This window comes from Sminthopsis crassicaudata, chromosome 1 (genome assembly GCF_048593235.1).
Source record: "Sminthopsis crassicaudata isolate SCR6 chromosome 1, ASM4859323v1, whole genome shotgun sequence".
Lineage (NCBI taxonomy): Eukaryota > Metazoa > Chordata > Mammalia > Dasyuromorphia > Dasyuridae > Sminthopsis > Sminthopsis crassicaudata.
In genome coordinates this window covers 373854427-374142784 of record NC_133617.1, presented here as the reverse complement: position 1 = coordinate 374142784, position 288358 = coordinate 373854427, and the positions used below count along the sequence as shown (strand labels likewise).

Here is a 288358-nt window from a genome sequence, read left to right as displayed (position 1 = left end):
AATTAATATACTGGTGTGGGTGGAACAGTGTTCCTTAATCAGTGAAAAAATTCAGGCCTACTGATACACACTCCTGAAATGCAATTTGGTGAAATTTATCCAGATTTTGACTCCCAACAACAGAAACCAGGATCAAGATGCTCCTCCAAAAATAAAAAAGAGGGGGAGGCACAGGTAACCCTAGAGAACTTCTAAATTTAACTTTATGTATGAAAATTTTTTTTATTTTTGGTGGAGATGCACTAGCTCTGGCAGACAGATTTTATAACCCACTAGAAAGTCAGTGTTCAGTGTGGGCAGCTCCACTCTCTTTAGATAATTTCCAGTGATGTGGAGAGATCTAGAAAGTGGTGAATGGAAGGGACCAAATAGGTTAATTGTTTGGGGGAGAAGGTTTGCTTGTATCTCTACAGAAGGAGAAGGAATCAGATGAGTGCCAACATTGCCATATCAGAGACAAAGTGGGGGAAAAACCCTTGAGGTGAAGGGGAAGAACCAGGAGATATTGGGTGATTCCATTACTGACTGTGCCCACTACTAAAGGAGCCTGGCAGTTAACCCTTTCTGTACTCAATCAGACTTCTGCAGGAATCATTGGATTCCCCGACACCTGAAGTGATGGACAATAGATTGGCTTTGGACTATCTCTTGGCTGTTGAAGGAGGTGTAGGTGTGAATTGTTATTTTTTACAACTTCCTTCTGGGACTCATGGAAATCTTTATAGCATTTTGTTTATTCATATTGTTTGTTATGTTACTACTTGCTTGTATGATATTACAACTTGCCTGTGTGATTCCTCCCATGGTGATGGATTTAGCCACTGGTATATACCTGCTTCAATTAAAACAAAAGAAAGGGTGAGATATAGAGGGTCACAGTCAGGGGGGAAACTTTGGCTAAGGTATAAAATCCTTCAGCCCAGAGGGAACCTGCTAACAATTTCTGGTTTGGCTCTCCATCTCCCGTAAGGGTTCTCAGCCTTCCTGAGAAGTCAGGGGGCAGAGACAGCTGTGTTGAGATTGAAATAGAGTGATTACTGATGGAAGAGTGATACCAGGTGGCAAACTATGTACAAAAGTAAGTTGTTTATGTGATCCCACATGCACAATGTTGTTTTTGTTACATTATATAAAGGGGAAAGCTCTTGAAATAAATGGATTCCATTTTTCCATCTCCAGGAGTTCCACCTCATCACTTCTCCACTAGGAAAGTATGTTTTAATCACCCCAACTTGGGGGGCTCTAGAAAGCAGGACACAACACTCATGTGCTATATATACTTTTAAGAGTGTTTCTTAGTCAAATCAACAAACATTAAAATATTACTATGTACCAGGCACTGTGCTATGACCTGGGAATACAAATATCATTAAAAGAAAACGATAGTACCTGCCCTCATGGAGTTTATATTCTAATGGAACAAGGCAAACATAAAAAAAGAAAAGGAAAATCAGGCAGTAATAGTGGAAGGGAATGATTTGAATTCCAACTGAATCTATTCTTTTCCCATTGACAACCCTATCTCACACAGAAAAGGTGGTCAAATTCTTGGGAAAGTTTTTCTTTTGCAGCATGATTAAGGCTTGCTCAGCTCAAAGGATCTTGCAGATAAGGGAGCCTTCTTCCTCTGAATAGCACTGGACACATTCTGGTCCAACAAACAATCTTTGTGACCAAAGTATCGTTATTATACTGTATTTGCATATCCCACTTCCTGGTCTCCCATCCATAGTTGCTGACATAGGTATAATGTGCATGCCAATTTATTCTTTACTGGGATCCTCCTTAACTCCTCCCTATTTCTCTAGATCCCTCCCTTAGTTTTCATCTCAGATTTTTAAATGGCTCCCTTTACCCACAACCCTTAGCTTAACCATTTTAATTAGCCCATGTGCCTTTTTACAATAATAAAGAGTTCCTCGTGGCTATGAGTTTTGCACATTCCAAACAGCTCTCCCAGAACTTTGTCTGTGGAGGTGTTCAGAATGTTGGGAGTTGACTCAGGAGAGGAGTGAAATGAGCTTAGCTGCCTTGGGCACTCCTTTGTAATGGAGGCTCCAGGAATAATTCAGCAATTGGAGAAGAAGGCCACAAGGTCAGTTTATCTTCCAAGTTGTCAATACTTCAGGAGTAGAGGCATATTTCAGGATATTAAGGATTTGAGGGGATGATGATGAAAATTGTCTCCTTATATATAACCAGGAAGTATGAAAATACACTCCAAGCAGGAATCAGACACCATCCAATGGGACAATACTGCTACATATCTCATGAAATTCTTTTAAACAGTGGCACAGAGCAGGCAGGATGGTACATGAAGTTATTTTTCCAAGTATAATTAAAAAACAACAACAACAACAACAATCTAAATCTTGATGCTATTCTTAAGTGTAAGGAAACTGAATGTTTAGTATGTTTTTTGGAAAATCTGCAATTACCACAATGTTCTACCCTTAACGAAAGTAGAATTTATATCAGCTGGCAGATCTTGGCCATTAAAGTGTCCGTTTTAAATGTCTTGAATTTTGAGGATTTGGCGTATCAGAGTTTGGATCTGGTAGACTCTTGGGAACCAGGGATGTTTCTTAGCAGTATCTATTTTCTTCTGCTATTTTTGCACTTTAGGATAATAGTAAATTTCAGTTCTAACACTTCCTGCCCAAGTTGCTTGGATACAAGATTGTGATGGACTAGGATGGTAAATATTCTTTGTTTCAAGCAGGTCTTGGCATTATCTCCAAAACAGATTGTGAACATCCCCACCTTTGTTCATACTCAATTCAATCCAATTCAAAAAACATTTATTAAGCATCTACTACATGCAAAGTACTATACTAAGTGCTGGGAATAAAATTAATAAAAAGAAAGACAGTCCTTTCTCTCAAAGAGTTTACAATTAAATAGACCATAAAGGAGGCAGGAAAGTTGTGGAGGGAATAGCTGAAAAATATCCAATGTCATGTTCTTAGGAGCTGTAACCCCTCCCCTCCTGATATTACTTATCTTCAATTTCTCAACTATAAAATGGGAATTATACTAGCCTCCCACCCAGGGATATTGTGATCTTAAACCATGATATCTGTAAATGTAAAAGTATATGTAAAGTACTTTGTAAATATTTTTGTTGTTGTTCAGTCCTCTCTAAGTCCTCATGACCCCAGTTGGGATTTTCTTCCCAATACTGGAGTGGTTTGAATTTTCTTCTCCAGTTCACTTTTTAGATGAATAGCTGAGGCAAACAGGATTAGGTGATTCAGCTAGAGATTTGCAGGCAGGAAAATGAACCTTTCTGACTCCAGGCTTGGAGTTCTATCCACTGCAATACCTAGTTGCCCTTGTAAATATTAAAGGCACATACAAAAGCTAGTTGTTATTATTATAACAATTATCTAAACTTCTAATCTAATCTTATTTTCAATGTCCAATGAGTCCCACCTCTTCCCAAAAGCTGTCCCTTACTACTCCAGACCACAGAGATTTATCATTTATCAATTAATCTTTATCTTCCTACCTATTTGTCTATTTCACAGACCTCAGGTTAAGAACTCCTGACTAATCATCTCATTTCACTTTTTTTCACCTTAAGTTTTATTGATGTGTTTTATTTTATTATTTTTTTAATGTTTTAAAATTTATTTTAAATTTAAATGCAAAATAAAGAAAAAATTGTCAAATACACAGCAGAACATGAAAGGATTCAATCTATAAAGCAATAAATTTCCATTTTAAGAAAATCTACATGATAAAGATTACACATTGTTTTCAAAGCTGTCCATTTTTTTTTTTTTGCTTCCTTGTAGGTTTTCTTTTGTTCTTTGCTGTGAACTTTTACTTTATTTTCTCCCCTCCCTCCTCCATCCAAAAGAATGCTACAATTAGATACATACATACATACCTACATACACACATGTATATATATATATATATATATTCAGTGATATAATATTATATATATGCATATATGCACAAGTACAGGTATGTATAAAACTATATTATGCTAATTTCCACTTGTCATCTAATTTTCTGGAGGTAGAGTTCAAGTCTTTCTGTTTTTCTAAATCAATGAGCTCATCATTTTCTACATTACAGCAGTATTCCAACCCAATCATATTCTATCTGAAAGATTGTTTATGAAAGCTTTCCCCCATTTTTCTGCATTTCTTCTATTTTGGGCAACATAGACTTAATTAAGAAGAAAAATTTTATTTAAAATAATAAAATTATTCATTTTAAATTTCAACAATGTTTTCATCTTATGTTTCATTTTTATAATACAAACATTTATGGATCACTTATACATCATGAGTTCTGCTAGTCTCAGCAGATGCAAAGGGAGGGATGAGGAAAAGATACTACCTCACTTAAACAGACCAACCCAATAATTTAAAGCCCAACTCACATTTCAAATCTTTCATAAACCCTTTCTTTGACCTGTAGCATCTAATGTATTAATATAGTACCCAGCACATAATTGGTATAGTTCATTTGAACAAAAACAATTAAATATATATAATTAAATATTAATGAAATTATACCTAAAATGATTCAAAATATATATGCAAAACATTTTGATAGTATGAGAATATACAAAAAATAAAATGAAATAAATCTACCCTCAAGTAATTTATATTGTACTATGTCATAAAACTTCACAAATAAGCATACTAGAGGATAGAAAATGATAACAAAAGATGAGACAAAGTACTTTAGGAAAATTTGAGGAAGGAGAGAGGATGGATACCATCATTCCTCCTTCACCCCCCCCACTCTCTTTTATTTTTGGATTCTATCCTTTTCAAGTTATCTCAAAACTGATCACCAAATGCCTATAAACTGTGCTGCCTCCAAAAGCAAATTCTCATGTCTAGCTGAATTTTCTTGAGGATTATTTCCTCTTCATAGTACAGAAGGTGTTGGAAGTTCAAATGCATTGGCGACCCTGGTTTCAGTCACGAAAATAGATTGCTATAGAAACCCTGGCAAATCTGTCCCTTTTTTCATCTATTTGTTGTTCTCCTTCCAGTTTTATCTATAAATTCTCTTGGGTTGATCTGACTTACTTGAGTCTCATGCCAACCTTCCTTCAGATTCATTTTTTCCTTCATTACTTTTTATTGTTTTGTGAAATGATATTGCTAGCAATCTGTCATCATTTTCTGTAATGTTTTGCAAATAACTTGTCTTTCTAATTCTTTCTTTTTTTGCTTTTGGCTGCCATGTCTTTCTACTTGGCAAAAAGATCAAAAAAATTTTTTTTGGCTGAGATACTTTCTGGGCTCTTTTGGCTTTCTCCTTGTGGCAATTATTTTTAGAATATTTGAATTTCTCTAAAAAACAGTAATAATCAGAATAGTTGTCTTTACTTTTATCCATTTCACATTTTTTATACTTTTGTTTAAAAAGGTTGAATTGGAACTATGGATTTTGCATTCAATGTATCCATATCTTTGGCCCCCTTTAAAAAAATTTGGCATTCATTTTAATGGTAACAATAATCTGAGTGCAAACATAGTGTAATGATTGCCACATCATCAACCATTTCATAGGACCATAGTTTCAGAGTCAGAAGGGATTTTAATGGTCATAGAATTGAATCCTCTTAATTTAGAGATGTGGAAACTGAGGCTCAGAGAAGTTATATGATCTTCCTAAGGTCACACAGCTAATAAATGATGGAATCTGGAATTAAATTCAGATTGCAGGACTCTTAAATTCAGATTTCCAGTTAAGTATTCTTTCTACTTTTCCCACTGTTTCACAATCCTATCTCTTATTTCTTAAAATATAGTCAATTTTGCTTTTTAAAATATTATTTGGTATATCCAACTGAACATCCAATATCTATTCTTTAAAAAATGATAAGTTGCTGTGAAGCTTTTGTAAGAACTTTGACCTCTTTTTCTTTATCTGCCACCACATTTTGAAATATAGTTTCATTGGCCCTTCTTTGCACTGAACTTACCCCAAGATGAAGTGTCTATTGACTTGATTTGGCAAGTCTTGTCAAGTTCCCCAGAGAATTTCTTTACTTCTTTATCCCCTGAGATAGATGCTAGTGCATAAATTACAATCATCTTCAAGTAATTATAGTCATATGAACAGATATAGAAATGTAAGGGGCATTTTCTGCTTATGTTCATCATCATTAAGGTGAAATGACCTTGGAATAACAGTTTTTGTTGCCTTTGGGGGCATGAAGGAAAACACTCTGCTAATTCTTTCATTTATCTTTCTGTAAAGAATCAGTGAGTCATTCTTCCAATGTCATTCCATTTCATTCTTTTATTTAGTATTACTATTGAATTTCTTCTAGTTTTATTTTTAGTGAAAATATTAGTAGAGATGTGATTTAATTCCTTCAGAAGCATATCAGTCGGATATGGATAGTCAATGGATAAAAATTTTTTAATTTATTGTAATTAAATTAATGTTTGTAGACATTGCAATGCATTGTAATACCTGTTGCTAGGATTCTTATGATTAGGATTAACGGATGAGTTTAAAATATATGATAGTTTCCACATAATTATAAAACTAATGTTTTATAATTATGCACTACAATATCCTTCTCCTTCTTCATAGTGACTATATCAGAAGCAGCTCCTCTCCCTTTTGAAGATCCAACCAAGCTCCTTTGGGTAATTTACTTGGGACTCAGGAGAACCTGAGCTCAAATTTGGCCTCAGATATTTGCCACTTATTAGCTGGGTGATCTCAGGCAGGTCACTTAACCCCAGTTGCCTTACAAAACAAGAGCTACTTTTCTAGATCTTTGACATTTTTTCCGTGGGGGAATGGCTCTTGGTTTTATAGATTTGTGTTAATTCTTTATCTTGGCTATTAGGTCCTTTTAAGAGGCCTTCACCTCACTCCCATTGACTTCTCTTTTTATCCTTGTCTTTATTTTGTTCACACAAATATTTTTCAATTCATGCAATCAAAATTATCTCTGTTGTATTTTGTGATCACCATAGTTTCTTATTTGGTTAAGAATTCTACTCCCACCCTCCACCCCTTACTTCCCTTAGCTTGGAAACATCCCTAACCTAGTTCTCAACTCCATTCCTTGTAGCAGAAGGTTTTCAAAAAGACCAAAGTACCTTAGCTTTGAGGTTGGCTAAAATCATGGTAGGTGAAGCAGACACCAGAGTGGTTGTTCCATATAAGCCAATTAGAGGAGGGATCCTCTGAAAAAATAATGAGCATCATTTGTGGAGAGCATAAAATGTTCAGATGTCAGCAAAGGATCTCATTTATAGGTGGGAAAGCTGTAGAGTATTGCAGTGCTTGGAGCTGAGTTCTAAGAGGTAGATCTACAAAGACTGCCAGGGCTGAGCTGTTTAAACTAGAGATGTGGAGGACAACAGGTGGGTCATATAAAAACAACTACCACTTACTGGGAACCTAGGGGAGCTATAGGAGATAGTGAGCAACACAAAACATTAAATCTTAACCCTTCTTATGGAATATTATTGTTCTGAAAGAAATGACCAGCAGGACGAATACAGAGAAGTTTGGAGAGACTTATATCAACTGATGCTGAGTGAAATGAACAGAACCAGAAGATCGCTGTACACTTCAACAACAATACTGTATGAGGATGTATTCTGATGGAAGTGGAAATCTTCAACATAAAGAAGATCCAACTCACTTCCAGTTGATCAATGATGGACAGAAATAACTATACCCAGAGAAGGAACACTGGGAACAACGTGCAACAAGAAAATTGGATTTACACACATATATTGTATCTAGGTTATATTGTAACACATGTAAAATGTATGGGATTGCCTGTCATCTAGGAGAAGGAGTAGAGGGAGGGAGGGGAATATTTGGAAAAATGAATACAAGGGATAATGGTATTAAAAAAATTACTCATGCATATATACTGTCAAAAAATTTATAATTATAAAATTAAAAAAATAATAATAAATTAAAAAAAAAATCTTAACCCTTCTCCTTGCTGAACCCTCATCCAGGATTATAATATATATATGTATTATATATATATATATATATATATATATATATATATATATATATATATATACAGAGAGAGAGAGAGAGAGAGAGAGAGAGAGAGACAGTGCCAGTTTGGGGAAGGAAATTACTCATGAGGCAATGATGTCTTTGAATCCCTGGAAGCTCAGTCCCTTGTTATCTACGAATTTATGTCAACCAATCAACAAACATTTATTAAATGTCTATTATTTATCAGGTACTGTGTAAATAAATTGTTTTTATGTTATGTTTACCCTCTGGGAAAGCCAAATGCTTGTATGATAAGAGTCTACCTTGATATGAAAAGTCCCAAAGCATTCTCAGACCCTGAGGATATATGTAATTTTGTCTATTTCTTGGGCCATATTATTTTTGTTATTCCAAAATCTATTTCAAGAAGTCAAAAAGAACATGATCACAGTCAAGTAATATAATCTAAAATGTGAAGTGTTTAACCTCGGGATTACCGAAGAATCCAAGAGAAAAAACAGAAAATATGACTGTAAGTAGCTGTCCTGAAACATATAGGGAGATTACAGATCAGCTTGTAAAAATGCAAAGTGTATACTTTTTATAACATCCCCAACATGGAGTCATTTAGATTCTGCTCAAATCTCTCCATAAGAAAAATATGAGAAACTTGGAAATGTTTGCTGCAATTGAGATATGTTATATCCACAATATTCCTCTGATTGACCAATTTTGAAACGTTATTAAAAAAGGAAATGAGAGTAGTTTGTTATGTCTTGTTATTGCTGAGGCCATACTGACTCTTTCTTTTGTGATAAGTTACTTTTCTGATTGGCTACATGGCATATTGGATAAATTGCTCAGTCTGGAAGATCTGTATTAAAATCCTGCCTCTGACATTAGTCATGTGACCCTTGGCAAGTCAGACAATCTCTCTCAGGCTCAATTTCCCCTTCTGGAAAATAAGGATAACAATAGCATCCATTTCACAGGATTGTTATGAAGATCAAGTGACATAGGTCGTCATGAAGTATTTGCAAATTTTAAATAGCTATCTAAATGTTAAATTATTATTCTTTTAATAATACATTCTAGAATATGACTGGTAAATAACATAAAGCTTATTGGCCTTTAGTTTGTAGACTTCATACTTTTCTTATGTTTGAAGTCTAGATAATGTTTCCATGCCCAGTCTTGCAGTAATCTTTCAGATATAAAAAAGTGCCTCAGCGACAACATTTGTCAGCTGTTTCTGTACCTTGGGATGTAGTGCATCTGGTACTCTAGATTTGTTCAGGGAAGCTAAGGTGCCCTCTTCTTATCTTTTTTTCTCTGATAGCCATTTTTGTTCTGTCTATTCCAATCCAAATAGCATTGCCACTTTTTTTCTTTAAAATTTTTTTTCAATAGTATATTTATTTATAAATATATTTATTCATTTTCAATAGTATATTTATTTATATATAAAGATAGTTTTCAACATCTGTTTTTGTAAACCTTTGTTCTCTAAGTTTTTCTCCCTTCCTCCTTCACTTCTACCCTCCCCAAGACAGCAAGCAATATGATATAGGTTAAATATGTGCAATTCTTCTAATCATATTTCCATATTTGTCATGCTGTGAAAGAAAAATAAGAACCAAAGGGAGAAAACCATAAGAAAATCAAACAAGTAAACAAACAACAATGAAAAGATAAAAATACTCTGAATTTTTTTCTTTCTCATGGTTTTTTGCCTTTTGATTGCAACAATATACATATTGATTCTCCTTTAAATAACTTAACCACTTAGTTCCTTGATCTTTCTGTCCCAGGTACTATTATCTTATTTCTCTCCTCAAAAAGGTCACCTATAATAGGTGCCTCCACTTTCTTTTCTCTCAGGCTCTTCTTAAGTCTTTATGATCTGGTTTCCAACCTACTTCTACTGAAACTGTTCCTTTCAAAGTTACTAATGAGCTCTTAATTGCCAAATCCAGTGGCTTTTTCTCTATACCTAGTCTCCTTTTCTGTGACCTTTGACACTATTGATCACTCTCTCCTCGACATTCTCTCTTCCAACTTCCAACTCCAACTCTTTGGCTTCCTTTAAGTCTCAGGTCAACTTCTACCTTCTATAGAAAGTCTTCTCCAATCCCTCTTAATTTCAGTGTCTTCCCTCTGATAATCATTTCCTATTTATCCTGTATATAGCTTACTTTGTACATATTTATTCCAGTGTCTTCCTTCTGTTAATCATTGCCTATTTGTCCTCCATATAACTACATATTTATTTGTACAGCGTCTCCCTCATTAAATTGTATGATCCTTGAAGGCAGGAACTGTCTTGTCTTTATATTCCTAGTGCTTAACACAGTGCCTGGGACATAGTAGGCATTCAATGCATATTTATTAATTGATTAATTGTTAAGGCAATATGATACTAGCTTAGAAAGGACATTCCGATTGGACATTTTAAAATTATTTAGTCATTTTTAGTGTCTCTGACTCTTCATGACTCCACTTGGGATTTTGTTGGTAAAGTTTCTCCAGTTCATTTTATAAATAAGGAAACTGAAGCAAATAGAGTTAAGTGATTTATTCAGGGTCACACAGCTAATTTGTGTCTGAGGCCAGGTTTCAACTCAAACTTCAAGACTTTAACTAGCCATATATTAAGAGCTTAGCCTTGCTATAGTGGATTTCCTTGGAATCAGTAGATCCTGGCATGGATGTCAAGTTTCTCTCCCCCCCAAAAATAAAGGACTGTTGCTTATAACCATTGTTAGTTCACTATAGTCATTTATTTTTAGAGTTTGATAATGCTAGTTTTCATATTATTGCCATATCTACTATTTCTATCTCTACATAAGTTCTGTTCCCATGAATCAGTGTGATTTTGAGGTAACACCAGGAGTGCGCAATTGCCTGGGAGCACAAACCAAGACAGTAAGGCTTATGTCTCCAGTGTTATGACAGCAGACTGTAATGTTGGCTGTCTCAAAGTCAGCCTGGTGGAGAGCAGAGGGGTTAGTCACCGCAAGACCAGCCATCAGGCGGTCCATAAAACCAATTACTAACATATACTAAGATATTACTAAGATACTAAGAAGGATGAAGTCTTTGACGATTGAGCTTACATTGATGAAATCAAATTTAAGGAAGCAAAGTAATAATTGACTTTACAGTCGGGTCTCCCTACTCCCATCCCATCAACTCTTCAACTAAGCCCATCTACCCAACGCTTGCTTTTCTGGGTTCCTTCACACTGAGCAGCATTGTTGGAGCACTGTGGTAAAAGCTTACCCAGCATGCTCAGCCACTTATGGTGGGGGCACCAAGAAGTCTGGGGGAGCAGATGAGGTTATACTCAGCCTCCTCAGGTGGTTTGTGAGAATTTAGGCAAGAGAGGCAAAAAATCTAAAGACTCTAGCATTATTTATGTATTTTCTAAATGGCAATCTGATCCCTTCTTCTACTTTCAGCATCTTCATTACAGAAAAACAATCTGAAAATTCCTACATGCTGAAAATGGAGTTGACCTCAGGAAAGGCTGGTATTTGCCTCTGACACCTCCAGCCTCCCCATTCTTTGCTCTTCTTGTCTCCCTTTCTCATGCTACATGTGGAGAACTGAGATCAAAAGAGTTTAAATGACTTGATTAGAATCACACAGCTGGCAATCAACTGGGAGAGGATTAGGAATAAGGTCTTGCTTATTCTAGGTCCAGTATTCTGCCCTTTACCTCATTCCACCTCAAATCATTTTTTATTGTGGTTACGTGCTTCTAAGGATTAGCTCCTATCCTAGCTCCCAGTTAATGAGAATATTGTACTAGGCTGTACAATAACTCATAATCTTTTTTTTTTTAATTCTCAAATCTTGAAACATATCAGAAGGTGTGTTAAAAGACTTAAGTAGAGGTAGGTTAAAGATTTATGTCCCATTCTGCCCCTTACCTCTTCTATGTGTTCTTTGGGAGTACTCTGAGAAACAGCAGAAAAAGCTGGAGAGACCACTAATCTGATCTAGTATAAAATTTCTTATGTTTTTATGTTTTTATATGAACTGACCCCTTTGGGTCCTCAAAAGGTTAAGAACATCAGCAAAGTTACTCAGCAAATCAAGTTGTTGAGTCAGACCTAGAGCTCATAGTCCCTTTAATACCCACTGGATAAATCGAACTCTTTCTCTCAAATTTATCCTATTAACTTGGGCTGCCTGGTGTGAAATGAGTTTAATAACTTTACCAAAGTATTTATTGCCTTTCTATATTTTCTTACTGCCTCCTTTGTCTGACAGAGTTAGTGTGATTTTTAACAAAGTACTCAGATCACATATCCTTTTTAAAAAAATAAAAATAATTTACTTTTTAAATTCTAAAACACCAAAAAAAAATCCAAATAAGATCCAAAAAAGAATTCTATAGCATAATCAGATCACATTTTCTATTCTTGTATGTTATTTTATTTTTTGTCAGTATATATCAGCTCCAGTTGAAGCCTCTAAGGTAAATGGATTCCCAAATTACTTTGGTGACTGAGTTTTACTCTAGTTCCCTGAATCTTTTTCTGTCTATTCTCTTTCAGAACAAAATTCTATTGTGCTTTTTTCTCCCTATCCCTTCTATTTTTTTTTTGTTTGTTCTTTAGTCACATAATACAAAGCTTTCTAGATACTGCCAGTATGCATATCTTCCCTGAGGTGTTATGCATATGAGACTGTTGGAATCAGCATCTCTTCTTTGCTTAGCCAAAACTTGTGATAACATCTTTGAAAAAAGAATAAGAGCAACAAGATTATTGTGCTTTTTATTTCCTTACTTCACTCCTGATTAAAATAGCATAAATAGGAAAAGGGAAGGTTACTGAAGACTGGGTTTCTGAATGATTCATGGAAGAAATGTAGCAGCTGATGACAAGGCCCTTACTTACTAATAATGAGTGAAAAGTCAGGCAAATAGCCCTGGTGATTGATCATTCTCCTTTCAGTAACGAATCTCTTTTATCCTTAAAGTCTGGCTGTATTCCTCTTTTTCCTATCCCCTTTCCTTTTTGCATATGGTAGGTATTTATTTATTGGTAAATGTTTATTTACAACATATTGAATTTAATTGATCAACACTGAATTGAATGAATTATGATCTGTTTCTGTGAAGGGATATCTAAATATAACTTCAAATATTTAATTCTTAAATAAAGTAAAACATCCTTGAAGTATTGAAAAAGATGTATTTATTTGATATACCTATGATACTATCCATTGGGTATGCCTTTTACTACTGTAAATAGCAAGCCTTTCATGGTCTTTCTTCATACTACATGGTTCTTGTCCATATCTCACCACAAATTTTCTATAGAGGATTTCCTGAAGGTTCTTTCTCTAGTACTTTTAATATTCCACCTTATCTATGTCTACATTCTATTAAGATATGAATGACTTATCTACTTTTTAATGCTTTTAAAGGTGTATTTTGCACCATTAGATCAATATACCACAATAAAACCCCAATGTACCACAAATATATTTTGTATCATTTCACAAAAGTAAGTCACTTCTGCCAATATGCTGTAGGTGATTGACACCCACCTTATGTCTTTCCATAGCTCTTTGGATTATAGGCAATTCCAATTCCTATTAAATCATGATCATTTGTGATTTGTAACCATATGATATAATTGAGAGAATGTTGTTAAAAAGATGGGCTATTGCCGCACTGAACAGCTTGGTTTCATCAAAATCTCTGCATTATGTTTTATATGTGAGTCAACTTCACTTCCTTGAATTCTGAGCCAAATTCCTAGTTAGTGGGTGAAAATGAAATGATAGGGAGTTCTCACAGTAATAACATGAATATTAGATTTGGTTCTAGAAAAGATCTTGAAGTTTTAGTGGATGGACTATCCTAAAAATCAAAACATTGACATAGCAGCCAAAAAAGCTAATACGTCCTGAAGCTGAATTAAGAAAGGTATGGTGTTCAGAACACAGAAGGTGATAGTTTCTCTGTTTTCTTGATTTTAATGTTTTAAATTATATGGTGAGATCACATCTTGAATATTGCTCTCAGTTCTGGGTGTCATCTTTTAGGAAAAGCAATAATGACAAGATGGAGAGGATCTAGAGATTTGGGGATGATTTAGATTAAAGGAAAATTAGAGTACTCAAATGTGGAATGAACTTGTTGATTCTATTTCTTTCTTTCTTTCTTTCTTCTTTTTTTTTCCCCTCCTGAGGCTGGGGTTAAGTGACTTGCCCAGGGTCACACAGCTAGGAAGTGTTAAGTGTCTGAGACCAGATTTGAATTCAGGGTCTCCTAACTTCAGAGCCAGTGCTCTATCCACTGCACCACCTAGCTGCCCCCTGATTCTATTTCTACAATATTTTTCACATTTATCTCCTTTCACTTACAGCGTCACCACCATAGTACATTCCCTTATCATCTTTTTCCTTGACTGCTATCTTAGCTTCCTGTCTGATCAACTTGCATGCAGTCTCTTTCCTCTCCAATCCATTCTCCCCATGGATGATAAATTAATATTCCTAAAACACAAAATCACATATTGATCATGTCCCTTCCCTACTCAAGAAGTTCCAGTGGCTCACTGTTTTTTAATGTTCTTTACTATCTGATTCCAGTTTGCGCTTCTTGGTTTCTTTTCTTGCTTATACTCTATGTTGCAGTCAAATTGGACTATTATGACTCACTGTACACAGTATTGTTATTAAAAATTATCTCTTCTTTGAGTTCATGTAATAAATTATTGCTGTTGAAGTAAATCTACCATAATGTAGAAATTACAGAAGTAAAAAGCTAGGTTTTATTATACTTAAAAATAAGTCCAAAAGGTAGAAAAATAACCCTGAACAAAGATTAGGATTCTAAAGAGGCTTTTATAGACATAATTATGTTAGAGTAGGGAAGAAATAAATTCTTCAATCTCATACATTCTTTTAGATCATAAAAAAAAGACATACCTAATTCTATGCTTCTTTTTTTTAATTAAAGCTTTTTATTTTCAAAATATATGGATAGATAATTTTAAACATTCACCCTTGCAAAACCTGTGTTCCAAATTTTTTTCTCTCACTTCCCCCCCATTGCCTCCACTAAATGGTAAGTAATCCAATATATGTTAAACATGTGCAATTTTTCTATACATATTTCCACAATTATCATCCTGTATAAGATGTAAGAATCAGCACCACTGCTGGAGGCTTTTGGACTTCTCAGCCAGGAACACTAAGGAAAACTTGGAAGGTCAGCTGAGAAAGATTGTGGCAATTGGGTAGAAGTCTGGTATGTAGTCACATTGCAGGCTGAAGCAGTCAAACCCCCAGCCCCAGCTCCAATCCCAGCTGGTGTTGCTTTAGCACATTAGCTCTTACAAATACAGTGGGGCAGGGATACTTCTAACAGCCCAGGGCAGAAAAGAATGCTTATGGTCAGGTCCCTAGCAGGATCTCAGAAAACTGCTACACAGAATCCCTGAAACTTTGGACAGTGCACCCTCCACCCTGGAAACAGAGCCCTACTTTACAAAGAGTTAAAAAATGAGTAACAATCTAGGAAAATGAACAGACAGCAAAAAAGTTTCTGACCATTGAAAGTTATTATGGTGACAAGGAGAATCAAAACTCAGAAGGTGATAACAAAGTCAAAGCTCTCTCTCTTTAACTTAATTTTTCTTGAGGGTTTTTATTTTCATTAGGTAAGATTTCGACATTTTTTTTCACAACTTGACTTTTATGGAAATGTTTTGCATAACTTCACATGTGGTTTCTTAATTGTGGGTGAGGATAAGAGAGAAAACCTAGAACTGAAAAATCTTAAAAACAAATGTAAAAAAAATTATTTTGAATGTAACTGAGGAAAATATTAAATAAATACAATTTTTTTTAAAAGAAGAGGGAACAGATGACATAGAAGACTTTCGACTGAGAAAACTTGACTCTTTAGCTACTTTAACCGCTGATTGACTAAGAAGTGTCACTTAGCTGATTGGCTGGAGAAAGGCTGGCTATATCTGAGAGAGATCTTCAGCTGATGGACTGAATGGAGAATTGAATCCTGTGCTACATATAGAACTGATTGGGTTTGTTAGAAAGCCAACCTGAGGAACTTTGCATTTCTCTGGCTTAAGAAAGCTTTTTGTCTAAATGCAATGTTAATATCTATCTATCTTGAGGGTAAAATATTTTTTCTACCACCTTGTTAAGAATGACTCTTAGATTAAAAAAAGTTGTTGCTGCTTCATTGGCTTGAGAGCATTTGAGTAGAAAATTTAAAAATCAAAGAAAAGAAAACAAAACAACAACAAGATATGGAAAGAAATAAGAAGCTAACAAAAAGAGAAGAATTAGGAGATAAGGCTGTGTTCAGAAAGAATCCCAAAAGGCAGGGACCAGGGAAGCACAGCCAAGATGGTGGAATAAAGGCAGGAACTTGCCCAACCTCTCCCTCAAACCACTTTTTGACCATTTATAAATTGGAGAATGGCTGTTATTTTTACAAATTTGACTCAGTTCTCTATATGTTTGAGAAATGAGGCCTTTATCAAAGAAACTTGCTTTAATTTTTTTTCACAATTACTCTTGTTAAGGGTATTTTCATCTTGTTATTCTATTTTTTTCTATCCTTTCACTTTGTCCCTCCTCAAAAGTGTTTTGCTTCTGACTATCCCCTTCCCCAATCTTCCCTTCTTTTTATAACCCCTCTTCCTTTATCCTTTTCTCCTACTATTGTAGGGTAAAATAGATTTCGTTACTCAATTGAGTATGTGTGTTATTCCATCTTTGAGTCAATTCTGATGAGAATAAAATTCACTTACTGCTCTTATCTCCACTGTAAAAGCTCTTTCTTGTCTATTTTATGTGACATAATTTACTCTAAGCTCTCTTTTTCCGTTTCTCCTAGTACATTCTTCTTTCACCCATTAATTTTATTTTTTTAAAGATATCATCCTTTCACATTCAACTCACACTTGTGATCTCTGTCTACATATATTCTTTCTAACTGCTCTAATCATGAGAAAGTTCTTATGAATTATATGTATCATATTCTCATTTAGAAATGTAAACAGTTTAACCTTAAGTCCCTTCTGATTTTCCTTTCTTGTTCACCTTTTTATGTGTCTTTAGAGTCTTTTCTTTGGAAGTCAAATTTTCTATTCATCTCTGTTTTTTTTCATTAAGAGTGCTTGAAAGTGCTTTATTTAATTGACTATCCACCTTTCCCCCTGAAGGACTATACTCAGTTTTGCTGGGTAAGTGATTCTTGGTTGTAATCCTAATTCTTTTGTTTTCCAGAATACCATATTCCAAGCCCTCCATTCCTTAATGTAGAAGCTGTTCAATCTTCTGTTATCTTGAGTATGATTCCAAAATACTTGAATTGTTTCTTTCTTGCTGCTTGCAATATTTTCTCCTTGACCTAGGAGCTCTGGAATTTGGCTATAACATTTCTGGGAAACATAATATTTCCTGTTGGGATCTCTTTCAGAAGATGATCAGTGTTTTCTTTCAATTTTTATCCTACCCACTGATTCTGGAATATCACGGCAATTTTCCTTGACAATTTTTTGAAAAATGATGCCTAGGCTCTTTTTTTGATGATGGCTTTCTAATAGTTCAATAATTTTGAAATTCTCTCCTCTGGATCTACTTTTCAGGTCAGTTGTCTTTCCAATGAGATACTTTTCTATTTTTCCCCATCCTTTTGATTTTATTCTTCTCCTCATTGACTTTATGTATTTCCTTTACCATTTGTCCTAGTCAGTTTTTTAAAGTCATATTTTCTTCAGTATTTGTGTGTGTATGTATGTGTGTTCTTTACCAAATTGTTGACTTCTTTTTCATGATTTTCTTGCATCACTCTTACTTCTCTTCCCATTTTTTCCTCTACCTCTCTTACATGAATTTTAAAATCCATTTTGAGCTTTTCCATGACTAATTCATATTTTTCTTGGTAGCTTTGGATGTTGGAACTTTGAGTTTGTTATCTTCTGAGTATGTGTTTTGATTTTCCTTGTCACCATAGTAACTTTAGATGGTCAGAATACTTTTGTGTTATTTGTTCATTTTTCCTTGACTGTAACTCTTTGTTAAAGTAGGGCTTCTGCTTGTGGGGTTGAGGGGGTGAGGAAACTTGTCCCTAGTTTCAGGGGTTTTGTAAAGCTATTTTCAGAGGTGATTCTGGGCACCTGTGAGTTTTTAGGTTTTCCAAGGTGGTATGATCTAAGAAGAGGTGTGTTTACCACTCTCCTGGCCTGTGCTCTGGTCTGTGAGTGACCACAAATACTTTCTTCTGCCCTGAAACTGTGAGGAGAATCTTCCTCTCCACTGTGGCAGTAAGTTCTCCTCCTTGCCCTGGGACTGCCACCCAGGACTGTGACATACACATACACACACACACACACATAAACTATATCACTTCTAGCAAAGAGACTTCTGTAATCTTCTTCTATTTGTTCAATATTCTTACTGTCTGTGGGGGTGAGAGTTGCCACTGCTACTGCTGTCTTAATGACTCCCAAAGCCTGCTCCTTGCTTGCTGGGGTTGCAACAGACCTTTCTGTTGACCTTCCAACTTATTTTGGGCTGGAAAATTTTTTCACTCCATCTTTTTTTGTGAGTTCTGCTGCTCTACCGTTATTAAAGGTATTTGGAGGGGTTTGGAGAAAAGCTCTGAGGAGTCCCTCCTTTTACTCTGTCATCTTGCTCTTCCTGTTAATAAATTATTTTAAAACACATTAATGATCAGCCTTAGAAATTAAATTGCTTTGCCTCTCTGGAAATCTTTAGGGGAAGACTTTAGGAATGTTATGGAGTTTATTTATGTTTAGATAGGGGTTGAACCATTATAATATCCTAATTTTGATATTTTGTAACTCCATCCCCCAAGGATCCTAATAAGTAAATGGCACCTCTGGTGGACTTCAGGAAAAAGGATATAGAAATGGGAGATGGAAAAGGAGAGAAACAAGGAAGGGACACAAATGGGGGGGTATAGGAGTGTCATTCTATTTTGAGTATTGATATTGTTACTTTCTCCTTTCTTCTGTTTGACCTGTGTTGATTTGAGTAAATTATTTCTAATATCCCTTTCCCCTCTGACATTGCATGATTCTGGGGTGAAAAACAAGAAACACTAACCCAAGATATCTCTATTCTTTTGTGATAAAGTAACTCTGAAGCCACTTCTATATCTATAAATGTGAAAAGATTTTTGTCTTCTCTCCCTCACACCAATCCAAATCTGAATTTTAAAAAAAGGCAACAACCATATATTAGTAACTTAATATTTTTGAAGCACTGTTTGAGTCACCTGGGATGTTCACTGCCAAACTACTACTATTCTCAGTCTTCATTCCTTCATTTTCCCCTCAATTCTTAACTCTTTTCAATCCTACTTCTAAACCAATTGAAACCACTCTTTCAGAGGTGAACTTTTGGTTTATTGCCTTTGATCAGTTCTCATCTAAAACTTGACTTTTCTAAAGCTCTCAATACTTGTGATGATAGTAGCTTTCTTTCCTTCCTAATCTTATAAGGTACAACTCTCTTTGGTCTCTCCTATCTGTCTGCCTGTTTCTTCTCTATTTTGCTAAATTAACATTTGTTTCCCACTTTTAAGCACGCTTCTCTCTAAGTCATCCTTAGAAAATAGACATAGTTTTGTGTGAGTAGTTTTCCCCCCTCTTTTAACTATGTTATGGAAATGCTTGTTTTATTTCTTCAGTTCAGAATAAAATAAATAACATTTTAAAAAGAAAAGAACATAAATGAAATATTTAAAAATAGATAAAAGAAAGCAAAAAGAAATTCAGGAGACACAAAGAAGATGAACAGAGTTGCTAATACCATATTAAATTAGATTTAATTTTTTAAAAGCCGTACATTAACCTTTTGCAATCCTGTTACTAAGCCATCATTCAAGTATAACTGTTCTTCTAAAGCTTACCAATGATTTGACTGCTAAATCATATGTCCCTACTATCAGTCTGTACTTAAATACTCTGTAGTTCTTTAGATAAGGGAAGATGAATAAAGATGAGAGGAGAAAAGATAATGAAGACTAGGTGTAATAGTACAATTGAATTATATTCAATTATCTTTTGCTGTCCTTATATAAAGAAATGTTCATGTTGATGACTGCAAAATTATAAATATAATGCATTTTCTCTTCTCGAGTTTGTTGCTGAATTAAGATTACTTAAGAATTCTGAGAAAAATAATTACTAAAATGGTTACTATTTAACTCAGAGTTATGTGACAAGCAGTTGCTCAGTTTTACATATGACAAGCTGTTACATGCTGGAGAGATATTGGACACTAGACTTGTATGATTTGGAGACAAATGAAGTTTATTAGATTACAGACAGAAGATGAGAATTAGACTACTAATGATGAACTAATGATCACTGTGAAAGTATCCAGATATTGATCCAGAAATAAGAAAGAGAAGGGAATGGACAAATTTTAGGACTGACTTATTTAAGTTTGAAGCTGAAAATGATGGATACTATAGTTGTTATTGAGAGGTAAGTCTAGCTGAGTAGAGGAACAGATTGAAAACAAGTGATCATAGAAGTCACTTAATGAATCAATAATTTTGGTAAGACATTTTGTGCATAGTGAAGTGTTAACTACTCAAGCATGGATGAATTCATTTAGCAGTGGAAACATTTATTTACTAAAGAAGTTATGTTCACCAAAAAAACTTTTTAGAGCCAGCTCCTGAGACAGAAAGAGAACACTAAAGTTTGTAATTCTAGAGTTAGGAGTAACTCTGAGGACAAGGATTTTCCTTACTCATGTGCTTCATTGGCAGGTTTCTATATGGGTATTTCCACTATTCTCCAAAAATATTGAGTGTGTTGGTGGGAAAGTGTGACTCTAATTTATGTATGAAATGTAGTGAATTTACTGGTAATAGGTACTATTTAATAGCAACAAACATTTGTGTAGTACCTACTATATGGCAGACACTGTGCTAAGTGCTTTGCAAGTATTATCACATTTGATCTTTACAACAACCCTGGGTGACAGGTATTATTGTTAGTCTCATTTTACAAATGAAGAAACTGAATCTGAGGTGGTCTCTTGCCTAGGGTCACATAGTGAATGTCTGAGGCTATATTTGAATTCAGGTCTTCTTGACTGTAGGGATGGCTATCTACTGAGCCACCTAATCTTATTAATACTGTATTTGCTTTGATATATTACTCTCTGTGACACTAATACCATTTTCTACCTTATTGTTAAATAAATAATTAAATGGCAAATTTCTCATAGCATCACTTATGAACCTTCATCCAGTGCATTTCCTTATAATCATTACCAGTTAATATTTCACCAATATTACTTAATTTCCTTTAAAAATATAACAAAAATAAAAATACTGCAACTTTTCAAATTGGGAATTGTCTTCTATCACCTTAGATCCTGTAGAGAGTGGGCTCAAACTTTAAAATTTACAAACATTTTTCCAGCTAAGTTCATTTCTGGGTGTAGCACATGGGTAAATCACTCTTTGCTTGTAGGCATAGTATTTCTGCTGCTGGGTGCATTCACTGGTGGACTGGTTAAGTAAGTCACTTCTTGGGAATGGCTCCTCACTAGACTCCAATGCTGTGGCTTTTATCAGACTGTTATCAATTCCAGTTGCTGGACAACTAATGGCTCTTCTGAACTTTTAACATTTATAAGGTAGTCACATAGTCTGTTCAGTCTCCATTGCTCATTTACCCCAAAATAGGAAAGAATAAATGAAACAGTGGAGGGGCAGGAATTCCCAGCTACAGCTGTCAGGTGGGCAGAAAAAAGCTGCTGATAATAGAAAGCTAACTGCTATTGCTTTGATCACTCCTAACTTTACCCTATCTGAAGGCTTACCTCAATTCTTAAATCACTTGCCACTAGGAAAGAGAACAATTTCATTTGTTCAAGCTTTTTGAATGTGCACAGTTCTATCATAATTACCAATTAAAACGCTCTTCATTTTCATGGAGGAAGTTGACTGAAAATGATCAGAAAATCCCTTTACTGATGTCATGAGAAAAAGTCATTACATCACACGATTCCAAAAGGAAGTTCATCAAGTCTCCATGTGGTTGTTAGGAAGAACATACCACACATGCTCTTGATTCAGATTTTAATTGACCATTTCCCATATTACATAAAAAGACACAGTCTATGCTGAGAATAATGATTAGAATTTTTCCAGGATAGCAGATCCTGTTGGAGCTTATGTTCTGCTGACAAAAGTTTTTAGCATCCAGGCTGATTGATGTCTATGTCGTAATGAGGCTATGGAGTCATTGAACATAGCAGATGCTTAAATATTGGGATTTCTGAATTTCCAGTTGTCTTAGTGCACTTATTCTTTCAGCTCTTATTAATCTTTGTAGGCTCCTCTGTTGATGACTATCTATTTGAAACTACTGTCTTATAAGCTTACTGTTTTAAAAAGCTCCACTTGAGTTCAGTTTCTGCTTCCTATGAAGTTTAATCTGTTTCTGCCTTATTTAATTTCTGATCAGAATCTAATGGACTTTCTGCTTCATTTGCCATATCCAGGCATCAGTGGTTTTTCTTTTTCTTTTTTTTTTAATCAGTAGCTCCCCGCATTTTTGCACTTACAGAAAATAACATGAGGCAGAAAGGAAGAGAGAGAATGGAGAGGAGTGGGGAAGAGAAGGAAAGAAGATGAAAGAAGAAAAAATATTTTAGGAGGAAAAGGAAAAAAGGATAAGAGAGAAAATGAAAGGGACAAAGTGAAGGGGATGGGAAAGAAGAATAGAAAGAGGCAGAAAGATAGAAACAGAGATGGAGAGACAGAACTGATATTAATCAAGTTTTTCCTTGCCCAGCTCTGTGAGTTCACACTAATTGTAATATCGCTCAATTTAGTCTGCCTAACACTGTGCAGAAGAAAAAAAATTTAGAGAAATGTTAAGAAAGGGTCTCTCAGACTGAGAAACATGGTATGGAGATATGCTCTCCCTTCATAACCCAATTCTTAGGCAAATTCAAGGCTTGTTATATCATTTTCTGGTTTTCTAATATTGAACAAATCTAGTGAATTCTCTTTCCCTCCCCACCTTCCATTCCCCAAGGTGCTCTATGTCTGGGGCAATATTGGGAAAATCTGTACAGTCCATGGATAAAGGGAGAAGAATTGTAAATTTATTTTTTAGGAATGCTCAGTAATTGAATACAGACAATACAGTTATTACAATGTAAACACATAGGACTAGGCAAGGAAAGGCTCAAGTAATATCGACTCTATCTCTATTTCTACCTCTCTCTGTTTTTAATATCTATCCCTCTTTTTTGTTCCCTTCACTTTGTCCTTTTTATTTTGTTTCTTAATCTTTCTACCTTTTCCATCTGAAAATACTTTCTCCTTCCATCGTCATTCCTTACCCCCATCTCACCCTAATCTTTGTCTTCCTTTCTGTCTCACTCTCTTTCTTTTTTCCATCTTACTTGCTCTTCCCCTCAGGGCCATTATCAGATCTGGAAGTTAGACAAAATTGTTAAGGGCAGCTAGATTATCCATCTTTGCCCCCAGCCTCCCACTTGTCTACCTCTGTCTCTTTTCCATATTCATCCAGGTTCTCCATGTCTTTCAGGCATCCCATTAAAATAAGAACTCAAGAAACTGCTAAAATCAGTCTTACTGCTAATAACATATAGCTAATTCTATGTATTTGCTTCTATGTGTCTTATATTTTTACATTAATATAAGAATTTTTCAGTCAAAAGTAGAATCTCTAACTATAGAATTTTAGGCATAGAGTTTCTTGAGGCAATTTTAGAATCCATTAAATCAATTAATCATAAGGCATTAATTTGGTGCCTATTATGTGCCAGGCATGTATATGAATGCATATGAGTGTATATGCAGCTACCTACTTAACTTATTTATAAAACATGTATTTTTCATTACTCATATAATTAGCATCATTTTAAATGTGTAGGAATGCTTGTAGTGTGCTTTCTAGAACCCCCAAATTGGGGTGCCAAAATATACTATTCTTTCTACAGTCCCCACACTGGGATGCAAAAATATACCATCCAGACTAACTCTCTAGAGAACCTTGGGACCAGCCTGAGTGCTTGGTCTTAGTGGAGAAGTGATGAAGGCAGGAGACCCATGAGGATGGTAAAAGATGGAGTCTGTTTATTTCCAGTCCTCTCAGCCCCTAAATATCTCATTATGATTACATCACTATAGCACACTGAGCATGTGCCAATTAAAGAGCCATTACATCACCACATCACACTGCTAACTATAAGCACTCTGCTATTGAAATGTAAATGCCTCTTTACTGTAAGTATCCCTTGCTTCAAGTAGAACACAAGTGTCATACCCTCCTTGACTTCTCAGAAAGGGTAAGAGCCCTTAGGGGAGAGGGGAAGCCAAACCAGACATTGTCAGCAGGTTCCATTTGGGTTGAAGGGTCTTATACCTTACCCAGAGTTCTCCCACTATCTGCGGCCCTCTACAAATGCCAGGACATAAAAATGGTCACTCTCCCTTAAAAAAATATAGGCTGACAATGATCAAAAAGAAGTCTAGCCCTGATATTGATTTGAACAAATATAACAACTTGGACATTTATGTGCTAGAGCAATGTCATTGATCACAAGTGCTCCCTTTACACTAATAACCTTATTTTTTAATTAAAAATTTTTTTTTTCCTGAGGCTGGGGTTAAATGACTTGCCCAGGGTCACACAGCTAGGAAGTGTTAAGTGTCTGAGACCAGATTTGAACTTGGGTCCTCCTTAATTCAGGGCTGGTGCTCTATCCACTGCTCCACCTAGCTGCCCCCAATAACCTTATTTTTTTTAAATTATTTTAATATTATTTTATTTTTCCAAATACATGTAAAGATAGTTTTCAATATTCACCTTTGCAAAACCTTGTGCTCCAAATTTTTCTCTCTCTCCTCCCTACTTCCCTCTCCCTAAGACAACAAGCAATCTGATATAGGTTAAATAAGTGCAATATGTCTAAATATCTCCCTCCATATTCATGGACCCACACTTAACACCATATACCAAGATAAGATCAAAATGAGCCCATGATTTAGGCGTAAAGAATGAGATCATAAATAGATTAGAGGAACATAGGATAGTTTACCTCTCAGACTTATAGAGGAGGAAGGAATTTATGACCTAAAGAGAACTAGAGATTATTATTAATCACAAAATAGAAGGTTTTGATTACATCAAATTAAAAAGCTTTTGTAAAAACAAAACTAATGCAAACAAGATTAGAAGGGAAGTAACAAATTGGGAAAATATTTTTACAGTTAAAGGATCTGATAAAGGCCTCATTTCCAAAATATATAGAGAACTGACCCTAATTTATAAGAAATCAAACCATTCTCCAATTGATAAATGGTCAAAGAATATGAACAGACAATTTTCAGATGATGAAATTGAAACTATTTCCACTCATATGAAAGAGTGTTCCAAATCACTGCTGATTAGAGAAATACAAATTAAGATAACTCTGAGATATCATTACACACCTGTCAGATTGGCTAAGATGACAGGAACAAACAATGATGAATGTTGGAGGGGATGTGGGAAAACTGGGACACTGATGCATTGTTGGTGGAGTTGTGAAAGAATCCGGCCATTCTGGAGAGCATTTGGAACTATGCCCAAAAAGTTATCAAAATGTGCATACCCTTTGATCCAGCATTGCTGTTATTGGGATTATATCCCAAAGAAATACTAAAGAGGGGAAAGGGACCTGTGTGTGCCAAAATGTTTGTGGCAGCTCTTTTCATAGTGGCTAGAAACTGGAAGATGAATGGATGTCCATCAATTGGAGAATGGTTGGATAAATTATGGTTTATGAATGTTATGGAATATTATTGTTCTGTTAAGAAATGACCAGCAGGATGAATACAGAGAGACTTATATCAACTGTTGCTGAGTGAAATGAGCAGAACCAGGAGATCAATATACACTTCAACAATGATACTGTATGAAGATGTATTCCAATTGAAATGGATATATTCAACATAGAGAAGATCTAATTCAATTCCAGTTGATCAATAATGGACAGAAACAACTACACCCAGAGAAGGAACACTGGGAACTGAGTGTAAACTGTTTGCACTATTGTCTTTCTACTCAGGTTACTTATACCTTCCGAATCCAATTCTTAGCATGCAACAAGAAGTTTGGTTTTACACACATATATTCTATCTAGGATATACTGTTACACATGTAACATGTATGGGATTGCCTGTCATCTAGGGGAGGGAGCAGAGAGAAGGAGGGGAAAATTTGAAAAAGAAGTGAATACAAGGGATAATGTTGTAAAAAAAATTACCCATATATATGTACTGTCAAAATAATTATAATTATAAAATTAATAAAAAATTTCCATATTCATCATGTTGAGCAAAAAAAAAATCAAATTAAAAGGAAAAAAACACAATAAACAAACAACAACTGTAATGTCTGGGCTAACTTTCTGGAGGTCCTCTGGGAAGGCCTTGGTCTCAGCAGGAAAGACATCATGAGAATGATTAAGAATAGAATCCAGGGGCAGCTAGGTGGCGCAGTGGATAGAGCACCAGCCTTGAATTCAGGAGGACCCAAGTTCAAATCTGGTCTCAGACACTTAACACTTCCTAGCTGTGTGACCCTGGGCAAGTCACTTAACCCCAGGCTCAGGAAAAAAAAAGAGAGAGAGAGAGAGAGAAATATAAAAAATAAATTAAAAAAAAAAAAAGAATAGAGTCCAAAGTCTTTATTGTCTCTTACACAGTCTGTGTCAGTCATAGTCTGGCCCAGTCTCCTCCAGAGTCTGCCAGTCTGACTTCTCTCAGACTGCCTGATCCCAGTTCTTATATACCCTATTACAATTGCATCATTACAGCATACTGAATATGTGTGAACTAGAAAACTATATCACCATGTAAACTATATGTATATGTAAACTAGATAATCATTGTCTCATCAATCCTCTGTGTTAACACCTTGTTTCAAGTATACTTCTTTCAAGTATACTTCTCCAGAGTTCTGGCTCTCTACAAACAACAAAAAGTTATGCCCTTATTTTTAAAGAATTCATTTCTATAGCACTAAAAAGGAGGGATTTTCCTGGCTTGATTACTTAAGGAGCAGGTGGAGAGGAATGGGGCCCATAACACTGTGCTCCAGTTCTATCCAGACAGCTCTTAGCTCTGCAAAGGCAGATCTAATTCTCCCGCTTCTCCAGCAGGCACTCTTTAGATGCTGGCTGCTTATTCATCAACTTCCTCTCCCCCACTGTAGTCCATGTACTTCCTTGGTAATTCTATTATCTGACATTTTATCCAATTTTGGGTTCATGTCTTCCTGGGGATACCAGATGGAAAGCATGAAAGTCCCCAAGGGAAGACATGGTTAAGTCTTTATCATCCGCTTCAGCCTGAGAATTTGTGAACAACAAATCTCTCTCCCTGTTGCAGAGCAATTGCCCCACTGACCACTCACAGACTCTATCCAGCTGAAGGTGACTTTGAGCATTAAGTGCTCAAGAGAAGGCCCTGTTTTGGGAGGATATGCTTGCCTTTCTTGAAGTTAATCTTAAATTTTGTGTCTTAACCTGTCATTCATATATCTTTCCCAGTCTTGTGGTTCTATCTCCTGGGAATAAGCTGAATTCTGCAACTTTAATATCCCCTTTGGAAGATAACTATTAGAGCAAAGGATCATAGATTATGGGATCACAGCATTTGATTTGACCTTGATATCTGTCCTATGCTTGCCTTATTTAAGTTTCAAAAGGTGTCCAGGAGTTTGGCCTTAGAGGTTTGGGAATGAAGTAATTCCCCAACCCTCTACCCATCCCCATACACTCTGATCTTGATTTTCAGATTTTGATCATGATCTTTCTCAGCTTTTATTTTTGTAGACTAAATATTCCTAGGGTGTTCTTATACAGCAAATTCCCCATTCCTTTTTTTATTTTTTCAGTGGAGTCAAATTCAAAGAGAAACTGGGACCACTAATTGGAATATAAAGATCCGTGAAGGCCACAGATTGACTCAGTTTAAAAACAATGTAATGTTGTCTATGTTTTATTGCATTTTTTTTTTGTTAAGCATTTTCCTAATTGTATCTTAATCTGGTCCTTGGGCAGCATGTTTGGCTTCTTCATTCTCTCTTCCCTGTGCTCTTTATCATTAGAATTTTTCAAAATCCCTCTTGGAATAAGGACTGGATTTGAAGAGAGAGAGTCTATGTTAAAATTCTAGCTCATTTATTTATGATTTGTGTGATCCTATAAAAGTCAGTTTGCCTCTGCAGACCTCAATTTCTTGATTTATAAAATTTGCAGTAGAGGTGGAAGTAATGTTGAACTACAAGAGTGCTTTAAAAACATTTCTATATTTCTCATGTTATGTAAGAAAAGTCAGACAAAAAGGAAAAAAAAACAAACATGAGAAAAAAGCAAATAACCAAATAAAAAGGTGAAAATACTATGTTTCAACACACACATTCAGTCTCCATAGTTCTTTCTATGGATGCGGTTGACATTTTCCATCCCAAGTCTATCAGAATTGTCTTGGATTACTGCATTACTGAGAAGAGCCACGTTCATCATAATTGATCATCACGATCTTGCTGTTACTGTGCACAATGTTCTCCTGTTACTGCTCATTTCATTCAGCATTGAACTACAAGATTCCTAAGGTCCTTCTTGTTTAAAATGATATGATCCTATGATCATAATGGCAGAAATTCCTGCAATGTCTATTCAATGTGTTACTTGGTTTCAACACTGCTATTCATATGAGTAATACTAATTCCTTGCATATTCTTGGTAATTTTATTTCACCCTGTTTGGGCTTCATGTCTTCCAAGGGATCCCACATATAAATCATGACAGACTCCAGGTAAGAGATATATTATTGAAAACTTATTGAAACTTTGAGATTAGCTGTCAGAATGGCTGATGTTGAAAAGATTTTTTTTTCTTTAACTGATGAAGAAGGGTTCAGGCAACTTCTAATTTGGGAATGACCTTGTGGTCATCTAGTCTACCTTTTTCCTTTTACAGATTAGGAAACTGGAGACTAGAGAGGTTAACCAACTTTCTTAGGTCCCATAGATGATGAATTGTAGATTTGGGATGCTAACTCATTATTTCATTCCCAGTTCACTATTTCTTTTACTTGGTTGTAAATTCTATTGAGTTATTCTATCAAATACATTCAGGTACTGCAGAAAATAATGAGTGAGGCCCAGAAATTAATAGGAGAAAGAGATTATATTGCATTTGAAAAAGCAAGAAAACGCTGTGTACAGTAATATCAATATTGTTTTAAAAACAACTTTGAGCAAATAAATTATTTTGTCTATTGTAAATATCCAAATTAACTATAAATGACCTATGAAGAATGATACTATCTACATCCAGAGAAAGAATTGATAAATAGAACTATGTACAGAATAATTTTACATATATGTCTGTGTGTATATATACATATACAAACACACACACACACACACACACACACATATATATATATATATATATATATATATATATATATATATATATATATATATATATATATATATATATGTCTATTTGTGTCTAATGGCAGCCATCTTCAGAGCAAGTAGGGGAAAGGAAGAAAAAAGAAATTTACATGATAATTTTGTTGTATATTTGAAAGGCAAAGTAAGTTGAACATAGTAGATTTGCTGTTTGTATTATGTTATGGAACAGCTGGCTTTATTCCATAAATGAAAAATGAAATTTTTAAAAAAGAGAGTAACAGTAACATGCTTTCATTTATGCTAAGCTTCTTGAGAACCAATCATGGAACATCTGGATGTCAGAAGGATCAAAGGATAATAAAGGCAGAACTTTAGAAGCCTTCTAGTCCAATTCCCCTTTTTTATATGTAACTATTGGCTCAAAGGGTCATTTGCATGGGATTCTCTTTATTGGTTGCATGAAGATTGATTACCTCATGCTCCACACTTGCATGAAGGGTAAGAGGAGAGATCCTTGATTTTCTGACTTCTATCTTGAGAAAAAAGACATGTGGCTCCAAACTCTTTTCAGATTTCTGATGGAGGAAAAAGACTCTGAGAAGAAGCTGATACTTAGAGGAGCCAGAATGTTTATTATGTCCCTATTCTAGTTTACTACACTAGAGACTTTAGGAAATTTCTTCTTGCTTGATATCTGATATCTCTCTCTTGGTTGAAATGTATTATTTTGTTTCCAATGAAAGACCTAATTTACTTTGTATATTATCTAGAACTGTATATGTTTTCCTATATAAGCTTTCTCTTATTTCTGTTTTACTATCAATTTGTATAAATGTGTTTATTTGTTATCCGTAATTTGTATTCATTTTGAAACTGGTATTTGATAGGAAGAGAGTCAAATCTTGTGTATACATACACACACACACACACACACACACACACACACGTAACTTGAAGTAAAAATTGAACCTAAAAGAAAAAAAAACCTTAAAAAAACTCCTTTAAGACTAACAATATTTAAGAGAATAAGTGGTTATACCTCTAGCTCACTACTCTTTCTTTCAAGGAGAGCAAAGTGGCCTTGGGTCTACCTTTGTGCTTCCCCTCCTGGAAGGAATTAAAATATCTCTTGGAAAAGGAAAGGAGTGAAGATTCTAGAGATATCTATTCTTTCCTCTCTATGAACCATATCCAGACAGACCCACATGGGGTAGCTGTAACAAAGGTAGTCAACAAAATACAGCCCACCCACCCCTTAATATACACAAGGAATTTGAGGCTTAGAAAACTTCAGTGACTTTTCCAAAATTATAAGATAGAGTCAGAGGTGGAAGGTGAACTCAGTCCTCTGACTCTGGGTGGTGCAGTGGACTTGGTGCTAGAAAGACTCATTATCATAATTCAAATCTCTCCTCAGACATTTGCTAGTTGTATGACCCTGGGCAAACCATTTAATCCTACCTCAGTTTCCTCAGCTATAAAATGAACTGCAGAAGGAAGTGGCAAATCACTTTGCCAAGAAAACCCAAATGAAGAGTTGGGCATGTTTGAAAAATGACTTAATAACAACAACCTCTGACTCCACTGCCACATTACTTTTAATGTATCATGGAGTCAATGGAAAAATACATGTTGGGCATACAGAGACTTCTGGATATTCCTAGTAAATTATATGTACATCAGAAAGCCACCGTCAAAGATCAGAAAAGGAAATGAGCTAGTCATGTTGAAGGATAACAGATGAACAAACTGAATATTGTGTTGATACCTATGAAAGATTAAAAGAACTAGAGAAAGTTCTTCAGTATGATAGGTAGATCTTCCACTAAGGATTTATGGAAAGAATTGTACGGGTTAGACAGCATGGATGGGTCAAAATTAGTATCAATGTAAGGAGTACCCACATTGATTAGATCACTCATCCAAGGATTAAAATTTATTATTCTTTATTTGTCATTTTTAAGGTAATATTAGTCTATTCCTTGATATAAAGCTTCAGAGAACAAAGATCATAGATCTCCGTGTTTCCTATGCCTCACACTGTATTGGTGATGCTGTCACCTATAGGAAGTATAATACTTCTTGTGTTTTTCTGCCTACCTGTCTTTGCTAAGTGGCTCTGTGACTGGAATGTTCTTTTTTTCTTTTACTTGTTGAAATTCTGCCCCTCCTTCAAGGTCTTCTTCAAATTTTACTTCCTCCATGGAGCCTTCCTGGATATCTGCTTCTATAGGTATATATATTATTTCCCCTTCTAGAATGCAAACATTCTGAAGATAGGGATTGTATCTTACTTATTTTCCTAAATCATAATCATGCCATTCATCTCAAAGATTCAGAAAAAAGTAGTTCTCTTTTGCTTCTAGGTTAAAGCAAATACCAATTTGGAATTTAAAAGCCTTTGCAATTTGGCTCCTTTATATCTTTCCAAACATTTCATATTAGTCTTTTTTATATACTTAACATTCCAGTCCAATTGGTACTTTGGTTCCCCTGGGCATTTTATTATATCATGTTTTATGCTTAGAATGCACTCTTTCTTCATCTCTATCTCCAAGAATCTTTAAAAGGATTTCCTTCAAAGCTTAGATCTATGTTCTAACTGAAATTTGTCCTGATCTTCCTGGTTATTAATATGCTTTCTCTTTCCTCCAACCATCTTGCAATCATCTCCAACAATTTATTTACATACTGTATGACACAGTAACTTAAACTCCTTGAGGGCAGAGCTGACTTTATATATATTTGTCTCCAACATGGAATAGAACACATACATTAGATGTTTAATAAATATTGGTTTAATTAATTGGAATATATCCTCCATAGTATCTAGCACATAAAAGGAGAATAAAATGTTTGTTGTTTTTGTTGAATTGAATTAAATGCTAACCAATCTATTGGCCTCCTTACCTGCAACAATAGTTCCACTTTTCCCTCCCATCATTGCAACAGCTGATTTCCTTTCTTTGGCTTCCCCAGCAGTAGTGGATTATATCCAGTGAATATCAAAACCTACTGGACTAGATGTATATAAAAGCAGTTGGCTGTGTGTCTTTATTTTTATTTCACCTTCATGAATATATTTAAAAATTCATATGTTTCACCCACTCAACATCTCTATTGCAATATGAATAACCTGGGTTTTAAGAGGTATGGAATTTTTGGTAACACAGGCCCATAGCACTTTTCTAATGGGATCAGATGGTACTTACTGGTTGGGTTGACACTTATTTGATAAAGGTAAAAAATAAGGGTCCCTCACAAGGAGCAGAGAAGCTCAGCATTCAGGTAAATAGAGAATAGAACCCACCTGAGGCTAGAAAGACTCCTTTGCACTAGTGGGCAACTAATCACACACCTTCCAGCATGACTAGTAAGTAACTACTTCATTTTTTTCTCCCTTAGAAAGAGGTAATCCGAGAGATCCTGGACTTCATGAATATTGATGATTAATTTGTCATTCTATTTGTTGAGTGAAATGTCAAGGCATGACCAGGCAGGAGCCCAGGAGGAAAGAAGTGATAGACGCTGGGATGATTTATTTTTGTGGATGTCCATAGAAGCAGGGAAGAGAAACAGGGGAAAAATCCAGAAAGCAACTTTGAGGTTTTCATGACAAGCAGCACAATATGTGTGAATGGAGATAATTCTTTCCTTGGAGTCACTGGAGCAATTCATGAATCCTCTTCTTGCTTTCTGAGAGCAGGGAGTAAGAGTAGTGGGGAGTGGGGTGTGGAGAGGTGAAAAATAGGACAACTGGTCTTATTATTGGGTAAATACCTTCATAAACTGAATATATATAAAAAATTAATAATATCTTCACAGAGCCCATTCTTTGACAGTTAAAAAAAATACCAAGTAACTTCATTCATAGAAAATCAAATGTAATCAAATCATTATTTGCTTTTCAAAGTTTCATTCTTGATGAAACAGTAAGACAGTATGAAAACATTATCCAATGAGGGATTTTTGTTAGGGGAAGGTTCTCATTAGAGTTAATTTGTTCTGAGTTATGTTCAGAAATCCAAACAAAGGTAGATTGAGACTGAAATATTGGGGGTGATGGCTGAGGAGGAGTCCAAATTATAGTTTGAAGGCTGAGAGAGGTCAGTCAGCTAATAAATATTTATTATTGTTGTACATTTGTTTCAGTCACATCCAACTTTTTGTCACATTTGTATTTTTCTTGGCAAAGATGCTGGAATGGTTTGCATTTTCTTCTCCAGTTCATTTTATAGATGAGGCAACTGAAGCAAATAGAGTCATATAACTAATAAATATCTGAGGCTAAATTTGAACTCAGGAAGAGAAATCCCTCTGACTTCAGACCTAGCACTCTATTTTCTATATCACCTAGCTGCTCACAGGCCAGGCACTCTACTAAGTGTGAAAAAGAGAGCTAGTTCATGATACCAATGAGCTTACTGTCTAATGGAAGAAGCTAGAAAAGAAGAGATAGGGGCAGAAGCCCAAAGCAGGCCAGTCAAGAAGGAAATGAAGCAGTCATGGACACAAGAGATCTGTATTGTTCACTTCTCGAGAATAGTCTCTTCTGGAGGGGGGGGGGTAGAGCCAAGATAGCTGAGAGACTTGTCTTCATCCAAGCTCTTCCTGATATCCCTCAGTTCAATACCAAATCAAGTCTTTGGTTTTAGAGTGACAGAACCCACAAATATTTGAAGTGTAACAAATTTCCAGCAGAAGAATTTCAGAAAAGGCCTCTTTCAATCGGTCACAGAGGAGGAGATGGCCAGGCACAGGTGCAGTGCAGAGACCCAGGGCAGTGTTGGGGTCGAATGCTGGAATCCACAGGAAGCAATCTACAGCACTATTGGCTACTCTGTCCTGGTGGCAAGCTGGTAGATCACTAGATTAGCTGTAAGACATCCAACACAAATACAAGAGGCAAATAATGAGCCTATGAATCCTAGAATAATAGGGGTCTTGGCCATGCCTATGCAGCACTGGAAGTCAGCAGTGCTGATCTAATGCTATACACACTGTCACCTGTATAGGAAGTATGGACAATTTCCCCTTGGCCTTAAAATCACCTCAAACTTTTTTAAAAATGAGCAAAAAAAGAGAATAATTTATTCTTCCTTCACCTATAAAAATCCTACCCATTTCTTTTTTCTTTTTTCAAATCTCTGGGCTTAGTATTGCTGATAGCTAGGAGAGTTCTTTTGAAACCCTATTCTTCTTAAGAGTTTTTATATTATGTCTCTGTTAAGGTGTTCTTAGAGCTCTACCCTTAATCATCTCCTTCTGAATGGGAATATCACCTTGTTCCCAAGTAATTTCCTTAAGACAGTGTCCATTGGTTTAGTAGAAGCTGTCTCCCATGGCACTTTCAACAGGGTACCATTCACTTTTAAGGAAGTAAACATCTAGATGTTGATTCAGAAGGATGTGGAGATCTGGAGACAAGTGGTCCTTTGCTGAGAAAGTTCATTGGTAGAAATTTTATGTTCCCTAGGATATTCTTTCCATGATGGTCTAGCCATCACAAAGAGATTTTCAGCCTCAGTTCCTTTGTTGGCTACTATAACTGTTATGGAAGAATGAAGAAACAGAATGGGCACATCCGGACAATGATTTATTAAGCAATTCAAGTAGCTACAGCAACAAACTGGGACTAAGGTTCCTGGTAGCTAAGGAACCCTATTCACTTTTGAAAGACTACTTCAAAGTCTATCTCTTCTATGAACTCTTTCCTGAGTACCTCGGTCCTCAGTGATTAAGATTTCCCTTTCTGGGACTTAATGGGGACTTTGCAAAAGAACTAATAATTGTAAAGAACTGAGATAATAATTTAGCACATTTTAACCCATGAGGGAAGCTTCTGTGGCTTATTTAGAGAAACAGAAAGGCATGAGAAAAGGGGTTCATGGCAAGAGACACAAATAAATCCAGAGGGGACAGGCAGCTAGGATATAAATCACAGGAATCAGAGTAACACATTTATGGACATACCCAATGTGAAATTTGCTTTGCTTGAGTATAAATATTTGTTATAAGGGTTTGTTTTTCAGTAAAGGAAGGAGATGTAAGAAGGAGAAAAAAGAAATGATTATTAATAGAAAAAAAAGATTTAAAAAAGACTAAAATATAACTAGAATTCAGGAGCAGGAAAGACAAGCAAAGTCTTGGAGATTGGTACAAAGATCTTTTTGTGGGGGCATGGAAGAAGGAAATTCAACAATTGTCCCATAGAGAGGCTATTCCTTGGTGCTTGTGCTCCCAAGATGTGATTTTAGGATCATTTCTCCTTATCAGTATGAGAACTATCATTTCCATGAAAACATACAACCTATGCTTGGACCACGAGGTGACCTTCTATACAACATTCTATTCCACATACTAGGACATTCTATGGTAGCCAACTTCCTGAAAAAAGTGTGAACCTCTTGAGTGTCAGGAATTTTTTAGAAAATGAATCTGTGGTCTTCCTGAAGTTGTCTGATTGACTTTTCACTTCATAGTCACAGGCAGGCAAATACCAATTACTTAAAGCAAGGTTTCAGTGGACAATGGACGTTTCTGCCTTAGTAGATTTCAGACATAATGAGATTATAGAAAAAAGTAAAGGACTACCAGACAGAAAGGAGGCAGAGCAGAAGCAACTTGTTGTAAGAAAGAATCTGGTTTTGTTTTGTTCTGTTTTTATTTGTTTTTACTACTGGATCCAGGTGATTTATATAGAGCTAGGAAATTATGGAGTCAAATCACAGAATTTTAGATTTGGAATTGGGGATGTGCTGGTTAATATTTAACAAGTGACAAGAGAGAAGAGCAGAGAGAGACAGACAGACAGACAGAGAGACAAACCGATATACATCAAGAGAGACAGAGACAAAGACACAGAGATACTTAAATCTAATTTGCCAGAGTTCAGCTCCAGTGAATCCTGAGAGTGTGAATCTGAATTGAATGTCTGAGATCAGGTTGAAGATATGCTTTGCAATCTTTGCATATCAATCTGAGAGCCAGGGTTTATATACTCTTTAAGCTAGTGTTACATTAACACAAGCTACCTCCAGATTGTCATATACAAAGGTATAGATCATATTTTGACATTTGGTTTCCACATTAACAAGATATTTATTGTAACAGGGTCATAAATAACAGAGATCATCAATACCAATGTATTTATCAGAGTTGTAAATAGCATAATTATGATGTCTTGTTCCTGTCACATGCATTCTCCAAAAAGATTATCCTAAATTTGTCTCAAGTATGTCTTTCATTCGTTGTTAGGGAGATGGAGCCAATACTTGGAATTGTGTACCCTTATAGAGAGTAAGTCTCAAGTAATATCTTGGACAGACTCTTCCTGTACATGGACTTCTTCAATACTGGCCCTCTACAATTATTCACATTTGATCCACCACTTTTTTTTAAGACTATACAATTAACAAAACAATATATCAAGTTGTGATTTATGAAGTTTGCTGATTTCTAAGGTATAAAAGATCACACTAAAAAGATTAACAATTGAGCTCTCAAAAGCCCCTACAACCTCTTATTAGCTGGCTTCAACATATTTTTGTGTAAAAGACCTCAGAGGTCATCTAGTCCAGGACTTCTTTTTTATTTTTTAATTAAAAAAAATTTATTATAGCTTTTTATTGACAGAACATATGCATAGGTAATTTTTCAACATGCCTCTTGCAATCACTTCTGTTCCAACTTCTCCCTTCCCTCCCTCCACTCCCTCCCCTAGATGGTAGGCAGTCTTATACATGTTAAACATGTTAAAGTATATCTTAAATACAATATATGTGTACACATCTGTACATAGTCCAGGACTTCTTAAACTTTTTCTACTCACCACCCCTTTTTTTGCTTAAGAAATTTTTATGTTAACCTAGGTATATAAAATAGGTATATAAATTGAACATTTACTGATAATAAATCATAATTTTAGGAAACCCACATTTAGTTCTGAGACCCCATGTGGGGTCTGAACCTGAAGCTGAATCTCCTCTATTTCATTTATTTATTTATTTTTATTTTATTTAGAATTTTTTTCCCACAAAATATGTGCATGAGTAATTTTTTTATATAATATTATCCCTTGTATTCATTTTTCCAAATTATCCCCCCCCTCCCTTCACACCCTCCCCCTGATGACAGGCACTCCCATACATTTTACATATGTTACAATATAACCCAGGTACAATATATGTGTGTAAATACCATTTTCTTGTTGCACATTAAGTATTAGATTCCGAAGGTATAAGTAACCTGGGTAGATAGACAGTAGGGCTAACAATTTACATTCACTTCCCAGTGTTCCTTCTCTGGGTGTAGTTATTTCTGTCCATCATTGATCAACTGGAAGTGAGTTGGATCTTCTTTATGTTGAAGATATCCACTTCCATCAGAATACATCTTCATACAGTATTGTTGTTGAAGTGTACAGTGATCTTCTGAGTCTATTCATTTCACTCAGCATCAGTTGATGTAAGTCTCTCCAAGCCTCTCTGTATTCTTCTTGCTGGTCATTTCTTACAGAGCAATAATACTGAATCTCCTTTATGTATATCCATCAAATGATCATGCAACCTGTTAGAACTCCTCTAATTAGAGAGAACTCCCTCCTGAGAAAACTCATTTTTTAGACAAAAAGTTTTTTTTCTTTTATCAAAGCAGAATCTATCTGTTTCTATACATTCCTCTTAGTTATGTCCTCTGGAGCCAAGAAGAGATGTGATTTCTTCCAAATGGCAACTCTTCAAATAAGTTAAGATGGTCACAAGACTCTAAGTCTTTTCTTTACCAGATTTAACATTCTCAGTTCCATGTATGTGATAGCTTCCCTATCTGTCTCCTCATCAAAGTGACTACCCTCCTCTTGACATATTTCAGCTTGTAAATGTAAGATAGTATTCAGAATTGATATGAATCTCCTAGAGCAGGACAAAATGCAGTGGCAGTATCGCTTTCCTCCCTTTGGACACAATGCAGCCTAAGATGTAGCTGTTGTGTCACACTGTTGACATATTGAGCTTGCAGTCCACTACAATTCACTCAGTTGGACAATAAGCATTTATTAATCACCTATTATGTGTTGGGCACAAAAACATAGTCCTTGCTCTCAAGGAGCTCCTCTAATGGAGGAGACAATATGTAAACAATTATGCACACACATACAAGATGTTATAAATGTATTTCTGGCTTAATTTTCTAAACATCATTTTTGTTGTGCAGTTATTTCAGTCATATCTGATTTTTTGTGACTTCATTTTGGTTTTTTTTTTGTGTTTTTTTTTTTTGGCAAAGATGATGAAGTGGTTTGCCCTTTCCTTCTCCAGCTCATTTTACAGATGAGGGATTGGAGGCAAACAGGGTTAAGTGACTTATCCAGGATCACATAATTAGCAAGTGTTTTAAGACCAGATTTGAATTCAGGAAGATGAGTCTTCCTAATTTCAGTCCTATCCATTGTACCATCCAACTGTCCCATTACCACCATTTGTTTAATAAAAATACATCATAATTCCCTGGTCATAACAGATACTCCTTTTCAATACTCAAAAAGGTGACTCTACTAATGAACATCACCAGATATTGATATCAAAATCAGATTGATTATATACTTTACTACCAAGGATGGAAAAGTTCTATTTAGTCAGTTAAAACAAGGTCTAGAGCTGATTGTGACTCAGATCATAATTTGACTGCAAAATTCAGACATCAATTGAGGAAAAGAGGGAAAACCATCAGATCATGCAGTTATGAACTAAATAACATTCCTTATTATTATGAAATGGAAGTAATGAATAGATTTAAAGGATTAGATCTGGTAGATAAGAGTGCCAGAACTAATGTTCCCCCTAAATTTTTCTCACATCCTTTAAATTTTCTTATTAAAATTTTTGCAAATAACCCTATCAAATTATCAGATCAGATTAAAATGATCTTTAAACAAGGAGACTATCATGCAGGTAAATAGACATTAAATAATTTGCTTTAGTCAGATGAGATCTTAGTAGAAGTGAATTGCTTTCAACTCCTTAGAACAGCTATAGACTTGAAAAATAAAAATAAAACATTCAGTTATTAACACCATATAAATGTAGGCTGTTCCTTTAAACAGTAGAAATAATTAATATCTAAATCAGCAAGGAGGTGCAGTTATTAAAAAACAACAACACTATACTTAATGGGAGGAGGGATTATAACACCTGACCAGGTCCCTCTCCACGTGGTCACCCTTCCTCCACAGCACCATGCTTCCCGACCCAATATATCATAGCTCCATTTAAACTATTAATTACTTTTGCAAATCAATCTTTCTTGTCCCATGTCTTTAAGTAAATATATATGTATATATTTTTAAACTTTACACTTCAATGTTCGCAAGTAAGTGACCCAAATTTCATAAAACTTAATACATGCCCAACAGAGCTGACAAATACTTAAGGCATAGCTCAGTTACAAATTGCCCCAATACCTCTAGAAAAACAACATACCATCTAAGTAGGGAGATACAACCACAACTTCCCCTAAGTAAGCTACTGGCATTTTGTTTTAATAACCTATATTTTAACTTAAAATCCCAAACACAGCTTTATATTCCCAATAATATAAAACTGCTTTGCCATCACATTTAAAACAATGAATTTCACTAAAGAGCAGTTTCTTTCCCCTGGCCCATGTGGCCCTGCTGCAGTCAGGATACATGGGAGGAAAAGGAAGGAAGCCACCATCTTCACTCACTCAATCCCACATACTTCTGGATATACAGGAATATTGATCCCAAATGGGATCTACTAAGGGGTATTTCTGGTCAGCTGAAACGGCCTCTGCTTCAAAAGACATATTTCTCCTCCCCGCCCAAAGGCCCCTAGAAGGGCTAATGGAATTAATCCTCTCAGGTACACCATTTAATCCTTTTGGCACACCTAGTCTGCAACAAAACAACAATACCTTATCATCTTTTTCTTGCTTTTTTTTTTTCCCCCTCATATTTTGGCAGTTTGTTCCAATTACTTAATTTATCTCCCAAGGGACTATCTACTGGTATTTTCTGATATTTTTCTCATTTCTCTCCTCAAGGGCTGGCTGGGACCAGGCCACACCCATTGAATTTGGAAGGAGTTTAATAGACTCCTAAATGCCCAAACACGCTAATCATCACCGGTTAACTCCAGTCACCCAGAAAGGCCTAGCTATCTTCCTGTCCAGAGCACCCCTCCAGAATCTATAACTAGACTCAAGGGTTCACAGGACGCTTACCTCTGGGTTGTTGTGCAGCAAATTACTTGACTGATCTGTCCTCCACCAACTGGTTGGGATTTTCACTGCAGAGTTTCTCACTTTGATTTTCTCTGAGTTTCTCCACTTCGGGCCCATTTTACATTGGGGAGCAAGGAGAAGCCCCTGGACTCTGGCAGGCTGCCTAAATCGGGGCAGGGCACCTCCCCGCCAGCACCCAGGAGTTCACTTACTCACTGAGTAAAGGATCCCGGACGAGCCCCCAAACTGTGTGGTACGGAAATGGTGAGGGGTCACCATTTAATAAAAAAAGCTGGAGAGAGCTCTAGAGAAAATCAAAATTTATTTTACATTCTCTCGAGAAGGGCATTCCACCCTTCGAGCAGACAATCGAAGAGAGGAAGCGCCTCCTGTGGGCAGGACAGCACCTTTAATCCCTAATGCAAAACACCCCCTCCCACCACTGACTCTCATCCTCATTGGCTGAGAGTCTTACATTCTAAACTCGAGATCTACCCAATTGAACTTGACCAATAAGTACATAGTTGCCCATATTTGGCTGAAATAGGGAGGAGATGATATCATGAGAGGGGAACGCAATTATGCCCTTGACTCGATGTTCAGAGTCCTTCAGGCCTACTCAAACACTGAAGTAGATGAAGCCTTACTTGATTTTCACAACTGTCTTGAAAGATCTCACCTCATCTCATTCACTTAGTTGATTTAACTAGTTTTTTTTGTTCTCCACAACTACTGCCAAATCATCTTCCTAAGGCTAGACTGTCTCTCATTATAATAGGATGACAAGGCTCAAAAATCTCTTTGTGGGATTCACTATTAACTTTACTTCTTTAAATTAAATTTTTATTTTCAATTGAAAATTTTCTTCTTTCCTCTACATCCTTATTCCTTAAAAAAAATTCCATCAAATTTCAAAATTGCTTATTTTTACAAAGTTGATATTCTGTATAAATTCTCCTGGTTCTTCTCATTTCACTTTAGATTAGTGAATCCTTTTTAAGTCTTCCTAAGTTTCTCTGAAACTAACTTTGTCATTCTTACTTCACAATAATATTCTATATTCACACATTCATATACTATATTCAGCCATTCCGCAATTGACAAGCACCCCCTTAATTTCCATTTCTTCGCAATTATAAAAAGAACTGCTATAAAAATAAAATATTGTTTTAAAAAATTAAAAATAAAGTTTAGTAGCTGAAAATCAAAGTAACAGTTGTTGGATTAGGGATTGGAAGTTAGGAAAGTTTTTAACAATAACCTTTGCCCACTTACATATTTGCTAAAGCCTAACTTAGAATGCTAGTGGTATTTGTTGTGTTTCTTGACATTGGTTGTAAAGATATACCATTTTGATTGTTTGTCTAGTACTTCTAGAGGGTAGGTCAGAAAATGTCATCCAGACACAGCACAGTTTCATTAACCTTCTCATTGTTTTATGTCCTCTGACAGCTGGGCAGGAAGCTGTTTGGTATGTAAATTCTTTTTTGCTTTTGATACCAAACATTTTTCCTGAACAAAATGATGCCCCATCCTAAACTCTTAGCATCCTAGACACTTAGTCATTTTGTGGATTATTGAGTGTGACATATTAATACCAGGATTCTTTCCAGCATCCTCTCAGTGCCCCTCTCCATGGAATACAAGCAGAAGATGCAAATTATTTTTTAATGTTAATTTCACTGTTTCTTATCTGTGAAATGAGGGACAATATTCAAGTTGACAGAAAAATAACAAAGTAGTAGATGGCCTTAGAATCAAGAAGACCAAAGGTCAAGTACTCTGTCCTCCCCCCTCCCCATACTTGCCTTGGGCAAGTCACTCAAAAGTCAAAATATCCCAACCCACTATCTAAGATCAACAATTGCTGATCTGCAGAGAGAGAGAGAGAGAAGAGAGAGAGAGAGAGAGAGAGAGAGAAGAGAGAGAGAGAGAGAGAGAGAGAGAGAGACAGAGAGAGAGAGAGAGAGAGAGAGAGAGAGAGAGACAGAGAGAGAGACAGAGAGACAGAGAGAGAGAGAGAGAGAGAGAGACAGAGAGAGAAAGAGAGAGAGAGAGAGAGAGAGAGAGAGAGACAGAGAGAGAGAGACAGAGAGAGAGACAGAGAGAGAGAGACAGAGAGAGAGACACATACACACAGACAAGAGAGAGAGACAGAGACAGAGAGACAGAGGAAGAGACAGAAAGGGGAGGGAGAGGGAAAAGAAAAGGGAGAGGGAGAGGGGTAGTGAAGGGGGTGAGGGGAGATGGAGGATGGAAGGAGGAGAGAGAGTGAAGGGAGAGGAGGAGATGAGAGAAGAGGAAGATGGAGAGAGAGGAAAGAGGAGAGAGAAGAGAGAGAGGAAGAGAAGAGACTAGAGAGAGACAGAGAGAGAGACGAGAGAGGTGATCGAGAGAGATAGAGAGCGAGAGAGAACGTGAGGAGAGAAGAGGCTCGAGACGATGCTAGGCACTTCCGCTGTCGACTGCTTGCTCTTCTGCTCTTTCGATTGAGATTTTCTGCTATTCGAGAGCTTTTCTATAATAATCCAAATCACTAATATAAACCTGTCCTGAACATAGTTAAAATATCAATGACTGTCTCCAAACATCTATTCTACTCAAGGCTTGTGCTAGGTGCTGGGGATACAGAGATGAAAATGAATCAATCCCTGACCTTGTAGGAAATTACATTCTACTAAAAGGGTGTGTGTGTGTGTGTGTGTGTGTGTGTGTGTGTGTGTGTGTGTGTGTGTGTAGTTGGGTGCTAGAGTACAGATACAACATGTTCAACATTAAGTAATATTTCCATGCTTCAAGGATTCATGATTTGATTGATGTGGATACTTTCTGCATGCATAGAAGATCCTGTAAGTTTTTTAACTTGCTAGATGGTATTATCACATAGAATCACAGAATTTCAGAGAAAGGAGAAGACTTTGATGCAAACTTTGTTCCCACTCAAAAAGAAATCTGTTCTACAGAAATTGCTAGACTTGAATTTCTGACACCTAATAGACTCTTAATAAATATTTTTGATTGGTTGATCTTTGATTTTGCAGGTGTTAAAACTAAACCTCCTCTTCCCAAAACAAACAAAAACCTTACCCTCATTGCTAGTTCTCATCACCCTCTTTCTGCTTTCAGAAGAATATAGAAGTCAGTTTTCTCTGCATGCAGAAGGCCAGCCCTATTGTTAAGGCCAATGAGTCAACTACTTATGAGTACCACGGTGTCTGCAACTGAAGAAAGATCTGTGCCTGGTGCCAATGGATATAAAGTAAATTAAAGTAAAATCTGTGACCTTTGTCTTCTGCTCTAGTAGCTTCCTTCAATTCAGCTTATTTGGGAGCCTGATTTTGCTAACAGATGAGAGAAATCCAAGGCAATGAAGCCTCATTTTGTGGGTGTATATTTACATAGATATTTCTGGTTTCCCTGGGTCTCTCTAGCTCTCTGTTTTTATATAGATATAGACTTAACAGACAAATCCTGATAAAACTTGGTGAGCTCGCCAGGCAGGCATTCAGATGGTCCTGGGTATCTTTACATTATAAAAAGGAAAAGCATGTTATTGGGTGGTAAGGCTTTGATGGGATGACTTTAGGAGGATTCTGAAAATTTTTTAAAAAAGAAAGTTGTTTATTATCATCCTCATTATCATTCATTACTCAGAAAATATTTATGTATAAAACATGGTAGAATATGGAAACCAGAAAAGGACATTGCATTTATCTTTGACAAACTTGTAATGTACTGGAGGAAACAAGTACACGAAAAAATAAAAATGAAATACAGTTACATAGGTAGCATGATTTAGGGGAAAGAGTTTGGAGTACAATGTCCTCAGCTCTTGAACCCCTGAACTTCCTGTGTGACAAGGGTGATGGTATGACAGAGTCAGCTTCTATTGGCTCTGAGAGGTAATTGCCAATTTTCAGGGTAAGTATTCATACTTTAGAAATCAGCAAACTTTACAAATTATTTAAATTGATTGTTGATCTTTTTAAAACTTTGGAGAAAATAATAAGAGGAAGTAGAGAATAAGTATTTATATAGTGTCTATTATGGGCCACACACTGTTCTAAGGTGTTTCATAAATATTATTTCACTTGATTCTCACAACAACCTTGAAAGTAGATGCTATTATTATCCCCATTTTATAGTTGAGAAAATAGAGGCAGTGATATAGTCATTTGCTGAGGTTCATACAGCTAGTAACTGTCTGATGCTAGATTTGAACTTGGGTCTTCTTGGCTACACAATAAGTTATATAGACATACATATATACCTATAGACATACATAGATACTGCAGGTTAAACTTTAAAACATGTCCTAAGTTCCTTTTTTTTGAGAACCAGTTGTTAAATATTTACGAGCAATGTTCCTGGGTCTTGGGAAAATTATTAACCCTTTTGGTCTTTGATTTTTTTCTTCTTTAAAATAAGGAAATCTTGGAATCTCTGGTAGTTCTAAATCAAATGATTCTATGATGATCCTATATGCTAAGTGCAGTATGAAAGGTGCAAACAGTAAGTGTTGTCATTCAAATGAGTCCTGGGAAATTATTAGTTTCCTGAACGAGGTAGGACATGAATAAGGTAAGCTTTAGAGGAAATGTGTTTGTGGTGTATAAGGTATTCAGGAAGGAATAGAACCTCTGGTGTGAGGGCTAGCAGAGTTCTTTTCAAGGCTACTGAGTTACCTTTGGTTTCCACTGGCCACTTCAACTTTCACCCATGGCTCCAAGAAGCTGTAGCATGTGCTGTACCCACACTTCATAAACCATCTCAGCAGATCCACTAGAACAGGTGATTAACTGATGGGTCTCCAACCTGTCAGTGATTTGGGGGCAAAGACTTCCCCTGATAGAATGGACAAATTAGAACAATTTGTTGCAATGGCCATAATGGTGGCTGAAGCAAGAGCTGTGGAGCATATAGAGCTTGGTCAGACATGGAAGACACCAAGAAAATTCACTGCATCCTGGATGGTCTCCCATTATCTTGACTTTTGTCACCTGGATTTTGATAACTCTGGAAAAGTGAAACTGACAACTTCATGCAACTCTTTCTCCCTTAAAAACAATTAATTCATGTAGGAGACCCTGTGATATCATTGGTCTTTTTTTGAAATGAAGGATGAACAGCAAAACAATAGGAAATGTAGGACTTAATCAAACATAGGTTAATATGACTTTACCTTCAAAATTTAGAGATCCTTTTCTTATTTTCTCTTCTCTTAAAGAACAGATATGGATAATTCTTTAGTAATTTATACAAATACTTCTTGAACTAATTTCAATTCAGTGAAGTGAGCACTACAAAAAACCAAGAGCTTCTGGGTAAATCTACATTCACCTTCTCTCTACCCTTTTATGATTTTTTAGATTTGGGCACTATGTCACAGATTTATTATAAGATTTATTGTTGGACAATACTATATGATGATCAGTTCTGTTGGATGTGGCCCTCTTCAACAATGAGATGAACCAAATCAGTTCCAATAGAGCAGTAATGAACTGAACCAGCTACACCCAGCAAAAAAACTCTGGAAGATGAGTATGAAACACTACATAGAATTCCCAATCCCTCTAATTTTGTCCGCCTGCATTTTGGATTTCCTTCACAGGGTAATTGTACACTGTTTCAAAGTCCGATTCTTTTTGTATAGCAAAATAACTGTATGGACATGTATACATATATTGTATTTAACTTATACTTTAACATTATTTAACATGTATTAGTCAACCTGCCATCTGGGGGAGAGAGTGGGGGGAAGGTGGGGAAAAGTTGAAACAAAAGGTTTTGCAATTGTCAATGCTGAAAAATTACCTATGCATAAAATTTCTGTAAAAATTAATTAAATAAATACATTAATTAAAAAAAAAAGATTTATTGTTGGAAGGGCAGTATGGTACAGTGGAAAGAATGTTGGATTTTGAAATTCTAGGTTGAAATCTAGATCTCTCCTTAAGATACATGGGACCTAGAACAAGCCAATTAATCTCCCCTGGCTTCAGTCTCATCTATAAAATGATGGGGTGGACTAGTTGGCTTTCTAGGATTCCTTCCAGCTCTAGATCTATGATTCAATCATCTGTAAACTTCCTTTTGGTTAAATATAAAATCCCAGGGATTATTTGCTCTAAACCCCTTATTTTATAGATGAGGAAACTGAAGCAAGAGTGGTTAAATGATTTGTCAAATATTTTTTGGGTAGAAAGTAGGGAAGTCAGAATGTGAATCAAAGTCTTTTGATGCTTAATCCAGGGCTCTTTCCAACACACCCCACTGTTTCTCAGCTATTCTCTCTTGCTAAAATGAAGAGATCGAATTAATAAATGGGCACTAACAGTGAATTGGATTAGCCTCCTGAGATGACAAGTTTTCAGGTTGTTGCCAGGGCCTCCTGGCAACAATATTCTTCCCTAAGGGAGTAGTTCTAATTATGGAAATGTCAAACTAATGCTGAGAAGAAATGATAGGGAAGATGAGAGTGGCTGTTTGCTTAGTAGGGAAGGTTTGATGGCTTTGCATACCCTCTGTCAGGACCTGTGTGTTTTGGGACATGCCCTGGATAACTTGGGAGAAAGTTCAGTTACTTAGCTATATACCCTGAACTTCTCATTGTTCTCTATTACACTCATGCTGTCAGCTCTCCTGTTATCTTGGAAGTCAGAGTAGGAGCAGAACTTTCGATGAACAGAAGTGGTTGCTTCCAAGAAATCATGACTGAAGTATGATAACTCTATTGGTAGTAACTATGCAGATTAATAACTAGCTTATGAGAAACTGTGCTAAATGCCCGGGATACAATTAATAAAAAGAAAGACAGTCTCTGCCTTCAATGAGTTTACAATCTAATGGATGGAGACATCATACAAAGACTGATTAGGGGTGGGGAGAAGGGGGAAGACCAGAAGATAGTTTATTCTGTGGAGTTAAAACCAAAGGAGATTCGGAATGGAGTAAGCCAGACAGGCCAGTTTCTGCCTTCTACAAAGGATGACATTGGGAGGAGTTTGGTATTCTACACACCTGCCCTCCAATCAAAGGAGAAGAAAAAGTCAAGAGAAATAGTGTCCTTCGAGGCTTGATTTAGCCTCATGAGAATGGGATTAGAGAAAATGAGTTTCACTTGGGAAGGACATTTCATTCTGTAGAAGAGCAGTAGTTGCAGAGTGAAGTAATGGCAGGATCTTATAGAGGAAAACTTTATTGCCACAGCAATGTGATAATGTTAAATAAGATATTAAATTGAGATACCATTTTAGGATTGCATTTAGATATTAGAATATTTGCTTTAGTTCTTGCTGAAGGCTTGCTGCAGGGGAATACAGGTAGAGAACTGATGCAACTTTGTAATATTAGCAGCAAAGCAACAATGGCAGCAGAATGGTCTGAAAAGACATCAATAACAGAAAGGCTGGTGCTGAATAAGGGGATAATCTAAATATTAGTGATAATAACAACTCACATTGATGAAAAAATTTGTGGTTATGAATTTGCTTTATGGATAATATTCCCTTTGATTTTCACAACCACCTTAGGAGGAAGGTAAATCATATAAATATTATTGCTTCGGCTTTCCAGTTGGGGAATATCAAGGTCCAGAAAAAGATGAAATAGCTTACATGTCTAGTGCTTTAGTAAGGAGATTCAATATAATTGAGTTAAATAAATATCTGCATAGCTGCTCTCAATACAATACACACTAGGTGCTAGGAATACAAAGACAAATTGAAAAGCTATGCCTGCTCTCAAGGAGCTTATAAGAGAATATGACATGTAATGTTCAGGCATTTTTAGTCCTCTCTGATCCTTTGTGACCCCATTTGGGGTTTTCTGGGCAAAGATGCTGAAATGGTTTTCCATTTCCTTTTTCAGATGAGAAAAATGAAACAAACGGAGTTAAATGACTTGCTCAGGATCACACAGTTGATAAGTATCTGTAGACAGATTTGAATTCAGAAAAATGAGTCTCCTGACTCCGGGCCTAGTGCTCTATGTACTGTACCACCTGGCTGCCCCATGATATATAAATATTTAAGAAAAAATAAGACAGTTTGAAAAAGTAGAATATGTGTATATATATATATATATATATATATATATATATATATATACACACACACACACACACACATACATGAATACAGAGGGGGGAGGGGGAGACAGAGAAGGAGAGGGAAAGAGAGGGAGAGGGAAAGAAGGAAAGAGGGGGAAAGGGAAGGAGAGGGGGAAAGAAAGGAGGAGGGAGAGAGAGGGAGAGATAAGGAAAGGGGAAAAGAGGGGGAGAAAGGGAGAGATGGAGAAGGAGGCAGATGAAGAGGGAGAGACAGAGAAAGGGAAAGGAGAGGAGAGGGGGAAAGAGAGAAGATGGAGGAGAGAGAGAAAGAAGGAGAAGAGAGAAGGAGAGGAAAAGGAGGAAAGGGAGAAGAAAAGGAGGAGAGGGAGAAGAATATCATTAGTAGAGGATCAGGAAAAGCTTGTTTGGGAGGTAGCACCTGAACTGAATCTTGAAATATCAATTTAAATCAAGTAAGCTAGAGTGAAAAAAGCTGAGAGGTAAATGGAGGTGAGGAAGTGTAGAGTATAGAAGACTTTTTTTTTCCTCTATGAGTTTGACTGTTAAAGAGAAAAAAACTAGATCTAGGGCAAAAACTTGTGATGATAGAGTCAAAAATGAAGATCAGTAGAGAATGGGAGATATTTTTATAGCCAGTAGGGAAGAATAGAACAGGAAAATTATAGTTGATAGAGAGTGGGAAGGTGATCAAAGGCAAATTTCCAGAGAAGATAGAAGGATTGATCTTTATAGGGCAGTTATTAGACAAAGGGTAATCTCTTCCTCTAAAACTTGAGCTAACTAAAAGGAAAAAAGGGGATGTTATTGAGGGAAATTATGGCATAGAAAGAAGAAGCAACTCAGGAAGGATGCCCTCTCTTTCCTCCTTAAAATAGGTAACAAGGTCCTCTCCTGAGGAGGGGGACAAGTGATGACATCCACAAAAACTTCAATACTAGATGATGCCCAAGTGCATCAGAAGGTGCAAATCAAGTACTATTTGAAATTAAAGAGTGGAAGGATTATTCCTGGCTGTGAAGGGATCAGAAATTGTTTCATAAAGGAGATAAAATTTGAGCTAAGCCTTCCAGAAAGGGTAGAATTTCAACAGAAAGAGATTGATGTTGGTGTGGTGGCAATACGGTGTGAGATGAGGGAGTGTAATTCCAGATGTAGAGAACAGCAAGAGCAACAGCAGAGAGGTAAAGAGCACTGGAAATGTCTAGGGAGAGGATGGTTTGAGGTCAAATTGGAAGGAAAGTATCTGCGTATAATATACAGATGAAACTTGCAGATAGGTGGTGCTAGTGTAACACTATCTTTAATAAGTTATTCCAGAGACATTATATAGGCGCTAATACAGGGCAGAGAAGGTCTAAAACATTCATATAATCTAGTAATAATTTAGTCCAGTCTCCTGCTTTTATAGAGGAGGAAACTGAGACCCAGAGAGGGAAGTTTTTAATACCCCAAATCCTGCAGATACTAGAGAAGAGATCTGTGTTTTCTCTGGGATGTTTCTGGTCATGGCTCTAGTTCAGTTCAAAAACCAGAATTTTAGAGGTTTTTGAATAGAATGAGAGGCGATGAAGTAGAGTATAAGATGGCTTTTGAAAAAGTTTTATTGATATAATTGTTTTTTACATTAGAAACATTTACATATGTTACACTCCTACCTTGAGAGGTCCATTGTAACAAAACAATTAAACAAAGCTACCTCATCTGAAAGTACATGCAACATTCCACATCTGCAACATTCTATCCCTCAACCTCTCTATTTTTAAAAAATGTTTTAATTAATAGAAACATATTTTCTCTCTCAGCATTTACCCCATAGGGGAAAAAAGAAAAGAAAAACAAATTTCTTCTAACTAATATACAAACTAAACAAATTCCCAGATTTGCTGTATACCAAGCATTTATGTATACGTATGTGTGTATATATCTATATCTATATACATGTATATGTATATATGCATATCTGCTTTGTATATGGCTAATAAGGGAATTTGTCTGTGTATGTGCATACATGAGTGTGTCTTATCCATCATAACTCTGACATGGAAAGAATAATTCATCATCACTCCTCTGGAACCATGAAGATCATTGTATTGATTATAAATCTTATAGCTTTCAAAGTTGTTTGTCTTTAACATTGTTGTTATTGCATAAATTGTTCTCCTGATGCTGCTTACTTTGCTATGTTTCACTTCATGGAAGTCTTTTCATGTTTCTTTGAAACAATCTATTTCCTCATTTCTCACAGCATAATCATATTTCTCAGTTGATTATGAATCTTTTAATTTACAGGTTATTTTGTTACCAATGAATGGTTATAAATATTTTTGTACATATAAGATATCCCAAAAGTCTAATGCATTTTCCCCCCTTGAGGCTAGGGTTAAGTGACTTGCCCAGGATCACACAGCTAGGAAGTGTTAAGTGTCTGAGATCACATTTGAACTCAGGTCCTCCTGAGTTTGGGGCTGGTGCTCTATCCACTGCACCACCTAGCTGCCCCAGTCTAATGCATTTTTAAAGTTTAATACAACTGAAACATGTAGAAATTTTTCCTATTTCTTTACACTTTTCCTTGAGATTATGAACTGTTTTTGCTTCTATCTGAATTTTGTTTATTTTTTTTTCTAATTTTATAAAGTCTAGTATAGTATTGAACAAATAAACTAATTTGGGAAATTTTTTTGCTATGAATTATTTTTTCAATCATTTGTATTTATATAGTTCTCCTGTGTATCTTGACAGACTTTCAAGTTTTTTTTTTATACATTCTGTAGTAATTTTAAATGGAATTTCTTTTTTAATCTCTTTCTATTATGTTGCTATTGTGTTGTCATTGTTGTTTTTGCCTAAATGAGAAATTCTAATGATTGAGTTAGATTTTTTTTTAATATCTTTAAAATTTATGAAACTAATAATTTTTAATGAATCTTTAGGATTTTTCAAATGCATCATGTTAACAATTGCTAAAAGTGATAATTTTGTTTCTGCTTTAGCTATGTTTTTTTTCCCCTCAATTTCTTTTTATTTTATTGCTGTAATGTTGGCATTTCTTGTACTATGTCAAATAGAGGTGGTAACAATGGATATCTTTGTTTCACCTCTGATTTTATTGGAAAGGATTCTGGTTTTTCTTCATTACATATAATGGTATCTCTTGGTTGTAGATATATTCTTTGTCGTTTTAAGGAAAACTATTCTTGGTTCACTATTTCTAGTGTTTATTTTTTAACAGAAATTCATATTGTATTTTGTCAAAGCCTTTTTTTCTGAACTTATTGGCATAATCATAGGATTTTTGTTGATTTTGTTATGGTTAATTAAGTTTGTAATTTTCCTAATATTAAATAAGACCTATAATCCAACCTGATTATAATAGAAAACATAGTATATATAGTATAATTAGAACATTGTGCTACATTATTTTGTCTTTTAAAAATATTTTATTTAGAATGTTTGCATCTATGTTTATTAGAAAAATTGATCTTTTGTTTCTTTTTTCTGATTTATGTATTAAGATCATATCTGTGTCATAGAAGGAATTTGGTAAGATATTTCTTCTGCTATTTTTGCAAATGTTTATGTGGCATTGTAATTTGTAACTTGAGTGTTTGATAAAATTCACTTGTGGATCCATCTAAAGTTTTTTCTTTGAAAGTCCATTTGTGACTTGTTTAACTTCTTTCTATGAAATTGGATTGTTTACATTCTCTATTTCTTGCTCTGTTAATTTGAATAATTTATATCTTTGTAAATATTCATTTATTGCTTTTAAATTATTGTTTTTATTGGCTTATAATTCAGAAAAATAGTTTTTAATATATTTTATTTCATCATTATTTGTGAATTCTCTTTTTCATTTTTTATATCAGTAATTTTGCTTTCTTGTTTCTAATCAAATTACTTAATGGTTTGTCTTTTCTCTTAAAAAAAATTCCTACCTTTATATATATATTTTTTCAATTTTGTTAATTTCTTCTTTGGATTTCAGAATTTTTATTTGGGTTTTTAATTGGGATTTTGAAATGTTTTTGTTTCTAGTATTTTTAGTTGTACTTCTAACTCATTTTTTTGTGAATAAAAATGTTTAGTGCTATATATTTCTTGCTAAAAATTGTTTCATACCACAGTTTTTGATGTCATCTAATTGTTGTCATTATTTTTAATTAAATTTCCTATTATTTCTCTGATTTGTTACTTGATTCACTAATTCTTTAGGACTAAGTCATTTAGTTTCTAGTTAATTTTAAATGCTTTTTTCATTGCTCCCTTATTTAACATAATTTAAAATATATTGTGATTAATATAGGATGATAATTCTGCTTTTCTATATTTGTTTATGGGGTTTTATGTCCTAAGACAAGAAAAAATTTTGCAAAGATTCCATGCATAACAGAGATTTATGTATAATCCTTTCTATTTCCAATCAATAATTGCAAGAGGTTATAGATGAACTTTTGATGAAATTGGACTGAGAAAGGGAGGACAATATAGATTATTGTCACTAAAGAGAGTTGAGGTAGAATCAAAAAAATTATGTAGGGAATTGTATTGGGTAGCAATTAGATGTTTCTGGAACTTAGCCATAGAGTAGAGAGCATTTTGCTAGTAAATATCAATAGCTTCTATTCTGTGCCATCCAGGAAGGTATTAAGGGGGTTTTGTTTTCTTTCTCTTGCTTACCTAAGGAGTTTAGGACAAGGCTATTGTAGAGGTGCAGGTGACTTGCAGAACAGTGTCCACTTAATTCAGGCAACAGGTCAGGAGGGAGCTCCTGATGATCTTTAGGTAAAGAAGTTGTAGGGGACATCTCAGTTGTCCCAAATCCACCACTCCTAGACCTGCTCTGTCACTTCAGGCAGTTCTATATTAGTTCTGGGCAGCTAAGTGGCACTGATGGAGCATCGAGCTTGGAATCAGGAAGAATCATCTTCAGGAGCTCAAATCCAGCCTCAGACACTTATTAGTTATGTGATCCTGGGAAAGTCACTTAACCCTGTTGGTCTCAGTTTCTTCATCTATAAAATGAACTAGAAAAGGAAAAGGCAAACCTTTTCACATCTCTGCCAAGAAAATCCCAAAAGGGTGAGAGAGAGTCAGACATGACTAAAAAATGACTGAACAACATTTTAGATTTCAGAATAACTTCTAGTATGACCTTGTGGAAGATCTCCTTAATGACTGTGATATTTGTTGGACCATACACCTTAATCAGGATGAATATTTCATATTATAGGAAGGAAATGGAACCATTTAGCTAAAAGAGCAGAGTCTGTTCCTGGAGAAGTATTTGTTGAGGGCTACAGCCAGATGGGATCTGGATAGACCCAAGCCCTAGCCCTCGGCTCATTCTCCATTACTCCTCCTTGAAAGGCCAAATGCACTTTATAAGTACTTACTAAATGCTTATTTTGTGCCAGGAACTGTGCTCAGCTCTGGAGCTACAAAGACAAAAATAAAATAATTCTTGCCCCCATGTAGCTTCCATTTTTTAGGGGAAAATGAAATGAATATAAAGAATTATATCTAAAATATGAGGATAAGGATAGGACATGGACCTGTTATTTTAAAAAATTACAAAACAAATTCAAATTACAAAAATGATGGCATCAATAGCTTTGGACATCAAGAAAATCTTTATGTAAACAGTGATGTTTAAATAGAATTTTAAAGGAATCAAAGGGTCTAAGATGTAGAGGTGAGAAGGAAATGCATCCCAGAAGTATAGATCCAGGAGGTGACAGGGTCAAGTGTGAGGAACAATAAGATGGTCAGCTTAGCTGGATAGCATAGTGCAGTATGGAGTAATATATAACAGGTTTGGAAAGATAATATATAGCTATAGATATATAATGTAAAAGGGTTAGAAAGATTGGAAAGTTAAGTTTGTGAAAAACTTTAAAAATCAGAGAAATGTTGGAATAATTGGGAGTCACTGGAGGTTATTGAGTAAGGGAGTCACATGGTAGGACCTGTATTTCAAGAACTTATTAAGATGGAGTAACTCTAGAGTGGAATGAAAAGTAGGTTACACAGACAAGCTAACTTTCTGGATGATCAGTGAACACAATGACAAAACATCAGGGGGATCAACTGTCTTCTTGTTAGGCGGAAACATCTCTTGATTTATTGAGATCCATTGTGGCCCATTTTATTGTCCAATAAATATTCATCTCACAATTGACCATGACTACTAATCGCTGACAATTATATAGTGATTTATAGTTTTCAATATGTGACTTATGACTAATTTTATTCTTACAACCATCCTAGGAAATAGGTCAGTGACGATGCTCCTTTTACAGAAAAGGAAACTAAGACCTAGAGACTTGAGGTTGTTTGCCCAAGACTACATAGCATATTATAGAAAGGGTCTGCTATTGATAATAATGATGGCCAGCATTTATATAGCACTTAAAAAAAAAAAAAACAACCAAACTTTGCAAGTGCTTTATATTGTCTCATCTGATCCTCACAATTACCCTGAGTGGAATTATCTGTCTTTAACCCCATTTTTACAGATGAGGAAACTTGGACAGCTGAAGTTAGAAGGCCACACAAAGGCCCTCTCCACAGTACTTAGCTAGCTTAAACTTCATTCATATTTTCTTTTCTTTGTATTTTCTGTTAGTAGTTCTAGGAAAACAGTTGGGAAAAAAGCACTAGTTAAAATGAAGTATTCAAGTCCTCTGTGAATTTTTTTTTTTTTGTGAATTCCTACTTTATTATCAACAGGGACTGTTTGCTGGGCATCTGTATCTTGGACTAATTGGGGAACTGAGGATCACATAGACATCCTTCTGCTTTACAGTCCTAGAGACAGATAACATTCTTCTTGGAGGTTGTTCCTGTTAAATCTTTATTTGGAAATAGATTTAATTTTTACCAATCAAAGTTGATCTTCCCACTTGGTTTGCTGCGTATTTTGTAAGTGTTTAGAAAGCTAAAGCTGTGGGTCAGTTACTGACCATGGGGGTTGGTTAGATTTATTTTGTTCTATGCTCACAAAACCGGTCTCACTCCCATGCATTTATTTCACATGTCTGTATGATGAATCAGAAGGACTGGGATGCTTTAAGAAGAATTTTGAGAGTACCTCAGACAGAAAGAAGATCAAATCAGTCAATACTTAAAGAAATTAATTCGGATTATTCACTGGAAGGTCAAATACCAAAGCTGAAGTTTAAATACTTCAGTCACATAATGAGAAGACAGATTCCCTGATATTGTGAAAGATTTGAAGGCAAAAAAGAAAAAGGGATAGCAAAGGGTGAGGTGAATAGATAATGTAATGGAAATAACTAATAAGAATTTTGTCAGACTCTGAAAGATAATGAAGGCTAGAAAGGCTTGGAATGCTACGATCCATGGATCATGAAGTGTTGGACATAACTAAATGGATGAACAATAAGCAAATGTGGATGATTCAGTGAAAATCCTCCTCTACTAATAGAAAGAAAAATCCCTATATTTACATCTTAAAACAAGTACCCTACTATTCAAAGATTGGGGAAGACGTGACTCTCTCATGAGCCAAAGCAACTATGGGTGATTTCTACAAACGGCATTCAATACCCTTAATCAACTTCTAATTGAGTGGCAGAATGATTCAGTGGAAAGGGCATTGGACTTGATGTCAAGAGTCTTGGGTCCTAATATTGACCCTGAAACTTATTAACTTTGTGAGTATAGGTCTAAAGGAGTTGGCCAAGGGAGAAACTCAGAATACAGTAATAGAATTCAGAAGTTTCCTGGCTTCTTTCACATGCTTTTCTCTTTGGTTCTATGCATCCTTACTTCCTGTTTCAATCTTGCTCCTCTACAGTGTGGAAAAAGGCAATTGTGTCAAGTCCAAGTAACACTGAGCCATTACATTGAACCTTACAGGCTTCATATTGACTTAGTTTAAAGATAAAATATTATTTATGTTTTATCATATTTTAATTTATTTTATTAAAATATTTCCTAGTTATAGTTGAATCTGGTTCTGGTCACATAGTGGGCCACATGTGCCTCATGTTTGACCTTTCTGCAAAAAGTGGATATTGAATTGACCTCAGAATCAGGAGGACCTGAATTCAAGTCTCACTCTGTGACTCTGGATTGCACAGGTAGATAATGTTATAAGCCTAGAAAGAAAATGTTGTTTAAGGGGCAGAGAAGTGGTTGGCTCAGTAAATATTCCCTTCCTTTCTGTTCTTCCATATCATTCAGGGAGAGTTTTTCTTCTAGTTAATAAAACAGAGTTTTCAAGGTTCTATGAGAATAAGTTTTAGTATCTTAATTTAGTAGTAATAAGTTTGTCAGGTTACTATGATTAATTCCATTTTGTTTTAAACCTCCAATTTGGAATTGATTTTGTTTTAGGTAAGTTGTTATTTTATAAGTTGTTTCTTCTTAAAAAGATAAACTTGGGTGGTTTGTTGTTATTTAGTCATATCACTTATGTTTGAGTGTTCATGACCCCATCTGAGGTCTTGACAAAAATACTGGAGTAATCTTCTATTTCCTTCTCTAGCTCATTTTATAGAAAAGGAAACAAAATCAAATAGGATTAAGTAACTTGTCCAGAGTTACACAGTTAGTAACTATCTGGGGTCAGATTTGAATTCAGATCTTCCTGTGCCATCTAGGTACCTTCTAATTGGGTGGTGTAATATAATAAATGTGTATGTATGTTCTTAAACAACTGATAAACATGTAGACCCTCTGATTAGACAGATTATCAATAGAAAAATATCATAAACAGTAGTTTTAACAGTAGTTCATGTTGTAAACTATTAATCAAATTATGCGAGACTTAGCAATACCCATAGCTAAAAGTGTAAAAACCCTATTGGCTTGCAGCTCCAGCCATCAACTTGTTCCTAGGAAACCTAATGGAGGTGGCTCTTACAATGCCCATACTTGAGATCTGAGTAAGTCATCAAGGGCAGTGGTGATTAGTTGACAGTGGAGACTACTGAGACAATCACATCAGAAGTAGATATATGCTCTCAGGCTGGACAGAGAGGAAACCCTATCATAAGTCTAGCATTAAAAAAATTAAGAATCAAGTTGGTAATTTGTTCTTACATAAAAGTATTTTTATACATTTTAAATAATAAAGCTTGAGGACACATTGAGACACATAAATCTAATCAGTATTTCCATCAGATGAGTTAGTAAAAGTAATGATAAACTGGCTGTATGCATGCACCCTATCTTAAAGCTCTTAACTCCTACATCCTGAGCCTCTTTTAGTTCTAAAAACTTATGACATTTCCTTGGCCTAAGAGATAAAATCCCAGAAGTCTATGCAGGACTCCCAAGTTTCTTCTACCATGGTGGACATGAATGTTGTTCCATTTTGAGAGAGGAGGGTATTTCTCTTGGGACTCTCAGTTATGAACTGTCTCCTGATAGGACTATCCCTCTATTGCTTTGTTCATTTTGCTTGTTGGGCATTAAAGCTTTCTTCTCTTCTCTTTTTTTGTCTTTTGATTGTTTCTTTAAAACTCGACTCAAATGCACCCTTCATCAGGGTGATCTCTCTGGTGAATCGTACTTTTCTTCTCAGATCTCAAACAGCACTTAAAAAATTGAATACATTTATTATGTATTTTGTATTATAGTGGCAACTTATTTCTCCCACCCTATAGTTCTATTAGGGCAAGGATCCTGTGGTGCATAAACTTCATGTTTATCCCAAGGTCTAGGACATTGATCTGTAATAGTTTTAAGTTGTTAGTCCAGGGAAGGGAAGGCAAATTTTTGAAGGAGAGAGGGATGCAGAGATGCATATATGTATATGGGGGGATTTTTCTATGGGATCCCCCTGGAAACGAACCTTGGGGGCAGAAGAATGCCTTAAGTAAGGGTTGCAATCTTGCTGGGTCATTGCTCTATTGGGGGAAGCCTGAGTTGTAAATGGAAGTCTTTTTCCCATTTTTTCTCTAATTAATTCTCTGGTGAACAAGAAGCACAAGTCTGAGGATTCACATCCTTATCTTCAGTGGAGGAGGAAGCCTTTTACATACTCAGGTGGTTGCCTAAAATTTCTTGTGTTGTTACCACACTACAAGTAAAAGGAAATACATTCAGCATCCTCTAGGATTAGCATAATGCCCAAAAGTTAAGTTGGTATCAAGCTGGTTAAAATGATCTCTTGTGGTCTAATGCTTGATCAACAACTCAGACATTGTTGTAAAGGTGGAGAGGGTAAGATCTCTCTCTGCACTAAATGTTTATAAGTTTCCAGAGCTGAAATTTGGTCTAGAAGAGTGGAACTTTGCTATAGGGTGATGAATTTAGAGAAAGCTCTCAGATGATCAATAGCATAGAGACAACTGGCTAGCAAGAATAATTAATGAAAATGGGAAACTATAGATGACTATTTTTACTGATTCTTTGAATCCCGAATGTGTTCTCTTTTCCAACTACCTGTAATACACTGATGGCCTTACTCCTGGGGGGGTCTCATTCAGTCTAGCAATGCTCTTGAGGCCTTTGCCAATATTGCCTTGCCCCCCAAATGAGTATATGTTTCATGCCACTTGTCCCAGGAATAAAAATGTCTAGTTATAGATTTGACAGTTCCTGCAGGCAGTCCTTACTTGTGTATGAAAATTCAGGAAAAATGAACTGATTTTGCTACCATATTCCTGGCTACAGTTATCTATGGAAATTCATCTCTATTTGTGACTATCATCACTGGTGGGCCAGGGACCAAGGCTTGTGAGTTCTATCTAATTTTAGTTTAGATTGTTGGCAAACACATCTCTTCATCATGTTTAATAACATTTAATAGATTTTTTTACATGGGTAGTCATAACATTTATTCTGGTACAACAGTGATATATGAACCGCAGGGTTAAGAGCAGCAATTTTTTCCTTTACCAAAAAAAGTGATTTCCTCCTATCCCTTTCTTCCCCACACAGGACAAGATGGCATAGTGTGGAAGGACAGCGATTCTTTTCTTGAACAGTTTCTATTTACACATTCTCCATTAAAAAAACTTTTGGTCAGCTTGAATAAATCAATTTTTTAAATATAAGCCTATGCTGTATTGTTTGTTTCCATGTACAAATGATCATTAGCGGGTTAATATTTAAGGTGCTCAGAGGTGTAAGTGAATCCCAAGGCTACTTTCAAATCCTAGGGTTTAATCATGTGTTTATATGTTTTCTAGCTTTCTCCTGAAAGCTTTTACGGGGGAAGAGGTTGGATTGCCATTGCCAGCTGAATGGACAAAGGACTCTGCTATAGTCTATGGATGTGGACAGGTTGAGGGCCATGGTAAGGCAAGGACCTGTACCTCTATAGGTTCATGAGATCTTACACAAAGCCACCCACCAATAGGGTGTGCGGGTATGTGTGTGCTCTCTCTCACACACACATCTGGTACGCAGATACCCAAGCACAATTGTAAAGGATGACAGTCGTCTCTTTGGGCACCTCTATGCCAGTGTGCACTGGATGCTCAGGGTCCCAATGGTGGTGTCCCTCTTGGGCAGTGCCCCCAGGCTTCCTGCCACTCCTGACCAGCTACCAGAAGAGGTAGTCGTCCTGTATCCTTCTCCCTTCAGGGTCTTGTCCTGTGCTCAGTGAGTCCCATGCACTAATTCAGGCTGAGGTGTTAATGGATTTTAATGGCTTAAATGTCACTTTTCTTGGTAACAAGTTTGCATTTTAAAAGGAGGTCTTTAGACCAAAGTTATAACTATTGCAGTGGAGTATCAGGCCCACTATGGGCCAGAGAGAGAGGGCTACTTAGCAGTGAGGCAAGAGGCTTTTGACACATTTTATTGCTCATGTCATACCCCATAGTTGTCTGCCTCTTCTGCTTATGCATAGGGCTGTGTGTGTGTGTGTGTGTGTGTGTGTGTGTGTGTGTGTGTGTGTGTGTGTATGAGTATATGTGGGTAAAGATTGCAGAATCTGGCCTTAGGAACATCTTTCAATGACTGTACTTTAGGTTCAATAACCACTTAGATATAACTCAGTGGTTTCTGCCTGCTTCCCTGACTTGTTGGCTTTTGCCTGGTTCCCTGACTTGAGGACTATCTCACCATTAAGTGAGCCTCTTGTCATTGAGAGGAAATGGAGGTCAGACTTTTATATATATATTTTTAACCCAATGACTGCCAGGTTGTCTAGGTCTAAAGCTCAGGAGGCTCCAGTATCTGGCCCAAGATGGCAAATGAAAACATTTGTATTTTAGAAGAACTATAGAATATGACTGTTCTTGCTTATTAGGGAAAGACCTCCAACTTCTAATTGATGGAGGAAGAAATCCCTTGAGTTTCCCTTAGTTTCTGAAGAGAAAGCATTTCCATGGCAAAGGAAATGGCATGAAGAGCAAGTCTGGGAGTCAGGAAGAATGATTTCTACTACTGCTCTGCCACTAACTCACTCTATGACCTTTGGGAAATGACCTTTTATTTCTGGACCTCAGTTACCTTATCTGTCAAAGGTGGGGATTGGACTAGATTTTTATTTTCCCCAATGTTCCTTTGGGCTCTGATATTCTGAGTTTGTGGATTGCATTCTTTATGAACCAGGCAGGGGCTCCTCCTCTTTGGGAAGCTTCCTTCTTCCCATGGCTACAAAAGCCCTTCTCTTTCCCCCTTCCTATCTTCCTTCTCCCAAAGTCTTCATCCCCAATAATTTGTTCATAAACTGACTATCCCAGTATTCTGTACAAAAAGCTTATTACCCTAGACTTATATTCAAAACAGATTCCAGAGGTTAAAAGGCGCAATCATTAAGGCAGTTTAATAGACTGAATGTTTCATTTGTGTTTCCTGATTCCCTTAAGGGTTCTGTGAACCCTAAGGCATCAGAAAGGAGGCTGGAGCTGTTTGTCTTTGATTAAAAAGTATGGGGCACGCTACCCACCCTCTGTCGCAAAGGACCGATACTCCAGGAACCAGGGTGGCCCATTTCCCCCCTTTGGCCTGGGTCTCTAATGCCACGGGGCTGTGGCCCTGCCAGCTGAAGAGCAATGTTCATGAATGGCAAGCCCTTCAACTTCACCATCTCTCCTTTGGATAGGGTTCAGTCTGCACGATGTCACTGGGGTGCTCTGAGATACACGCCCCATTGATCTCGCTGAGTTTGTTGTCTGGCAGGTCCTCTGGCTTGGTGCAGAGTTTCAGGGCCCTGGAAATAAAAACATCCAAGTCAAACTGGGGGTCGGCCCCATTGTTCCCCTCCTTGGGGTCCTTGCGGTGCTGGGGTGAGGCGGGCAGGCTCCGTTCCTGGATCTCTGGGAGTGGACTGGGACACTCAAGGCCACTCTGGGTACTCTTCACCCATTGTGCAATCTCCAGGAAGAGGTTGGATGGCTCCTCTTCCAGAGGGAGCTCAGTAGCTGGCGCCATGGCTGTCTTCTTCCAATGGGACAAGTCTAAGATAAGCTTGGGTTCTGAGTAGTGATGGGGCTTGTTGTCCCTCCACAGTAACTTATCCAGATAGGACGGTGATCCCACCTTGTAGTCACAGGATCGCCCACAGTCAGAGTCAAACACCCGGTCCATGGACGAGTGAGACTGCTCCAGAAATCGTTCGGAGCTACTCTGGGAGTATTTTCGTGGGTCCACCTGGACCTCTTCCACTATGGATTCTGATCCGGCACGGGGGTCCCGCTGAACCTCACTGGTGTCGAGGTACCTGTCCTGCCTCCACTCCAGATCAGAGGACAGGCTGACTTGATACCTAAGAGAAGACAGACAAAAAGGATGAGACAAGAAGCTAAGGAACAAGCGGGATTACTGTTAGAGAGAAAAATGCCCTCTGAGTTTTCTATCTATACCTATATCTATCTATATCTATAGCTATCTATACCATACCATTAAGCATTTACTTAGACACATGTCACTTTGATAACATCTTCTAAAATCCAAATCACAGGATGTTGGTGGGATCTGACTCCTTTCATTTTATAGACAGGGAAATTGAGACCCAAGAGAGGAATGTTCATAAGTTCATAGATTTAGAGGTAGGAAGGACTTTATAAGTCATCAATTCCAATCTTCTCATTTTACAGATGAGGAAATCGAGGCTCAGAACTTAAGTAACCTGCAAAGGATCTTGTAAGTGTCTGAATTAGGATTTGAACTTGTGTCTTTTGTAGTTTAGCTCTAACATTCAGGCCATTATCCCCTGCTGCTTCTCAGTGTACCATTCCAAGATCCCACAGTAGCTAGTGATACAAACAAGATTTCAGCATAGGACTCCTGCACAGATCCTGTGCCTAGTCTCCTACCCTGACCCTGAATTTTCCCTCGCTCCAATGGCTGAGTTGAATTACAACCAAATTTGTAAACTTCTCGAAGGCAGAATCAAGGGATCTGGATTTTCTTATGCCCTCCTCCCTACTCTCCATTCCCAATAAATACACATTGCACCAAGTACATGATTGAGCACAGAACAGGTGCTTGATTTATATATTGGGGGAGAACAAGACAATCAGGGTTAAATGATTTATCCAGGGTTATGCAGCTAATAACTGTCAAATATCTCAGATTGGAGTTGAACTCAGATCCTCCTGACTCCAGAGCTGGTTTAGTGCTATTTAGCTGCCCTTGATATATTTTTTCAGACATCTTTGGGAGAAGCTGAAGGTTCCCAGCATTTTTAAAGTTTTCTTAAAGTCCAGGAAAGATGGAAGTGCTGAATAGGAGGAATAATTAGGCAGACAGCACCAACTGAGCTCCTTCTGTGTACATACTTCTTGGAAAAATATAATAAAGACAGCTGGTAAGTGAATAGGAAAGGGAATATGTCTGAAAAATACATAAGGACAGGTGGAACATGCTAATTCTCTTTGTGGGGTGATGAGACACTGAAGACTCCCATATTTCCTGTCATTCGCTAATAGCCAATGTTTCTTTTGGGTCAGGTATTGTTCCCAACCAGGGGAGTTCTTTAAAAATGCACTAGGCAATACATTCAATCAAAGCCCCACAGCAAGCATGAATTTCTTTTCTTTCTTTTTTTTTTTTTAATAATAATGATAGAGTTTTATTTTTCAAAAAATATGCAAAGATAATTTTCAACATTCACCTTGCAAAACCATGTGTTTCAAAATTTTCTCCCTTCCTCCTCACCTCCCCCTTTCCCTAGACAGCAAGTAATCCAATATAGGTTATACATGTGCAATTCTTCTAGACATATTTCCACACTTATCAAAAGCATGAGTTTCTTAGAGACACAAGAAATGAAGCAATGAGAGCCAAAGGAACCCAGTTATTACTAAAACAGGAGAAAAGTGATGGAAGAGAAGAGCCACAGTTCAATAAATATTTAATACTTACTATATGAAAGAATACCACAAAAATTGATGTTCCTGTCCTCAAATAAGTATGACACAAAGGTGAATTGTGGGAGATGGCCCTAAGTTGGGAAAACTTCATGGTAGAGGTGGCATCTGGGGAATCTTTATAAAGAAATTAATGCAATTCAGCATTTATGAAGCACTTACTACTACAAGGCACTGTCCTAGGTGCTGGAATTCTGAGAAGTGGAGATGAAGAGGTAGTAGTACATTCCAGGCACATGAATATCCATGGAGAAGAGAAATGGTATGTCCAGAGTTTAGAAAGGGGGATAGGCAAATTTTATGGACTTGATTATTTGCCTGAGACCAGACTTGAAGACCCACTAGAGTGGGGAAGAAATAGCCTGGACTGGAGTCTGGAAGTGGGATGTCTAGTCCAAGTTCTTCCCTTTGTTGTGGGCATTATTCTCCTGATTTGAATGTCAGTTTCTTAATTTGTAAGTGGGAGGATTAGATTAAATCATCTATAAGGGGCCTTCCAGATGTCCATTGACCTGCTGTTTCTCTCCACCTTGAGTTACCTCCTAAATGGTGGTATAGTTCCTTATATCTAGCTATTCCCTGACCTATCATACCACACTCTAGTAATATTCCTCCTCATCCTCCCCCCTACCTCTTTCCATTTCTGGCTCTGGAAACAGTAATCAAATTAACAATATAATTCCTGGAAAGTCCACCTAAAGTGATTGCACTGTACTTCCACTCACTGTCCTTATAAACTCCCTGACCAAGTCACCCTTCTTCCCCTTTTGTAAAAATGTATCTTCTTTCAGAAGAGGAACAGTCATGCTTTTTGTATTTGTATACCTAACATTTAGAATTGTGTTTGGCACTTAGTAAGTGTTCAGGAAATATCTTTTAACTCATTGATATATGATTTTAAGGAACTCTCTCAGAGCTATGTCAGTGCTGTGGAGGTCACTGATTAGAGGGTGAAGAACAGGGTGCAGCTGGAGACAGAGCTTCTTAATTAATCTAAGCTTTCCACATGATTTATGAATCATTCAGTCTCTGAAGAATTGCTCTGATGCACATGAAGGGGCTTCAAAAGCAACCAGAAAACATCTCTCCAAACATAATCTGCCTAACAAAAAGAACCTGTCCCCATCTTCCCTTGGAAACCCCCTACCCTGTACCCATCATATGTCAAGTGATTCAAAAGGACAATTTAATTGTCTTTCATTTATGTAGCCATCTGTCAGTTGCCCAAATGTAGTAGGACACATACTTGAGTCCCTTGTCCTTACTTCCTTGTGGTGTTCTAGCTGCAAATATGATGTCTGCTTCTATTTTTAATTCTTGAGCAGTCAGAAGTCCCTGACCCTCCCATCTTCCTGGATTTAGCAGACAAACACTTATAAAATCAGAAATGACAGAGACAAAAAGCATTTCAGAGATTATTAAATCCAAATCACTCATTTTATAGACAAGGAAACATTACTTACTTGGGGGTCACACAGTAGTTAGTGACTGAACTGTGAATAAAACCCAGGTCTCTTTACTCCTAGGCTAGCCTTTTACTATTCCATACTATTTCTCAAGGCTGGACACCTCAGGAGCACCAAGCTTTCCCCAAGAAGGTTCAGTTTCATTCTGGCATATGTCATGACTCTCATTTCCATTCCTCACTGGAAATCACATAGCAGTCCCTATGAGAATTTTATTATAGTAAGCTCACAAGACCAAGGCCAAAATACGACAGCTTTTCTAACCTCAGACTTTGAAGGACAGAGCTTGGAGACTAGAGGTCTGGAACAAAAGAATGGCTAAGGAAAAAACTATGTACCTTGAGACTCAAGTTTGCTCAACCCTAGAAACACTACTGTCATAACTGATGAGGAGTTGACAACTTATGAGCAGAAGGGTACCAAGTGATTGTCTCCAGGTTATTCTGATGAGTGGTGTGTGTGTGTGTGTGTGTATGTGTGTGTGTGTGTGTGTGTATGCGTGCTATTAATTCTGATGTGTGTGTGTTTGTACCCACACATGTATGATGGGAGCCCACAGTAGCCAATAGGTTTCTTTACTCAAAAATCTCCTTTCTTCCACATTGAACTATTAGAGAAATGAACTGAAATGAACAGGCTTCTTCTAACTGCAATCACTCAAGAGAGAGGATTAAAGCCTCATAGATTAAGAGCTCATAGACTGGGATTACACAACTCTCTCATGTTATAGATGAGAAAATTGAGATCCCAAAATACTGTAACTTGGCCAAAGTCACCTAGAAGGGCTCATTCTACTCCACCACACTGGTTAAAGGGTATTATTTTTATTGATATTTTTCAGATGGAGAAACTGAGGTATAGAGAGATTAAACAATTTGCTCAAGGTCACTCAGCAAGTTGGTGCCATATAGATCTAGAATTTGGGTCTTGCTTACAGACTGGGTATGATAATGTCTATGTTGTGTTTTTATCAGAGCAATTACTTGCATGTGGCTCAAATGTCTGTAACATCTAACATGTAGGAGGGAAAGTTGAGAAACAATAATGTAAATAAAGCCATTGGTGGCCATATAAATCCCCAAAGACATGCTACAGAATCTTTCTTTCTAAGCTCAGATATGAGAAAGCAGCTGAACTATATCGTGGAAACCAAACATGAGAATGAGTAGATTCATTTTTACTTTTGTTTCACAGACACTAGGGATCCAAGTCCTCAAGTCTCCAAGTCTCCAAATCTATATGAATCTTGAGTAGTCCTGAATGATTTTGGAAGAATTCACAATAATAGTTCATACTTGCTAAAACTATATTTATTTTAATCAATAGGGCTGTTCATGGAACAATTGTTACTTGGTTAAATTTAGCATTTTCTCATCTTTTAAAAATTCTTTTTTTATTTCATTGCACAATGGGCTCTATTCCTAGGCACCCATTTTACTTTTAGCTAGCTGTCATTGATCTTAGAGAAAGTCCTACAGATATGTTCTCCTTCCTTCTTTCAAAAGGGGAACTTGTTCAAAGGTCCTCATTACTAAGAATTTATTACTTTACCTGTGTTAAGCCAGCCCCAATGAAAGAGCTTTGTTCTTTCTCACTACCTGCTGTTAAGGATAGATTTAGCCTGAATCAAATTAGAGGGCAATTCTAGGGGTAGTCAAATCTTTGCATTGGAAGGATCCTCAAAAGTAATCTAATCAACCACACTGAAAAGGTGAAGCCCATTTATTAAAGTCTGTAATAACATTATTCTAGTTTGAGGAGCTCACTACTTAACTGTGTTCCTCCAGGAGTGGGAATGATTCTGACCTAAGCCAACTGCCCTTCCTCATCCAGTTTCTCTGGGACCAATGATATCAATTTCTACTATGACTGGCTGGATTTGGGGTGCCATTCGTGGTCATTGAAGAGAACTTAGCCAACTAGCTCATCAGCCGATTTAATTGGTGCTTGGGTGGTATTAGCATGGTGGTTTAGCTCATTAAGCGAACCACTGATGCATTCTGTTAGATCCTATGTCAGTTCCCTTGCAGGTAACACTTAGTAAAGTAATCCCTAGATACTATATCTCCTAATACAACTCCTGAGGTTATTCTCTTAAAAGTGGAAAACTGTGATCAAAAGCAAAAGACTTCCCTGTGCTTAGCAGAGCTGCAAATTTCTAATTAGCTCATGTTTATATAATGCTTTAGGGTTTACAAAACATTTTCCTTACCAGAAGCCTGCAAGGTTGATAATAGGTTTTTACCTCTATGAGCTACTGGGACTCAGAAGGGTTAAATATTTTGTTCAGGGTCAAGCCAATTAGCAGGTATCTGAGCCAGGATATAATTCAGACTTCTTGACTTTGTCAAGCCATGTAGAACCACCTGTACCCCCTTGAGGTACAAAAGCAGAGTGATAGGTCAGCCTTGGAGATCAGGTACCTCTGTGCAGATTGTTCCTCTTCTGAAAACCCTTCCCCTTTCTTTCTCTCCCAGGTTCATCTCATGTAGGTTCAAAACCCAAACTCAGATCAAGTCCTGTCTTTTCTGAGATGTCTTTCCTGACCCCACAGCCTACTGTGCTCTTTTCCTCCTTACCCCAGCACTAGTCATTTGCATCACTCACATAACTTTTCATGTGCAACCCAGAGTGTGCCAGGAAATATTTAATAAAAAAACTGCACACTTATATTTAATCTACATTACTGATGAGTTCTTTATTGCTTTTTAAAAGTCTAAACATTTACAAGATAATAAATTAAACCTCATTTTTGCAGTATTTTCCAGTTTCTAAGGTTCTAAATTCTCACTTAGTTGGGGGCAGCTAGTTGGCACAATAGAGAAGAATTTATTTTCATGAGGTTAAATCCAACCTCAATGACCTTGGCAAGTCATTTAACCAGTTTGCCTCAGTTGCTGATCTGTAGAAGGAAATGGCAAAACACTCCAGTATCTTTCCCAAGAAAACCCCATCAGGGCACATAAAGTTGGACACAATTTAAAAATGACAATAAAATGCTCACACTGAAAACTTAATAATTGGCTCCAGAATACTCCTGCATGTAAGCTCATGACATCCACCACTTAGGCAACTATGTCAGGGGTTGTATCTTATTCTTCACCATGTCCCCTAGAATCCCTAAAACTATATGTTAGCGGTGTTCAGGAAAGCATTGTTGGTGATTGGTTTCTTACACTATTCCTTTGCATTGCTATCAACTGAATTGGGGACTTCCTGAGCCAGAGAGGGGAATATCTCGTGCCTTTTTATATCCTTTGCACACTGCCTTAAAAATAATAGCTTGCATTTGTGTTGTGTTTTCATAGTTTTCAAAGTGCTTCCCCGTCCATTAACTCATTTGTTCCACATAACCTCACAATTAGCACAGTCAAATAGAGAGGACAGTAATGGAAGAAGGTAGTGGCTACCTAAGTCAGACTTGAGAAAGGTCACTCATCTGTTTGCTCATAGAAAGGAATCACATCCTGAGAGGGCAGGAAGAACCACAGCCTTTATTTACCTGACTGTGAGGGAAAAAGGCAAAAAGGATAAATCTGGCTGACAATAGGGAAATGCATCTCAAAGGTCAACTTCTAAAGGCTGCTGGGATGTGTGACCAATGACAAGGAAGGTCTCTAGGTTGGGAAGGTAAGGTGGATGGGAAGGTGCAGGGGAGTATAATATCAGGTAGGGCAGTTGCTTTTGATAACAGGATTGGAAGCCAACAATACTGCACCTGTCCCAGGTGGAGAGCTGGCTCTGATTGGCTGCCATCAGTAAGATGTCATCAATCTCATCCTCAATTCGGAAGGGCTGCTGGGAGGTAGGCTCATCCTCTGGGCATGAGTAGGGGCTCATGTAGGGGTGCTGTAGGCCCATCTCTGCTGTTAATCGGTCCATGGGGTTGAAGGTCAGGATCTTCTCCAGAAAGTCGATAGCTATGGGAAACAAAGCAGAACAAGATATAGATGTCATTCATTGCTCACTACTAGGCTGAGGGAAAAAAAAAAAAAAAGATTGAGAACATATAGGACCTATGAGATTTTCCTTTAGAAGGAATGGTTGACAGGAATGAATTTGGAGTGAATCTCCACTAAGGACAAACTATGCCTGGAAATGGTAGGGATGACGAATGGATGAAAAGATGCTGGATAGAAGGGTTGTGAAAGCTTGAGAAATATCAGATTAAGTCATCATTTCTGAAGTTCTGTTTTCCTTTCTACTTCTAAATTATTATTATCCTTCCACACCCTGTTTCTCCTTCAGTTTCTAAATTGGTATAGTGGAAAGATGATCTCTCTGTAATCAGAAGACCAAAGTCATTTGATTTTGTCATTTGCTAGCTGTGTGACCAGTGATGACAAATCAGTCCTCCTCCCTACTAAGTTTGTGGGCATCCTTATAGTGATGATGATGACAGTGACCAGAACTATGCTGAGCACTTTACAATTATTTCATTTGACCTTCACAACAACCCTGTGAGATAAAATTATTATTATCCCCATTTTGCTGATAAGGAAATTGACAACTTCTGGGAGAGGTTAAGTGATTTGCTCAGAATCACACAGCTTTGTCAGTGTCTGAGGCTGAATTTGAACGCCCCAGGTCCTATGCACAGGTGGATAAGTGCAGGGAGTAGGACTGGGGCAGACTTTACCATTTCACAATTTTGTATAGGGCTGACACTGATGTTCAGGGCATCACTTTCCTTATGGGTAAAATGAGATGTTTAAACTAGTCCTTTTTTGACTTTTAACATTCTACAATTTTTTCAGCCTTGAATCTGGGTCTCATTTTCTTGGTCTTCCTGCCTCCACTCAAAAGTACTTTTCTAATAGTCTGCCAAGGTGTTTGAAACTACCCCACTCAATATTTGAACCAGTTCTCTTAGGTTAAGGCATTTTATCTTTAGGAAACCACTATTACAAATGGAAATTCTCTTGGGAGGTGTGACACATTAGGCTATCAGCCATTCACACATTTCAGGAGTTTGTCAGCAAATGTTGAAAAGCACAAAACAAAGGTCTGAGGGAATGGGAACAGGATGAGTGACTTTTGAAGGGGTAGGAGTGGGGAAGAAGATCTTAAATCTTAGAATGAGGTGCTTCCTCAGGGATCACAGGTATATTCTCTCAGTGAAAGCCTTTAGATATCCCTTGGTCCCAGTATATCTCTCTATTTAATAAATTATTAAATATTCTCTAATTCTATCTTGCTCAGTTTTTCTGGCATTACACTCCTCTCCTCTCCTGTTGTCACTTCTCTTCTCAAATCCTCTTGTCTCCTCTTTTCTTCTTTTCCCTCCTCTCCACTTTTTTCCTCCTTTTCTTCTTCCTTTTCTCCTCTCCTTTCCTTCTCGTTCTCCTTTCCTCCTCTTCTTCTTTCTTCTTTTTTTTCCTTTCTTCTTTCCCTCTTATATCTTCTTTTCTTCCCTTCTTTCCTTCTATGGAAAGCATCAGTGGTACCCTGATTCTGTTTGTTGCTCCCAGCACAAAGGGACTTGCTCCAGGTTGTGTTGGAGAGTATGCTGCAGGTCACCAGGGTCAAGTTTGGCCCCCAGGCAATAATGTTCCTGTAATTGTAACTTCCTCATTCACCTCTTTCTGAAAAGGCCACTTAAAGCATCATATAGCTAATCATATTACAACTTAAGAGGAAAAGCAGGAATGGATGTGTACCCAATCCCAAGTTTGTCTTCCCTCCAAGAGTCTTTGAGGAGGCAGCAAAGTTAAGAAGGGGTGACTCAGCAGGGAGCCATTAACCTGCCACTCAGTGCTATTCTAGATCTTTTTTGCTGAAAGTATTCATCAATCATTCAGGGAATCAATGGATTCAGAAAGTTGCTGGCTTTCTCCAGAGATTTCAGAGCCAAGGTATAACCCAATACTCTGGGATTGAAGGACACATAGTAGAGGGCAGGCAAAGGGCCATGATGGGATAATGTCCTTACTACAAACCAGACATCTCCAGGTCTCAGGGCTACCCAGCTTCAGTGACAACACCTGAAATTTCGACAGAACTAAAAAGTACTTCCACATCCATTATCTCATTTGACTAGCAATATACAGGGAAGGGATTATCATTTCTGATTTGCAGAAAATGGACTTGAGATATGGAGAGAGATGATTTGCCAAAGTATCAAGATGGGCACAGTATCAATGTATAGAGGAGGAGTGAGAGCATGGAGGCCCTGGCCCAGTTCTACCCCTCACACCTTGGGTAAAGTATTGAATTTCTATGTGCCAGTTAGTCTCTTCATTTGCCACATGGGGATAATAATGCCTATGTCACCTAATTCTTTTTGTTCTTGTTGAGTTATTTCAATCCTGTGTAATTCTTCATGACCCCATCTGGGGTTTTCTTGGTAAAAATACTAGGATGGTTTTCCATTTCCTTCTCCAGCTCATTTTACAGATAAGGAAACTGAGGCAAACCCAGGAGTTTGAGGCTGGATTTGAATTTAGCTCTTCCCAACTTCAGGCCAGGTGCTCTATCCCCTGCACCACCTAACTGTCTCTAAGATAAAAGGTTAAGAGGACATAAAATTCTACATTCAAAACTGGAAAGGACCTGAGAGGGAATCCTATCCAACACTCTCATTTTATAGATGAGGAAACTGAAGTATAGAAAAGTCAAGTTACAGAAGGTCACATAGCTACTATATGAGACAGGATTTGAATTCAGGTCTTCCTGACTTCAGGCCTGGTGTTCCTACTGTCAACTAATTCTGTGCAGATAAAATGAAATTTTCTTTTTGGACTGGATGTCAAGATGAGGAAACTTCTATTAATGCAGATCCACACTCCTGAAGCCTATACTCTTAGAGAACTGGTTGCTTGGGACACTGAGAAGTTAGTAATTTGCCAAGTGTCACACAGCCAATATGGGTCAAAGAGAGATTCAGATGTTCTGGACTAAAAAATCTGCCATCTTGTTTTTTAGTGCCCCCAGGCAACTCTAAAAGACACTAGAGAAGATGCAAAGCTTCCATGATAGAGATGTTTCTTTATTGGGAATTTCCTATTGTCTGGTCAAAAAAAATCTATCCCATTTTATTCTTAAACTTATAGGAAATGAAGATTATAAATGTACAATGACTTTACAAAACCAAAAGTACAATACAAAAATAAAGCATTATCATCATCATTATTATTATTAGCAACAACAACAACAACAACAGAAACTCAGAAATGGACAGCCCCCTGGATCTCCAACCTCTACTCATCCTTCTGTGATAGCTGATCAATCAGCCTTCACTTGAATTCAAGGGGAGCCTTCTGAACAGCATTAAATATTAAAACTTTTTCCTTATACTGAGCCCCAGTAATTTTTTACCCACTGCTCCCATTTTGGCCCTCTGCAAATGCAGGGAACAAGACTCTGAGCTTATAAATGTTCCAGCTTCCTGCTCTGCCCTTCCCCCAACTCTTATCCCCAGTAAATATCCCTTGTTCCTTCAATCCACCCTCATTTACCATGGTTTCCAGACCTCATTGTTGTGGACATGCTCCAGTTTAATTTTCTTAATGCCCCTTTATCCCAAAGCATTGAAGCAGATTGGGGTCATTTTTCAAACTCTGAGGCAGGAGGGGATTTTCACTAGAGGCAGCACTGCTGTTTCTGGCAATATGAGGTGTGAGCCTGGTTGTTTTTAATAAGCATTTGCCAGCTAAGGCAGATTAACAACAGGTGGCAACCCATGCAAAAGGACCTCTTCTAAAGGTAAGAAAAATAATAATAATTCACCTTTGCTATTATTGAGTCATATTTAACTCTTTTTGACTTTTCTTCCAAAGACACTGGAGTGGTCATTTCCTTCTGTAATTCATTCTACAGATGAAGAAACTGAGGCAAAGCATGTTAAGCAACTTGCCTAGGGTCACAAAGCTACTAAGTGTCTGAAACTAGATTTAAACTCAGGTCTTCCTGACCCCAGGCCTGGAGTTCTATCCTCTGTGCAACCTAGTTGATATGATTCACCTTTATCTAGTGCTTTAATGTTTGTGAAACATTTTCCTTACAGAAGTCCTGGGAGTAAGTAGTACTATCATTATTATTCCTTTTTTTAAAATTAGTAATGAAGGCAAAGTGAAATTTGGGGAGGGGTCTTTAGACCTTAGAGGTCCTGGGGCAATTACCCCTTTGATTGAGGGTCTTCCATTCTGTCAGGGACCATCCCCAGTTATCCTTGCCACCAGACTCTAGTCTAGACACTAGACTTGCCACTGAAGAATAGAGTGAGGTTGATAATTTCACACAGTTTTCCTTTACTTAAATCCAGTTCACTTGCAAGTCAAGACATCACCCCCTGATGTCATCATTATTCCTCTTCAAAAATGAAGGCTGTATAACAGTAAACAACACCTCTTTGAATATTGTTAATCCTCCTCTAGCATCAGGATTGAGTTCACTCCCCTTCACCACAGAATATTCAAAGACCATCCACAATCTCTTAACTACTTTTAAAACTTTCCTTTTTTTCCCTTACATGAAGCACCTGATTTTGTAGACTGGCTCATTTGTTATTCCCTGAACATGCCACGAGTTTTTCCACCTCTGGACTTGGCTCACACTATTCCCTTTATTTGGCTCTTTCCACTCCACTCATGCAAATCTTGTTCATCTCTCAATGTTACTACCTCTTCTGGGATGTCTTCTTCAACCTTTCTTCAGTCATTGGGAAAAAGAAGAAATTAATGAAAAAAGGAAGAAAGAAAATATTTTTAAGCACCTACTATGTGCTAAATATTTTACAAATATCATTTCATTTGATTCTTACAAGAACCCTGGGAGGTGCATGCTACTATCCTCATTTTACAGTGGAGGAAACTGAGGCAAATGGAGTTTAAGTAATTTGTCCAGGATCATATGGCTTGTAAGTGACTGAGGCCAGATTTGAATTCAGGTTTTCCAGACTCAAGAACCATTGCTATAACCACTATGGCCAATTGGCCTCCAACACAAATCACTTATCACTTATTTGGGCCATTTCTTTTAATTATTCTTTTCATGTACATGTCCTCTCTCCCCAGTTAGGATAGAAGGTTCCTGAGATCAGAAACTATATTATACAAGTAGGGACTATCTTTTATATTTTCTAACACAGCATTCCACATAAAAGTATTCAATGTGCAATGATAGGGAACGGAAAACTGGCTTGCATTTGTTGATTACTTTAAGGTTTGCATAGAACTTTCCTCATAACAACTCTGTGAATGGTTTTTGTTATTGTTTGTTGTTGTCATTTTGCATATAGAGAAGATTTCAGAGGGATTAAGTGACTTGTCCTACATCAATTGAAGAGCCGGACATAGACCCAGATCCATCAACTTTATCTATGAAGATAATGAAGGTGATGGTGACAGCTTTCTGCCTGGTACCAATACTGATTTTCCTGGTATAGCCTTGAGGACTCAAACTCAAACTCAAACTAAGTGAGTTGTGGAATCCTATGGATTTTGGGGTCAGCAACTCTCTTTCTACATTGGAATCACAAGCACAAGGAAATCCTCTATGGATATAGCTTTCTCTGTTTCTTTATAGGGTGATAAAATCAATACAAAGATAGAACTATGGCACTATGGAAGATAAACACCTTTACTTGGTATCCTCATTTAGCTGTGGCTCACATAGGTTTTATTTGAGAAATGGGAAATCTGAGGTAGAAAATATTTAAGATCCACTAGTGAGTTTCTGAACTTGAATGATGAACAAAGACTTTCAGTTCTAGATCATGGCTTCAGGAAGCATCCATCTCAGAAGGCAAGAGGAGGGAAATTTTCAAGCTGGAAAAGACCTTAAAGATCATTTTGTTCAATCACTTCATTTTACAGGTAAGTGTCAAAGACATGAAATGATTTGCCCAACATCACATTGTTTGTGTATGGCAAAGCTGGGCCTCAAAGTCAAATCTATTGACTTTACATAGATATAGCCCTGGCCATGGTACTGAAGATAGTGGGAAGGAGCAGGAGAGGGCCTGATCTCCTTCAAAAATCTCCCTTGGAGACTGAAGTTGAGAAGATGGTTGTCAAAAATGATTCTTTGAGAAAACTAAATGTTAAACATATAATACCTCATTAATTACTTTGGGGAATTTTCCAGCTAAATTAAATTAAAACATTCCTAAACAATTGTTTCACTTGGAAAGGCTTACACGAATGGGTAAACATGAATGCACAGCAGGCAAGACCAAAGGAGTAATTAAGCAACCACATAATAATAGAAAGGAACACAATACAGAAAGGGCACAAAACTCTGATTGATGGCTAATTGTAACTCCAGAGAACTCATGGTAAACTAAAGAGGTAGTAGCCCATAGATGGGAAATGAAGTATGCATTGATTCATTCTTCTTATCTATATTTCTTTGGTTCTAAATTGTGTGTGTGTGTGTGTGTGTGTGTGTGTGTGTGTGTGTGTGTGTGTGTACGTTCATTAGAAAGTGACAGTAGTATAGAAAAGGAATATGATAAAACTGGAATTCTTATTTTTTGAAATTAGATTTATTAAACACATATATCTTTTTTTTTTTTCTTTTTTTCTTTTCTGAGGCTGGGGTTAAGTGACTTGCCCAGGGTCACACAGCTAGGAAGTGTTAAGTGTCTGAGACCAGATTTGAACTCTGGTCCTCCTGAATTCAAGGCTGGTACTCTATCCACTGTGCCACCTAGCTGCCCCAACAAATAGATTTTGGATGAAAAACTTCCTCAAATCCTTACATACTACTCTAGTCTTTAAAATGAACCATGTCTCCATGTGGCTATTCAGAAAGAACCAATTACCCAGATCTCCTAGAGATAAGAAAGCTTTTGTTAAAGCTCAGCTACCTTCACTGTTGACTTCTGGGAGCAGCTTTCTCAGTGGCTTTTTCACTTCCCAGGTGCTGTTGATGAAGGAGGGCATCACTCTGAGCAACTCATCTTTGTCTTCTTCCCGGATTACAGGAATAGTCTCCAGGATAAGTTGCATCTGTTCCAACTCGTGACTCCCTAAGGAAGGAAATGTCAGAGAAGTTACATCTGCCAAAAAATCCCTGGGACTAAAGGTGAAGTTTTGGGATCCCTAGGAATGGTACCATTGTATAGTAGAGAAGCATAAGTGGAGGTCAGGAGCTTTGGGTTCTAATATTGCCTCTGCTCCCAACTTGGGGCAAATCATGTGTCCTCTCAGAACCTCTGTATCATATTAAATAAAGGAGGTAGACCAGCTAATCCCTAGTTTTCTTTCAGCAATGCTTGGCACAGTGGAAAGAATGCCCAACTTTGAGTTAGAGGATACAGGCTCTGCCACTTCTACCTTGGTGACCTTACAAGAGTCACTTATACTCTGAGTCTTAGATGTAAAGTATTTTCTGACTAACTGGCTTTCTAAGGCCCCCTCTAGCTCTAAACCTATGATCCTATTACTCTAAGTTACCAGCTGGATTTTGGCCAAAGACTGTGTTACAAGAAACACAGCTTAAGTTTCCAAATGTTTAGCCTCATGTCTCTCTATTTTCTTAGTGCCATGATGGAAAGAGTGCTAATATAAGACCAAATGTGACCCTTGTTCATGGTATAAGTAGGTGATTTTTGTCTGATAAACTCTTATCTGGAGTGGAAGAAAATTAAGAAAGAGTCCATTCAGTGATTAAGATGCATTTTTGCCAAGTGAACTAACATCACTTTAAAAAAAATATGTTAATGTTTAATGTCACATAGATATTGCCTTGGAATTAATGCTTTACTGTTCCCCAGAAGAGGGGCTTGGTGACAAAAGTGGTCAAATCTGTAGGGCAATGGTCAGGATCAGAAAAATGCAAACACAGAGAGACACAGTTTGGAAAATGCAGGTGTTAGGCCAACTAGTCTTCTTCCCATTTCAAATTTCCCATCTTTGCTAATTCTGTTTTTCCTACCTGCAAGAGTCTCCTCAGTTCTTTGTAGTTGATAGTGCTTCCTCCATGAAGCCTTTGTGGCTTAGTCCAAAGCCTCCCTCCCTTCAAAAATGGCTAACAATGTGAACTAAATGAGATGCATAAAGTTAGAGACATCTCCATTCCAAATGTCTATATAGACTATCTATGTCTGACTTGCAGCATTCTAAGTTTGCGTTGGTCTGATCAGGGACAGTTATACACAGTGGAACTTGACTCTGACACAGTAATGTCATTTTGGTCATCTTTGAGCACAAAGGACAACAACCAAAGTGGACAACAATTCAACCTAGCACCTGGCCAAACAAAATCTTATACTATACTTGAATCCTTTTGGATACTGGGTCATTTTGAAAAGTTAGTGTGGATGATTTATTAAAGTGTGGATGGCACAGTTCTTCGAGGCAAGCCTACATCAAAAGCCAAAAGGATTAGGGATCTTTAAAAAAAAAAAAAAAAAAAAAAAAAGGAAAATGAGCTTTTTTTCCCCATTTTATAACAGCTTCTAGCAGTGCTCTACTTTTGTCCATCTAGTGTCTATAGATATAGGATGTAAGTTACATAGAAGTGGCAAGAATATGAAGATTAAGAGGGAGGAATTCCTTAGAAGGTAGGGAGCTCACTGGTTCACATGAAGGTCTCTTTTAGTGATACTCCAGGCAACTTGGTAAGGAGACCTGATGCTTTCAGAATGAAGTATCAATGATCAGAGCTTTAAGAGCCTCCCAGGTACCTTGACTCAGGGAGCCACATCCCAGGTCCCTCTGTCTCCCCCATCAGACTTCTCAAGATAAAGGCACTAGTATCTTTTGATTCATTTTTCCTTTGAGTTAAATAATGAAAAACTAGGGATTATCTAAATGTTTTGTTTAAGTGGAAGGAGGCTTTCACTACAAGTCCGTTAGCTCCAGTCCCAGTTCTGTTCCTAAACTTCGGTGACCCCTAATTTCTTTATTTGGAAAATAAAGGGTTTCAGTGGGGTGTGAGCGAGGTGAGCTCTAAGAGCCCTCTAAACTCAGATTTCAGGAGGCTATGGTTCTGTTCTTTAAAGGATCCTAAAAATCTTTTCCAGAACCAACAGTCTATTATTTTATTCTTGGTTAATTCCATGACAAAAAACAAAAATAAGTATGTATTCCAAAGTTACAAAAATTGTAAAGTAACTCATTTTTTGCATCAAGCCACTTTACAAAAGTAAAATCTAAATGCATAAAAAACTTAGGAAATATGGTAAAGATTATGTGAAAAATGGGAAACAAATTGTGAGAGTGCCAATGTTATCAAGCATACAAATGGAAAACAGTGCTTCCTACTTGGTCATTATACATTCCATAACAAATCTGAAAATTACTTAAAACTATTTACAATTAGGATTCTGTACGTAGTATATGCTTCATCCAAATAAGAATGAACAAGTTTAACTCCAGTTAGGACTCATATTTTGATGTACACAAAAAACTGCTTAAGTTAAAACATCCAATGAAGTCTGAGATTAGTGTAAGTCATTTAACCTTAAACACTAATTTCCTTAACTGTTAATTGGGGATAAAATCCTTGACTTAGCTACTTCACAGGTTGAAAATGTTTATTGAAGTGTTACAGCACGCATATGGTATGCATATCGAAGTACTATAGTTCCATGACTATAAGGAATTATTATCATTATTTTTTGTTCAGAACAATAGTCCTGATTCTATACAAATGTAAACTTTGTATTCTATCAGGTGGGAAAGTAAATAAGTGAATAAGAGTGGGCTCCCTCTTGAGCCAAGGTTCCCCCACAGAGCTCTCACAGGCTGCTCACAAAGGGCCTGTGTTTCTCAAACATTAAGATAAGGTATCATTTGACCTTCACTGCTTAATATGCTGGATTTCATCATTGTACCCAAGCTCAGACAGCAGCTCCGGTATGCCCTGCTGCTGGATATACCAGAGATGGATTGGATCCTGTGCAAACAAATTTATCTCTGCCATCCCTGAGGGCCTCCACTCTGTCACCAAGTGGGGCCATTTCCCATGGTGAGAGCTGGTCAGCTTTCCTGAAGTCAGTCCAGTTTTGGGAGGCCCTGGGCATCACAAACATCTTCCACATCATTAACTGACTTTGGACCAGGTTATGTGGAAGACACAAAGTTGGAGCTTGAAGGACAATTATCCAGAGACAGCCCCTTTCAACCCTCATTCCCTTACAAGAATTCTATTTTGCTTCCTCTCTTAACATATTCTTTGAACATTCTCTTTCCAGTCTTGGTTTTTTTGGCCTAAAATGTTTTTCCCTTTCTTCTTGTGGGTCTAAATCCAACCAATCCTTCAAGTTTCAGTTTAAATCTGGCCTCCGTGAAGTTTTTTCTGTCCTCTCTGATCTATCCTTCCTTCAACCTCTAAGAACATTTATTTGTTACTCCTCATGGCAACCAGTATATGCCAACTAGAGCAATAGGATTTTAGAGCTAGAAGGGACCTTAAATATCAATTAGTTCAACTAATTGATATGAGGTACTTGAGGGACCCAGAAGGTCACTTGCCCAAGGTCATACATGTAATAAACATGAGATGTAGGATTCCAAAAGGGATTTCCTGACTCTGGGGCCACAGTCCTTTCTCCCATATTAGGCTATCTCCTTCATATTATTGTTTATCTTTCTATGTATATGTCTTGTAAATTAGGCTATAAGCTCCTGTAGGGAGATATTTTAGCTTTTTAAAAGTATTCTTGATCAAGGGGGCAGAAAGCGATAGCATACCACCCATCAGCCCCTATTCCTAAGTCTATTCTCTATATTTCTCTAGGAACTCACAGGCTGATGCTCCTATGGATAGGACCTGTATTCAGCTGTAGCAGACATCAGAATTATAGTTGAGAGACCAGGAAAAAATAATAATCACAAGATACTTGGAGTTGTTAAGGCACTGAATGCACATGATCCCACTGGATCTCATTAAGTGGGCACATAGTCATTACTCAGCCTCGGAGGTGGATAGAGAGCTGGCATTGAAACAGGAATACTGGGTTTCAGGTCCCACATCTGATATGTACTGTTTAAATTCATGTTTGGCCCTAGGCAAGCCACTTAATCTCTCAGTGGTCTATGGTCAACTCTCTAGCACAATAAACTGCGGAAAATGTGCCAACCTACAGTGGTAGAAGGAATTCCTCAAAGAAACCACAGTCTAAGTCTTATCCCTATTTTCATTTAACAATTATACAATTAAGAAGTAACAAAGGCAAGATTTGAACCCAGGATTTTCCTGACTCTAAATCCATCACTATACTCCCTGATTCAACATTTATAGGGCTGAATAACCAAATGTGCTAAGTCATGGCAAACATCTCATTTTCCCTCATTTTTTAGCAACATGGACTTTCTTTTTCTCATGGACTTACTTCTCTGTATTGTAACCATCTGTGATTTGTTATTTTACTTATTGATGCTTGTGCCTTATCTCCTTAAGTAGAATGTAACTTCCATAAGGACAGGGAATCTGTCTTATTCCAACTTAATATCTTCTCAACACATAGCACAGTGTCCTGTACTTAATAAAAATTGACTGACTCAACAAATAAACAAACAAATGTGTAAATATTTGGATTGGATATGTTCCATGGTTGTAAAAGGATATAGTCTCTCTAAAGATCCTTTATCCCATCTTTGGAATCTTTCTTACTCCTCCCAATGTAGAGGTAACTACTTTTGGCTTAGAGCTCTCCAGTATGATAGATACACTGGCCAAAATGGTCTTACTTGAAGGTATATATACAAGATGTGCTGAATGCTCCCAGGTATATTCTAATCTCTTCTCTCAAAATTTGTCTTTTTGTCTTATTTTAAATTTTATATTATTTACAAAAGTTTATTTGTTAATTTTAGAAAACTTAAATTAAGATTTAGTCTGATAAAATTAATGTCTCTTATGATTGATTATTTAATACATATTGCACTTCAAAATAAATGTAAATTCTCTAAGTGTACATATTAAAGGAATGTTGTTCTAGGAGTAGGGATTCTTAGGGACATAACATCTGAGACTTTAGACAATTCTTGACCATGGTCCTTTATGTCAAGGACAGGTTTATTTGAAATTTTTATGGGGACACAGATACATTACAATTTCCCTCTCACCATTTCAAAGAAAAAATAAATTTATATAAATGTGCTTTTGAAACCTACTCCCATCCATTTGGATCACTAGACTGCCAAGAAATCCACCATTCTTTTTAAGTCCTAATTCGGGCACACACAGACAAGACTTGCTACAAGTTCTTTGGATCATTGAACTTCTAAGTGACATGCCTGTCTCTATTTTTCCCCTTTCTTCCTATTATCATGCGCTGATACTGCTTTTTATTCTTCATTTTTTTTATAACAGATCTGGTCGCACAGCTCTTCTGTTTAAAAGTCTTCTGAGCTCCCTATTACTTATTTAGCAAAGTTTGAACTCTTTTGCTTGGTGTTCAAGGCTCTCCACAAATTGGCACAACCTTCCCTGTCCTACCTTAGTGTGTATTCTTTTCCTCCATGCACTTTATATCTCAGTCAAATAAAAATGCTTTCTTCTCTCAAATATATACTGAGCTTTTTCAGTCTTCAAGTCTTTTCTGTCACTCTTTCCTATAACTGGAAAGCTTCCTTTTCCCCTCTTTGCCTACTGAATTTCTATCTATCTCTTAGTATCCAATTCAAATCTTTCCTTTCACATGAAGATTTCCCATTTCATGTCCCTGCCTTATTGAATAATAATCTTTCTTTGGGACTTAATATGGCACTATGCCATATATATATATATACCATATATTATTTTTGCATATGGCGTATATATATATATATATATATATATATATATTATATAATATATAGATCTCTTATTTGGGTGGGCATGGGCACATATGATATATGTGTATATATAGCATAGGATTTTTAATATATTTATATAATTTGTATATACATATCATATGTTATATATACACAAAACATCCCATATAAATGAATATAAATACACACACACACACACACACACACACACACACACACACATACACATGGGCTACATATTTCTTGAGGATCAGCTATGGTTCCAGGCCTATGGTGTAGGAAAAACATTATTTGAAGTGATTAGATGTGGGTTTAAACTCTGCTCTGACACTTATGAGACAAAGGACCATGGCTCACCTTTCTGAGCCTTTTAGAAAAAAAGAAATAGTAAGAAATAATGTTTTTGCTTTCTATCTCTCACAGATAGTGGTGAGAAATATATTTTTGTAAAACTTAAAGCATGATATAAATGTACATTATTAATTGTTATTTATTGATCTCAGCCAATCTGACTATGTTGTGGATAGCCAGATATAAGTCATAGATAAGTCAAATGAAGGTGGGATAAGCCCTCATTTCCATTGAATTATTCCATTTTATTAGATGAAATATGATAAGAAAAGGAACAAAGAAAAGGCAGGAACCCACCAGCAAAGAGCATCTTCCCTGTGAGCATTTCAGCCAAGATGCAGCCAGCTGCCCACATATCTATGGCCTTGGTGTAGTTGTTGGGAGAGAGAAGCAAGCGTGGAGATCGATACCATTTTGTGACCAGCCCTTCTGAAAGATAACCCTGGAAGAGAAAAAGACAAAAACACCAGACCAACAGGTAAGTAATGCCTTCCGAGATACACTTATTTCCAAACTTCTAATGGTCCAGTCTCACAGAGGAGACCTGTGTCTTTTTTGGAGAACTTGTCTTTTTTGTCTCTTCCTGTTTATACTGGCAGGAACCTGGAAGTATTTGGTGGATCGTGGCTCAGATCTGTTGTCAGTCACAGTGCTAGGTGAAGCCAAATATTTGATAGAATTTGGAGGTAGGTTAAAAAGTCTCTAAGCCTAAGGAACATAGCAGTCACAAAACACATACATTTATATCAAAAATAGAATGTATTTAATTTAATTTTAGTACATGGTGATCTGATTGGCAAATTTCAGTTATAGCTAAAATTTCAATTAGAGAATTCAAAAGTATTAGCTGGATAGAAAAATTGATGGCCGGAGTTTGTTTCCTTAAAGGATTTTAAAGAAATTATAAAAGAGAATAGAAATAGTTGCAAGGGAGAACCTTGAAGAGCTATCAACCAGAATTGGCAGTGAGACATAGTAGAGTATTGAACTTGCAGTCGTGGTTGGCAGAATGAGTCAATTTGGAAAGAAAGCAGGTAATGGAGCACTGAATCAGTTGTGCACAAAGCCGGAGAAGGGACATAAAAGTTAAGGCTGTTCCAGGATACTTTGGCTCAAAAAATTTCCCTATTGCATAGAGACCTCTGGTTAAATAAAAACTCCAAGGGAAGAGTAACACACTAACCCACCATCAATCACTGCTGATTTACAAACTAGGTTACTGGAGGTCTCATGGGCAGCTAGGTAGCTAGTGCACAGAGTGCTGGGTCTGGAGTCAGGAAGATTCCTCTTCATGAGTTCACATCTGACCTTAGACACTAACTTGCTGTGTGATTTAGTAAAGTCCTGTAATCCTGTTTGCCTTAATTTCCTCATCTGTAAAATGAGCTAGAAAAGCAAACAGAAAACTACACATGTATCTTCACTCAAAAAAATACAGGGTCATGAAAAGTCTGAAATGACTGAATAACAATAAATGGGTCTCATGGCATCATCAGCTAAAATCAGAATCTAAACAAATGTTAGCTATTCTTATTATGCAGAAAGAATATTTCCTATGTTATAGCATATTACAGATTGCAAAGTCTTGATGTGCATGATGTCATTGATAGGTTTGGCCACGTCACTCTTTGCACAAACCTTTAAAAGCTTCATTCATGAAGTTGAGTATTTCTGACTTTAGGCCCAATATTCCATATGTAAGATGGCACCATCTATCTGCCTTACATTTCCCTCCAACCACTCTATAATTAAGTTAAATTGGTCTGTCTTCCAGACATGTCCTTTATTCTCACTTCTGGGTCTTGGTTCATGCCTCCATGCCCACTCTATCTTTTTCACCTGTTGAATTTCTACCCATTCTTTAGAGCCCAATTCAAAAGTTACCTCTCTCATGAAGCATTCCCTAATTCTCTCTATTGGTTAGAACCTTCCTCTCGAGACATTACATAATACTTTATTTTGCTCCTCTTTAGATACATGTTGGGCAATTAGGTGGTACAGTGTACAGAGTGCTAGGACTGGAATTAAGAAGACTCATCTTCATGAGTTCAAATCTGAACTCAGAAACTTCCTATTTGTGTGACTGGGCAAATCACTTAACCCTGTTTGCCTTATTTCCTCATGTGTAAAATGAGCTGGAGAATGAAATGGCAAAGCACTGCAGTTTCCTTGCCAAGAAAACCCCAAATAGGATCATGAAGATTTGGACATGACTGAACAATAACAACAACAAATATTTCTTATGTAATATAATTATCATTTGTGGCTGACCCTCCTGTTAGGTTAAGTTCCACGAAGGTCTTAAAAAAGTTTGTTGAATGAATAATTGAATGGAAAAATTAAATTAAAACATAATTCTTTAATATCTAGCTAAAAATCACCTCTGAATTCTTTCTTGATTTCTATAGTCAGAAGTGATCCCTCCTATCTCTGAATTCCCAAAGTACTTTGTACCCTCATAGACTTTATCATCAATACTCTAGTATAATTATTAATTTAGATGTGTGTATATAAGCTCCTTGAAGGCAGGGACAATATTCGAAAATGACAGATTGGATTTATATGAAATTGACCAAACAGTTAACCCAGATGATCTCATTTTTAGACATTCTCTCTAAATGGCAATATTGCTGAATTAGACTAGAGGCAGGTGAGCATATCTTATTTGGAGAGCAAATCATCTTAGGGAAGTTTTTGGTTTTTTTTAATAATTAAATTATTACACAGCTGGTGTCAGTCTAATAAAACAATGGCTGTGAAAATGCTTTAAAAAAGCATAAAACACTAATCACATACAAGACCTTATTAATGCTTAGATCAAAATTGGTTGAACTCTCTATATAATATACCAGTTCTGACCAAGGAGAACAACTGGTTTCAGATATAATAAATGCCCAGGGAAATAAGTGAGGGAACCATATAAAGATAAATATGAGAGTAATATTGGGGAGTAAATCTGCTCCTTTTTCTTGGGTTTTTCTGGATTAAATAAATCTTTAAAATACTAGCTCAGGGCAAGACATCAAAAATTGTTAGGAAGGCTTACAGATGGCTATAGGTAGGGGTTCAGAGATCACCCTCCAGCAGCCCATCTGCCGGAGTCTGCAGCATAATGGGTATTCCAGCTTCATCTGGATTACTTAAAGATCCAATACATTCAAATGTTTTGGGGGCAGAAAGTAGTCTTTTCCTACCCCCAACCTGAACAGGAGGCCCCATAGGCTAACACTGCTCCCAAGCTGGTGGCGCCAGGGCCCTGGCTCATCCATCAAGCATAAACAGGGGATACAAGCTGGGCATTGTCTGAATGTAGGGCATGAGAGGACAGGCAGAGGCAAGCTCCAAGTATACCGGGTATGGGCACTGTTCTGAGAGGACCACAAAGCCGCTTACCTCAGCAGATGACCCAAACATCCGTAGTGACTGAAAATGAAGTGAGGGAAAGAGGGGACACAGGGGAGGGGGAGAGCTGGGAAGCTTTCCCCCATTATTCTGCCTCTTCTTCTAGCACTGCCTTGACGTCACTCCTGGCAGAGAAGGAGCTCTAGGTCTGAGTAGGGAGCCTGGAAAAGTTGGGCTTGGTTTCTCTTCTGTAGGTCCCATTCATTGAGGCCTCCAGGCCTCGCTTATTTGACAAGATTCAGGTAAAAACTGAATACATAGGATGTTAAAGTCATTGAGGAGCAAAAGTGACTGGGAAATAAGTTGTAATAGTTGCCCTAAGAAAGATGGAATTAGTTACAAGGAATGAATTAAAAGGAAAACTATGGTTAAAGCTATATTATTATTTTTTTGCTGAGGCAATTGGGGTTAAGTGGGTTAAGTGACTTGCCCAAGGTCACATAGCTGGGAAGTGTTAAGTTTCTGAGACCAGATTTGAGCTCGGGTCCTCCTGACTTCAGCGCTGGTGCTCTATCCACTGCGCCACCTAGCTGCCCCACAAGCTATATTATTTTTGATGAAGGAAGTTGCCTCTTATTACAGAATTCAGAATGCTTTGGGAGAATTCTTTCTGAAATACATGGACTTCTCTGAATTTCCTTCTTCTCTCCCTCCCTCATTCTCTTCCTTCCTTCCTTCCTTCCTCCCTCCCTTTTCTCCTTTCTTCCTTTTTCTTCCTCTCCTTTCTTCCTCCCTCCCTTCCTTCTTTTCTTCCTTTTCCTTTCTCTTTAACTTCCTTATTTCCTTCCTAGGAAGCTCCATAGGAGCTAAGATGGATTTGAAATTATAGGACTTGAGTTTAAATTTTAGCTACTTATGGGATCTTGGACAAGTCACTTTATGACTTTGAATCTCAGTTTCTCCAACTATAAAATGGAGTTGGAATCTATGAGCTTATGATCCCTTATTTCCTTGGACATATAGCCTCAGGTTGCTCCTTTGAAATATAATCCCCTTTCTCCTCAAGACTTCTTTTAAAGTTGACATGATCTGTAAATACAAGAGATGCTTGTATCATTTGGTCTACACTTTTTACTCATTCCTCTTGCTTTCAAAGGTTTTGATCATGGTTTAGGAGAAGAACCGAGGATTTTACAGTTAGGGCTGGAAGAGTTCTTAATTAAGCAGTTGTCTAGAATCCAACTTAGTTGATTCTGCAGAGATTCAACTATAGAGTGTTGAGCAAAACAGCTGGGTTTTGGGTTTTTCCAGGGAGAAGTAAAAAACTAAGTAAATAGACAAAAGAATTCAATGTGGGCAGATTCAGATTTGAGTGCTGATCCTGGGCAAGTTGTTTCATCTCGCTGAAGCCCAGCTTTCCAGTCTGCAAAATGGAAAGATTATATATGGCCTCTTAAGATTCCTTCTGTTTCTAAATCCAGGAATGCCTTTTTGTGTCAATAAGGACAGCACAAAGCAAATAAAACAACAAGCCTCCATACTTTATTATTTCTGACTTAAAGGGCACCGAATTAAACACATTTCCATGAAGATATGCAAAGAGGGAAGCTGACATAAAAAACTTGATTTGCCCAGCCTCCTCTTTTATTCCTCTGTTAATCACTCCCCACACATTCTTATTTATGTTGCTTAAATTAACATGGACCATAAAACAATAAATACAGCGAAATCAGCTTATCAGAGAGTTTTTATAAACTCCCTATGCTGAAAAAGTTCTGGTTGGCCAGAAAAGTCTTGTCCTCCCCTCTCCCCTCTCCTGGGGGAAGAACTTCTGGGAAAGAGACTGTTGATTGATAAGCTCTGTCACTGATTGAATTAGGAATAACCTTCATTTCCAACCATATGCAGTCTGGGAAGATGGAGAAAGGAGAAGAGGCAGCATACAAATGTCCCCTCAGAGACAGAACAAAGGTAGGCAATAGGGACTTTGAATTATTTAAAGGGGGTGGTAGAGAGGAAAGGGTAAATTTGAAATATTACTATTATAGAAATGAATTAATACTCTTTTTCCATTTACTTAGTCTTTCTGGATCTTTCCAGCTGTTAATGCCTCTTTCTCCATCTAACATGTATTTATTTTGTACATACTATTAAAAAATTACATGTACTTTCCTCCCCTAGAATTTAAGCTTCTTATTGCCAGGAATTGTTTTTATTTTTGTTTTCCTATCTCTAGGACCTAGTACAGAACCTGACATATAGTAGATATTTAATAAAGAATTAGTGAAAAGATATTGATAAAAAACTCCTCCTAGAGGAAGCTAGACCCTTTATAAAACCCCAGTAAAAAGCTAAAAGGTACCAGATGGAACAATGCTCAAGTCCTTTTACCTCTGCTGACCTCTTATTTTTTTTTTTTTAATCTCTGTAGATTCTGTGATTCCTTTGCTATCCCTCCAATAACAAGACTCCATCTTCCTACTTGGGACGTTTTTACTGGTAATCCCCAATACCTAGAACTTTCTCCCTCAACTGTACAGATTGACTTTCCTGGATGCCTTTTAGGTGTAAACCAAAATCCCACTTTCTATATAAAACTTTTCCTGATCCCTCTTAATCTGAATTGCTTTCTTCTATTTGCCTCTGACTCATGATGTGTGTGTAATGCATGTATGTATATGTATATTTCTATGTCTGCATCTATATCTAAATCTACCTATGATCCCGTGTGTGTATAGTTTTTTGCTTATCATCTTATCTATTAGACTATAACCTTTTTGAGAGCAGGAATCATTTTTTTGATTTGTTTTGGTTTGTTTTTTGTTCTTTTGTTTCTTCGTATCAATACTTTGCATAGTAGTTGGCACACAGGAGGTGGTTAATAAATGCTTATTTACTTACTGGCAAGACCAAGTAGTAAAACTAATATATTTTTTCATTTTATCTATCTATATACAAGAAAAAGAGAATGAATGCTAAAAGACTAAAAAATTCAAGGTATCTATTATAGAAAACAACTAAGTTTGAAACTAATTTGAAGAGAGATAATGTCTGAGTCCCTGAGGGTTATCTGTAGTCGTCCTAATCCATATCTGTCCACTGGATCCAGATGGCTCCAGAGGGGAAAATAAAGCAGGTGACATTGCACAGCCCTCTCTCATTTAAATCCAATTCACTTGCATGTTATAGTATCACTTCCCTGATGTCATGGTCTTTTTCCAGAATGAAGGAAAACCAACAACAGCCTCTGATTCCCTGAAAATCATGATCAAACAAAATATTTAAATAAATAAAATCATTAAACAAACAAACACACACACAAATCAAGAACAACAACAACTACAAAACTACATAAAACTATTTGAACCAGAGAACAATCTGAAAAAGAGGAAGAATTCACTGGTTGCTGGTTTAAAAGAAATCCCAAATTGAAAAAACCCTCAGGAATATTGTAGCTAAAATCAGGTCAAACTGCAAAGAGAAAGGGAAAAATAATTTAAATACTGAGGAATCACAGTCAGGATCACTTCCCTTCTATAGATTTTGGTTTTCTTGTTTGCAAAGTGGGGCTAATAATTGCTCTGCTTACCCTAAAGAGCTATTATGAATTAGGTGTGTACTTTGTAGCCATTATCTAGAAATACCGAAATATCATAAATCATACAGTGGATAGAGCACTGTGTCTAGTCTTAGGAAGTCCTGAGCTCAAATATGACCTCAGACATTTACTAGTTGTGTGATCTTAGGTAACTCATTTAATCTCTGCCTCTCTCAGTTTTGTCACCTGTAAATTGGTAAATAATACCACCTATTTTACAGGATTGTATTGAAGATCAAATGAGATAATGTTTGTAAAGTACTCAGCATAGTACCTTGCACCTGTTAGGCACCATATAAATGCTATCTATCATTATTATTGTTTTTATTGTTAATACTCTTACAACTCATAGTTATTGTTCTTATAGTTCTCTCTTCTAAAATAAGAGAACATTGGAATAGATATTCTCTGATGTCATTCCCAGCCCTGACAGTCTCTGATTCTATATCACAGACATGACCCAACATTTATTTTTTTTTATTTTTATTTTTTTTCCAACTTTTATTGAAAAACAGACTTCATCAAGATAACTTCAATAGACTTGAGATGAAAAATGGCATCCACATCCAGAGAGAACTATGGAGACCGAATGTGGATCAAGGAATAATTTTTTTCCCACTTTGTTGTTGTTGTTTGTTTCCTTGTAGTTTTTTTTTCTCATTTCCCCCCCTTTTGATCTGATTTTTCTTGTGCAGAATGATGGATATGGAAGAATTGAACATGGGATGGGAGAGAAGTAAGGAAGGGAGGGAGAAAAATTTAGAACACAAGGTTTTACAAAAATGGATTTTGAAGACTATCTTTACATGTATTTAAGAAAAAGAAAATGCTATTGAAAAAAAAAAAAGTAGAATTCACCCTATGCTGGGATATGCATTGTTTTCCTCCCCAAACTTGATCCTCATCATTATGTTCATAGTCGGTCAGCAGCACTGCCATTCTCCTAGTCTCCTACTCATCCAGGCTTCATTTTTGAGGTTTCCCTCTCCCTTATCCCATATGTCCAATAAAGTAGTTACAAAGTTCTACACTTTCTTCTATTAGAAGAAACTTTCTCATAAATAATCACATTTCTCAAAGACCTTCCGTGTCTGTCCCTGTCTACCAAGTAAATTTGAAATTCTTGGTATTCAAAGCCTCCCATAAGACTATCAGCATATTTATTTATGTATATATTTTTTATTCCCACAAGACTATAATAATAACTTTAGGACGATCCCATTTGACACTCACAATAACTCTGTGAAAGAGGTGCTGTTATTACCTCCCATTTTACAGATGAAGAAAGCTAGTATAAATAACTTGTCCAGGGTCCCATGGCTAGTAAATGTCTGAAGTGGGACTGGCCTCAGGTTTTCCTGACTTCAAGCTCAGGCTGCTATCCTCTGTATCATCTAGCTGCCAATTTTTCTCCTAAGTATGCTGTATAACTAACATTTGCACAGCACTCATTTGATCCTCTCTATAACTCTGTAGGACAGGCGCTACCATTATTTCTATTTTACAGATAACGAAACTGAGTGATTTGACCAACGTCACATAGCTAGTGTTACAAATGAAAAACCCTGAGAGTTTCTGAGTGATTAATAATTATAATATTAATTAGGTTGATTGGCAATCAATAATTATTGGTTAGTGGTTTTTCTGGGTAACCAAAGATACAAAGGGAAATTTTGAATCTCCTTAAAATACTTTCTGAAAGGGAACCACTCTGACAAGTAAAACTCAACTCTGATTGGTGGACATTGAGAAGGTAGGCTGACGGTCTTCAGCTCCTCCTGCTAAGAATGTGGCTTGGTCATGAGACTCATGGCCTCTAGCAATCTCCACCAGGGAATCCATTTCCATTCAGACCACTTGGTTGGTTTCCTCCTTCATGAGCTGAGTCATCCTAAACTTTAATGGGGGGTAACAAGAACAGGGGCTCCATTCTCCAGAGTATTCACCCAGCCTGGATTCTGTTTACATTCTAAATAGAAGTCAGATCTTCTAGTTGGATAGGGTTGAGCCCAAGACTGAAGAGCATGTTCCTTGAGCACAAGGGGTAATCTCCACAATTAGTCCTTCAGAGACTGACTTTTTATAGGAGCTAGACCTTAATGAGGAAATTGAGCAAAAAAGCCTGGATCCCAATTTAATAACTGTTAACTAATATAACAAAAGTATTTCTCTCCTTAGTAAGTGTCCAAAGCACAAGTGGTACACAAATTTTATTGACACCAACTCCAGTGTTCTATCTACTTTGCTAATCTAGCTGCCTATAAGCTGTATGAGATAGGGACAAAGTTTTACTTGTTTTGTTTTTTTTTTAATCTTACTCGGTGCCTAAAGTGTGACCTTGTTTGCTTCAGTTTCTCATTTAAAAAAATTATCAGGAGAAGGAAATGACTCTAGTATTTTTGCCAAGAAAACTCCAAATGGGGGTCACAGAGAGTCAGATACAGCTAAACAAAAAAATTTCAGGTCAGTTTGAAAGGGGACAGCTAGATGTTGCATTGGATCACTGAAATCAGGAGGACCTGAGTTCAAGTCCAGCTTTAGACACTTAATACTTCCAAGCTGTGTGATGCTGGCTGAGTCACTTAACCCCAATTGCCTCAAAAAAAAAAAAAATAATAATAAGAAAGAGAGAAAGTAGATCAAATTGAGAGCTGGAGTTAATGTAGAATTCAAACCTTATCTGATTCAGACATATCCCCTTTGACACTAAATGAGAGGCTCAAAAGCCAACAGTTTAAGTGGTAGCCAGATATGAATGGTATTTCTTCATTCTCTGACCACCTACTATGCTTGGAGGATTTCCCATATCACATGATTCTAGATTGCCTGACTTTACATTCTCCTCTTATTGCCTCTCTTTATTTCCCAACTGGAGGCAGGAACTGTGTGTGGTGTGCTTATTTTTATATCCTCCTACAGCTCATGTCCTCTCACTTTGCTACTGGACCCAGATGTCTCTGGAGGATAAAGTGAGGCAGGTGATCTTGCCCAGCCCTCTCTCATTTAAATCCATTTCACTTTCATGTCATTGGATCACCTCCCTGATGTCATGGTTCTCTTTGAGAATGAAGGACAAAAGCAACAATTTTCTCAAAAGTCAAAAATGCTATTGATGACAAAGCTGGAGATCATTTATTCTATTCTGTGGTTTTGACAGACATTGAATCCCATAGATCCTATGGGTTCTAGCCAAGCTCTGCCAGTGCTACTGTTTGGACAAATTACTCTCTGCTCTGGACCTGGAGCTCCCACAGAGAATTACAGACTCCCTGAGAGACCCTTATATTAATTCTATCACAGCTTACAAGAATTCAAGGAAGGCCTCAGTGCCCTGAAGTTCTCTGAAGAGATGAGCTCTAAGAAATGCTTCATTATCCCAGGAGAAAAGAGAATGATTGGTGGGCTTGGGAGAGCCGTAGCTAATGGTAGGCACTGGATAATTCAGGGCTGTCTAAATGGTCCTGAGAAAAAGGAGTCACTCTGGATCAAGCTGTGTTGCTAAGACTTTTTGGTTGCTTTGTTCTAAGCAATATTTCCATGGCAGGATTTGAACTTCATTTCAGATGGATTAAGGAGGTAAAAAAAACCCACAATTGTATTTGAGAGAGGGTCAGAGCCCAAGATAAATGGCCTCCACTGTGATTAGCTTCCCCAACTTGTTCCCTTGGTAGATGTAATAGCATGATTAGTCCTCATTTAGCCTCTTAGCCCATGACCCTGGAGCAGACCAGTTATTTAGTCGCCTCCTCTCATTTTACAGAGAAGTGATACACTTTGTCCAAGATCACACAGCTGATCGGGGCAGAAGCAGCACTAGATTCTTAGTATCCCAGCTCAGGTGCTCCCCTCTCCTCTCGGGGGAGACGATGCTACCTTTGAGGGTTCTGGATACCCCTAAGAGGGGGCTGCCACATACTCCCTGGGCCTTTCATCCGTCCCGGTGCTGGCACCCAGTGCTGCTGCATACTGCCTTCTACCATCTGGGACTTGTGTAAAATTACTCTAATTAAGCAGGTCCTCACATATAATTCATGTAAACAAGATACACTGCTAAAAAGGACTATTATGGAGACTGATTTCTCAAGCTATAATTATAGGCAACAGGCTCAATATAGGGGAACTCGCACAGTCATCCTCAGAGAGTCAGACAATGAGAGTATTTTCCCTTTCTACAAGTGACATCGGATGGCAATGCCATATTTCTTTGATGTAAATGGCTCCTAAGGGTCAACCTTGTTTTTGAGGATAATGATTTGTTTCTACATTCCTAAACTGGCTTTTCCTTTTTCTCTGGAGCTTTCTCCCAATTAATTAAGGATTGCATTAATTGCTTCATTCTCTGAACACCTACTATGCTTGTAGGATTTCCCATATCTCATGATCCTAGATTACCTGGCTTTATATTGACCTCTGATTGCCTCTCCTTATTTCCCTGGAGGCAGGAACTGTCATATATTTTTACTTTTATATCCCTCTACAGCTCTGGGTACAGTCCTTTCATTTTACAGAATCTTTGCTATTGGACTCAGATGGCTCTGGAGGGCAAAGTGAGGCAGACGACCTTGCCCATCCCTCTCTCACTTAAATCCAATTCATTTGCACATCATGGGATCACCTCCCTAATGTCATGGTTCTCTTCAAAAAGGAAGGACCAAAAGTCAACAACTTTATCAAAAGTCACCCAGAAGATTAGGGCAGAACATAGGACTCTACTTAAATATACAAACTTAGAGAAAAAAGGACCTTAAAGACCAGTTAGTGCAACCAGCCCAATTTACAGATGGGGTCCAAAGGAATTAAGTGATCTGCCTAAAGTTGTGCAGGTGATGTTAGCAGAGTCAGAATTTGAACCTAGTCCTCTGCGGGCAAACCCAGAACTCTGTACCTTACTCCTTCTGTATCTATAGACAGAGATTCCTGTGCACTGATTTCTATGACCCTATTGTGAAATGCAAAGTCCTAAATACTAGGGCTAAAAAAAAATAAATTACAATTCTACAAGAACCATAGGGAAGAAACATGTTTAGCTATTGTGAAAAAGATCTAGGGAATTTATTGAACTAAATCTTGGACAGGCTATTCTATGACCTGGGCCCCCAAATAAATAGGACAGAAGTCCTGGCTGGATTATTTCTGGCAGACTGTGAAATACTTTCCATGACTGCACACAGTTCCCTGCCACAAATGGCCATTAAACCAACAGCAGAACTCACCTGCTAATGCATTATGGCTGGGACTGAATCTTAGAACAAACACCCTGATGTCTAAAAAATAATTACATGTAACTCAGATCTTGGGTTACATTAGGAGAGGAATGGTGTTCAGAATGAGGGAAGTGGCAGTTCTGATTTCAAGCATTTAAAGGCCTGTCATGTGAAAGAGGGAACAAGCTCAATTGGCCCTGAGGGCAGAAGTTGGAGCAAAAAAGAGTAGTGGTGGTGAGGCAGATTTTGGCTTAATATAAGGAAGATTTCTCCACAATTAATTAACACTGTACCAAAGGATTACCTGCCCCAAAGAGCTGCCTCAGGGCATCATGGGGTTCTTGTCACAGGGAGAGTCTAGTCCACTACTTTGAATGATAAATAATATATAATAATTTTTTTCAGTCACGTCTGACTTTTTGTGACTTCTTTTGATGTTTTCTTGACAAAGATATTAGAGTGGTTTGCTATTTTCTTCTCTAGCCCATTTTACAGATAAACGGAAACAAACTGAGGCAAACAGAGTTAAATGACTCCCCAGAATCATATAGCTAGTATGTGTCTGAGGCCAGATTTGAACCTAGGAAAATGAGTTTTCCTAACTTTTTAAGTCTGTTGCTCTATCCACCATGTCAATTGGCTGCCCCATTTGAATTGGACTACTAAATGACTTCTAAATAAAATCCGTTTCCAACCCTCTGATTCTATTATTATGATTATTGTTATTGTTTTTTTTTTGTTGTTGTTGTGATGGTGATGGGAACTCCTCTGAATATGGTTGGGCCTTGCTTTTTGGGGTATGTACTTTATGTAGTAAGCATTGTTGAAAAATTAAGCCTTCTACTTTTCTAAATAGAATGTCTTGAGAAACTCACAACTAAAGAAAACTTGAAGTGTTTCTTTTCTATCTGCAAAGTGAAGGATTCCTCTATATTCCATACAATTATTCATCTTGTAAAAATGAAGGGAATTTGATTGCTCTCTTTATCTTTATCTTTAACCATGCATGATTTTAGGCAGCAAGGTGGTACAGGGGATAGAGTGCTGGACCTGGAGTCAGGGTGACTCATTCTTCTAAGTTTAGATCCAGTCTCAGACATTGATTAGGTAAGGGACTCTCGGCATATCACTTAATCCTGTTTGCCTCAGTTTCCCCAAATGGAAAATGAGTTGGAGAAGGAAATGGCAAACCACTCCATTATCTTTGCCAAGAAAACACAAAATGGGGTCCTGAAGAGTCAGATATGACTAAAAAATAACTGAGTAATGACAACAAAAATACATGATTTTATGTCAACCAAGATTTCCTGGTTTGAAGGTTGAGTTGGGTTCTGTGTAATGAAGGTTTTAGTGCATATACAATGGCCTTCATAACCCTGAAGCACATTCCATCTGGAAGACCCATGCCCTGGGGTGAGAGTACTAACATGTTAGTTTCCTCCAGCAGGATGCATTGTTAAGGCAGCAAAATGCTATGGAAATCATAGTGATTTTCCCAGAAAAATGAGTAAGCTGCTATTATCATTATTCTGTACTCCCTGACAGGAAGATGATAGTCTTTAAATCTGGTTTCTTCTCCCAGATACACAGCAAAGTCGTGTTAACATCAAGGGAACAAAAGCAAAAGGGAGTACATCTTTAGGATGAGCAAAGCCAGGTGGGTGCTAGAATGTGCCTACCCTCCTCCCTGGACTTTCCTCCAGCACACTGGTGCTAGGTCTTCTCCTCTGACTAATCCAATTCAAATAATTTTATCAAGTGTCTCTTATGTGAGGGATAGTAGATAGGGCCCTGTAGGCAGTACCCTGAGTTCAAGTACTGCCTCTGCCATATGGGTAGTGTGATTGTGCCCAAATCATATAACGTCTCATTGTGTAGCAGTGGCCCATCTGTATTGACAGGGGGTGGGTGGAATAAGTGTCACAAAAAAAAAAAACCCAGATAAGAATATATACAATATATGAGAATATTATAATTCCAGGATTGTTTTGAGAATGACTTTGAGTGAATAAGTTATTTTGACTATTATAAACATTTGAATTAATTATAAAGGACATGAATATGGAGAAAGATGCTATCTGCAAGAACTGATAAATAGAAGTATGAATAGATTATATATATATATATATTTATATATTATATATATATATATATATATATTTCTATTTCTATTTGTGTCTAATAGTAGCCATCTGTAGGCAGGGGATGGAAGAAAAAAAAAAGAAATTTACATGATAATTTTGTGGTATATTATTAGCAAGTTGTGTATAGTAGATATGCAGTTTCATGTATTTTTATTATACTTTTTTATTATATTATACCTTTTTATTATACTTTATGGAAATGTTTGATTTATTTCATAAATTAAATTAAAATAAAAAGAATATATATATGATATATGTATAATAATATACAATATATATATGATTATTTGAGGAGGGAGAGAACACTAATGAATGGGAGAAGAGAGAAAAGTATCTCATTGGAAATAGTCCATAAACTGAGGCTTGAAGAAAGAAATGATTTCTAAGAGAGAGGTAAGGAAAGAATGTATTACAGGCATGGGTAGGTGGATAGACAGATACAGCCTTGGCAAAAGCCTGGAGGTAGGAAATAGAATGCTATCTTCAGGAATTAAGCCCTGAATAATTCTGGTCAGACTGAGAAGTGCCCAGAGTGGATGGGATTAAACATTCCATGAGACTGTGAGATTAATGATACATTAATGTTATACCTATGCCATCATTGCCCAAATGAACTTCCTATTAAAGTGCTCTGATCTTGTTATTTTTCCATTTAAAAAAATATTCAGTGCTTAGGAAATAAAGTATAAACTCCTGATCCTGGCATTCAAAACCCTAAACATGGCTTCTACTTACCTTTCCAGTCTCATGTTATACTGTATATTTCTTCCAAAATGGACTATTCTCTGCTTCCTGTTTGTGATGTAACCTTTCTCATCTCTGGACCTTTTCTCACTGTCCCCCATACCTAGTATATACTCCTCACTCCCAAATGGTTTAAGTCCTTGCTTATCTTCATGATTCAATATAGGAGTTACCTTCTCCGTGAAGCTCCCTGGGTTCCTTCTACTCATGAAAATGAGTTTTTTTTTTCCTCCTTAAATCTCATATTTCTTTTGGACTTGTCTTTTGCACTTTCAGCACAATTGTATCACTCTCCTTTATGTCAATTATCTTTGTAATATGTCTTTTTCATGTATTATATGCTTTATGAAAACAGGCTTTATGCCATACCTATCTTTTTTTCCCCTGGCTCCTTCCTTCCTTCTTCCTTTTCTTCTTTCCTCCCTCCCTCTGTCCTTCCTTCCTTTTCTTTGTATAAGGCATAGAGCTTTGAACATAAAAGTCACTTAATAAATGTATTTGAAAGGAAGAAAAGAAGGAATTAAGAAGGAAGGGGAAAGAGAAAAAGGAAGGGGGAGAAGAGAGAAAGGTAGGGAAAGAGGAAGAAAGAAAAGAAGGGAGGAAAGGAATGAAAGAGATGGGGGAAATAAAGAGGGGAAGGAAGGAGGAAAAGACTGGAATAGGAAAAAGGGCATTAAGAAAATTAGGGGCATCTAGGAAGTGCAGTGGATAGAGTACTGGCCCGGAGTCAGACCTCAGACACTTGCTAGTTGTGTGACCCTGGCAAGTCACTTAACCCCTTTAATCCTTCCCCCTAAAAAAGGAGAGTTGGAGGAAAAGAAGTGGAGACACCAATGGCCTTATCAAGTTATTCAGTAAAAAAAGGAGAGATATGAGATCACAGCTAGTATAAGATGGATGAATCAAATGACAGGTTTGAGGAGATGGGGAAGATAAGAGCATAAGTTAGATTCATTGAAGGAATATAATTGTGCAGGTGGAAGTCCCATATATCTGAATGAAAGAAAAATAATACAAGAAAGAGTGACTAGAGGCTTTGTATCTTCAGGAGAAAATTATGTGTCAGTGAATATAGAGACTGAGGAAAGAAGAATTAAAAGTGTTTAAGATGAAAGCTACTTTGTTACCTATGGAGCAGGCATTCCAGAGAGTATAGTGGAATGGGATGGATTTCTTTAGAGTGGGATTTCGGTGGGGTTCAGTTAAGGGCAAAGTAATAGTTGATGGAAGACTGGGAAGGGTGTTGGGATAGTGGCCACCTACAGTTCAGAATCATTGGTTTGGGGAGAGAAAATTAGGGTGAGAATATGTTAAGCACTGAAGAATGAGTTCGGGGAGGCTGTCACTGTCCATAAGGACTGAGCCTGAGGGTAGAGTTGTCCCAGGGCATCAGGCAGCAGTATTTAGTTAGAAGGATAGGGACAAGAGGTGGGAATGAGAGAAAATTTCATGACCGAGGGGAATTAATAGCTGGAGACAAAGTACTGAAGCAAGTTGAAGTTGAAGGGAGTTTGGGGTATATTACTCTGAAAGGAGAAGAAATAAGGCCAGGAGAGAACTTCACAGAAATAATTTCCATTTATCCCAGATCCAAGCCATCAAAAACCTCAATTTCACTTTTGTCTTTGAACTCTCTTTTAAAAGAAGTAGTATAGAGGATTTTAGATATGGGAACTAAGACTTCAGAGTCAAGTCTGGACTCTGTCAGTGATACTCTCTGTGACTGTGGGAAAATTCTCTTTTCCTCTATCTCCATTCTCTCTAGTATCTTGAGAATAAAAGACTATGAGTTCATTGACCACAGGATTTTTTCTTATTTTTCTTTATATTCACAGCTCTTAGCCCAGTGCTTGTACATAGTAGGCACTTAATAAATGCCTACAGACTGACTGATGTCAGGAAAATCATCCTAACAATTAGTGCTGCCTCAAAGTGGAGTGGGCTGTGTCATGAAGTCATTCAGTTCCTCCTCCCTGGAGGTCTCCAAGCAAAGAGGCTAGATGACCACTTGTAGGGTAGCTTAAGTGGAAATCTCTTTTGTGTATAAATTAGACTAGTTGACTACTAAACTACCTTTAATTACCGTGAATCTAGAAAAAAAAACTGCCATTTAAAAATGATGTAGTTCTTAGTGAATTAGCTTTAGAAATCAATATATTCTTATTCTTTGAAATTGGCAGTCCATGTTGAGTAACTTTTCAACTACAATCTTCAATTAAGCAGACCATCCCACTTTCCCAAATTTCTGGATAAATGAGAGAGGCTGTGGTAATTAGAAGGCAGTTTGAAACAGCAGTTTCTCCATTAAGGGATATAGACTTGGCTCATTTGAGGAGTTCAGGAGTTTAAAAGGCAAATCTAAATTAATCATTCCACTGCAGGATACTTACTCTATGGGCTAGAAATCAGCTTGAGGTGTTTTTCCTATTCACTGATACTCTAGGGAATGGGGAGTAGGTGAGCTAGTGAATACTCTGCATCTTTCCATGGACTCTATGTTCCTATGGAGAGAGCAGCATGTATCAGTGAGATCCTAATGAGAAGAGGAGGGGGAAGGAAGCCCACTGGGAGGACTGCAGGGACAGTGGAGTGGGTGCTGGCTATCTCCCAGTGACACAGTGGCTGACTCCGTGGGGAACAATAGCTGTAGAGAGAGGGGGCACAATTCAATGGGATTAACTAGAGGTCTCAGGAGTCAGGATTTCCAGTCTGTCTCTTATGATGTGACCTGACATAGGTCAAAAAGCTTTTACACTTAATTAGTTATTTCATCTGCAAAAGAGAATTATTCTTAGTTTCATATCTCTCAGGTCATTCTATACACATGTGACTTCAAGGCTTAAAAATCTTCACTGGCACCCCACTGACTTATAGAACAAAAGAGTCCAGGCTCCTTAGCTTTGTATTGTAAAGTTTGCCCTTAAACTTCCTTTCCAGCCTTATTTTCTATTTTTGTTCCACATGAACTCATGCTCCAGGCACACTGCTTTACTAATTATCCCCTGAAAATGCCATATTTGTTTCCATCTTTATACTTTTGTTCCTACCATTCCTCCATTTCTTCAAACCAATATCTATCCATATGTCAAGTTCTAACTCCTCTAATTACCTTTTGTTCCCACCCCAGTTTCCCTTCTTTGAAGATATTCTATAGCCTTTCTGTCATTAGCCATTTGGTTCTGATTATATTTTGGCTTATGATGTTAGTTAGGCAGGGGACTGGCTTAAGTGGCAACCTAAGGGATCCCGACAGGTGGGTTATCCAGTATCACCCAATACTCCCTGGTAGCTCGGTAAAAACTCTGTGACTATAATCTCATCATCAAAAGCTGGGCACTTATAGCAGGGATTTTAAAAGAGCAATATCTGAAATGCAAGCCCTGGAAATCAAGGGTTGTCCCAACAGCTTATTTTAAATAGCAATGGGTGGAAGGGTGAGGGTATTTACCTACTTTACCATTAAAGCAACTGGAAAGTTGTCAAGCCAATGAACATTTATTACTATGTACTATGCTAAGTTCTGGGGATACAAAATAAACAGTAAGGAGGTGAGGGTTGGGGATAAAAAGGTGCATAAATCCAGTCCCTTATGGCAAGAAGCTCATAGTTTGATGGGAGAGCTAACTTGTAATTTATGTATAAACAAAATATATCTTATACATATGTGTACCCACATATTGTATAGTGTATACACATATAAGCATGTATATATATATATATATATATATATATATGTATATGTGTATGAATGTGAGATTTTTATGTATTATATATATGCATGTATATGTGTGTATATATGTGTATATATATATATATATGAATATATGTATATTACTTCTTCACATATATGTGTGTGTGTTCCAGTTTATATGTTCCATATGTTCCAGTAGTAAATGGGAGATAATTCTAGAGGGAAGATATTAGCATTATAAAGAGATTAAATAACTTGTTCATGCCTATATAACAATTAAAAGAGGGGATAGAGTCTAGATTCATAATTTCATTGCTGTGATCAATAGTGTCAAATGGAAATAGAAACAGGGTCACTTATGTATACATAAGGATCCCCATGGCAGTATGTTGATTTAGTTTTAAAATGTAATGTTACATGTTTTACTATATTTTTATTTTGTTAAATATTTCCCAATTACAATGAATGAGTGAACAATAAAAAAACAATTTAATCTGGCTCAGGACCCACTTGGGAATGTTGTGGACAGTTGGCATATTTGATGTTTCTCATGTAGAGAACTCTCTAATGAGGAACTTCTCTTATTAATGCAGGTTAGCATCCTCTCTTCAACTTAGATTGCAACTTAAGATAGAGGTTCTTAACCAGGACTCAACAAACCCCTAAGTGGTCCATGGATGCATTTCAGGGGATCTGTGAACATGGAAAGAAAAAAAAAATCTATCTTCATTTTCACTTCTAAATGAAATTTAGTATTTCCTTCAATGACTTAAAACCATTCTATAAAGGATTCTCTAAACTTTTCCAGCCTGCCAAAAAGGTCCACAACATAAAATAGAACCCTAGTCTTAGGTATCTAGCACATTGATATGTTAAGTAATTTGCCCAGCATTATTGAGTCAATATATGTCTCAGGCAAAACTTGAACTCAGGTCTTCCAGATTCCAAGATCAGCTTTCTATCTTCTACAGTGCATTGCCTACACTCAATTCACAAATGTTTTTATGCATCTACTATGTGTCAGGAATAGATGGGTTTCAATCTATGTGTTCAGTGGGAACTCTTGAATCTGAGATATAGATCTTTTTGCAAGGTACTATACTGGGGATACAAAGTAACAAATAAGGCAGTATAGATCCTTGGGGAGCTTATAGTGTACTGGGCAAAACAATATATGCAAAACTTCAGTATTTAGAATCCAGATATATATTTTGAAAGATACTTGTTCAGTCATTTCAACTATGTCCGATTCTGTGACTCCATTTTATTTAAAGTTTTCTTGGCAAGTATATTGGACTGACTTGCTGTTTTCTTCTCTAACCCATTTTATAGAAGAGAAATTAAGGTAAACTATGTTAAGTATCTTGCCCAGAGTCACACTGCTAGTAAGTATCAGAGGCCAGATTTAAAGTCAAAAAGATGAGTCTTCCTGACTCCAGGTCTGCTACTGTTCTCTGTGCTATTCAGCTGCTTCTTTGGAAAAAACAAACTGTGGGTTCCAATAATAATAACTATTTTTATTATAACTAATATACATATAAATGCATACATGCATATATATGATTATATATATGAATAAATAAATAATTACATACATATATATGTATATATATAAGCACAACATATCAAGCACTGTGCTAAGTACTTTAAAAAGGATTTAATTTGATCCTCAAAACAACCCTTTAAAATTGAGGCTATTTATTATCTCCATTTTACAGATGAGAAAATTGAGGCAAACAGGTTAAGTGATTTGCCCAGGGTCACATAGCTAGTAAAGGTTTAAAGATGGAATTAAATTCAGGACTTCCTGACTCCTGATCTTGGAGATTTATCCACTGTGCTAACCTAGGTTCTAAGAAGCAGAAATGGGGAGGGGGGGTTTGCATTCCAGGCATAGAGTCAGGCAATAAGCATTTATTAAGTGACTACTACATGCCAGGGACTATGCTAAAAGCTAGAGTTACAAAGAAAGGTATAAGACAAAAAAGCTCACAAGCTAATGAGCAAACACACACACACATATATGTACATATATATATATATACATATACATATATATATGTATATGTATATATATATATACATATATATATATATATACACACACACACACACACATATATATATATATATATATATATATATATATATATATATATATATATATATATATAAGCTATAAATGCTTTAGAGAGAAGATAGACTGTAGTGTGGGAGGAAGCAACCAAGAAGGTCAAATTGGCTGAACTACTGTGTGCATGAAGAAAGTCTGCACCTCCTGTGTGTGTGTGTGTGTGTGTGTGTGTGTGTGTGTGTGTGTGTGTGTGTAAGTGAATCCAGGACATCTGTCATTCCAAGCCCTCCAAACTTGGGATGGATGCCCCAAGGCTGAAGAAGATGATGATGGGATTATGAGTATGATTGATGGGGTCAGAAGAGGAGAGTCCTCTCCCTGTGGCTGCTCCCAGAATACCAGGAGGTAACCTCCTTATCATAACTAGCTGTTGTCATGGATGTGATTGACAGCATAGAACAAGAATGATATCATGGGAGAAGGGAGAAGGAAGCTGGGATGTGAGCCATCAGGGATGCTGTGAGTGCCAAGAGGCTGCCACTATGAAGTTACAGTGCTCCAGGCATAGCATACTATGTATCCTTTTGACCTGAGTCTTTCTTGTCTGAATATGGAGGCTGATCTAAAGTGTTTCTGAGAAGGAATGTCTCTATGCATAGTATGTAGTAAGTCCTTAATAAACGCTTATTAATTGATTCTTTCGAGCAGGCACCAGGATCTTAACTCCATGAGCGCTCTTTATCCCTGTATCATTTTCAGATGCTTCCAACCATTGTCATAATCTCTAGCACCCTCTGGCTGGAGGTACAACAAGGTGCTTCTTCACATGAAGACATCTGGAACTGATTAGTCTGGAAACTATAGGGACAGGTGAAACATAATTCAGAATTTGTGGGCTTGGGGCAAGTACAGTGAAAGATGCCCTTGAGTATTGAAGAGGGGAAGGGAGAATGAGACCTCAGGACATTCCCCATGGGAGGGGACCCTGGAACATCACAGGATGTATGATATACCTGCTGCGAAGACACCGGGGGAGAGCTATCAGGTAGTTTTTATTTTCATTATTCTTGCCAACTAGGTGTTGTAAAGTTATTTCTTCACATTTGGCACCCAGAATGTTTGATTACTGGGAAAAGTAGAGAGAGTGGGGAGAGAATGAGGGTAGGATTGAGTGATGGACCCTACAGTCAATAATGGATTGGGAGTAGGGATTAAAGTCAAGTTTCCCTATGTCCTTCAAGTATCATGGTAGAGTATTAGAACAAAACCTGGACCTTGGAGGTCATCTATTCCAGTGGGATCAAACTCAAATAGAAACAGTGACTACTAATTGGCACATAAGGACCCTTGCAGACCCCATATGGATTTAGTTCAAAATATGTTACCTGTGGTTTTTATTGTATTTTTATTTATTCTGTTAAATATTTTCCAATGACACTTAAATCTCTTTTAGTTTATACTTATTCTATGGACAGAATGTCTGACACCTCTGTAATCATTTCAAATTTCTGAGTGCTCAGAAAAGTAAAGTGATTTATTCAAAATCATTGAGATTTAATGATTTAAAAAAAAATCAGACCTGTGGTTTTGTGGGTGTGGCTCTCTACCAATTTCAGTTAGGCTCCTTCTTAGCAATATTTATATTCTTAAAGAATTGCCTGAAAGCAATGAGTCAGACAATCAATAAATATTTTAATAAGTGAGTCTAAGCCAGTGTTGGACACACCAAGAAAGGGATCTCGGGACAGTTAGGTGGCGAAGTGGACAGAACAACAGTCCTGCAAGTCAGGAGGACCTGAATTCAAATTTGGCCTCAGACACTTAACACTTCCTAGCTTTGTGACCCTGTTACCCTGAGCAAGTCACTTAACCCCAATTGCCCCAGCCAAAAAGAAAAGAAAGGGATTTCACAGTCTAATGACTAATGAAGAACTATGTCTGAACAAGGGATATGTAGGTTATATCCATAAAGGGAAGTCCCTGGCATTCAGGAGAATGGAGAATAACTTCCTATAGAAGATGGGATTTCATTTATTTATTTATTTATTTTTTTCCCTGAGGCTAGGGTTAAGTGACTTGCCCAGGGTCGCATAGCAAGGAAGTGTTAAGTGTCTGAGACCACATTTGAACTCGGGTCCTCCTGAATTCAGGTCTGGTGCTCTATCCACTGCGCCACCTGGCTGCCCCCTAAAGATGGGATTTTAGGTGGGAATTAAAGAAAGCCAGGAAAGTTAAAGTATCTTGCCCAAGATCACCCAGCCAATAGGCATTAGAGAATGTCAGATTTTTCCTGAGTCAAATGTCAGATTTTTAGACATTGCCTTACTATCTCTCACAGTTTAATGAACTCTTGCTAAATTGGGACTGACCTGAAGAGACAAATGAAGGCCGAGTGTTAAGACTCACAGCCTTTTAGAGTTAGATATTGTTAGAATTTACATACATTTCATTCACTTTACAGAAGATAAAACTGAGGCCCAGAGTTAGTGTTAGGGCAGGAACTAGAACAACCTAGGTCTTCTGACCTGGAGTCTAATGTTCTTTTTTTTCAGTATGTTTAAATTTGGTTTTCTGACATATGACACTGGGGCACTTGGGGCTACTGACCCTTCCCAGACCTAAAGTCTCACAACTCAGAGCAGCTGAACTGGAAGTGCAGCTTTTGATCTTGTCCTAGTGTCCTCCGGCCCCAAGCTCACCCACTCCAGGGAGGACAATCTGTAGGACAGGTTAGACCTAAGTATGTCCCAGCCTGTGGGAAGAAGGATTGGGGAAGGGAAAGGGGGAGAGGCTCTGTGAGAGAGCATGCACACCCATCATTCTCCTCTTCCCTCACCTAATTCATGGCTTGCCATAAATTACATATTCATGGTTTATATGTATGCACACACACATACACATACACAAACATAATGCTTTTGACACTGAGAGGACTGGGATGAGAGAGCTGGGACCAGCTCTCAGCTCTTTTACCTACTCCTAGGCCCAGGCCAGGGCAAATCAAAAGTCCTGACAGCTGGGGCCTTTGCCTTCCCTCCCAACAGAACAGAATGAATCAGAGCTGAGCCCTATGCCTGCTGTCACATCCTGATTCTGCCACTCTCTTTTTCTGGCTCCTCCAAAATGGCACAAATATTCCTCACTCTATGTAATAAATTGTATTCCCAGGAAACTTGTTTATAAATCAAATTTTAGCAAGCTGGATCCTATCTTGAATGAAAACTAGGAGAGGTTGCTACTTAGAGAAACTGCAGTATATCTTTTGCAAAATGAAAATTCCCTGTCTAAAATAAATAAAGCCAAAACACCAGCTTTGGGACTCAGAAAGACCTACATTCAAATATTAGCTGTATAATACAGGGAAACTCAGCTTGTTTGCCTCAGTTTTCTCATCTGTAAAATGGCAATAACAATAGCACCTACACTTCCTAGAGTTGTAAGGGTCAAGTCATAGAGTTCAGTTGATGAACAGGTAGAGTGAAAAGCAGTTGGAGGACAAGATCACAGGTTCTAGCCAATAATAGCTGGCCACTGACTCTTCAGGAGGCCATAAATGGAAAAGCTGATGGGGGAAACTTGCCACATTCTGGGGAGTTACTAACAGAGAAGTTTGTGTAAAAGCACCAATGTTTTGGGAATTTCTGTGTTTGAGATATTCTTACAGACTGGTTTGGGGCTACGTAGGTTTGGGGGACTCCACGGGCATGGCATTTGTGCAAGAGTTTTTTTTTTAAATAAATTTTATTATTCTTTTACAAAGAGTGATAGATAATCAAAATGTGCTTATATCATTAGCTCCTCCATTTGGTAGTTAAAGCCCTTCTCAGTCTAGCTCCAGTCTCTTTTTCTAGGCCAATAACATATTATTTTCCCTCATGTCTTTTATATTTCAGCAAAGCCAGCCTACTTGTTGCTCTCTGAATGATATTTCTTCTTCTGCTTGCATGACTTTGAATATGCTCTGTTCCCATGCCTAGAATTCCCTACTTCTTCCCTTATACCTTGTAGAATCTCAAACTCCTTTCAAGGCTCTGCTCAGCCATTTCTTCCTTCAAAAGATGTTTCCTAATTCCTCTAGAGAGTAGTGCCCTCCCCCCATTACTTTATATTTATTCATCTATGAACACATATGTAGTAGAATATAAGTTTCTGGAACTTGACTATTTTTACCTCTGGATTTGCTTCCCCTATTTGGCTCAGAGGAGATCTTTAATAAATGCTGCTATTTGACTGATGTGATTAAGGTCCATTGAACCATAAGAAAGGAAAAGGATGGAGTTTTCTGATGACAATGGGTTTTTTTTTCATTTAAGTGGATAAACCCTTGCAGATAACCTCTGACTTAACAAGACAAGTATTATCACCCACAAGGAGTTTGCATCGGATATAAGGTCCTTTCAGGTCTAAAAGATCTATGAACAGAGGAATAAGGTTAGTTTGGGCACGACTGGTTCTTAATTAAATCATGCTGGCTTTTAAAAATCATTGCTTCCTTTTCTGCACGAGCAACCTCTGATCTGGTCAGCATCTGTGGTGGTTAAATATGGATCAAGGCCAGATAAATGGTGTATGGGGTTTGTTACCCCATAGAGGGTCTCATAACTGAATGTAGAGGGTCACAAAATTATGATTATTAGTAAATGTTTGATTTGTATGCCTATTTTATATTGCTATATATCTGGGGTCATGTAAAAATTTCTTAGGCAAATGGAAAAATTTTAAGAAGCCCTAGTATAGATAATAAGGAATTCAAAGGAGAGATATAATACCTGAACATTAATAGGTAACACAGTGGATAGAGCACTAAGTCTGGAGTCAAGAAGACTCATCTTCATGAGTTCAAATCTGGCTTCAGACACTTCTAGCTATGTGACCCTGAGCAAGTCATTAGTTCTGTCCCAGTTTCTAATCTATAAAATGAGCCACAGAAGGAAATGGCAAACTGCTGCAGAATCTTTGCCAAAAACAAAGAAACAAATCTAAATAGACTCTCACAGAGTCAGATGCAATTGAAGTGGCTGAACAACAACATATAAATTAGAGTAGAAAATATAGTCACAAGGGAATAGAATATTCAAAAGGGTTAAGTCTAGATTAGAAGAAGGAAAGAGAAATGTCACCCAGAAAGGACAGATCTGGTTGTGAAGGAGTGCAGGATCCCAGACAACTGGAATGCACATAATGGCTCTAGGTGAGTAGGAGGAAGAGGGACCTGATTGAAAGGGACAAAGAGCAAGCCCAACAAGTGTCAAAGCCAAATTCCCCACATCTGTCTGGTGCCAGATGACTGAGCTTTGACAATCTATGTAGTATACACAGCCTCCTGACTCTCTTTATTAGATCTGCCATTATGTGCTTCCATTCCCTATCCTTACTCTGCTACTCCCAAAAGGGGTATTTCATGGTCTTTTTAATAAATCTCTTTGGCTTCAGTGGTTTGAAATAACATACTCAGAGGTTTTTAAATCAACCTTTCAGGCCTTGTTCTTATCAGAGCATACTTCCCCGAGTTTAATTTCTGATGAAATTCCAATTGATTGATGGGCTGGGCCAGGGGGCTTTTTGCATTTCCACCAGCACCACTATCTAAATGCTATTCTATCAGGTTTCAACAGGGCTGGCAAGCCTTTCTCTATGTATTAATTACATCTTGTAGCTATAACATTATGTTTATCATCATATATTTATAGCTAGAAGAGACCTCAAAAGACATCTAGGTGAGGTCTTATTTTACAGACTTGTGACTGAGAAATTAAGGGGTAGACTCAAAATTTGAACCCCAGTTACTGAACTTTGGATCCAAAGCCTTTTCTACAGCACTGTCTCTGATGATGCAATAATCCTTTTTATGCCCAGATAATATACCAGATGGAAACATTCTTAATACCATGATGAAAACTTAATTTCAGTCACGAAGATAAGCATGTGCCCACATGTTCAGGGACTAAAAGTCACTAAAAGCAATACTGGTGTTCCTTTTTTAAAAATCCCCTTTCATTTTTCATGGGAAGACACAAGTGGGGCTTGACCTGTGATTTCACTGGCCCAAGGAGCTCCCAGGTGTAGAGTTCTTCACTCTGTCTCTGCAGCTGTTATACTTAGAGCTGTTTTCATTAAGCATTATCATAGGGTCACAGAAGCAGTGTGAGTTAGAAGTTAAGACTTAAACCCAGGGTTTCCTCTTTATCTATCTATCTATCTATCTATCTATCTATCTATCTATCTATCTATCTATCTATCTATCTATTAATCATGCTGCCTCTTCATTTTTCATATTCATGAGACTATACTTTGTTCAGTTGTTTTCAGTCATATCTGATACTTTGTGACCCCAACTGGGTCACAAACTGTCAGAGATACAGGAGTAGTTTGCCATTTCCCTCTCCAGCCCATTTTACAGATGAGAAATTGAGGCACATAGGGTTAATTGATTTATTTAGGGTCACAGAACTAGTGTATGAACTAAGGGTCTCCTAATTCCAGGTCTGGTATTCTGTCTGTGTTGCTATCTAACTGCCCCTCATGAGAGTGTATACTTTAGACAAATTATTAGTGTTTTACCCCTAAACAAATGTTTGTTCTCCCAAACTTCTCCCAAGCTTTACTTCTCTTTTCTCTCAGAATCCCTAACTTCCTTCAAAGATCTTTTTCAAGTTTCTCTAATATTGGGAAAGCTTTCCAAATCCTCCTCAAATTATCTCATCTTTATTTATCTTTGGAGATGTTGTTATCTGTCCCAGGAACCTGTAATCTCCAAAAGGTCCTGAGACTGTTTAGTTTTTGTTTTTGTAGGCCTACGTCCTTGTACATAGTAGGTATGTGATAGATGTGTGTTTAAAAAATTGACCTTGTTGAAAAATTATCCTTGCATGTTTTGAAAATAAAAAGCTTCAATAAAAAATAATAAAAAAAGAATTGACCCATTGAAATTGGGAGCCCTGAAAAGCAGAGGGTATGAAAAGGTCAGAACAAGGGTAGAGTATATAAAGATAATGTCTCTTGTAGAGGCTAACTAACCATTAAAGAGATTGGTTCAGATTTTGGCTTAGGACCACAGGTAAATAAATAATATAGTACAGTGAAATAGGCAGCTTGATGGTTCAGTTAAAGCGCTGGTCTTGCAGTCAGGAGAAGCTGACTTCAAAACTAACCTCAGACACTTACTAGATATATGACCTAAGCAAGTCTCTTAACTCTGCCTTAATGCATTAGAGAAGGGAATGGCAAACCGCATTTTTGTCAGGGAAAACTCCAAAGGCAGTATGGTCCAAGAGATCACAAAGAGCTGGATACAACTGAACAACAATAACATTGTAAGAGCGGTGAAGGGAAATTCAGAGAGCTGAATCTAGCTCTGGTCCTTTTGGTAACTGGAGGAGTGATGTTGGTCCAGTCACTCTTTTGTTTCTCTTTCTGACTCATATCTTCCTCATCTGTAAAATCAGAGGATTTGGGAAGAAATAACCTAGAAGGACCAAGAGCCTATTTAGTTCTGGCATTCTTTAAGCTTAATTTCACCAAAGGAAAGATCCATTCTTAACACCTAGCTTGTAAACGTGATTCATGGAACTCCAACAAGTTAGAGGGAGACAAGTCAGGATAAAGGCAAGACTTCTCAGAACCAAGGAGAAAAGGAGGGGCCAAAATGATGCTTGCAAGATTAGGGTAGGGCAATGGTTCTAAAACTTTTTGGTCTCAGGATCCTTTGTCACTCTTAAAAATTACGGAGTACTCTAAAGAACTTTTGCTTAGGTAGGCTATCTCTATCAATATTAAAAGTTAAAACTGATAAATTAAAAACCTATTTAATTAATTTAAAAGCAACAATAATAAGCTTATTGCATGGTAACATTTTTACAAGAAATAACTATATTCTCCAAAACTGAAAATAAAAAAACAACAAAACAAAACAATTTAGTGAGAAAAAGGGCATTTTAAACTTTTTTCCTTTTTTGCAAATTTCTTCAGTGTCTGACTTGATAGAAAGCAGCTGGATTTTCAACTCTGCTTCTGCATTCAATCTGTTGGGATGCGTTGGTCGATATATGAATGATGAAAATCTGATCTTACACAGACATGAAGTTGGAATGGGGAGGATCATTTTAATGGGCAAATAATAGATAAGTAGTATTATGAAAATAGTTTTAATCTTGCCAATATCTTGAAAGGGCATCAAAGATCCCCAGGGTCTTTAAACCACACTTTGAGCCACTAACATAGGACTACCTGAAGCCCAAGAGAGGGGAATTTGGTTTGTGTATTCTTGACTTTGGGGATCAGGAACTAGGACACAACCCTTTGTTTCTGCAATGCGCAAGTTGTTTATGGGTTTATCATGAGAAGCTTTCCCTATTCTCTCTAGCTCTGTTAATTTTCCCCTTCCCCATTCTGACACATAAGCAGTCAGAGTTATAAGATCACAGAATTCAGAATTGGAAAGAGAGCGTGGAGATAAATTAGTCCAGTTTTAGCCTGTATGGCATTAGGAGACTGAGGGCAGAAAATTGGGTTACCTGAGGAAACAAATGGGCAGGGTTGGTTACCACTAAAATAGTCAAGTCAACCTGGTTTGGCATCCATGTCCTCCTCATCCTTTCCTTTTCACTTTCTTTTTATTCTCCATAACTTCTCATCCTTCTCTCCATTACTGGAACAGCTATTTATTTTCTCTACACAAAAGAAATGCTTAACACAAAAGACTTGGCCATAATATTTCCTATTACTTTCTCTCACTTTCCATTTCCATGTACTTGGGATTCTCCTGATCACTCTCCTCTTCTTTCTCTCTAGGAAAACATGATTTCAATTAATTATCTCTGTATATGTGTATATGAATCTGACACATTCATTTAAGCTAATATTCTCCTTTCCAGGGGCCTTGCATTATACTAGAGGAAAATCCTTAACTGAATGAAAGGAATGAATTTCTAATGGTAAAACATGAGAATCACAAACTCTTAAAAAGGGATGGCACTTTAGGGCTCCTCTGGGGTCTACATTATCTGCTGCCCCTTCCATCATCAGTCACAGAGGACCACCTAGTTCAGTTGAACCTATAACTGGCCATGCCAGTTCTAAAGGACAAAGAGTTGCCCTTGTGTTTTCTTTCCAAACTTGAACAGAGAGGATCTGAGGTCAGGAGATGGCTCCTGAGGCATCAAATACTTAACAGATGGATTTCAGAGGCACTTTCAAAGCCTGCATTCTCCACATTCCTTCTGCATTTTCTTTTATTTGGATAAATGGTGGTTCAAGAGAGGGCTGGCTGTGCCATGCTCTTCTGTGACAGGAGACATGGTGCCCCTCAATCTGAGCTTTTTGTAAGAGGATGTTTCCCTGGTTTACACTTAAAATGCCTTTTTTTAGTAGGTGAATTGCTATAGACTTGTCCTCAGAAGTATCATTGCTTCATCTAGCCTCCACATGTTCTTTAAGAAAAACAAACAAACAAACCAACCCATAATCAAAAAAACAGCCATCATCCTCAGACACAGGCAGGTAGCTTGGAGCGCAGTGCCAGACACGTTGGAGACAGTGGATGCTGATGGATGATGGTCCCAATAGAAGCTCAGTCATTACTGAGCAGGCACAGAAACACTGTATAAGGAGAGTCCAAAATTCAGTGGACAGGAACAAACATTTAGTGGTGCAGTGGAAAGAGAATGGAGTCTGAAGATTGGATTTGAATTCTACCTCTTCTTATTCCCTTTATGCCTTTGGACACTTCATTTGCATACAATACAATCTGGATTAAGCTAAATGCATACAAGAAATACAGAGAAAGTAGAAAAGCTTCCAGAGCTGCATGGGTAGTATGAGTTTCCATCGAGTTGGGGAGATTAGCAAGGGTTCCTGGAAGAGGTGGGCCATAGGTTGGACCAAGAGTGACAGGAAAGATTTCAAAGGCAGGAACATGGAAGGGATTGGAGAATAAATCCATTCTGAGGATAATAAGAGTGTTCAGAGGTTAGAGAGAATAGATCTGACTGGGGAATGGTGGAAAGTCCAGTTTGACTGGAAGAGTGTGAGATTAAAGCTAGAAAAGTAATTTGAAGCCAGATTGCAGAGGGCCTTAAATGCCAGACCAAATCACTCTAGATTATGAATTTAGTGCTGGAAGGAAGCTTAATGGTCACTCAGTCAAGTGCCCTTTTATAGATGAAAAAATGGGGTCTAGAGAGATTAATTGACTTGTCCAGAAGTAGGGGGGATTTTGTGAACAGTGACTCAAGTAAATGGTCCAATATTCTGTTCTTTGAGCTAATGGTTCAGTGACTCTAGGTGAGGGATTGACTTTGAGTTCCTTCATCTACAGGAGTATGTGCAGTTAATCAAGCATTTAACATGCTGCTCAGGTACCTCTGAGCTGTCTCAGGAAGATTTCTAATGGTTTTTGAAATTTACACAGTGCTCAGCAAAGCCTTAAGAGACACAAGTTTTTGGGTTTTTTTTTAAATTCTATTTACTAATAAGATAAATTCAGATGTGAATATGCTCTGATCCTTCAGATGCCTCTTCTCTGCCACAAAGAGGAAAGAATCTATTAGCATATCTGTCAGGGCAGAAAGGTATTCTTAAAGGGAGCTATCAGGGCAAAGCAAGGATGATCAGACCATCAGATCATCCTGGGTGATTAAAAAAAAAAAGTTCAGCCCTCAAGTCCATCCCCAATTTGTAATTCCCAACTTGGAAGACAAGTTTCTAATGAATTCTGCATTAAAGCCAAGAGGCAATTTCTGAACTTGGAAGAGAAGTCAACAAGGACCAACCCAAACTGAAGATCACAGTTATGACTGCATATAGTAGATACTAAATCAACATTGTTGAATTAAATATAAAGGTATACCTTCAGACCCATACAGTATTCTGTTTTCACATCCATTATTCTATTTGATCCTCTGAATCACTTAAATAAGTAAATAAAGCAGAAAATGAATGAAAAAAAATTTACTCAGTTCCTACTATGTGCCAGGAATGATACCTGGGAATATTATCAACATTTAAGATATGAGAAAATTCATGTAGACTATGTGCTGAATGGATTAGAAGTCCTGTGGTGCTCAGAGAGCCAGAACACCTGGTTTCTCGACTAGATTGTGTTATACATTAACTGCATGACCTATGGAAAATCACTTCTTTCATGCCTCAGTTTTCCCATATGTAAAATGAAGATAGAATTGGCTCCTAAATTCCTTACAACTGTTATAGATCTACAAAGTGACAATGCCACAGAATAATAAATGGAAAAATCATATTTTAAGGTTTATAAAACCTTGGCATATATTCTCACAGTGAAATCTCTCAACTCCCTTACAAGGCACACTATAGGTATTATTATTCCTCAGTTTACAGATGAAGAAACTGAGGAAGAAAGATGAAATAACTTGCATGGGGACATAACCAACAAGTAAGTAGGCGAATCTTCCAGATTTCAAATCCAGTGCCCGTTTCACCTTGCCACATGAACAAATTGACCTCCATCCTTCCACCATACTGATGACTGATTTCCCTGAAGATACTGGCTTCCTTTGCCTGGCTTTTCCCTTCAGACTCAAGCAAACCCCTCAATTCCAGGGAGGCAGCATGTCACATTGCGATGATCCCCTGGGCATCCTGTATCTCTGGGCTGAGATCTCCCTGAGACCAATAACCTGCTGAGGGAGCTGGGGCCAAGGACCTGATGTTCTCTCAAAAATGAGGACAGGAAGACCAGCCTCAACAGGGAAGCTCTGGGTCCCTAGGGAGTCAGAGTCACATGGAGTCTCTTCTAAGAGCAGATGCACATAATTAAAATCGTAATCATTTATTGGGTGAGGGTACACAGAAACCTTGAAGAAAAACAAAACTCTTCTCAAAGAGGCACACATTCCCTAACCCTGCTATGCCAGTCTTTCCCTCCTATGTATGACACAGGGAGTCAAAGGCAATTAGATAGAAGTGGGGAGATCTGGGTCTAAGTGCTACCTCTGCTAATTAGAGAAATCACTTCTTTCTAAGACTCAGTTTCTTATCAATAAAATAGAGATAATATTCTCTGTCTTGGAGGTTCAATATAGGAGGGGAAAGACTATAAAAACATCAACAGGCAGCTAGATGGCACAGTGGATAGAGCATTGGCCCTAGAGTCAGGAAGAATCTGAGTTTAAATGTGGCTCATATACTTAATACTCTTGTGACCCTGGGCAGTTACTTAACTCCAATTACCTTAATGACAACAAAAAACATCTGAAACATAAAGTGTTACTTATTACTCTTGTTTTGAGGGGATCATGGAAAAGGCAGAAGCTGAGGGTTTTTGACCCAGAATTAGGCAGAGTCAGAATACTTTCAGGTCATGTCCCTGGCTCCCCTCTCCTGCTTGGTAAAGTTAATTTTATCTAAGAAAATAAATGAGGAATAAGTTACAAGGACTATGTAGCTGTCGAAAACCTTCACAGTCTGAAGGAAAAAAAAATCTCTTGTTAGAGACTGAAGAGAAAAAAAAAAACAAAAACAAAAAACCTTGTTTTTTTCTTAAAGAAAGCCTGTATCAAAGCAATCAAAATAACCCTTTACACTATAATATAGGGTGTTCCAAAAATTTGAGTGCAGTTTTTAAGCTCTGACAATTTTAAAAAAGAGGTATCAAGGAGGAAACCAAGGGATTTTTATTTTCAAGAGCTTAAAACTGCTCTTGAGACTCTTGGAATATTCTGAATCATTTTATTTTGTTCATTTTTATGGCATTTATTTTCTCTCCCTCCCCCATCCTCCTCCTGGGAGGGATCATGTGAGGAAAGGGAAATAAAAGGTTTACAACAAATAGGCAATAGGGAGGCCCAATAGATAGAGTACTGGTCCTGGAAATGGAAAGACCTGAGTTCAAATGTAGCCTCAGAGGCTTACTAGCTGTGTGATCCTGAGCAAATTACTTAAGCTCTAGCTCCCTCAGTTTCCTTGTCTGTAAAGTGGAGATAATAAAAGCATCTACCTCCTAGAGTTGTTGTGAGGATTAAATGAGATAATTATAAAGCTCTTAGCACAGTACCTGCTAAGTGTTCTATGAATGTTAGTTATTATTATTATTATTATAGTCAAGCAAAACAAGCTCCCACATTAACCATGTGTAAGAGCATGCATCTTACTTTACCTTTTATTCCATCACTTTTCTGTCAGGAGACTACATAGCAAAAAAGTTTCCTGTCCATGATTACATTTGGTTCTTAGAACAATCATGAAATAGGTAGGTCAGGGATTATGATTCTCCCCTGACAAGTGTGGAAATTGAAGCTAAGAGGGAAACTGCAGTCTCACCACTTGTTGAGTGATGAAATTAGTGATGAAATAAAAACTTAGAACTCCTGAATCTCAGACTTGTCCAAGGCTATTGCTCCAGTGCCTGTAATGGTTTATTTTGAGCAGACTCAAGAGACAGTGAGCTAATGTATTCCAGAGATAAGAGGGGGAGAAATCCCCTTGGCCTCCGTGCTTGGAACCAGCTTATCTGGAACTTGAACATTCTAAGACTGATGCTCTAGAGTGGGTGTCCCAAGAAAATGAGAGAGAGGGTAGAAAGCATTAAAAGGCAGCAAGATGAAAATAGATGGATATTTTTTGGTGGATGTGTGTGTTTTAGCATTTTGACAATATTCCTGAAGAATGTTCTAACAGTTTGAACAAATAATTCGGCCACATAAGAAGAAAGGAATTTTAAAAGGACCCAGGTATGGTTAAGAAAATTATAAGAATTTTAAGAAATTATAAAATTATAAGAAAATCTTAAAAACCTCAAGATTTGAAGTCATTTGGATTGGTGCAACTAGGAGACCAGGTTCTTTTAGGAGGCTTTGGTTCTTAGACAAGAGTGACCACTGTCTAGGCTGGGGAAGAAGAGATAGTCTCTCATTCAATATGATCTTTTTTCTCAATTTAGACAAACAGTAAGACTCTGGGTCCCTGAGATCCTCCAAATGAAGGTGGATTAAGGAATTCAAATGTTTTGAGTATTGGAAGACTAGTTGGGAATGGGGGCAGGAATGGGAAAGAGCTAGCTTTTGGCAAAGAATCCTAGGAAATAAATGGCACATAGCCCCAAAGAAGGAGAACTGGGTGAAAAGCTGAGAGTCCTGGGTCCCAGTCCCCTTTCTGCCCTTAACTGTGACCTGTCTAGGATTCCAGCATCTCTAAGGTCCCTTCCATAAATCTACCGAGAATCCCTGTAAGTTAATTTACTACCTCTCAGGGGCTGAGTATTCATTCAGCTTGAGAATGAGTCTGTGCCAGGTTCTTCCTCTTTACTTCCTTTGCTTTCCCTTCTCCTCACCTGATCATGAGATTGAGCCCCATTTTGAGAGGGTAGTCCCAAAACAGAAAGAGTTAATTCAACTGCAACAAAACCCTAAACTCAGAGGGCAGGGGATGTATTACTTTTAATCTTTGTTTTCCAACACAGTACACATAAGTGCTTTAAAAACACCCTGTAGAACTGAATTTGATTACATTGGTCAAAAGGTCTGTTTAACACAAGGTTATGGAATTACCTGTGGGTTTCATTCTATAGAGTCGTAGAAAGTTAGAACTGGAAGAGACCTTTGAAATCATCTCATTTAGGGCTCATATATTTTGACAACTGTGTTTCACTTTGTAATCTTATATATTTTATTCTAAGTATTTAAAAACATTCATCTGATAAGAAGTCCATAGTCTTCCCAAGACTGTCATGACCCACAAATAGGTTGAGACCCTGGTCTTGTTTAATTCATTTTATAGAAGAGAAATTACTAGGATTACTAGCTCAAGGTCATCCTAATTGTTAGTGGTACAATCAAGATATGAATCCATGTCTATTGACTCTGAGTCTAAATCCTTCTAATCATTCAGGCTTCTAGGACCAAAATCAAGAAAAAGAAGACAGAGCCATCTTTCTCATATATCTACCTGCCTGAAAAACAGGCTGCCTGGACTAGATGACCTCTTGAAATCCCCTTTAGTCAAGAACAGCCTGCTCTCTTGGTATGATTTCAGAGGCTCCAAGAAGTTTGCATTAAGGGTCCCTGATGTTCTGGGATGAGAGAGATAAACATCATGATTTTAGCATCACGCATGTCCAGAAAGGAGCCCAGAAATTATCTTTCTCCGAATCCTCCTTTTAAGAGGTAAGGCAACTGAGCTGAGAGTGCATGAGGTCACACAGTGAGCTATTAGCAAAGCAAAAGGTCCCTTGCCTTTGAAGTCCAGTACTCTCTTCTAACAAAGGCTGTGAATCCAGTCCCCCCACAATGTTTGGAAGAGCCAAGAACTAGCTGAGCTACAGAGAATGATATGAAAGTGTAGTGCTCAAGAAACCCCCCGACACTTAGGGACATTCCTATGCCATGCCCCACTCGGCCCCAGTCCCTCTCCCCCAGCCCCAGCATCCAGCCCAGCCAGAGGTACCTTGTGCGAATAATGCTGATCCACAATCCTCGCCAGTCCGAAGTCCCCGATCTTCAGCACGAGGTCTTCGGTGCTGATGAAGATGTTAGCTGGTTTCAGGTCCCGGTGTAACACATTGGCGGAGTGGATGTACTTGAGCCCACGAAGCAGCTGGTACATGAACAATTTGGCATGTTCCTCCGTCAGTGTGCCCTGCTCCAGCAAGCGAGCTAAGTCTGTCTCCATGTACTCCTGGACAATGTAGGCCATGTTGAACTTAAAAAGCTCCCCCTGAAGGTCAGCCCCCTTGGGTCCCAGGACCTCGTACACCTTCACGATGTTGTCATGGTCCAGGCGCCGGATGATCTTAATTTCCCGTAAAGCATGCTTCATACTCTGAGCATCGCTCATGGCGATCTTTTTCACCGCCACCTTCCGGCAGGTTTGGCTGTCGGTGGCCGAAAGCACTAAGCCATTGACTCCAAATCCCAGGGGTCGGAAATCAACAAAGCGCCCGCCGAGGTCATAGCCATACATGTTGGCAATGCAGTCACCCTTCTCAGCCATCATCAGCTCAGCACTGTGGGGCCACTTGTGTGAGAGGACGGAAGGAGCAAGAGCAGTCAGCTTCTCTCTTAACACTGCTCATCCCATCAAGTCAAGCACCTGGAGGGAGGTTCTGTTCTGCTGACTTTCAATAGGGATATATGTGCCAGAGAAGACAGTCTCAAATAGGGTCAAGGAGGAGACTTTTCCTCACTCTCAGCCCTCTTTGTGTCCAAGTAGTTCAAAAGTCTTTGAAACAGAGCATCTAGGTGGAGAGTACCGATGTATTTTTAATGATGAGCATCCATTCATAAAGCTTACCATCATTTAGCTGGGACCTCTTTGACTCTGGTCTTTGAAGTAAGAGTTTCCTTTCAAATCCTTTGACAATTACAAATTAAGAGTTCCAGTAGAGGGTCCTCTGTTCAGGAACTGTTTTGGTGACACTTTAGGTTTTCAAAAGCTTAATGATAACTCAATAACCAGCTATTCAGCAGCTTCTTCCCATGTCCCCAAAATTCAAGGAATTGACTGGCACATCCAATCCTTGGGGTTTCCACCTAAGTGTCCAAACTCAAAGCTGGCAGAATGGCTTTGGTGGAAAATGCTGCAGAAAGCCCAGGCGTAGCACACTAGAAGTCACAGACCAAATGCTGGGCAGGTCCTGCAACATTCAGCTTCAGATGGAGGCACTTTGGGTAGCTCCCTCTCTCACCTCTTCATACTTACTGTTCTCTGCCTGGTTCCCAGTTCCATATCCAATTAGATCCAAGACTCTCCTAACTGCAGCATCTTTCAGACTGAGCTTCCCCAGAGTAGCAACCCTGGGTAAATTTCCACACTCTGACTTCTGACACCTTCCCACTTGCATGTCTTTTGTTAATCAGCCCAAATGTTATTTGATCCGTTGAGCAGGTTCAAACACTGCTCACTAGTGGGGTTTCTGGTATAGAGCAGGCAGTCTGGCTAAATCTGTTGCCTGTTTCACAGCTCTTCTCCTGGAAGAGAGGAAAGATTGATTGATTTGATAAGACCATCAAATGGTAAGCCTTTTATGTAAATTCCTGTTCTCTGAAGGTCAACATGAGCAAAGCTGTAGGTGGGAACCATCAGCCCTGACCTTTTGGAAATTCATTAGTTATGCTCTTCAGACACACACATATCAGTACTATTGCTCAGAATGGGGGTAAAAAGTAACTCACTGCAGACAGAAGTCAAAGGAGTTACATCCCAGCTTTTTTCCTACCCTTTTACTCACCTTTCTTCTTTTGCAAATATTTGAATACCTGAAAAAATTATTTCCTCTAAGCTGAGCTCTAGTTACACACATGTCTTTTAGTAGCTTTCTATTTAGATAGTATAAACATATTTGCCAAATTATTATTAGTAGTAGTAGCATTTGCATAATATTTTAAGAGTTCAAAGCACATTACAAATATCTTATTTTATGCTAATAACAACGTGGGGAGATAGGAGCTATTATTTTCCCCATTTAACAGAGGAGGAAACTGAGGTAGCCAAGTTTAGATGATCTGTTCAAGGTTACATAGCTAATAAATTTAAGAGGCTGTATTTGAATTCATTTTTTTCTGACTCCTGGCCCAGGATTTTATCCATTAAATTGAGAAAATCCTGTTGTAACTACAACAAACGACATTCTCTGCTCAGCAAGCCACAGCAAAGATCTCCCCATGATACACTTAGGCTGAGTACAGTGAGCATTCTTTTGCTTCTGCAGTGAGTTACAGTCTCTGGCTGTTAACTATTTCTTAAGGGAACACGGCTGTTCAGCCCATCACACAAAGATGAAGTCACCACTATCATCCCCCTCGTGGCAACTTACTCAAATGACAGATTCAATGGCCAAAAGGGAAAAATCTGTGGAAGGCTATCTGGACTAAACAGAGATGTTTAAAATAACAACAAAGGTCATAGCTTCTAAAACATGAGCAGCTGTCCTCGGGCTAATAAAGCCTATGGAAGTAGGGAGAAAGCACATGCACCAGGAACCAGGGAAGAGTGAATATGCATTTAGGATACAAGAAGGAAACAGGATAGTGCAGCATTTTGTTGGATAATCACCATATGTTTACCTTTCAGGGACCTATTAAAATAAATTCTCATAGTTGGATAGAAGTTGCATAGAGACCATCTTTGATGAACTCTTTTACCTCTAACTTTTTCAGTCCCCTTCCACTAAAATGGAATGAGTAGCAGCATATGAAAAATGCAACTAGAGAAATAATCAAATAAAACAGTAGTCAGCTCTTAATTTTCTTAAGGGGCATGAGAAGATACTAAAAGCAAATCATTAAAAAAAATCAACTGTTTGAATTTCAAATGCATGTGACTATTGGGTGAACATATTCTAGAGATTTTTCACAAAATAATTAACAGTAAAACAATGGCAAAAACAATCTGAAGGGGACAAAGATCTTTATCATAGTGACAGAAAGATAGGATAAAAGTCACCAAGTGTACCTTTTTCACCTCATCATGTTACTTTGACTGAGACATTGAAATTCAAGACAATTTACATGGACTATATGGATAACTGTCAGGGGCATGATGGGAGATGAAAGAAATTCACTGAAATAACCCAGTGAGGGGGTTATGAATCAATATAAAGAAAAGATCTTGACAGCCACGACAGGTTTCTACAAGCCTTGACAGGTCTTGACAACTGCATGAGTGAGTCTTTTGTGTCAGTCAGGTGTGATATGGCCTTTTTAACAAAAGAATTGAAAATGTATTGATTAGCACACAAGCATATTGACCTAGGCCAATTTCAAGAGAGGAATAATACTCTCTTTGTTACTCAGAGAGGAAGCAGTAACATCATGAGTGGCCAATGAGAGCTCTTTACAGATGACTTTAGCAGAAAAGTAGCAAGTGGATTCAGATATAGATGATGATGGAAGAGGACAGAGAATCAGCAGATGAATGCTTTGAAGGTGGAGGAAAGTGGCAATGGCAGGGGACCTTCTAGGCCATGCTAAGGGAGCCATATCAGGTAGAGCCAAGAAGCAGTAAGAGCAAATTTCTGGGACACAGAGATTTCAGAAGTATCCCAGTCTGGGAGATTGTCTAGGGAATTTTGATTTCTCCTCACCAGCATAGGAGTCTATGAAAAACTGTTCTTATTTATACATCGAGAACTGAGGATAAGTCTATTGCTTAATATGATATTTACTTGGCTTTTTTAGCCCATCCTGGACTTATTTTCCTAAGTCAAATCTGAACTTAGATACTTATAAGCTGTGTGATCTTGAGCAAGTCACTTAACTCTGTCTCAGCTTATTCATCTGTAAAATGGACTAGAGAAGAAAACAGAAAACCACTCCAGTTTCTTTCCCAAGAAAACTCCAAATAAGTCATAAAGAGTCAGATATAACTAAAAACAACTGAGTGACAACAACAACAATCCAAAATATTTCATCCTAAACTGGGGCAAATGAGGGGTTCTGGAGTCATGTAGGACCCATGCTACATTATTGTTGTCATTGTTAATTAGGATACAGATCTAGAAGCAACCTTAGAAATGAGCTGGTTCAACCCTCACATTTTATAGTTGAGGAAACTAAGGTTTGCCAAGAGTCATGGATCTAAAACCAGCTCCCTTGATTTCAAAAACAGTTCTTTTTTTTTTTTTATGCCATACTGATTTCCATTTAACATATACATATGATTCCTCTAATCAAGAACCTTTAATGACTCTCCATTATTTATTGAATAAAAGTAAAAACTGACTATCCTACCTTTGAAAATCCTGTGGGTTGACTTCATTCTAACCTTCTTCATTATCTGTTTTTTTCAGGGTTCTACATTGAGCCAAAACTAGACACTATATTCCAAGTATTTTTCTCTCTCTCCTGTTTTATGCCTAGAATGAACCAACCCCCATTAAGCTCTACTACTTTTACTCCCTACACATTCACCCACCCACCCACCCACACACCTGTTGATGTACCTCTCTTTTTTCAAGGTTCCACTTGAGTGACACTTCGTCCATTTAACCTTCCTTGATTCAAACTTTACGGTTCTACTCTCCTATCTTCCCTATCCTAGTGAATATCCAGTGGATTACAGATTTAGAGCTAGAAGAGACTCTTATATCCAACCTTTTCAATTTATAGATGAGGAAACTCAGATCCAAGTGAAGTGACGTTTTGCCCAGGGGCATACTGGTAGTGAGTTTCAGGTGGCTTTTGAACTCAAGTCCTCAAACTCAAGAGCCAGTGTTCTCTTTCTCCTCAAATATCTCACAGCATTTTGTTTGCGTGTACCCATCTTTCCCTTGCACCATGGAGATATGTACATTTTTACTCCCATTAGAGAATAAACTCCATGATGGCAAGCCTATGTTATGTCTAGCACCTTTCAGTGTTTTCTTTGCACATGGTAGGCACTTAAATGTCTCACAATTGTTCAACACAACCTTCTGAGGTATGTTGTTCAAGTATTATCATTCCATTTAACAGATGAAGAAAGATAGCCTGAAAGTAATACAACAGATACATGCTTAGTACACATCAAAGCTCCATCCAGAAGAGCCTTAGATTCTAAGTCTAAGATTCATTTCATTTACAACTCACTTCCATTTCCAACAATTTTACTAAACATTCATCAGACCCAAAAATGAAACAACTTTTAAAAATCAGAATGAGAGAGTAGGTAAAGACCTTTGAGATCACCTAATCCAATGCCCTCATATGACAGAGCAGTGAACTGAGGCTGGGTGAGGTAAAGCTTTTACCTAAACAAAGCACTATCTAGCAACAGCTAATTATTGACAGACCTAAAATCTCCATCCCCTGACTGACAGCTTGTGCCCTTTCTGCCCTAACCTGTTAATAAAGCCACACTGGGAAGGCCCCCAAATCAGGAAAAGCTAGAAATCTGTCTTGCTTTTCCATCAGCTTCTGTTTTAGGAATGGGAATCAGCAACCTAACCAGAGATGACTTAATTCTTTAAGCATTGTTCTTGGCAGGAAAGATAATTAAGTGTTTCAATTCCTGCTGATTCTGCCTCTCAATGGAGAAAAGTCATAATTTAGGCCTTCCTCTTGTTCTTAATTGATCTCTGTCTCTAGTAGCTCCTCTTCTCATAACCGAAGCAATTACATTCCTAAGGCCCAGGTCTGACTTGACACTCCCCTACTTGTAGACTTTCCATGGCTCCCCATTACCTAAATACAGACTCCTTATCCTTGCATTCAAAGTCTTTCACAATTTGACTCCCTTTCAGTCACACTGCTACCTTTCACATATTTTATTTCCAGGATCACACTGTTCTGATTCATATTCTGCTTACTTTCTAGGTGACAGAGCTGCAAAAGGTGTCCCAGACACACGTACAGAAGACTACCAGCTGTTCCTCAATCTTATCCTTCTCTTTCTCATGATTATGTACTTATGAATGATCTCCTCATTCTTCCTCTTTGTCTTGGTCTGTTGAAATCCTTTCAGGGACCTACCTCAAGACCAACTCTTCCAGAAAGCTTTCCCTGATTTCTTACCTCCATCTTTCTCCAGATGAAAATAATCTCTCGAAGATTTTCCTGGAGCACTTTGGCTCAGTTTCTTTTTTATTCTGGTTACATTTCATCTTGTATCACACTGAATTTTGTACAGATCTTATACCCTTTTATAACCCCTCTTCCCAATGAACTATATATAAAGTTCTTGTTTTCAGAGATTGGTGATTTTTTATTTATCACCAGAGACAATGAGCCCAGCACCTTGTATGTACCAGGAAACAAGAAAAAAATGTTTTCAAATAATTGGATTTTGCTCAGTTCAAAAGGAGAGAAACTTAAAACTTGTTCTCTTCCCACTTCTACCCACTGGGCTGTAAGAAGTGGCAGGAGAATTACTGAAATAAAAGCTACAGAAAAGAGAGATGCCTCAGAAATGGTATCAATAACAGATAACCCCAGAAAGCAACAGTGTTACAAGCCAGTCCAAAGCCACATAACCAGCAGATGGGGTGAAGTACAGATAACGTGTCTACATACAACTGAAAAACAGTATTATACAAAAAAACCAAACAAACTTAATCTGGAGATTCCTTCCTCCCTCTCTTTGGGATAAAACATTCTATTTTTTGTGGATATGTGACTCTACGTAACTCACATTTGATTCTTAACACATCTTAGACCAACCATAGAATCTTATTCTTGTTTTCCTTGAAGTCTCAGCTAAAATCTACTTTCTTTCTTCAAGAAGCCTTTCCCAGAACTCCTCAGTCTTAGTGCTTTCCCTCTGAAATTATCCCCAATTTATCCTGTACATATCTTGTTTGTTCATACTTGTTTGCATATTATTTCTTCCATTAGACTTCCATTAGACTCAAAACCTTAAGAAGAAGGTTTTGTAAATTTTGCTTTTCTTTGTATCCCCAGTGCTTATCCCAGGTGCTTAATAAATGCTAGCTGTCCACTGAAGATACTTTATGCAGCCTTTTGTCTGCACCTTGGACAATGCTACTGCCCTCCTGGAATGCCCTCCCAACTTCTGGCTTATCCCAACAACTACTTAATACATGATTCCCAACCCTGCCCCAGAATCAAATGGGGGGCTTTCTATCAACCATCCCTCTATTGTATGCATGACTTGTTTGATACTTAGAATCACAGAATCTCAGGATGTGAAGGGACCTCATAAGCCTCCCAATCCTGACCCTATATAGTCAGGAATTCTCATTATAATAATCCTATAAATGCTCATTCAGTCTGTTTAAAGGTCTTTGATAGAGATAAAAACACTCTCTATTTAGCCCTTTTGACTGCCTGGAAACATTTCTTTAAGTCAAGCCTAAATCTGCCTTTTTGTACCTTTCACCATCCATAGCTCTTATTGCTACCAATTGGAGCCAACCACAATGAGTCAAATTCCTCTTCCTGACAATCCTTCAAAATCCTGGATGGTTGTCATGTTTTCCACCAGTTATCTCCTCTCCAGGCTAAACATTCCTAGTTCCTTTACTATCCTTGTATGATACCTTTCCCAGTCCCCTCCCAGTACTAGTTGCTTTCCTTTGCTCCAATGTCCTTCCCTAAATTCTATGCCAAAAATTGCACTCAATCCTTCAGATGTGGGCTGTCCAGAGTAGAGCACCTCCTTCATTCTCCACCAGATGCTTCTAAATGCTCACTTAGGATATATTACTTTGGGCTGTGAGTTGTCTTTTCATATATATTCATCAAATATCACCAGTTAAACTCCAATATTATGGAGAGCAGACTTCATGTTTTATTCTTTGGAATTCTTACAGCTCAGTGTCTTGTACACACTGATCTATGAGAAATATAGAGTTCAGCTGCTTGCTCTGTAGTCCCTAGAGTTCTGCCTTGCAGTCAGGGGCTTAGGAAGCACACACTCCCTAAGGCTGATGGGGGATCACTCGCCATAGTTTTCTTGATAAAATCAATTGCACACAACCACATGGGATCAGGACCCATAGGACCTCTTTCCTGTACTACTGCATGACTGATTGACTCTTATTATTTCTCTGTTCCCATCTGGATTTGCTTTGACATTTCAACTCTCAAAACTGGAAAATATTTAGCTCAATGCCTTCCTTGAATCTTATATGTAACATCTTTCATGATTGGTGGTCCAATTTCTACTTGGAGATTTCCAGTGAGGGGGGGGGGGAACCATTACCTAATCAAAATACCCATTTTCTTTTTGGATAGTTCTAACTGGAAATTTTATCTTATGCTCACTTGCAGGATCCAGAATGAATTCTCACCTATCTAACCCTTTTTAGCTCTCTTTTTCTCCTATCTCTTCCTAAAGCCCTTGCCTTCAAGTTCCTCCCTTTATAAGGGGTCTATGCAGAGCCCTTTGCCACCCTAGATAGCTTATCTGAATAGAGCTTATCATTTTAGAATGTTGTGGAGGATCAACAATCAAGAGACAATCACCTACATGCCAGGTACTGACCTAGGTACTGAAGCTACAAAGACAAAAAATGAGAGTGAGTGTTTGCCCTAAAGGTGCTCACTAGATGTGTGCCTTTGACTCTCCAGTGACCAATAGGAAGGAATACATCTCTGTGGGCTAATCCAATTCTGTCATTCTACAGATGAGGGATATAGGCATAGAAGTTGTAACTCAGCTAAAGATAAGTAATAAGTAGCAAGATTTGAAGCCAGGTCTTTAACTCTAGATCCAAAATTCTTTCCACTAATGCTTCCTCCTTTTTTCCTTAAACCTAGTATTTTAGTGAGAGGATGGCAGCAGGTGGCACTATTCTGAGAGATAATTTTCTATTTCCAACATGGAGGATTTTCTTTTATTCACTATCCTAGAGAGGATCCTAGAAGGGTCCTAAGTTTAGCTAGATTTGCATCTTGATCAGCAAGGGAACTGGGTATAAAATTCCCAGAGGACTTCACAAATTCCTTAGCATCAGCAGAAAAATTCAAACCAAAAAACAGAAATGTCCTTCATTTCTGAGTTGATTTTTTAAATTACGTTTCCAGCAAGACTAGATCCACTCGCTCATTGGGAATGCCAATACCAATTTTTTTTATCACAAGCCCCCCCTCTCTTCTCCTACATGGCAGTTGATCAAGGAGACTGGATGATATGAGCTGTTTTCTTTCTGGGATCTCCACAGTTCTATTTCATTCCCCTGCATTGAAGCATCTAAATTTCAGATTGCTTCCTCTGACCTTCCAGACTTCCCCAGAACACCCTACTGTTTACTTTCATCAGAAGTGATGTCTCTTTCTGAGGCTATGACATTTCACAGACATCTTCCAGACAGCCTTCTCCTGAAGAATCTTGAAAACTTACAGACCTGTTCTCAGGACTCTTGAGTCATTTGTCTCATGCCTTAAAATCATGTGTAATCTTAGCTATGAAAGAATGCTTAAGGTCATCTAGTCCAGCCCATAAAAGGCCTCATCAGGGCCAGCCCCTGGCTGACTCGTTTAGCAGACCAAGTTGGTTGCAGAGCAAACTTAATTCTTTTCCTGCTCCTGCCCTTTTAAGCCGTATCTCCTGCTTCTTGGTTAACTTTTCCCCATAACTCCCAGGCTCTTTGCATTATCCAGCCCAGGTACCCAGCAGCATTTCCTGCTTAGAACTTTGCTCTCCTCCCCTTTTCTTCACTAAATAACATACACCTTGAGCCCATTCTTCCAGGATCCCCAACTTTTTGCTTTCCAAGGTGATAACTTGGTCAATGTATCATATTGGGTTAATGTGTTACATGTTTGGGGGTAATAGCTCCATTTTAATAAAGGTCCCTCTGGAAGAAACAATACATTAACCTGAAGTATCTTAGAAGTCTTGAATGGCTCAGGCTGCACTTGCTGCCTCTCCAGCCTTGAAAAGTACAGAAAATATAGACTTTTTAAAAAATCAAGTCTATCTACTTTATGCAGTTTGGTTCAGTTCATAGTTTCCCTATTAACAATGTCGGCTTATTTTGCTTTTCTGTCCCTCAGTTTCTATTTTTGCAAAATGGGTAGTACTGAGGAATTGCTGGATTCTGTTGAAGATACAGGGATGACCTCAGTAGGACCTTATAGTTGGACCATGTAACCTCAAAATGTATCCTCTAATGTCTTTGCTATTCATTCCAGCACTAAAATGGTAAGAACTTGGGCAGGATTTATACCTATGTAGCCAATCTTAGTCTTCAACAGCTTCCATTTTATAAAAGTATAAACTTAGGGACAAGAATACAAAACAGGATGATTTCACCATTTAGATATCATCAACAGAGGAGCAATGATCTTATCTTCCCAGGCTATTCTTCTCTCCAAACATAAATGGATTTAGGAGAGCTGGAAGAGATTTTAGAGACCCTCTAATATAACTGCTTATTTTATGGATGAGAAAACTCAGACTCAGGGAGATGAAGTGATGACTCAGCAAAACATAGATTGTAAGTGGCAGTCAGAATTAGAATTCAAGTCCTTTGGGGCAGCTAGGTGGCGCAGTGGATAGAGCGCCAGCCTTGAATTCAGGAGGACCAGAGTTCAAATCTGGTCTCAGACACTTAACACTTCCTAGCTGTGTGACCCTGGGCAAGTCACTTAACCCCAGCCTCAGAGGGGGGAAAAAAAAATCAAGTCCTTTGACTCCAAATCCAGTGCCATCTTTTCAGGATGTCTCTGTGGTCCCCTTTCCTTTAGCCTTAGTAGTATATAGAAACAACCGAGTATGTCCAGGGCCAGGGAAACTCTACTAAAATGAGACTGATAAAGAGTACAGTAGGAAGTCGTCATGGAAGGGTTAGAACTGCAGTTAGGTGACAAAGCAGACAGAGCACTAGACCTGGATTCAGGAAGTCGGAATCCAACCACTGATGCTCACTAGTTGTATGATCTTGAGCAAGTCACACAGTTTACGTTTGCTTCAGTTCCCTCATCTTTAAAATGTGGAAAACAATAATACCTTCCTCCCAGAGTTATTTTGAAGATCAAATGATGTAATGATTGTAAAGCCCAGTGCCTGGCACATTGTAAATACTACATAAATATTAGTTATTATTATTTTTCCTTGTAGCTGCCTAAGGAGAGAGGAAGCTGCTGAAACCTGAGCTTCTGGAGCTTCTACCTCAAGTTTGGCCTACATCTTGGGAATTTCCCTTAACAGAGGCATGCATGTGCTCAAAAACATTCTCAGGGGGAGAAAGCTTTACTTAAATTCTTAAATGATTTGAAATTGTTTATGAAACACACAGACATGAAGATGTTTTAAAATCACTTGTTGGGGAGGGAAGATATGTCTGAACAGAATGATTGGAAATCAAACCCTTTTTAGTCTTTTACCTATATCTGATGAGGTCCTAGATCACTGATCATACTTCGGATGCCATTTTGTAATTCTTGCCCTGCCCCTGGTTTCAGTGTCCTTCTCTGGAGGTGGGGGTGGGGAAGAAGAAGGGAACATGCCTTTGTTTTGGAAGAAATAAAACCAACCCTCAATTCATTACTTTTTTCTTTTACCCTCCCCCCCAACCTAGAAGGAGAGCAGAGCTTATGGATAAAAGAAAAAGGGATGTAAAAGCCAAGGGAAAGGATTCTCGCATCCCATGTCTAGATTCAGTCTATTTAGGGTGGACTGGATAGTTTAAGTGTGTATTTTAGACAAAGAGGAGAGAGGAAATGAGGAAGAGAAGAAATGGGCTTTTCACTCTTAGAGATCAATGAAAGATCCTTTATGACATTTTTGCTTTTAAACTGACATTGTAAAAAAGTTTCTAAATGGTTTGGATCTGTCCATGTTATGAGAGCTTTATTCCTTTCAGAAATTCAGGATTTTCGTGGACAGATTCCAGGCTTGAAAGCTGATATAATGATAGCTAACTATTTTATTTAGTTTTGAAGATTTGCAAAGCACTCACAACAATGCTATGAGCTGGGTAGTACAAATAGCAATATTCCCTTTTGATTGATAGGGAAAGTCAGGTTTCAAAGTGAAGTGATTCAGTTACATGTTAATAAGTGTTATATTTGGGTCATCAACCCAGGGCTTCTGGCTCTTCCCATTGTATCACACTTCCTGAAATTCCAACTCCATGAAACAGTTGCTCTCTTAGATACAAGATTTGGAAGAGATATTAGAGGCCGTCTGGTCCAATCTTTTCTTTCTGCTTTTCTGATGAAGAAAGTGAGGCCCATAAATACAATAAATATTAACAGTTACAGCCCACATGAAGTTAAGAAGATCTGACCTCACATCCTTACTAGGTGTGCAATCCCCAGCAAATCACTTAATCCCTATTTGCCTCAGTTCCTCTTCTATAGAAGGAAATAGCAGACCACTCTAGTACCTTTGCCAGGAATCAGACATGACTATATGATTGAAAACGACAAATAATCTACAGAAAGAAAGGAAACTCTTTTGGGGTCCTCAGTAACTTAAGAAATAAAGGGATTTTGAGACCAGAAATGTTTGAGAATGCCCTGTTCTAACTAATAATATAATATTTTCCTTTGCACTTCCAGACCTTCTCTTCATCCCAAAGATATTGGGACTAAGACCTATCATAATAAATTTTTCCCAGCTAAGCTACTTAGGAACTAAATCATAATGTAAGTTTAAGATTTAGTTGCCAAGACAAAAATGTTAGAAGGGTCTTCCCTTGATCTCTAACTAACTGTAAAAAGTCCATTTCTTCTCTTCTCTATTTCCTCTCCCTTCCTTGGCTACCCTGTGTACCTTAAATAGACTGATTCTAGGCTTGGGATGTGGAGATCTTTTTCCTTAGCTTTTATATCCCATAATGATTTCAACCAATTACTTCAGATACAGCAGTGTTACACACACACACACACACACACACACACACACACACAAAGGACCAGCCACTCCAAGTCAACTATTCTGCCCCCCAATGGCTCATTTTTTCTTTATAACGCACTAAATCATCCCTGAGCTTGCTAGAGAACCTGCTGTCATTGATGATATGTCCCATCTGAGCAGGGGATTCCCTGAAGCTGCTACAAACCAACTACCTCTGTATGTGCAACTCTAAGCAGGGCCAGCATATGTCCTGAAGGAAAAAAAATAAAGAACAGAGGAAAAAGAGAGCATGGGGAGACTTCTGGGACTGGGGAATGAAAGCCACCTTAGAACCAACTTTGAGCTCTTCAGCCTTTGCATAGCTGTATTTCATTACATTATGTAACCAGCCAAGAAGAACAAAGACTCTACAAGTCTTCCAACATTACCAAAATAGCACAGTAAGCACTTCTCAGTTCCCTACTCAGAGTGCTGTTCTCATATCAGAGCAGAGATTGGGGGGGGGGGGGAAAGCAAGCAGGTCCCATTTGCACATATACTATCTTGTGTTCCAAACCCCAAAGGGCATATTCTGAACTGGCCAGGTACAACCCCCAATTGGGGGTCTTATTTTCAAGAGAGAGTGTTTTAGATGGGCTGGTCTATGTGGGAGACATCTTAACATTTCTCCCTCTCTAATTTTAAGAAGATTGATATAACATCTAATATTTTCTGGTGCAAAGTGGATTTAGGAAGGGAGCATCTGCTCTGATTCTTAATCTATCTATGGGTCTGCCTCTGACTTTCTATGTCTCTCTGTCTCTGTGTGTCTAGGGCTCTCTGTCACTTCTTTCTGTCTCTGTGTATTCATCTGTCTGTCTCTGTTTTTCTCTCTGTCTCTGACTCTATTTCTCTCTGTATCTCTGTCTTTGTGTGTCTCTCTTTCTGCCTCTCTCTGTGTGTCTCTCTGTCTCTGACTCTCTGTTTCTCTGTCTCTGATTCTGTCTCTCTATCTCTCTTTGTGTCTCTGTTTCTGTGTCAGTCTCTGTATCTCTGTCTTTCTGTCTCTATCTCTCTGTGTCTCTCTGTCTCCCTTTCTGTCTCTGACTCTATGTCTCTTTATGTCTGTTTTCTCCCCAGTATCCCCCCCCCTTTTAGGAAATGAAGAAAGAATAAAGAAGGAGTGCTAATGGGAAAGGATTGTTTTCTGTTTTGTCTTTGTGTTAGAGCTTACCATGGAATTGATGGAATTATGGCCTTTACAATAAAAAGAAGCTTGGGGAAAGGATATGCTCCATTTCTAGAGTACATTCAATCAGTTCGATCCAATAAACAAATGTTTAAGTGTTCACAATGAACAAGATGCCAATTCTTTTACTGAGAAAGAGACAGAGAACAGAAAACTTTGCACATGATTGGCATTCAATAAACATTTGCTGGAGGGAAAAAAGGAGAGAAGGGTGGGCAAGAGGCATTTAGACATCTCAGGCATGTAAGAGTTCTCATGGTGGCTGCTAGATGGTACAATGAATAGAATGTTGAGCCTGGACTTAGGAGAATGAGTTCAAATCTGGCTTTAGACACTTACCCTGGACAAAGCACTTAACTATTTGCCTCAGTTTCCTTATCTGTCAAATGAGCTGGAGAAGGAAAGAACTTTCCTGGGAAGATACTTATTGTATCTTTGCCAAGAAAACCAACCAAACTACAACAATAAAAAGGGTCTTTAGGAGTAATCTGAATAAATGTCTCCTCTTTACCATCCTTATTAAAGGAGAGCCAGGGGGAAGGAGGAGAAGAATAAATACAGAGAGATAGTCTATACTCTCAAGAAGTTTAAAGTCCAGCAGCTGAGAAAGCTCAGCATTTCATATTCCTCCTAAGTATCTGTGCCCTGAAGATTCCCCCTTTTTGGAATACCATCTCTCCTTACTCTTGCTCTGAGAATCCTTAGCTATTTGTCAGGGTGAAGCCATAGAAGGCCTTCTTTGATTTCCTATTCAAATCATCCCATACATTCTTAGGGATTTACATGCCTGCTGGAAAGAGTGTTCCACTCGGAGCTAGAAGATTTGAATTCAAATTCTGGCTAGGTTACTTTTACTTACCCAACTATGAGCCAAGCTACTTAATCCTCCTGGGTCAGTTTTCTTACCTACCATAAATTATTCTCAGCAGCCTAAGGTTGCTAACCCTAACCCTAACCCTAACTCTAACCTTAACCCTAAGTTATCTGTCAGAGTTACTACTAGTAAGTGTCTGGTAGGATTTGTACTTAGGACTCCTTTTTTGCAGTTTTTTGTGTAAAATCAGGGGAGTGGATCAGATGGCCTTAAAGCTCTCATCCCATGAGCCTATGTTACATTCTTCCCTCCCCCCAGAAGAATGCAGACTTCCTGAGGACAGACTGTTTTCACTTTAACTTTCTAGCACAGTATCCTTAATATGTTAGGTACTTAATAAATGCTTATTTGGATTTAGCACAGTGTCCTGAATATGGTAGGTATTTAATAAATGCTTATTTGAATAAATAAATGAATAAGAAGATATTGAGAAAAACTCAGAATCAGACAGGTGAGATTTCAGAAGACAGAACTCTAACCAATATTAGAACCCAAGTATATTTTGTCTGGCTCTTGATATTGAAAATACTTGGGAGTCTACCTCTCAAGATATATAACTATATAAACAAAACTACAAGCCGCTGTTTACAGAAATAAAGTGTGTGGGACGGGTGCTAGACCTCCTTCCCCAAATTAACTAATCAGACATCTTCAGATGCAAAGAGAAAGCATTTATTTAGTCCCTTCAGGGACCCAAGCACACCTAGGAGGAATCTAAGCTCCCAATATGCGCCAGACCTGACAGGAAAACTGGTTAAATAGCAAAAGATAGACTAAAAGGAAAACCAATGGTCACCAATGCCTGCTTCCGGTGGGTCACATCACTTCCTGTAGCTAACTTAGGGTCTGATCTTTAGAGATCTCTAGGCCTAGAGACATGTGAATTCCTGAAACCCAAAACCTGATCTTCTGGCTCTGCTCTGGGAATAGGGATCATGTGACTCGAGCCTCAGGTTTGACCTACTCTATTTCATAGATTCTTTTTTTTTTTTTTTTTTTTTTTTTTTTTTGAGAAAGCTTCATCTGGCCCCATTCAAAAGAAAGAACTAAAGAATTAGAAAAATATCATTTGCTAATGGATAGGATGAGTCATTGCAACAAAAATGCCCCTACTGCTGAAATCAGTTTACTTATTCAATTCCATACCAAACTACCAAAGAATTGGTTTGTAGGGGCAGCTAGATGGTGCAGTAGATAGAGCACCAGCCCTGAAGTCAAGAGAACCTGAGTTCAAATTTGGCCTCAGACACTTAACCCTGGGGGCAAGCCACTTAATCCCAATTGCCTGGGGGGGGGGGCGCTGCAAAATAAATGTATTAATAATAATAATAAATGCAAATAAAAATTTAATTTTCAAGATATATTATGAACTAATTCAAGTGTTTAAGAATAAGAGCCATTTTCCAATTGATAAATTGCTTAAGAATATAAATAGGAAATTCTCAACAAAAGAAATTTAAGCTATCTAATACCCTTTTGATGGCTATCCTTATCACTACTAGTTAAATAAATATAAATAAATATAAATTGTGAGTTTCTACTCTCCCCACTCCCCATCAGACTGGCAAAGATGACAGAAAAGAGAAAGTGATAAATACTGGAGGGACTGTGGGGAAACAGGGACTCTGAAGCAGCATAGCCCTAAGAATGGAAAGCAATTTAGAATTACAAATAAAAAGCTGCTAAACAGTGCAAGTCACTGCTGCTAGACCAACACCCAAAAGAGATAAAAAATGACGAAAAATTCCTTCACATACAAAAATTTATAAAGCAATTTTTTTATGGTGGCAAAATATCAAACAAAACTAGAAACTAAGGAATACTCATCAATTAAAGATATAATAAATAATATGATAAACTGTGATATGAATATGACAGAATACTACTATGCTTTTAAGAAATAAGGAAACAAATGACTTTAAAGAAATAAGGACTTCTATTAACTAATGAAAAATGAAATGAGCAGGACCAGAACACTTTATGCTATAACATCACTATCATAAAGAAGTTTTGAAGACTTTTATAAACTGATCAAGAATGAAATCAGCAGAACCAGGGGAACAATTTATACAATAGCAACAACATTATAAGGACAAAAAATTTGGAAAGCTGTAAAGACTGTGATCCACACAATGGTTATCCATGCAGAGGACTAATGATAAAAACCTACTATCTACTTTCTAACAGAGGTAATAAATTTGGGACGCAGAATGACATAGATTTTTTTTTTTTTTTGCAGCCAATGAAAAAAAATTTTTTTGATGATGCATATTTCTTTTAAGAAACTCTCTTTGCCTCTGTCTCTCTCTCTTTCATCTATAGAATAAGGGTCAAAATGCCAGCACCACCTACTTTAAACAGTTGTTCTGAGGAAAGCAATTTCTAAAAGAAAATGTGTAACATTTCCTTGTCTTATAAGGCCCAGTGCCTGACATAAAATAGGCACTTAATAAACACTGATTCTTCTAAATGACTAAATCAACCCAATCCTGAAAGCATTTATTAAATGTCTATTATGTGCCCACACTGGGCTAAGCCCTAGGAATACTAAAAAATAAAAAAAGTCAGTGTCCTGACTCCTTCAAGGAGTTTACAGTCTAATGGGGGAGGGGGAGAAGGGAGAGATTACAGACAGAAGGAGGCAAGAAAATGGTGGTGGCAGGGAAGACTAGAGAGTTTGGGGAGGGGACACTTTGTTCTATGGAATTAAAACCAGGCAGACAGAAGACCTTTATAAAGGAAGAAGATGCAGGGAATTTGGTATTCCACTTTCCAATCCTCCAATTAGAAGGGAGAGGAAGCTCACGGAAGACACATCAGTCAAGAATTGAGTTAGTAGTCTAGTAAGCTTAGAGTTGAGGTAAGATTAGAGTTGAATTAGAGATAAGATGAGGTTAACCTGAGGAACTAGGCAGAGCAGCAGAGTGGAGTATGAATGTGAGCTCAAATATATTAGGTAATTACATTTCATGGGGCATGTTTTGATAAGTGGTTTATCTGAATTTATGGACTCATAAGTTGCATTACAATAATATGTTCTCTCTCAGAACTTCACAAAGCTAAAAAAAATGTTGTGATAGAGAGGAAAGGGTGGAAAAGATTCCATGTATAAAGAAAAGATCAGAGGCAGACACAATGAAGAGAGAGTGCAAAGGGGGTTACCTAGCTGAAGTAGGGGGTCATCATTTGGTGGAAGAAGAAGGTTGTTTTGCCCATAGTAGGGGGAAACTGACTCTTGCTTGATTTTAAAAAGGCCTTTTGATTCAGTTCAAGAAATATTAATTATGTACCTACTATGTGTAGAACACTGATGGATGGGCACTAAGGGAGATACAAAGTTCAGATAAGACAAAAATCTTGCTCTCGTGGAGATTACTGTCTAATGAGGAGAAAAGATTTACACATAGGCAATATAATATTATTTGATGAATTGCACAAAAAGAAGAATAATTAAGTGGTATGGGATAGGGAGAAAGGTGAGGGGGAGGTTATTATAGACAGGAAACACTATACATTTCACATATTATTTAACTTCCTCTCATTGATTTGATTCTCACCAAGTCACAATGGCCCATTCTCAGCCAATGAAAATGCATGGCTAGCTCCCATTATTCCCAAGGAGGTCAATCATTCACAGAGGTTGTACACAGAGGCTAAATAAGAATTCTTTTCAGTACAGGAAGAAAAAAAAAAAAGTTTTTCTCTTTGGTTATTAGATTTCTGGTTTTCCAGATGGTAAAAGAATGATATTAAGAACAAGCGACAGCTCAACTGTAGAGGTGACCCAGAGGATCTATCACCTAAGGCTGGCTGAACTCTTAAATTGGAGGACCAGGTAGAAAAATGATGAACAAGGAGTCAGGAGACCTAGGTTCTCATTCCAGCTCTGCCCCAAACCAGCTGGTGACCTGGGTAAGATCATGTCATCTTGGTAAAATGGGACCAATCATGCCTGTCCTATTAACTTAAAGGAACGTTACAATAACAACATGAGATTGCTTATATGAAAGTTTAAGTATTAGGAGGCAATGTGAGAAGTGGGATAGAGCACAAGATTTGGAGTCAGAAAACTCTCTCTCCTGTCTAAGATACTGACCAGCAGTGAACCAGTCATTTATCCTCTCTGGTCCTCAGTTTCCTCATCTGCAAATTGGGGGAAATGATCACTGAAGGTGATTGAAAACCGTTAAGTTCCCTTCTAGCTCTAAGTCTATGAGTTTCTCTAAGTAAGTGTGAGAATAATTAATTATTATTAAATAAAGAAAATGTTATTAGTAGTAAATATTTCTTTTTTTAAGTAGTAAATATTTCTATGTGCATTTGTTAGAAGGCTTTTGTTTTTCCAAAGAGAGAAGCAGGAAAAAGGAAAAATATATAAGAAATTAAAAAAATATATATTTCCAAAGAACTTTGAGTCCATTATATCATTTGATTCTCACAATCAATCAAGAAATATTTATTAATCACTAACTCTGTGCCAGGAACTGTGGGGAGTACAAAGTATGCAACTGCAAAGAATGAAATAATCTTTTTATTCAACAAGCTAAATGACCTTGTTGTGTCTCTCCTTATCAAATGAGGAAATGGGAATGAGAAAAATTAAGCGACTTATCCAAAGTCGCACAGCTAGTAAATGGAACTCCTCAGCCATGAATCCATACTCCTTGTTTCCAAGTCTAATGGTTTTTTTTTTTTTCCACTCTACATCCACTTCTCTGCTATACTTAGATCACAAAAAGCATACCCTCTCTTTAACAGGAAGCATTATTTAATAAAGCCAGGCAGGGCACAGATTTTCCACCTAGCTCCTGCTATGACAGATGGAAAATAGACATGAGAAAGAGCCAGTTCAGGGAAACTCTGGCTTCTTGAAACTGGGGCAGGGCCTGGTTTTATATGGGGAGAGGGCTTTTTGCTGATGCCTCACTGTTGAGGGAGCACATCTCCAGGACAGTTAAGTGGCTGCTAAGTTGCTACTTGGGGGTTTGGGTTTGTCTTGAGAAAAGCATCTTACAGAGAGACTATGAGAACCAAGAAGTTGCAATGTGTGATAGACAGAGAAGGAAAAGATGCTTCTGAATACTTCAGGCAAGCAATATACTGGGGGCTAGTGTGGTATTGTGGAAAGAGCATTAATGTGATATCAGAGGAATTAAGTTTGATTCCTGGCTCTGTTACTTACTACTTCTATGACATTTTAATCTTTCTGAGCCTCAGTTTCCCTATCTGTAAGATGAGGGCATCAGACCCTTGTAACTGATAATTTAAGCATCCTATGTTACTTTTGAATGATAAAAAAGTCTGTTGTTGAAAGATATCTTCTTCATTAATTGTTATTACTATAGCAGTAATGAAGTTTCATGTAATTTAACCTTAGTAAAAATAGGCCACAAGAAAGGAATCTTAGAGTTCTGTACATTTTCCCAGCCATTTGTAGGTCAAGTCTATCTTGGCCAACAAAGCTGGGCACAATCCCATTTGGGCCTGGCATATTCCCTTTTTTACACTTCTTTAAATGCAGAAAGTTCAAATTTCTCCACAAGTCAGTAGGAAAATGCCTAGTTGTCCTCTGGGAGAATCTAACTCTGACTAATGGTCCATACACAAACCTTGACTGTATGTTCCACATTAACCAATGTCTGGGCAGCCAGGTTGGTTTAGTGAATAGAGTTCAAATCTGGTCTCAGATACTTAGCTAACTATGTGACTGTAGGCAAGTCATTTAACCTCTACCTCACATTCCCATTTTTAAAAATGGAGATAATAAAAGCATCTTCCTCTCAGGATTGTTGTGAGGATCATATGAGAACTATTGTAAAGCATTTTACAAACCTTTTAGTGCTATATAAATAGTAGCTATTATTATTGTTATTATCAAACTAGCATATCAGATGATTAGTACCAGGTGAAGAATGGTAGCCTAGGATTATGTCTATCTGGAAGAAGCTATCTGTCAAACATTTACTATATGTAAAATATTAGTCTAAGTCCTTAGGAAGAGAAGAAGTTTATGTAAGACATGCTCTCTGTCTTCATGAAGTTTAGAATCTAGATGGAGCATATACCCAGCATTCTGTCTTGATAACCAATTCACAAGTATGTATTGAACATCTGTTATATACTTAACACAATGCCAGGCACTGTGGGGGATACCCAGAATCACTGATTTAAAGCCAGATAAGTGCGTTAGTGGTCATCTAGTCTAACTCCTTCATTTTGAAGATGAAGATACTGAGGCAAACAAGGTTAAGTGACTTGTTCAGGATCACACAGTTGGTAAGTGTCTAAGGATTTGAACTAGTTCTTTCTGACTCTTTCTACTGAGTTACCTAGATATAATAAATCCAAGTAAAGAACAATAAAAGATTTCAAAACAATTGCATAATAGAACTTAGGGAATCAATGTATAGATAACCTAAGTGTTATAGGATTATAGAGAAAGAGAGCAATATGGACTGGAAGAGTTGAGAAATGCTTCATGGAAGAAGTTGGACTATTCTCTACACTGGCCTACTTGTGTTTCTCACACTCAAGGTTCCAGCTCCTACCTTCACACCATGTCCATCCTGCCTCGAATGTACTTCCTCCTCATTCCTATCTCCTGGGAACCCAGGTTTTCTTTATGATGCAGTTCAAGCATCCCTTATTGTAAGAAACCTGTCCTGGTCCTCCCAGCTGCTGAGTAGTACTTTGTATATGTTTTGTAGATAGAGAGACAGAAAAATAGACAGAAAGACAGAAAGACACAGAGAAATGCAGACAGAAAAACAAGATGGAGACAGAGACACAGAAAGACAGAGAGATAAAAATGTATTTATATGTCATATATATATATACATATATATACATACATATACAAACACATATATGCATGTGTATTTATAGATATATATGTATGTATATATGTATTCTGATATATACATGTCTCTGCCATTAGAATGCAAATACCTTGAAAAGTAGGGAATATTTGCCATTCCAGGCAAAGGCGAAAGGAAGATTGTCAGAAGGAGAAGCCAAAAGTAGAGAGAGAGCTGGCATCCTAGTCCTTCTATAATCTGATCCTGCCTACCTACCTTTCACTCATCCACATCAGATCCTTTCTGCTTTAGTAAGGTCAGTCTCCTAATTTCTCTCTATCTCCCTTTCCCATATGATACTCTTATCCAGGGGTTCTCAAACTACGGCCCGCTGGGTTATGGCAATTGGGCTGAGGGGCAGAGACAGAGTGTGAGTTTTTGTTTTTACGATAGTCCGGCTCTCCAACAGTCTGAGGGACAGTGAATTGGCCCCCTATTTAAAAAGTTTGAGGACCACTGCTATTATCCCTCTTCCACTTTCCACAATTAATAATAATCTTATATTGAATTTGGTATGATTGACATGGAATCATACATCTCAAAGTGGGAATGGTTTTGGAGGCCATGAAGTTCAACCCATATCTGAATAGGAGTTCCTTCCATCACATCTCTGACAGGTAGCTCTTATTTCCTGCATTTGAAATCCTGCACAGATGGGGAAGCTATTGCCTCCTGAAGCATTTCTTTTCACTTTTGGATAGCCCTGATAAGAAGTTTTCTCTTAGAATTTGCTTTGTGACTATGAGTATTTGCTGTGTTCATTATTCTTTCTTTTCTTTTCAATGAAGAGATTTAGGAGAGAAAACAGATTTTTGTTACATGAAAAATTTTTAAGTAATTAATTTAAAATTTAATGAATTTTTTTCAAATTAACTTTCTTTTTTTACATCTTTTCCACATGATAGCTGTCACATCTCTTTTACTTATTTTTCTTTAGATTAAATATCTCTAGTTCCTTCACTTGATCTTTATATGGCATAATCTCCTCTGAAAAGACTTATTGAGAGGATATATTTTTTTCCATTACCTCTCTAGGAGCTGTGATGATTTTGTACTAAGCCATATTCACACTTTTACTGTAACCATTTTTCTAATAATGAACAGAATCAAAGGATAAGACAACCAGAGAGGCAGCCTGTATTTATGGGAATAAAGCTGATTGTCCCCAAGTAATCAGGCCTATGGGGTTGGCTTCTTAAAAATCATGTTCTAATTCACTGAGCTAAGTAACCAGGGACTGAGGATCAATTAAAAAGTCATACAAAGACTAGTAAAAGTCCTTGTGTCCATTGTGCCTCAGAAAAATAATTTCCCAATTACCAGAGGCATAGTGGTGAGTAAAAAATTAAAACTGGGTGCCTCTGGCTCTCCTTGTACACTTATCTGCCCACATGCTTATGTCACAGGCCTTCTATGAGGAAAGTATTTTGTAAACCTTAAATCACTATAGAAATAAGAGCTATTATCATTCATTGATATAAAGTCTATACAAAAAGTTGCAAACCTTAACTATCTCTTATGTGAGTTAGAAAGTAACTTGGAAATCATAGAGTTTGACTACTTTCTCTCCATATTACAGATGAGAAAATTAAGGCACAGAAAAGAGAAATAACCTCACTTAAAATCACATTGTTCTCCTAACTCAGCAGGAATTCTTAACCTATGAGTTTTTGAAACTGGTTTACTATATTTTTTTATTTTTTATTTTTTGCTGATGTCCTTGGGGTTAAGTAACTTGCCCAGGGCCCCAGAGCTAGGACGCTTTAAATGTCTGAGATCAGATTTGAACTCAGTCCTCCTGACTTTAGGGCTGGTGCTCTATCCACTGTACCACCTAGCTGCCCTAGTTTATTATATTTCAACATAATTGATTTTCTCTGTAATGCTTTGTAGTTTATTTATGCCTTTGAAAACATTATTCTGTATGTTCTCACCAAAATGTAATGTTCTCTTGTTCGGTTTTCTTGGAGTCTCTGGAAGCAGTCTTCATTGCAGTTCAGTAATCACCACAAATGCAGCCAGGAGTTAAAGTCCAAATCCTTTATTGTCTCCTTCAAAGTCTTGTCTCCTTTCCTGGGGCCCAGTTAGCTTTCTGAGAGGCCTATCTCTCTCCTCAGTTCCAAAAGCTTGAGTTTCCACCTGCCTCCTTCTCTGCCCTCTGAATCTCTCCGAATCCAAAGGTTTGTGCTTCAGCCTCCAGCCACCACAAAGATGGGCAATGGAATGAATCTGTCTCAGCCTCTGAGAGCTTCTAGTGCGCTTATCTTCTATGGCCCTGAGCGTTTCTTCTCTGTGGCTCTCAGTCCCTGCTTATACGCTTCACACTGAATATACACCAATCATTTCATCACAGGAAATCATTATTTGTTGTAGGATTAAATCAATGCTAAACTAGATTTAACCATTGTCTCCTCAATTCCACTTAGTACCTTGTTTCAAATTCTGGCCCATAACATTATTCTGAAAAGAGTTCCACAGACCCTACCAAAGAGGTCCATGACCTAAAAAAAGTTCAGAACTGTTCTCTGAAGCAACAGAGAACTATTTTTTGCTTGGAATGGATCACTTTCAAATCCTCAGTAAGGCCTTCTCTGCCATTTTCCCTCCCATTTTCTTTTAAATGAGAGAGCTGATCCTGGGTCAATCATAAATATCCTTTTATAGATAGGACAAATTGGCAGCTCCTTCTCATCAAATAATTAAGAAAATATTATTTGTCATGGAAGAATTCCCATGTCTCTGCAGCTATCTGCATTTAAAGTCAAAGCCTTCTTTCTTATTGAAAAGCAGCTTTAAAGAAAGAGGAGTTTTCATCTGGTCATTATCTGTTAGCCACTCTCCTTAGGCCCTCCCAGAAGCCTCATCTGCATTGTGAATGCTCAGGTGGTAACACTCTATAGGGACCCAATAAATATTAATTGAATTGAGTGATGAAATTTCTATTTTCAGCTAAATCTCTAGGGAACTGGGAATCCTCCAATTCTGGAACCCAAAGGTGCTGCCTCCCTCTTCTTATAAGAAGTTATGTAAATGTGAATATTGCTATCTTTGGGATCTGCTGGATTACCTTCCCTGACAGCTTTATTGAAATAGGCTAATGGCATTCTGATGGACTGAAGAGAAGAGAGGAAGGAGAAAGGAAAAGAAGGGAAATAGGAAGAGATTGGAAAGAAAACTGAAAAGAGAAAAAGGAGAGAAAGTCAAAAAGATTTGAGAGAGAAAAGAGCAAAAGGAATTAAGAGAGAAAAGGGAGGCAAAAGAAAGGATCAAATGAAGAGAGAAGAGGCAGATAAAAGAGAGAAAATAGGAGCAGAAGAAAACAGAAGACATGGCATAGAAAAGTGAATCAGGGTTAGAGAAAAGAGAAAGCAGCTGAAATGGTATAGAGGACAGTGGAGAAGACCTGGGAAGGAGAAGATTGGGGGGAGGGGGAAGGAGAGGGAGTAGAAATTGTAGGGAATAAGAGGTAAAAAAGAATTTTAAAAAAATGTGAAAAGGAAGAGAGAGAAAAAAGAGGGAAAGAAGGGAGAGAAGGAAACAGAGAGAAATAAAGGGATAAAAGAGAGTAGAAAAAATGCTCTTATTCAGGCTTAACATAACTGGTTCCTAGTTATGTGTGTGTGTCTGTTTGTCCTTACATACCAATAAAGTCCACAATGCAGATAATGCTGCAACTGTAACAGCAGTAGCACTGTGAACAAAACAATCCATATCTTTAGTTCTATAAATGAAATCCTAGTAGCAGCCAAGATCTCACTAGTACTTCAAGGTAGAGCGAGACCGGATCTGCTCCCCATCTGTTTATTAGTATCATCAATGATAATCCTGATCTGGTGTTTCCACACTCATATTGGAGTTTAATTTGGAGAAAGACTCAGAGACTGCAAGCTATTCATATTTAGTAGAGAAAAGGGATTGAACATATATGCACCATTCAGATTTACATTTTCTTTCATTTCTAATTCAGCCCTTCATCAGGATTTAGTTCAGCTTTGAAAACCAGCACAAACTAGGCTCTGCCTCCTTGTAATGACCTAGGCATTTTAATGTTCTGTAGTAACTGGAAAATCACCAGGACTTCAGGGAAGGCTGACCACTGCAGAAATAGTAGACAGCCCCAGGGTGCTTTGGGGCTCTCATATAGTGGCCTGTAAGATACTCTGCTTATTACAGAGATCTGGGGACAATTTTGAAATAGTAGCAACTTTCTGCTGGGCACTTCAACCTGGCCTCCAGAAGCCCCATGTCCTTGAAGGTTTGCTCAGTGACTTGTCAAGGTTTTAGGAGAATGGGTTGGTTCTAGAAATCAGGAGATCTACACTGTAATTGTATTACGCTCTATCTGTAAGACCTCAAATGAGTCATTTATCTCTCTAGACTTTAGTTTCCTATAGGAGGTCAGCTCCTTGATCAGCTCCTTGAGGGTAGGACAACTTCACCTTTGTCTTAGTATCTCCAGTGTTGACACATAATACATTAATCGATGTGAATCTATAGAATGAGAAAATCTCCAAAGTTCTTTCAAAGGCAACGTTCTATGATTCACTGATATTTTTGACCACCTGGTGTCCTACCCTCTTTGATCTTTCCAACTCTCATTCAGAACTAAGTGAAGAACACTCTACATGACATTAGAGAAGATCTGAAGACCTAACAGACTCACAAAATTCTAAAGCTGAAAGGGAACACCCAGTTCAACTCCATCATTTACACTTAAGGAAACTGAAGTCCCAAGACTCAGTAATTTGCTCAAAGTCCTAAGAGGAAGTGATTTGTTAAAAGTCACACAGCTAGAAAGCTGAAGAATCTGAGCTAAATCTCAGTACAGCTAATTCAATACTCCTTCCATTATATCACCCTATCAAGGAGCAAAGGAAGAAGAGGAAGGAAGGAAGGAAGGAAGGAAGGAAGGAAGGAAGGAAGGATTGAGATACCAGGACTGTTTCAGGTCAACATAAGCCTCTCTAGGCTTCTTGACATTTTCTTATTTTGACTAAAACATAAACAAAGAAGTTCTGTGTGGAAAGAAAAGAGTCAATGTGGGAAGGTTTCCAGAAGGGCCTCAGAGAAAAATACTCTTTGGGGAAGGAATAAGAGAGAATGTATCCTCTTTGCTTGGTGTTGAAAGCCATTATTACAAGGCATGGGTTAGAATTCTTTATCATTCTACTGCTAGGGGGAAATCACTTTTTGGTGGATTCAGTACAGAATAGATGGAAGAACACAAAAACAGCCAATGTTGGCTGAGGATAAAGTTGTGATGCTTTGCGTAAGGAGCTTTGTGCTGTCAGTTCCTAAATCATTCCTTTTTCCTTTTCCCCCCTCATGGAACAGTACAAATTATTTTTAGTTGTGAATCTGTTTCAATTGCAGAAATTGCAAAATTAACATCCTTTGTGTTAGTAAAAATAGATGCTTCAAACAACCAACCACTGATGCCTGGCCTCAGTAAGCTTGGAGCACAATACAATGGGAGTCTTTATTTATCAAGGATATGCCAAAGTTTACAGAGTCTATCTGATCAATTAGAATTAGAATGAGAGAAAATCTACAACTCAAGTGTTACAATTGGCATGTTATTAACTCCATCAAGCCCATAGCAAAATTTCTAAAAATATAGGTGGATAAGTTTTTACTTTTGACCTTTGAATCACCTTATTCTGCTTTTCTTATGCAAGATACAAAATGAATAAAGTACCAACTGTCCCCTATGATTAACAATTCTTTTTCTTCCCTGTGAGTAGTGTATCTTTTAGGTTTATGTTGGGAAGCAGATAACCATGTTATAGAACCAAGGGCTTAGAAGACTGAACTGAATGGAGAATGAACTGAATGTAGTGTTATGATCAAATAAAAGTTACAAGGTGTATATGTGTGTATATGTGTGTGTGTGTGTGTATGTATGTGTAAAATATATTTTAATTAGAGAGAGAATGTGGAAAGAACATTGGATTTAAAGTCAAGAGAGCTTAAATTCAAATTCTGTTATGAATTGTTCCAGGAAGTTATTTTTTCTATTGGCTGCATAAGGAGTCTGTGAGAAATTGTGTCCTTTGACATATGGCAGAATTTTTGCCTTCTAATTATAATTTCCATTGCAATCTGGCTTCTGACCTTATCAATCAACTGAAAACCCTTCTCTTCAAAGCTACAAATGGTTTCTCAATTGCCAAATCTAATGGCCTTTTTTCAGTTTTAATATTTCTTGATGTATGTGCTGCATAGCTATATCACACTCCTCTAACTAGGGATGTTCTTCAAAGTTTTATCTTATTCTTTCCCTAAATACTCTCTCCATAATCTCATCAGTCCCTAAAAGTTGAATTCTCATCTCTGCAGATGAACCACTAATCTAAATATCTACCCCCAGGACTCTCTTGATACAAGACATTTGCCTATTGGACATTTCAAATTGGATGTCCCATTAGCATCTCAAATTCAACATGTCCAAAATGGAACTCATTATTATTTCTCCCTAAATCTTCTCTTCCACATTTTTCTCTAACCTCAACATTAATTTCACCTCCACAGTATTATTTTTACTTTCTCAGTATTTCTCTTATCTGAATCCTTTATTCTATTAGCCCAGATATCACCTTAAACCAGGCCTTTATCACTTATCCAGATGATAGCAAAATCACCAAATTACTCTCTTGCTTCCCTTTTTCAATCAACTTCAATGACTTCCTAATGGCCTCTAGAATATCTAAACTTCTCAGTTTTTTGTTTTTTTTAAACCCCTACACCAGAGATGTCACTTAAATAGAAACAAGGGCCATTAAACTGTACAAAAAGGTTCCCTATGGACACATGTTGACTTAGAAAATCATATATTAACATTATGTTTTGTTGTATTTTAATTAATTTATTAAATGCTTCCTAATCATACTTTAATCTGATTTGAGCTGCACTCAATTCTGTGGGCTGTGTACTTGATATCTCTGCCCTACACAACTTGGTCTTAATTTATCTTTCTAGTCTAATTGGACATTATGTCTTCTTTCTATACTCTGTGATTCAACTAAACTAGCCTCTTCTCTGGTTTTTATATAGGACATCCCATTCCTGTTTCTGTGTCTTTGCTCTGGCCATCCCAAATGCCTGGAATGCATTTTCTCCTTTTTCCTCCTTCACAGAGTCCTTCTCTTTCTTGAAGATGCAAGTCAAATACCATCTTCTGCATAAAGACTTTTAAAATTCTCATTTCTCTCTACTCTCAACTTCTAGTGCCCTCCATTCCAAATTACCTTGTATTGAACTGCTGTTACATTTTTGTATTTATTTGTAGATATGACCTTTTCTGAAAATACTCCTCAAACCTCTCATATTTGCTACAATATAGACATATAAGTGCTTATGAGAGATATAAAAGCTAAGACATTACTCTTTTTCTCAAAGAGTTTACAATCCAGCTGAGGAGACAAAACATATAAAAAGAAAATTTTTTAAAGAGAAGCTGGTAGGTTTTCAGTGTGGTGTGAACACTTTTAGGTGACAGCTCAGGTAAAGAAGAGAGATCAGTAGGAAACACTGAGATCAGGGAATGATAGGGGAGAAGTTTTGAAAAGGGTCCAAGTTTTATAAAAATTATCATAGGATCATATGTTTAGAGCTAGAAGGATCATAGAGATGATCTAGTCTAACCCCTTCATTTTACAGATGAGGACACTGAGGCTCTGGGTTACATGAAAAGTCACCAGTCAAAAAGGTAGTAAATGGCAAAGAAAATTCAAATCCATGCTCCTTGATTCCAAATTCACTGAACCAATAATTTTTTTTTTTTTAAAATAACTTTGACTGCAGGAAATTTACTGCTAGTTCTGGACATGAACTCAATTTGTCTCATGTATCACACCAATAACAGAATGTCTACCACAGATTCACTTTGGTAACAAAACAAGTCTTAGGTGGCTGTGAGATATTCCCCAAAGTGTTTACTTCTGTCTTCCAGAGCTCTCAGATCAACATGCTGTCAAGTAGAAGATGCTAATTTCAGGTTGTTTACCAAGTCTAGGTAAATGCTACACCCCCAGGCTGACTTCTCTTCTCTCTTGATTTAAGAAAAGAAATATTACAAAGTAGAAAGTAGCAGAAAAGTCCCATCTGATTCTAACTCAACATTATCCCACTCGTTCACCCCCTCCTTTCTACTCTTACTCCTACTAAGGACTGGCATAAGAAATTTCTAACTGGTCTTCCTATCATCTCTCTAAACTATCCATTATACTTACTACCCACACTAATCTTCTTATAGCATCCCAACCCTATACACCAAAATCAAACAAAAAAATTCAGTAGATCCCCATTCATTATGGAATTTAAACTGGCAAGATTCTTCACAAACTCCAAACTATCTGTTATATATGTTTTTTGTCATTTCTATTCTATTAATCTGGGCTAATTGCTAAGTGACCCCCTCTCCCACCTCATACTTTCTCACATCCAAGATTAGTTCACACTGTCTGAACTGATCTCTTCCCTTCTCATTAAGCCATCCACCTTCTCTGTGTTGAAATCTTTCCTTGCTAATTAAAATCTAGATAAAATACCACCTCCTTCCTGAAGCCTTCCCTGATCCTCCAGCTACAAGTGACCTCAGCTTTAAAATTTCTCATACCACTATTTAAGCCTCTTAGATATGTTTATCTTATTCTGATTTGTTATGTAGTTATTTGAGTTGAGTTGTTCGAAACAACTTGTGGAGAGAGAGCTGGCCTTCACCGGACACATAAAGGCTATTCTGGATAGGGGTATGTGAGAAGTGAGGGTGAAGGTGAGGGAAGGGGAGGGATCAGGAAAAACAATTCAGTCTATAAGTTATGGTGAAGATACCCACCTACAGTGGCAGAAGGAGTTTCCTCCATTCATATCAAGGAAATCATAGTTCTAATCCTTATTCCTGAGGTACATTTGTCATCTTTTCCTATTAGACTATCAGCATCTTGAAGGCAGGAATTATAATATGTCTTGCTTTATCTTTAAATCCCCTAATTAAGTACCATGGTGCTTCATAAGTTGGTCGATAAGTTGAAACAGGCCTTAACTCAAACTGCCTTTTCCGTCTCTTCCAGAGAGTTCAGATACCTTTGATGTTCCTTGATTAATTCATTCAATGAACATTTATTGAGTGCCATATGTATAGTACTGTGTGCAGTAAATAGTGAATGCTGGCACTAGACTAGATATAAAGATAAATAAGATAAGGATATTCTGCACTCAAGGAACTTAAAATCTAATAGGGGGAATTTGAGAAGCAGAAAGTGCTTCCAGAGCAGAAGAAAATGTGGCACACATGAGCCAGATAATAAGATTGCTCAAGTTTCCCTGGATGAGGATATGTGCCAGAATATGTGTCAGTTCTTGCCAAACTGTATCCAGGTTTATCCAATTGACGTGCGTTACATTTTGATGGAAGTGAACATTATAATTAGTTTCATTTTACATTGTATTTCTGTATCTATATTTATCTATCTATACCTATATTGTTGTTGAGTTATTTCACTTGTGTCCCTGACCCCTTTGGGGGTTCTCTTGACAAAGATACTGGAGTTGTTTGAAATTTCCTTTCTCTATAGAGATGAGGAAACTGAGGCAGATTTGAGTGACTTGCCCAGAGTCCCATAGCTAGTAAGTGTCTGGGCTCAGATCTGAACTCAGGAAGAAAAGTATTCCTGACTCCTGATTTCAAGGCTGATATTTTATTCACTGTGCCATCTAGCTTCTCCCACCCATATCTATATTTTCTATATCATTTTTACAGTATTCCTTTAAAAAATCATTTTTAGGTATGACCTATCTTACAAATGAGGAAACTGAGGTTAAGTGCTGAACTATTTAAGCCAGCAGGTATACTCCAATTTGGCCACCTACTCTTTCCTCCAAGACTTGAGTCCTTCTAAATTACATCATGATGCCTCTGAATCGTATCAACTAACATTCCCTATGGTATGATGATACGAGACAGCACAAAGGTGATATGATGGAGTTCTTTGTACTTACCTTCTCTGGTCCCTTCACTCAGGCATCTGACATTTTTGGGATTCAGTTTCCTCAGCAGTAAAATGGGCATCAGAATACCCATCATCTTTGCTCAGTTTTCTGTTGGGAATAATCAGTGTAGGTCCCTTTGCTAGTATCAAGTGCCTATATATAGTGCCTAATAATCACACAGAATGGCATAATCCTGCTAGTATTTCTACATGCTGCTTCTCTTTCCTCTGACGCAGTCAATGTGTTGCTGCCAAGTTGGGAAGTTTGTGGTGCCCTGCCAACTTCCAAGGCCATTTTGGATGACACATTCAAGTTCTTCCCTCATCTCAGCTCCCACATCTTTAATTGCTCAGCAGAAAATTCCCCACACACCAGAGGCTTCCTGCTCTCTTCCTCTGCTTTGCTGTCAATCCCACTCCTTCTCATCCTGGGGCTCCCTCCCTCCATGCTCCACTTCTTTCTAGAAGCTTATTTTCACCAACTTTGTCTCTCTGTATGCTCCTTCTAACTCGGTATTGACTCTTCTCTCTCTTTCTGTTAACTCTTTTTTATCTTTCCTTTTGCTTCACCATTCACCCCTGAAAACTACCCCTTCTTTCCCTCCACCTACATATTTGCCACTTTATCCTTAGCAAATAAGAGAAAGAAAGGTATGGGGAGGAGGGTAAATCTGTGGAGAAGGTAAATCAAGATGTAGAAGATTCTCTTCTATTATATTTAAAATCCAGAGGAAAAAAAAAGATATAGAGAAGGTATAAGCAATCCTTTAAAATTGGGGTGGGAAGCAGAATTAAAGTTACAAATGAAAAAGGATCACAGGATCTTTCTATTTTTCTATATACTCTGCTTCCTATTCTCTCTCATTTTTTTCTCTCTCTTCCTCCATTTTCTAAGCTGCTCTTTAACTATTTGAGCAGACCTATCTCTCCTAGAGGAAGAAACAAAGGATAGGAATTCGAGGGCATGATACCTGCTAATGATGGGTAACCTCTCCCTCAACTTCCCTCTCCTTATTTGTTTCTTTGGCTGATACATGACATTTGGTAACTCTAATTCAGTAATCATTCTCCCCTCTCCTCCTCTTTCTTTCCTTTCCTTTCCCTTCCCTTCCCATTTAAATTTCTTTCCAGAACCAGCTGTCAGCTTCCTCTCCATCTCTTTCCCCTTGCTTTCTATTTCCCCATAAGACTTTCCTTCTCTTTGCAAAGGGAGGTGGTTGCCATGGCAACAAAGTACCACAATTATTTTAAACTACCATATTTTTTTAAGTTAACTTAAGTAATGTCTCCTAGCTTCTCTAAGACATAGTGATCCTATTTTCCCACTAAAGAGAAAGTCCTAGGATAAATGAATCAAGATGATTGGACTTGTGGGTCTCTCTTTCCACCCACACAGATCTGATAGAATATTTGAGTTGGAAGGAACCCTAATCGTCATCTCATCCAATTCCTTCATTTTACAGAAGAAACAACTGAGACCTAGAGAGGTGAAGAAACTGAATCAAAGTTAGCAGCAAAGCCATAAAGTGACTTTCAGGCCTCTCTGACAAGGACTAGAGATAATTTCAATATATGCCCATTGGTGCCTCTCTCATTAGTGTCTGTACAAGAATGCGTAGAGACTTTTGCAGAAATAGAAGGAAGTGGCTCCACAATTGTTAAACATATTCTGATGCTCATATGTACAGACAAATAGCCTAAATGGGTGGCAGGTCCCTTCTTGGACCACACACACACACACACACACACACACACACAGGCATGCATGCACATACATATACCTACACACTTTTCCCATGGTTTTTGTTCTTTTAAAAATCCCATAACTGCCTCTTTTTAATGCTTATTTCACTCTATATTCTTATACAAGTATTTCAAGGCAGGAACAGCACATAGCAAGCTACCTTGAGATCCACACCTCTTCCTTCCTCCATGCACTCTGGATTCCCGTATGGCTCTAGAGAGAGTTCTTCAGGCAATTTCCAGGATGCAAGCATAATCTCACTGTTCAGTAAAAGCTACCACAAAACTACCCATCATGCACCAATTACCTAGAAACAGAACACCTGTGCAATTTACCCATCTGTCTAAGGGTTCTAATGCCATCTTGGGTTGTGTTAAGGACAAATGCTTATTAAAAGATCATTGCATATAGAATCCTGAAAGTAAAAAGAGATTTGAAGGTAAAATGAGTGTGTTAAGACACAGCTCCCAGTCATTTAACATCTGCATTCCTGGAGAGACATTTCCCTATCTGACTATGCTATGGTTCAGTCCCTTCAGACATGTTTGCTTCGTGGTAACCCTATTTAAGTTTTTTCTTGGCAGAGATACTGGAGTGATTTGCCATTTCCTTCTCTAGCTCATTTTACAGATGAGGAAACTGAAGCTAACAGGATTAAGTGACTTGCCCAGGGTGTCACTCAGCTACTAAGTGCCTGAGGCTGGATTTAAACTCAGGAAGGTGAGCACTCTATGCACTATGGTGCCACCTAGTTGTCGCAACCTCCTGTGGTTCCACCTTTCCCCAAACCCTAAGTCTCCTAAATCTGTTCTTGAATCTCACTGAAACCTCCATTCCTCAGTACTTTCTGAGTACTTTACTCCTACTCTGACTTCATTTTCCCTCAATCTCAACCCAAAGGTTAGCCATTTCTATTCTATATATTATACTCTATTCTTAAATCTCTTGCATCCCGGTCTTACTGCCACTCCTCTGTTATCCAATCTCAATTCTGGATTACTCTCTTCCCACTTACCACTTTTGTTCCTATTTATGAGTCACTGAATGTAAGAGGAAGAAATCTTGCAACCACGCTGAGTGGGTACATTAGAAAATCACGTTATCCAATCTCAGCTGGGTGCTCACAACAGCAAGGCAAGTCTTTACCTCATTCCTTGTTAAAGCTATTCCGAAAGTTCTGTTTCCTCCTTAAGCTATCCCCTACTACTCTCATCTCAAGCCAAGGTCCTAATCTATTATATAACTAAGAAAATTAAGGCCATTCAGTTCAAGCTACCCTCTTTTCCCATTTTCTTTATTTCAAAACCCTTATTATACCATTTCCACCACCTTCTCCTCTTCTCCCAGTCTTTGACAAAGCATTTGCCTTTCTCCTTCGTAAATCTAATCCCTCAACATTTGTAATTTTTCCTTTTTTCCTTTCATTTTTTTCTGGTAGTTTGCATTACCTTCTCTTTTGAATCTTCCTCCTCTTATCATCATCTTTCTTAATGCTTTCAAATATACTGTCTCCCCCAACTTAAAATAAAATTCTCTAGACCCTGACATCTTCTCAAGCTTTCATTTTATTTTCCAAATTCCTTGAAAATAATGCCTACAGTGGTACCCTCACTTCTTCCCCTCCCACGAGCTTCTCAACTTTTTTGTAATCTGATTTCAGACATCACTACTCAACTGGAAACTGCTAAGTCCAATAAACTCTCAATTGTCATATCTGGTGGTCTTTTCTTACTTCTCATCCTTCTCAATCTATATACTACATTTTATTGTATGGACTATACTCCCTTCCTGGATACTCTTTTTTCCCTATGTTTTTTGAGACACATATTTTCCTGATTTGCCTCTGGGTTGCCTGAATGTTCCTTCTCAACTTCCTTTGCTGACTCATGAAACAAGTCATATATCTTAATTATAGTGTTCTCCAAAGTTCTGTCCTAAGTTCTCTTCTTTTCTCCCTCTATAGCATTCTCTCTAGAAAATCTCATAAGTTCCCATGGGTTGAACTATCATTTTATGTAGATGACTCATGGATCTTAATTGGAGGCCCAGTTTTTTCCCTTGAATTTGTACCTCTTGTACCTCCAATTACCTATTAAACATTTTAAACTGTTCAACCTGGAGACATCTCAAACTCAGTATGTGCAAAACTGACTCTTTTCTCCTCCCTCCCCTAATCTTCCCTCTTCCAAAATTCCCTATGAACCTCCATCTTTACAATTTTTTCAGTTTTATAATCTTAGCATCAACCTGGCCTTTTCACTCTCTTTTGTCCTATGTATATAATCACTTGTCAAATCTTGCTGTTTCTACCTTCACACCATCTCTTATAGTCAATTCTTCTCATAAGTCAATTTATATAACTACCTAATTTAGTTCAAGCCCTTTTCACCTCTCACAGATTACCCCTCATATGCTATCTGGTCCAAATAAACTAGACTTCTCTCTGCCTTACATGGCATACTCTTGCTTATCTTCCTGTTTTGGACTAGCTGCTTCCAATACCTGGAATGCAATCCTTCCTCAACTCTTTACCTTTAAGACTCAGTTCAAGCACCACCTTCTACATCAGAGGTGTCACAGTCAAATAGAAAGGGGGTATGGGTGCATACTGACTTATAAACCACATATTAAACATAGTCATTTGGAAATATTTAGCAAAATGAAAATATAATAAAACTAAGACAATGTTTAGATTTAAAAAAAATTTTAGGGGGCAGCTAGGTGGTGCAGTGGATAAAGCACCAGCCTTGAATTCAGGAGGACCCGAGTTCAAATCTGATCTCAGACATTTAACACTTCCTAGCAGTGTGACCCTGGGCAAGTCACTTAACCCCAGCCTCAAAAATAAATAAATAAATAAATAAATAAAATTTTTTTTTTGCAGTCATATATGTATATTTTCTCTCCTGTGGAACATAACTCCTTATAATGAGATTGTTTCATATTTTTGTTTCTGTATCTCCAGAATGTAGAACACATTAGGCACTTAATAAGTGCTTATTGATGGACAGATATCATGATTAAAAAAAAAAAAAAAACTTTAATTGTTGCTTTCTTTATTTATAAAAAGTTGGAGTGGAAGAGAGAAAATCCAGTGTCTAGCCTGGCAGAGATAAAATGTTTAGCAGGGAAAAAGAAGGTAATATTACAAGAAATAGAAAATTTTCAAGGCCCTGTAGTTCCAAAGGTCCATGTTGTCTTGGCCACATTTATTACATATACATATACCTTATTACCAAGTTTGTACTAACTCTTTTCATGGATTTTGAGTATAGTGTGTCTCAAGTTTATGGTGAGGTTTCATAGCAAATAATCTTATTACATGCCATTTTAGCAAATACTAATGGTTTAAAATAATTGTGTCATCTCTTGATGAGAATCACACTGGTAGAGGTTGGTGTGCTACTATAGTATTTAGAAGTAAATAGCTGCTTTCTAAGGACACCAATCTAAAACTGTGAGTGCAAATTGGGGCATAGGCCAGAAGTGGAGTGGCCACAGCATACTCCCCATAATATCTTTTTATAAAAGTCTTCAACTTGATCATAATTTCTTTGACTGAGGTGACTCATGGGACAAAACAACAACTAATATGGAATCATTTCCCTGAGATTCCCCAGTGTAGACAGTTTAAGGCTTTCTTTTTTATATAGTTTTCCTTCAGACATCTCCACTAGTTGTTTTATTAAAGAAAATAAATAAATGGAGGAAGACCAAACACATACACCAGCAATTTTTTCCCACTCTGAATCTGCAGTCAGTACTAAATAATTAAATTTGGAATGATCAATTGAGCAATCACCCCAAACCTATTTACTAGAAACCCATGGGATATAATTTCTTCTCTCTGGTACATTGACTAGAAATGACCTGCAGTATTATCATCTCATTCATCTTCAAGAAACACAGGATTCAAGTAAATGTATCTATAAATACATACTGGGAAAGCACTGAAGTTACTTAAAATCAAGAGGTCAGGGCTTGAATCTTGGCTCTACTTTCTAACTTCAGGGAACTCATTTAACCTCTCTGGGCCTCAGTTTTCTCACCCCTTAAAAAGAGAGGGACCATACTAGTAGGTCTTAGAAATCTCTTAGATCACTAACATTTTATGGTTTTCCATTATTAAAATAAAATGGTTTGGCACTCAACCAATACAAAAACCCTGCTTCCAGTAGGAGGCCAAATCGTGGTCAAACAGCAGTAAAAAATAATTATTAGATTATTAACTAATTAGGATCACAGCATAACAGATTAAGAATTAGAAGGGATCTGAGAGGTTATCTCATACTTCATTTAAAAGACAAGGAAATTGAGGCTTAGAGAGGGGAAATGACTTCCTTAGCCACCCAATGAGGAAAGTAGCCAGGAATAAGTCTTCTGATTTCAAATCTAACATATTCTTTCCTACTGTTGCAATTAAAAGCTATTTAGTTTCAATAATATCTGTGAATATTAAAGCTATGTGAGTTTCTGAAAGATGGCTCTGTATTTGAATTTCTCATACACAATCATCTAACTGGAAATCTAAAGGCGTATCTTAGAAAGCATGTAGTTTAACCCAGTCTTTAGAATGAAGAAGTCCAGTCAGGTTAAGTAATTGCCCCAAATTACATTATTAATTTCAACTCTCCAACCAAAGAAAGAGACAGAGAAACACACACACACACACACACACACACACACACACACACACACACACCCGAGAAAGACACACAAAGAAACAGAGAGGAGACAGAGATAGAAAGACATAAAGAGAGACAGAGAATCTTCCTTGTCTGATGTCAGAGTTGAATTACTTCTTTTTTTTGAATCATAATACTGCTGCCGATGGAAGAGAGCTTGAGAGAAGCAAAGATAGAAGAGAATGCTCACCCCATGAGATTGAGACTATATGAAAATCAGCCATGAATTCACTCAGTAGTGTAGTGAGACGAGAAAAAGTTTCAATTCCTACTTTCCCCAGAAGGAACATTTAACAAGATGCTCTGATAGAAAATTGACTTCCCAAAGAACAGGCTAGGAATATCACTCTGATTTTGCCTGTCATGACTGGGACCCCCATTTCAGCCAACCCTTTTCTTGTACTTACCCAATAACCAGATCATTTTGTTAATTACAATCCCAAGGGATTCTGCTTAGCCTCAGAAAACAGAATTAAGTTTCCAATAAGTGGAAGTCACAGGGAGACAGGTTTCCTCTAACTACAAATAGGAAGAACTTCCTAACAATTAATGCTCTAAAAATGAGAAAGGTCCCTTTAGAAGCCATTCTCCATTAGAAAGTAAGTTGCATCTAGCAGTGTTACTACTGGGCTTATATTCCAAAAAGATTTTAAAGAAGGGAAAGGGACCTGTATGTGCAAGAATGTTTGGGGCAGCTCTTTTTGTAGTGGCCAGAGACTGGAAACTACAGGGATGCCCATCAATTGGAGAATGACTGAATAAATTGTGGTGTATAGAATATTATGGAATATTATTGTTCTGTAAGAAATGACCAGCGGGACAATTTCAGAAAGGCCTGGAGAGACTTACATGAATTGAAGCTGAGTGAAATAAGCAGAACCAGGAGATCATTATACACTTCAACAACAATACTGTATGATCAATTCTGATGCACGTGGCCCTCTTCAACAATGAGATGAACCAAATCAGTTCCAATAGAGCAGTAAAGAACTGAACCAGCTACACCCAGCGAAAGAACTCTGAACCACTACATAGAATTCCCAATCCCTCTATTTTTTGTCTGCTTGAATTTTTTATTTTCTTCACAGGCTAATGGTATACTATTTCAAAGTCCGATTCTTTTTGTATAGCAAAATAATTGTTTGAACATGTATACATATATTTAACTTATACTTTAACATATGTAACATGTATTGGTCAACCTGCCATCTGGGGGAAGGGGTGGGGGAAAGGAGGGGGAAAGTTGGAACAAAAGGTTTTGCAATTGCCAATGCTGAAAAATTACCCATGCATATATCTTGTAAATAAAAAGCTATAATTAAAAAAAATTTTTAAATACAAAAAAAAAAAAAATCTAGCCAGTAAACTCCAAGATATATATCTTGGAAGAGTAAATGAGATAATATAGTGCTTAGCATAGTGACTGGTATATTGTTACCTCTTAATACATACTTGTTGAAAAATGCATATAGGGTAAGGCGTACTTTTAGGTATATTCTTCTCTTAGTAGCTCCTGATCCCCACCCATGAACCAAGGCTTTTCAGGAAGTGAAAAGTATTTGAAATGTCTATAAGTCTTTTTTTTTTTTTTTTTTTTCCCTTTGCATCACAGAATCATAGCTTTAGAGATCTCAAAAGGGATATCAAAGACCATCTGGCTTCAACCTTCCCCCTCATTTTACAGATGAGAAAATTGAGGCCCAGGGAATTTAAATGACTTGCCCAGATCTTCTGACACAAATTCAGATCTTTTCCCACAGAGTCATACTGCTTCTACCTCACTGTTACTAATTCTGTGAACAGCCGCTCATGATACAGGTTCCACTCTATATTATTGTATATATGTCATGTCCCATAATTACATATATATATGTTCATGTGGGGATAGATCTATCAGATACAAAAAATAAATGCTACACTGTTGCTTCAAAACCCAGCCAGCAGAATTGCACGAGTCTCCTCTAAAAGGGATCATATCTCCCTATTGTTCACTTCTGGAGTGGGAGGTTTGTGCCACTTTAAAACTCTCTACAGTATCAAGACAAAAGGCTATGTGGAAACTATAGAAACACACTACAGGCATCGCTTCCTTTTCTGACATTGGAGTTAATTTTTATTAACACAGAAAATAACAGAGTTCAAATTCCTAGAAAGAAGTCTCTTTTCTGCTATTTTGTAGTACCTCTGACCCCCTAGGACACCATGGATGTGTTTGATTGGTTGTTGCCTTTTGTTTTTGAAGAGGACCAAAATGACATCATCATATTAGAGTTCCTCTGATCAATAAGAGTTCAGAATGTTCTGCCACAGGTTGGACCAAATAGTCCCTACGAACATTTGCGGTAGCTTCTCTAACTTTACATTTCTAGTTTCTTCTGATCTAATTCAATTCTGTGCCAGATTATTAGTTCAACTTCCTTTTCAGAAGAGGAAACTGAAAACATCCCACCTAAATTTTTAAGAAAGACCTTGAGAGTGTCCTTCTATAGCTTTTTTCTGACCACCTGTGAGCGCTTGTCATGTGTAAGTTCTCCATAAAATATTGCTGGCAAAATTCTTTCCGGAGTCTTTTTAATAGATCCCACACCTGAAAAAAGGTCATCTACCTGAGAGTCAGTGTGGCTTCAGAAGGGGCCAAGGAACAGTTGATACAGTGTTTACTGCCCAACAGCTCCAGAAAACATTCCAGGAAAGAACAGAGGTCGATAGAAAACATCTGTAGATCTGACCAAGGCCATCAGTCATGAGGGCTTATGGAGAATTTAAGTCAAAAGTTAGTTGCCCAGAGAAGTTCATCAGTATAGTACGTCATTTTCATGATAGCACGCTTGCCTGAATTCTAGACAATGGACAATGCTCTTGAACTTTCCCACTTACCAATGGAAGGAAACAAGAGTGTGAGCTAGTATAAAGCCTATTCCCTTGATTCCCTTGATAGCTTTTTCCTAGACAGTTGGGACTACACTGGTCATCTCAGTTACACTAGGATTAGATTAGATATCCTCTATTTGTTATTTGTGACAGCCCAGTTATCTTGTGTTATTCAGGGGACATTTCCTAAGATTATTTCTGAATGGGGGTTGGGTAGGAGGGTGATGGATGGATTTACTTTTTAAAACTGGGTAGAGAGCAGTGATTTTTGAACTTAATGGACTCACAAATTCAGAATTGCAGATTATTAGTTCAGCCTCCTTTTCAGAAGAAACTGAAATCATCTCACCTAAAAATGCCTTTTCTCTTCCTATCTAAATCCTACCTTTATTTTAATGCCAAGAGAAAGTTTCTTGCTAGAAGAAGCCTGCCATGATACCTGTAGTCTATAATGATTGCTCCCTTCCTTCACTATTGTGAATTCTTTGAGGGCAGAGACTTGTCATTTATATTCCTGGTGATTAGCACAGTGACTGGCACAGAGTAGACATTTAATAAATGTTTCTTGACTCACTATTTTATAATACTGATGGCCCTTAGCACACTTTAGTACTTATTCCAATATAAATTTTTTAACACTTAATTTTCGTCTTGTTTACTCAACTGGCCCATAAGCTTAAAAAAAAAATCTATTTTTAATTTATGGGATAAAACTAGCATTTCCATAACATTGTACAAATAAAAATAACTTATTTACTTAAAGTATATTAAAACTATATTGCTTTTACTTTATACAATGTTCTGCTCATTTTGCTCCCCATTATTTCATGCAATTTTTTTCTGTTTTTCTAAAATCATTGAGATTATACTTTCTTATAGCACAGTAGTATTCCATCACAATCATAGCATAACTTATTCAGTCATTCCCGTCATTCCTCTACTAATGAGCATCCCACAATTTTCAGTTCTTTGCTATCACAAAGAAAGCTGCTGTAAACATCTTAGAACATACAGGTTCTTTTTCTTTTTACTTACTTTTATTCTTATTATCTTCAGAAGTAGACCAAGTAGGGGTATTGCTGAGTCAAAGGGTATAAGTAGTTTAATAACCACTTGAGTATAATTCCAGGTTGCTCTCCAAAATGGTTGAATTAGTTCACAATTTCACTAACAATGAATAAGTGTTCTAATTTTGTTCACTCACACCCCACCCAACATTTGTCACTTTCTCTTTCAATCATTTTAGCCAATCTAGTAGATATGAAATGATATGATTGTTTTAGTTTGCATTTCTCTAATCAATAATGATTTATGGTATTTTAAAATATAATTATATGTTGTTTTGACTAAGTTTCTTGAGGACTAGAATTTTTCCTTCACATCCATTATAGTTCTTAAAAAATAGTAGTCAATAAATATTTGATTAAAGTACCCACTTCAGAAGGGCAAAGGATTCCAGAGAAGACCCTTTAATTCACTTATTACAGTTACTATTGGTATAAGTGACTTATCTGAATACATTAAAAAGAGAAGAGCCCAGCATAGTACCTTGAACTTAAGAGTCAAAGGGTCATTCAGATTTTGATACATCTACATGGATTAATTCCAGTGTTTTCCTAACATTAAAAGGAAAGAGAATTTTGATTCAGATGGAGATTGTGAGCTGATTTCAAAATATGAGGAAGGCAGGAATGATAGGGGCATCAAAGCAGTGGAATTTGAATAGGAAGTTGTAAATATGTCATAATTCATTTCAATTCGACAAAGCTTATTATTTGTATATGCTATACTGTGACAGTGTAATGGAAGAAACAATATATAAACAATTACATACAAACAAGATATAGACAAGATAAATTGAAGATTAATGTAATATGGATATTAGTGCTCCTTCAAAGGATATTTCTAAGAAAAGCACTACAAGTAAAGAAAGAAAACATTTTAGACATGAGGGGATAAAGTTAATGAGATTTGAGGTACTGTATTTAAAGACAGAGGAACTTCATGACAGATATCTTCATTTTTTTTAAAAGTATGATCCTCTGCTCAGATGAAAGAGTCATATAGAGAAAAGAGGTTTTGAACAAAGTACAATAGAAAGCCAAGAAGTGAATTTTTTTTTTTTTTAATCTTGCTTTGCAGTAGTGAGTACCTAGCAAGATTAGATATCAAAGCTTAAATGGATGTTTAGTACCACGGTGACATTCTAGCTGAGTTCAATAGGAAGGAAGTAGAAGAAGAGAAGTGGATGGATGACAGGAGTAAACCAGTGTTATAGAAAGTAATAGGAGAAGGGGCAATTAAAGGAATTAAAAGGACAGTGTAAAACTGAACAGGTTAATTTTAAGATTACAATATCAAAGAGAGAAAAATGAAGCCAAGATAGGAGGAAAAGGAAAACAGAAACAAACAAACAAAAAAAAAGGTAGGAGGGCACCCACACAAACTTCAATTAGGACTAAACAGAAGCCAAATTCAGCTGTCTTTTAACTTACTTGGTCCCAGGTCCTCTTCACTCCCCACCCTACTATTTTGGCATAGATGGAGCTAAACAGAAGGGATACCATAAGGTGGAGATAGAAGCCAACCAACTACAGTGCTCTGCCTGCATTGTAACACCTTTGAAGAGAAAGTCTAGGATAAGCCGAGTACAGAGTCATGTGTGGACATATTTTATGCTCTGTTTTGCTCTGTTTGTGGTTGTTCAGTTGTGTCTGACTCTAAGTGATCCCATTTCCATGTCCTTTTCCAGATCATTTTCCAGATGAGGCAAATGGGGTTAGGTGACTTGTTCAGGGTCATACAGTCAGTACATGTCCATGGCTAAATTTGAACTTATGAAGATGAGTCTTCCTGATGCAAGGGCCAACCATCTCTCTACTGTGCCATCTAATTGGTCCTGGGTATGTGATCAAAAATATAAGGGCATGACTATTGTTATCAGCCCTGCTATGACAAAAGCTACAGGATGATTTTGGCAGCCAGAGACTATATTTTGGGAACCCTCAGGTTGCAACTATAAGTCAAAAAACCAGGATTCCTCATCTCTCTTTTTAAATTATAAATGTCACAATCATCAGTAAACACAAATTTCAATATAGGAAGAAAAAAAAAGGATTGTGTAAGAAATTGTAAACTCCTTTTATAGTTTGTGTTTTTTAAAATACACCCATACATCCAATACATATACATATATACATCCATATACACATATATTTGCATTTCATAAGATAGTAACATGTTTTCTGTATTCCCATTTCTGAATTTCTTTTTGCTTTCTTTGGTGTATTTTAAATGTTTTGTGGATGCCTATTTTTTCATTTCTATAGCTATCCACTAAAATAATACCCATATACTCCACCCCACCTCCAAAGAGAAGCCATCCCTTGTGAAGAATATAACAACACATTCTCATTCTTTATTTCTAGTCTATCACTTTTCTGCCAAGAGGTAATAGGAACGCATCATCACAGTCTCTAAAGGCATCATTACCATCATCTTTTTTATTCAGGTTCTGAAGTCCTTCAAAGCTGTTCCTTCAAAGCTGTTACTCTTTATCACCTTATGTTTGTTCAACACATTGAAAACCCAAAGCCCTCAACACAGGCAACAAGCCCCTTTGTTCCTCTCCTCCAGGGTCAATCTTGCTCAAGTTTTTCTGATTGATTGCATGTATCCTCCCTAGTAATTATTCTCTAAAGCCTTCTCATGGAACCAAGGTGATCCCTAAATTTCCCCAGGCCAAGGTCATGAAACATAAACTCAGGAGGACCCCACTGAACTGAATGGCTTGGAGTACAGACCTGGAGCTAGATTTTGAGTATTGGTTCCTCTGAAAACATATTAAAAACCTCTTTTTTAGTTTAACTGAAAACATTAGGAGATAATATTTCTCTGGCCTTAAAAAAAACCCAAAATCTTTCTGGGACTGTGTCTATGTGAAAATGTGCAACAGATAAAGAACAAAGGCGGAGGTTTCAGGAAATGGACCAAAAGAGGAAAAGAAAACAAAATCTTTGTTTTAGATCTTTGACTTCCCCATCCCCAGAAGCAACTGGCCTGTGATCCACCCAAGAAAAGCAGCCTCTTTGGTAATTCAAAAAGGCTTGAGTTACTAATCTGTAGGGAGGTCCCCAATTTTGACTCATGGAAAATAGGAGAGTGGTCAAGGAAAGAAACTGGGTGTTCTTTATAGTTCTATGGGTGCTCTTTATGTTCTGTATTTTAAATATTACAAACTTTTTCTTTGTCCAAGATTCCCATGTTATTTCAGATCCTGTCAAGGTCTAGCTGTGGGCTGGTGGGATGGGGAAGGAAGGAATTAAGCCATTTTGGGTTTCTTGGCTAAAAGTGCTTGGATATTAAATTAAATTAACAACATCGATTCTGGCACATTTGTGTTTAACCACATAATAGAGCATTAATGCATTTTCTTTTAGAGGCAATTAAGATTATGACTAGGCCAGTGTAACACAGCTAGGAAGTGTTAAGTATCTGAGGCTATATTTGAACTCATGTCCTCCTTGCTCTGGGGCCAATTCTATATGTTTTCTTTGACATTCTTTTAGTAGAAAGAATTTTGGTTTTTGTATTCCTAGCACTAAACACAGTACCTGGCACATAAAAGTACTGAATACATATTTACTGGTTGATTGGCCCAGTATTGGCTGATTGGCTTAGTACTGAATTCAAGAGTAAAGAGGGTGTGTCTTAGATTGATTTCCTCTTCCTTGTTACAGGTCTCAGTTCTTGGTCTAAAAGTCTTTCTCCCCCCAAAGCAGAGGCCGAGATCTCTTTCTAGTGCTTTTCTTCAATCTTCTCTTGTCTACATCCCAGCTTCTCTCATTTCAGTCTCAGATGGAAAATATCCTTTTCACATTGCCTGATCCTCAGACTTGGCCATTTTAGACTCAGTCCTTAGAAATCTCTCAGCTATTTTCTTAGTTCTGGGCACTCAGTCTCTTTCTATATCTGTCTCTCTATTTTATCTGTCTCTCTGTCTCTGCCTCTCTCTTGCTCTTTCTATCTCTCTGTGTGTCTCTGACTCTTTGGGTATATTTGACTTTGTCTCTCTGTCTCTTTCCTTTATTCCCAATCTTCTATTTATTTATTTTTTTTAATGCTTTTCTAGTGGGATGATTGTAACAAGCCTTCCATGGTTAATCTATTTATCCTTGAGTTTTTTTTTTTTTGTAAGCCCATTTTTTTTTCCTAAAAATCTTCCAAGATTTTTCTTTCTAGGCATTCAAAAGAGTCCATTTGTCTAACAAGTGCTTCAATGCCTCACAACTGTCCATCTCCTATCTTCTATCTATCTTTTCTGAGGGAGGCATGTAGCTCATATTTATACTAGCCAGCTAAAATATCTTACAGAATTAAGAGAGAGAGCATCATGTGGCACATAGAATTCTCTTATTACAGCCAGGAAGACCCAGATCCCAGGATTATCCCAGACACATAATGGTAGTCCGAGTGACCCTGAGAAACTCTTTAAGACTGAGAAAGGTGCTGGTTTGCATTGGCAAAGGAAAATAATCATTGGGAGTTCCTCGTAGTGATGAAATCACATGTTCAGTCTACCCTCCCTCAACCACATGATTAGAGTTTAATACCCCTGACTCCAGTTAGGCTGATCATCTCAAACCCATTTAGAATTTTAAAGAGGTTGTCTCATCATGGGTAATGTTCTAGGTGGTACAGTGGATAATCTTCCAGGTCTGAAGTTGGGAAGACTCCTCTTCCTGAGTTCAAATCTGGCTTCAGACACTTCCTAGCTGTGAGATCCTGGGCAAGTCACTTAACCCTGTTTGCCTTAGTTTCCTCATCTGTCAAATGAGCTGGAGAAGGAAACGACAAAACACTCCAGCATCTTTGCCAAGAAAACCTCAAATATGTCACAAAGATTCATGCATGACTAAAATGATTGAATAACAACAAGAGTGTTCTCTAGTTTAAAGGTGAGTCTTATGAACAGTTTTTTAGCAGGCAGTTCCAATACATTATAGTCATGGGCAACTCTAAAATGTCTATTGAATGATCGTTGTCCTGAATTTACTTGAATCATGAGCCTTGGTTACCCATCTGCAAGGGAAAAAAGACACTTAGAAAAGAAGGTGTTGGCTTTTACAAAGCCTGTTTGCATCCTTGGATAAATTGTCACAAAATCTCTAAAACTTCAAGGGCTCCCATATTAACTCAAGAACTGTCAAACTTATTATACACAATTTAAAATGCAAAGAATCCTCTGTTCTAGGAAAAGCTGTCGGGCACATTTCACCAGCTCCTCACTTTAATTCTGCTGATGTGGTACACCTACCCATGCCCTAATTAGTAATTCACAGCATGATAGAAGAAATCTTTTTAGATAGAACCAACAGATCTGTAGGCCCTCTACAATTTCCTCTTTTTATAAATAAGGAAACTGAGACTCTGAACTGACTTGCTAAATCATCCAGTTAGAGTGCATTTAGATGTCTTGCCATGGGCCCTGCTGCAGTTCCATTTCTCTCTATCTGGAACAGAATTCTAGAAACCATGCTCCATCTTCCAGTGGGAGAAGGAGAGACAAATAGTCTTAGTATGTGCCAAAAAAATAAAAAATGCTTGGCTCAAGGCAAAGTTGAAAGTCCAGAACTAAGAAGGCAGTTAATGAAGACCAAATCAGAGGGTAGAGTGGATTGAAAAAAATATTTTGTCATTTGCCATACTACTGTGGGAACATTTTGCTCCTTTCTTTCCCTCCTCGTGCCTTAATTTCCACTTTTTTTTTTTTTGAAGGAATAATAACTCAAGACTGCTATTCCTACTGGAAAAGACATATCAAGCTCTACTTCCATTTTCTGAGTCCCCAAACCAAAACTTCTTTCTCTGGACACTACTCAAAACATCCCTTCTCTCAAGTACCTCACACTAATTAGGGGAGACACCACATAAAAGAGATCAGATGTGAAAGGGCCAAAGGCACAGCAAAAGAGAGCATCAGCAAAGCAGATGCTAAGGTCCAAAGACTTTAGGATGCAGTGGCCATGAAAATGGTGAGTCTTGGTAGCCTTCCATCTCACCAGGAAGATTATAGTTGGTGACACTGAGCTCAAGCAAGTGGTATGAGCAGCTATGTTTGTCTTCCTGCTTAGCTGGGCCTGGGGATGGGGGCAGATGAAAAGGTGGGGAAAAGGGGGAAAGAAGGAGACGAAGGGGAGTCAAAGAGGAAGGGAGCAACATCTATTGCCTTATTTTATAAATAAGGAAACAGTTGACTATATTTCTTGTGACAAAGCTAAGAGTCAGGAGCAGAATTTGAACTCAGTCCCTAGACTCAAGAGTCAGTGTATTATTCTATATACCACCTTTTCTCAAAAAGGAATAGGCCCACTTCGATTGTATATATCCAATATAAATTTAATGAATTTAATTTTAAAATTTTAATTAAAAAAAACTGTCCCAGGACTATTGCATTTTCTACCCTCTCTTGTGACTTTAATTCTCCAGTCCATCCTCCCTTCCCACCTGCCAATGACAACACAGGGTTAGTTTTGTTATTTGACAAACTGGAATATTGGGGGACAAGTCTGTGCAAGTAGTAACTGCCTGGTTCAAAAATTTTCCATCCCAAATGTACATGGAAATATCTCTACTGGTCATGGAGCCAACTAACACGTGAAATATAATCATATTGTTGTTTGTTCCTCCTGCTGTAAACCAGATCAACTTCATCCTCTGGGAGCTTTCAGCTACTGTTTGGGGAATTCGCCACACACGTCAAAGCTCATTAGGCCACTTCTTGGAGTCTGCTCACATTTCAGGCTCCAGCACCTCAAATCCTAGACATATCAGGCCCCAGAACTGATGGGCATTCTCAGCCTCATCCCCCTCTATGCATACATTTAATAAAGAAATCCCAGCTCTCTGGAAATTGTCCCCAGAAAGTTCTCACTAGTCAGAGAGCAAAACAAACTGATAAAATGTTAGCAGTATTTTTTTTTTTATTTTTTTTTTCTTTCCCTTATTTGGAAAAGACAACTTCTGAAAAGACACTTCCTCCAGAGTAGAGAATGACTTTATGCTTTCTTTGCATCCTCATTGCTTAACATAATAGGCGATAGGCACTTAATAAATGCTAATTGACTGACAACCTCAACTTATCTGTCAAGAAAGTATGTGGGACAAATTTCTCAAATTTCATGAGGTCCAAGTGAACTATAGCCATGCCTGTTTCTTGGTCCCACAAATTACTTTTTGTTCTGTGAAGTTCTGATTATTGGATTCCCTGGAGAGATTATAACAAACTCAAAGTTACTGAATTCTGCCATTCAGTCAATAGATATGATGAGTCTTTTGTGTTTTAAATATTTCCTTTGTGTAAGGAAAAAGCATAAGGATCCCACATGACTGATAGTGTATGTTGAGTTCCTCTTTACTGTCTTTTTGGGAAGACTTAGAGATCAACCAAAACACAAGCTTTAAACAATTGGTCCCCAAGGCAAAAGGATGGAAGATTGTGAGAAAGGAGAGCCTAGCTTTGTTTCTATTAGAGCCCCAAGACTGAATCCAGTAAATCTGGGTCTGAAGCAAACGAGCTCTTCTATGAGGCCCATGAAGCCAAAGCCATTGTAGTTTATTAATAATTTAATACGAAAAAATACTCAATCCATAAATCTATGGTGGTTATCAAGGCTGTGTTGGTCAGTGGGATGAATGTGATTTGGAAATTGAGTCATGGGTTATAATACTGTTTTTGATTGATCAGTTATGATGTGTTTGAGGTTCAGCACCAAATAATGAGATTTAGGACAGCAATTGCCACCAAATATGGGATTTGGTCATGTAATGAATTCACAGTGACCAATTCTCTTTGGCAAAAGGTACATTTATTAGATATCAGTAGTAGTAAATATGAAATAGATGTGAGAGAGCATATACAATTAGTAAGGAAAGGGATTTTAAACAATTAACTAGGGAAAAGATACTATGAGATGGGAGTATTGTATTGACTGGCAGGCTAGAAGAAAGACACCATGAGGCACGGTTGGGGATGGAGGGGAGATGTGAGGAAAGACACCACAAGTCAGAACACCATGGTGGGTTAAGAGATTCAGCAAAGATGGCATAAACCATTATAGATTTTTATTATTACTTCTGTTTTATAGAAAACGTAGCTCAGGGAAATTAAAAGGGAAATGTAACCTCAATTTATTGTCATAAATTGGCTTTCTGATTGAATACAGTAAAGTAAGGTTACCCGAGACTTCCACAGAGTAGAACTATAAGATTGAGCTGATCCCCATGTAAGAGATCTAGTTTCAACTCCAAAATTCCAGAAGCTGAATAAAAACATGAATTCAAACAAGGAAAGTCAAAGAATGCTTGATTTACACAGGATACTGTAGGATCATCCTCGTTGGACAGACAAGGAAACTAGGTCCTGAAAAAGTGGAATGATTTCTACAAGGTCACACACAGCTAATTAATCACAGAATCAGTATCAGATGCAAGGATAAAATGAGATAGGAAATTGGTAGATGTAAAAATTTAGAAAAAAGCATAAAGCAGCTGATATAAGATATTAAGTCTAGAGGATAGCAGATTGTCCAAATGTTTTTTTAATCAGGACACATCAACAAACAAAAATATTTCAATAGGCAAATAAGAAAAAGGATTGTATATGAACACAGGAATGTCTGTTATAGTTTCCTTTTTTTTAAAAAAAAAGTACATTTAAATTTAATAAGGTAATAGCAAAATTGCACTGTGTCCCCAATTAACTTTTTTTCTTCTTTGTATTTAAAATATTTTGATTTATTGATCTTTCTTTAATTTTCTTATCTTTTTTTAAAATTTCTTTCTTCCTTCTCTCCCCTTTCCTTCCTTCTTTCCTTCCCTCCCTTCTTTTCTCTCTCTTTCTGATTCACTCCCTTCCTCTTTATGGAGACCTCAATCTATGATCAAATATGTATAGTGAATCAAAACAAATAAACACATTGTTCCTATTTAAAAAAAATTATTAATCTGAACTTTTAATTTATTATCTTTATCCCATGAGAGAAGAGACATGTTTCACCAACAGTCTTCTAAAGTCATAATTAGTTACTGACCCCAACCATAGTATGATATCTGGCCCAGCATTCAGGCCATCCAATTTTTAATTGCCTTCTTTTCCCCAAAATTGTAATTTATCAGCCCATATCACAACTCTTCTTGTTGCTATCATAGGCTAATCTGTTAGAAATCATCCTGAAAATTATAAAAAATAAGAGCATGCCCCAAATGATTGAAGCTTAGAGAAGGGAAATGACTTCCTTAGCCACCCAATGAGGAAAGTAGCCAGGCATAAATAAGTCTTCTGATTTTAAACCCAACATATTCTTTCCTACTGTTGCAATTAAAAGCTATTTAGTTTCAATAATAACTGTGAATATTAAAGCTATGTGAGTTTCTGAAAGATGGCTCTGCATTTGAATTTCTCATACACAATTATCTAACTGGAAATCTAAAGGCGTATCTTAGAAAGCATGTAGTTTAACCCAGTCTTTAAAATGAAGAAGCCCAGTCAGGTTAAGTAATTTGCCCCAAATTACATGGTTAATGTCAACTCTCCAACCAGAGAATAAGAATTCACACATAAACCAAAAAGTTTTAGTTGGGAGGAGAGAAGCTGCAGGAAAAAACCCCAACAACCATCACTTTAAGTACTATTAACTCCAATCCATCTAAATGTTAACCTGTTTACTTATAATACAGGATGTGGATACAGTTTATTCTTGTTGGTCAAAACATTTACTTAAGATGTAGGTCCTTCAGAATAAAATGAATACAGAACCAACTTGACATTCTTCATCTTCCTTTTCATAACCATTATGAATTTAAAACGGCTCCACTTTTTAAAAAATCCCACCATATGTCAGTACTTTAACATTGTGATTTATATTATCTGATTCTCACAACAATCATGTGAACAATTCTAAATCATACATTCACATAGTGTTCTAAGGTTTGCTAAGTACTTTTATATACATTATCTCACTTAAGTAGTTAATGCAAATATTATTACTTCTGTTTTATAGAAAACTTAGCTCAGGGAAATTAAAAGTTTTGTTCAAAGTCACAAACTAATAAGGTGCAGATCTAAAATTCAGACATAGTTCTGATAATAGAGGATTATAAGAAAGAAGAGGAAGAAGGAAGGAAGGAAGGAAGGAAGGAAGGAAGGAAGGAAGGAAGGAAGGAAGGAAGGAAGGAAGGAAGGAAGAAAGAAAGAGAAAGAGAAAGAAAGAAAGAAAGAAAGAGAAAGAAAGAAAGAAAGAGAAAGAAAGAAAGAAAGAAAGAAAGAAAAAGACATAGAAAGAAAGAAAGAAAACATAGAAAGAAAAAGGAAGGAAGGAAGAGAAAGAAAAAAAACAGAAAGAGAAAAGAAAGAAAGAAGAGAAAGAGAAAGGAAAGAAGGTCTTAGAATTACAAAATCACAGACTTTGAAAGTTGGAAAGGATCTTTGTGACTATCTAGTACAATTCATACATAAAGTAATCTCCAATACAACATATCCAACAATTGGTAGTCTGGCCTTTCTTTGAATACCTCCAAGGATGGGTAAGGCACCACTTCTCAAGACAACCATTCTATTTTGGACTTTTTGAATATCAAAGTTTTTCCTGACATTTTGCTTCCTTGCAAATTCTTTGCTCCTGGTTCCTCCCTCTGGGGCCAAATGGTATATAGGTAATGTCTTTTGACTCACACATAAATTGTATTTAAGTAAGGCAGAGTTGCATGAAATATGATTTCATATATATCATTAGCATTCCAACATGTATGAAATTGCTGGCAATAGATGGGTTTTTCTTTTAAAATATTTCCCCAAAGTTTCCAAACAGAGAGCGTGAGCTAAAAATAATGTAACATATGCCAAAGTGACCTGGGTCTTTGTGTCATATTTGGCTCTGGAAGAACCTGCACATCAGACAAGGAGATCTAATTAGATTACCTTGAATCTCTATCAATCCTAATATTCAATGTTTAAGATTTGAAAAGGTAATCAATGCAACACCATTCATAAGAGATGGAAAGGACCTCTCCAATGCTTTCCTCTTTATAGTTAGGGAAACTATGACTCAGAAAGGTTGACTTGTCCAAACTTAGGTAGTAAATGCCCAAGTCAAGATTTAACCCAAGTCCTCTGATTGTAAATCTAGTCCACATTTTTTTAATTTTATATAATTTGACTTTACTTTTTTACAACCTGAATTGAGATGAGCCCTTTTAAAATAGTAAATAGCCATCTCTGAGAGACTTTGTAAAATGTTTAGAAAATTTGTATGCCTTTGTATTTGAGATGATTTTGATCTATAGCTGGAGACTTGTAAACTTGTGTCCTCCCTAAAGATGGTCATTTATTTAGTGTTGTTTAAACCTTGGGCCATGTGGATTGAGATTCTTTAGTTTAACATATTAGGAGAAACAAGAACTTGAAAGGGCAATACCTCAACCTCCCCAAGGCACCATTGTTGGGAATATGGGCAAATGGACCAAATCCATCCCAGCTGATTTTCTGAAGACTGAAAATATTTAACCAGGGGAAGAGTGGAGGAAGGGCCATCTCATACAACATGCTCAGAGTTGCCCTACCTGGTTCATTCTAGTTTCTATATTAGAGAGAATCCACTAAGTGAGCTTACACCTGGGCTCCTGGCTGCCTTTAACACTCTATTTCCTTTCCTGAATAGGTGACCAAATGGTCAACCTTGAGATGGATGTGTCTAAATTGGAAATAACCATGTGAGTTCAAAGCAGCCAGAGAACCATCAGGGCCAGTTGACTGGCAGAAAAAAAGGAATTTTTTAATCAGAGAGGATCATCAGAGGAGGGACACTTGGGAATTGTCAAGAAAGTGCAGAGTTGAGGTGAAACAGCCATGCCTATTTGTTGTCCACAAATTACTTTATGTTTGTGGAGTCTTAATTATTAGATTCCTAGGAGTGAACATAACTCAAAGTTATTGAATCCTGTCATTCAGTCAATAGGTTCTGGGTGAGTGTTTTGTGTAAGAAAAATAAAACATACTTGTCCCAAACCAATTGATATTGTATGTCGAGTTCCTTTTTATATCTTTTTGGGAAGACCTAGATATCAACCAAAACACAAGCTTTAAACAATTTGTCTCCAAAGGAAAAGGATGGGAGATTTAATGAATTGAAAGTTGTGACAAAGGAGAGCCTAATCTTGCTTTTATTAGAGGCCAGGCTTCCCCAGGACTGGACCCAATATCTGGGTTCATCTGGGTCGGAAGCAAATGAGCTCCTCTGTGAGAGTGGGGGTGGGGTACAGTGCCCCAGAAGCAAGTTCTTAATGTAAGTAGATCTCTATTTTTAAAGTTTTACTTCCTCTATTCTTGGTAATCTATTCCTGGTTCTGCAACATCCAATATGTCTGCCCTCCCTGAATGGGAATCTTTTCAGCTGTGACCTTTCAAAGCCCTCATCTTGGGAAGTCATGGGAGACCCCCTGTCAAGTTCCAATCCCAGCTTAGTTTGGACCAGCCTGATATCAACTCCATAGCCTGAATGAGCTTACTCATGGCCTGACTTTCATGATTTAGTGCATCCAAGCTGAGGAGAGTCCTGGCAGATAGGAACCAAGAGAGAAAATACCCAAGAGCCATATGAAATGAAGGTCATATAAGCTATGTCTCACTCCCCCAGAAGAGAAAAGTAAAAAATGTAAAGCTGCAACTGTAATTCTGTCACCTCTTTCCCGCAGTTACATGTCCAAGTGAAAACATCCATTCATCTTCCAGATTAATGGGGGAACCACTAATAACCAAGAGGCTGATTTCACTCTGCCAGTGAGTCCAGGAAAGGCACCCATGATAAATGATGTCTGAGGGAGGAATGATATTATGCACCAATTACCATTGAAGTAGAAGTCATGTCAGCATGGAAAAGGGAGTTCAACTTTCTGAACGTCAGGGAGGATAGGGTTCCAAGGAGAAAAGATTGGAGTAGGTGGTTATTTCTTTCTGAATGGACACAAGAGTTCTTTGACAGGACCCCCTTTACATCCATTATGAATTTATTATGCTAGGAAAAAAACAGACAGATACAGGAGATGGGAAAGATCAGGGTCAGCAAATCCTTCTGCCCCAGCTGCTCTCACTGGGGGCTGGAGAGTGACAGAATGTGGGTAGATATCCATGTAAGGCACAAACCAGAGGAACAAATTTTAAAAAACAAGAGAGAACAGGAATAAAAAGAGAGTGGGAAAAGATCAGGCAAGAAAGGAAGCTTGAAAGGAACAAAGGCACACAGGAAGGGGAGCTGTACAGAGAATGGCACTGATAATTATCACAGGTACCAGTTGTACCTAAGATTGCCAACCCCAGTGATCGTATATAACCCCCTCATCCAATCAAAAGTTAGTCTATATCCAATCCTGCTCCAAAGGAGCCTGATATTTAAGTAGAAAGAAAAGGAAAACTAGGGCAGATCTGCCAAAAAACCTTCACCCTTGATGAACATCACAGAGAAGAAATGATTTTGTGCCACCTTTTCTATTCTCCCTATTGCTGCAGCCCACACTGACACTTTCTCCCTCACCTCATGGCATTGACCACTGATTCCCAAACCATGAAATCCCGGTACTCTATAAAAAATACTAATGCTAATTATATTCTCTTTCTAAAATATCAACCATGAATTTAGGTTTTAATAAAAAACATACTTCTGTGTGGCCATTTTTAAGCATTAAAAATAGGCTTAATTTTCCTACTTGTCCTTTATCCTTATTTCCTATCTCTCCACCCCAGATATAACTGCCACAATCTATTTAGAGCCTTCAAAATATTATACGGCCAAATTAATCTGGGAAACATTGCTCAGTATCACTTTTCTGACACTCAGTTCTATGACAATTAATATTCATGTTCTATGTGATCACTAAATTTGTCATTCACATGCATTTTGTCAACATAGTAGAACAACATTGGATTTGGAATCAGAAGATCCTGGTTATGAATTGTGTAACCTTGGGTAAGATGCTGAATTTCTCTCTGCCTCAACTTCCTCATCCCTAAAATAGGAAATTAGTGTTTTCTCCAGAGGGCAGTTTGTGTCTCCTGGTCATGCATGTGCTCTCTATGTGTAATCCTATGTCACCTGGCCATACAGGTTTCCTTTTCATACATTTTATTTCCCTGTATGCCCTTCATATGTGTTTCCTAGACACATCTGTTTTCTGCATAGGAGTCCCCATTCATTGGTGATATGGAAGCTTGAATACTATATACATAATGTAGGTAGGGAGACCTTTTTTCATTACTATTTGTCTGTTTTGATGTCTTTTGATTGGACTAATGTGCCTTCTGCTTGGCTGGTAAAAGCAAATACATTAGTGGAGATTATGATCTATGGTTCTGGCTAAATGCTAACATACAAATTGATCCTGATCCTGGGGTGGCTATTCCAGCGGTCCAACATGAAGTATAGGGTACCCCAGATGTTGCAATAATTGGTATAAGCTCCTTGAGAATGGAGGCCATGATGTATGCTTATATGGATGTTCCCAGTGCCTGCCACATTGTAGATGGCTGAATAAATATTTGTGTGGGTAGATGTGTATGTATCCCTGATGTTTGTAGTTCTTGGGAGGAGGGGAAGAGGATAAGAAGGATAGTCTATCTCCCATGTCCCTATCACATGCTAGAGGCCACTGAGTACATGTCCCCAATAGAAAGGACATATTTTGCACAGTGGGTCCCAGCATCGCTCAGTGTATGTTTCCCTCCTTCCCCAGCCAGTGCCCTGCTGAGCAACAAGGCTAACAGAATAGTCAGGTTGTCTCAAGACTCGGCTTTTCGGAGTTAAAGCAGGATGACTTAAGGAAAACAGTCAATGTACAAGATCCATTTTCAAAAGTCTCATCCTTCAGATTTCCCTAGTGACCAGCTTAAAATTGCTGGCACCTTCTTTAGATAAAGCTTCTTTCTGACCCAGCATCCTTAGGGGCTGCTGATTGGGACTTTTCAGTATTCCAAATCTAGCATTGTTTATGAGGACCATCAAACCAATTTTTAGAAAATGCTTTAGCTGAAAAAATATATATACATGGCACTGCTTACCCAGGAAAACCACCTGTACTTCCTCGAAGAGATTTCATAGATTAAAAAAAAATCATTCATCTTATACTCATGTTGTGTTTAAAGTAAACATTATTTAGAAAATCAATGCAGGTAGATCATGTTTTAAACACACATAACATGAGAATCTGGATTTTGAAAAAGCCAAATCAGATAATTCTTTGCTTTCCAAAAGTGTTTATCACTGATTTCCTTAAAATAACAGACTCCTACAGGGATTTAAACAATGATTTGCACCCAATCCTGTCACTAGGCACTTGTGCCTAGTACTTTAAAATGTATTCCTCTTGGAGGAACAATATAGCAATATAAGGTGATTCCTCAGATAGACCATACTCTTTGACCCTCTGGTTCATCAAATCCATTGGGATTTTATGTCAATTATCATTAAAAGTAAAAATTTATCTACCTATACAAAAATTTTAATACCTCTATTTTTAATGCCACAAAGCAAAAAACCACATATATATCTAACATCTGGAAAATGGCTGAATAAATTATGACGCATAAATGTAAAATAATTTTATGGTGGTAAAAATAATAGATGTAAATACGAGAACACATGAAAAGATATATCTTAAGAGATTCCCACAACAAGATAGGTGGAAGTGAACAGTACTTATAATGACGAAAACAATGCTAATAATAAACAAACAAATCATAGGCAATTTCAGATAAAATGGAAGAAGACAAAGACTATTTGTTGTTTACTGTTTGGTAATGTTTCCTTCTGCCTTCTTAGAAGGTAAGGTATCAAAGGCTAAAAGAAAGAAGACCCAGATATAGTCTTCATCTATAAAATAAAATCCCTTTGCACACTGGATCTGCAGTCCACAGATTCTGTCTTTTATGGGCAGCTCTCAAGTCTCCCTGTTATTTTCTAAGACTGTCAGTGCAGAGTAGAGGTATTCTGAATGAATAGAGGGGATTTCCTCATGGGAAGCTATACTAAAGGAATTGCAGGTCCAGAAATGAACCAAAAAAAAAAAAAAATGCTGAAAGTTTCATCTGTATCCTCTTCCTTATTTTGCATGTCTATTTGATCATTTTGAAAGTAATTATTTAATAAATAATAAAATTTTTGTTGGGGAAAAAGACTCCCTAATGACAGTTTAGGAGCAGCTAGGTGGTGCAGTGGTTAAAGTGCCAAGCCTGGAGTCAGGCTAATTTATCTTACTGAGTTCAAATCTGGCTACAGACAAATCTATCTGTGTGGCCCTGGGCAAGTCATTCAATCCTGTTTGCCACAATTTCCTCATCTGTAAATTGAGCTGGAGAAGGAAATGGTAAACCATTCCAGTATCTCTGTTAAGAAAATCCCAAATGAGGTCATAATTAAAGTGACTCAACAACAACAACAAAATAACAATTTACATTTATAGAGCCTTATAAGATTCAGAAGTGTCTTACATAGATTATTTCATTTGATTTTCATCCCAATAGTAAGGGATACAGTAAATACTGCCAGCTTTATTATTGTTCTTTGACACATGGAAAAACTGAGGTTCAGATAAGTTAAGAGACTTGCCTAAGGTTATACACATCTAGTAAATGGCAAAGCTGGGATTTAAATCCAGGCTTTCTGACTCCCAAGTCTGGGGCTTTTAACTCTACCAAGTTGCAATAAAAAGACAGACTGATTACTGACTCTCTTACCTCATTGGTCTGTCATCTAGACTATAATAAATAATTCCAAAAGAACTATTTAAGTTTCCTGAAAGGGGCATGCTATAAATTATTTTGTCTTAGTGGTATTTTTGTGAATAACAATACCAAATCTGTGCATACAAACATAAATCTGATTCCAAGGGCTCTGTCTCTGAGAACAAAACACAGACACAGACAGACTCAAGTCTTTTCTGTTTAACAGCCCATGGCATGCAGCTATAATATTCTGAGATCATTTTCTTTTTTTTTTTAATAGTATTTTCTTTTTCCAAATACAAGGAAAGATAGTTTTCAACATTCACCTTTGTAGAACTTTGTGTTCCAAATTTTTCTACCTCCCTAAGCCAGCAAGCTATCCCATATAGATTAAACATATGCAATTTTTCTAAACATAATTTCTATATTCATCATGCTGTGCAAGAAAAATCATATCACGAGGGAAAAAAACCATAAGAAAAAAACAAACAAGTGAACAACAAAAAGTGAAAAATTATATTTTGATCAATATTCAGTCTTCATAGTTTTCCCTCTAAGGTCATTTTCAACTCATTACTCCTACTCAACAATACTTCCCCACCACTTGATGTTCAAGTACTGCTTAGGTTCACTCTGAGGCCTTAAGCCTTCCTCTTCTTGACTGCCCCTGGAAAGCTTATCAATCTCAAGATAGTATACTCTAGCTGTATAAATGATTTGACTGAAAAGAAAGTAGTATGAACCCAATCACTTCTTACATTATGAAATAGCATATTATTGAACTAACAAACAGAGGGCTGTTAGAGGGATGTCTTGTGTCACATAGAGGTATTTCCCAGCTAACTGAAATTCTTACATCTAAACACTAAAATGTCCTTCATTACAACTATTTTCATGGACATTGTTCTAAAATATTCTATACAATTCCTTGCCTATATAAATGGAAGAGATGAGCAAAATGTAACATTTTCTTAGGGACCCAGGGTTATTATCATGAGTATGTATTCTTTGGACAGTACTTTCCAATATGTAGCAGAATTAAAACACAGTAACACTCATACTTACACACACACATCACAGCACTACCTCTACTTTTGAATTTTTCTGTCTCCTTCTTCATTGTCATTCCCGCTTCCATCTAATAGCTGTTCCCACTTTCTTCTAGTTTGTTGCTTCTAATCAACATGATGTGGAAAACCAGATAACTTGAGCTAAGAATTGTCTGGTATTACATATGCATTTAATTTTATTAATTCAGTAGATAATTATTGACTTGTTACTATATGCAGAACACTATATTGGGCACTAAGAGGGAATACAAATAAGAGTCAAATATAACCCTTTGGTGTCCAGGTCCTTACAACCTACTTGAAGGAACAAAAATTATATGAGTCTGTATGTTACCTCAAACTAAATATATCTAAAAACAAATTCTGTGTATGGATCAAGGGATTAGGGGAAGAACTAGAATGGACCCAAGAGACCATAGAGTCTAACTCCCTCATTTTACAAATGAGAAGCTGAGGGTTAGGGAGATATAAATGACTCACCTATTGTCACACCAAAAGCAAGAGTCAGAATTTGAGCCCAGGTTCTCTAACACCAAAAACCATGTTCTTTCCACTGTATCTCTTCTTCCCAATTTCCCTATTCCTGATGGCACCATTATTTTCCTAGGAACTCTAGCTTAGAACTTCAGAATCATTTAAAATCTTTGTTCTTCTATTCCATGTAGCCACAGTGTCATTCTGACTATTCTTTTCCAATATGTTTATCTCCTCCTTTCCAACTCTATCTCCACAATTTTCACTTACATTCTCTCCTCAGATTATTTGCTTATTATGACCTCTTTTTTTTTCAGACCTGTTAGTTAATTCCTCATGAGGAAGCACTCCCTCTACTTATTAATTGTCCATAAGAATAAAAGTTGCCTTGTAATAGTGAAAGGTTAAATAAATTGGCTATAATCATATGTTCAGTATATGTCAGAAGGAGTATTTGAACTTTCCTCTTTCTAATTTCAAGGCTAGATTTCTATCTACTACATTATATTAACTTAGAAAATTTATTAAAATTAATTATCAATAATAACAAATAGTAATATAATTATAATATGGTTACATAATTATAATATAATAATATATGCAGGAACAGGGATTTTTCTAGATATGCAAGGACTGTGAATTCAGGTCATAGGAGGGACAGTGCAACAAATTGAGAATTTTTAGTCTGGAGAAGGGAAGACTCAAGAGGAACATTTTTACTACCTTCATATAAATGACAGACCATTATGCTGGAAAGGAGGGTTAGCACTAGGAGCAATGAGTAGAAGCGACAAAATGGCACATTTAGACTTGATATATTAAAAACTTTTTTAGCAATCAGAGCTGTCCCCGGATGGATTGAGCTGCCACAGAAGGCAAAGAGTAACCTCTCACTGGAAGTCATCAGAGGTCCATTTTTCAGGTATGAGATAGAAAATTCTAATGGGACTGGATGGCTTCTGGGAGTTCCTTATAAGAATGAATCTATATGATTCTAAAACACTTATTAGAAGAATGACCAAAGGCAAGTCCCTTTACCAATATGAGCTTCAGGTTCCTTATCTGTAAAATTGAGGACTAGATAGTATGATGGATAGAGTGCTGGGCTTGGAGACAGGAAGACTGATCTTCTGAGTTCAATTCTGGCCTGTGTGTAACCCTGAGCAAGTCACTTAACCCTATTTGGCTCAGTTTCCTCATCTGTAAAATGAACTAGAGAAGGAAATGACAAACCACTCCAGTATCTTTGCCAAGAAAACCCAAATGGGGTCAGTCATGACTGAAATGAGTAAACAACACGAGGTGATTAGATTGTGTTGATCTCTTCAGATTTCTGTTTCTTTGAGTCTAACTTAATGGTGACAACTTTACTAAACTCAAAGTACAAAGGGAGATGAGGGTCACACTCCCCTACCAGGAAACAATACAAAAGAAGGAGAAGTTGGCCTAGACCCTAGATTCCTGAGGATAACTAAATAATTGTTGGGACAAATAAATATTCAGCAAGTGATCAAGCCTCAGAGAAAGTGCAACACATGCTGGCTTTTGCCAACCCAAACAGAGAAGTTGCACAGTCTGTGATTCCTAGGCTGGGTAATGGCACAGCAACCCCCAACTTCTCTGGCTGGAATCTCTGTCCCAGGGCTCACTCCTCTCTCACATAGATCTGCTTCGTTGATGGTCAGTCTGAGCCAGCATCCCCAAAGCCTTTAGGCAGTTTAGGAGCTGCATTGTTTCTCTGTGGAGGGGCCAGCCCCCTGTTTCCCACAGTTCTGTCTCCTGTGCTTTGTCTTTGGGATGCTCTCCCTAGCTCTAAGAAGAGTGAAAAGACAGGCACTCAAGGCAATGAAAATTTGCTTTCCTTAGTGGCTGAGAGTCAGCAACTGTTATCCAGTGTGTCTTGGGCACTTTCTGGCTTCTGATGAGACAATTGCTTGTTACTAAGCATCATGGCTCTTGAGAAAACAAGTCATGTCAAACCAATTCAATTTTCTCTAACAATAATGACGGGCCCCTTGAACAAGAAGGAAACAATAGATGTCGGTAAACTTTCTCATTTGGTAAACAAGATTGTCACAAGGAACCCACAAACCATTCTATGATAAAGTGTCCCTTGTTTTAAACAAACCCCAATTTTTTAAATGTAAATTTAGAAATGGACAAATTAAAGATTGTGATTTTTTTTCAAAGATTCTCTCTAGGACTTGAATCATTCTTAAAGTTCATCTTGTTAAATGCCTAATTGTACATAGTTCTAGACAAAGATTATTAGGTCAACTTAGTCATAGGATCATACAATATAGGATCAAAGATTTAGAGCTAGAAAGGGATCTTTAAGGTCATCTAGTCCTGGGATTAACAAACCGCAACCCAAGTGCCAAATCTGGACAAACACCTGTGCCACTCGAGATTTGTTTTAACATTTTTAAATACAATACAACACAACTGCATTTTAAAATATGAAAAACAATCTTACCTTGCTGACCTCACAAATACAGGTAAGCCAGATTTGGCCATTGGACTATAGTAACTGACTCTTCATCTAGTCCAAATTGCTCATTCTATAAATAAGAAAACTAGGTTTAAGAGAAGTTAAGATTTGTCCAAAGCCACACAGGTAGCTTTGTGGATGGGTCTCCAAATGCTTCGATCTTTCAGTATGAAGTTGCTTATAAACCTATGGAGCTGTCCTTCAAACATGAACTAATACTATTCATTTACTCTCAGTGGGTCATATAACTTAATTTGATTCTTCATAATTTGTTATGGCCTTTCTCTGGTCAGTCCATAGTAGAAAAGATAATCTCAGGAGCTTCTCTGCTAAATCCAATAGCCTTTTCTCAAATCTTATTTTACTCAACTTTTTTGTAGCTTTTGATGTTTTTGACAGTTAAACTACATATGTCTTTTCTCTTGTCTTCCATGATGTTGTTGTCTTGGTTCTTCTCCTACCTGTTTGACCACTCCTTTTCTGCATCCTTTGCAGGATCATATTCATTCTCCCACCCTAATCATGGGCATCCCTCAAGGCTCCTTCCTGAGCCCTCTTCTTTTTCATCGGCCTATACACCCTCCCTTAGTGATCTCATCAGCTCCCATAGGTTCAATTATTTTCTCTCTGCTTCCAACTCCCAAATCTATACATCCAGTTAAAATCTCCCTTCTGAATTCCAGTCCCATATTACCAATAGTCTGCTAAACAACTTCACTTGAATGTTCCATAGGCATCTCAAACTCAACATGTAAAAAAGTGAATTCATCACATTTTCTCCTAAATCCATTTCTTTTGATGTCACTACTGTCATTCTGGGCACTCAGGTTCCCAACCACAGTCATCCTCATCTCTTTCTTTTCCTTCACCCTCACATTCATTTGGCTGCTAAGTTTTACTGATTCTACCTTCATAAAATTTCCAGCTTATAAAATCTCTGCTTGGATCAAGTTTTTCCCTCACCTCTCCATAGACTAATGCAATATCCTCCTAATTGGTCTTTTTGTGTGAGCACCTTTCAAGAGTAACATTTTTATTATTTTTAAAATTAAATAAGCATTTATTTTCTTTAAAAATTTTTGATAACCATTTATTCTCCCCCATCCTCTCACCATTGTCCTTCTTCCCCAAAATCTTCTTAACAAAAGTACTTAGTCAAGAAAAATAAATTATCATATTGGCAATGTTTGAAAATGTATACTTCATTCTGCATATTTCATCGATGCCTCTCAATAAATAGGTGAGCAGCATTCTTCATCATCCATTCTCTGGGATTGTGTTTGGTCATGGCATTTATTAGAATTTAAAAGTCTTTCAAAAATGCCCATTTTTACAATATTGTTGTTATGGTATCAATTATTTTCCTCACTTCTCACTTCATTCTGTATGTTCATCTAAGACTTCCCAAATTTCTCCAAAACCATCCCTTTTGTCATTTTCTTATGGTACAAGTATTCCATTACTTTCATATTCCATTGTTTGTCTAGCTATTTTATGGTTAGTGGGCACTTCTTTAGCTTCCAAATCCTTGTCACCACTGTTTTGTATCAATGGCTAAACAAATGGTTCCTCAAACATTTTAATCTCAGGACTTTTTTTAAACTCTTAAAAATTATTCAGGATCCTTTTCCCCAAGGAGCTTTGATTTATGTAGGTTATATCTATTGATATATACCAAATCAAAAACAAAAATACCTTGGTATTATTATGAAAAGTAGTTTTGATCTTGCAGAATCCTTAAAAGACAGTATAAGAATTCCCATTTTACAGATGAGGTAACTGAACTTCAGATTAAACAGATGAAATGGATTGCCTAAGATCAGAGTAAGTCGCAGAGCCAGGATTTGGAATCTAGAAGTGGTTCCTTTAAATTCTGAAGTTCTATAAAGCAAAAACAATCAAGGAGATAACCACAGGAATGATAAAAGATGCTGGACAGGTTTAGTGAAAGAAAAAAAAAAAAGAATAAGGGATGAGTCACTGTTTCAAGAGATATAATACAGGAAGTTTTAATCAATTTTTTTTAGCTCCATACAATACAATAAACATGTCAACCACAACATTGATATATAGACTCATGGAATTTTATAATTGGAAAGGTCTTCAGAGGCCATTTAATCCAAACTGTACCTAAACAAGAATCCTATCTAAGTTGCCTCCAAGTAGTCATTCCATCTCCACTTGAAAACTTCTAGTGGGGGGAATCCACTCTTCCTGAAGTAACCCATTCCACTTCTAGAGGGTTTAAAAAGTTCTAAGTCTCTCTTACTCTGGCAGCAAAGTGGAACAAATATAATCAAGCAAAACAAGCCTGATTTCTTTTCCATATGATAAAGCTTCAGTTACTCAATCTCATCAATTTCCCCTAAACGTTCTCTTCTCCAAACTAAACATCCTACTTTTCTTCAAATGATCATCATATGACTTGATTTGAAAGGGTCTCACTAGTCTGATTGTCTTCCTCTTAACAAGTTGAAAACTGTCTAAGTCCTTCCTAAAATGTCTATATCACCTCCTTCAATCTAACTAAACATTATATTTCTCTTAATGTAGCCCAGGCCAGCATTCTCTCTCTTTTTTTTTTTAATTAATTTTATAATTATACATTTTTTTGACAGTATATATGCATGAGTAATTTTTTATAACATTATCCCTTTTATTCATTTTTCCAAAATTTCCCCTCCCTCCTTCTACTCCCTCCCCTAGATGACAGGCAATCTCATACATTTTACATGTGTTACAGTATAACCTAGATATAATATACAGCATTCACTTTCTTGTCCGCCACTCCATTCCATTCCATGGAATTACATTGAAGTTCTCATCATGAAATCCCCCCTGATCTCCTTCACATCACTGTTTGTTTGTTTGTTTTTTTCCAGGACATTTATATTTATCCTGATTAAGTTTTCTCTTACTAAATTTTGTCCATGATTTTTGTTGTTTTGGATTCTGATCCTGTTGTTAGCTATCTTCTCTCAGCTTTGAGTCATTTGAAGAACTCAAAGGCATATCTTTAGTTGTTTGTCTAAGCTAGCCGTTCTCAAAAGTACGGTCAGAGACCTCTGGAAGGTTTCTGAGACATTTTCAAGGATTCAGCAAGATCAAAACTATTTTTCATAATAATGCCAAGATGTTTTTGTGTCTAAATGAAATCTATAACTATTCAAAAGAGATCAGAGAAACAATCTTTAAAGGAAAATTAAATTGACAAAAATACATCTATTGTCCCAACTATATATACAGTTAATGATTAGTCTACTCATTGAGTACATGAAAGCCTATATCTGGGGCAGAGGGAGTATTTATTATGAATTGGCAATGAAGTGGACCCAGAACTGAATTAGGAAAAAGAGAACAGAAAATTCCTTTAAGAGGCTAAGTATTGCTTTTTAACCATTCCATCTTCAAATTTACTAAAGCACTTTAAGCTTTACAAAGTTCTTCCTTCATAATGACTCTGTGAAATTATTATTCTTTCCCAAATCTATCTTCTTAACACAAATTTACTCTTGGTTATGTTGAATGCTTTCAATTCTTGAAATATCTCCAAGGAATCAAATGTGTGGTGAACCAAAAGTATATGAAAAGATTTTTTTTGTAGTGTTATAATCTATTTTCTGCAGACTTACATGTAAGAAGTGACACAAGAGATTTATTTATGAAATATATAATTAGAAAAGGAGTTTAGCTAGTCATGTAGCAAAAATGAGGAATAAAGAAATGGATGGCCTTAATGCTACACTGAAACCAAGAGAATACAAAAAGCTTGGATAGATCCCATATAAAGAACCTATGAAAAAACAAAGAAAATAATTATATAAGATGAGGTATGGACAAATTTTGATATACATCAAAGAAAGGCATTGATGAGTTTATAAAGCTACTGACTGAAGTATTAAAATATTTACTTCAAAGTTTTTTTTTCTTTTAGTTTGAACATTAATTTAATTCCTTTTTTTTTTTTTTTTTTTTTTTTTTTTTTTTAAAGTTAATGGTCACCTTAATGAGCTTATGGGGTAGAAAGTCTTTGAGATTTTAACTTCATCTCCCTTTAGAGATGGTATGCATGTGGTCCTTAGTGTGTCCTAGCTGATGGATTTCATTACTGGGGGCTGTCTCCAAGAGGAACTGGTTGGCCCAGACTCTATTGTAGAGAGCATTGGAGGATAGATTCCATTGGAAAAAGTATTTATTATGAACTCAACCCTCTCCTCTATTCTCCTTTCCACCTTTTATCCAGAGGCATCCTCAGAGCATATACAAGAAGTGGTGCTGGTGATGGGGAACCTGTTAATGGTTTCCTGAGTCAGAAGTCCATGGTGGTAGCAGAGGTGCTCACCCGAACCAAGAAGAGAGTTCTTAGACACCATGCATGTCTTTTGTCTTTCTCTTTTACTTTTCTAGGCAGAGGTCAAAGATCAGATTGCACTGTTCTAGATTAAGACCTGGAAGGAAAACTTAAAAGCTGAGTTCATTTTACAGGTAAGGAAACTGAGGCTGAGAAAGTTGAGTTTCTTGCCCAGAGTAACACAGTTGATCCACATATGAAGAATTATTTGATCTTAGGGTCTTCCTGACCCCAAATCTAGCACATTTTCTGCCACATCAGTTGGCTATTGAGGCCCAAGATTTGGCAGCAGCCAGGTCAGTGGTGGAATATCCATCTCCTGGCTTTCCCCAGGTTTCTTCAAGTCCCAGCTAAAATCCTACCTTTATGGGAATCCTTTCCCAATCTCTTAGTTCTAATGCCTTCACTCTTTCAGTGATCTCCAATTTATCCTATCCATAGCCTGTATGTACATAGCTGTTTGCTTGTTACCTCCCCCACTAGATTGCGAACTCCCTGAACATAAGGACTATCTTCCCTTTCTCTGTATCCTCAGTGCTTAGAACATAAAATTGCATGCAATAGGTGCTTAATAAATGTTTGCTGACTGTTCAGTGCTACTGGGTGTTTGCATTTAGCAATTCTGAATGTCAATTTTCATATCTGTTAAATGGGGGACATAAACCACGATCTGCTTCATAGAGTGTCTATGAGTAAAGTTCTTTATACACCTTAAAGACCCTGTAGAAATTTTAATTATTATCGTTATTTATCCCTTTGTAACTACTTTAAACTATTACATTATTTCATACAATTCAGTAAACAGAATCATTTTCTCTTTGACTAAAAGAATAAAAATAAATTTTAGAAAAATACTTGTAGACTCATGGCAACTCACATCTATAGCCCTTTTAAGACTTGCAAAGGGCTTCCCTCATTACAACCCTGCATTGTTTCCATTTTAGAGATGAGGAACCTAAGGACCTGAGAGGTTAAATAATTGACCTACATTTACATATATTGAAAGCCTCAGAGCCAAAATGTAAACCCAGGTACCCTCGCTCCAAATTTCCTGCTCTTCCCATTATATCATGCTGCCTCATCTACCTTGTTTAAGTCAAGATAATCTTATTGGGATAGGCTTTACTGCTCAGCCATCTCCTTTAAAGAAATGCTAGCATAGAAAAATCCAAATTGATTAAATAAGCAAAGCAGATAATACTTATTCACTTTCTAGGAGAATTTTGAGTCTTAAAAAGGGATTTATCACAGATTTCATGAAATAGTTCCTTTAAATCCTTTAAAATAGATGATTTGATTTATAAAATCCAATTGCCATACTTTCCCAATATCAACAAGCCTCCTTACAGCTATATAACATTTTTTATTTTTCAAATGCTTTTATATCCGCCCACCTACTGGGTACATTTAGCTAAACTCAAATAATGGGTAATTTTCATATTCTCAATCTAAACTGTCCCACTTATGAGTCAAAGACAGGCCTGTTTCTTTAACATGATGGATTCCATGGCTTAATGACAGAAAAGTTTCCCAGAAGAAAAGAATTCAGTCATTGCTCAAATTTCCTGGACCACCAGACAGAAGTATCCAGTTGACTGTGGTGTCGGAGGGGAAAGGGAAAGTAAGTGGGAGAGTCATAGGAGTTAACTGTGACAACTAAGAGGCAGCATGGTCAAGGAGAAAAAGCTCTGGCTTGGGTTAGAATCCCAATACTCTGAATAAGTGTCCTTACCTGAAGAATGGAGACAGTATCACCTGTCTGCACTCCCCGCTTCTCAGCATTGTTGAGAGAAAAGTACTTTGTACATTTGAAGATATAGTATAAAAATGAGTCCTTTATTATTTGAATCTACCTCCCAAACATAGGTTATCTCTAATGTGCTGGCAATGAAAAGAACCAATGGAAAAAATCATGCAAATGCTTGCTTCTCTCCTCTAAGGGAAGAGAATACAGACCACTAAAATGGAGAAATGTGTGGGAATTTATGTTCTTTAAGGACTTGAACTGTTTTCATTTTTTGTTTTGAAAGCTCCAACACCCTACATAGTACCTGGTACATGGTAGACACTCAATAAATGTTCATTGAATTGAATCAAATAAAAGGGCTGAAACTGTGAATGACAGCTAAACACTTTTTTATTCTAGAAGCTCCAAGAAAAAAGATTTATTTTAAATTATCAATTATTATCAATTATCAATCATAATAATAATAAGGGGAAGATATAAGTATGGATGTATATGTATACTTTTATCTATATTATTCCCCTCCTAATAGTGGTGGGACTCTTACAACATGTATGATCTTGGTCGTTGTTATAGTCATGTCTAACTCTTCATGACCTCATTTGGGATTTTCTTGGCAGAGGTACTGGAGTGGTTTGCCATTTCCTTCTTCAGCTCATTTTACAGATAAGGAAATTGAGGCAAACAGGATGAAATGACTCGGCCGGCGTCACCAAGCTACTGAGGGTCTAAGGCTGGATTTGAACTCAGGAAGACTCCAGGCCCAGCACTATGGTTCCACCTAGCTACCACCATATCAGTTAATTGTTTAATTGCTCTGGCCTTCAGCATCCTCATCTATAAAATATGAGTGCAAAGTAAATCACCACTAAAGCCCTTTCTAGTCCTAAACGTACTGATTTTCAATGACATTCTTTTAAAAAATAAAATCATGGAAAAAAAACAAAATCATAGAACTTATCTTTATACATGTTACACCACTTCAATAGAATCCAAATATATTGAGGCGCCATTCAGGTCTTTTCCAGTGAAAGATTTCATTGAATTAAGAAACTCCTAAAGGGCTTATATCATTTCCTGTCTGTTTGGGGAAATGTTTGTAAAGTTTGAAGTCTATAAAATTGAATGTCTTGAGATAGTGGAGAGAGAGGAAAACAGTATTCATTCATTCGTTCATTCATTTAATGACTCATTCATCCATTCAGTGAACACCTACTGACAGCTAACCATGTGCTTATTTAACACTATGCTGAGTGCCATGAGGGACACCAGAGAAGGCATGGGCCCAGCTCCCAAATAACTTACAATTAAGTTGGTAAAACAAGACTGAGAAACAAGCTGTAATTAAGGAACACACTGGGAGAGCAAAGGCATGAGTGGTAGAAGTATTATGGGTCACAGAGGAGGAGAGCACATAGGATTTACTTCATCTGGTGGCTCTCAGGTCTTAGTGACGTGGGTGCGAGCCTCTTGAGACTACTACCATTTCCTCTGGGCCAATGTTACCCTTCTCCATAGACCTCAGAGACCAAACATTGCTTCATTAAAGCTCTTGGCTGACTGAAACATTGTTTAGAGCCAGAGAACAATGACAGGAGCTTGACCTGGCAGGAAGATGGAAGCAAATCTATGCTTGGACTCAACCCTAGACAACAGAGCAAAAAAGAACATTTGTGGTCATAATTTCTCCAAACCTGAAAATTAGGGCCTGAGGAGGAATTATCCCTCCTAAGGAAATCTCTCCTGTCTTTGCCTAAACTGGTTCAGCACTCATGCAGTCTGAAATATCTATTCTGACCTGATCCCACTCATGGCAGAGCTGGTCTTTTTTTTGGTTATGAAGACATTGTTTCTCCACCAAGATATTACAGGTTGGGGGCAGCTAGGTGGCGCAGTGGATAGAGCACCAGCCTTGAATTCAGGAGGACCCGAGTTCAAATCTGGTCTCAGACGCTTCACACTTCCTAGCTGTGTGACCCTGGGCAAGTCACTTAACCCCAGCCTCAGGGGAAAAAAAAAGGAGAAAAAAAAAAGATATCACGGGTCTATACATCAGAAATGAATTTATATTCTTTTCTTTGTATTTCCCATGTTTAATGAATATTTGAATTCTATGCATCTTAACATGCATCTTGGAGACATGGTTGACAGAATGCTGAATCTGTAATCAGAAAAATGAATTCAAATTTGGTCTCAAATATTTACTAGTTCTGGGACTTGTAATTGTTTGGCTACTAATCCTTCCACTATACATCTTAGGCCCAGTTTCCTCATCTTAAAATGATGATAATAATTTATTTTATATGGATATACTGTGAAGCTCACATATAGATGGAATTATCTGTGGAAAGTGCTTTGTAAACTTTAAAGTGCTATATGTTGGTCATTACTATTAAATATTTGCTGATGAAAATAGAAATAACTACCTAAAAAAACCTGAATGTTAAAAAATCATGAAGATAGTAATAGTTAGCATTTTAAGCTTGGTCTTATAGACTATAACAAGAAAGACAACAATAATTAGCATTTATATTTATAATAATGAACTGGCTACTTTAAGGTTTGCAAATGAGGAGACATCTCTTCTGCCCTTCCTTTGCTGAATATTGAAAATAACTGGTATTTTCACTGGTTCTGCTAATTTCTTTCCTCTTTAAAAAACATTGTTATAAAGGATGACTTTCTGGGAATGTAAAATGTAGGTAATATGGAAACAAATGATGTCAATAGAAATACAATTTTAAAATATTTGTTAAGATGAGCTTAATGAGCTACCTATTTTAGTTAGGATAAAATTATAGCCTTTACTTAGAGGGAGAAGGGAAATGGGACAATATCAATCCTAACAGTGTCCTTGTCTGTCCTCCACTCTTATTTCTCCCTTTCCCTCCACCTCTTCTCTCCTATTACTGATCTGAGTAGGGAATTTCTAACCTCTTCCATTTTGTTTATTTGAGCTGGCTTTTTGCCCCTCCTTAGGCATTCTGGTGACCTTTTACTCCCAGGGCTTGACAATCAGCTTTAATCCTACTGTTGTACTTAGAGAATTGAGCTCAAACAACCCACCAGCCTCAGTCCTCCCAGAATCTGCAATAGGGATTATAGGTATGTATCACCATGCTCAGCATCCAGGTACTTTTCTTAACAGCCTTACCTTCTGTGGCCTACACTGTCCTGCCTTGTTTTGAATTCCTCAGCACTTATGTATAATGTGTACTAGGCTAACAAATTTTAGAGCTCAAAGGAGTGCTATTAGCACTGAACTACTCCATGCTCTCATTTTATAGATTAAAAAACAGAAGCTCTGAGAGAGAATGTGATTTGCCTAGGATCACAGAGCTTGTTAGTGGCAGAGTCCCACCTAGGAGCCCAGGTCTCCCAAATCTCTACTAGTCATACTACATCAGCAAATTGATGGCATATTCTTGATATTTCTTGTATAATATCACTGTTTTGTCTGGTCAACCTAGGTTGGAGTCCTCTTAAAAGCACTGACATTTCTCTTTGTCTCTGTGTCCGTCTTTCCTCCTTCCATTTCTGTCTCTCCCTCTCCTTCCTCTTTCTTGCTCCCTCTCCCCTTCCCATATAGATAGATAGGTCTAGATCTATATTACATGTAAACATAAACATATTTATATATATGTATACATATGTGTATATATATTTGTACCTTTTAAATGATGCAATATTTGTTTAAAAAAACTTAGCACAATTTCTCACTTCCTTCATGTTATGATCCTGTTTGAGAATGAAGGACAGAGAATAACAACAATAACACTGACAGACTTCATCTGTATCTTACCTAGCCATTAGCAGGTATCCTGAAGCTTGAGTGATTAGAACAAGATCTGAAAACTCCAGCCACTGTGGAAAGGATGTATGTGTGCACATGTGCTTTTCAAAGTATTCCAAAACACAAGTGTTCACAATACTGAGAGATACAATAAAGAACAAGAGATGAGCTTTAAAGAAGAGATTTAGGAGGGCTTTAGAGTCTTTCCTTAGAGCTCAATCTTATTCTGCTCAGTCACTAGCTGTGTTCAGTTTCCTCATGTGAAAAATAAAGGCATTGGATTAGAGAACCTTTGAGATCTCTCCCAAGCCCTGTATCAGTGATCCTATGAGGGAACTTTGGTGAAAAAGAGTTGGCTTTATTGCAACCTGGATTTTGGGAAACATTTGAAAAGATGTCACAGAATAAAATAAATGTTTTTGTTTATTAATTAGGATTATAGGATTTAGAGATAGAAGGGATTTTAGAAACCATTTAATCTAGTCCCCTTATTTTACAAATGAAGAAACTAAGGCTGGAGAAGGGAGTAACATATAAGGTCACTGAGGTTGTTCTACTTCAGATCCAGAGCTCTTTGCTCTATCACTCTTGGGCTAAGGAGCATCCAACAAAACTGAAAAGTACAATATTTTCATGTCAGAGGCACAAGAAGAACACTTCTGCAAGAATAAAGATACCTGGGCTTAGTAGTCATGAATGTAACTGAACATTTCTGAGGGTTCCATCAATTGCCAATTTGTTCATTTTGCACTGTGCTGTGTGGCTGCCAATACAACTCCATTATTCCTGCTGTTGCCATCTGTCCACTCCATTGCTCAAATGAGCAATCTCTGGAGGAGATTATTTTCATCTCAGACTGGCAGAAGGTTCTGTTTTGGACCATACCAAGTCAATACTCTCAGTCCACAATATTGGTAATAGCTGCAAAGATTCAAAAGGAATTGCACCTTAACTCAACTGACTTATATTTTGTATCTAAAGAGGACACTGCTGATCAATCATCAAGACTGAGTGACTTTGGAAGGGGAGTGGGACTTGACTAAGCTCATCTCCCCACACTTTTAGATTTGTTAAGCTACATTCCTCCTCAACAATTTTTGATGGTTCCCCATTGCCAAAGGGATGAAGTCCATGGTTCTATGCCTGGCATATGTAGGGAATGGCCCTTTGGGTTGAAGCATGTTGTCCTTGTTGTTCAGTAGTCTTGGATTCTTTGTGACCTCATTGGGATTTTAGCATAGTTAATGGAGTGGTTTTCCATTTCCTTTTCCAGGTCATTTGACAGATGAGGAAACTGAAGCAGAGTTAATTGATTTATCCAGGGTGACACACCTAGGAAATGTCTAAGGCTAGATTTAAACTGAGGTTTTCCTGACTCCAAGCTCGGCACTTATCTATTGTAATAAATGAAAACTAGAAGGGAAGGGTAAAGCCAGATCTTGGGAAGCCTGAAAGGCCAAGTAAAGGGGCTTGGATTCTACTTACTATTCAGTGCATAATTAGCTTTTGCATATGATCACAGGAAGAGGACTCTGGTAATGAGGTACATAAAGAGAGGTTAAAGTTCCATTAGGAAAATGCTAAAAACTACTAAAAATGTTCACCAGTTAAGGGTTGATGAAGGCATGAGTTGGGCAATGACAGTGAGAATGGAGAAGAGGAGGCAATCAAGAGAAGTATCATGGGAGTCAAGTCTATTGAAAGCAGCAATTGACTAGCAGGGAATAGGTGAGAAAAGAGAGTGAATACCAAAGACTAACTTTTCCCCATTTGTTTATTTTTAAGATTATAGTTACTTCTTCCACATCACCACTTTCCCCATTGTTGTTTCAATGTATTAAGGGTCATCCAAAAAATTAAATGAGAATTTGGAGGAAGTTTTAAGGAAGCCACAGATGATACAAAATCCATAGCAAAATATTTAACCCATATTTTTATAATAAGCTACTATAAACATCTCATAAAAGAAAAATAAAATTCAGACTTCTCTTATCACACAGGTAGGGCCCAAAATTTTATGAAGATTTTCCAGCTTTCAGGGATACTATGTCCCTAAATCCCATATTATAGAAGGGATAAGTGTAATTTTAAAAATTTCTGAGTTCCAAATTTTCTTTCCTTTCAATCCCTTCCCCACCCATTGAGAAGGTAAGCTATAAGATATCAATTATACTAATATGGTTTTGAACCTCTAAACCTCAATGTTATTAACAGAAATAGAAGTTAGGAAGACCAGGCTAAGGATGGAAAATGATCAGCTCTTCTTGGAACAGAGTTGAAGGTGTTAGTGAGGTAGAGAATTCTAACAGCGGATAGAGAGGAGTGCAGTCTGGCCTTTGGGACAATGGTCAGGGCTAGAGATAAGGACTAGGAGATTGTAGAGATGTTGAAGCTATGAAAATTCATCAAATCATAGACATGGCTGTGGAATGACTAATTCCAATCCTTTATCTTGTAGATGAAACTCCAAGACTTATCCAAAGTAATTAATATAGTTAGTGGAAGAGAAGGTATTCTAACTCAGGTTCCATGACTATAAACTCCTCCTTCAAATAAGAGGACCAGAAGAGATGGTGTAAAGAAAGGAGAGAGGAGAGCGGAGGAAAGAATTTAGGGGGACAATTATGCTGGGGGAGAAAGAATAACCAGTAAAGGAGAAAATAAAAAACAAGCTTATCAATTACAAAGGAGAAGGCAAAGTTCTAAGGAGGACTAGGATAGTGCAGTGTTATGGAGTGAATGAACAAAAAAGTATTTACTAAGCATATACTGGGGCAGCTAAGTGGCACCATGATGCACAGAGTACTGGGCTTGGAGTCAAGAAGACTCATCTTCCTCAGATACCTACTAGCTGTGTGATCCAGAGTCACTTAATCCTGTCTGCCTCAGTTTCCTCATCTGTAAAATGAGCCAGAGAAGGAAATGGCAGTGTCTTTGCCAAGAAAACTCCAAATGGGATCACAAAGGGATTACCTGACTTCAATAATAGAATGAAAAAACATTAATTACATGTGCCAAATGCCAGAAGTACAAATACAAAAAGTAATCATTGCCCTGAGGGGGCTTACATTTCTAATTAAGGAAAAATAACCCATGTAAGAGAACCCATGGAGGGTGTTTTACACTGAGAGGGGTCACAGGGACAATGAGTGGATCAGTCATTCCATGGCAAGATAGGACCATCAGAGTATAAGGTGAAGTCCTTCAAGTCATGGATATGTTCTCTTGAGGTCTGAAGGGGACAATTAAAGGGCAGATGTCAAGAAAATGGCTTGGGTGGAATGTGAGTCTGGCTGGGGATATAGTGCATCAGGTGAGTTTGTACACTCAGTACACCAGGGCAGAAATTCCAGAGCCAGATGGGTTCAGTCCTCCAAAGAACAGTCTCTGGAGGTCTGGCAATCCGGGGACAGGACTGATAACATGATGGCTAGCTCCATATAACTGTACCCCTGTATTTAACAATCAGAATAGTGGGAGCCTCAGCCAGTAAGTTCCAGAACTGAGAATGTTAAATCACCAAAACACTGTTTCTGGAAGCCAAAAGAGGACTTTAAAGAAAAGACTGGTTCCCTGTAATAAATTCTATACAGAGTTTAGTAGGAAGAAGTCTGGGAAAAATAGACAGCATTTACTAGGTTATTAGTGAGCTTGGAAAGTGGTAGGAGTAAAGTCAGATTGTATGAGGGTTGAGAAATAAGGACAGAGGGAAGAGATGGAACCCCCCACAATAACCCCCACAGCACCTAATGTAATGTCTGACAGGTCATCCCTGAGCAAGAAACCTCCGTTGATTACATCATCTAGATTTTCTCACTAAACCTCTTTAGAACAAAGCTTGTTTTGAGGAAGCTTGAAGGGTTGGGGTGTTATTCGTATCCATGAAACAGGGAACGGCCAACTAGCCTAAATGGATATTAGATCCATGACTTTAACCAGGGAACAAGCTCCAAATAGAGAACTTGGGAGAGCTTATTGTTAAATTTTCAGGGTATTTATATCTTGGAAAACAGCAAATGTAACAAATCAGATCTTGACAATTTTTCTGATTGTCTAGACTTTTTGTTATTGTTTTAAATCCATCATGTCTGACTTTGTGAACCCATCTTGGGTTTTTTTTTGGCAAGGACACTGGAGAGCTTTGCCATTTTATTCTCCAGCTAATTTTACAGATGAGGAAACTGAGGCAAACTGAGTTAAGTGACTTCCTCAGGGTCACACAGCTAGTAAGTATCTGAGGTCACATTTGAACTCAGGTCCTTCTGACTCCAGGGCTGTACCACCCTTTTCACTGTGACATTTAGCTGTCTCCTTTTAGACTTAAGAATGCATTAATAATGCAGATTAAACTCAAAAATATGTCTTCCCCTCTGGAGAGATAGTTGTTAAACATTTCCCAGTGTACCCCTGCTTCAGCACCACTCTAACTTTAATGAGAGAAGGTTATAAATTGTGATCTGAAGGGCAGGCCTGATCTGGCCAAAATTATCATTCCACCCCAGTGCCAAAAGTTGACCATTAACCTCATTAACATTTAAGCATTTTAACTGAATTAAAATATTATGTAACAAAAATGGCAACGCATTAGCTAACTAATTTGCTGCCAGCTTTGCTTCATCTGAGTAATTCATTAAGATTCTGTGATTTTCATGCACAAAATTAAAAGCATTTACAAGTATAAAGGCTGATTACTATTACAAGTGCTGTAAGGGAGTTCAGACAAAGAGACAAAGTTAGTGTGGGTATTTCTCATTTGCTTAACCAAATAATCACTTCTGGGCTTAAGAGACTATATTTGACAGCTTAAAATTGAAGACACTGATTTCTGGCCTTCTGCAAAGACCCACAGACAGAAAATAGAGCTTCCTAAAGCCTGAAATTCCTCAAAGAGAGTCATTCTTTTGGTGTAAAGCCAGGCTTAAGTGCAAACAGTCCCCATGGGTCAGGAAAAGATAACTTTTATCAGTCATTTAGCCTTTAGAACAAATGAGTTCTGCATTCTTTCCTGTGACCAGGTTTTTTATGAGGTCAATAAGTAAAAGTGGAATCATCAGGTCACTGAGCACCTGTTACTTAGGAATGAAAAATAAAAGAACAGGAAGGCTGCTGACTTCAAAGAATTGTTTAAGCAAATAAAACTCAAGGAGCAATTATTAAGCACCTACCAGGTGGCACTGTTTGGCACCAGATATATAAAGATAAACATGAGCAAGTCCTCCACTTTTTTCCCCCTGAGGCAATTGGAGTTAAGTGACTTGCCCAGGGTCACACAGCTAGGACGTGTCTGAGAAACAAATTTGAACTCAGGTCCTCCTAACTTTAGGTTCGGTGCTCTATCCACTGCACCACCTAGCTGCCCCATGTCTTCCACTTTAAGGAACTTATGTTTTCCTGGATATAGATAAATAAATATGACTTATATATAAAATTGATCCCAAATCATTTGTGGGCCAGGGACCCAGGATAAGACACTAAGAACTAGGAAAATTAGGAAAGGCCTCTAGTACAAGCCAGCATTAAAGCTGAATCTTTCAGGGAATTAGAAGGTGGAAATGAGAGAAAAAATAATACGGAAATGAGGAACAACTTGTGGAAAAGTTGGGAGGCAAAAGATGAACTTATGTGTGTAGAATTGTAAGTGGGTCAGTTTAATCAGAATATAGATAGAGTGAAATATGAGCTAGAATAATAAGAAACAGGAATGATTTACTGATGCTAACCTGTGAAGAGCTTTAAATGTTGAAAAAAGTAGTTTTAAACTAGAAGCAACAGGGAGCTACAGAGGCTTCTTGAGCAGAAAATAACCATCAAACTTGTGATATAAGATACACTTGTCAGGTGTATAGAGAAAGGAAAGGCTGCATACAGGGAATGCCGTTATTATTGTAATAGTCTAGGTAAGAGGTAATTTCAATTCAATTCGACAAATAATTATTGGGGCAGCTAGGTGGCGCAGTGGATAGAGCACCAGCCTTGAATTCAGGAGGACCTGAGTTCAAATCTGGTCTCAGACACTTAACACTTCCTAGATGTGTGACCCTGGGCAAGTCACTTAACCCCAGCCTCAGGGGAAAAAAAAAAGGATAAATAATTATTAAGTGCCTACTATGTGCCAGGGATAATGCTAAGCACTGGGGAGATAAAGAAGGAAAAGAAAGTCCTTGCCCTCAAGGAACTCACAATTTAATGGAAAAGGCAAAATGAAAAAATATATACACAAAGTAGCTATATGCAGGATGGAAGGAAATAATTGACTTATGTAAGCATTGAATTATTAAGCCCTGCAATTGAGAGGGGCTAAGGAAGGCTTCTAGGAGAAGGTGAGATTTTAGTTAGGACTTAAAGAAAGTCAGGGCAGGACTTAAAGTAGTCAGAGCAGAGGAATAATATTCCAAGCACAGGGGAGAGAATGCCTAGAGCTAAGAAATGGAGTGCGAACAGCTAGGAGGCCAGTGTCACTTTATCCAAGAGTATATATTGGGGAATAAGGTGTAAGAAGACTTTCTTCTTTCTACTAGGAGGGGGCTAAGTAATGAAGGGCCTTGATGACAAACAGAGCATCTGGTATTTGATCCTGGAGGATAACAGGGAGCTACTAGAATTACTGAGTAGGAAGGTGTGCTTTAGGGCAGTGGCTCTCAAAGTGCAGTCCTGGGGATCTATGAAACCCTTTCAGAGGGTCTACAAATTCAGAAATAGTTTTTTATTTCTAATATGATAAATATCTATAAATATAACCCACATAAACAAAAACTCTTTGGACAGATCCACAATAATTTTTGATAGTATAAAGACACTGAGAACAAAAGTTTGTGAGATACTACTTTAGGGTGGATTGGAGTGGGGAGAGCTTCAAGGTATAGATCCATCACTACATTGTGGCAGTAGTCCAGGTGTGGTGATTAGGGCCTATACTAGAGTGATGGCATTTTTAGAGGAAAGAAGAAGTGTGTTGGAGAGATAAATGAAATCAGCAGGCCTTGCAACATGAGAATCTGAAATAGAGTAGCTATGATATGAACAGAGAGTAAAAAAAAAGGGGTAAAGAGAAAAGCAGGGTCACTGCTCCCAGGGGTAAGGATTGGTCCCAATCAACCAAACCAGGACATGCATAAATCCAAGACTTTCCCCCAGGCTGCCTTAAATCTTCCTTGGCCCTACAATTTTCATGCTGCAGAAGGGGTCACATAATATCTGGTCTAAGATCTGAGTCTGACTGTTGGTCTCTCGCTCCCCTCTGAGATTTATCACTAAGGATCCGACATCTAGCGTCTCCTACAGCAAGCCTGTGTTGAAGCATGAGTCTGGTTGGGACCTCGGTGGAGACAATGAACAATGAATAGAAAAAGGGGCAAGCATGTGACCGAGGAAGGAATGTGGCAGTATCGACTGGAGCTGAGAGAATAAGGATGAAGAGGCTGGTTTTACTCAGACATCTCTGGGACCAGCACAGCATAGTCCAGGGACACCATTCTAGATCTGACTCAGTAAGATCTGGATTCAAATCCTCCTCTGAAGCTCTTTATATAACCATAAGCAAATCACTTAAGCTCTTGGTACCGCACCTTCCTCATCTGTAAAATGTGAATAATAATGCTAAGACATCCTTCAAAGTGTTGCTGTGAGGTTTAAGGGTTTTTTTTAATGAAATGTTCATTATAAACTTTAAATATATATACACATGTACATATATAGTATAAATATATGTATGCATGAATATATGCACATGCTAACCATTAAGGATACAAAAAGAAGCAAAAGACAGTCCCTTAACCTCAAGGAGTTTCCAAGTGAATGTGCAAACAAATATATCCAAAACAAGCTATTAATCTGATAATAGGAAAGAACTAAAATATGGAATATATACACATACATGCAAAACACATGTATTTATAAATTTATTATATTAATATATATTAACATGCATTATATGTATATACATACTTATATGTATATACATATATATTTATAATACATATACACTCTCTATATAATACATATGTGTGTACTTGTACATACACTTGAATTCAAATCCAGGTTCAAACTTTTACTACTTATGAGCAAATCACTTGACTCCACTTACCTCAATTGCCTCACTTGTAAAAAGAACTGGAGAAGGAAATGGCAAACCACTCTAGTATCTTTGCCAAGAAAACTCCACATGGAGTGATAAAGAGTCAGACATGACTGAACAACAAATACATATATACATATACATGTCCACATGTGCAGTGCATATGTGTGTGTATATGTGTGTGTGTGTATCCACTATTATTATCTAGGAAATAAGCTTGTTCCACTCACCATTCTTCCTCCTCACTTCCTGCAGTGCATTTATTGAGAGAAGTTACAAGTCCATTCCAGCACTTCACTCCCATTCCCAAAGGAAAGAATAGAAATGATCTAAAATCTTTGACCTGCTTCCTGAGCTACATTTTATAACAGCAACAGGCAACGAGGAACGGGGGGGAAGGGGAAGGCTTGATAGTTAAATAGGTGATCACATTGTCTGACCCAGTTTGAAATGGAATACCCCATTCCAAATGACCTGGGAAAAGTCCTTCAAGAGTACCACTTGTTAGTGATGATGAGCTGGAGTGGAAAAAAATGTTCATTGTGCATCAGTACTCTTGTTCCTGTATCATTCTGTCCTGCTGCTTCTTCTGGGGACAGAGGGACCTCAAGTGTTCCAATAGAGAGTGTTGAAGTGGGCAGCAATCCTTTCTGAGCACAGAGACAAAATTTCCAGATCTTCCTGCTAAAATTCATTTTCACAACAGCCTGTCATTATGATGCTCTACTTGTTTGCTGCTTTTCACACCAAGGTAGGTCAGTAAAGTAAGAAAATACTTATCTCTCTGAGAGGCTGCTATAGAGGGAGGCAGTTTCTATATCTAGATGTCAAGAGACTAAGAAGTCAAGGGGCCGAAAAGGAAGATTCATGGGCTTCCACACCTTCTTCTACAATTCTCACTACTAAATGTAGCTGGAGATGGGAATCTAAATATATTGTAAGAGAAGGAAAATTTGTTTCCCCCAACTCCTCCAGATCAACTCATAGGATGCAACTATAGGTAAGATGTCAATGCATTATCAATATGTTAATGTTAAAGTGATGTTTTTATTAAGTTTGAATACTTCTCCACTGTCCGAGGCTTAATTATCTAAGGCCCTTTAAGAGCCTTGACAAATTCTCACTTTTTCTCAATCAGAAAGACATTTTTTTTTATGTTTGACATTTACTGTTTTTAATTACATGTAAAAATAATGTTTAACATTAGAGTTTTTTTATTTGAGTTCCGAATTCTCTCCCTCCATCCCTCCTAGAGAAGGAAAGCAATGTGATACAGGTTATCCATGTGTAGTTATGCAAACCTAATTTCATATTAATGTTGTGAAAGAAAACATAGACCAAAAAAACCCAACAACATCAACAATAAAAAGAAAGTAAAACAAAGTATGCTTCTTTCTACAGTCAGACTTATTCCATCAATTCTCAACATAATGGTGGATAGCATTTTTCATCATGAATCCTTTGGAACAATCTTAGATCACTGAATTGCTGAAATTAGCCAATTTATCCACAGTTGGTCATCATATAATAATGTTATTATTGTATACGCTTTTTTTCTGCTTCTGCTCACGTCATTTTACTTTAATTCATCTGAGTCTCTCCAGGTTTTTCCTCAAAGCATCTTGCTTGGCATTTCTTGGAGCACAATAGCATTCCAGCAAAATGACATAACACATCTTGTTATTCCCTAATTGATGATCCCCTCAATTTCTAATTCTTTGCCACCACAAAAAAGGTGCTATAAATATTTTTGTACATATAGATCCTTTTGCCTCTTTTTAAAAAATCACTTTGGATGAAGGCCTAGAAGTAGTATTGCTGGGTCAAAGGGTATGCCCAATTTTATAATACTCTGGGAATAGTTCCAAATTTCAGAGAGAGCTATTCATATTTAGTAAAGGAATTGTGGGTGTAATACCTTGTGTGTTAACAGATTATCATCTATATTTGCATCTTGTGATAAAATCAGCTAGGGTTGGGGAAGGAACAAATTCTCCTTCCCTGACTTTCTAAGATCCCGATTACCATCATAGTTTTGTTTATTTTTTATTGTTTTTGAGATACTTGTACAACAATGGAAGGGAGTATTTAATGGAGAAAGGCTGGGGAGAAGCCTTAGTGGGAGAAGTCTTAGTCCACTTCACCTTCTGGATTACTGGACTTAGATAGTGTGTATGGCGTCACAGGGTTGCCATCAGTCTGAGTCACAGCCTCCTTCCAAGGGAACCTGGTATATTCAGTTTATACTACTGCAAGAAGCAAGTAGTGTCTTAATATCAGACTCATACAACTTTATTCAATAATGAATGATCCATATCAGAGCTAGCTTGAATGATATCAGATAACATGGGCCAGTCCCTGTCTCTAGACCCTTTCTCAATCTGTTTCTATCCAAGGCGCAACCTATTTCTGCAAAAGAAATAAGAAATATCACAACTAGAAACTGTGTATGCAAACAATTGATGAAACTGTTCCCTTACATATAAGGAACTTCTGGGGTCTTCTTCAATACCAATATTTGTATAAATACAAAATTATTTCAAAAAGGAAACCTCAGGAAAGGCCTTATACAAGATGTGCCCCTGAGCTGTGCTTTTAAGGAAGCCAGGAATTGTGCTATCTGTCCCCATCCCCACCCCTTCTTCAAATTTACCCAGTCACTAGAAACTCTTTGGGTTGCTTCCCAGCCCCTTGACTCTCTGATTGGTGAAGATCAGGGCATCTGGGCAATCAAAAAACAAAAAGTTGCTAAGTAAGTATGGAAAGACAACTAGATGCTGCAACAGTTAGGACACTGGGCTTGAAATCAGGAAGACTCATCTTCCTGAGTCCAAATCTCTAGTCTCAAACACTGGGGTCATTGATCCCAGTTTGCCTCAGTTTCCTCATCTGCAAGACAAGGAAATTGCAAATTACTCCAGTACTTGTGCCAAGAAAACTCCAAATGGGGTGGCTAAGAGTCAGAACAACCACCACCAAAGTATGGGGAAGCCCCTGGAAAATCATAAAGATAGTTTACTGACTTGATCTAGAAAGTACTTCAAATTTCAAAGTCATACTACACAGTACCATGTAAATGCATATGGTGATTATTTTTAATTATTAATTATTAATATTATTATGTATTAACTTATTTAATTATTTTTAATATGTAGAAAGAGTGGGTGGTGAGAGAGGGGAAACAAGCACATATAATCAAATGGCATATAGCTGTAAATAAGGGAAAGAAAGCTTACTTTGAGCTATGCTATTCAAGGAATCATAGGATTTGGAAGTGGATGCTTAGAGACTACCTGATTCAAGTTCCTCTTGAGGAACTTGATGGGGAAACTGAGGCAGAGCAGGCAAAGCACTCTGTCCAATACCACGTACATAGTTAAAAGGAGAGCTGAGACTAGAACCCTTGCCTCCCAATCTCTGGTTTCTATACTCTCAGCTACAGCCTTCAGAAAAGGGAGGGAGGGCTTTAAACTAGGATAAGAATGTGACTAAATGGAAAGGATGGATAAGTGGTTCCCAGGTGTTGAGATGGTATGAGAAAATACATGGAGATTTGATTAAAGCATATGTGAAGCAGCAAGAAGACAGACTTTGACAGGAGTGGAATAGATAGGATAGAATGAGATTATAGAGAGCCTGAAATGTCAGGATAAAAGGAAAAAAGAAGAAAATGTGATAAGAGGAAGTTGAAGGTCTTTAGGGAATGGTAAAATGGGATGAATTTAGGCTGATAGACTAGTCTTTTCTCAGACCTCATTTATATTCCTACCCCCAACCCCAGGCCTAAGGAAAAAAAAAATGTTAAGCATAACTGGCAGATTGCCAGTGTGCCTAACTCAATGTTTCCTAGGGCCCCAGTCATACTGCTAAAACGCTCTATCACTAAACTGTTCCATGTGAAGCCCATTTTCTGAGGCTTGCAAAACACTATCCACGTCACCCACAGTGAATTAGATCCTTAACATTTCAAGCTGACTAGCACACAAACAGACAACAAAAAGTTTTAAGAGCTTACCTTGCTGGAGATTAAATTTAAGAGATAATGTATTTGGTAATGATTAGGGCTCTTTTCTCTGAACATATTTCAACATGAAAAACACCATTCCCGTTGCTTGACAAGAGCCAAGAAGATTCAGCAGGCTGCTACAAAGACAGAAAATAATAGCTTCAGTTAACTGTATATTTTAATGGCTCTGTGGTCTTATTAATATGGAGAGTGCAGATCATGAGCCATCTTTTCATACTGGGTGACTCTTGTCTATGTTCTCCCATATATCCTTTATTGAAGATCCAACTGAAAGCAGAGATTATTTCCCTTTTCTGTCTTTAGATGCTCGAAGGCAAACAGTACTTGGCAAATAGTAGAGATTTGATAAATACTTGTTGAGTGATTCCTGTTACCCTCTTGACATAGTGTGGATCCCAAAGGAGTAAGCTAGCCCATTTTATCAAGTTATTCCTTTTTTTAAAAGCTAGGATTTGTATGGAGCTCTAAAATTTGCATTGCACTTTACATATGTTAATTTAATTGATTCTTACAACTCTAGGAGGTAGGTGCTATTATTATCTTCACTGTAGCCTGTGCAGCAGCCATCTCAGCAGATGGACTAAACCAGGTTGAGGATACCTGACAAGCCTCAAAACTCTCAGTGAGTTAGAGGGATGTTTAAGGAGTGAATGAGAACCATTTGTTTCATTGGTCATGAAGGGGGCTGAAGCCGGTGGAGCGCTGAGATCTGGGTAAGACATTAAAGCTGCCAAGGTCATCCACTGCATCCTGGGACATTATCAGTCACCTTGACTTTCATCCTGCCACTGGAAGAGAAAGTCAGGCTGACTTTGTGCAACTCTATCTCACTTAAATCCAATTCACACACAAGTAAAACATCATCCGCAATGTCATTGGTCCTCTTTGGACAAATAACATTGATATCCCTATTTTACGGATGAGCAAATTTGAGGTACAGAGAGGTTATATGACTTGCCCAGGTATACAGCTAGTCAGCATCTGAGTCAGGTGTTCCTGATTATAAAGATGGGTTCTATCCATTGTACCACCTGGCTGCCGTAAGATCACCTTACTAGATGACTGGCTTCTTTTTCTGGTTAAAATTCTCTAATGACATCCTTTATTGTACTTCTCCAGCACAATTTATCGTATGTTGTAGCCAATTCATAACTGAGAGGTAGAAGTTATTTCCGTGATCATTTAGTTAGTTGGTTAATAAGCATTTATTATACATCTGCTATAAATGCTGGGGATACAAAAAAAGACAAAAAACAGACTCTGACTATGTGGTCAACAAATGGTCATTTGGTCTTTGTGTTAGATCCTCCAAAGAGAAAGAACACATCACTTTTCCCAACAGCCCATCCACTTTTCTTGCTGTTGTACCTGACCCTTTATGATCCGATTTGGTATTTTCCTGGAAGAGATAGTGGAGTAGTTTGCCATTTTCTTCTCCAGTACATTTTACAGATGAGGAAACTGAGGCAAGCAGAATTAGGTGACTTGCCCAGGGTCTCACAGGTAGGCCAGATTTAAACTCAGGTTTTCCTGACTTCACTCTTAGCACTCTATCCACTGTGCCACCTAGTCACCTTATCCTGTATTCTATTTTTGGACAATTATGATGTGTTTCCTGACAGGAAGTCTAAATTTCCCTCTTTGTAATTCCCATCCATGTCTCATGGTTCTGCCTTCTGGAATCAAGTAAAATTCAGATTTATCATGAATCTCTTTATCACCTTTTTGATGAGTCACAAATTCTTCAAAATTTTGGGTATCCCATGGCTTAAAGCCTTGCAATATCATTGGAAGAACGGAGATGTTAAAAAGATGTGCCTTTCACCTTCCTCCTTTCAGAAGTAGGTGACTAAGAATATGGAATACTGTATATCATGTCTGACTTTTTTTGTTGTGCTGGTTAATTTTCTTAAGCTTTTCATTTTTTTTCTTTTTAAATTCTTTGTTAGGGCAAACTGCTGAATTTGGTCTTTGGGGCCATAGTTTGACTACCTCAGTTATAAGGAATAAGACAAAGTTATACTGGGGAATTTGGGTATGATAAAATATGAAAGCCAAAGATGTCCAAAAAAATTTATTTACAAATATTTTTAAAATTATATTCATAAAAGAAATTTGGGATCATTAAAAACCCTGTACAATTTTCCAAAAGAATTAATTTCATATTTTTCCTTCTGTTTAAATCTGGGTCCTATTTATTGCACAATCACAGAGCCTGTTATATAAATGCATACTTATGCACCAGCTTTATGCTCTGTCCTTTCAAGTCCATTCACAATCTAAATAAGAAACATTTTTCATCCATTTGGTATAATGTGTCTGGATAGTTAGATCATATTCTTTTGAGTAATCATAGATCCCCCCCTAAATTCAATGCTTTTACAATCAAGTCATTTCCAGGGCTTGATGCAATTAGTCATCCATCCACAAATAGGAGCATTTGAGTCTTCAAAATTTGCCTCATCTTCTATTTGGAACCTATAATGGATATTCCCTATGACAATGGAACCAGCTTTAACAAGCATTATATCTCCATTAGGCTTAGCCCAATGTCTGGCTCACAGAAAGTACTTAATAAATGCTTGCTTGATTATTATACATCTTACACAACATACAACTTCATTACTACCTAAGAATGTTGACCAAGAAAGCATTATCAACCCATAAACCTACTTTCTTAATACCATATGTAAGAGTTTTATGTGAATTAGCTGAATGCACAAGAAAAACATAATTGATGATAGCATTAGAAGGGAATAAACAGGCTTTTGAATGTAATACTCCACAGCAGACCACATCTTTTCCATTACACTAATGACTTAAAGATACAAATAACACAAGATCCCACTGTGTTTATTGTATGTTGACTATGAAAAACATCTGATTCAACAGAATGAACTGTTTCCTTTAAGGCTTCTCTGCATCTCCCATGCATATATCAAAATTATAGTATGTCAGGATTCCTTAAATGACATAAAACAGAAACAACTTTGTAAGATACCAAGTGCAACATCAAAAGTGCCACTGTACTGTCTGAAAAGGAGGTCCATGTCAAAGAGGGATTCCCTATAGATGGTGAAATGCTCCAGATGCTTGTTTGTAAATGACACAGTTCCAACTGCTTTAAGCCCTGGAATACTGCCAAGCCTCCTGAATGAGAAGTAGAACCAAAATAGATAAATATTACTCAATGAAAAACAACCAGAATTATCTACTTTAAGTGTATTACTTCTAATGAGGTCCTTTTATTAGGGATGGTAGCTTTATTTTTCTATCCCCAGAACCTAGCACAGTGCTATTGTTTAGTAACTTTCCAGTCCAATTCTTTATGATCCCAACTGGGGTTTTCTTAGCAAAGATACTTGAGTAGTTTACCATTTCCTTCTTCAGCTCATTTTACAGATGAGGAAACTGAAGTAAATAAGGTTAAGTGATTTGCACAGGATCACAGAGCTAGGAAGTGTCTGAGGCCAGATTTGAATTCAGGAAGATAAGGCTTCCTGATTCCAAGCCCAGTGCTCTATGCACTGTACAATCTAACTGTCCTGTTGTACCTAGGAGGTGCTCAAAAAGTACTTGGGAAATGAATTGACACAGCAACCTTTTACTGAACACCTACTAAGTACAAGGAAGCAACTATGCTTGACTGAGTGAGATGGAAAATGAAGGAAACAAGATAATTCCTTCCAGCAAGAAAGATGAAATAGGGACAGGGACTGGAATTGGAATTTCAATAGTATAGGGAGTTGGTATTTTCTTTGCACTCTGAAAGAGTGTCCTGTAGCACTGAACAGCCTAGGTCATGCAGCTAGTGGGAGAGATTGTGCCCAGGTCTCCCTGGTTTCAAAGCTAGCTCTCTATCCCTTACATCCAGGTGCTTCTCATATACATAAAAATGGCTACCATACACACCAAGATAATAAGAAGCGACATACTAAATTCTTCTGAGTGTAATGCAAGGACAACTTGAATCTTTCTCTAGTAAAAAATGTTGTTAGAAGATCCTGGTTCAGTATCTCTTCTCCCATTCCATATCTGAAAGATGCTTTCCTCTTCTTAGCTTACGTGTTCAATTGATAGGATAGAACATGATAAATTCCCACAAAAGTAAGTATATCTCACAAACCTATTTTCTCTCAATGATTTAGACTAATAATGCTCCCAAGAAGAACAGAAAATATGGTGTGGGGTATTTATAAATGTCACATGTGCTGAAAGACACCTCAGATAAGTTCTTTAGAAAGAAAATCCCAGGCTTCATTGATTACATATATCACTGCCACTTTTGGCTAATAAGTCTTTGCTAAGAAGTGAGGTAAGATTGATTTTTTTCTCTTTCTAAGAAGAAGTTGTCCCTTTACAAATCAGTCAGGTGAGAATTAGTGAGGTTCCACTGTAATGAATAATTAGGATTAATTACCTAATGTGCATAAAAGACTTCAAAGGTGATTTTTAAAAAATATCACTTAGGGTTGCCATTGGATTTGTTCTAGGATTTTGATTTTGTTTATTAATTTTTAAATGAAACAAAAACTATTCAGTTATCATATTATAAAAATAAGGTGTCTTCCATAAGTGAACTCCAGGATGTAATTGTGACTATTTCTGTAGGAATGGTAGTCAAATTTTCCCCATCAGTTCTTAGTAGACATGAGAGGTTCAGATTAGAAAAGCTATTTGTCTTGGATTTATGCTGGCCTTTTGCTTAGTAAACCTTAGTATGGAAAAGTAGTAACATGATTTAAGCCCCAACAATTCTATAAAAGAATATCAGTAGCACCCGTGAGTGAATGAAAGCAGTTTTTCTGGAATTCTCTTGCTATATAGAAGATGAGAGGTATTATTGGCTAATAGAATATAGAACTAGTATGGTAAAATGTTCACTTTACAGGCAAGGACAGGTTTTTGAATATTTCTATTATTTTCCTTGATATAAGAAATCAGAACTATCACCTCAGGGACCATCTACTCAAGGACCAATCTGCCTGAGAAGAATTTCCTCCAAAACATTCTTGAAAATTGGTTGCCCTGTCTCTGCTTGAAGACTCCAGTGAAGGGGAATTTGCTTCCTCCTCCTGAGTTAGTTTATTCAAATTTTAGACAGGACTAATTGTTAAAAAGGGTTTTCTTCTTATTTCAAGCTAAAATCTGTCTTTCTGCCAGTTCTATCCATTAACCCTGGTTCTGTCTTCTGAAGCCAAGGGGAACACTTCTACTTTTTCTGCCAAATGACAGCTCTTCAAGTAAGTTATTTTTTATGAACTGATGCAGAACAAAGTGAGAAGAACCAGAAAAATAATTTCTACAATTACAGTACAGTAAAGAAACAATTCTGAATGGCTTAAGAACTCTGATAAACAGGGCAATTGGGTGGCACAGTGGATAGAGCACCAGCCCTGAAGTCAGGAGGACCTGAGTTCAAATCTAGTCTGATACTTAACACTTCCTGGCTGTGTGACCCTGGGCAAGTCACTTAACCTCAACTGCCTCAGGGGGAAAAAAGAACTCTGAAAAACTCTGATTTAAAAAACAAAAACAAAAAAAAAAAAAAAAAAAAAAAAAACTGACTAGCCATTTAACTGTGATTCCAGAGTACTTGTGATGAAATAGGATACTCATCTACCTCCTACGGGAAAAGATGATGAACACAGAATGCAGAATAGGAGAATATATATACATATATATTCATATATATACAATCAATGAAGGAATTTCTTTTATTTGGCTATTCATATTGGTTACAGATTTTTCTTTTTTTCATGGTAGCTGAAGGGAATTGGGAGGAAGAGAGAATTTTTTTTTGTTGTTAAAAAAAAAAAAGTTTAAAAACCCCCAAACAAATAAATAGTTTCTTCTCTAGTCTAAGTATCCCTAATTCCTGTGGCATGGTCACCAATGTATCATCTAATTGCTTTATTTTTCATCCATTTCTTCCCAAAACACCCTTCACCTAGGAAAAGACTGAACAAAGTATGGTATATAAATGTAAAGGAAAATCATGGTATCATAATTAATTATTTTTATAAGAGATTTAAAGAGGCATAGAAAGACAGATAAATGGAAGCAGAGTAGAATATGCAGAATCAGAAGAATATACACAATTATAACAAAGTAAAAAAAAAAAAAAGAAAAGAAAGAAAGAAAATTGTTAAAACTAAGCCAGGAGCTAACTGTAAAGACCAATCTTAATGCCATAAAAAAGATAAAGAAGCAAGTCCCTCTTTTCAGAAGAGAAGTGGAGGACTCCAATTATAGCATGTTGAATATATATTGTCAGACACTTTTATTGTGTTCATTGGTTTTATTTAACTTTTTCTTTATTACAAGATAGAGTTGACTTGGAGTTGGGTTGGAGGGAGGAGTGGGAGGTAATATTACAAACAATTGTGGCATAAAAACAAAAGACATAATAAAAGTTTTTTTTTTAAAGATAGAAACAATAAAATAAAATATGGCAACTGAAATTGAATAAGATATTTCTGATGTGGTCTGATCAGGACAAAGTACAATGGGTAGGATCATCATCTCCCTTGGCATGGACACTATTATACTAGTATATAGCCTAGGTTACCATTAGCTTTTCTGACTGTCATGTCACACTGTTGACTCACACTGAGCTCATAGTCCACAGAAATCACCAAATCTTTTTCATACAATGTGTCTAACCACACCTCTTCCAATCTATAAATGGGAGGCTAAATATAGGACTTTAGTATAGACAAGTGTGGGATTTTATATTTATCTTTGTTAAATTTTATCTTACTAGATCTGGTCCATCCTTTACCCTGCCAAGATATTTCAGTTCTATCATCCGATGTGTTAACTGTTCAAAGTTAGAAAAGTGCTCTGGACATGTTTGAATTTCCTGTCATATGCTAGATCCCAATTATCCATGAATTCTCCTTTTAAGTCCTTCTTAAAAATTAACTTAAAATTTTCATTTTTATGACATTCCAGAGGTAACAAGTCCCATATATTTATTATTTACTATGTAAAAAATACTCCTTTTTTCTTAAAAATTCATCCTTCAGGATTCAAGAGTGTTTTCCTAATCTTGTATTCTTGGTTTTATTGATTAAGTCTATTTTTGCTCTATTTAAACTGCTAGTGATATTATAGATTTTTATCCTGTTTGGCTCACTGGAATGGACAATATAGGTCATTAAAGTAAAGCCAACTAGTCTCCTGGGGCTTTAGTGGTTTAGGTGATTTAGTGATTGCAGTGTTGGGCCTGGAGTCAGAAAGATTCAGCTTCCTGAGTTCAAATTTGACTTCAGATTTCCTAGCTGTGAGGCCCTGGGCAAGTCACTTTACTCTGTGACTTATCTGTAAAATGAACTGGAGGAGGAAATGTCAAATTATTCCATTATCTTTGCTAAGAAAATCCCAAATGAAGGAAGGGTTTGACACAACTGAAAAGGCAAATAACAATTAGTCTCATAGGTAAGTGTAAGGAAGGAAGGAAGGAAGGAAGGAAGCATTTATAAAGCATCAGCACTGTGTGCCAGGCACTGTGCTAAGTGGTTTATAAGCATTATTTCATTTGATCTTCATAATAGGCTTTGAAAGTGGGTGCTGCCGTTACTATTATCTTTTTACATTTCAAGAACCCAAGCAGAGGTTTATTGACTTGCTCAGGCGCATACACCCAGTGGGTGTCTAAGGTCAGATTTGAATTCAGATCTTCCTGACTACAGTCTCAGATGTTTCTGATGAAAGAGCATCTTCTTCCCATTTCCCACACTGATAATGGGGTTGGGGAACAATAGTATTGCAGTGAAGGAGCACTAGATATAGAATTACAAAGTATGGTGATGTCACTTCTTTATCCTTGATACTTACCATTTATGTATGCAAAATTTTGAAGTAAATATTAAGTTGCCTTTTGGTGGCCTATCCCTTTCCCCAGTCAGGGAAGTTATCAAAATATTATATGATAAAGGCTTAAGGTAGAATTCCTTCTAGAAGTAATTGCATTTTAAAGAGGGACTTAAAAACTGCAAATCCTTTAAAACCTCTAATGGTAGGTTTTCAGGCATGGCCATGGGAAGTAGGGAGAAATTATTTGGAAGCTAAAATCTCACCACAGAAATCACTTCCCATTCATCTTGTTCCATGGGGAATTTAAAGGACCAGATCGCATTTTAGGACATTGAGATGCCCCAGATGTTCAATTGATAGTATTTGAATAACCAATATGGAAGCACATGCTTATGCTGTTTGTAATTGTAATTCAGTCATGTCTTATTCTTCATGAGCCCATTTGGGGTTTTCTTAGCAAAGGTACTAGAAGGGTTTGCCATTTCCCTCTCTAGCTCATTTTGCAAATGAGGAAACTGAGGCAAACAGGGTTAAGTGATTTGCCCAGAGTCACATGGCTAGTATCTGAGGTCATTTGAAGTCAGATATTTCTGACTCCAGAATTGATGCTGTATACATTGCACCATCCAGCTGCCTCTGGGTATAATGAACAAGGCTTTTATGCTTTTTTGCAGAAAAATTTCATACTTAGGAATTCTTACAATGGCCCTGTGAAGTAGACTAACAGATTGTCTATTTGACAGATGAGAAACTGAGGCCTTGAAAAATTCTTGATTGTTCAAAATAACCTAGTTAGCTAGTCAGTAGGGGAGCTAGGAGACCCTAGGTTTCTCTAGTCAAACAAGTCATTTTTAAGTGCTTACTTAAAAATCATTGTGTTTAACACTATGCTAGGAACTACCGGTTTGTTTTTCCCCAATAATCTGTAGATAGTTTTTTAGATATGTCTTAGCTCTACTGGAATGGCAACATATTACAATGAAAAATATAAAATGGTCTAGTTTTGACAATGAAATATGTAGCCAGAACTAGACTTTGATTCAGGAGAAGACGGTTCAGATCCCAGCTTCATCACTTACTTATTGTGTGGCCTTAAACAAGTCACTTAATAACTTGTCTGAGTTTCAGACTTCTCTCCTATAAAATGAGGATAATGGGGTAGCTAGATGATGTGTCAGGAGAACCTGAGTTCAATCTAGCCTCAGACAATTAATACTCCCTAGCTATGTCACCCTGGGCAAGTCATTTAAGTATCAGTTGCCTTGTAAAATAAAATAAATAAAATAAAATAAAATAAAATGGGGATAACAAGAATGTCAGCCCAATCTCAGAGAGGAATTGTAAGCATCAGATGAGATCCCTTACAACAAAACACTATCTTAACAAAGACTTGTATTAACATAAGTTATTATGATTTCAAGGTCAACCATTTAGAGCTATTTCCAAAGGGGAGAAAATGGTGTCACTTAATAACTTGTAAAAAAAAAAAAAAAAAAAAAAAAAAAAGAACCCTATCCTTCACACCCTTGAACTTCTCAGGAGGACTTTCAACAGAATTCAGCCTGTCAGCCTTCTCTGGAAGACTCCTGGCAGACTCCCTGGAGCCACCAGTCTGAAAAAAGGAGCATTATTGTGTCAGAGACAGAGCTACCATCGGCTGGGATTGGTGCTAGGGAAACTCACTGGGGTGAGCTCTGTCCTTGCATGGATATCATCCCTTAGTGTTCTCAGCCTGAAACAATTTTCTGACCCTGCTTCTACCATGAATTGTGCTCTGTCTGGCTGCCACAACCCACCTCCAGATGACAATAATAAGATCAAGATCTGGAAGGAGACACGGTCATTGAATCATAGGACTTAAAGCTAGAGGAACCTTAGAGATCATCTCTAAGATCAAGTCCAATCAGATTTTTTTAAAATGAGGAGCATTGTCAGTGTTCACACTAAGGTTCTCTGACTCCCAATTTACATGTCAGCAGAGAGGATGCAAGAGCAGGATCATACAAGGTTAAGATTTAGCTTTGGGTGGGTGGGGGTGGGAGGAGGGAATCTAGATGGCACAGTGGCTAAAGCACTAGAACTGAATTCAGGAGAATCTGAGTTTAAAATTGACCTCAAACACTTAATACCTAACACATATTACTTGTGTGACACTAGAAAAGTCACTTAGCCCTAATTTGCCTCACCAAAAAAGAAAAAAGAAAAAAAAAAAAAAAGGATTTAGCCTGAGGGAGAGGAGACAAAAGGAAGGCACAATTTCATGCTTAAAATATTTAAAAAGCTTAATATTTATTAGGTGGCTCAATAGATAAAATAGTAGGCTTAGAGTTAGGGAGAGGAGTTCAAATTTTGCATTTCACACTTAGCTGTCACTTCATGTCTCCCTCCCTATAAGTGGACTGTGTTGTTCCAGAGTAGATGTTACAAGAAAGCAGATTTTAGCATAAAATATTATTTCTCTATGGGGAAGAACCAATTAACAATTTAAAGGAGCCCAGTGATGGGCTCCTCTAAATGGAAGTCATGAGGCTGTCAGCTCCCAGCATATGCCAGTAATAACAGGAAGAATTCTTACTTCCATTTTTCTTTCTCACTATGAGAAGCTATGGGTCCAGAATGCCAAAGATGAGAATCAGGAAAGGGTTAAGGAGGGAGAGAAAAATAGATCACCAGCAAACAGGAGACAGCTGGGGACCTGGAATACCTTAGATGCACCTGGTGATGTCTCTATTACCTAACCCACTGTGTTTACCCTGCCTACCTCTCTTCGTGGTCCATTGGGGAGAACTACACAGGCCTATCCCCATCCTGGGAGAACCCAAGTTCAATGACATCTTCCATTTATTATGTGCTCTTAGACCCTTTCAAAAACCTGGTTAAATACAAGAAGCAATTTTATTATCCCCATTTTCCACAAGAAGAAACTGAGGTCCGGAGGGACTGTAATTTACTCAAGATCATACTCAGCATTAGAGTTTATCCCATTCAGCTTGGCATTCAGGTTAACAAGCCATGGTCACTATCCTCGAGGAGCTTCTACCTCAGTGGAATGAACCCATAAAAAATAAATAAAACAAAGAAATGCATGCTGAGCAAAAAAATCATGGCTTAGGAATGAGCAGTACTACAAACTTAATGAGAGAGAGAGAGAGAGAGAGAGAGAGAGAGAGAGAGAGAGAGAGAGAGAGAGAGAGAGAGAGAGAGAAAGACAGACAGACAGACAGAAACAGAGACACAGAGAGAAACAGAGATAGAGACAGAGACACAGAGAGAGAGAAACAAGAGATAGAGACAGACAGACAGACACACACACACACACACACACACACACACACACACACACACACACACACACACACACACACATATTCCTGACCGATGGAGATAGGAAAAACACAGGGTTTTTGCTGGACCTTGAAGAGCAGAAACTTGACAAATCAAAAGGCTGGGATGAGAGGGAAGGCACTTGGGAGAATAGTGTGAACAAGGATATAGAGGCCATAGTAACGCTCTATCTTCTGCCTGCTTTGCAGGGTTGCTTGGTACACTGGAGTGCCCCATGCTGATTAACCCCTCACCTAGGGGTTTGATAAAAAGTGCTTATGCCTTTTCTTTCATAGTGTTTTGCATTAAGAAGCATCTGATGATATAACATTATGAACAACTGGACATTCAACGAATTTCTAAAGAGGATGCTAATGAAGAAGGAATTATAAGACAAAAGTATTCAAAGCTAGTAACTGGGCAAGTCACCTAATCCTATTTGCTTTAGTTTCCTTTCACTTCTCCATTTCTTATTCCATAAAATAAAAGAATGATGACTTTCAGATGACTTCCAAGATTCCTTCCAACAATACAATTCAAAGATTCTTCGAATTCTCCATGTCCTGTCAAGAAGGTTTTCCAGCTATGGGGAATTGTTCCCCAAATGCCTCCAAACAAAGATTCATACCCTATATTTTCATTGAGTTAATTGAAAATATATCACGTTAATTACATTCCTGAAACCTCCCTTTTATACTCTTGTTAGCCACTACCTTGTTTCTAGCTGGCAAGTAGAATCACAACTGTTGGCTTTTCACAATTTATTCAACATCTTTGAAAGAGATATAAGTACAACTTAGATGACCCCTAAAAGGACATGTGGTGGAGCTGAAGCAAAGACTTCAGCTCATCTGGTCAATTCTTAATATCCCAGGACAAAGAATCTCTAGATAAGGGGTTAACTTTTTTTGTATCAAAGTCTCCTTTGGCAGCCAGACATTAAAATAATATCAAAAGAGGAATAAAATAAAATACATGGAATTACAAAAGAAACCATTTATATTGAAAATGCAGTTATCCCAAAAAAAAAAAAAAAAAAAGTTCATGGGACTAAGGTTAATATCCCCAGCTCTAGACAAATATAGCAATCAAAATCTGCTTTTAGTCTCAGTCAAGCATCTGATATTAAAAAAAAAACAAAAACAAAAAAACACAATATACACGGAGTAGTTCCCATTAATTTGCTCATAGCAGGAAACTCCAATTTCCGGAATGCTGGGTTTGTTTGCTCAGAAGATCAGCACTGATCCTGTCAATGAGCTCCGGCAATCAAAGTCCAAGGTGCTCCCAGAGAGGTAACTGAGAAGGTTCAGAATCCTTCCGCCCCATCCCCCTAGGCCATTATTGGTGGCATTTCCTTTTTCAGCCAGGTGCTCAGTGGCTGTAGCTTTTAAGGTTTTGGGACTAGAACATTTGAGTCACTGGATCATAGAATTTAGGGGTGGAATGGACCTTAGCAATCATCTGTTCACAGTTTCATTTTACCAACGAGGAAACCAAAGTCCAAATAAATGAAGGCTCATTAAGATAGGATTGGCACTCCAGGTTGACTTTTACCTGCCCCCCATTCCCAACAAAATAAATAAATGGCAGGTATGCTGTTTCCTAAGTGAGGACCTTCCCAAGCTTCTTCCAGAGCTGCCTTCCTAAATCCCTGCAGGGCCCTGAGGAGATTCCTTATAAATCACTTCTTGGGGACAGGGCCAGAGAGAGTGACTTACAAGCATTACAAGTGGTATTTGCTTTTAAGTCTTCCAGTCTTTTTTAATTGCACTCTGAAACACTCAACTTTTATTTGTGGAGAAACTGATTAATTAACTTTTAGGCACTCAGAACTGGCAAAACCAAAGTCAAATCCAATTCTCCTGATTCTGAATCCCCTGGGATTTGACTACCCTAAACTCCTTTGTTAACTTCAGTGCCTAACAGATACTCCCAGTGCAGCAGTACTCCCTTCAACTGCTTCATATGGTAATTTTTTTGTTTTTATTTTTTCTATTTTTTAAAATTTCAAACTTAAATACAAAACAAGAAAAACTAGAAACACTTCCATGAGCACAGCAGAACATAAAAGAATATTCAAAATATAAAACAATAAATTTCCATTTCAAGAAAGCCTAGATAATAAATAGTACACATGTTCAGAGCTGTCCTTTGCTTCCTTGTAGGTTTTCTTTTGTTTTTTGCTCTGCACTTTTTAACTTTATTTTTCCCTCTCCCCAAGAAGGTTACAATTAAACACGGATATCTATATGCATATCTACATAGATATTTATATCTATATTGCTATATAACTATATACAGATGCATTTATACTTACATATGCCATATATATCCATATATACATTCATACACATATATGTAAAACTATACTATGCTTATTTTCAGTTGTCCTTTGTTTCTTTAAAGGTAGATAGAATCTCCCTTCATACCAAGTCTTTCCATATTTTTCTAAATCCACCAGTTTATCATTTCCTACACTACCACAATATTCCAATTGTATACTGTCTAGTTATTTTAAATATTCTAAACCAAAATTGATTAATATGGCTGACATGTAGTATAATTTTCTTATTTTTTTCTCTTTTGATTAAATCTATTTTAGCTTTAATTTCATCCAAGATCATGATTACTACCCTTGCTTTTTTTTAACATAATAAATTCTACTCCTGATTTTTATTTTATGTTTGTGTGTATCATTTTATAATACCCATATGGTATTAACGATATTATTCCACTTCAGTGATACATCTGTGTTTACATTTCAGTTTTAATCTCAGCTCAGCAGGAAGGGTCATTAGCTGATACTGAGAAAATTTCCTTATTAACTTATTATTCAAGGTGTTCTCAGCTACACTGAAGTCCCCAGGGATTGTTAATGGGGAGCCAAACCTTCCTCCATTCATTTGATCAGCAGCTGGGCTCAGACCTGAGTGGACAGCAAGGAAGGAGTTCAGCAGCTGATGCCCAGTGGTAATTAGAAGGCCTCCTTTCCCTCCTCTTGCTTCCTTACACCTGCTGTGATTGTTAGTGGTTTCATTAGCCAGACCCACAATTGATTTTGCAAAGATCTCAGATCACCTCCAAGGACAGCTACTGGGTAAGACCTGAGGACAGCCTGTAAACTCCGATGGGTCCTTGGGAAAAGTTTTTTCTCAACAATGTGAGTCCAAATCCTGTATATATTATCTCAGATATATCTAGTAACAAGAACTGTGTCTTTTTTTACCATTGAAGGAATGAAGGAAACTTACTATGTACTAGGGACTGTGCTAAATGTTTTTTACTAATATCTCATTTGATAATCACAACAACTCTGAGAGGTAAAGTGCTGTTATTACCCCCATTTTATAGATGAGAAAACTGAGGTAGATGTAGATTGGGTGACTTACCCAGAGTCACACAGGTAGTACTATCTGAGGTAAAATTTGAACACAGGTCTTCTTGAGTCCAGGCCCAGGGCTCTATTCCATCACAACCCCTAGTTGTCTCAAGTTGAGGTCTAACTACCATCTGTGTTGAGGGAGGAATTAGAATGGAAGGCAGGGATTGATTTTGGTTTTATTTTGGCACACAACAGGTGCTTTAATGCTTGTTGCTTGACTTGGGCATCAGGCTGAGAGGAATGAATGACAGAAATGAAGCATCAGCTAAAGAATTTATCTCAAAGATAAGACAGAGCACAGAGACCTGAGGAAGCAGTAGGGACAGAATGCACAAAAGGGTAGATGGAGGGGTAGGTAAGTGGATGAGTAGAGAGAAGATGCTGATGAACTAAAGACAGCTTCACTATTTTTAAGTTCCTGTATAGGAACATCGAAACTGGTCCCTGGGACTCACCGTGCATGTCTTACTTGTGAAGGACTAAGTCTAGTCCATCTGAGCAAAGTCCTACTCTGTCCACAAATATCTTCTTATCTGGGTGAAGTTTGGGTCCTGATACGTAAAATCCCGCCTCTCCCCATTGCCTTCCAGAACCTGTGGTCACAGGTTCACCATGGAGAGAGTATCAAATACTAAGATGGATTTTTGAATGGTTCAAGTCATGTACAGTATATCTCATTTTCTAACATTGAGCTCTTACTCCATATTGAACTTCACTCCTCACATTCCCCCAAAATATGTTAGCTTCAATGACTATAAGGGAAAAAGAAAGATTAAATTAGTACATTGTACATGGCAGTAAAAGAGTCTAAGTTTTGTTGGCTGGTATAGAGTTGGTGGTATATTTGATGTGGATTGTGCTCCCTTTAAGAAACTAATCCTTTCAGATTGATGTATTCCTTTTTGATTCCCAGCCCCTCTTAGCAGATGCATTATCAATTCAAGATGCTAGGACCTTTGATTCACAAATCCTGTCAAAAGCACCCTTTTGAATTTCAATAGGAGATCTGGGCCTGTCCCAGCCCCCACGGGATCTGAGCAAACTTGAGACATCACCCACAGGTCCCTTTAGCTAAATCTCTATAAAAGAGCCAAACTGGAGTTCTCTGTTTGCAGAGGTTCCTAACATGGCAGCCTTACACTTGGCATGCTAAGGATCTCTGTCCACTGGAATCCTATTTCCAGTGCCCTTTTATCTCTACCTTCACCTTTTACTAACTAGACTTTAACTTTACTTCCAAACCCCATAATAAACCTCCTTTATCAATCTAGGTTTTTGGGTCTGAAAATTCCTTTACAGAGGACTCTGCGCCACCACCAGACCTCATTTAACTCTGTATTCTTGCCCTGAATCCAAAGGGATAGCAGGGAAGCTCTATTTGACTCCCTGTGCCCTGAATCTGCCACTAGACCTCAATTAAACCTAATTTCATTCTAAACCTCAACATATTGACCTTAGAATTACAAAGACCTGAGTTCAAATATTGCTTCAGAGAATTATTAGCTTTGTGATTCTGGGTAAGTCACTTAAACTCTCCTGGAGTCAGATTCCTCATCTATATGGGAATATTAAAACCTACTTCACAGGGTGGTTGTGAGGATTAAAAGACATAATGGATGTAAGTGCTTTGCAAACTTTAAAATGCTATGGAAAGGTCAGCTAAAGCTACATACACTTAAGCAAGACCATTGAATATCAGCTTCCCCTTATCCCGATAAGGGCAATAACAATAGCAATCAATACAGGAAAGAATGATAGTACCAATACTTTAAATAGAGTGTTCATATTCATTATGGAGAATAAACAATGGCAGTCTACAAATTTAAGTAACCTTTGTTCAAAGAAGCAACATATTATGAGTTTGATTCCAGCCTCTGACCCATAACAGCATGACAATGTACCCTCCTGACTTCAGGGTTGATGCTCTATCACTGTCTAGCTGCCCCAATCTTCACTAAATTACAGAAAATTTTCTCATCTGCATTGGCAGAGACTTTTTCTCAGGAGAAGTTTTCTATTCCAATGATATCAGAGGTACAAACAAAATGTGCTCTTGTTTGCTTCACTCCCCAGGTGTAAATTCTTTTTTTTTTTTTTTTCACAGTCTTTTGCTAATTTTTTAAATAGCATCTATAAAATATCTATCCAGAACTGTTTTGGTGGTCTGAAATGTGCAACAGGAACTGACATACACAGAGTACAAAACCTCATCATTTAAAAAAAATTTTGTGAATTCTTTTTTGAACAAATAAAAATCTCTCACCTTCCTTTCCCAGTGGAAAAAAAAAAACCAATAACCAAGTACATGATCAAGTAAGATAAGACATTGTCCATGTCCACCTGTACCAAGTCCATCATATGTCAGGTAGCACATTTCATTAGGGATATTCTGGAATAGTGATTAGTCTTTGCATTGATCAATGTTCTTAAGTCTTACACAGTTGTTACTTTTATTGTTTTTATTTTATATAAATCATTTAGATTTTGATTATTTCAATCTGTATCAGTCCATGCAAGTCTTTCTAAATTCTCTGAAACTATCCGTTTCATCATTTTTTACAGCAAATAGCATTCTATCACAATCATAGAACCTAATTTATTCAAATATTCCTGAAACATACCCCAGAAAGGAGGAGAATCTCCTTATTTTCTAGTTATTTGCCACTCCAAAACCCTTTTCCTCTTTCTTTGATCTTTGGTGGATAAGCTTAGTAATGGTATATTGCTGGGTCAAAAAATATGTACAGTTTAATAAAATTTGGAGCATAATTCCAAATTGTTTTCCAAAATAACTGGACCAATTCACAGTTACAATGTAAGTGCATCAGTGCACCCATTTCCTTGAAGCCCCTTTGATATTTATCATATACTTTTTCTTGTCAGCTTCATCAGTGAGATAAAATCTCAACCAAAGCTCTTATAAAGCTTTAATCATGTTTTTCTCCAGGAAGATGACAAAACAGATTCATGGCTAAAGAAAGAAAATCACATAATTATATCACTGAATAAAATCACTGAATTAAAAAGGAGTCAGATTTCCTGCTCCATTGGTTAATTGTGCTACCTTGGGCAAACCCAATAATGCAACCTGGATTCACAAGTATTACCTTCCTTACAGGGTTATGAGCAACATGCTTTTGAAATTTTTTAATGCTACAAAAATATTAGTTGAGTTGTGTCAGTTTCATTATGGGGCTACACAGCTGCCATAGCTGTGCCATCCTAACAGTAAAACTCAAATCATAGCCATGTTTTTAAGTGACAAGCACACTTCTCTAAGAGAATAAGAGAATGGAGGAGGGAGAGAGACACAGACAGAGAGACAGGGAGAGACAGAGAGAGATAGAGACAGAGACACAGAGAGACAGAGAGAGAGAGAGAGAGAGAAAAGAGGAGGAGGAAGAGAAAGAAGAGGAGGAGGATTAAAAAGAGAACAAAGATAGAGCAATGATTAATGTGGTAGGCACTGTATTTTACTATACTCAAGCACTAAACTGAATATACAAATAGAAGTGAGCAAGACCCTCACTCTGCCCTCAAGGAACTTATATTCTAATGGGGAAAGATAACACATAAAGGGGTGCTGGCAGGATTGGGGGTCCAAAGACATATAAGAACAGCACTAGTATAGGGTCCCCAGCAAGATAAAGCTGATAAATCACAGGTACTCAGGAGAAGAATCTAAGTGGGGAAGAGGGAAAAAAAAATGAGGTGAAAGATAAAATCACCATGATATAGACTAGCTTTGTAAATTTCTTTTAAAAAAAAATTAAATTAGACTTTTATTTTATTTTCATGAAGATCAGCCTTTTCTTCTCCCATTGAGAAATCAGGAAAAACAAAATTGCTGCTATAAACTTCTACAGTCGTACCTTGGCACAAGTCCTTAATCGCTCCCAGAAGTTGAACAATGAGTGGTGAAAATGATGAGCAGTGAATTAATTTTTCCCATAAAGAGTACATCTCCATTCGGCAGCTTAACCATATCTCCCCACCCAATTCCCCAGTGGCAAGTGGAGCTTCCAGCTGTGGAGAAACAAATTATTACAGCTGGGCTCCTTCCTTCTCGACCCAACTCACTTTCTGAGAGGAACTGAGACCTTTCTTTATACTCTTCTCCCCACCCCCCTTGCAGTCCAAGCTTCTAATGCAGCCTTGAAAGTTTCAAAGATAAATATTCATATTAACTTTTAAAGAAGTCTAAATTACAATGCTATACCTTTCTCATTAATTTTTGACATTTAGTTTAGAGGCAAAATCTCTAAATTTAAAACTTTTGGATTATCCTTTTACTGAGGAGAGAAGAGAGGAGAGAAGAGAAGAGTAGAAGATTTATTTTTGCCCCAAATAGGAAAGTAATTTTTCACTTTACTCTTTTCAGTTTCTCCCTTCCTATCAGCTATTTCCAGAAGAAGCTGCTGACTGGGGACAACTTATTTAAATTATAGTTATTTGCATACAACCCTTACTTAGTTAACTTATTTCCTAGCAACAAAAAGCATCCTGAACCTTTTACAAATCACTTTCAGTTAAGAGAATTTTCCTGAAATAATGTTCTGAGATATTTTGAGCAACATTTGACCATGATTTTTTTTTTTTTTTAACAAATATGCAAATGTAAAATGGTTTCATTCTTGTTCTATATAGATGTAAATCCAAGGGGTATTGATTAGGCCTGATGTACTAAGAAGATTCACAGATGAGACTCCTTTCTAATAATTGTCTGGCTAAGGACCAAGGACACACATGAGTTGTCTAGCTTGCATCAGGGATCTAGTCTTTGGCTATGATACAAAAACTAACAGCTTCGTGAGCCCATAACTTTAAACTTCACACAATGCTCTGACCAATCAGGCATATCTAGGTCTCATCTCCACTCAACCACACTCTCATGCAACAAAATCATTGTTTTTAAAATTGAGGGGTCTTTTTATGAACTGGTGTAGAACAAAGAAAGGAGGACCAGGAGAACAATGTACATGATGACAACTACCATGTAAAATGAAAATACTAAAAGACAGCTGAACTAACAATAAATGCAATTACCAAAATTGTTATCAGAGGACAGATAATAAAACATATCACTCTCTTCTCAGGAGAAGGTGGGAGAACATGAGGAATGAATTTGGCATATGCTCTCAAACTTGGTAATTGTATTGATTGATTTTATTCATTTTCTCCTTTTGTTATAAAAGAAAATTTTATGGGTGAGTGAGGGAAGAAATAAATAGGAAATTGTCTATGGTGTAAATAAAGAAAAGAAAAAATCTTTTAAAAAGAAAGGCAAACAGCTTCTGGAAGCCAAGGTGGCAGAGTAAGCAGTGAATGTTGTAACTCTTCCATATTCACATCCAAACAACCATAAAATAGCAACCCCCCCAAAATTCTGGAATTGCAAAACCAGCAAAAAGATGGGATAAAACAATCTTCGAGCCTAAGAAACTTGGAAGACTAACAAGAAAGGTCTATCTCACTCAGGTAAAAGGAAAAAACAGTCCATGATAGGAAGCATCCCAGCAAGCCTCCAAGCCCCACCTGAGCAAATCAACCAAGGGAATGGGTAGATTCCAGTTCTGAGAATCACCAAATGCTTCAGAGTAGCCCTGGGCAAAAAGACATCCTCCAGAGTCCAAATTTCCACCTGTTTCAGCATAGCTCAGATAAACAGGAAACCTCCAATAGCTAGACCTCCACATTCTTTACTGTACAACCCCAGTTCAATACCAGATAAGATGCCAGTGCCCTCCATCAACCTCCTAGTCATCTCCTCCCCGCCCACCAAAGTGCAGCACCAGACATGAAAGTTCCCTGTAAGATTCAGGGTAACATCAATGCAATGTAGCACCAAGTAAATAGCCAAGGTCCTTGTAGCCCCTGGCTCAAGAAGCCTGAAACAATGCCCCTTCTACCCCCAGGAGCAGAACTTAAATCTAAAAAAAAGGAAAAAAGCCAAAAAAGATGAGCAAAAAAAGAATCTGGCCATATTAAGTTATTATGGTAATAGAAAGTATGAAGACACAAACTCTGAAGAGGATAACAATGTCAAAACACTATGGGCAAAACCCCAAAGAAAAATGGAAAGTGGTTTCAAGTTCAGAAAGAACTCCTAGAAGAGCTTAAAATCATATAAGAGAGACAGAAGGAAAATTGGAAAAAAAGAAATGAGAGTGATGCAAGAGAATTATGAAAAAAAAAAAAAGAGTCAACAGCTTGGAAAAAGAAAACAACTGCTTAAAAAATAGAGCCAAATGGAAAAGGAGATACAAAAAACCTATTGAATAAAATAACTCCTTAAAAATTATAATTGGCCAAATAGAAAAGAAAATTCAAAAGCTAATGAAGGAGAAAAAAAAACCTTCTTAAAAGTTAGAATTGGGCAAGTGGAAGCTAATGACTCTAAGAGACATTGAGAATCAATCAAACAAATTCTAAAGAATAAAAAAACAAAAAACAAAAAAACTGACAACTGACAACTGACCTGAAAAATAAATCCAAAAGATACAAAATCAGAACCATTGGATTACTTGAAATCCCTAATCAAAAGGAGGACCAGGACAGCATCTTTCAGTAAATTATCAAGGAAAACTGCTCTGATATCTTGATATCAGAGGGCAAAACAGGCATTGAAAGAATCCAACGATCATATCAGGAAGGAGATTCCCCAACTAAAAACTCCAATGAACATTATAGCCAAATTTTATAAGGTTATATATATACTATATATAAGATTAAGGAAAAAAATACTGCAAGTAGACAGTATGGAACTATTCAAATGTTAGGGAGTCCTAATTAGAATTAAAAGAACTTAGAAGTGTTGAAACATTAAAAGACTGAAGGTCATGGAATATGATATTCAGAAGACAAAGAAGCTAGGACACAGGTAAGAATCACTTACTCAGTAAAATTAAACATAAGATATCAAGCGTGAAAAATGGTCATTTAATGAAATAGAAAGATTTCAAAGTTTTATGAGGAGACCAGAATCAAACCAAAAATTTGCCCTCCAATATTAAGACACAAGAGAAGCATAAACAGCTAAAAGGAAAAAGGAAACATATATCATTCGATAAAGCTGAACTATTTACACCCCCCTACTTGCAATTCTTTAAAAAGTGTCTCACTAAGTATATCACACAGCTAGAAGGAATAGATACATAGGGTACAGGTATAAGATGAATTTGAGGGAATGACAAAAAATTAATTAAAAGATGAGAAAATTGAATGCACTGGTTGCAGAAGAAAGGAAAAAGTAGAATGGGGTAAATTATTTCACATGAAGAGACGTAAAAGACCTCTTACAGTGGAAGAAAAGATGAGAAGATGGGTGATGGGCATCACTGGAACATTACTCTCATCAATATTAGTTCAAAGAAATAAAAATATACAATAATTTGAATTAAAAAATCTGTCTTATCTGGAAGGATAACCAAGATTAGAAGGAAAGCAGAAAGTTGGGCAACAATTTTTACAGCAAGTATTTTTTTTTAATTTAAAGATTTTTATTTTTCAAAACATATGCATGGATAATTCTGCAACATTAGCCCTTGCAAAACCTTCTGTTCCAGTTTCCACCCCACCTTCTTCCACCTCGATCTATGGCAAGTAGTGCAATATATATTAAACATGGTAGAAATATTTGTTAAATCTAGTATATGCATACATATTTATACAATTATCTTGCTGTACAAGAAAAATCAAGTCAAACCAGAAAAAAATTGAAGAAAATAAAATGAAAGAAAACAACAACAAAGAGTGAGAGTGCTATGTTGTGAACCACACTCAGTTCCCACAGTCCTCTCTCTGAGTGTAGAAGGCTCTCTTCATCACAAGACCATTGGAACTAGGCTGAATCATCTCATTGATGAAGAGAGCCACATCCATCAGGATTGATCATTGTATAATATGGCTGTTGCTGTGTACAACAAATATGTTTGCTATGTAGAGAACTAATATATTAATATATAAAGAGAACTAAGTCAAGTTTGTAAGAATACAAGACAGTCAACACATTTAATATGTATGGGATTGCCTGCCATCTAGGGGAGGGAGTAGAGGGAGGGAGGGGAAAATTTGGAAAAGTGAATACAAGGGATAATGTTGTAAAAAAAAAATACCCATGTATATGTACTGTCAAAAAAATTATAATTATAAAATTAAAAAAAAAATACAAGACAGTCCCCAATTGATAAATGGTCAAAGGATATGAACAGGCAGTTTTCAGATAGAGGGCTTTTTCATTTTGATTTCTTTAAGTCATGTTTGATTAGAGAAATACAAATTAAAACAATGCTGAGCTACAACCACATATCTACCAGACAAAAAAACAACAAAAAGGAAAATGAAAAATATTAGAGAAGATGTGGGAAAATTGGGACACTAATGCAACTGTTGGTGGAGTTGTGAACTGATTCAACTGTACTGGAGAGCAGTTTGGAATTACACCCAAAGAGTTATCAAATTGTGCATATCCTTTGATTCAGCAATACTACTACTAAACTACTAAGTCTATATTCCAAAGAGATCATAAAAAGGGAAAATGATATTACAAAGGCAAAAATAGTTATTAGCAGCCCTTTTCATGGTATCAAAATGTTGGAAATGAGGGGATTTCCATGATTTAGGGAATGGTTGAACAAATTGTGGCATATGACTATACAGTTGAGCCGTAACAAATGATTATCAGGTAGATTTCAAAAATAACCTGGAAAGACTTGTAGGAACTGATACAAAGTGAAAGGAGCCAAACCAGGAAAACATTGTACACACTATCAGTAACATTGTGTAATAATCAACTATGAATGACTCAGCTCTTTTCAGCAATACAATGATCCAAAACAAGTACAAAGGACTCACGAAGGAAAATGCTATCCAGAACTAGATATAGAATTGATGGACTCTGAATTCAGATCGAAGCGTATTTTTTCACTTACCTTATTCTTTCATTTTTTTCCTCGCTTTTGATCCATTTCTTCTTTCACAACTATTACTAATATAGAAATATGTTTTACATACTAGCACATGTATAATCTATATCAAATTCCCTACCATTTTTAGAAGAGGGGAGGAGAGAAAGGGAGGGAGAAAAAAAAAGGAACTCAAAATCTTGTAAAAATGAATGCTAAAAAACTGTCTTTTAAAAATAGAGCAGAATATACAATGCAGTGGACACACATTTAAGATAATTTAAGTAATGTTATACTCTATGGCACATAGGATTATCAGAACTGGAAAGGATGTCAGAGATAAGAAAACTGAAGCCAAGAGGGGTTCCCAAAGCAAAGTTATAATTAAGAATCCTTCCACTAGGGGACATTCAGTTGGAGATGAGGATGGAAGTGGCAGCTACACAGACAATAGGCTGACGACAGATATAATAATACCAAGACAGAGATGGTGCATCTTTCAGGGAGTCTGCCCCCACTGTATTTGTCAGTGAGAGGTAAAAGTTTGCCCTAAAAGGAGGACCAGCACAGCTACCAGACCTTTGGGGTCATCAAGCAATAAATAAATATTTATTAAGCACCTTCTGTATGCCAGGAACTATGCTAAATCCCAGGGATACAAAAAGAAGGCAAAAGACAGTCTCCTCAAGGAGCTTATAATCTAATGAGACAACAAGAAAGCAAAGAGGTACAAAGCAGAATATATATAGGATAAATTATAAGTAATTAACAGAGAGGGAGGCACTAATATTAAGAAGATTTCTGGTTTTTAAAAAAGGATTTTAATTGAGATTTAAAGGAAGCCAGATAATCCTGGAGCAGGAGAGTGAAAGATAGAAGACCAGCTTATGAAGGACTTTGAATGCCAAACAGCATTTTGTATTTGATCCTGGAGACAGTAGGGAGCCCCTGGAGTTTACTGAATGGGGTGGGGTGACCTGGTTGGATCTGTGCTTTAGGAAAATCACTTTAGTGACTGAACGGAGGATGAATTGAGGTGGGGAGAAACTTTGAGTCAGGCAGAGCCACCACCAAGCTATCTCTGTCATCACTCATGAGACGATGAGGGCCAGTAGCAGCATTCGAGAGAGAACGGTTCATATTTCAGAGATGTTGAAAAGGTGAAATCACTAGACCTTGGCAATAGCTTAGACACAGGGAGTGAGAGCCTTTGCAAGCCTGAGGGACTGGGTCACGACTCAAAAGCAATGATTCCAGGTGGTGACATGACCCATTGCAGAATCTTGAGGCAAAGCATGAGCATGAAGGTCATAGGAAGGGAATATGAGTACACCTCATATTGTTGGCATCTTGGGTCAGCCTGCACAAGTTATAGCTCTTCTCCAAGGTCACTTAGTCAATCCGGATGAGAAAAGATAGATTCTGAATTTCCATCAGGCACGGTTCTTGCGTCACCTCAGATTCCTGGCCAGATCTCTCCTAATTTCTCTATGCCACTTCTTTTCTGTTACAGTAGAATAATATTGACCCACCTCCTTGGGCTACTGCAGTAACAACTGAAGCATATTGTCAAGTACCAAGCTCTATATAAATGCTTAATGGTGATAAATTGCATTTGGTCTCCATCTAAAAAAAAGTTATTCTAGCAGCATCTTTCAGCAAACACTGGGTCCCAAACTAAGTCAGGTCCTGGTGAGCATGGGGACCTCAGTAATTCTTTGGGGGGAGATTGTGTTATTATAAAAATATACACAAAAATCACAGAACCATGGAATCTTAAAATCTTAAAGGGCTTTAGGAACCATCTAGTCCATCCCTCTGCCCAAGGCAGGAACCGTGGCTCTAACACCCCTGGCAGATCATTACTGACAATGTGTGCTTGAACCGTTGGTATTCAGTCATTTTCAGTCAGGTCTGACTCTTTGTGACTTTATTTGGCAAAGACCATGGAGAGGTTTGCCATTTCCTTCTGCTCATTTTATAGATGAGGAAACTGTGGCAAACAGAGTTAAGTGACTTGCTCAGTGTCACACAGATAACTATTTCTAACTCTAGGCCTGGTTCTCTCTATACCCACCCAAGTGCCCCACAGTCAGAAATACTTGAATTCAAATCTAGCTTCAGATACTTTCTAACTATATGATCTGAGCAAATCATTTAACCTCTTTTTGCCTCAGTTTCCTCTACTGAAGAAATGGGAATCAGAACCTTTCTCCCAGGGCTGTGTGAGGATCAATAAGACAATATTTTGTTAAGCGCTTTGCATGCTATCTGGCATTATAATAGGCACTACATAAATGCTTATTACCTTCCCCATGCCCCTCATCTGAGAATTGTGTCCAAAATGTGTCCCTCCTGTGGTTATGGCCCCCACCTACTGGCCCCTCCTATTTCTTCCTGACCCAGCTTGTTTTTTCAGTCATTTGAACCTCAATGGTCATGGTTAAACAAGCTGTTTAATTAGATTAGAGGAAAGCATAGTGAAAAAAATCATAACATTCAACATTAATATTATAAAATGAAACATTCCAAACATTTTCCAGCTCCAGTCCCACGGCAAACCCTACCCACAGGTTGAAGTCTGTTCTCTCCTTTCTCCCAGCCACAGCATGGGAGTGAAAGAGCCAACCCAAAAGTTCAGGATCTTGTAAGAGTCTCTGTCTTTCAGGAAAATAAGAGCAGGACACTTAAAGTTAATTGACAACAGGTTTGGCGAGAGCTATCTCAACCCTAGTGATTCTCATAATCAAGAATGCATAGGAATACAGGAATGCAAGACCGTTCTATAAGGGCCCCCATGCTCTCCAGTTTTTCTTGCTGTGTCTAAATTCTGCTTTCTGTCTCTTCCATTCTAGAAGAGACTGATATCCACAGGAGGCAGCCAAATTGCCCTAAGAGATTAAATGTAGACTCTTTCAAGGCAGGGATTTGATTGGTTGGTTGGTTTTGTATTGTATCTCTATCACTTTGCACTTTGCCTGGAACACAGGAGGCTTATTCTCAAGTTTCTGTCTTTCACCTTGAAGCTCTGTTCACGAGATTATGCCTTTAGCATCATAGTTTCCTCACAAGTCCATTTCTCCTATCTATATCATCAGTAATCCATCTGGGTCTCATTCCAACAATTGAATATCATTATCCCAGGCTAAAAGTCATATCTTATGTATATGTAAAATTATGTGAGTGGATCAATGATTTCTTAATATTCCAGTCTAAATTTATGATATTGTGATCCTATTAATCTTGATTGTTCCCCAGTGACAAAATTTCAAGATTACTGATAATCATTCTCCACTTTATTCAAGTTTGTCAATATTTCTCTTAAAATGTCATATTTAGAACACTTTTTGTGTTGTCTACATTGTTGGTGGAGTTGTGAAATGATGCTACCATTCTGGAAAGCAATGTGCATTACTGTGGATACTCTTTGTTTTGACAGTGTCTCTACTGGGTCCGTATCCCAAAGAGATCATAAAAGAGAGAAAAGGACCCACATGTACAAACATGTTCATGGCAGCTCTTTTTGTAGTGGCCAAAGAACTGGAAAATGAGTAGATGCCCATCAATTGGGGAATGGCTGAAAAAGTTATGGCATATGAAAGTAAGGGAATATTATTATTCTATTAAAAAATGATGAACAGGCTGATTTTTGAAAAAACCTAGAAAGATTCACATGAAGTGATGCTGAGTGAAGCAAGCAGAACCAGAAAACATTATACACAGCAACAAAACTGTGTGATAATCAACTATGATAGATTTGGTTCTTTTCAGCTACTCAGCAATCCAAGGCAACTCCAATAAACACCATCCACATCCAGAGAGAGAACTATGAAGACTAAATGTGGATTAATGCATACTATTTTCACCTTTTTTCCCTAATGTTTTTTCTTATGGTTTTTTTCCCTTTGTTCTGAATTTTTCTCTCCAATATGACTTATTTGGAAATATATAAGAAATGAATGTACATGCATAACTTAAAAATCAATTTTTAAAAATATCATGCCCACAATTGAACCTGGTACTGTTGATATAATCTGAGCCATGAAAAGCATAGAAGTTAAATACCTCTCCTTGTATGAACATTTAACTACTACTGTAGCCTCGAGATGGTGAAGTGGATAATCAGGCTTGGAGTCAGGAAGACTCATCTTCCTGCATTCAAATCTTGCCTGAGATACTTATTAAAACTATAAAATCCTGGGCAAGTCCCTTAACCCATTTATTTGCCTTAGTTTTCTTATCTGTCAAATGAGTTCCAAAAAGAAATGTCAAACTGTTTCAGTATTTTTGTCAAGAAAACCTTAAATGAGATTACAAAGGATCAGACATGACTGAAAATGACTGAAGAACAACCAATAGTATTAGCATCTCTGGCAGCTACATCTCACTAATCTGCATGTGCTCTTGCTGTGATTTTGTCAAGGTCAGAAAGTTTACCCCACTTTGACCCTCATCATCTCTTCCTCTAGCCTTGTCTTATTATTTTTCTCATTTTCTTCCTACCAGAGTCCATCCAGATTGCCCTAGTCAGTAATACCACAAGTCTTTTGCTTATTTTCCTTTTTTGATTCTAGGTTCTATTTTTCCCATTCTACACAATTAAACATCTATCTCCCTCTCATTATCCACATCTAGTAGGTTTGCTTTAGAGAAGTGTCAATGTGAGAAGCTTCAGGCACTTCTACACCAAAAATATAGTTTATGTAGCTCCCTATTTCTAGCTGACAACCTACTTGGAAAGATAGCCTACTGATTACTCAAAACCATGCAAAAGTTTTGGGAAAATGTGTTTGAAAATGTAACTGGACTGGAGAAATTGCTGTCTATAGGAAAATGGGGCAGGATTCCTCATCTCCACTGGCTTTCTCCATTGAATTTCCAAACCTGAGTTTGAAGACCTGCCATGAACTGTTGAGAGAAAGAAAAGAAACCCAGGGTACCTATGTTTTGTTCAATCATGTCTGACTCTTTGTAATTCCATTTGTAGTTTTCTTGACAAAGATATTGGAATGCTTTGCCATTTCCTTTTCAAGTTCATTTTACAGATGAAGAAACTGAGGCAAATGGTTAAGTGCCTTGCCTAGGGTCTCACAGCTAGTGAGTGTCTGAGGATTTGAATTTAAGTCTTCCCAACTCCAAACTCTAAATTCTATCACTGCCCAAGCTATTTATAACCATATGAGGGGAAATTGCTTCAAATAAACACTAATTAGAGAAATGAAATTAAAGTATTTCTGAGATTTCACCTTACCCCCATTAGAAAATCAAAGATTTTTTTTTTAAAAGAAAGAAAATGCTGGAGGGATTGTGGGAAAGCAGGCACACTGATGCAGAATGGTAGATTTTTAACCTTTTTTTGTCATATATACTTTTGGGTTATTTTGGAAAGGCTCTGAACTCACTCTTTTAGTGCATAAAATAAAATAAATATGAATTCAAAGAAAAACACTTCAACTAAAAACAGAGTCACCAAATTATTTTTTTAAGTTAATGGACTCTAGAATAAAAATCTGTGTTCTTTTTTTTTTTTTTAATAATAGTTTTTATTTACCAAAAATATGCATGGGTAATTTTACAACATTGACAATTGCCAAACCTTTTGCTCTAATTTTTCCTCTCCTTCCTCTCCCACCCCCAGTTGGCAGGTTGACTAATACATGTTAAATATGTTAGAGTATAAATTAAGTACAATATATGTATACATGTCCAAACAGTTGTTTTGCTGTACAAAAAGAATCAGACTTTGAAATAGTGTTCAATTAGCCTGTGAAGGAAATCCAAAATGCAGGTGGACAAAAATAGAGGGATTGGGAATTCTATGTAGTGGTTCATAATCATCTCCCAGAGTTCTTTGCTGGGTGTAGCTGGTTCAGTTCATTACTGCTCTATTGGAACTGATTTGGTTCATCTCATTGTTGAAAATGGCCACATCCATCAGAATTGATCATCATATAGTATTGTTGTTGAATTTTATAATGATCTCCTAGTCCTGCTCATTTCACTCAGTATCAGTTCATGTAAGTCTCTCCAGACCTTTCTGAAAACATCCTGTTGGTCATTTTTTACAGAACAATAATATTCCATAATATTCATATACCACAATTTATTCAGCCAGTCTCCAATTAGTGGGCAAAAATCTGTGTTCTTGAGAGAATTTTCTAGTCAAGATAAAAGAGAAGACTTACCCAAATCGCAAAACTTAGTAGTACATGCCAAACACACTTGAATCCAGGACTTTGTAATTCTATGGGTGGCCCACTATCTAGTAAATGGCATCCTGGATAGAGCAAAGGATTTGAACTTGGGATAACTGGAGGAAGAAAAGACTTTCCTAGTTGTATGATTGAGCAAATCATTGCTTTGGTTTCCTCATTTATAAAATCAGGTTAATAATAGTATCTGTCTCCTGTTGTTGTGATGATTACATGATATTACAGATGTAAAATGCTTTGCAAACTTTAAAGCAATATATAAATACTAATTATGAGATTAAGAACACTGCACTGTAAACAAAGAATTGGAAAATGATTAGATGCCCATCAATTGGGGAATGGTTGAATAAGTTACGGTATATGAAAGTAATGGAATGTTATTGTTCTATTAAAAATGATGAACAGGCTGATTTTAGAAAGACCTGGAAAGATTTACACAAAGTGATGTTGAGCAAAACAAGTAGAACCGGGAATATTATATATATATATATATATTATAGTACATTATACATAGTAACAGCAAGTTTGTGCAATGATCAACTATGTCAGACTTGGTTCTTTGCAGTAGTTCAGTGATCCAAATCAATCCCAATAAACTTTGAATGGAAAATGCCATCCACATCCAAAGAAAGAGTGATGGAGACTGAATGTAAATCAACATATACTATATTCACTTTTTCTCCTGTTTCATTTTTATTCCTGTTTTTTTCCTTTTGTTCTGATTTTTCTCTACCGACATAATTCATAAGGAAGTGTGGAAAAAAAGAATGTAGATGTATAACAAAAAATTGTTTTTACATGTACCTGGGGAAAAGAAAAATAAATAAGAATTTAAAAAAAAAGAAAGAATACCAGACTGCTTGTTAATAACTATCCATTACCGTCATCCTCAGTGTTTGATTGTTCAGGTACAATGTTCATTTCTTTCCCTGGCCCTAATCATCCTTTTCTAAATCAATTCAAAATTTTATTGTATACTCTAATATGCATAATCCAGCAATGATTATAATACTGCAGATGTAGGCTGACATGGCAGAGTAAAATAACTCTGACCTGACATCTTCTCTTCTATTATTGTTTATTGTTTACCACACCATCATTGAGTGGACTGCAGCCCATTAAAACCCCAAGGTTTTTTTTCTCACATTGCTATGTAGCCTGGTGGATAGAACACCAGGCATAGAGTTAGGGAGATTCATTTTCCTGAGTTCAAATCTGGCCTCAGACATTTACAAGCTGTGTGACCCTGGACAAGTCATTTTACACTGTTTGCCTCATTTTCCTAATCTGCCAAATGAGCTGGAAAAGGAAACCATTCTATCTTTGCCAAGAAAACCCAAAATGGGGTCACAAAGAGTTGGACATGACCAAATAAATAACAACAGTTATAAAGAACATCACCCATTTTATTATATGTTGTCCATCAATGAATATAATATTATAAATATGGTCTGACCATGGCAGGGTACAGTGAGTGGGATGACAGCTTCTTTCAACCTGACTTCTACTCTTTCATTAAACCATTATATTTGACATCTACCACACTACTCATTGAGTAGATTTTGCAATTTTCCCTTATTACATTTTATTTTACCTTTAGTCCATCCTCCTACATCAGTGTTATCAAACTCTAAATAAAAATGAATCCCTGTGGTCTGCATATTGACTTACAAAATCACAAACTGATATTATCTATATTGAATTACACTTTTTTTTGTTTTGTAAAGCATTTCCCAATAATATTTTAACCTGGTTCTAGCCTTCTTAGCAGTTCTAAGTTTGATGCCTCTATTCTAGATTTTTTTACATGTAGAATACACTGTCATCTAGCATATTTATCCATTTCTTCTTGTTCTGTGTCCTTTGCAAATTTGATCAGCATGCTATGTATACCTTCATCCAAGTCATTGATAAAAATGCCAAAGAAAATAGGATGGACATCAGGACTCTGGGCCTCCTGCTTGATCTACTCATTCCTCTTCTTTCCCTTCGGTGAGATTATAAGATAGTCAAATAAATGTGACAATTATAAGATATAAATTGAAAGGCCTTCTTTTCCTTTTGAAACAAGACTTTTGGGACCTGGGGACATTCAGCTATTCATGAGATCTTTCTTTTTCCTAGAACATTTTGAAATTATAGCCTTTGGGCTTCAGGCTTTCTGGGAAGTTCCCTAGAGTTCTTTTTCTTGGGTTACTGCATCTTCATGCCTGATGAGACTTCAAAATTAGAGAGCCAAGTGCCCAAAGAATCCATCAAGTTACTTATGAAGATAGAATCATCTTTAATTTTCTCTTTTTCTATACACATTTGGCCTATGAGTGCTGGTTAGGATATTTGCATTAGTCTTCCAATTCCTCCTGCAAAGTAGTTATTAGTAGAGAGACCTATTTATTTTTGACCTAAAATTTCTCTAATAAATAAAAACCATAATTCTGAGCAGTTCATTCACACACATTTTCAAGGAGAAATGTGTGTCTGATTTATTGTATGCCAGTTGTCAATGTGTGTTACTGCCAAAGTTAAAAGATCCTTGAGACTACATGATGATTTATTTCAAAATGTCACCAAGACTCAGTCCTTCTCTTCCTCTTTCTGAAACTTTAGAGCCTGGAATCTTAAGTTCTGAGAAATGGGCTTTCACCTTATCTTATGGGGAACCCAGCCACCACACTATTTTTCACTATATTTCACACCAAACTTTCAGAGTCTAGGTGTCCTTTATTAAAATGTAAGTTCCTTGAGGGCAGGGAATGTCCTTTTTGCCTGTTTTTCTATCCTTAGCATTCAAAACAATGCCTCTGGTATGCAGTTATTATTTAATAAATTTATTTTCATTCATTCAGAATCTGGGCAAAGAACTACATTAATGATTTTTAATAGAGAATGTACTTAGAAACCTCCTAGCAGAATTTAAGCTGATTTGTTAATATGTTCAAATATTATTTTCTAACAGTCCTCATTCTATTGCCCAAGGCACTCACTCAACAAGCATTCATTTATTCACTCACTCAATAAATATCTATTAAGTATCTACTGGATACTCAGCATAATGCTAGGTGCAATAATTTCTAGTCTTGAGGTTATATCATCCAGTTGAGAAGAAATTAGTTGCAAATAACTCATGGCAATTTAATTTCTTAAGGGTTCCATGCAACTCTCTAAAACTATAAAATACAGAGAGGTCAGTCTGCATTGTTAGAGAAAATTCCTCACTCTCAGTTCCCCAAAGTAATTAAATCACTTGTCCAAATCAAAATAAATAAATAAAACAAAGGCCATTTGAATTCAGGGCTGAGTTGTCAGGAAATAATTGCCTACCTGTTCAAAAAACAGTAAAATGATACAGAGAAATGATCTTAGGAGGAAGAATATAAAGTGAGATGGAAATTGGTTAGGGGGCTCATCAAGAACTGAATTGAGTCAAGGACAAGTGCAAAGATGGGTGTGGACTACCTTTGTTCACTCATTTTAGCAGTTACTTTAGAAGTCACCAAGACTCAAAAGATAAAGGCTCTTTTCTCCCTTCCCCAAACCCTGAACACTGCAACTATACCACTTAATACCACTGCAATCCATGGACCACTGACTGTTTCCTATCCCTAATGGAGTCACAAGCCACCTCATCAGCTTACAGCTGCAAAGCTACCTCAAGAAGGTGACCTATAAATTCTGATGCAATTACCTCAGAATTCTGGCACTGCCTCCTCACATCTCTTCGACAATTTCTATTCAAGGTGCCTCCCTCACTAATCTGCCATTCCCAGGTAGCTGCTAACCCAGAACACGAATCACTCCCTATAAGACTAGGTAACTGGGAAGGGGAGCATTGGGGAACAGAAGTAGAAGAGATGAAAGGGAGTGATATTAATTCCTTCCTGAGCTCTGCTGATGCTGATGGTTTCTTGCCAGATTTAATTTCCCCAAGAGCTACTTGTTGAAGATGTATCAATTACCATGTGATGTGAAGGGAAAGCCACAAATCAAATGTCCATTATGTAGGTGACCACAAACAAAATCCATAGCTTTTGACTTTTTAATTTTAATAATACAGGCCAGGAAGAATTAAAAAAAAAAAAAAACCCTATGCTGATCCCTTCTTCTACTTGTCTACACCACACTAAAATCATGTTATATACTGCTATATATACTATATATATAGTCTTTCATTTTTGTATGTAACTTACTTTACAAACTAGACTATGAGCTGCTAATGGGCAGGAATCATGGGGTCATACATGCCTCCTTCCTCAAACACCACTCCAGCACAGTGGTCATTCATCATGAAAAGGGGAGCTCCTACTATTAAAAACAGATGACAGGGCAATTCCAATGACCTCAGGAAGAAAACTTGAAGGAAAAGTGATTTCCCCCAGTATATCTAATATTAGCTCATAATACTCCTCTGGTAAATAGAAATTGTTACAGTTTTGGCCAGAAATCCTGAGGGTCTTCCCTTCCCAGATTGATTTTTTTAACTAGGTAAAAAAAGACTATTCTTTGCCTTCTTTCTTACCCAGCCTTTATCACTGATTGAGCATTGCCTCAGTTAAATTGAGATCTATTAAAGACCTTAGATTAAAAAGGCCAAGGTCTCCCACTTCGTCCAGGGCCATCTCCTGTAGCCATTGGAGACAGTGGCTCTGGAGGGAAAGGTGAGGCAGGGGATCTTACACAACCCTTCCTCACTTAAATCCAATTCACTTGCATGTCATGGCATCTGTCATGGTCATTTTTGAGAATGAAGGACCAACAACAAAAATAATATTCTTCACCACTAGATAAACAAGGCATATGAGTGAGACCATGACTTTCTCCTTCACCATAAAATGTACCCCTTTGTTTCTTCAATGCTGCCTTGATGTTCATTTTAGCCAGGTTTCATGTTCACTAAAAATATTCCTTGGGTCCCAAAGACAAACTTATCCAGTTCAACATAAAGCATATGATAGGTGTGTAGTAATAATTGCTAATCAACTTATTGGCATCTGTTCTAAAGAACTAGAGAGCCAGAACATATGTGTGTAGTTCAGAATGAAAACTTCAAAGAAATGGATCCCATTTATCACAATACTCTTCCATTAAAATTCTACTGATTCCTCACTTTGGTATGGAAGTGTCCTTGGATTCTCAATGGCTAAGAAGCAAAGCACCAGCTTCTCTGACAACTTCTCCCAAGAAAGGGCATGAAGGTATAGGACCTGTGACTGGCTACCAGCTTGTGCCCAAAGGCCAGCCCAACTCAGTCCAGAGGGTCATCACCAAGGTAACAATTTTTTAAAACCACAGCAACACAGAAAGATCATTTATCCTGTGCACTAAACAGATTTTGAGACATATGAATAGGACAGGTATCTTTATCGACCTAATCGAAGACCTTAGAAATACCAAAATATCTACTTCCTTGTCTTTATCCTTCATCATACAACCAGAGGGGAAAATATCAATGTTCTATGGTCATAGAACTAAACTCCAGCTGGAGTCAAACCTCAGGCTGTCATTTCTCCTACTCCTAGGACATTGCTCCAGGATGATAATATTTCAAATCCTATTGGGTTTTTTTCCTTGTGGTTTTTCCCCTTTTGGTCTGATTTTCCTTGCACATGACAAATACGGAAATGTGTTTAAAAGTATTGCACATATTTAACCTATATCAAATTGCTTGCTTTCTTTCAAAGGGTTACAAAAATGAATGTTGAAATCTATCTTTACATATATTTGGAAAAATAAAATACTATTGAGAAAAAAAGCCCAAAAAGTCATAACCTACTGTATTCACCTCTTATTTTTTAAAGTATAAAACAGATTTAATATTATTTTCAAAGCTTCTGTTTCCCTCTAAACTTCCATTTGTTTTTTTTGTTGTTGTTGTTGTTTTGTTTTGTTTTTTTTAGCATATTTAAAGATGTTTCAGTGGCTTTTTAGTTTTTTCCCCTACAATAGTAGCTCCCCTCTAAAAAAAAAAAAAAAGGGAAAAATATAATATCTGTTACAAAAACAGTCAAGCAAAACAAATGACCACATTTACCACGTCCAGAACTGTGTATACCATTCAGCACCCTGTGTCTATTACCCTTCTGTTAGGAAAGTAGCCTTTTTCTTCACAGGACCTCTATAATTGTGATCAATTGCATTGATCAGAATATCTTCAGTCTTTTCTTTTTGATATTATTATTGTATAAATTGGTCTCCTGGTTTTTTTCACTTCACTTTGAATCAGCTTTTACAAATCCCAGATTTCTCAGAAGCTACCTTTTTCATTTCTTATACACCAATAATATTCCAATTCGATTAATATGCCACAAAATTGTTCAGTCATTCTCCAATTGATAGGCACTCCTTAATTTAGTTCTTTGCTACTTAAAGAAACAGTCACTATAACATTTGTGTCATATGTCTTTCCCCTCATTTTTTGACATTTTGAGGTGCAGACCTAGTAGTAATTATCCCTGGATTAAAGAATATTCAGAATTTAATGATTCTAAGTGTCAGAGTTCCAAACCACTTTCCAGAATATCTAGACCACATTGCCTTTTCCGCATACCACAGTGACCAAAACAGTGAATGACCACCATGAAGCCTTCCAATTTCTATCATACAATCCCAGATTTAAAGAATGAAGGGACTTTAGAAATGATTTAACGTGGCCCTTTTTTCCTACAGATAAAATACTTAAAGCTCTGCATGCCCAAGGTCACATAAGAAGTTAGCAAATCTGAGACATGAACCAAAGACTTCTGATTCTAAAATCAGCACATCTTTTACTGCAGCATTGTAGACTTTTATCTCCAGTTATTTCTTGCTAAAGAGTTGATTAATAGAATGAGATGATGGAGAGGTTTTATACTTCTTTGTATTTTCTCTCTCTAATCTCTACTCTTTATCAATTGGTTTCTTCGCTATTGCCCACAATCCTCTCCTTTCCCAACCCTTTCTTTTTTTTTTTTATTTAGAATTTTTTTCCCACAGTATATATGCATGAGTAATTTTTTTTATAATATTATCCCTTGTATTCATTTTTCCAAATTATCCCCCCCTCTCTCCACTCCCTCCCCCCATGACAGGTAATCCCATACATTTTACATGTGTTACAATATAACGTAGATATAATATATGTGTGTAAATACCATTTTCTTGTTGCACATTAAGTATTAGATTCTGAAGGTATAAGTAACCTGGGTAGATAGACAGTAGTGCTAACAATTTACATTCACTTCCCAGTGTTCCTTCTCTGGGTGTAGTTATTTCTGTTCATCATTGATCAACTCCCAACCCTTTCTTAACAAAATAACTTTCTTTTGTGTACATAATCAAGATATGTAGGTATACACACAACTCTCTGTTTCTGTTCTATTGTGTATATGAAAAATGCCCTTTTTTTCTGGTTAGTTAAGTTCAAAATTAAAAACAAAAGCAAAAGGCTCCCTTGACTCTACCAACCCCACAAGCTATCCTTTATCTCTTTCACTCTAAAATTCAAAGAAAAAAGCAATCTACACTGGTTGCCTCCACTTTTCATCTCCCACTCACTTCTCAAACCTTTGTAGTCATCTTCTGACCTCATAACTCAACTGAAATAGCTTTCTGCCAATGATCTCTTTATTTAAAATAGTCTTTTATTTTTTACCCAGTTACATGTCAAGAAAATTTTTAGCATTCATTTTTAAAAGATTCTGAGTTCCAAAATTTTCTTCTTCCTTCCTCTCCCTTCTTCCAAATATGGTAGGCAGTTTGATATAGTTTATAAATGTGCTATCACGTAAAACATTTATTAGTCATAGTTGTAAAAGAAGGAACATATCAAAGGGAAAAACACGAGAAAGAATAAAGTAGGTGAAAAAAATGCTTCAATCTCTATTCCAAGTCCATCAGTTCTTTATTTAGTTTTGGTTAGCATTTTCTTTCATGAGTCTTGGAGAACTGTTTTCTGAAAAAAGCTGAGTCATTCAAAGTTGATCAACATATAATGTTACTGATAATGTTCATCAAAAACTGATAATGATTCTGCTCATTTCACTTTGCATCAGTTCATACAAGTCTTTGTATACAAGTCTGCCTTTTCATCATTTCTTATTGCACAATTGTATTTCATTACATTCACATAGCACAGCTTCTTCAGTCATTTACCAATTGATAGGCATCCCCTCAATTTCCAATATTTTGTTTGTCACCATGAAAAAGGCTGATATAAAGGTTGATATATGTACATATATGTATATATGTATATAGAGAGATAGATAGCTAGCTAGATATATAGATATAGATATCCTTTCTCCCTTTTTAGTGATCTCTTTGGGATACAGACCTCGTAGTAGCCAGATCAAAAAGTATGCATAATTTGATTGTCTACTGGCCATATCAATGATCTTTTTCTTTTTAAAACTTTAATTCTCTCCCCCCCCACAGTTACATATATAATATTTTTTCACATTTGTTTTTAAAACTTGAGCTCCAGATTCTCTCCCTTTCTCCTCAATCCCTCCCTACATTGATAAAGCACATATGTAAAACATTTCCATAAAAGTCTTGTTGAGAAAGAAAACCTAGATCTCCCCCCTACCCAAAACCCCCCCCTCAAAATTAAAGTGAAAAAAAAAAGTATGCTTCAATCTGCATTTAGATTTCTCTGGATATGGATAACATTTTTCATCATAAGTTCTTCAGAAAGAGTTTTGGATCCTAATGACTCTCTATTGCTAAATCCAATAGCCTTTCCTCAGTCCTCAGCCTTGTAGACCTCTCTCCAGTTTTGGATGCTGTTAATCACTTCCTCATTTTATACACTCATCCCTAGTTTTTACAGCCCTGCTCTCTTGTTTGACCAAGTCTCTGTGGTAGTATCCTTAGCTTGATAATTACCTATTGCTTCTTTTACTTGGATATGCCCTCTCCAGACTCTGTCCTTGGTCCTGCTCTGTCCTTTCCTCTCTCCATCTCTTCTGTCCCCTCTACTCATGGATTTAGAGCTGAAAACAACTTTAGAGTTCCTCAAGTTCATCCCCCCTCATTTTATATATCAAGGAAACTGATGCCCAGTAAGGTTAAGTGGTTTCCCTAGGGTCTCACAGCTAGAAAATGTGTGAACCTTCCTGACTCTAGATCCAGCATTCTATCTACTACACTGTACAAGCCATAAATTACACAAAGTATATGAGCTACAGCCCATGCTGTTGTTTCTTTGCTAAACCTCCCTGGATTTTTTCTCTTAAGTTTTTGAGCTTTCTCTCTAGAGTGTAGTTCTTTATCATACTCCTTATCCTGCACTGCTTTCTGGTCAAGCTTCACAATTAGGACTGCTTTGAAGTAAATCCTTCAGGTTCATCATTTTCATTCTTTTGGCTGGCTGCTTCCACTAACAGCTGAAACTTGGGAATATCTTTTGGGCACAGAGGAAACTAGAGATGAATTCAGGAAGCCAAACAACCTTGTCTCCTTGCTGGAATATTCTCCATCCCTCATTCTGTCTCTTAAAATCTTTGGCTTGTTTGAAGACTTAGCTCACATGACACCTTCTGCAGGAGGTCTTTCCTGATCTCTTTGATAATACTTCTTCCTCTAATAAAACTTTACATTTACATTGTGTGTGCACATCTACATAATGGCTGCCCAAAAGAGTATAAACTTCTTAAGGGAAGACCCTGTTTGCTTTTTTATATGTATCCCTAGTACTTAGCATAATGCTTGGAACATAAGAAACATTTAATTACTTTTTGATTATCTAATAGCTAAGAGGATCATTTTCTATAATAAATAATAAAGTAGAATTCATGCAGTAAGTTTCAGAAGACTTATGGTCCTTTTATTTCTGACCCTGCCATTGAGTGACTTTGGGGTTCATTTTCCTGTTCAACAAAATGAGAGGATTGGACCAAATAATCTTTTAGGTGCCTTCAGATCAAAAGGTCTGATTTCTAATTCTCTTAAAGGAGTTCATTAATATGTCATGTGAAAGTGACAAAGATCATAATGTTGGGTAAAGTGGATAATTTTTTTGGAAGAGAAAATTTGGTGGCAGCTAGGTAGTGCAGTGGATAGAACATCAACCCACAAATCAGGAGGACTTGAGTTCAAATCTGATCTCAGACACTTAACACTTTCTAAGTATGTGACCCTGGGCAAGTCACTTAACTGCAATTGTCTCAGCAAAAAAAAAAAAAAAAAAAAAAAAGAAGAAGAAGAAGAAGAAGAAGAAGAAGAAGAAGAAGAAGAAGAAGAAGAAGAAGAAGAAGAAGAAGAAGAAGAAAATTTCAATTCTGAATTTCATAAAATACAAGATAGATGAGTGTCATGAAATACAAAATAAACATTGATTATATCTATTGTATCTTTATTATTATATATATTTATTATGATGTAAAATCCTAATAGATGAGAATTTATAAGAACTCACTTTGTCCTAAAGAAAGATTCCAGGGATTAAATTAGAAAGTGACTAGTTTTCATAACAGTAAGTATAATTACACCTAGCATGTGATCATGATGGAATACTATTGTACTATATTAAATGATGAACAGGATACTCTCAGGAAAACCTAGAAAGACTTATATGAACTGAAAGAAAGTGATATCACTAGAACAAGAACATTGTACACAGTAACAGCAATGTTGTATGATGATCAACTATGAATAACTTAGCTATTCTCAGAAATAAAATGATTCAAGACAATTCCAAAGGATTCATGATGAAAGATGTTTTCCATCTCCAGAAAAAGAACTTGTAGGGTCTGAATGAAAATCAAAGCATGCTTTTAAAAAATTTCTTTTTTTCTTTTTCTTTTTTTTTTGGGGGGGGAGAGGGCTCAGTTTTCTTTCACAACATAATTAATACATTAATATGTTATGCATTACCAGACAAATATAACCTATATCAAAATGCTTGATTTCTCAATGAGAAGGAGAGAATGAAGAAAGGGAGAAAATTTAGAACTCAAAAATTTTAAAAATATATTAAAATTATTTTATTGGGGGAAAATAAAATATCAAATAAATGGGTTTTTTAAAAAACAACACAGAAAGTTTTAATATTTGCAAAATCTTTTACAAATACAATCTCATTTTATCCTCACAACAACCCTGAGGGGAAGGTACTTTTTTAATCCACATTTTATAGAGGAAGGGAACTGAGGCAGTCAAAGGTTGAATGATCAGCCCAGGATCACAAAGCTAAAAGTTTCTAACATCAGTTATGAATTCAGGTTTTTCAGATAGCATATTTAATACCCTATTCATTGGGCCACTAAATTGCCTTTTATTCATGGGTACCTTCTTTTCTAAGATCTCTATTACCTGATAGGTAGGCTCTTATTTCATATAATTTAAGTCTGAGGCAATATGTTTTAGATTACTGAAATCTGACATTACTTTTAGTGATGATAATTAAATAATAATAGCATTATTATGTCTTACCAATTAAGAAGGTGATACAGAGGACAAAAAGGTAATTCAATATATTAAGAGAGCCAAAGCCCAAACTCAAGACCTAACGGAGAGTCAAACAATTTTGTGTTCAACGTGAGAGAATGATCAAAAACAATCTGTAGTTACTAGACTGGCAAATGTACTTTATGTTCTACTAATGCTCCTAGTACTAATATTGGACCAAGAAACCAGTCTACCATTTTATTCACTTGATGGGCTCAGATCCATTGGTAGAATTTATCCAATGGGACAATGGAGCTTTGAGGATGAATTCTAGGACACTTGAAGATGCTTTGAAGGTTGGTATGTTGATAGCCATAAAAACCTAAAGGAAAACAAGACTAGAAGTCTTTAAAATGCTAATCAATGCAGTGACCAGTCATGAGTTTAGAGGACTGACACTGAAGCATATCTCTGGATCGAGGTGGTGGAATAGGGGTGCTGAATGAGGCATAAATTCATTGTCAGACATGACCAGCATTGCGATTTATTGTGCTTATTTAACTGGTCTTTGTTATAAAGAAGGGTCATTGGAAAGTGGAAAAGAGTATCAAGAAAATGTTTTTTTTTTCCTTTTCAAAGGACAATGTACTGCAAGAATTTATCAGGACTTTTGGATTTATTTCTCATTTCTTACCCCTTCCCACCTAAAATAGGATTGTAAATCCTGAGCATTTTGTTGGGAATTATCTGCTTAAGATAATTTCATTAAATTGTTTTTTCAAAAAACATGAATAAGAATAGATAAAAGAAAGTAGATTGAATGAAGTGTGGATTGGAGTGGGGGGGGGAAAGAGCCAAGTTGAATAGATGGAAAAGGAAAGCTAGACACCTGCTCCCCAGTTCTTGAGGGCAAGTTTATGTTCCTGCGGGTAAGAAAAAGAGATAACGATGACTAGCACTGGTGCCAATTCAGTCTATCAGGAAGGTGTTGTCATCTGGGTGGTCCATCTTTCATGAAGGTGTCACATAGCCAAGGGATAGATATAATTGACTTCTATTATAATTAGCAAGGGTACTTTTCATCCTCTTTCCCTTCTAGGCCACAGGACCCAGAATAGATCTTCACAGTAAAGTTACTGGAGTACTACTGATAGAGGTCAAGAATCCATGGTCATAGAACTAGCATGCGTCAGAAGCGGGAAATGAAACCAGGACTACCTGACCAGCTTGACCATCTATCCATTAAATGTGCTATTTTCCTCATCATATAAATTATACAACATATTCAGAGAAGTAATTGGTCATGTCCATCTTTCATCATATATTTAGTAAGTATAAGAGCCAGAACCTCTTTCTAGGTGAGAACTCTTTTTACTAAGGTAAGGAGAACTTAAAGAATAACAATTGTCAATAGAAGTCTAAATAGCAACCCTAGCTAATTAATCTCAATCCATCATTTACTAAATTCCAATTATGTGCAAGACATTAAGAGCTGAGATACAGTATTGAAAAATAACAAATCTTAACCTATAGAAGTTTAAAATTTAATGAGAACATGTGGTGGGAGCAATATCTAAAGATCCTATTTCATAGAGGCTAATTAGATTTTCTTTAAAAAGCATTAAAATCGTCCTTTGGATAGAATTTGCTCTGGGAACTAAAGTTCTGGGCTAATGTCTTAGGTACAAAAGTTATCCATAAGTGGGCAGTCACCTGGCTGCTTTAGCAAGCTTCTGATCAGTAGAAGAGCAATGTGACCAACATCAGCATAGGGAAGTTGGTATGAACTGAGTCAATAATATTTCTTCATGGAATATCTTTTCTCTACTCTGTATAAGCTTGTCTTATTGTAATTAAGTATTTTGTCAAGTTCCAACTATTTTATGACTGTTTATTTCAATCTTGAACCTGTAGCATCACAATAGGCTAAATCAGATCTGGACTAATAGAAGGATTATAGGATATATATACTAAGTAGTAAGATGCATTTGAAAAACTACTGACTTGGGAATCAGGAGACATCTGAGTTTGAATTATGCTCTGATACTAGCTGTGTCTCTACGGACACACATTTTGTCCTGGAAATAACAGGGAGCAACAAAAGGTGGATTGGTTAAGAAATAAAACTTTCAGATATATGCATTAGCATTATTAATTTGGCAGCTGTGTGAATGATGGGTGAATTGGTAACACATTTTCTGTTTAGGGACTTTAGGGAAAGATTGTATCATTATCAAAAAATAATGTAGACTTGTTTTTACAGCTCATCATGCTGGAAGGGTTAATTTTTCTTGGGTAGGACTCAGGGGTATACCTTTGTGCAGGCCCAGCACTGGGAAAGGTAATTAACTTCTAAAACCTAGAGCTCGATTAATGATATTTCATAAACTCACATAGCTAGCTAAGCCATCTAGTACCATTTGCCTCTGGGCGGATATGCAATAAAAATATCCAACTGCCCTGACAGCTTTCCTTTCTGGCGTGAACAGTTCCTTTCTCCAGAGTAACTGGATCATTGGCCTTTATTCCCCACAGGCCTAGCCACAGACTGGAACTCTCATCTGGGAATGCAATTTTTATATTTATTCCTTTAAGGAAAAAAATAAAAAAATTATCACTGGACCCCGGCAAAATCCAGTGCTATAAATCAACTCAGAACAAGCAGAAAATGGGATAGATCCATAAAACAGGCTGTGACAATTCTTGCAAAGCCGGGCCACAGGGGCAGGTTTCAGAGTGACAGACCATTGTTCTACACACAGTGTTTAACCTAGAAGAAACTTTATAGAAGAATCGATGTAGTCCAGTGTCCTCATCTCACAGATAAGGAAACTGAGGTTTAGAAATGAAAAGTAACCTGTCCCACATGAAGAATGGCTTCAATAACTATTTAGTAACCTTTAGAATCAGACCCTGGGTTTTCTGACCTGTAGATTTCTGCTATGTACTGTCTGTCTTTTTCTCTCCCACTTCCAAATTATTCTTTTCCAATCCCCTGGAAGGGTGCAAACTCTACAAGTTACACATAGGTAACAGGGTAAATCCTCACCAGCTGTTCTCTCTCAGAGCATAAAATGGAGAGAGAAGAGCTGAAAATGAGGTAAGAATTTATCTATAGGCATAGTCCTTCAAGGTCAGGTAAAGGACATGATTCAGGTTGCCACTTACAACACCTCCAACCCAGAAATTTATTTTTCAGACTTTGACACCAAAAAATTAGGGGGAAGAACCACTTAGAAACCTGAGAAGGGGTGGGAAAAATATTTATCACAAGAACTTGTATCTAGGCACACCTTCTAACAGTCAAAGTAGATCCCTCTTCCCTTGAAATATAAGGATCCTTTAAGAAATTCACTTGGAAAGTTAGACCCGACATTCAAATGCTGCACCCCCCCATCTCTTTCATCCAGAATTTAATCTTCATGAATACGTCAAGGTTGGGGGCCCTGGCTGGTTTTTCTGCTTTCAAAATGGAATGCCGAGGGGCCTAAAGAAACCAGAGCTGCACCTGGGCAACCTCACACAGTGACACTTATCAAAATATTTTGTATTTTCAAGAATAAAAGGTCACTCTTCTCAGTCTTCTCTCCCACTGACCTCAGTCCCATTTCACTTGACTGTTATGTAAGTGTGGACATGTGCACAAACACATGTGCAAACATGCATACATACACATACATACACTCAGAGATTAGGGCAAAGGGAACTATGAAAAAAGAAGGATTCCCACATAGGCAGAGGAGTTTGATATACAGAGTAAGATTGCTTTCTAGCTATCTCTTTCAACTGGGCACTTGTTTTGGAGGCTCTAGCCTCAACTGTTAGTCTCCCTAGGTTTGGGCACATTTTCCATAGATACCCAGCTGCTTTCCATATTTAGAATTCCATTCATGCTAACCACTGCTATCAAGCTCCAAACCTGGGAAGTGACTGGTGGTTGTGAATGGGGCCGATTATAGCAGGAAGGTTTTACATTTATCCCTAGGTATCTTTTTTGGCATACTGACACTGAAATTACCTACTACATATAAAGCAAATAGAATGCTGCCCGGAGGCAGGAACATTGTTCAGTGAGGGTCAAGGGGCTGGGAACTTATACATCTCTCTTTAGGGAATCACCACTCTGATGGTACTGTCTGAAGATTCATCCTTTGGGCTTTTTTTTTTACTGATAAAATTCAAATGGTGACAGTATATACCTCAAAGGCAACTGGAAAGGTCAACTAAATCACAGACATGCCATAAAGTGCTTTAGGAAGGGGCCATCACTTTATACTCTGGTCTTTAAGAGTTTCTCACCAATCATCCTAGTACTAGGAGGAAATAAAAGCATAGAGATGATAATAATATGAAATCATACGCTTAGATTTTCTTGTTCTCTGTCATTTTTGCCTCCTGATTCCCTGCCTAACTCAAATCTCAGCTCAAAATGCCACCTTCTGCAAGAGGCTTTTCCAGGCCTTCCCCAATACTAGATGTTTTTCCCTCTGAGATTCCCTCCAGTTTACTTTGAATATATGTCTTATATGCATGATTTTTGTACATTATAACATGAGCTTTCTGAATCCAGGTACAATTTTTTTCCTGTCTTTGCATCTTCAGTACTTAGTATGATGCTCAGTATATAGTAAGCACTTAATGGTTGTTGACTTGTTTCATATGCCAAAGATGCTCTAGAAAATTAAATTATCCAATAATCTGGGCCACTAGGTGGCGCAGTGGATAGAATACCAGCCCCCAAATCAGAAGGACCTGAGTTCAAATGTGACCTCAGACACTTAACACTTCCTAGCTGTGTGACCCTGGGCAAGACATTTAACCCCAACTGCCTTGGGGGGGGGGGGGGAAGGCTTAAAAAAAAAAAAAAGATCCAATAATCTTCAAACCACCAGCTTAGCAGAAATTGGGGAATGGACATCAGCTTTATCAGGATTCTTCAAAGGGAGAGGAAGGATGTGAGATATATATTATATTCCCCAGTGGTCTTATGTTATCAGCCTCAGGGTCAATTCAATTCAATAAGCATTTAGAAAATGCCTATTATGTGCTGTACTAGATGCTAGACATATAAAGACAAAAGTAAATGACAATCACCCAAGTAAATAAATATGAAGTATACACAAATTTAATACTGATTAATCTCAGCACACTGGAAATACTACAACTGGAAGACTCAGAAAAGTCTTTTTGGGGCAAGTGGTGCATGACCTTTGAAGAGAGACAGGGATTCCCAGAGGCAGAGATGGAGAAGAGAGATGTACTAGCTAACAAAGAGGCAGTGGCAATGTATACAAAGCCATGGAAAAAGGAAGAAAAACGACATGTTTGGGGAAACCTTCAGGAGATCTGCTTGTTTAGAATTTAGACTGTCTGAGAGGTAGTAATGGGTCATCAGCCTAGAAAGAAAGGCTTAGAAATCTGTTCCTTGATTCTGTCTTTTTTTTTTTTTTTTTGATAGTTTTTACTTAATATTTTTAAATTTAATAGTTTTTAACTATTTTATTTATTTTAAAATTTATTTAATAGTTTTTATTACCAGATATATGCATGGGTAATTTTACAACACTGACAATTGCCAAACCTTTTATTCTAATTTTTCCCTTCCTTCCTCTCCCCCCCGCCCATGGCAGGTTGACCAATACATGTTAAAGTATGAATTAAATACAATATACGTATACATATCCTAACAGTTATTTTGTTGTACAAAAAGAATCGGACTTTGAAATAGTCCTTGAATCTGTCTTTAACGAACTCATCACACAGATGATACTGGTTGAAGATCCACTTCTTGGGCACCTGTTTTCTTGCCAAGGCCAGAAAAATGATACTGTGAATATCAAAAGTACCTGTGAGTACCACTAAACTACAATCATGTCTAAAAGAGCTCTGGAAAGAGGATGCCACCCAAGGATAGCTTCTATTTAATTTTTTTCCTTTGGATCCCCAGGCCTTTCTGCAACGGTCCATGCTTGGTGGTATGTTACCCTAAGTAAGGACTTAAGTCCTTAGTGTTCCCAAGTAACTCTCTAAGAGCATAAATTTCAGAACAAGAACTGAGCCCCATTCCTCACAAAGTTATACCTTATGCCAATAAAATAATTTCAGGGAAAAATCCTCAAAACCCAAACCTATACCTGTGGTCAAAGGGGTTCATCCCTGACATGTAGGAGTTCTAGCACAAGACAAATATTAGAGGAATTCCTTTAAAGTGGTGAGGTCCTCCACATTGTCCTGTTTATGAGTTGATTGCATTAGACCCAATATACTGCAGAGTCTCTTTAATGAGATGCAAAATCAATCTAGTGAATTATTCCTGACAATCCACATGGGAAAAACTTAGTGGATAAAGAACACATATCACTTTATATAAGCAGCTGTATGAACAAGAATTGAACCAGAAAAGAAAGCAGGATTGTCTGTGAGAAATTTCAAAGCTTTTTAATGACCCCATCTTCTTAAAATTAATATTCTTCCAAGGATGTTGTATGACCATTAGATATAGGTCTGTAATATCTAAAGAACATAATTTCATCACCTAACAGACAAAGGAGAGTTTTACAGCAAACGTTGTTGTTCAGTCATTTTAGTTCCATCCAACTCTTCCCGACCCCATTTGGGGTTTTCTTGGCAGGGATACTACAATGGTTTGCCATTTCCTTCTTCAGTTAATTTTATAAGATGAGTAAATTGAGGCAAACATGGTTTAGTAACTTGTCCAGGGTCACATAGCTAGTAAGTATCTAAGGCCAAATTTGAATTCAGGAAGATGAATCTTCCTCACTCCAGGCCTGACCCCATCCATTTTGTCACCTATCTGCACCCTAGTAAACAAGAGCAGGTTGCTACTATTACGGAAATCTTCCTATAGGAAAGGAATTAAGAATGAGAGGTCACGTCAGTAAGCATAATATGCAATAGAAATAAACTGCAACCTTTCCCAGTAAGATCAGGAGTGAAACAAGGTTGCCCACTATCACCATTACTATTCAATATAGTACTAGAAATGCTAGCCTTGGCAATAAGAGCCGAGAAAGAGATTCAAGGAATTAGAGTAGGAAATGAGGAAATCAAACTATCACTCTTTGCAGATGACATGATGGTATACTTAGAGAACCCCAAAGACTCTGCTAAAAAGCTATTAGAAATAATTCAGAATTTTAGCAAAGTGGCAGGATACAAAATAAATCCACAAAAATGCTCGCATTTTTATATGTCACCAATAAAATGCAACAGCAAGAGATACAAAGAGAAATTCCATTCCAAACAAATGTTGAGAGTATAAAGTATTTGGGAATCCATCTACCAAAGAATAGTCAGGAATTATATGAGAAAAATTACAAAACACTTGCCACAAAAATAAAGTCATATTTAAATAATTGGAAAGACGTTCCGTGCTGGTGGATAGGCCGAGTGAATATAATAAAGATGACAATACTCCCCAAACTAATCTATTTATTTAGCACTATACCAATCAGACTCCCAAGAAACTATTTTAATGACCTAGAAAAAATAACAACAAAATTCATATGGAAGAATAAAAGGTCAAGAATTGCAAGGGAACTAATGAAAAAAAAAGTCAGAGGAAGGTGGTCTAGGTATACCTGATCTAAAGCTATATTATATAGCAGCAGTCACCAAAAACATTTGGTATTGGCTAAGAAATAGACCGGTAGATCAGTGGAACAGATTAGATACAAAGGACAAAAAAGGGTACATCTATAGCAATCTAATCTTTGACAAACCCAAAGATATCAACATTAGGGATAAAAATTCATTATTTGGAAAAAACTGTTGGGAAAACTGGAAATTAGTATGGCAGAAATTAGATATGGATCCACACTTAACACCATATACCAAGATAAGATCAAAAGGGGTCCATGATTTAGGCATAAAAAATGAGATAATAAATAGATTAGAGAAACAGAAAATAGTCTACCTCTCAGACCTGTGGAGGAGGAAGGAATTTATGACCAGAGGAGAACTAGAGATCATTATTGATCACAAAATAGAAGATTTTGATTACATCAAACTAAAAGTTCTGTACAAACAATACTAATGCAAACAAGATTAAAAGGGAAGTAACGAATTGGGAAAATATTTTTAAAGTTAAAGGTTCTGATAAAGGTCTCATTTCCAAAATATATAGAGAACTGACCCTAATTTATAAGAAATCAAACCATTCTCCAATTGATAAACGGTCAAAGGATATGAACAGACAATTCTCAGATGATGAAATTGAAACTATATCCACTCATATGAGTGTTCCAAATCACTACTGATCAGAGAAATGCAAATTAAGACAACTCTGAGATACCACTACACACCTGTCAGATTGGCTAAGATGACAGGAACAAATAATGATGAATGTTGGAGGGGATGTGGGAAAACTGGGACACTGATACATTGTTGGTGGAGTTGTGCAAGAATCCGGTCATTCTGGAGAGCAATTTGGAACTATGCCCAAAAAGTTATCAAACTGTGCATACCCTTTGACCCAGCATTGCTGTTATTGGGCTTATATCCCAAAGAAATACTAAAGAGCGGAAAGGGACCTGTATGTGCCAAAATGTTTGTGGCAGCTCTTTTTATAGTAGCTAGAAACTGGAAGATGAATGGATGTCCATCAATTGGAGAATGGTTGGGTAAATTATGGTATATGGAGGTTATGGAATATTATTGCTCTGTAAGAAATGACCGGCAGGAGGAATACAGAGAGGCTTGGAGAGACTTACATCAACTGATGCTGAGTGAAATGAATAGAACCAGAAGATCTCTGTACACTTCAATGTTGTATGAAGATGCATTCTGATGGAAGTGGATATCTTCAACATAAAGAAGATCCAACTCACTTCCAGTTGATCAATGATGGACAGAAATAACTACACCCAGAGAAGGAATACTGGGAAGTGAATGTAAATTGTCAGCACTACTGTCTATCTACCCAGGTTACTTATACCTTCGGAATCTAATACTTAATGTGCAACAAGAAAATGGTATTTACACACATATATTGTATCTGGGTTATATTGTAACATATGTAAAATGTGTGGGATTGCCTGTCATCAGGGGGAGGGAGTAGAGGGAGGGAGGGGATAATTTGGAAAAATGAATACAAGGGATAATATTATTTTAAAAAAATTACTCATGCATATGTACTGTGGGGAAAAAATTCTAAATAAAATAAAATTAAAAAAAAAAAAAAAAGAATGAGGTCACCAAAAAAGTCTAAGTCGGCAAAAAATAGAGGTCACAGCCAGTGTGAAAGGCTGAAACTCTTGAGCTAATGCACTGAATAATGGAGCACTTGAGGCTAATTACTGATTGGATAATACTCTATAAGAATATGCTTGGAAAATGGCCCTTCCCACTATCCTGTGCTGGCCCAATCATTTGGTGCATACAGAGAATTGTGGGAGGGATTAGGAGGGTGCAGAGAGATGAGCCAGGGTCACTTTGGTGAAAGAGAAGAAGAGGTGAGGTCACAGAGATCCCACATGTCCACTCTCTTCACTTCTACCACTAAAGACCAAGAATAAATGGTCCCTTCCATTCACCACTTTCTGGGTCTCTCCACATTACCTGGTGATTATCTAAAGATAGTGGAGCTGCTCGCACTGGACACTGCCCTTCCAGTGGGGTACAAAACCTGTCTGCCAGAGCCAGTGCATCTTTGTCAAAAATCAAGAAGTTAATAGTATAAAGAGTTAGATTTCGAAGTTCTCTAGGTTTACCTGTGGCTCCCCCTTTCTTTTGTTTTTGGAGGAGTGTCTTAATGTCTCTGTTTCTCCTCTCTACTATTGCCTATCCTTGAGGATTAAAAGGTATTCCAGTGGTGTGTAAAATCTTATACTGTGCACAAAAGTGTGCAAAATATTTAGAAGTAGATGCAAGTCCATTGCTGTTTTTATTGCTTGTGGCATACCCATAATTGTAAATGCTTATATAAGGAATTTAGTGACCACTCAGGCTGTCTCTTTTGCTGCTGGTATTGCAAAAATGAATCCTGAAAAAGTGTCTACCACAACATGGATAAAAGATAGACAACCAAAAGATTTATAATGGGTCGCATCCATTTGCCAAATTTCATTAGGTCTCAAACCATGAGGGTTCTTCCCTGGAGGGAGTGTAGGAGCATGGAAAGGAAGGCAAGCTGTACAGGCTTTTACTATGCTCCTAGCTTCTCTTGTTATTCCAAATTGTAAACATAAAGGTCAGGCAGCCTGATGATATTTAGAATGAGATTCTTGGGCTTCTTGAAAAAAAGGAGTATTGACTAACATAGTCAGAAGGCTATCTGCCTTTGAATTACCATCAAAAATAGGACCTGGAAGTCCACTATGAGAGTGGACATGCAAGATATAAATCTTACCTGGATGCTTACTCACTTGCTCTTGAAGTTCCTTAAAGAGCTGATATATATTGGAGGCTACAAATTTTATTTGGGCTGTGGCAATTCTTTGTACCACACCTACTGAATAGGCTGAATCAGATATTATATTTATGTCTCCCGGATAATAAGTAAGAGCTAGAATGATTGCATACAATTCATTCTTCTGAGTGGACTGAAAAGGAGTTCTGACTACTCTCTTTATAGTTAAGTCACAAGAGTATACAGCACAAATATTATGTTTGGATGCATCTGTAAAGATAGTTGGTCCTTTAAGAGGAACTTTAGAAACCTTTTCTTCAAGAATCCATCGCCAATTATGTAATTGTCTGGTTATCTTTAATGGAGACCCGTGTGTAAAATTTGGAGCCATGGATAATAAAATTTGCCACTCTGGGATGGTTTCAGTCAGTTGGTCATAGGTGATTGGAGATTTAATTCCACTATGACTATTTTGTTGGGCTTGTATCCTACAGAGCTCACTATATTCAGAAAGCCACAAGTTTTGTCCAGGTTCTAAACATTTCCTTGCTACAGATTTCCAGTTCCCAGGGGTTAAAACTTCATAAGCCAAATTCTATAATAACATCTTACCATAAGCTGATGTAGCCCTATAAAAAGAGCAAGCCTTTTTCAGGTCTTTGAGGATTTCTATATCAAAAGGAGTATATCTTCTACTTTCTTGACCTGAAGAGTAAAACTGTTGAATCACCAGATACATACTGATTTTCAAATCAGCTAAATCCTGGCCTTCTTCTGTGGCTTTAAGTAGTGCTTTTTGCAATCTAGTCATAGGAGGGGGTGATTTCTGGGGGGGAGATGCTGGTGATATCACTGCCCCTCCCACTACTCTTCCTCCCTCCATCCTGGAAGGTGAAGTTGATGGGTTGTGTCAAGAACCAGTTCCAGTTTAGTTTTAGGCGGGGTTGAAGCTGCCTGGTCAGAGGGAGAATCACCATGCCCTTCACCACGCCCTTCATCCTCACTTAACTCTGCATGCCCTCTAGTGATATTGCTATTAATCTGTTCTTTGTCTTCCTCTTTTTCCTCACACTTCCTCATCTGGCTGTTCTTAAAATTTTTTTTTTCTATAACTTGCAGGATTCTTTAAGGTCAATTGTATTATGTTGTATGTAGAGAATGTTTCCTAGGAAATTGAATCAAAACCATTATCATTATAATATTCACAAAGTTGATCTCCTACTACCGTGTTTCCCCGATAATAAGACACTGTCTTATTATTTTTTTGGGACTAAAAAACACCAGAGGGCTTATTTTCAGGGGAGGGCTTATTTTATCCTCCATCATGCCCCTTTTATCCTCCATCATGCCCATTTTAGCCTCCATCATGCCCCTTTTAGCCTCCATCATGCCCCCTGAGTGCTTATTTTATTCTCCATCGCTTACTGAACTTACCGAGTTTTTAGATGGTCCTGTCTCAGCTCTACTCCGCGGCGCTGCTCTCAGTAGCGCCAGCAAGCAAATCACCAGGGAAGAAGAGGATGACGCGCTCACTGCTGCAGCTCTGATTGGATGCAGCTCGGAGCGCGACGTGCGTTTCACCCGGGAGGGGAGGGCGGCGCTGCTTACTGAAGGTACCGCTACGCAGCATATAGCGCAGGGGATCACCATGATGACCGTTTTCATAGTAAGTTCGATAGGGCTTATTTTCGGGGGAGGGCTTATTTTAGCGGAATATTAAAGAGTATGTGGGTGTCTTATTTTCAGGATAGGTCTTATTATCGGGGAAACACGGTAGTTTCCAATTATCTACCCCTATATTTTCTTCACTGAAGAACCAAGGGGACGTATGTTCTAATGTATCCACAAATCCATTAATCTGCTCTCAAGTCATAATTAAACTCTGTCTCTTTATCAGTAGGAGTAGGCTTCCTGTAGATCTCGTCAGGGGTGGGGTTGGGGGTGCAGGTGGGGATGGGGGAGAATCTTTTCCTAACATCTACCCCATTTCAGCTAGAAAAGGTTATTAGTTTAGCCCTTAACAAAGTAAGTTCCCTGTTTGTCTATTAAAATACTCTTATTTCCTGGTCCCTGAGGGTTTCATCAGTGAAATTAGGGTCCTTGGACCCGTGTTGGGCACCAAATGTGGCGACTGACCTAGCAGCCTGGATACTTTAGAATCAGCCAGAGTCAAGATAAGCAAAAGTCTTTATTCTTGGTCTTTAGTGGTAGAAGTGAAGAGAGTGGACATGTGGGATCTCTGTGACCTCACCTCTTCTTCTCTTTCACCGAAGTGACCCTGGCTCATCTCTCTGCACCCTCCTAATCCCTCCCACAATTCTCTGTATGCACCAAATGATTGGGCCAGCACAGGATAGTGGGAAGGGCCATTTTCCAAGCATATTCTTATAGAGTATTGTCCAATCAGTAATTAGCCTCAAGTGCTCCATTATCCAGTACATTGGCTCAAGAGTTTCAGCCTTTCACACTGACTGTGACCTTTATTTTTTGCCGACTTAGACTTTTTTGGTGACCTCTCATTCTTAATTCCTTTCCTATAGGAAGATTTCCGTAATAGTAGCAACCTGCTCTTGTTTACTAGGGTGCAGATAGGTGACAAAATGGATGGGGTCAGGCCTGGAGTGAGGAAGATTCATCTTCCTGAATTCAAATTTGGCCTTAGATACTTACTAGCTATGTGACCCTGGACAAGTTACTAAACCATGTTTGCCTCAATTTACTCATCTTATAAAATTAACTGAAGGAAATGGCAAACCACTGTAGTATCCCTGCCAAGAAAACCCCAAATGGGGTCGGGAAGAGTTGGATGGAGTTGTCTGTTTTAGGTAATTAATAAACATTAATTAATCTTTCAACTACTTGAATGGTTTTATTCTTCAAAGATAAGGACTAGACTGTTTTGTGACTAATGGGTGATAGTTATCAAGGAGTTCATATGGAAAGATATGGATGAAATGATAATATTATTAGATGAATTCAGTACTGGTGAAATGGACTTCCTCAAAGAGTAATTGTCAGTGGTTTATTGTTAGCATGGGAAGAGATCTCCAGTGTAAACATATGCAGTTTAATATTTTTATCAATGACTTAGACAAAACTATAGATGGCTTACACATCAAAATTGCTGATGGTACAAAGCTGGGAAGAGTAGTTCATATGAGAGATAAAAGTCAAGATCCAGAAAGATCTTGACAGGCTAGGGCGTAAGGCTGGATCCAATAAAATGAAATTCAATAAGGATAAATGTCAAGGCTTACACTTTCCTGTCTCACATAACAAAATGGCCTTTCTTGTCAAGGCAAACCCCTCTACATGCACAGATGATCCCCTTCCAACCTAATCTTCTCCAGCAGACTACCACCTTTATCTTTCCTATTCTCTCATCCATCTTCAATCCCTCCCTATCTACGGGGTACTTCCCCACAGTCTACTAGTCTTTGTTCTGAAAACAAACAAACAAACAAATAAACCCCAAAACAAAAAAAAACTCACAGGATCCATCCATCACTGCTAGCTATTGCCCCATATCTTTTTTATTTATTGTGGCTAAACTCCTTGAAAAAGCTATCTACAATGAAGGTCTTCACTTCCTTTCCTCTCACTCTGAAACCTCTCCCCAAAGTTTCTACCTCTTAACCACCAAACCTAATAGACCTTTTTCATTTCTCATCCTTCTTGACCTCTCTGTTCAGTCTTTGACACTGTGAATTATCTTCTTCTCAGTCCTCTCTTCTCACAATGTCACTTCATGACATTGCTCTTTCCTGGTTCTCCTCCTACTTGACCACCACTCCCCAGTTTCCTTAGTTAGATCTTTATTGAAGTAATGTTCAATAACTGTATTGCCTTCTTCTTTTTTCCCTTTATATTAGCTTCCCTTTGCCCTAGTGCCCCAGACTTCTCCAGCTTTATCCCTCCACAAAATTGGAAATAAATTGAACTAGAATTTTAATCTGGAGGTCCCTTACAATTCTAAAATTCTGTGACTTCTAAGGTCTCTGTTAAATAATACTATTCTATGATTATGTGGCTTCAAGAACCAAATTTTCCCAGTGGCTAAGCAAGTGGAAACTACATTAATCTTTGAGCCCTAGAAAATGAGTTAGTGGAGGTGAACCTTGTTCCTAGAGAGTTTTATGTATACTATATTTCTTAAAACAAACAAGAGCCATTATAGCAAATTATTTTTATAAAAGACAACAAAAAAATTTTTTTTGTGAAGTCAGTGGTCAAATCCTCTCACCCCTTAATTTATCTATTTGAAATCTAGATTATTTTTCTTAAATTTTTATGAATTCCTTAAATTAATTTTATACAATGTAAACTTAGATGGATGTATTAATTGAAATGCTTTCCCTTCTTGAAATTAAGATATCTTGGCTAGTTTGGTTAAGAATATTCTTAATGAAGACTTGTCTTCTTGTGAATTGAGTTTAATACATTTTAAGCACACTAGGATTGTTAGAGCTGAAGGAGCTCTTAGAGTTCATATTAATCGTATACTACATTTTATGGAATACAAAAATGATGCTCAGAGGGGTTGAATGGCTTACTCAAGATCATAGGGCAAGGTAGTTGTTATTCAGTTAGTCTGATTCTTCATGACCCCATTTGGAGTTTTTTTTTTGACAAAGATACTGGAGTAGTTTGCCATTCCCTTTTCCAAATCATTTTACAGATGAGGAATCTGAGGCAAATAAGGTTGAGTGACTTGCCCAGGGTCATATAGCTAGTAAGCATCTGAGACAGGATGGGAATTCAGGAAGATGTCTTCCTTACTCCAGGCCTCGCATTATATCCACTCTGCCACTCAGCAGCCCAAGGGAGGAGTAGCAGACTTCAAACTACAATCTGAATGTTTTGAGTCCTAGCCAAGTGCCTTATACTCACTGAAAAGTGGTATTTAATATATCCAACTAGTGAACAGGAAAAAAGAAAGGTTTCTGATAAATATCTTTCTTATTTTTAAAATTATGGTTTTTTTATTTTCAAAATACATACATGTTTAATTTTCAACATAAACCCCTATGTTCTAATTTTTCTCTCCCTTCCCCCAACCCTCTCCACCAGTCAGCAAAGTGATCCAATATATGTTAACATATGCAATTCCTCTATACATATTTCCACAAATATCATGCTGCACAAGAAAAATCAGATCAAAAAGAAAAAAAAAAATTAGAATAAAAACAAAATGCAAGCAAACAACAACAAAAAGAATAAAAATATTATGTTATGATCCACATTCAGTTCCCACTGTTCTCTCTTTGGGTGCAGATGGCTTTCTTCAATACAAGACCATTGGAACTGACCAGAATCACCTCATTGTTGAAAAGAACGATATCCATCTGAATTGATCATTGTATAATCTTCTTGTTGTCCTACAATGATCTCCTGGTTCTGTTCATTAAACTTAGCATCAGTTCATGTAAGTCTCTCCAGGCTTCTCTGAAATCATCCTGCTGATTGTTTCTTACATAACAATAATATTCCATAACATTTATATACCATAACTTATTCAGCCATTCTTCAAATGATGGGCATCCACTCAGTTTCCAATTTCTTGGCACTATAAAAAGGGCTGCCACAAACATTTTTGCACATGTGGGTGCCTTTCCCTCCTTTATGATCTCTTTAGGATATAAGCCTGGTAGAAACACTGCTGGATCAAAAGGTATGCACAATTTGATATTTGGGTATAGCTCAAATTGCTCTCCATAATGGCTGAATCAATTCACAACTCCACCAACAATGTATTAGTGTCCCAGTTTTCCTATATCCTCTCCAACATTCATCATTATCTTTTCCTGCCATTTTAGCCAATCTGAGAGGTATGTAGGGGTACCTCAGAGTTGTCTTAATTTGCATTTCTCTGATCAATAATGATTTAGAGCATCTTTTCATATGGCTTTTAATTTCTTCATCTGAAAATTGCCTGTTCATATCCTTTGACCATTTTCTGATAAATATCTTAAGTCACTTAAAACAGCAGGACACTGAAAAATTATATACTATGAACTAATATAGCTATTTAAACATTCCCATGATGATTTTATTTTCTAGTATCAATTTGTGCTGCAATTCCTTTCTTTCATTCAAAAATATTTCTCAGACACTATATGCAAGGTGGCATTAAGACTATGTACCTAGAACAGGTAATAAAGTTGCTACTCAGAGTTTTAATTGCAGATCTAGTTATCAAGTACACAGAGCAGCTTATATTGACTTGATTGAAGAAAAAAAACAAACAAACCAACAACTTCATCATAATTAAATCTCTCCAGAAATAAAAAGGGATGCCTCAAGAGCTTCCCTAAGACTACAAATAAAAGCTGGATGACTACTAGGCAGAGAATGTATTTGTAGACAGAGGGCATTCTTATGCAGGCTTAGAGGGTTTCTAAGTTTCCTTCTAATTTTGAAATTCTGTGATTCTATAAACTGTTAGTAGAATCTGAGCCCATAAAATTTTTCTATAAATATATTAGATGTAGAGGTATGCTGGGACATGTCTAACAACTGACTTGTTGGAGAAAAATATATATGTGACACACTTTTAAGTTTAATCTGCAATATTAATGTTTTCTCTATCATTTTCTTATTAATATTAATAATAATGGTGGTAGTGATGGAGAAGAAGAAAATAGAAGAAAAAAAGGACAAGGAGGAGGTGAAAAAGAAGAAAGAAGATTAAGAATAAGAACAAGTAGATGAGGAGGAGAAGTGACAATATTTATATAATACCCACTAAGTGCCATGCACTTCACTAGGTACTTTCCAAGTATTATCTCATTTGATTCTCACAACAAAGCCTGGAAAATAGGTGCTAGTATTATCCCCAGTTTATATTTTTAAAAAATTGAGATAAGCAGAAGTTAAATGATTTGCCCAAAGACATACAGCTACTAAATGGCTAAGGCCATATTTGAACTCAGGTCTTTCTGATTCTGGATCCACATCTCTTTCCACTGTGCTTCATAATCAACAAAACAATAAATCAACCTCTGATTTGGAGCATGGTTTCTGATTTCTGAGACATAAATGCTTATGCTGAAAATTTAACAATTGGCTCTGAGCCCATACAATTTGGCTCTAGCACACACTTGAATTTAGATGCCACTCTAGTAGCAGGAAAAAAGAATTAATCTGACTTCCAAAGGGGAAAGTATAAAAAGAGTTCATGTGACTTCTATTCAGGCACTAGGAAGCTCTGATTTAAGACAAGAAAGAAGTGGAAGCCTCTTTCCATTAAAAGAATCTATATATTTAACTAGTTTCATTTCCCAATTCTTTAAATTGTTTTATTGTATGTCTTACTGTATGTTATTATATGTAGTTATGCTGTACAAGGATCTTATTGGTTGATAGACAGGAGGAGCTAGAAACCATGGGAATACTTATACAATATAGGGTAAAAGTCAACCAGGGATAGAGGTCACCCTGAAAACTGTGATTAACAATTCTTGTTTAACAATGACTTCCTTCACAGGTCTATCCTCCAGAAGTTGCCCTGACTTGCTGCCACTAACTGAAGGAGAGCTTCCCCTGACCTGCTGCTTAAGCAGCTGCTTAGAAAGAGATTGTCTCTCCCCCCCCCCCCCAGTCATTCTTCTTTCTCCCATTGCTACTCATTAGCCCATTAGCAGATGCTTAAAAGCAGCAGGCTGGGAGAAATTCTGCTGCCTATCAAGTGTAGCTGCTGTGAGTCTGGACAGAGAGAAATCAGCAGCCAATATCCCTTGTGTATAAATCCACCCAAATGGTGATTTAAAAAAACCCATACCAACATAACAATCTTTACTAGATCAGTTTGAATATCATTTTATATATATATATATATACTAACTCCCTCCCTCTTATCTCAAGCTATAGAAAGGACCAAGTAATAAGAGAATGAATCTCCTCTTTAGCCTACAGAGGAGTACAGGTTCTCTCTGTGAAAATTTTCCAGATATGCTCTAAAATCAAAAATGTGATTCCTAAGTTGCCACTTTATCAAAAACACAAGAAACTTCACTTTAGCTACAACATAATGAAGAAAAATGGCAAAGGTCATTATAGAACTCAAAGGCTAGAAGAGACCTGATGAGGAAAGGCTGAATAAAAGAGGAAATGTTGATTTTATGAACCCTAGGGAGGGGTACTCAACTCCTAGAAACATCTCCCTCCCTTCACCTACTGATGTTCAGTCTTCCTTAAGAAAAGGACAAACCTTTCTTTCCTAAAATGCAAACTGTCTAAGGAAAATGCATGAGGGATTAATTTAAATTCCTGCTCTGGTATAAAAATCAGACCCTTTTCGGAACATGTTTTGATAGGATGGAAGACTTAGTGTAAGGATAAGGTTCTCTCAGGCTAGGGATGAAGGTTGTAACCCTCTGCCTACCCTATTGTATTGGCACATTGTATTGACTCAAGACATATTTCTGGTAACTGCAAATCCCATTACTTTCTTTAGTGATCTAATCCATTTTCTAACAAAACTAATAGAAGCATAGAATCATAGATGGAGAGCTTGAAGGAACATTAGCTATCATCTGGTCCAACCTTCCATTTAACAGATGTGAAAACTGAGGCCCCAAGAGGTTAAGTGACTTATTCAAAGTAATTGGCAAAACCAAAATATGAATTCAGGTCTTATGATGCCAAGTTCAGTGTTCTCAATGCATAAACTATTAGAATTGAAAGGCTCTCTTAGAAATCATCTAGTTGAACTCCCTCCTCTGACACTAGAGGAAAGTTGGGCCTGGAAGGATAAAGCTATTTAGCCAATGAGTCTGGGCCCAAGCCAGAACTACCAGTCTGGTGTCTTGATTCCAAATCAAAGACTATTTCAACTCTATCTTATTATCTTAGATATTAACTCTTAACTTAGATCTAACCTTCCTGTATCTAATCAAAATCCTTCTTGGGCACATTTACTCTCATTTTGTCTTACATAGGGAGGAACAGATAGTTAAAGCTTTTCCTACACAATAAATTCCAGGTCAGAAGGGTTAGATGCTTAGCTGCCCCTTTTACTCTGGCTTCTTACACAGGTAGGCTCCGAAATTTAATCGGAGAGAAGGGGGAGGGAACATAAGCCAAAAGACACTAAACCATCTCTCTCTCTCTTCCTTCCCTGCTAATGGTAGCTAAAGGAATGTTTCTCATGCTAGAGGTTCCCTGCACCTAATGGGCAGGAATAAATATTTGTTGAATTTAAGAGAAAGTTAGAGTAGCAAGCAAGTAGAGTAGCAAGCTTAAATAACAAGCAGGAAGGTTACTGTAACAAAGTCATTTGCAAATATATGTGAATGGAAATTGACTGTTGGGGAGGGTGAAACTTGTGAGCGCATTTGAAGAGGCACATGATGGGGTGAGAGGCAGCAGCCTGATAAATGCTCCAATTCATGAACAAATTCAAGACAAACTGGGTCCCAGAAACATTTCTGAGCAGCACCGCTAAATACTCTTCTCCCCTTCCAGAGCCCCGGAAACCGCTGACCTCTCCCTCCATTCCCCTTACTTCTCTCTCTCTCCCCACCTCCTAGGGGATCTTGTGACAATCCCCAGGCTACCTAACACCTTTCCTCTCCCGGAGCGCAGAGGAAAGAACAAAAGCAAAAGCTGTCTCCAGTTCTGGGTTGCTTTTAAGAACAAGGCGCAACGAATGCAAGATGCTGGTGGATAGATGCTGCATTGGACTGAGTTTTCGTGCAAAAATATCCATTCAGATTTTGCCCTCACAATCCCTCAGCGGGAGAATGAAGGACTCGGGCTGAGAATGAGGAATTACAGTAAGGTTACCTCTCTGAGCTTTACCGCACACACAGAGCCTTTGCTCGCTGAGCACCCCCACGACAGCAGACCCCGTTTTACCGGTGACACAAGAAAAACCGTGTGTGTTTGGGGGGAGAGTGGGAACTATTATATTAACCCTTTTTTATGGGGGAGAGGAGGATGAAGACAAGGAAGGAAACTAAGACAGAACCACTTAATCGAGGAACAAAATAGGGAAATAGCTGTATCTATCACCCCCAAGCAACCTTAAGAACCTTATGTGACCCTCTGGGAACCCGTTTTCCTCCTACCGGATCCAGTCCGCTAGTCACACACACACACACACACACACACACACACACACACACACACACACACACACACACACACACACACACACACACACGAAGAGCAACCACTCCATTCAAATCACCGAATCTCACTCTGGGCCAGATCCTGAGTCCAGGTTGCCCAAGAAGGGGACGGAGCTGCCGTGCCCTAAAGGCATCCTCCTCTCGGCGGGACCCACAGGGAACTTCCTCGGGGGGATCGGGCTTGGGGAGGCTGGGGCTGGCAAAGCCAAGGATAGCTAATGCTTCTTTCTTTCTTCTGCGGGGCCAGGAGCAGCGTGAGGATCCTGCTCCGAACTCTCGAGGAAACAGCCAGTGCAGAGAAGAAAGAAAGCGAGTGCAATGAAAGCTACTTACCCAGAGAGCCCGATCGCTGCTCAGGTTCGCTCCCGCAGGAGAGCCAGCGAGCCGCCGGCGGCAGCGGCGGCGGCGGCGGCGGCGCCTTTGTCTGCGCCTCTGCCTCTCCTGCTGCCGCTCGCCCAACCTCCGCCGCGGACCCTCCGAGGCGCCCGATAGCTTGGGCGAGCCTCGGAGCCTGTACTCCTTGCTTAGACAGCAGAGCTCGCTCAGTCTGTGCAGGAGCCAGTCTTTCCCTTCGGCTTCTCTCTCTCTCTTTCTCCTCCTTCTTTTTCTCCTCCTCCTCCTCCTCCTCCACCTCCCCCCTGCGCCTGGCCAGTTCTCCTCCCGGCTCCGCCCCGGGCTCGGGCCCCGCCTCCTCAGCCGCCGTCAGTCACCGGGCTGGGCTGGGGAGGGGGAGATGTGTGTGTGGGGAGGGGGGCCCACCTGCTGCAGCTGTGATCGCGCTGCGCCGCGGGGTGAGAGAAGGGGAATCACAGCTGGACCAGGCAATAGCGGCAGCAGCGCTGGGCCCTGGGACTCTCTCTGAGGCACCAGCTGCGAAGGACGTTCTCAGCAGGCTCCGGGGGCCGGCTGACTCAATGGCCCAGGACCAAAGCAGGAGCAGGTGGAGCAGACTCCGCTCCTTTCTGAGTCCCCTTTCCAACCTTTCTCCCCGGGATGTCAGGAGGGATATTAGGCTTTTCTACATTTGGATTATACCCCACTTTGTCTTCCAACTCTTTGACCTTCCACTATTCCTGAGAAAATTGGCCGCTCCAAAAGCGGTCTGCAAACTTACAGTGATCAACACCCCTCACCCTCAGACGAGCCCCCGCCCAGCTTGCTCCTCCCGCCCCACCCTCTACCCCCAGATCTGGGGCCCAAGAGAGGGAAGGAGGAGCCATAAGGGGGAACCAGGCCCCCTCCCTGCCGGAGAGGCTTCAATTCAATGGAACTAACGATTTCTGCAGACAGAACTCATTGCTCAAGGAGAACAAAGTTGGGAAAAGACTCTGAGATGGCCCTCATGACGCTTGCACAGGAATAGAGGAACGTGACACACATAGAGATCCCTAGAGGAGTAACTACAGAAAATCATAGCAGCTCTTAGATTGGAGCGGAAGGGACTTTCGGGACTATCGAGTCCAATCCCCTTATTGAATGATCTGAATTCGGATTGTGCCCCACTCAGTCTCCCGACTCTGACCACCTTCCACTATTCCCGTGGAAACCAGCTCGAAGAGCGCTCTGCACGCTTGCACCGATCATCCTCCGGTGAATTTTGTTTCTTTATTGTTAAACCTCAAAAAGGGCTCTCAACAATTTGTACGGATCACATAGCTAGGATTTGAGGCAGGACTGAACTCAAGTTTTTCCGACTAACTCCAGTGCTCCATCTGCTGTGCCAGGAGGGTTGTTTTGGACTGAGGGTTCTGGCCACGGCTTCTTGGAGCCGGGAGCCTAGCTTTGTGTGGGCTTTAAAAGCCAGGTAAGAAGGTGGGAAGTGGGAAGGATGCAGGATGGAATTCTAGGCTTTGGGAATATAGTGAACAAAGGCAGCTAGCTGTCTATTCAGGAAAGTACCTGGTGCGGAGGAACAGAGATTAAGTAGTCCAACTTGGCTAGGCAGCTTTCAGAGAAAAGTGACAAGAGATCAAAATGGGAAAGGTAGAATGGTACCAGAGTGTGGAGAGCCTAGAATGACAAATTCCAGTAGAGCTTAAACTTGAAGGGAGAGGATTTTGTTGGGGAGAGAGATGTGATATTATCAGATCTGAAGAAAAGGAAATTGTTCTGGCAGCTGGGGGAAGTCCAGGGAGGGGATAGCAAGGAGGACCTATACCAAGAAGTGATAACTGCACTCGAGAAAGGAAGGATGAGAGATGTTTCAGAGTTAAAACTGAAATGATTTGGTGTTTGACTAGTTATCAAAGTTGAGGGGGACGAAAGTCAAGGATACACAGCAAAGTTTTAAATATAGTAGGCAGGGGCAGCTAGGTGGCGCAGTGGATAGAGCACCAGCCCTGAATTCTGGAGGACCCGAGTTTTCAAATCTGGTCTTAACACTTAACACTTCCTAGCTGTGTGACCCTGGGCAAGTCACTTAACCCCAGCCTCAGGGGGAAAAAAATTAAAAAAATATATAGTAGGCAGCATAGAATACCAATTCCTCTGACAGAAATATGAAGTCAGAAGGGGGGGAGGGAATAAAAATGTTTATAGCACCTACTATGTGCCAGAAATCGGGAAGTTGGGTGCCAGATTTGGTGTCAGGTTTTCCTGACTCCAACCCCAGTACTCTATTGCTTCAACTACTTAGTTTATGGAGCTAGATAATAATAATAGCTAACATTTACATACTGTTTACTATATGGTAGGCACTGTACTAAGCTTATTATCTCATGTGATCCTCACAACAATCTTGCCCCCCTCACAACTTTACCTTTGATTAAATCTAGATTGGACTCCCCTTTCTCCCATCTTCATTTTCCACTCTTTTCTTTCTTCCTTTGGGGACCAACTTAGATGCCACTCCTCTGAAACTTCCCTGACACTTTCAGGTGACAGTGATCTTTCCTCCGTCAAATGTGTCAAAATATTTTGTGCATTCTTTTCTTTTGCCTTTATTTTATTCCCCCCATATCAAAGATTTTTCATTATTTATCTAGAAAAATAGCTACAAAATTGATTTATGAATCTCTAGCTTCGAGCACAGTGAATTGTGTCTTATAATTTTTAAATGGTTGGTATACTGTTGGATTTATAAACAATAATAATAATAATTCTCATTTAGCCCTTTCAGACATATTCTAATGCTCATAATGACCATGCAGTCGATAAATAATTTTCTTAAAGATGAGAAACAGAAGCACAGAGACATAAGTTGATAATAAATATTAGATTCAAACTCACATCTCCTGACTTCCAAACCTTTCCATTACTGTGGAGAAGGTAGTATGCTGAAGCCAAGGCAAGAGAGAACATTTAGAAGAAATTCAATAGTGGTCAACAGTGAATGCCAGATGCTATCAAAAGGTCATGGAGGAGGAGGACTGAGAAGAGGCTATTGGAATTTTGATGATGAGCAATGGAGACAGATGCCAGATTTCCAACAATTGAGAGAGGAATAGAAGAAAGTTAGGAAATTGGGATGTAGAATAGGGTAATTTTCTAAGAAGTTAGATAATGAATGGGAGAAGAGAGATGGGACAGATTTGAACAGCCATAGGCAGGCATTTTATGATTGGGGTGACTGAATATATTTGTTGATATGAAAACCCAATGGAGAGAAGGTATTGAAGTTGCCTAAAAGAAAGAATGATTGATGAAACAAAGTTTGGAAGGAGACATGAGGAGACTCAATCAAAAGTATAAGCAGGAAGTTACATCTTAGAAGGGACACCTCTTCCTTTGGGACAAGAGGGAATAAATAAAGAATGGGTGATGGTGCTGAAAAATTATGAGCGAAGGAGGGGCGCTGAGGAGGAGATCTGAGGTAATTCCTATTATATGACCACAGTCTTCTCAATGAAGTAGCATTCTAAGTCATCTACTATAAAGTGTAAGGGTAAAGGCACAAATAGGGAAGAGAAGAGAATAAAAACTTTGTAGCATTTGATGTGGTAAATTAAGGAGGGAAATAATTTCCAAGTAATGGTAAGGACCCAAGTGAGGTTACATAACATAAATATATAAATCAGCACAGCTTCGTGACCATCTCTTGTGATTCTTAGTATTTCAGGAGTAGAGAAAGCAGATGATAAGTTTGAGAATTGTTTAGCCATTTCAGTCACGTCTGATCCTTTGTGATCCCATTTAGGGTTTTCTTGGCAAAGATACTGAAGTGGCTTGCTATTTCCTTTTGCAGCTCATTTTGTAGATGAGCTTGAGATAAACAGGGTTTAAATGATTTGTCCAAATGTCTGAGGATGTATTTAAACTCAGATCTTCCTGGGTTATTGAAGGTCCAGTGCTCTATGCACTGTATCACCTTGCAGCAGTAAGTATGTTATCCTGTATAAAAAGTAACAAACATCTCTATTTTTCCCTTCCTTGATCAGTGCAGAATTCCTATTATCATTGGTTCTTAACTCAGAATTAAAGCACCAAAGTTTGGGGACTTAATATATATCTTTAAGTGGAGGGAGAAAAATGTATCTTACCCTCATGAAATTCATCCCCAGAATTCTCACCAATTATTCTCATAGCAGCAGGAACCATGACCCTGTCCCACAAATTGCTAATACTATTCTCTCTCAGCTTGTCTGGACAATACTACTCCCCTTCAATTAACTAAACACAGTCTCAACCAGTCCACTGCTTATACCTCCTGGCTTTTCTACTAATGGAAAATTGAAACTTTTTAGACTGGGCACAGATAGGCCAATGAATGGAAAGAGATTTTTCTCTCTCTGTGTCCTCCATTTCTCCATCCCTCACCTTGAAATTCCTGTGCCCAAACACATGCATCTTTTCTCAAGGGCCCCTGGTAATATTTCTCCAGAATTCAAGTACTCTGTGGCCCTCAAAGCCTTCTGGGAGGTATAGCTGGGGAAAGGAAAGAAAATCATCATAAGTACCTCTGGCAGAAGAGAATTATTACAAAAAATATTTAAAACTCCAAGGATATTAGTAAAGAGTGGGTTGGAGAATATAGTAAACTAGATTCTAAGGTAACTGAAAAAGTGGAGAGGTTAACCTCGAGTTTATTAGATTGAGGAGAGAATAGATTTTATAAATTTTCAAGATCAGGAAAAACTTGGAAATGGTAGCAAAGGAATCTTTTAGAATTAGAAATTAGAAGCAAGAAGCAAACTAAGTGAGAACCTGGGAATAATTCCCTGCAATAGTACTGGGATCTTAGTTTCTCAACTATAAAAGAAGGGAGTTAATTGTACTAAATCACTTCAAAGGTCCTTTATATCTTTCTATCTATAATCCTATGATCTCTACACAGATACTTCCTAAATTTATATTTTCTAGCTCCACTCTCTCCATAAACCAAATCCTGAATTATCTCCATGTGGACATTTCTATGTTGAATATAGGAATTACTGTCTTTCTTCTGAAAATATCCCTCTTCCAAATTTCCCTGTTTGTGTGGAGGGCATCCACATCTTTCTGATTACTCATGCTCACAACCTCAAGTATTCTTGACTCTTCTGTCTCCCTCACCCTACACATCTAATCAATTGCCAAGTCCTCTTAAATCTACCTCTCCAACATTTTTCATATTTGTCTCCTTCTCTTCTCTCAAATAACTACTATTCTGGTTCAAGCCTTCTTCCCCTCTCTTGCTTCATTGTAATAGTCTTGAATTTGGGCTTGATGCTTCCAGTCTCTCCTCTACAATCAATTCTCTCCATGACTGCCAAAATAATCTTAAAGCACAGCTTAACCATGTCACTTCCCTCCATAATGGTCTTCCAAAGTTCCTTATTGCCTCCAAGATAAAATATAAACTCTTCAACTTATTATTTGAAAACTCCTCCAAAAATCTGGCTACAACCAAATTTTCTATTTTATACCTCATTATCTCATTTCTATGTTCTGGCCAAACAGGACTACCTCTTCCCAGAACTTGACCCGCTATCTTCCATGTTGATTCATTAACCCAAGCCATATCTCATTCTTAGAATGTTTTTCTTCTATAACTCTGGCTCTTAGAATCTTTATTTTTAACTGAAGCTCAGTTCAAATGTCATCTTCCCTGAGAAGCTTCTCCTGATGCTCACAATTACTAATGCCTCCTTCATTCTCCAACTACCTTTTATTTATTTATCTGTGTGCATACTGCATCTTTCCCAATCCCAGTAGTATATAAACTCATAGAGGACAAAGACTGTTTCCTCTTTTATGAACTTCCTTCCTTCCTTCCTTCTTCCTTCCTCCCTCCCTCCCTGTCTCCCTATCTTCCTTTCTCTCTCTCTCTCTGTCCTTCTCTCTTTCCTTCTTTCCTTCTCTCTTTCCTCCTTTCCTCCTTTCTTCCTTCTTTCCTTCCCTCCTTTCCTCCCTCCTTCTCTCTCTCTTTTCTTTCTTTCTTTCTTTCTTTCTTTCTTTCTTTCTTTCTTTCTTTCTTTCTTTCTTTCTTTCTTTCTTTCTTTCTTTCTTTCTTTCTTTCTTTCTTTCTTTCTTTCTTTCTTTCTTTCTTTCTTTCTTTCTTTCTTTCTTTCTCTGTTTCTCTGTTTCTCTCTCTGTTTCTCTCTCTCTCTCTCTCTCTCTCTCTCTCTCTCTCTCTCTCTCTCTCTCTCTCTCTCTCTCTCTCTCTTTCTCTCTTTCTCTCTTTCTTTCTTTTCCTGAGGCAATTGGAGTTAGTGACTTGCCTAGGGTCAGACAGCTAGGAAGTGTTAAGTGTCTGAAACAAAATTTGAACTCAGGTCATCCTGACTTCAGGGCTGGTGCTCTATCTACTGTGCCACCTAGCTGCCCCTCACTATTTCCTCTTTTATCTTTGTATTGCACATATTTAAAATATAATTGCACATATATAAAATATAATAAATATTGATTGAATTTAATTGTTGGCAGTAAAAAAGTAGAATTATTCAGTCAGTAGAAATAGAACTTGTAGAATTAACTGGCCCCTAAATCCTAATAGACTTTTTTTTAGTATTTTATTTTTCTTCAGTTACATGCAAAAAAATTTTCAAATTCATTTTTAAAACCTTGAATTTCAGATTTTCTCCCTCCCCACCCCTTTCATTGAGAACTCAAGCAATTTAACACAGACTATCCATATTCAGTCATGAAAACACTTTCATAACATCCACGTTCCAAAAGAAAACACGGACCAGAAAGTAAAAACCTTCAACAAAAAAGAAAGAAAGTTTAAAAAAAAAAGTTTGCTTCAATCTGCACCTAATAGAATTTTGAACATTGGTGATTCATATTCAAGTATTATAATGGAAGCAGCTCACCATTGGGTACTTTCAGAGAGTTATATTCTATATTTGAAATGATAGAATAATCACTAATCATATGTTTAGAGCCATAACTCAGAATTCTAGTTCTTAGAGAAAGTTTAATTGGTAGAAGAAGAGATAGAGAATCTAGGGCACATTGTATGTATTGCCATTGCCCCTGGTCCTAACATTGCTCTCAAGCATTCCTTTCTGTGAGAGTTTTCAGGTCAGGCAGAGAATAGACAAAAGATCTTAGCTGAGAATAGTCAAATTGACAAAGAAAAGGTACCAAGAAAAAAAAAGATGGCAAGACATTCCTTCTCCCCTCCTTCTCTACCCTCCCAACTCAGGGTATCCTATGTTGGTTATGGCTTTTTATATATGAAAATCTTTTCTCTTTCCCACTTTGAGTGAAGGAAAAGGCAATATAAAATTATTAATAGAGTGCATAGTAACACTGAGAGGGCATTGAAGCTCAAGGAAACAGAAATTTTGCTTGACTGAGGGAGGCTCTGAATTCAGCCTGCAGTGCCTTGGTGAGCCAGTCCAAAATCAATGAAAGTATTGGGAAGTAGGTAAGAGATGATTTTTTCTTCTAGGTCCATGGGAAAACTCAAATCTAGAAAGGCTTAAGAATCAAGGTAGACTTAGTTGATCAATGATGGACAGAAATAACTACACCCAGAGAAGGAACACTGGGAAGTGAATGTAAATTGTTAGCACTACTGTCTATCTACCCAGGTTACTTATACCTTCGGAAGCTAATAATTAATGTGCAACAAGAAAATGGTATTTACACACATATATTGTATCTAGGTTATATTGTAACACATGTAAAATGTATGGGATTGTCTGTAACCGGGGGGAGGGAGTGGAGGGAGGGAGGGAATAATTTGGAAAAATGAATAAAAAAAAAATTAAAAAAAAAGAATCAAGGTAGACTTGATGAAGAATTTTACAATTAGCCCACAAATATTAGACACCACCTACCCTGGGATTTCATAGATTCTATTTTATACGAATTTCCATTGACTATTTTGAAACATGAATTTGCATGTTTTTTTCATCGTTTTTGAAGCTATTGAATGATTTTATTCAATTTAAAAAATTTTTCTTTTTTGAATTCTCTCCTTACTTCCACCTCTTTCCTACCCATTGAGAAAGCAAGAAATAGTATTGTCCTTCTAATTAAAAACAAAAAAATAAAACTCTTGGATTTCATTGATATGAGAAATTCTTTTTAAGGAAACTTCTATCATTGCATATATCAATATCTATTATACAACTTATAGGGTTTTTAAAAAGACAAACAATGTAGCCATCCTTTTTGTAATGGTGAAGAACTGGAAACCAAGTGGATTCCCATCAGTTGGAGAATGGCTGAATAAGTTATGGTATATGAATGTAATGGAATATTATTATTCTATAAGAAATGATCAGCAGGATGATTGCAAAAAGTCCTGGAGAGATTTACATGAACTGATGCTAACTGAAGTGAATAGAACCAAGATAATTTTTTTTCTTTTTGATTTGATTTTTCTTATGCAGAATCTTAAATGTGAAAATATGTATAGAAGAATTATACGTGTTTAACATATATTGGATTACTTGGTGTCTAGGGGAGAGGGTGGGGAGAAGGGAGGGAGAAAAATTTGGAATACAGGGTTTTGCAAAGGTGAATGTTGAAAACTACTTTTGCATATATTTTGAAAATAAAAAGCTATTATTTTTTAATAAAATAAAATAGCAAATGAATATTAATTTCCTCCCAGTTATATGTAAAGACAATTTTAACATTCATTTAAAAAATTTTTGAGTTCTAATTTTTTTTCTCTCTCTAACCTCCCCCTTGCTTTCAAACAATAAGAAATTTGATATAGGTTGCACCTGTTCAAACATGCAAAACATGCTATTATATTAGTCATGTTATAAAAGAAGACACAGACCCAAAAGAACGCACACACACACACATACATACAAAATACAGAAAGTGAAAAAATAGTATACTGTGATCTGCATTAAGACTCTACCAGTTTTTTCTCTGGAAGTAGATAGCATTTTTCATACTGAATCCTTTGGAATAATCTTAGACCACTGTATTGCTGATACTAGTTATTCACAGTTGATCATTGTAGAGTATTGCTATTGCTGGTGCACAATGTCTTCCTGCTTTTTCACTTTGCATTAGTCCATATAAGTCTTCCCAGATTTTTCTGAAATTAGCCAGCTCATCATGTCTTATACTGCAATAATATCCCATTAAAAACATAGATCAAAACTTGTTCAGTCATTCCTTACAATTTATAATATTAAAGAATTTTGGGGCAGCTAGGTGGCGCAGTGGATAGAGCACCAGCCCTGAATTCAGGAGGACCAGAGGTCAAATCTGGTCTCAGACACTTAACACTTCCTAGCTGTGTGACCCTGGGCAAGTCACTTAATCCCAGCCTCAGAAAAAAGAAAAAAAAAAAAAAAAGAATTTCATGGAGCATTGGATCCATTCATGGTCACACAGGTAGCATGTATCAAAGGTGATACTTCCAGGTCTTTCTGACACTATACAATACTGCCTCTATTGTTAAAAAAAAAAAAAAAAATACAGAAAATTCCACTCTTGTGGTTAGAAGTATAGAGGATACAAGGAAAGGAGAAGGGCAAAGGAAACAAGAACTTATTAAGCATTTATTATGTAATAGATACTATACTAAGTGCTTTACAAATATAACAATAATATTTTTATAATTGTTTTTAATTTTATAATAATTGAATACAATAACAATGATTTTATTGGCACTAGACTTGAATGTCTAGTTGCCTTGAAATTGGCAAATGATGGAGCAGAAAGTAATCAGAGATCAGATATGACTGCTTTCTGAATCCAAAGAGCCAAGGAACCAAGTCTCAGAGTAAAAGACAAAGATCTAGAAAGGAAAATGTAGGCTCATCAGGAAGCTGACTTAAACCAGAAAAGCCTAAGGCTTTCACATTTGATTATCAGTTCAGATTAAACTGGTGCCATCAGAAGATAGAAAGTTTAATGAAGTATAGACAATATTTTATTATTCATTCACTTATCTATCTTTATTTTTAAATGAAGCTTACCCTGATTGAATTATGTTTTCTTTAGTTTGTTTTGATGGCAGCTGTCTGGCATTTATGGGGGGATAGACAAGGCTGGCTCAGGAGAAAGGCTCATAAGGCTCATAAATCTAGAGCCACAGGGGATCTTAGGCTTTCTATTCTAGCCCCCTCATTTTACAGATGAGTAAACAATAACTCTAGAAAGAAAAGTGACTCACCCAAAGTCACACAAGTAATAAGTATTAGAGATGCGATTCAAACACAGGTATTTTTAATTAAAAATCTACCAGCAATAAGTTTTAATACAATTTGTACAAACTCTTAAATTTATTTTTCTAGCAATTAGCTCATGTGCTGAAACTGACTCAAATCAAATAGATCTTAACCTATGAACAACAGAGCTATAAGAAGAACAACAAATTAGGAACCCATAATTCATCTGAAACTTTGGAGAATTTCAGTTTTTACATAACATTTGCTTGTCCTGAACCTATATCTGATGTGAGTAATACCAAAAAATGGGTGAAGAAGAATCTTAAAAAAGATTAAAAAAAAAAAAAAAAAAAGATTCCAAGAGGGTCAGACTTGGAAAATGTGCTCTGTCTCTTAAAATTATCAGAGATTTAAAAAATAGGAAAATAATTCCACTTTCTTTACAATTATCAATGTAATTTTCTATGTAAGATCCTTAATCCAATTTTGAGAATTTGTTATCAAAACATATTCAAGGCCTGTATATCCCATGAGAAACATTTGGAAACTAATTGTACATACACACATATACTCACAGAGAGAGATATACACATATTCAGTTTGATTTTGTTGCTTTCTTAATGCTTACTACATCATTTAACTGGAAAAGTTTTATATCTGTGTTTTATTTCTCCCCTTGTCTGTGTCTTATTTCCCCCATGTCATCCTGAAAGAATGAGATACTTCAAACACCTAATCTTATATATGAGTAAATAGCTATTAGCAAGGGGATGACAAAACTAAAAATTCATTTAGCTAGTTACATAGGATATGGAATTGACCACAAATACAAGGTAAGAACAGTAAGATTTTTCATATTTGCATCCTATCATATCAACTTAGATGTTTTAGTATTAATCTATTAATTAAATAGATTTGATATTACAGTGATAAAAACTTCCACTATTTACCTGCACTGATTATAGACATTTGCTATGAAAAGAAAGGTGGGACATAATTATAACAAAATCAAGACAGTTCCTTCAAGGGTACAGACAGCCTTGACATAAACCATAACAGAGGGAAAACTTTTAGCTCTGTTTGGTTTTAGACATGAGTTACATTTGCTTCATAGCCTAAGAATAAACCAAATAGGAAAATTTCCTATTCTGAAAGGAAATAGCAAAATGGGAAACTGAGTCAAGAAGACCCCACCTTTGCCTATGCCAAAGCTATCTCCTCAGCTTTTCTCAGGAGCTGACATCCACTTGTAACAGTTCTTAGACTGCTACATTCCCTTTGGGCAGCACGTGGTTTGTTCCCTTGAATGATGGATTATTGACTGCATTACAGTTCAGACAATCATACCTGAGATCAGAATTTAGAATCATATTAAATTGCAATCCCAAGAGATTTTACCTCAAACAGCAAAATTTCACTAATCACAGTTTAGGAATTATGTTGTTGTTGTTATTATGTTGCATTTTAAGTAGTTAACAATGAGCACTACACAAGGACATTTTATTTGTCCTTCATTTATAAATTAAGAATAACCATATTTTAGAGTTTTACACACAAACATATAATAGTTTAAAGATATAATTTCAGTATAGACTTTATTAACAGGCACAATTTCATAATTTTCATAAGTCATAGCTAAATCATTTATCAGATAAAACTCATTTTATTGTAAGCATACTTGCAAATTCCCTACTTTGGCTGGGTGAGGTCCAAGTTTCCCCGAACTTCAGTTCTTTAGAATTCTATTCCCACACTGTCAACAGTGTTGATAAGGTCTTATGACCTCATTCAAATAGAAAGTCCCAAGAAACCTCATAGATAAGGATACCTTAAAGAGGACTTTGCTACTTTTCTCCCACCATTAATTATTACTATTATTCATTTTGAAGCCAATTAAAAAGTTAAAGTTTTCAAATATTTTTACTTCATTTTTAAACTGTTCAATTAACTGCCCATAATTTCACAGCATGTGGATTAAAAGGGAAGTTATTTTTCTATGAACAAATCTGATACAATGGCTTCCCAAATTTTACAATATAAGAAAAACTATAAATACAATAACGTGCATGATATATATTTAAAAGACAAAGCAAGACTTATTACCCATCAAGTGACATCAATACAGTCAAATGCATTTCCAAATTATCAGACTTAGGAAATCATTCATTTTATCACTTTTAACATTCTATGTCAATCACATTTAAATCCAGTATGGAGTAATTACATTCAATAAAATAAGAATAAGAATAGTTTATATTTACATAGTGCTTACTGTTTTGCCAGATACTGTGTTAAACACTTCATATTTACTATATCATTTATCCCTCACAACAATCCTTGGGAGATAGGTTATCTTATTTTACACATAAGGAAACTCAGTGTTTTCCAAACCTGTTTCCTTACTACCAATATTAGACATATCTTCCATTAAATTTTAACTTACCACAATTATTATGATAGAAGGACATATCCCACTATAAATGAGACCACATTATGATTTAGTTTTAGAACAAATTTTGAAAAAAATTTATGGTGACGCTTCTACCTCTTCATAACTTTTCTTTATTTTTTCTTTAAAATTATCCAATGAGCCAAATCAATTTCTTTTGTATTTTCAAACCTAACTCCACCTAACAATTATTTTTTTATTTCCTGAACATATCCAAGACTATAGAACTAATATTTATTCCACTGGATTTTTCCTTCATAATTTAGCACAAATTTTTATTATACAAAATCAATTCATTGCAATACTGTTGCCTTTGAGATACTTAAAAGCTTACAAACACGTGGCTTATTTGAATATCTTTTTGTGAATTTGGTTCTAATTCACCTAAACAATTAACTTCTATTAAATCACTCACAGATGAAAACTAATGGTAACATAAAACAATCTTTCAGAATAATTTTTTTTTAACTTATATGTTGCTCTGTTTTAAACAAGCTCTCTTTTTTCATGGTCAAGAAAGAGTTAATAATAAGTAGTTTTTAAGTACCCGATAAATTACTGAAAATGGAAAACTCACTTTTTTTCTTTTTTCTCTATTCTCTAATATTTTCTCTAATAATATTTTCTAATAAGGAAACCTTATTTCCTTGCATGAAAACAATAAATTTGTCACTCTTTTGGGAAAGAGTTTATAAAAGAATTAAACACAATTTCCATGTATTTTTTCCATAGTTTTATTCTAATTTTTTCTTAAAACAAATTCTACAATATGATAACCAAAACTTACTGAACTAGTTCACCATTAGTTGGAACATTCAAACCATAATTTGGAAATTCATACTTTCATTAACAAATTTAGCCTCTAATTAGTTTACAATGACACGAATTCCTGAGGTCTAGACATAAAGAGTCCTTTTCTTTTTATCTGTGTCTCTTGTCTGGACAATACTACTCCCCTTCAATTAACTGAACACAGTCTCAACCAGTCCACTGCTTATACCTTGATCAGAGTTAGAAATTCAGAGAGAGGAAGGGAGGAAAGAAAAGGAGACACATACACACACACACACACACACACACAGAGAGAGAGAGAGAGAGAGAGAGAGAGAGAGAGAGAGAGAGAGAGAGAGAGAGAGAGAGAGAGAGAGAGAGAGAGAGAATCTTTCTGAAGACTTAGAAAGTTCTTTAGAAAAGTCCATTTTTTTTTCCCTCTTTGTCTGAATAGACAACAAAAAGAAGCTAGGTTGATTTGCCAAGATATAAAACATAGACATCACAATAAGATAGACACAGAATCAAAATAGTGCACACAAATTTTTAAAAGCAATCTTAAAGCCTTTAATTTTCAGTAATTTAAAGTTCCTTCTTGGCCAAATTTGGGGCCACTGATATTCTTATATATTTCAAAACAATCTTTGCATAATTCGAGATCTCCATTCTTAGTCATACCTTTCTGAATGGGAAGTTTTCCTGTTCTCAAAGCCAATAAGAACTTCGGTAAGGAGGTCTCCATTGACTTATTAAATTTGTTTTCCATGGTACCCTCATCAAGGCTCTATTTGGATGTGATTCAGGAGGATGTCAAGGTCCTTTGCTGAGGAAATCTATCAATAGAAAATTTAACAGAACATTCTAGGTTGGTTTTTTGGTGAAGATATGATAGTCACACAAAGACTCAAGTTTCAATCCCTTCCAAGTCACCATAACTGTTATAATGAAATAAAGAAACCAAATAGTTACATCTATATAATAATTTATTCTGTAACTCATGTGGTTGCAGAAACAAACCAGGAGACACTGAGATGAGCAGAGAGTAGTTTTATGACATTCTGTAGTTGAGTGACTTTTAGGAGGAGGAGGAGAAATCTTGTGACTTTTGCAAAATTGGGTGATTTTCAAGAAGTTAAAAAGTAATTTCACAAAATGGTTGATAAAGGCAAATTAGGATTACTAATGCTATTTTAATGTAACACAAGCTAAATCTTAAGTAAATTTATCAACCCTTATTTAGTGAAGCTTGTCACTTAGGTTTAATGGCTTTATGTTAAACCCTAGGGATACAAAGATGAACAGTGACACAGTTCTTGCCCTAGAAGGGTGAGGTAGGTAGGAATGAGGGATATGTCAGAGAAAGTTGAGAAAAAATAAAATTAAGACTATAGAAGAATGAAATCAAACTTCAATATAAATATGGCACTAGGGCAGGAATCAATCAATCAATCAATAATTATTAAGCACAAACAGCCAAGAATTGTGCTGAGTGCTAGGAATACAAAAAAAGGCAAAAGTAGTCCTTTCCCTCAAGGAGTTTACAGTCCAATGGGGGACACAACAATGCAAACAACTACATGCAAACTATACACAGGATAAATGTGAAATAATCAACAGAGGGAAAAGACTGGGGTTAAGGAAAATAAAGAAAGACTTCCTGTATTAGGGATTTTTGTTGGGACTTGAAGGAAACCAGAGAAGCTAAGAAATGGTAAAACTACTAAGAGTTAAGAGATGGAGTTTTTTCATTAGAGGAACAGCAAGAAAACCAGTATCACTGGGTCATAAAGAATACTGGTGGGGGGAGGTGAGGGGATGGTATGTAAGGTGTAAGAAGACTGGAGGCAGTTGAGGTTCTGAAGAGGACTGAATGTCAAACAGAAAATTTTGTGTTTCATCTTGGGAGGGAACAGGGAGCCTGAAGAAGGGGAAGGGAGATGGACACATGATCAGATTTTTACTTAAAGAAGATCACTTTGACAGTTAAGGATGGATTGGAGTGGGGAGAGTCTTATAGCAGTGTGATCAACTTATAGCTACTGGAATAGTCCATGTCCGAGTTGATGAGAACACACACCAAAGTACTGGCTGTGTCAAAAGAGACTTCTCATGAAGCTTGGCACTTTGGAATGATGACGGCTTGTGCTAACAAACAGTGATACAATTCCTTCCTTTAAGAGGAAGGTGTATGTGAGAGAGAAGTATATGAGAGAAAATGAAGAAGAAATAAAGTTGTAGTAGAGGAACAAGAAGAATAGAGTCAAACTTCAGCATGGAGCATACCACCCATTTGGAAATGCTGACTACTGGTATGCTGGCACCTCTGGAAAAAGGGGAAGGGTGAAAGGAGTGAGGACATGGACAAGCATGTTTTCTTCAGTAGAGAGCTGAGCCTGAGGTCTCCTGGTATTGTTGTTTGGATATGAAGATATAGGGAGGGGGCAGCTAGGTGGCGCAGTGGATAGAGCACCAGCCCTGAATTCATGAGGACCCCAGTTCAAATCTGATCTCAGACACTTAACACTTCCTAGCTGTGTGACCCTGGGCAAGTCACTTAACCCCAGCCTTGGGGGGGGAATAACAAACAAACAAATAAATAAATAACAAACAAATAAATAGATAGGATAGATAGATAGATAGATAGATAGATATCTAGATTGATAGATAGATAGATATCTAGATAGATAGATAGATAGATAGATAGATATAAGGAGATGTATTGTGGTTTGACTTCTGCAACCCTCAATTCATATTCTCTCTCCCAATCTGCTCCCATCTCCCCTGATTTCAGCTTTCTTTTGTATGTTGACTTCCCTGTGAGATTATAAACTTCTGGAGCTCAGGGAGTATTTACATCTTTGTGTCCTTTGTCTTAGTGAAGCCTTTCCCAGCTGCCTGGGATGGCCCCATCCTAGCTAATCCTCCAAAATCCCTTCTGGCTTTTCCCTCCCCAAAACCCCTTCACGTTCAAGGTGAGGGTCAGATAACAGGATATTTGGGAATGCCGGGTAGAGCCCCCTCCCCTAAATAGGCTTCTTGAGACCTCTCTTTTAATGTTCCTTTGGGCAGTCATGAGGCAGGTTATATTCTGTGCCCCTGCTACTTAGTCCCTGTAACTTGTAAATTTAATAGATGTTCATTGATTTGAATTTTTTATTCCAAGAATATACCTGATTTTAAGGCATTTCTGGAAATGTTTCTAGGGTACAAAGATCAGCTGGAAATGTGTACTAGCGAGGGAACCACCTACTCATTTAACCATGCAGAATTACATAATAGCAGAGGTTATCTTAATCCTCATTTGCCTGGAAGATGGACCGGACAAGGAGAAAATTTGGAAATGTTTATGTGTGCGTCATTCAGTCCTGATAAAAGGGTTCTTTAGATTCTCCACCCAAATAAGATTGCTCATCAAGTTTCTAGAGTCCTGTGAATTTGACAGCTTTTTGTTTTGTTTTGTTTTTTAATCATCATAGTAGCATATCATTGGCAGACCATTCCAAGTAACTGTCTCTCTCTCTGTCTATCTCTCTCTCTCTTTCAATTTCTCTCTCTCTCTCTCTCTCTCTCTCTCTCTCTCTCTCTCTCTCTCTCTCTCTCTCTCTCTCTCTCTCTCTCTTTCTCTCTGTTTTTTTCTCTCTCTCTGTCTATCTCTCTCTGTCTCTCTCTGTCTCTATCTCTGTCTCTCTCTGTCTCTGTCTCTCTCTCTCTGTCTTTTTCTCTCTCTCTGTCTCTCTCTGTCTCTCTCTCTGTCTCTCTCTGTCTCTGTCTCTCTCTCTGTGTCTTTTTCTCTCTCTCTGTCTCTCTCTGTCTCTCTCTCTCTCTGTGTCTCTCTGTGTCTCTCTCTGTCTCTGTCTCTCTCTGTCTCTCTCTTTCTCTCTGTCTTTCTCTCTCTCTCTCTCTCTGTCTCTTTCTCTCTCTCTGTCTCTCTCTGTGTCTTTGTCTCTTTCTCTGTGTCTTTGTCTGGCTCTCTCTCTCTCTCTCTCTCTCTCTCTCTCTCTCTCTCTCTCTCTCTGTCTCTCTCTGTCTCTCTCTCTCTCTGTTCCTCTCTCTCTCTCTGTCTCTGTCTCTCTGTGTCTCTCTGTGTCTCTTTCTCTATGTCTTTGTCTGGCTCTCTGTCTCTGTCTCTTTCTCTGTCTGTCTGTCTCTCACACACGGGCGCACACACACATTCTCTCTCTGAAAATGAAACTATATGATTATTGAAAACATATAGTTAAAATATGTATTGATTACTTAGGACAGCTCAAAAACAAACATGCATTCAATCAGAGGATTTTTCTATGGGGAACTTCAAAAATTTTGCCATTTCTACACAGAGCTGGATCATAGAAAGGGGCTTTATAACTCCCTTAACTAGACTGGAATTTCTGGCCAGGTTAGGAGTGAGAGAGGAAAAAAAAAAAAAAAAAAAAAAAAAAGAAGGAAATTACCTTTCTAGCCATAAGGACACCTAAAATTCCAAAAACAAAAGAGAAAGGCTAGATTCAAAGGAAAAGCCTCCCCAGAAGAAAGTCCATGGGCCTGAAGCCCCAGCATTGCAGACCCCAGAAAGCTAAATTTGTGACTCACTAACCATAGTGAAGTTTCCTCCACTTCTTAAGTCTTCTGTTGTCCCCTTGGGAGCCTTCACCATACAACAGGAAGCACTGTGTCAATGGTAGTACAACATTCTCCAAAATACACAAAAGCTGATGGTAAATTTTTTGAACAGTTGCTTTCTTAAGTTCAGTTTGTGACATTTCTTTCAAGCAAAATTACTCAAGCATTAATTCGGGTGATCCTGTTTTTCAAAAAATTCAGATGGATGTCACAAAGGACACCAAGAATCTAAACAAACTGTCCAATAGAATAGAATCAAGTCTGCTGTTTAGTTGTTCCAGTCATGTGTGACTCTCCATATACCCATTTGGGGTTTTCTTGGCAGAGATCCAGGAGTGATTTTCCATTTCCTTCTCCAACTCATTTTACAGTTGAAGAAATTGAGGCTGAGTTAAGTGTCTAGTCCAGGGTCGCACAGGCAATATGTAGCTGAGGTCAAATTTGAACTCAGGTCCTTCTGACTTCATGACTGGTGTTCTATCCATTACACCAGAATCAAGTCTAATGTGAAAAAATTTCCTGGGCACTAAATTCAAGGCTTGTTTTTATTTATTGATTTTTTAATCATGTGGGTCTTCAAATTAGGTCACAGAGTCATCAATAGGATCAAATGAGATAATTTTTATAAAACTCTTAGTACTGTACCTGGCACAGAGTAGGTAAATAATAAATGCTTTCCCCTGTCTCCACACTACAATCCATCATTGAGTTAGCTAGACATTGTACTAATCCCAACATAATATTCCAGAACTGAGATCAAACTAGATCAATACCTTTCACTTAGGAGTGGGAGAAGTTGCAGAGGATTAGGAGTCAATGGGAGGGAAATGCAGGCAGAGGCAACCAGTGCCTGAAGAATACCCTGGAGGACAGCCCCTAACTCCAAAGCAATTCTCTTAATCCCTGTGTTTAGCCTTATCTGTCCCACTCCTGATTGGGATATTCTGATGAGAACTAGATAAGGGGTACCTAAATGAAATTAGGGTTTAATGGAGGTCTAGTGGTCTAGGTCGAGGTACAGGGAGTCAAATAGAGCTCCCCTGCAGCCCCTTTGGATTCGGCGCAAGGATACAGAGTTAAATAAGGTCTAGTAGCGGCACAAAAGGAATTTACAGATCCGAAAACCTAGATTGATAAAAGAAGTTTATTATGGGGTTTGGAAGTAAGGTTAAAAGATAGGAAGACACCAGAGCCAGGGTAGTTCCGGTGAGCAGAAATCCTTAACATGGCAGGTGTAAGGATGCCATGTTTGGGATCTCTGCAAAGAGAGGACTCCAGTTTGGCTCTTTTTATAATAGGGGCTTTGGACCATCTGAAGGGGCCTGTGGGTGGAGTCCCAGGTTGGCTTCTGGCTTGAGTTTCAGCCAGGGTTAGACTCTGAATAGAATTCAATGGGTTTTTAGATAAGGAGGAAACTGTTTGTGCTTGGGGTGGAGCAGAGTCCCTGAGGTAGAGTCCAAGGAGGTTTTAAGAGTTTTGGCGTTTCCTCATCAAAAGGATTTACTCTTCCTAGCCTAGAATATCCATCTATCTTTTTGACTTCGAAATAAAACCCCTAACTTCTGCAACCTTTTCAGAGCTGGTCAGTAGTCTGAGCCAAACTAGTTGCCTAATATTAAATTGTGTGTACATGCATCTTCACTTTCTGGAATCAACTCAAAAGTGGGTCTCAGCATGGCCATGGGAGGGAATTAGCTCACATATCGTGTACCTTACTTGTATGAATATGTTCAAGTAGCTTGGAAATCATTCAACAAATCTGGAAGTTGGTTTAAATTGGGTGTAGCATCTATATCTCTGTCCTTTGAAATCCCTGCCTGCCCTTGCTGATCACAAGTATCTTAGATGTCATCCTACCCAAACCTAACCTAACACGTGAATTCTCTATCACTTCCCCTGTCAAGAGCTACTTGAACACCTCTAACAATAGGGAATCTTCTACCTCACAAAGTAGTCCATTCCATTTTAATTACTAAAAATTTATGAAGCACCTCTTATATACAAGGCATTGTTGTTCTAGGTGCTAGAGTCCCCAAAGACAAAAATAAAACAATCCCCATCCTCAAAGAATTTACATTCTATTAGTTATTAGGAAGACTTTTCTTCTATTGAGCTGAAATCTACCCTCAGTGTTGTGTGTACATTGTTCTTCTTTCTGCCCTTTGGGATCAAACAAAATTATTTTAATCCCTTTTCCAAGGTAGTAGTCTTCAACTATAGTAATCCCTTTCATATTGAGACTTTTCCAATAACTTTTCAATATATCACAGGTCAGCTTAAGAAATTAAATAGGATTTTTTTATTTTATTTTTTTTTTTTTGGAGTTTAGGAGAAGCCACTGAAGCCACACAAAAGCAAGCAGATGACACAAAAAAAGTTTAGAAAATCAGAAATGCATAAAATATATGTATGGTATTTTATAATATCAACCCAAATGTTACAATAAAGTACAATAAACACCCCATAAAAGAAAAAAAAAAAATTCAGATTTCTTCTCTGACATGAAAGAAGGGCCAAAACATTTTACGTGCATTTTCCAGATTGCAGGACGGCCGTGCTCCTAACTCCAGCTATGCGGAAGGGATAACTGTATTTGAAAGTAGCTCTATTTCCCTCCCTTTTTCAGCTTTGTTGCTGTTTGGTGATTTAGTTGTGTTTAATTCTCTGTGACTCCAAGGACTATAGCATACCAGGCCCTTCTATCATCCCCTTCTCTTAAAGTCTGTCCAAGTTTATATTCGTTGTTTCCATGGCGCTATCTATCCATCTCATCCTCTGTCTTGCCCCCCCCTTTTTTTTCCTTCAATCTTTAGGGTCTTTTCTGATGAGTCCTGTCTTCCCATTATGTGACCAAAGTATTTAAACTTCAGCTACAGTATTTGACTATCCAGTGAATAGACTGAATTAATTTCTTCAAGTACTAATTTGATCTCATCTTCAGTTCCTTCAATCAGTCTTCACTTTTTCCACCTTCAGCACCATCCTCGCAAGATTTTGTCCAGCTTCTTAATGTCCCCTCCTAAAATGTGAAGCCCACAGCTGAATAAACACTGGCCCTCTGCAGAGTTGGGTTGGGCACCCTGACAGGATGCCACAGTGAAGCAGGCAGGGCCACGCAAGACCACATAGGTCATGGTAGTGGAGCAAGACAAACCAGAATCCAGGTGCGATGTCATGGCCACAAACACCCAGCTTAGCACAGGGAGCTACCACAGCAGAGTTGTGCCAAATAAGCCAGTGTCAACAAGGTTTTAGGAAGAAGAGAAAGATTAAGCACATTCTATCACAGCTTGGAGAGTAATGATTCTCTCTCTGTCTCTCTTTCTCTGTCTCTGTGTCTCTGTTTCTTTCTCTTTTTCTCTTTGTGTCTGTGTCTCTTTCTGTTGTCTTTGTCTCTCTCTCTGTATGTCTCTTTCTTTGTCTGTCTTTCTCTTTGTCTCTGTGTATGTTTCTCTGTCTCTGTGTATCTCTCTCTTTGCCTCTCTCTGTCTCTGTCTATATCTCTCTATTTGTCTGTATGTCTATCACTCTCTTGATCTCTTTCTCCCTTCCCCTCTCTCTCCCTCTCTGTCTCCCCCCTCTGTCTCTGTCTGTGGCTCTCTCTCTCTGTCTCTTGGTCTTTCTGTCTCTGTCTCTGTGTCTTTCTCTGTCCCTGTCTTCCCTCACTTTGTCACAATTCAATTATTTATGCTATCTGTACTCTCTGAGACAGAGACAGAGAGAAAAATGAAACATAGATCAGGGGAAGAAAGAGAAATCCTCAAAACTTCTACTTATATAATAGAGAAAACCCCACCTTCCAATCCGGATTTGGAGTTGGCTTCCTCTCTTCCCAAGCTATGAACAAACACAACTAGTGTTTTAGTGGCCTGGGTATCGAGGGTTGCAGTGGATGGAAGACCAGATCTGGAGTCAGGAAGACCCAGACCCTCACTAGCTGTGTGAACCTTCACTCTGCCTCAATTTCCTCATCTATGAAATGAGCTGAAGAAGAAAATAAGGAACAATTTCACCAAGAATACCCCAAATGGGGCCATGAAGAGTCAGATGTGACTGAACAATAAAAATCATTATAGCCAATCCGATTCAAGATTTGCCTTGAGGCCTGTTTCATGAGAAACTCTGGAGAGATCACTTAACCACTCTGGGTCATAGTGAGGAGACCATAAAGTTTCTATCTCTACATTCTATCACATTCACATGTCTTCATATAATGATCTTTCTTTAAGGTTACAGGCCACAGAGAGGGCTCACAATATCCTCCTAGAGTAGTATTTAGGCCTGGGCCAGAAAACCTAAATCCTTGTGTGTTTCTGATAGCTAGCCTGGGGAAATAAAGTGTGCCCCTGGGAGTGATGTGTTTATCCACAGAAAGTGATTGATGTCTTCCTTACTTAACCAGCACAAGTGACTAGCTCATGCATAGTGAATGGCTGTCCTGATAATTGCAACCCAATGCACTTTGAAAATACATTTTAATATCTAAGACTGTGGTGGAGCAGTGGGAAGGAAATGAATAGGGAACGAGGGTGTTTATTGACCTGCTCTCAATCAGATTTATGCCATCTGGTTCTATCTCCCCTGGGATCTCTGTGAAGGAGACAAGTTGGTCAGCATGAGAGAAGTCTCCTAGGGAGTGTGATATCTGGGCAAGTGCAGGAATCTGCCTTGTAGACTCGAGGAGTCTAGATTGTCTTTCTAGGTTGTTCTAAAAGTTGATGGAGCTTGGGTTCTTTTGTTTTTTCTTCTCTTTAAGAACTCCTCTCCAGCCTTCACTGCTTTTTACCAAACTCTGCAATTAGATTTATTGAGTAGTGGTCTTCCTCTGATTTGATGAAGAAATTCCTCT

General features: G+C 37.4%; 1 protein-coding gene across 5 annotated transcripts; it reads right to left on the bottom strand.

Annotated features, from left to right (window-relative positions):
- Positions 1-61519: 61519 nt before the first annotated feature.
- Positions 61520-265784, bottom strand: MAPK4 (mitogen-activated protein kinase 4). Of its 5 annotated transcripts, XM_074279378.1 has the most exons (8): positions 265510-265784; positions 203657-203784; positions 118832-120354; positions 82918-83062; positions 76371-76532; positions 69279-69480; positions 62263-62488; positions 61520-61933 (listed from the first exon to the last, which is right to left on the bottom strand). In XM_074279378.1, exons 3-8 carry the CDS (start codon positions 119378-119380, stop codon positions 61844-61846), a joined length of 1374 nt encoding a protein of 457 aa, XP_074135479.1. In that variant the 5' UTR covers positions 119381-120354; positions 203657-203784; positions 265510-265784; the 3' UTR covers positions 61520-61843. The 5 variants fall into 5 exon arrangements, with proteins under 5 accessions (XP_074135479.1, XP_074135475.1, XP_074135476.1 ...); XM_074279374.1 differs by having other exon boundaries at positions 61520-62488; XM_074279375.1 differs by having other exon boundaries at positions 61520-62488; positions 203657-203781.
- Between the last annotated feature and the right edge of the window lie 22574 nt (positions 265785-288358).

Excerpts from the sequence above, each read along its gene's own strand:
- MAPK4 (XM_074279374.1), bottom strand. The coding sequence starts at position 119,380 with ATGATGGCTGAGAAGGGTGACTGCATTGCCAACATGTATGGCTATGAC. Across the intron at positions 83,063-118,831 it reads ATCAGCATTATTCGCACAAG|GGTTATCTTTCAGAAGGGCT; the intron begins GTACCTCTGGCT and ends TTTCTCTTCCAG. Across the intron at positions 62,489-69,278 it reads CAGCTCTCCACCTGGGACAG|GTATCAAGTCAGCCTGTCCT; the intron begins GTGCAGTATTGT and ends GTCTTCTCTTAG.